This window comes from Podarcis gaigeae (assembly GCF_964106915.1).
Source record: "Podarcis gaigeae genome assembly, chromosome: 5".
NCBI classification, from domain to species: Eukaryota; Metazoa; Chordata; class Lepidosauria; order Squamata; family Lacertidae; genus Podarcis; species Podarcis gaigeae.
The window spans coordinates 46,027,055-46,302,904 of record NC_139681.1 but is presented as its reverse complement, the minus strand read 5'-3'; the positions used below and the strand labels follow the sequence as shown (position 1 = coordinate 46,302,904).

The window sequence follows — 275,850 nt, the reverse complement described above, 5'->3', positions numbered from 1 at the left end:
GGAGAGAACATTTAAACACCCACACCCACACCCTGAAACCTCTCTCTGATCTGCTCCTTTATGGTGCAGTAGCAGCCATGACAATGGTGGCCAGGGAAAGGGGTGGAAGGTTGAAGTTTTCCCAGCCTCAGTGAAACAGATAAGGCTTTCCTATGACATTGTTAGTTTTACCAGAGTGGAGAAAAGGGGGATTTGAAGGAAATTTGATAAGGTTTCCCCTTTATCCTTCAATACAGAGAAAAGAGATTGATGTGTGGAAAGTCATATTCACCCCATTCATTTAAATTACTTTGATAATATTTTAACAGTCACAGAGACTCATGGGAACTGTAGTTTGAGCGCTGTGAGCTGTAGCTTTGTGCAGTCAGCACCCTTTACAAGCTACGTTTCCCAAGATTGCCTTGGGAAAAAGTCTTGACAAAGTGTTATAAGAGTGCTTTAAATGTATGGATGTGACTGATAAGGTAAAGGTAAAGGTAAAGGTACCCCTGCCTGTACGGGCCAGTCTTGACAGACTCTGGGGTTGTGCGCCCATCTCACTCAAGAGGCCAGGGGCCAGCGCTGTCCGGAGACACTTCCGGGTCACGTGGCCAGCGTGACAAAGCTGCATCTGGCGAGCCAGAGCCGCACACGGAAACGCCGTTTACCTTCCCGCTGGTAAGCGGTCCCTATTTATCTACTTGCACCCGGAGGTGCTTTCGAACTGCTAGGTTGGCAGGCGCTGGGACCGAGCAGCGGGAGCGCACCCCGCCGCAGGGATTCGAACCGCCGACCTTTCGATCGGCAAGTCCTAGGCGCTGAGGCTTTAACCCACAGCGCCACCTGCGTCACATGTGACTGATAAGAGCCATTTCCAAATGCGGACACCCTTGTGGACAAAACGGTGAACTAAATATATGCTTCATATAGAATCCACCTGTTTGCAGGTGATGCACAGTTGAAATGCAGTGGCACAGCCACCTTCCTGTATCAATTGATTAACTTTAAAAGTCCAGTCCAGTACAAAGACTATAGTCCTAACATCACTCATTTAAACTTACACTGGGGAGGGATCAATGGCCATTGGCATCAATGGCAACTTCTTCCCAGGGGCAGTCTGTAGTATGTAGTGAACATATAAACCAAGTTGCGGAATTTTTGACTTGCACTTGTATGTAAAAGTCCCAGCATACAGTTATACAGCTATATGCAACGCTATACACATCTACTTAGAAGTAAAACCCACTGAGTTCAATGGAACGGGATTGCAGTGTTTTTGCTTATATATATTCTCACCGTAACTGAATTATTATATTGCTCTGGGTAATTACTGACATTAGTTTTCCTGTAATGTTTGCTTGCTCCAATATAATTCCATTCCTTTTCTTTGCTGTCAGATTAATCAGGTGCTTTTCTGAATAGACCTTCAGAGCAGTTGGTTGGAATGCCAAAAACATATTTAGCGTCTCTTCTTTGTATCCCATCACATTATCCCTGCCAGGATTTTAAAATTAAGGAAATAATGATCAACTTTAAATGAAAGTGAAATTATCTAAGCATTTTGCCTTATGAAATACTCTTAGTTTGAGGCCAATTCTCAGATGAGGTGGTTGACACAGATGAGGTAGCTGACATACGTGACAAAATCTACACCATCTCATCTTGAACTACTGAGGAAACCATAATTTGTGGCATATGGACAATTTCCTCTGGGCTAGAGCATACATGGAATCTCATGCTAAAAAGTAGAGAGTGGTACCTGGCTATGATAACCAAGAAAATGACTGTTGGACTTTGGTTGTTGCTTTCACTGACATATAAATATTGCAACGGCAGTCTACACTCTGAAATGACATCTTTAAAAGGTGTATTGTGTGAACAGGGCGTGCCCGTGTAGGCACAATTTCACACAGATCTCCACTGATGTCAGTGGATGTCAGACTCCTACTGTCACACACATCTGAAGCAGCCCAAGGGGAATAGAGCAACCTCAACTTTCCCTCACACTAGTTGTGGTATGATTTGAACCAAGCTCAAGAAAAGAAGAAAGTGAATGTGCAGCCACTCTCAAGCCACCTTCATCCCCCCCCCCCCCCAGATATCTCCTCTTGGCTTAAACAGGCAGAAGAAGGAACTGCTTCTTAAATATAGTCACGTTCATAAGCATCACTATTTCTGACCGTGGAGGCAGAACATAGCCCTCATGGCTAGTAGCAGGGCTGGCCCAAGACACTTTGGCACCTAAGGTGAACCACAACATGCTCCCCCAGCGACAGAAGAAGGGGTGAGTGAAGATCTACATTGGGAACAAGGGGAAGGGAAGATCTATATGGACAAAAATGTGAAGAGTCATATCAATCTTACCTGATTGTTAAAATGAGAATCCAAGATAATTGGTGGTGGTGGTGGGGCTGCTATAAAGCACACCAGGTAGTTGGAGACCCCAGAGGGCAGCCCCCACCATTTCTTCCCTAGTGCTAGGAGGAGACCAGCAGCATCTCCTATTTGCCAAGAGATAGCTGTAGATGCCAAGAGATGCTGTCTGCAGAGGCCAGGGAGAGGGACACTGCCAAGGAGCGGGCAGTGGCAGCAGGTGAATCATTCCTTGGAGGCCAGAGTTGCTGCCCCTCTGAATCCTGCTGCTTGAGGTGGTTGCTTCACTTTGCATCATAGGTTGGTGGGTCTTGGCTTGTAACTATGTAATTCCACCATCCCTGTTCACTGACTGAGCTTAGGAGTGCCAAAAAGATTTTTTCGGGGTTCAATATACTATATCTAGATAAAGAACAAAACGTTTAGAAGACATCTGAACACAGCCCTGTACTGGGAAGTTTTAAAATGGCTGATGTTTTATTATATTTTTATATTTTGCTGGAAGCCATCCAGAGTGGCTGGGGCAATTCAGCCAGATGGGCGGGGTATAAATAATAAAATTATTATTATTATATCTGGATTGGATCCCCTGCCACACTTGCAAAAAGAGGAAAAATACATAATATTTGCACACGATTGGCAAAATATGCAAATAAAATTAGGCTCCAGGCTCAAGTACAGTGGTACCTCGCAAGACGAAATTAATTCGTTCTGCGAGTTTTTTCATCTTGCGAATTTTTCGTCTTGCGAAGCATGGATTCAAAAACCTCAAAAAGTCTTCAAAAACCTCAAAAAAGTCTTCAAAAACCTCAAAAAAAGGCTACCACACCGCGTGCTATGAGTTGCTCCTCGAAGTCAAGTCGCAACTGCACCTCTTCAAGCATTGCACCCTGGGTATTAACGGTTTTAAGAAAAAGGGAACAAACTTGCAAGACGTCTTGCGAAGCAAGCCCATAGGGAAATTCGTCTTGTGAAGCAACTCAAAAAATGAAAAACTCTTTCGTCTTGCGAGTTTTTCGTCTTATGAGGCATTCGTCTTGCGAGGTACCACTGTAATCAGTTGTTTGACAGTCAGCATGTCAATAGATGAAGCTATTTCCAAAGCAGAAAAAGCTTAACTGTTCTCCCCCAGTGCTAACCCTAAAGCATGGAAAGGAATCAGGTTTCATGAGTGGTAATTCAGTTATGTTGCTGCAGTTCTTTTATCAATTGATCTTTGGCTGCCAATACTACATTCAGTGCAAAACCAAGCATGATGTCTCTTACAGTTGGCTGCATGTGTGTTTGTGTGAAAACAGATTTAAGATTTACAACAATCAAAGTTCAGGTGCCCTTGCTTGGATAAACTCAAGATTAAATTGTTAAAAAGCAAGCAGTGTATTCTATTTGTTGTGGTTATTTATTATTTATACCTCATAATAACTATAGCAATGTTATCAGCACAGGTCAAACAGCTACCCTTTCTTCCTTTCCTTTTCCTTTTTCCCCCTGAGCAAAATAGATTTGAACCTTTGACACGAATATGCCCATTTTAGTGATTCTGCCAGCAAACAACAGCAGCAACCACCCCTCCCAGTATAGTGGTACCTCGGGTACATACGTTTCAGGTTACAGACGCTTCAGGTTACAGACTCCGCTAACCCAGAAATAGTAGCTCGGGTTAAGAACTTTGCTTCAGGATGAGAACAGAAATCGTGCTCTGGTGGTGCAGCAGGAGCAGGAGCAGGAGGCCCCATTAGCTAAAGTAGTGCTTCAGGTTAAGAATAGTTTCAGGTTAAGAATGAACCTCCAGAACGAATTAAGTACTTAACCCGAGGTACCACTGTACTTCTGTTCCACTCCCTTGGATGAGGAAGCGGTTAAATACTCTTTCCCATCATGTTGCTACTGGAACCAACTTAGCAGTTCCCTCCTCCCAAAACTGCATTTTCCTAAACAACAACAACAAGAAGCCTGAATAAGGCCATCAGGGATGGTTCTACCATTAAAGAGAGTGAGGGCAGCTGCTTTTGGGAAGGCCATGAAATGGGAACAATTTTTAGCAGCTTGGAGGTCCTTGTGGGAATCTCTCTTCCATGTGCCGAAATAACTTGCCTGGCCTCGGACGCTAATTATGGCCCATGACTTGGGGTCTGTGTCATTTGCTGCTCCACCTGAAGTTGTGTTGGCCCAGCCCCTGAATACTACACCATATAGGCACAGGTGTCCAGTCTTAGTGCACTGAAGGCTAAAATAAGGAAATTCAAAAGGTGTGGGGAACCCCAGGTCTGAGGACCAAATGTAATCACCCAGACCTCTCTCCATGCCCCTCCCTCCACTGCTTTTGGCTGGCGTTTTTGTTAGTGTTCTTGGAGGCCTCTTGCTCGCCTGATGGAGGGTGCAGAGGATGGAGGATGCAGAGAGATGTGAGGGGTGCTTCTGACTTGTGTGTGGCTGCAATGGGGCTTGCTGTACAAAGGTAAGAGTTGTATCTGTTGCTCTGCCCACTTATGTCTTGGACCCGCCCATCATTGGCATGCCGCTGTCAGAATGTTGCCACATGGCCCCCAGGTTGAAAAATGGCTTGCCAACCTTTTTAAAACTTTAACACATAGTATTATGGATAAATAGATACATGATTAACTTGTATTTGTAATTTTTATACAGTGATACCTCAGGTTACATACGCTTCAGGTTACACACTCCGCTAACCCAGAAATAGTGCTTCAGGTTAAGAACTTTGCTTCAGGATAAGAACAGAAATTGTGCTTTGGCGGCGCGGCGGCAGCAGGAGGCCCCATTAGCTAAAGTGGTGCTTCAGGTTAAGAACAGTTTCAGGTTAAGAACGGACCTCCAGAACAAATTAAGTACTTAACCCGAGGTACCACTGTATTTTGGTTTCCTTGCCCCCTGCCAGTATGAATATTGTTACCACACAAAAACAGAAACAGGTTTATTCTGGGAAGCTCCCCTGCCCTGCCACCTGATTTTATTTTGCAGCTCATGTTCACTTGTGTATCGTTGTGAAACATATATTTCCCCCCAAGGTTGCAAGGTTCCTATGTGAATCATCATGTTTCAACATTTCCATTTGCTTTATTCCATGATATGGTATTGATATATAATCATCCTGAACCTGTTAATGATATTTCATGTGCAGTAATGTCAAAGTATTCAATCAGTTGCATCATTACCTTTAATATTAAACATATTTAGTTTAGTCAGTCATAACAAAGCACATCTAGCAGTAAAGAATCCTTTTTTATTTTTATATTTCAATTTGTTTCAATTTCCTTCTGCACAACCTCTAAAAATGTATCTTTTGTCATGATTTCCCAGTTATGTCTTTGGCATTTTACTTTAAAGGATAAAAATGGCTAATACTTGGGCTGAGTAAAACAGAAGATTTATTCCTCTAAAGTTCCTGGAAACTATTTTCAGTATCTCATTGCAAGCACTGAAACTTTTATTAAGGGTCCTAGAAATTAGGCAATGAACAGGGCAATTAGATTTTTGAGACCACCGTCCTGCCATAGCAGGATATAGTGCACCGATAGAAGACAGATCGGATATTAAACTGATACTGCATTTGATCTTGGTGGAAAGGAGGGGAAATTACTTAGAATGCAATAAAAATATATATTTAAAACTATTGTACATGGATTATTCCTGCAGTATAAAATGAAAACCAAAATGATCATAGGTTCAGGGTAGTCACCTTTGAAAGTTAATCCATATCTCCTTTCTTTTCCTTAGATTTTATTTTCTGAAAACATCTCAGCTTTAAGGGCAGGGTGTCACAGCTGAGCAGGGATGCGGACAACATGATGCCCTATGAAATGTTATAGTACAGTATGGCCTAATTTACTGGAATGGCCCTGGGAGGCACCCAGAAACCTGAAAGTTGGTACTTTCTACTCTAAAAATCTAACAGGCCCACAAATGATGGTGGTGAGTATGTTAACATGAAAGGGGTGTGGTATTGGTAAATCACACCTTCTTTTTCCTCAAAAATATATTAGGAGATAATGTAAAAGGGAGCCTCTGTGTGAATAGCCATTCACTTGAAGGCATACTCTCCAGCATTTATCCTATGAAGATAGGGACGTTTTATAAGGATTCAGCTATACAGCTGAAAATAAAATATTTTAAGTGTGTTTTAAGTGCAATATACAATGTGACACTAGATGGTGATGGAAAATTCAATGTATTAAAAAAAGCTTAAAAAAAAGCATTTTCAGAATTTTTTTTAATATGTGTGTAGATTCCATCCTACTTAACAACAACAGCAGCAGCAACAACAATTTTATTATTTATACTCCACCCATCTGAGTGGGTCACCCCAGCCACTCTGGGCAGCTTCCAACATATATAAAAACATAATAAAACATTTAAAACCTTCCCTATACAGGGCTGCCTTCAGATGTCTTCTAAAGGTTGAATAGTTACTTATCTCTTGTCTTGGGGTTCACATTACTCCATACGCTCCAACATTTCTCCAATGAAAATAGTGATGTCCTAAGGACATTCCAGGATCAAATCAGAAACTGGAATGGCTTCTGCAAATCTGGCACTGTCTCTGGTAAATAGGGACACTTGGAGGGTCTGTGGAGGCCTGGCATCAGATTCAGGCTACATGTGTGGTGTGGACTGGTTTCTCCTCCAATTTACTATTAGAGTGCCAGTGCAGCACATGAGCAGGGGATCAGCCTGAGAGCCTGTTTATGCATCACTGCTCCATGTGGAAGACATCCAAACTGTTTCCTCATGCAGGGGGTGGGTAGGACACTGACACAGAATATGTCCCTATATTCCTCTGAGGAATGTTGGAGGGTACGACCATTTGGAAGACTATTACCACATAGGCTCACTGGAAGGACAAATCGTGAAGCTGAGGCCCCAATACTTTGGCCACCTCATGAGAAGAGAAGACTCCCTGGAAAAGGAGAAGGGGACGACAGAGGACAAGATGGTTGGACAGTGTTCTTGAAGCTACCAGCATGTTTGACTAAACTGCGGGAGGCAGTGGAAGACAGGAGTGCCTGGCATGCTCTGGTCCATGGGGTCACGAAGAGTCGGACACGACTAAACAACAATTACCACATAGACCAGATCAATAATATGCAGAATGTCAGCTCTGCACATACTAAACGGCATGGGGATACTGCATGTGATTGAGGTGATGCACATTTTGAGAAGGTCCTTTGTTCTCATAGTACACCAGTTGTGTGGATCGTAGCCATGTGGGGTTGCTGTTGGAGATCTCGACATGGATGCTGTAACAGTGCATAGGAGCCTAGGTGTTTAGGAAGCTGCCTTATACTGAATCAGACCATTGGTCCATCTAGCTCAGTACTGCCAACACCAACTGGCAGCGACCCTTCAGAGTTTCTGGCAGGAGTCTCTGCCAGCCGCGATGACTTTGCCTCAGTGAAAAGTGTTTCGTCTTCCACAAGTCAGAAAACACCCAGTGGTTTGCTGCTTCTCTACCTTCTACAGCAATGACCTGTAGGATCAGCTTCCCAGAGGGTGATGATGGTGGGATGCTTAAGTGGGTCAGGGATTGGCAGAAAGTGGATTGCCAACTTGTGGAAGCAGAAGCACTTTCCTCAGAAGCAAAAGTTAAACATCATCTTGAATGCCAAGGAAAGGAAACATTTAAGATGAACAGATGTACAGTCGTACCTTGGTTCTCGGACGTAATCTGTTCCGGAAGTTTGTTCAACTTCTGAAACATTTGAAAACCAAGGCATGGCTTCCTTTTGGCTGCAGGAGCTTCCTGAACTCAATTGGAAGCTGTGTCAGAGGTTCAGCTTCTGAAAAACATTCAAAAACCAAAACACTTCTTTCAGGTTTTTGGTGTTTCGGAGCCAAAATGTATGAGTACCAAGGCGTTCGAGAACCAAGGTACAACTGTATAATTTTTACATTGAATGAATTATACAGAAATACAATTGCTGAAAAAGACAGGTGATTACCTGTTTTCTGTGTTCCAGAAATAAACTTAAAAAATGAAACAACAAATAAACCTGCGTCAGAACATACATATTCATACTACTTCTTAGACATTTTTAGTTTGCATTTTCAGGAAAGTCAGAAAAGCTCTTTGCATCATTTCCCATCAATATTTCGATACTTTAAGGACTCCAGAAAGTAATCATTGTGTTGTATGCGTTCTAACAAGAAAAGAACAGATGCAAGTTTGGAGAATATTGAGTTTTAAACTTGTCCAGTAGTGATTTGTGGCTGTGTCATGGCAAATATTTTTCAGTGTCATTGCCTAAGCCAGCCCTGTCACTAGCGTGGTCATCTGGGGAATAGAAGGCCTAACACTCTGATCTCAGTATTAATGGGAGCTGTTGAGAGTGGCAAAGGTGATAAAGTATTGTTTAGTTATTGGTGCCATACTTTTGCTGCAGGATATTATTATAAAACGTTGTGATTTTTTTGTCAGACTTCAATCACACTTCTGATAACAATGCTTAGAAACTTATTGAGAAGAATTTTGAAATAATGGACTTAGAAAAAAAAAAAGAACGATTAATAGGCCTGTTATAGCCTGAATCAAACAATGAGCTGCACAAAAAAATTCAGAAGGACATGTTATTAGGCTGCAAACCTTTCTTCAGTTTTGCCTGCTTAAACCAACTGACTTCAGAGGGAGTTTGGTGCAGGACTGTAGCCTAATAACTGCTAAACATAATTATTTGGAAGTGAGTTCCATTGATTTTAATGGGATTGTGCCATGTTCCCAGGTGGAATGGACAAGTCTGTCAATTCTGTTTTCTCTCAGTTTCTTATTTTTTAGCTCACCACATTTCCACATCACTTTGCTTTTTTTATTAAGTGCTCATGAAAATTAATCAGCATTCGAATATGCATTTCTACTAATATACACATTTTTGTATACAGTTTTGCCTGGTATACACAGTTTGGCCAGCAATTTCCTCTAATATAAAGCTATTTTCATTAATACTTGCATTTTTACATATGCTTTTCTTCTAATATACACAGCTCTGTACACAGTTTTGGGTTGGGGAGCTGCTTTAAAACATTGTGTTCAATGCAGGAGAGACTGAACCAGTGCAAACAAACTAAGCAAAGGTGCATTGTGGATTTTTTTTTTAGGGGACATTTATTGTGGCTGCCATTGCAGGCATAATAGTAGCCAAGGGCACTACGTGGATGGCCACTGCTATACGAGATCCACAAGGTAAAGGGGGATCTGGCAATGTGTGGATTCCCTAGAGGATTCTCAAGCCAATATGCACATTGGTTAGGACTGTGCAGATCATAGAAGCAAACTCCTAGGAGCCGATGCCCCTTCGCCCCCCATAAAATATTTTAGGCAGCCGTCCCCCACCCAGTTGATGGACATTGCCATTCAAACATTGTGCATGCACCATGTCAAGTGATCAATTAGGGTGGGGCTTACCTACCCGCCCAGTGTTTTATTGAGGTTGGTTCCCCTAGTACAGATTTAGTGATTCTGCATTAGCATTTGTTTTTACCAAATTCCCACCTAATCCCTATCCAAAACCCAGTTTCAGCATTGTGGAAGTCATGTGGTGGCAGCATTTCAGTGCTTCCTGGATGCTTGTCAGAAGCAGCCCATGCAGAGTAGGTTACAGTAATTTAAACAAGGAATGCAAGGATTTCTTTAGGTTTCACTGCCCATAGTGGCTTTTCTTTTCATTTCCGGGCATCTATGGGCATAAAATGCATGTGACTCTTTTTTAATCATTGACAGATCATTACAAGGTGAATTGGAGATGTATGATTTAGAAAGCATTTCAACTATTTGGTTTGGCTAAATGGCACCCTAGCAAAGACTTCTTGCCTCTCCGTTGACAAGAAAGGAACATAAATCAATGAGTTTGTACATGACACTCTCATGCCCAATAACAGCTGTAGTGAAATGTGCTTAAGTTATAATTAAAATAACCTTTCCAATTCATTTCTTTATTGATGGCAGAGATAACTAGATTTGAAGCTCTTCAATAAACACATTCAGTTTTAGATTTTTTTTAATATATAAAAAAATCTAATGCTGCTTTATAGGAAGGGATCATAAAATTAGATTATGAAAGTTTATATAGCTTTTAAATATCAAGCTGTCAGAGCTTGTGCAGGTAAAATATTGTAACCGACGAATGGCAAAGAAAGAGAGTTTATATTGAAGTGAAGGTTTTCAAGTGAAATTCATACCAAGGAGAATATATAATGGAAGCAGGCTTTTTGCCTGCACTTTGGATCTCCTGACCTCCATTTCCAGTCAAGATTAGGTTGATAAAACTGACACAACCTCAATAAAACACTAACAATGGAACGAAGTAAATAGAAATCATATTAAGCAGCAGCAATATTGCATGAATTGAAACAAAAATTTAGGTATAATAGCCTTGGTGGGTTTTAATATTGTTTCCAATCACATCACAATATGAATCATATCACGGTGATTCTAAATAACATTTATCATCTTCAGATCTCCTTGCCTAGTAGACGTCGCACATTATTTGAGGGTGGCTTTTATTTTTCTCAAAAAGAGAGAGAGGGAGAGAGCCTCATACATAATTAAACATGTTGAAAGCCGGAGAGGTGAAATACCACAATACCATCAGAAGCCACCAAGTTTCTGCACCGTTTTCCATTAAATGTAACACTCCTGCGTTTATCGCTATTTTGCTACGTTTCAGAAATTAAATAAATAGGATTGTGCTATCGTACGGCACGATGATAATAATAATATAAAAGAGGCAGATAAGGAGAGATAGGAAATTAAGAATTGCTGGAGGAAGCTGAGAATGCTAATTGCAATATATTTGCTGAAAAATGAAAGACCATTTGGTCAAACTGTCTAGATTAAAAGGAGGGAAACCTCTGGCCTTCCCTACCCATTACATTTCTTTGGGGCCCTGGGTGCAGCTTAGAAAATAAATGAATTACTCTTCAGTCACCATGGATAAGGGCCTATAAAAACAAACCAGGCTCAAGTGCAGTGTGTGGGGCTTGATATATGTATATATGCTTGAATTATAGCACCATCCCTACCTGCAGTAGCAGCTAGTTGAGTGGAGGCACCCACAATCTACCCAGACAGGGCTAAACTGGGCGAGAGTGGCAGCAAGATTGGAGCTGCAGGAATGCATTGGCAGAGCCATCTGCTGTCCCCACCAGTGTTGGTGAAGCCTCAACCTTGTCACTGCCCCAACAGCAGCCAAGTAACCTACAGCAGGCTTCCTCAACCTCAGCCCTCCAGATGTTTTGAGACTACAATTCCCATCATCCCTGACCACTGATCCTGCTAGCTAGGGATAATGGGAGTTGTAGGCCAAAAACATCTGGAGGGTCGAGGTTGAGGAAGCCTGACCTACAGCAGTGCTGGTGTTAGGAAGCTCTGAAGCTCCGCCCCCAACTCACCACTACTGCCTACTTGCCTCCAATCCCAACACACCCAGCATCTAGGAGGGGATGTGGGCTTAGCTGGTTTTTAAATGGAGTACAAGAACATATATATAAAAAGAAAAGGTCTGTACAGCATATGCACAGGGACATAGCTGGATATGGAAGCTCTCCTTGCTCCCGCCCCATGCAGTATTCTAGATTAGAGTTCTACCCAGATGTTGTTGGACTACGACTCACATCATCCTCAGATAGCTTAGCCAAAGTTTGGGGATGATGGAAATGGTAATCCAATAACATGGGGTGGGGAGCCAAGGTTGAAGAAAGCTGGTCTAGATTGTCCTCACTGGAGCATATCTGTGTATGGATCATTTTTGCTGGATGACAACATGTGGCTGAACAAAGCTGGATATGAAAATGAAGCTTTAGGATTCTCCAGCTTTTCCAGTAATCAGTGGAGACTGTATTTTCAGACTTATTTTGAATGTTTGCTAATTATCTTGTCAAACATCAACACGCACTGGTCAGTTTTGGAGGTTTGGCCAGTGATCAAATTCAATTTCCAATTTTCATGGTTGATTCATGAATATGGATACATTGCAACAATTATGACTGATTCTTACATCTTATACATTCCCTCATTTTCCCACATTTACTTTTCACATTGTTCAGGGATTATTGTGTCAAATCAGTTTCACATAGTGCATGTTTCTTTCAAATCAGACTTCCTTTAAATTCACAGGGGATGGACGGTAGAACCAAATTCAGAATCTTAGAAGTCAGTGGAATGCTAAGATCAGCACAAGAATTTCAGCTTGACCTTGCTTCCTTGCTCTCTGTACTGTTCTAGGAGCTCCCCATGCCCCTCCTGCCAATTTGGGGGCCATGGGGGCAGACAGGGAGCAAAGAAAGGGGCCCAAAATCCTGCCGTGCTGGTGGAAAAACTTGTACTGGCTTCCACTTTGGGGGCTCCTTAATCAAATGGGTCCCCTATCTTCTCCATGCCTATGATCCAAGTGGCAAAAGTGCAGTTTTGTTTTGTTTGCAGTGTAGTGAAAATAGGGTTCAAAGGATGCATGCCATGCAGTGGGTATCCTCTAAAGCTAATCTCCTTTTAGGACCCAGGCTGAAGTGAAACAAATGATGCACTGCTTGATTTCCTTCGGTCCCTTGAATTCTGTCATGAACTGGCAGAACATTGAGGAAGGGGAAGAGGATCCCAGCAAGGGTTATCGCCAATACTGGTATACACCAGAACAAGCTGTAGATAAGGAAGGAAGGGCTGGGGACTTAGGAGGTACTCATGGGACATCAGAAGATGTTGAAGGGGCAGCTGCCATTTCACTGGAGGTGAACACCTCACCAGAACCAGAGGTGCCCCCGTCTCTGCAAACAGGGGGAGTCTGAGGCATCGGGAATGGCAGGAAGTGCACTTTAAGAGACAGGCAGGCGAGAGAACACAGTCTGGCTTACTATTCGATTAGGTGAAGATGATGAGACTCGTTAGGTCTGGAAGGAGGTTTGTGGCCTCTCAGCAGGATTTGGCTCAGGCAGGTGAGGATCACATGCTTCATTAAGAGGAGAGACACAGCTACTCTGCGGAACAAGCTCAGGTGCGTCAAGGAAGATTTGGAGGGAAAACAAGACTCCATGTCTGCTCAACTTTCACTGTCGCTGGGTCACCGCTTGGCTGTTTCAGGAGCTTCTCTGGACTGTGGTTTTAGAACTGATCTTAGGGTTCCATCCCTGCATCTTCTTCAGAAATGGGAACTGGCCTTAAGGTTTGACTTCAAACCTTCCCTATTGCGTTGGACCTGAACCTGCATTTGACCATTGGACTGTCTGACTCCTCTCTAGTGTTGCCCTTGGGGCTGTATGCACTATTGGGACTTACCTCAGAGCACGCCATTGCCTCTCAAGCCAGCAATCCTCTGCATGCATGGCCCTTTGTTGTTATAGTCCCTGACAGCATATATAAGTACTCATTCTCCTTAATAGTTTTTAGAGGGATTGGGAGTTGTGGGGATCATTCTCAAATTCACCATTCTACTGTAGGAGTTAATGCACCTGAGTTTTTGCCCCTGAGGGTCAAATGCTAGTGCATATGGCTAGTGACGGACTGATAGTGGGTGGGGCCATTAACATACCCACCTAGGGTTGCCATATTTCAAACAGTGAAAATCTGGACAAAAAGTTGTTGAGGCAAATTATTTTTCCCCCATACAGCTGATCAGCTACCAGTTGGGCAGTGTGGAAAAGATCTCTAGGCTACATCCAAAATATTCCACAACCACTATTACTTAAACTGCTTCGTATTTCAAAGGAAATCGGGTCCTGCTTTAAAGAGGGCATGTATTGCGGTGAGATCTGGAAAACCGACACCCTGTGTTGTGGGTGGGTACAATTGGTCAGCCACAACACCTGCTTGGTAGGTCCCTCGTAGCTGGGTGCAATTTGGCCAATGGGACGCAGTCCAAATGGTTTGAGGGACCTATTTATACCCATGCACATAACCCAGAGCTTCCTCTTTCGGCACGTGCATTTGGAACACCCACCCACCTCTCCCTACCTTTAGGGCTTTGCGCTTGACCTTGCTATGCCGTCGTGTGCCATCTGTCGTTGGGACAGGGGCATGGCAGGAATTTCCCCCACTTGGATCATTGGCTGTTGCCATTTGGGTTTCGCCTGCCACGTAGCAAATCGTCACAACTTGTGAATAGGCTCTGGTTCAGGTGATAGGGATGGAAGAACGCTTTCGCCATCCCTATATGAAGGGTATTCCGTTAAAGGAATCCAGGGACTCAATGGTTTGGTCAACCCCTGAGAGGGAGTTGTGCCCATGCCTGAGTCCAGGGGGACATATGTGTGGCAGAGATAGCCTGTTCCCGGCTTTCTGCTTATTCAGGTGTTTGCCCTTGGCTGACCTATGCTGGAACCCTGGGTCAGTTCTACCTGCATGGCAGGCAGCTAGTCGAACCAGAGCCTATGCAACCAGTCACTTTCTGTAATCAATAAAGTTGTGGCCTAAATTCTGCCAAAAACCAAAACCAAAATTTGAGTCAAGTGTGAATTTTTTTAGGGGGGAGGTTTCTGGGTCTGAACACGCAAATCTCCAAGCAGTTTACAACTGTGATAACATTCCCACAAATAGAAGTCAAATACAAAAAATAGAGTAAAAGTCACGTAACAGAACAGCGAAGATGAGTTTGTGTACCTAGTGTTGTTCTTTTTAGAATTACATGATGCTAAAGTTATTTTAAGAAGAATATTTACTGGCAGGGACTGGCAGGGCTCCAAGGGGTGTGTAGAGGAGGCAAGGGAGCTGGAAGAGACAGGGTCGGTGATTTGTGGGGTTCCATGCCACCTGCAAGGCAGGAATTGGGGCTGTCAAAGGCAGAGCAGCAGTTGCAGGAAGGAACGGAAGGGGAGGAAGAGAAGTTCCTGAGAGAGTCGGGCTTTAGGATCTCTTCTGTCTCCAAGGACAAAGAACTACATAAAATGCCAGGTGCAGCGGCAACTACTGTGCAGGAGAAGTTGCAGGGTGCTGGAGAACGTCCTGCCAGGCAAGGGGATTTAAGTTTGGGAACAGGTGTGATCATGCTGCTGCTCTAACGGTCCAGTTCAGGACACAAGCCTGGGAAGAGGATGCCTAGCTAGCTACGTAGCAGGAGTGGTCTGCATATCCTGCGCACCTTGGGAGATGCTACAGCTTGCCCAATAAAGAATTGAACTACCACTTGGGCTGGGTGTCCTCAGGACATTTACCAATAAATGTTGATATCTTGGAGTAGTCTAAATCAGTTCTAGATATCTGATGTTTAAAAGTTGACATCAATTTACAATACTTAATTTTTGTTTTATGATTCAAGACTGGTTTATATTTTAAGCCCCTAATTGTTCTTGACTTTAGTATTCCCCCACCCCAGTTTTCCAGTTTCTTATATCAAGAAACTTTGAACATTGATGAGCACTGTAAAAGCGCACATCAAAGTAGCATTAACTACAATAATCATACATCTGAGTCCTGTTTTTCATTTATAGATATGTCAAAGTAATATAACATGAAAGTTGTAAGAGAATTAAATGAACCACATCAGGTCATATGTGTATATCATTTAGCTACCTAGCTAACTATAATCCTGGCACTGGACATCTTGAATTTACCATATCTTGTCTATAGCTCAATGCAGGGAAATATCCTATCAAATAGACAATCAAATTTCATGTAAAGTAAGCTTCAGCATTAAACCTGTTCCTGCTATTTTATGTATAACTCTGTGTAGATATATTTCTTGCTACCAGAGCAAAACTGATTTGTATGATGGTTCCCCATCATGAAATCACTTGGAAGGTTGTGAGATAAAATGTCGCTTAGGATAATGTAATTGGCCTTAAGGTACAGGAGCTGAATTATTTTCAGTGATTTATAATCTGGAAATTAAAGACTCACTCATTTTCTAATTTAATTCCATCTTCAATGGAAAAATGTTCACTCTGAACTAAATTGGCGAGTAATGTTGCTAATTCAAATGCAGATGTAATTTCGATTCTGGTAGCAGTTTGCTGTGATTGACGAGTCCCCAATGGATCATTATGATTCTTACCTCCCAATCTCACAAATTCTCCAGCAGTTGTGATAATAACTTCAGCCAAGAAGAAAAAGGAGGGGAAAAAATAAATTCTCTGCTGCACTGTCAATTCAGACTTTGCATTTTTCCCCCTGACTTGGAATGGGGTTTATTTCAAATCTATTGCATGTAAGAGACAAATATGAAGCATCACTGCTAAATTATGTGCCATCATAAAGCTACAGTTTGATTGTTTGCTGATACTTGTCCAACATGCATTTAAATATATTTAAAATGTGCTTTACGACCTTCACTGTTAATTAGCCGGGACACAAAATTGCATTTACTGTAATTTACTAAGTGTAAAACTTGTGACATGGCCAGTGGATTAACTTTAATCATCCACATTTTTCCTTTTAAATATTTGTTACCTTAATGCTGAATTCATTAACTTTCTTCTTTAAGTACATCTTACATAGAGACTGAAATTATATTAAGCTAGTGAGTACCAATATGCATCCTCACAGATCCATCTGTGTAAGAAAGGACTGTGGGGAAGGCTGTAGCTCACATGCAGAATACATGCTTTGCATGCACAAATCCCAGATTCAGTTTGTGGCAAGTAGGAATGAGATGATTTCCATTTGAAACCCTGGAGAGCTACTACAAGTTGTTGTCGACAATTTGGAGCTAGATGGACCAATGGCTTAACCAGTGCTTAAGACAGGGGTTCCAAAGTCTGAGCTTTCATTTTTATTTTTTTTAAAAAGAAAACTCTAACTCTAATCTGCAAAATGTGCAGATATCTTTCTAAGTGATTTCTGTGAAATGAATAAGCCTGGCTGCTTTTACCTGCCAGTGTTTCTAGCCAATGAGCTAAGTTAGAGTGAGTTATAACTCCAGGCAATAAGAATCCCTAGGGTCCTAAAGACCTGCTGCTTCCCCTTCTCCTTTAATGCTCTTTTCCTGTTTGTCTTAATTTCTAGGCATAAATTCAACAGGTTAAGCCTTTTCTCATATGGAAACACACATGAGAAAAGATTCACCAGGATCAAGCTCTCTCTGTGTTGTGCCATGCCATTTTCTGACTGGCACCCCAGAGCGCTCCATATTCGAAATATGCAGCCTGGTCCAAAAAGTTTGGCAACCCCTGCTTTAATGCATTGTTTCCAATTTACAGATCCCTGGCAGATCTCCTAACATAGGCCTCCCATAAGATTTCTAAAAAATCTAGGGGATCAGACAAAGAGAGAGGATATGAACAGAACAAAGGTTCGTAGAACTTTTGCAGTTTGTAAAACAAACTGGTAATGCGTTGGCAAACTGGAAGAGAGCAAACTTTGCTCCTCTTCCTATAGAAGGCTTTTCTCCTGGTATTAAAGGCCCAGGGTTGTCAACTGTCCATTATTTTATAGGTCCAACCAATAAAACTGCATATTGAAAGGTAACTAGAAAAGCCTGTGAATTTCTCACCTATGACTAGAAAAGTGGAAATCTGCCCAAAAACTTGCTCCGACCATAACGCTATGAAAATGGAATTAAGACTTACTCCAACCGGTTCCTTTAGATGGAAAATGAATGACACTCTACTAAGAGATCAGGAGATTGTGAAGAAGGCCCAAAAAACTTTGAAAGACTATTTTGAAATAAATTTGAATACCACGGTGGAAAAAAGAACAATCTGGGATGCAAGCAAAGCAGTTATGAGAGGGTTTCTGATACAACAGAACACGATAAAGAAAAGGCTCTGGAATGGGAAAAAAGATAAGATTTTAGAGAAGATAAGAGATGGAGAGAAAAAGTTGAGATTTAAACCAAAATCGAAGGAGATCTTGAGAGAAATTAATTTTTACCAAGCACAGTATGCGAAACTGATAAATCAAGAAGTTGAGTGGAAAATTAAACAAATGAAACAAAGATAATTTGAATCAGCTAACAGCTAACAAAGATACATGCTAACTTTTAGCATGGCAATTGAAAAAGAGACAAAAACTGAATACAGTCACCAATCTAGAGATTGAAGGGAGAAATATCCAGAAACCCGAAGAAATTAGGAAGTGCTTCCAGAGATACTTTAAAAAGCTTTATACTCAAGGGCCACAAGAGGAGAAGGAGATAGACCAATTTTTGAAAACAAATGGTTTACCAAAACTTGCTCAGGAAAAGAGAACAATCCTGAATCATAAAATAACACAACAAGAAATAGAGAGTGCCATTCAGAATATGCAACTAGGCAAATCTCCAGGTCCGGATGGGCTTACCTCCAAGTATTATAAGACATTGAAAGATTATTTGATACAACCATTAATGGAGGTATGCAACCAGATTTTGGAGGGGAAGAAGGCACCGGAATCGTGGAAAGAAGCTTTCATCACATTGATCCCTAAAGTGGAAACTGAAAAGACTCAACTAAAGAACTACCGTCCCATCTCACTCCTAAATGTGGATTACAAAATCTTTGCAGACATTTTGGCAAGTAGACTTAAAAAAGTATTAAATGAAGTAATCCTTAAAGACCAGGCAGGCTTTCTCCCAGGAAGACATTTGTCTGATAATACTAGGAATATTATTGACATTTTGGAACTTTTGCAAACCAACATTAATACAAAATCAGTGTTAATTTTTGTTGATGCGGAGAAGGCCTTTGACAACATTTCCTGGAGATTTATGAAGAAAAATTTGGAAGGGATGGGAGTGGGACGGGGGTTTGAAAATGGAATAGAAGCAATTTATTCAGAGCAGAAAGCTAAATTGATAGTAAACAATGTGGTGACAGAAGAATTTAAAATTGAAAAAGGAACACGACAAGGGTGCCCCCTATCCCCTCTGTTATTTATCTCTGTTCTGGAGGTGCTTTTGAACATGATTAGGGAAGACCGGCTGGTACAAGGAATACAGGTCGGAGTGAAACAATTTAAATTGAAAGCTTTTGCAGATGATTTGGTTTTAACATTACAGGAGCCAGAATCTAGTACGAAGAGAGTGTTAGAACTAATTCATGAATTTGGTCGGGTAGCGGGGTTTAAATTGAACAAGCAAAAAACTAAGGTTCTGGAGAAAAACTTGACACCTTTGGAAATAGATGGGTTTCAGAAAGAGACAGAATTAAATGTTGTTAAAAAGGTAAAATACCTAGGGGTAAACTTGTCTGCCAAAAATTTGAATCTATTTAAAGATAATTATGAAAAATGTTGGTCAGAAATTAAGAAAGATTTAGAGATTTGGTCAAGATTGAAACTTTCCTTGATGGGCCGAATTGCAGCTATAAAGATGAATGTATTGCCGAAGATGTTATTTTTGTTTCAGACCCTACAGATCGTAGACAGAGTGGAGTGTTTTGGGAAGTGGCAGAAAGATATCTCTAGGTTTGTCTGGCAGGGTAAAAAGCCCCGAATAAAATTTAAAATATTAACAGATGCCAAAGAGAGAGGGGGGTTTGCCCTGCCAGACTTAAGGTTATATTATGAAGCTGCGGCTTTCTACTGGATGAAAGATTGGTTACTCCTTGAGAACACTGATGTCCTAGATCTGGAAGGGTACGATAATGCTTTTGGATGGCATGCATATTTGTGGTATGACAAGGTAAAGGTTCATAAAATGTTCAAAAACCATATTGTCAGGAAAGCTATATTTATGGTCTGGACAAAATACAAAGACCTATTAGAAGGTAAGACTCCGAGGTGGTTATCACCAGCGGAGGCCAAGGCCAGAAAAAGACTCAATATGGAGGTCGGATGGCCAAAATATTGGGAAATAATAGAAAAAACTGGAGATAATTGGAGACTGCAGAGCTTTGAAAAATTAAAGAATAGGGTGCAAGACTGGTTTCACTATGCTCAAATTCAAGAGGTTTTTAAGTTGGACAAAAAAATAGGATTCCAGGTGGAAAAATTGAAACTAGAGACAGAACTGTTAGAACCTAAGACCAAGGTATTTTCGAGAATGTATAACTTGCTGCTTAAATGGAATACCCAGGATGAGATAGTCAAATCAGCCATGATAAAATGGGCTCAGGATATTGGGTACAACATTATGTTCCCTGCTAGGCAATATTCCATGTGGTTTCCATCTTCAAGCTTCCACACTAGGTGTGCCCTGGAACAACTTGTTTCTGTAAGGCTCCATTGGTGCTTAGTCCACCTCCATTGCTCAAAAACTTTCTCATTTCAGATCCTGCAAAGGTCTACATACTAATCTTAAATTGCATCAATGTAGAGCCAGTAAACCCAGGTGTTAAATTAGTTTGGCTTTCACATTCTTACAGAACCAGGCTTTGCCCCCAGCTCAGTATAGTTTTCAAATACTAAGGCCCAGGCAGTTAATAAAATAGCTGAACCACACTTTCATTGTTGACCCCACAGGACTGATCCTCCAAAACAACAGTCTGATGAATACATTTACTCATTCACCTTTAGATTGCCCTTTAAGGGGGCTTTGGGAAAGGGCGAATGTAGGTTACTTGCCTACTTCATGATGCCAAACAAGCAAAATGGCTGAAAATGGAGAAGACAAGAAAACAGTGGTATTAATGATGATGGCTAGGCAGTGATGTATGTGTCAAGTGGGGGGGGGGGAAACAAAAGGAGTACACTGTCTCAGTCAGGGTAGACCTAAAACAGAGTTGGGCAGTAGCAGAGGCTGATATACATTCTGAGTAGGGGGGGGGGTAGGAATAATCTTAATTTGTTTATTTAGATTTCTACCCAGTACAGTTAACCATGCTTTTATTTTATGATATTTGGTGGTTTATTACATCTCATTTGTGGAATGGGGGTTCAGAGCTGCTCTCCTGACAGTGGTGTGACTGCCACTTGCTGAGACAGCATTTGGGTGGCCAGGGCAGCAGTGTATTGAAGGTTGTGTGGGTGCACTGGAAGAAGCATCTGATTGGTTCCACTGGTGTCCCTGTCCAGGCTTACCTCCATCCTGTTCCTGCACCTTCCTAATAAGCAGCAGTGATACCACTGCTCCATAGATGGCCCCCCACCCTGCTGCTTCTGCATTTGCATATAAAATCATGCCTTGTTGTCTATTTTGGCAGGAACAAGGGATGTGTGCACTTTGTAATTTTAACTGTGGTTATTCTGCTTTGAAGTATTCTGCAAGACCTCATAATGACTCCACAGCATTTCACATTGACCTTTAGACACTTGGAATATAACTCTGTAATGACCACTCAAAAGATAGATAATGTAACCAGAGCATGTAGCCCAAGCATGAAGAAAGATGGTGGCTGGGGAGGGGTGGGGCAGGGGTGGAGCGAAAACCCAGCTATTAAAATGGGGATTGTTTTATGAAATAGTGTTTCACAAGAACTGCCTATTTACCAACAGATTCCTTTTATTTTGGGACGCGGGTGGCGCTGTGGTTTAAACCACTGCGCCGCTTGGACTTGCCAATCAGAAGATTGGCAGTTCGAGGCCCCACGATGGGGTGAGCTCCCGTTGTTCAGTCCCTGTTCCTGCCAACCTAGCAGTTCAAAAGCACATCAAAGTGCAAGTAGATAAAGAGGTGCCACTCCGGCGGTAAGGTAAACGGTGTTTCCGTGCGCTGCTCTGGCTTCACCAGAAGCAGCTAAGTCATGCTGGCCACATGACCTAAAAAAACTGTTTGCGGAAGCGGACAAATGCCAGCTCTCTCAGCCTATAAAGCGAGATGAGTGCCACAACCCCAGAGTCATTTGTGAGTGGACTTAACTGTCAGGGGTACCTTTTCCTTTTCCTTTTATTTCTTCATTTATTTATTTAAGTAATTGACAACTGGTTAGGAGCTCACTAGGTGAACAGAAGCCATGCAACCCCAAAAGAAAGAAAAGGGAACAGATGTTACCTAAGAAGCACTTTATGATATTTTGAAAATGTCAGCTGGCAGTCCAGAAAGCTGGGTCTGTTTATAACAAAATGTGAATATTCCCAATTTCAGTCAGTCAACACAAATACCAGTTAAGGGTCATCATAATGTTGTTCAGGGTACTAAATGAACTGACCATAAAAGTGTAACTGAAATGTGCTGTGTTTTCTAGATTTATTACAGAATCATTTATTACCCATTTATAGATCACAGGGTTTTATGAAATTTCAATGAATAAGATTTATAATGTCCAAAAATTGCAGTTTCAAAAAGCTGTGTTGTAATTGCACCAAGGGCTCATACATACCTCCCTTTTGCCCCATGCTTTCTAGGCACAAGTCTGCACTTCAAAGCTCTGGGTCTGAGAGTGCTTTTTTTTTTGGCCCAACCACTCTCCATAGAGAAGCTTGTTCTTTAATGCAGAATTGGATGAATGACAAGTGGAGTTTTTTGCAGATTACCATTTGCTCTGATTCAGCATTAAAGAGTGGGTTTTTGCAGAGAAAGCACTAGGGGGGGATGCTCAGACACAGAAGTTTAAAGTGTGAACCTGTGCCTGGATGAGCCCTTATTCTGAGGGCTTTCACTGAAATCTAGTTCATATCAGCGGGATTTCTCTGTGTAATGTTTATATCGGATCCACTCCTTGATTCCAGCAACTATTCTAGAGTAGCCTTGTTGTGTACTTCAAGTTTTAAACTGAACTAGAATGATGAATTATTGGAAGATGAACTAAAGACATGTTTTTTCTTGTGTGTCTGTATGTGATATGGGACAGGGATGGGGAACTCGTAAACCCCCAAAAGTAATTGGACTCCCAACTCCCATCAACCCCAACCAGCCTCTCTAATGGTCAAGGATGATGGAATGTAACACTCCCAATATCAGATCCACTCATATGATATCATGTCATGTCATATGACAGTGTGTGTGTGTGTGTGTGTGTTAGCTAAAGCTAGTTGAACTACGAGTTGCATTCGGCATAAATTCAATTTGGTGCCAAATTCAAACCACACGGGTGCTGAAAGCAAACCACACCATTCAGGACCTCAAATCAGGACCCTTGATTATGTTTCTTACACTTGCTAGAGTTTGATACTGGAGTGTTACGTAATGATAGTTTATTGAAAACTGGCATTTTAGGGCCATACACAACAGTCAAAAATAAATTGCTTCAGCTTTGCAACTGCTGAAGTGCTATTCTATCCCCCAAGAAGGCTTTGCCTACTTAACTTCTACCTGGGAGGCTGCTGTTGCAGGACCAGTAAAAGCAGCTGGCAACAGCCCTATCTTTGAACAGCTTTCCCATTGTGTGGTACGTTGAGTTGGAACTTTGCCAAAGTTTTTAAATCATACATGCAAAGCACCCTTCATACCATAGCCATGCAGGACTTGGTTTCAACAGAGCGTAGATAGATTTGGTTGCAGTTCATGAATGTTTTGGACTAGTTTCAGTTAGGGAACAGGGAGAAATTTGTTCAGTTCACAACCAACCTAATTTCCAGACCAGCACCTGTACTGAAATGGAGCCATCTTTTGAATTTTTGCACTTTTTATATAATTTTGCAATGCAGTTCTCCAAACAAGTGTACAAAAAGTATATACTAGGGGAAAGTGCATCCTTTAATTAAAACTAGTGTACAAAAATGCATTGTATCATGGGGAAATTGCTTGTAAATATGTATATATTGGGAAAGAATACACACACAAAGCACTGTGAGAAACTAAAAATGGCAGACTCCTCCATTCCTAGTCTCAGTGAAGTTCTGCTAATGTTGATGGTACTATTTCTCTCCTGTGTCAAGAGAGGCTCGAGAGGCAGAGATTTAAGTCAACAGCATTCATAGATCCACTTGGTGTCTGTGGACAAGTCCCCTTAGCATCAGTTCTATACAACAGTAAAAAAATAAACAGTTACCTACCCCACAGGGTTGCTGTGAAGGCAAACAAAATATCATAAATTAAAACATGCAATGTCATCTTGAGAATGAGCCTCCAAATGAAAGTGACTCCAATTTATGCAGATAATTTTGAAAGCATCATTGGAAAATAGCAAAGTCCTTTGTCTGCTTAAATCAACCATTGATTGATTTATCTGTCTGTCTGTCTGTCTGTCTGTGAAATCTAGGAAATTGTATTCCTGTGTAGCATGCATATGTAGAAGTGGCAGGGAGGTCAGTGTGGGGTGGTCACCCTAGTGGGGCCAATCCAGCAGTCCTGCCAATGTCAAGTTTCCCACTGCCTCACCCCTCCCTCTCCTGGTAACCTGCAGGTCAATGCCAGGTAAGCTCTAGCGTCCCACCCTGCCAGCCACTTCGCTGTGTAGGTATCCTAAAAATGAGGTGTGTAGATAACAACTAGTAAAAAACAAACCAACGGCTAGCATTGGCCGGCATTTTAGTTCAATGAAGTAGGAAGCCACAGTCAACTCCTTTTAATGCAGAACTAAAGAAATAACATGCGCTGGATTATTGAGAAACCTAGAGAGTTCCAGAAAGACATCTACTTCTGCTTCATTGACTATGCAAAAGCCTTTGACTGTGTCGACCACAGCAAACTATGGCAAGTTCTTAAAGAAATGGGAGTGCCTGATCATCTCATCTGTCTCCTGAGAAATCTCTATGTGGGACAAGAAGCTACAGTTAGAACTGGATATGGAACAACTGATTGGTTCAAAATTGGGAAAGGAGTACGGCAAGGCTGTATATTGTCTCCCTGCTTATTTAACTTATATGCAGAATTCATCATGCGAAAGGCTGGGCTGGATGAATCCCAAGCTGGAATTAAGATCTCCAGAAGAAATATCAACAACCTCAGATATGCAGATGACACAACCTTGATGGCGGAAAGTGAAGAGGAATTAAAGAACCTTTTAATGAGGGTGAAAGAGGAGAGCGCAAAATATGGTCTGAAGCTCAACATCAAAAAAACGAAGATCATGGCCACTGGTCCCATCACCTCCTGGCAAATAGAAGAGAAAGAATTGGAGGCAGTGAGAGATTTTACTTTCTTGGGCTCCATGATCACTGCAGATAGTGACAGCAGTTACAAAATTAAAAGACGCCTGCTCCTTGGGAGAAAGGCGATGGCAAACCTAGACAGCATATTAAAAAGCAGAGACATCACCTTGCCAACAAAGGTCCGTACAGTTAAAGCCATGGTTTTCCCAGTAGTAATGTATGGAAGTGAGAGCTGGACCATAAAGAAGGCTAATCGCCAAAGAATTGATGCTTTTGAATTATGGTGCTGGAGGAGACTCTTGAGAGTCCCATGGACTGCAAGAAGATCAAACGCATCCATTCTGAAGGAAATTAGCCCTGGGTGCTCACTGGAAGGACAGATCCTGAAGCTGAGGCTCCAATACTTTGGCCACCTCATGAGAAGAGAAGACTCCCTGGAAAAGACCCTGATGTTGGGAAAGATGGAGGGCACAAGGAGAAAGGGATGACAGAGGACGAGGTGGTTGGACAGTGTTCTTGAAGTGACAAACATGAGTCTGACCAAGCTGCGGGAGGCAGTGGAAGACAGGGGTGCCTGGCGTGCTCTGGTCCATGGGGTCACGAAGAGTCGGACACGACTAAACGACTAAACAACAACAAAGAAATAACTTGAATTCAACTACAGATGTGTTGGACAAAACACGGGAATGGAAGCACAAAAGTTTCCTAGTTTACTTATTAGTACAATATGTAATTGGATGGAAACAGCTAGACTCAAAAATTTGTCTTACCATAATGACTCTAGTTTTTTAAAGATCGAAAATGAATCTGACTAGAAAATACCATTAAACTACCAACTTGGTTAAAATTTAAAGGGTAATTCACATATAATGCTTTTATTTAATAGCCCAATTTACAAAACGTCTAAAATTAATGCAGATCTTTTCAGGACAAAATCAGCTGTAACTGCACCAACTAATTTTTGCTCATTTGAACTGAATTATTAATAAGTGAGAAATATACCATATGTTCCCCAAAGAGCTGGATACATTTATTTCAAATAAAATTGCTGTGTTTGGTGGAATATAAGAGGTTTAAATGCTTTCGGAGAAATGGGTTACTTATATACTGATTTAATAGAGTATAAATCAGGCTGCATAATTAGGGACACAGCTGGTTCCTAACCTAAAGCTGGCAGCTTTTGTTGGTTAAGTTCCTTTATCACCTGCATGGCTTTAATCAGCAATAATTTGTTCTTCTTGTAGAGTAATACAAGTTAATCAATAATGCTGCTGTTAGTACTATTCTGGAAAATGGGGTTTTATGGCAGGTTTAGGCTAAACTGGTCATACATTTTTATTTTATTTACTTATTTGGCTTGCCTTCATTTTCTGAGTCAGTTCAGCCATTTATGATTTTGGATTATAGCTAGGAATTAAAGTGCATGATGTCTTGACAGTGTATTCTGTATAAGGAAATATATCTAGATGGAAGGTTTCTTTAACCTCTCCATATATACAGACTTTGAGTGCATTTGTTTTCCAAGCTGTTTGGCTGGTTCAGTTATGGCCTGTGGCAACATAGCCGACTATCTTTGACATAAAAAGCAGAGCTAGTCTCCATTTGCCTCCACGTAGATTGTAGACCACCATTTTGAGGTGTGAGTGAGCAGGATTTTAAGTGTACATCTTAGATGACTGTTGCAATGTTGCATCATCAATTGGTCCAACAGTGGCTCACCAGGTGGAATGGAGTCACAGCAATGGCCTCCTAGCAGCAGCATGACTGCCACCTATAGGGAGCTGGTGGTGACAATATCAGGACCACCAACAGAGCCAATCCATTGCTCTCACCAGTGCACAGCCCCAACCTTATGGCTGCCTTTCCCCTCCCAGTAAGTGACATTGATGCTGCTATCGGGACCAGTGCCAGATTTAAGTATAAGCTAAACAAGCTATAGCTTAGGGCCCCACTCTCTTGCTCCCCCCCAATACACTTCTTCTTAATTGTATTTCAGTTCAACAATTACTTTGATAAAATACAGTGGTACCTCAGGTTACAGACGCTTCAGGTTACAGACGCTTCAGGTTACAGACTCTGCTAACCCAGAAATAGTACCTCGGGCTAAGAACTTTGCTTCAGGATGAGAACAGAAATCGTGCATCGGCAGTGCGGCGGCAGCGGGAGGTCCCATTAGCTAAAGTGGTGTTTCAGGTTAAGAACGAACCTCCAGAACAAATTAAGTTCATAACCAGAAGTACCACTGTACATATTTTGTTATGTGCAAATGGCTTTAGGTCCATAAATTGTTATGTGCAAATGGCTATTAGGTCCATAAATTACAATATAGCATATATTCAACACAAAAACCAATGACAATTGGTTGCTGACAAAGGACAGCTGGACATATAAAGGGCCCCATTACCTTCAGTAGCTTAGGGCCTCATCAAACCTTAATCCGGCCCTGATTGGGATGCTACTGTTATAGCTCCCGATGTTTTCACCAGATATATAAGAATATTCTACATCTCTTAAGGCCTGTCCTACTCTAATGCTTTGTCCGCAAAGTGAAACAGGGTCCTGTGCTGCTTCGCGAGGCTGGGATCATTCCATATTCGCAAAGTTAGGTTCCTTTCTGGTCAGGTGGTCATCTCTTTGGATATTGATTTTTCTTTCCATGTCAATCCTGTTCTGTTCATGTATTCTTTTACTGGGCAATCTATTACTGTGTGTTTGCTTTTTGACACTGTTCAGTGTACCAGCTCTTTTCTTACCCTAGTTGTATGGGGTGCTTCTTATCTATATCAACTTGAGTTCACAACTCCCGTTTTCTCTGCCCTGGTTATTTCCTGTTACTGATACGTTTATGTTTAAAATTTAATAAAAACTTGGATAAAAAGTCAGCATTTTCCCATAGGAATGTACCAAGTAATTAATGTCTTTTTCAGAGACTTTGTTTCTCTCCCCCCCCCCCCACCTTCTGAGGTACAGTAGGTGATTACTTGGAACAGTAAATCAAGTTAATGGAGGGTAGCTCTTAAGCACTGGCACCAAAATTGTGTTTTGTTCTTAATTATTGTTGGACTTCCAGCACCTGGCAAAGTTAGTTTTGTTCTAGAGAATGCTTCAGGAGAGACTTAAATTCTCTTCTAGATTTCTGCTGCTGAATAAACTGAGCCTGCTATTCTTTATTTGTTTAGCATTTTTCCTGCCATTTTTGCAATAAGTGTTTTCATCTGCATTGTGCCTCTTTTTGATATATTGTCAGCTGCCTTTGGGAGTATTTTTTCATGGGGAAGTTTAGAAGTATTTTATTATATCTGATAATAACTTATTAGAGCATTCTGTTTGGAAATGTCCTAGTCAAATAATTTAAACTCTCAGTAATTCTCATTGAGTTCAATGGGGCCTACAGCCAAGTAATTAGCTTGTTTTGTAGAAAAGACCAACCATATTTTGTGACCATCTTGCTCTGTTCTTGTGGCCTAGCTTCAGAAGCTTTCCAGAGGCCAAGTATAGAAAGATAAGTGCAAAAGTTAATATGATCTTATGAAGTGGATGTCAGCACCATAGCAGGTACTTCAAAAAGAAATCTCACAAAAGAATGATTCGAGGGATGGTTACAGAGGTCAGAGTTCATGAGATCCTTCTGTGGTTTGGGGCTTTAAAAGTATATTCTTCACTGTGCAGAAGTAACTGTCTCATTTTTGCTTTGTTAGCTTAGCTTATTTTCACTTAAAATATATCTATCTTCCTATGTCACTGAGCTGAACTAAGCCAGAATCATACTTTATCTACAGAAGAAACAGGAGTACCACCTAAAGTGCAGATCTCATATACACACTTAACTAGGTTTTAGTTGAACAAAGCTATGTCTATTTATCTAAACAGAAAGCTAATATTAGTTTGGTGAAGCTGTTAAAAATTCAGTGCTCTGGAACACAAGACTGGTGACACTCCACTCTTGCTAAATAAGTCTTCGAAAAGAAAATATCTGATATCAATGCATTGTACTCAGTAGATTTTTTTGTATGTCAAATAGCATGATTGTAGATTCAAAATGAGTAAACAAAAATATAGGTAGATGGATAGAGCTTCTCTTGGGCATCCAAGAGAGGATTCAAACATCCCAAAAAGCATGTGGCTTTAGAATAAATGGAACTGTACCATCTCAGGCAGTAGCCTGGCAAGAACTATAGGTTTAAATATGGCTCCAAGTTTAAAAGTTGCCAAACATGGTTACCCAGTTAATGGAAATGTTGTGCTAAAACCTCCCTTCCTTCCACACGAAGGGCATTTTGACACTTGGGAGCATTCAAATATGTTCTGAATTGACAGTGATACAGTCCTGAAAGAACCATCCTTTCTACCATATAAATGTTTGAATCCTGTGCCAAAGCAAAATAGCTCACCACAGGTACTCACTAAGGAAGACATGGCAAATGTCTATGAGGGCTAAAATTGCATATCAAAGAACACCCAACAACACAACAATTCACCGAGAAGTGAATGGGAAAATCAGTGACAATATTCTCCTCCATTTTCCTCGAACCAAAATAACAAATCTTAGAGGCCTCCCTCCCTCTCATTCACCTAAGATAAATTATTTCACATACTTAAGTTAAATCACTTGGCAGAGGATCTAGAAATTGTATAATTCTAAATCATGTTTACAATTCCTATCAAACATCAAATAAATACCAAAGAGGAGGGAAATGCAAAGATGAAACAATAGAAACTATCTGATACAGTCTCCTTACTGAATAATGAAGGTTGTCTCTGAGCTTGCAATAAATACAATGTAGTGTTTACATCAGTGTAGGAGGAAACCTCTGGCTGAAATGAAGAATGGCATATGTGCAGAAGCAACTCACTGGGCTGGGAGAAGCAGATACACTTGCTTTCTAGCAGGTGGGCTTGTAGCTGCTTACCATGGGGGAAGGAATAGGGAGGAGTGCGGTGGTGGGGAGATCAGTGTCTGCAAAAGCACCAACGGAGCCAATCCAGCCCTCCTGCCATTGCAGTTCGTGCACTATGCCAATCTCCCTGCCACATTTTCCTTCTTCCTCCCGGTAGGCAACAGTGACCCACCTGCCAACGAGCTAGCAGAGTGGCTCCTCACCCACAACTTGTAAGCCAGCCCTGCATACACAATGTGTCTCAAATAGAAATTCATTATTAGTATATGCTCTGAAGATTAGTGGTATGTCTGCAAACCTTGAGGATCCCCCAAGCCAGCTGATATCTCACTCTTGTGTTTAGTGGTGCTGTTTTGACTACATAAGTAATGGCACTCATTGGAGATGAAGGGAATGATGGTGAGATGGTGGTGGTGAGGGTCATCTTCATGCCAAACCTAAGGAGACAAGCTCTGAGATTCAATGTGGAATCCTCCCCTTTAACTAGTATGGAAAACACTGTCAAGACATTAACTCACAGCAAGAAGTGAATTCTGGGAGACAATTGGCTTTCCTGCTGGACTTGAAGTTAACTGATACAATGATGGCAAGGAAAGTTTTGTTTTTGGATAAGTTCTTAAGGGATTAGTACAGTTTACAGTTACTGAAATCAAAGAGAATTTTACAACATATTGTTTTCTCTCTCATTTGACTGCTGTTCTTTAAACCAGCACCTGGACCACCATAGCCCTCTGTGATGCATATCTGCAATAATGGAGAATGGAAATTAGAGTTGGCTGAGTGGGATGCTCAGAGGTTTCCTTCTTCTATGCTTCTATAGCTTTTCACATGAGTTACCACTTTAGGGCAGCAGTTCTGTACCCACTTCCTAGGGACTAGTATGGGACTTACTTTGGAGGCCACATGTGCCATAAAAAGCTTTTGCTGTGTAAAATAAAACCTCATGTTTGTAGCGTCAGTTACAATTTGGGTGGCCAGATGCAAATGATGACAGGGCTCTTTCACCTTTATCAGCCAAAGAGAAGAGGGAGATCCAGCAAATGTAGCTTGCATGACAAACCTTCTACACAGCTAGGTGCTGGAGTCCAGTCTGGATATTCTAGTTTCAATTGAAAATCCAAGCAATAAGTCTGGCCTAAATTTTGCATTGGATGAAACAGAGATGGGATGCATGCTTATAAACAAAATATACCCATTTTTTCTCTCCCTTCAGTGAACTTTGATCTCTGCATGAAAGGTCAGCCATCTGCATTTTATTCCAATATTTCCCATATCCCCATTTACTTAATTAATGCATCATTTCCCAGCCAGTCACTTTATAAAAGGCTCATACGAAAGCATGGTGGCATAAGAGGGCTGTCAGTCTTTGGTTATGGTCCTGTAGGTCTAATTCAAGAATTAAATAACTGTCTTTTCTAAAAGTCATTACATGATTTATTGGAAAATTGGTGGAAACAGCCCTTGGGGGGTTGTGCTCCAATTCTGGTTTTAAAAGAGTGGCTGCTAGCTATGACTATTTGATTTCCTCATAACCTACTGAATAGTATTGCCTGTTTCTATGCTAATTAAATGTTTGAAATTCATTTTCTTATGGATTACATGCATTCAGTTAAGTCTTTTTCTCATGCCCTAAGATAATGCCTATTTTGATGTTTTGCTTGTATGTGCTAAATTAAATGCTTCTCCTAAGCTATCAAAGCTCCTGCTTCAGCAAAATTGTAGGGCTGGTTTTTCAGTTGTCCAGCATTTCTTCAGAAAACTGGGGGCCAAGAATTACAACTGTGGTAAATCATGTTGCATGAATGAGAAGTAATCTGTGATTTCTCTAGGGTGTTTTGGCCTGCCTTTAAACATGAGACGAATATTCAGAAGACCATAAAGGACCCTTAAGATATTTAGACATAAATACATGTCACTGCCAATGAATTCATTATTTCTGAAAACTATATTTCTCTAAATATTGTCTGTTATTGGCATTTTCTGATTTTTAAGAAATCACATTCTTCTAAGGTACAAACGATTCAATGATGTATAAAAGAGTTCGTTTTAGATGACATGTTAGTCTAATAAGTACTTATGACAATAGTCCTTAAACACATTTACTTGGGAGTAAGCCCTACTGAATGCCATGGTGCTTACTTCTGAATTCCATGTACATGACTGAACTGCTTATATGTTCAGTGGTGATATATTATTGTTGTACTGAGTCCCGTATATTCCACCCCATAACAAAGCTAGCTAATGCAGAATGTATGGAAATATTTTCTTATTATATAAAAAATGTGTGTCACCACAAATTCCAAAAGGGACAGAAATAAAATTCCAAATGGCTACTGGGGCTGATGGGAATTGGGGTACAGAACATCTGTGGGGTCCAAGGTTCTTCATCTCGGAAACTGATGACGACGACAATGAACTGTATGTCAGATGGTGGCTGGACAGAGACCAGACCAGATCAGCCTAAGTGAGCCAGCAGGATTTAGGGGAAGAGGAGATGATTTTTCCAAGTACCCTGTTCCCAAGCTATTTACGGTATCTGGTTCTTTCCTATCAACCAAAATCACCCGTCGCTAACTAAGTAGCGGGTGATTGATTTTGTATACATGTTGAAACAGTCCACTTTATAAAAACTATACTAGGTACACTGGCAACTCCTAATGTAGGAGGAATTAAAAATGAACAAGACAAATCAGGGAAGAAGATGAACCTTTCTGGCTGTTAGTAATAATGGTTGGGACATGCTCGGAATATGCATAATCATACATTTCTGCAACCTTGAAATGAATGACTCCATTATTGCCCAGAGCCGTATGCATACATTTTCAGGACAAATACTGTTGAAGATATTGTAGATAAATGTATGGCTACATTTTTATATTCTAGTTTCTGACCAGGAAGAGTAGAATTTGTTTGGCAGGGGATCAAGGTGGGGGTCAAATCATAATATTTTGTGTCTAGTAAGTTAATTGAGAATGTAGGGCAGGATTCAACCAAAAAATTGGGCAAGCAAAATGACTTCTGCTTGTGCAAAGGAACTTTCCCCTGTTTCTTCCCCTGTACCCCCTAAAGTTTCCCACAACCCTCCATAGTAGATTTGTGGATTGTTTGGGGGAAGGTGGGGTGAAAAATTACACAAGTGTAAGTTATTCCGCTGAAACCATTATTTAGCTGAAAACCACCCAAAATAATGATTTGACCTATTAAATGGCCTCAGTTAAGAGATGCAGATTCTACAGATGGAAAACTTGTGTGTGTATTATTATTATTATTATTATTGAAGTAAACCATCCCATGATGGATTAAATAGTTCAATACTTGGTTCAGTCTCTGAGAACTTGGCTATCTCTGAAGTCGAAAATGATACTTTATGCAGGTCAGTGTTATTCCTGTGCATCTGTTACAAAAATGAAAATGAAGAATTAAGGGGAATCTTTTATTGTAAATTGATCTTTTTTTATTTATGCCCAGCTCTCCTAAGTCTGGTTATACTGAGGTAACACACCACGAGGCCTTGCCTTCCAATTTCCTGGCTTTTGTGGTTTTCTGTTTGTTTGTGGGGTCTTTTTTTAAAAAAGCTCAATGTTATTGAAATCTGTGGTTTTGTATTTAATATTATTAAACCCCTCATCAATGGAAAGCTTGTAATTGGTTACAGTGAATGGGTGATTAAAGATAAAGTGCAACCATGATTGCAAAACTATTGCTAGCTTTGCAGATGACAATAATTATGTTGCTTGCAGTGTTTGAAAATATTGCCTAAATCTCTTTCCCACATGTTGTTTGTGATGGAAAACAATTAGATAAAGGATTCTTTTTTTCCAGGATGCCTCGGATTCAGATTGGCTTGATGAATAGTCTTTATGCTGGCCCCAAAGCATTTGTTCCAAGCAAATTATATGTCATTGTGAATCCAAAAGGTCTGCTTCACAATGTTTATTGGGATAAATTAAATATTCTAAAGATGGTAAACAGGAGGCCTCAATAATGATTTGGTGCTGTATAATTTAAACTGAAAAGGATGTCACAGTTAGAAAGATGGGGATGAAGCAAACAACACTCCTTGCATTGTGTTCCCAACACAAGAGCTACAATAGGGAAATTTAATTTGATACTGATCTACATGAGGCAAACATGGTAGCAGTTTCAAATGCTTCTTTGCAAGTGACAGATTTAGAATTGCAAATTTCAACCAATACCCCACCTGATTTGTTATTTGACTATTAAGGCCCAAGCCCACTTCCCAGGAATTCCCTTAGAAAGTGGTGAGGTTTATTTCCACCGACATCAATGAAAACACAGATGGATCATATTGTTTTAAACTGTGTAGGTTGTTAATAATCACATGCCAAATGGCCATGGCTGTAATCCAGAAGCCTGAAAATAGACAGGGCTTGAATTGTTGGCTGCAAAAGAGGGAGTTACATATGTACAGGTAACTCTTTCCCCAGCCAATTTCAATGGTCATCCTAGTACATTACATTCTACTCTCTGTGTGTCTATATCTGCCTTGCCTGTCTATCCAGCCATGATTTGCATCCTGAGTTGATTTCTACGTATGGGTTGATCCCACTTGTGGAACAGAACAGGTATAAGTATCTGCTTTGGGGCTGAGTGAGAATCTTTTCTTGTGAACTTTATTGGTGCAGGAAACAAGTCGCCTTCTTGTTGCCTACTACTCTGCAGCTTGGGGAAGGAGGATTTTTGGCTAGGGTGGCATGTGATTTAAACAGACTGGTCATAACTGGCAGGATAGTGTGGGAAAGAGCAAGAATAATAGAGCATTGGTGAGTGCTCTGAAGCATTTTTATGTTATGATGACTTGAACCCATGGGATGAGGCAAACACAGAGTGCCAGTATGGTGTAGTGATTAAGAGTGGTAGTCTCATAATCTGGTAAACTGGGTTCATGTCTCCGCTCCTCCACATGCAGCTGCTGGGTGACCTTGGGCTAGTCACACTTCTCTGAAGTCTCTCAGCCTCACTTACCTCACAAAGTGTTTGTTGTGGGGGAGAAAGGGAGAGGAGAATGTCAGCTGCTTTGATACTCCTTCGGGTAGTGATAAAGCAGGATATCAAGTCCAAACTCTTCTTCATCATCTGACAGTTAATGGCGGGAAGGCAGGGAGAGAGAGTGAGTCAGAAGAGCCTCCCTTGACACCTAAAGGTGTGTCCGGCTTGGTTGGGGGCAGGTAGTAATATTGTCTCCAATCCAGAGGTCAGTTTTGTCACTTTTACATGGGGATGTCTAGCCACCAACTGCCACTCAAATTTAGAAATGTCAAGGAGGAGATAGCCTTTTCTCAGCCTCAGAGATTACCTTAATGGTGAATTATATTATGTGATTTAAAACGTCATTGATTACTGTATCAATTACACCAGGGGTGGCCAACTCCCAAGAGACTGCGATCTATCCACAGTGTTAAAAATTGGCAGTGATCTACCACAGACATCCAGTGATCTACCAGTAGATCATGATCTACCTTTTGGACGTGCCTGAATTACACCGATTAAAGCGTTCATGTCTGCCTCAGATCTTAGAAGAAATCTCTATGAAACTCAGAACACTCACATTTCTAGAAACTTTTTCTCAGTGCCAACATTAACACTGATAACTGAAAGCCTGATCCTATGAACAAGTTTTTGATGCCATGGCATAAACGAGGCATTAAGAGTGCCAGTCGACCTTTTTATGTATTTTATGGACCCGATAATAAGTTTCCAATTGGTGCATTTAGCATTTGTGGGTACTGCTTTGTAAAACAAAGAAAGTATTCCTTGATGGTAGGTTTTTCTTAAACAGCAGGTGGTCAAAGCAAAGGCGGCTTGCACTGTGTTTGAACAATTAACCATCCTTTTACCCAAATAAACCATTAAAATCCTTTCTACATGAACAACTCTTTATTAATTCCTGTATTTAATTTTACTACCAAGGATCGACAAGCTGCAGATGTATAGCTCGAAATGGAAATGTTAAAAGGTGTAAAGGAAATTACAGGCAAATCTATGTTTATTTGTGAAGAAGGCCATTCTTTTCTAATGACACAGTTTGCATGCGTCTGCTGTTCATAAGGCGAGGGGAGGGTCAGGGCAGATAAAACATAACAGGCTCATTGAATGAAAAACAAATATTTATTTTCCTCTTTTATCTCTTAGGGGCTTCATTTGCATTAAAACTGCAGTGTTTCTAAAGGCTATTAGGGGAGCTAAGGCTTAGTGCAGTCGGCAGCTGATTCAGATTATATCTTATAGATGTTATTGTTTTGTACAAATTCTTTGACAAATGAAAACAAAAACAGTGAAATGTAACTGACGTGACATTTTGTGTGGAACGCTGTGCTTTTTCATTTATGGGAAACTTTTTTAAAAAAACACACCCTATATATTCTTAGCTTTTTTAAAAAACTGACAAGCAGCACAATCCTATTACCCTTTTGGTTTAATAAGACTTATTCCCAAGTAAGTGTGACTGTGTACAGCTGAAGTATTGCATTCCCTTTACTGAACTTCATCCCAAGTGTGTGTTTTATCAATAATCAGATTGCACCTGAATTTCTACACACCTCTCCATACTTTTAGCTTTCTGTCAGCACAGCTGTTACAGGAATTGACCTCAAATTCCTCAATGCATATACATGCTCAGTGGTGGCCATGGCGCTGTGGTTTAAACCACTGAGCCTCTTGGGCTTGCTGATTGGAAGGTCAGTGGTTCGAATCCATGTGAAGGTGATGAGCTCCCATTGCTGTCTCCCAGCTTCGGCCAACCTAGCAGTTCAGAAACATACCAGTGCAAGTAGATAAATAGGTACCACTGCGGCGGGAAGGTAAACAGCATTTCCATGCACTCTGGCACTTGCCATGGTCCTCCATGTGCCAGTAGCAGTTTAGTCATGCTGGCTCCATGACCCAGAATAAGTATTTTTATTTTAGATTTTGTAGTGATTTATGTTGGAAATTGTTTCATTTTGCATTTTTGTAATGCACTTTTAAATGTTTTATTTATTGTTTATGGCTACGTTTGTTATATTGTAGCTATGCATTTGTTTCATGTTGTAAGCCACCTCGAGCATGGGTTGAGCTGTGGAAAGGCAGCATACAAATAAAATTATGTATGTATGTATGTATGTATGTGGCATTTCTAATTTTGAACCTGAAGATAAATAATCTTAATTCATTTTATTTCATTTTACGTGACCTGATCCAAACAGTGCCCATGTGGGTAGTGTGCAATCAATAGCTTTCCAAATAGCGACCAACAAAAACGTTTATGATAACATTTGATATCTGTCACGTTATGGCAAGTTCTGTTTGTTTCTCTTATATCATTGCTATTTACCTACCTTGCCACTTTGAGGATGCAAAGTGCTTTCCAGCACAATGTATCCTATTCATTCACTCAATAGATCTTTAAATCAGCAATCAGGCAGTTGATGCAAAGAGACAGTAACTAGCCCAAGGCCACCTTTGGTTGGACTTCATATCAATAGATTAGGTATAGACACCTGGCAGTCTGAAAATTCATTCCCAACTGGACTCCAGCATGTTGCCCCCATTCTCTTTATTATGTACTTCAGTGGCCTTTTTGGGCCGCCTTTCTGAGAGCGACTACAGGGATGATAATTTATTGGTGATCATTAATTCATTAACAACCCTTTTCATATTGCTGGCTTAGTGAAAGTCAATACAGAGGCACTGGGTGCCGTAATCAAGAATGTGTTCGGGGCTTGATCAGTTATTTCTCAATCCATGAATTTACTACTTGGCTGTAATAATTAAGGTACAAACATAGCTTTAATAAAATGGGTGAATGTTGCACCAGCATTGTAGCCCCTAGTCTGATGAGTTTTTACAACTGAAAGTTCTAAATTTCATTTTCAAATATATAGCATCTTTGAATCAAATGTTTCCACCAGCTTCACCATGCATATACTGTGCATCAATAGTATCAATATTATAGCTTAAAAACTTCTATTTCAATTTCTACCGACATAAGGCATAGGCTTTTCATAGCTTATTAGCTTTTGCTCCTGAAATTATATATTGAAATTTCTTAACACCTTTTTACACCTGTCTTTTTGAACTTGTATCTATTTTTCTGTGAGATAGCTCTATTTATAACCTTGGAGACGTGGCTAATTATGTTATTTGAATTTCAACTGGTTGTTTCTCTTCCTGCCACCCTCTCTGTGTTTAATCTGCATGTCAATTAACTAATTATTCAAAGGACACAATCAAACAGATGGCTGGTGATTGTTTTTGCCCTGTGTGGAATGTGACATCACATTACATCAAAGAACTTCCTTAACAAAATAGTAGGTTGCCTAGTTGTGAGGTCATTACATTTGTCTGCTGATTCACTGTCCCCCACCCTCACCCCCTCCCAACATCATCACAGACTTCCCTACCAGCTAAGGGATTGAAGAAACATTTGTTTCTAACATGGTTGGTCTAGATAAATTGCATGTTTCAGTATTCATGTCAAAGACAAGTCAGTGCATTTAATAAACGATAGAAATTATTTTTTAAAGATTTTAAAATTTTGTAGAGGTATGAATGGAAAAAATGTTTTTCTAAATCAATATTAAGTTTAATAGTGACTTTTCTTTTCTTTTCTTTTCTTTTCTTTTTGTTGCCTTAGTTGTTCAGAAGTTCTGGCCTAAAACGCTATAACTTTCAAAGTATTTGGTTAGTGTTAATGCAAAATACAGCTAGCCCCTCTAACCTTGCTAAAAGTTACAAGAGAATAGTTGTGATGCATACAACATAGTTTATGGTATGGTAGCAAAATGTATATAATGAGACTGATTGATTGATTGATTGTATTTAGAAACAATGCAATCATTAAAACGACTTGCAACTCAAGGGACATTTTAGGCAACTGCATAAGCCTGTTAGCATAAAAAAGGCTTCAGGACATGCCTGAAGGTAAAAAAAAAAAAAAAAAGGGTGTTTGCTGAATCTCTGCAGAGATTTGAAATGGGTACACATGCATTTTTGCCCAAAGAAACAGGCTACTGAGCATGCTCAAGTACTGCGCAGAGAAGGACAGGAAGGCTTGGTTTATATGCTCTCCGTTGGTTTTGCAAGGTATTTTTCTGCACTTAATAATGAGGATAATAGCATGGATTACACCCCTTCCTTGTTCTCTGGCCAAAGGCAGAAGCCAGAATATGTTTTCAACCAGTTCTTTAGGCTCAGCTAAATAAAAAGTCAAAGCTGGGTGTTTTGCTTTGTTTTGTGGCGATGAGGGGGAAGCAGTTTCCTTCTCTTGCTAACAGAGGAGGACAGACTGGTCTTAGCATTCTCATGATGCTGCTCTTGGAAGCCACTTTGGTCTCCTGACCCATGGCAAAGGCCAGAATGAGCTATCTTTCCACTCTGAAAAAGAAATAAATGATATATAAAGATTTCTGGGCATCTTATGCTTACATATCATGCCCAAGTGCAAAAGGAATGGGGGTGCAAAGTAATATTGAATACAAAAATATTGTTATGATGTGGCCTTCAGAGACAAGGATGTGGACCACACAGAACAGACTCTAAAAATGTAACTTTCCCCCCATCAGTCTTTTTTTTTAAAAAAAATGTTAGTTTAAAATCAAGAAAATCATTCACTATTATTTTCAATAGAAAAATGCTACAGAGTTTGCTTTTTCATTCATAAAGTAAACTATGTGATTGAACCATCCTAATATTACATATACTGGAATAATGAATAAAAGTAACCTTTACAAAAACGGGTTCTTGGCAGCCAGATAAATTCCATACTCCTGGTGGAGCCAAGGAACAAGATATGAGCCCACCTGTACAAAGAACGCCTAGCTGGCATTTTGTTTAATCCCCAGGGCGTTCTCTTTTGTGTTTTAGCCATCTGAAGTGCACACCTGCTTTTTTTGTTCCTTAAAACTAGTCAGTTTTGACTTTGCTGATTAAAAGGACAGCATCAAAATAACAATTTAATGGTGAAATGTTTGAATAATTCGTACAACTTTTCCATTGCATCTGAAAGAGACAAAGTATAAAAAGGGAAGAGGACTAAAGTAGTGAAGCATACCCAATGTTTATTATAGAATGACCCTAGAAAGACCAGGACTCTGGCCATATGTGTTCTATACTTTTAAAGCACCTTAACAGTCATGGCTTTCCCCAAAGAATCATAGGAACTGTAATTTCCAGAGTAGTTTAACAATCAATCCTTCCTTTGAGGGAACCCTGGGAATTGTAGCTCTGTGAGGGGAATAGAGGTTTCCTAAGACCTCTCGGCACCTGTAACCAACCATGGTTCCCAGGATGTATTTTTTGGTGGGGGGGAGAGTAGCAATGGCTGTTTAAAGTGGTAAAAGAGTGTTTGGTGCAAATGTGGCCATAACCTTGCTGGCATCTGTCTGTCTTGAAAGACAACTGCGTGCGCCTCCAGGGGCAAAATCAAACCACTGAGTTATCAACAACGAAGTGACTACCCAGGGGCACAAGCACAGATGACAAGACCCCAGTCTTGGCCTCGCTGATGTGGAACAAAGTAAAGCAAAACAATATGTTTGGCACCAGTTTGGGTGCAGGAGTTGCTGGAAGGAGGCATTCAAGGCACCAGCCAACTATCTTAGAGACTCCACTCCAGATTTGTGCTGGGTTTATTGCTTAGCCTTTTCTTCTCCTGAAGGTGTCCCACAAGGCAGCAGAGGTTTAAAACCAGAGTTTTCCTTCTCCTAGAGGGGCTATCTTCCTAGGTTGACACGCCCCATCTGTCCATCCTTTCCCTCGATAGCACGTGCAGAAACTGCATTCTTGACCATAAGGCCCACTATTGGTCTCTCCTGCTCAATCTGCCAAAGCCCCTCTTTGCATGCAGGGGAAGCCTCTAACTCACTGAGGGTTTGAGACCCACCCGCTACCCTCACCTGGTTTAGCCAGGAGTGCTGCAGATTGCAGACAAGTGCTGAGGTGATTTGTAGAATGAAAGAAAGGTTATTCATAAAGGGAACACACCCCAACCACCTCAAAAGTAAGGTAGGTTTATTAAGAATCCTGGACTCCAGGATTTCACCAATGTTTTCTTCCCTTGTCAGCCAACGGTCAAATCTGATAGGGTCATGGCACCATCACAATCCAAGAAATGATTTCTCGTTTGTTATTTCACTCAAAAATAAATGAAATAGAGGGGAAAATGCTGCTGACAGAACAGCAAGGGAGACGTAGAAGAGACTGTGAACAGTACTGAACTGAATGGGATGGAAGGGAGATTCTGCTCCCCCCAAATCAGTTATAAGTGCAGCATTACAGTTATGCACCCTTTCCTGTTTTATCAAGATGTGATTTCCTCCCAGCCACAGAAAAGTGAAGTTTGTTTGATGTTCATTCGTTATGCTCTGATTTGCAGTGCTTAATTGCACTCCTCTAAACTGACTAGCAAATCTATATTCTACTGTAATTACCTGAATGTAAAAAATTTAGGCAATATCTATCTTGCTCAGAGCAGTCATTGCAAAAGAGGCAGTGGAAACACAAACAGCATTAAAGGGATTGTCTTTCAGCTCTCTCTTTTTGCCCCTGTTGGTTCTTAGCATCTCCAGGGCATGACCGCATAGTGGGTATATGTCACAGACACATTTATCATGTGATTACAGCTTTTTAGATCAATTTCTGTGCAATGATTACATAGTATTTTGTGCTCTTCAAGTTCCCAGATGGGATCCAGAGATTTAGGGACAGAAGATATTATCAAAGGTATTATGGATAGATGAGTTTAATTTAGTCACAAAAGCCTTTTCTGTCAACAAATAACAACTTGAAGTAGGAGAGAGAATTCAAAGTTTTAAATATGTGGAGCTAGCATAGAAGAATAGATGTTTTGTTGCTTATTTTGCTGTGCATCAGTTGCAAACAAGATGAACTGTTGGTGTGGAATACCTTTTTGATGTAGCAGGAGGCTAAAATGTCTAAGATTAGAGTAAGGAGCCTATTTAAATGAAACTACACCTGTTCTCAAAACTATGTCTTTACATTTGATAGTCAGCTACAGTACTTAAAGGTTTCAATGTATGAATAAGCAACCCTGGGGGCAGTGACCTAGAAACTTCCCTTCAATTAAAATTAACAGAAGGCTTTTCTTTACCATACTTGAGTACTGCCATCCATAACCTGGTATATCCATAATCTTTATTAATTAGTTGCATTATATGGCCACTTCTTTCCAGTCACTGTCCAGGACATGCAAGAGCATTTATGCCTAGGTTGTTCTCATTTACCAGGTCTCTTCTTGATCTGCAAATATCCTGATTAGAGTAGCTTTTCCTTATCAAACAAGATTTGTCATACCAGAGACTCTTAAGTTGAGGCAGCAATTGTTCACCATACGTAAAGCAAATTAATAGCAGCCCTAATCCATAGAAAATATGTTGTATTTTAAGTCGCATTAATTTCTAAAACACTCAGTTTTTATTACTTCAGTAAGACATAAGCAGGACTAAATTTCCGTGGACTGGCATCACTATCTCCTTGGCTTAGAAATAAGACAATCAATAGAAGAAGAATTGGGGTTATAATTTGAAAAAACCAATATTATTTGTAGGTTCTGAAAACATAGCCTACTGGCATTGTCACACTCCTGGAACTTTTCTCTATATGGTTAGAATTGCCACACAGAACATTTTAAAGTGGAGACTGTAAGAGTAGTTACCTTTCTCCACGCTAGGAAGGTGGTGGTGATAGAAATTTCCCTCTGTTCTGTTATTGGATTCTGACTCCTTGGGAAAGTCAACATTGAACTTCAAGAACTTCTTGGCTCACAAAGCATTCTCCTTTGGCTACTAAAGGAAAACTGGGATAAATGAGCCATATATCCAAGCCAGCAAGACAGTTCCTAAGTTCTGATATTGTAGGCAAGTTTCCGGATACATTGCTATCACCAGATGTTTTTTGTTTTGTTTTTAATATACTCAGAGTTAGGATTCTTCCTAGTATGTTGTGTACATTATGTGACTTTTTATCTTCCTGACTCTATTAAGGGGTTCAATTTATAAACTTCATTGATTCTACCAAGGTTCTGATTTACAGCAGTGTAACCTGAGAGGAGAATAAGGTCTACAACGGTTTATGCAAAAGCAAATAGCCCAGGTGGGTTGCAGAGAAGATGCGAAATGAAAAATGAGTGGCATTATTTTCATTGCACCATGCAGTCTGTTTCCCAACCAGCCAATACTTAAATCAATAAGTGGTATTCTTATTATTTATTAAAAGGGTTATCTGAATGGTCCAAAAGTGAACCCTAGACTGTAATTACTACAAGCCAGTGAGTGGAAGTAAATAAAGGACAGAATGATAAAGGGAAGCGTCCTCCAACTTCTGTACTTCCCACAACTACAAGAGAAATAATAAGTGCAACCAAAGCTCATGTATCCCCACCCCAAAGTGTGTCCAAACTGACCAAAGTAAGGCCCACTGCTAAGTACTGATGTCCATACTAAAAGGACTTTATTCCTGTCTACCATTGCAACCTTTAAAATTGTTATATTCATGGAGTTAATAAATCCATATGCACAGATGCCAAACTGTATATTAACAAATATGGGGCTGTTGTTATTTTGAGAGCACTATGGCCTGGGTAGAAGAGAGATGCTTTGTTCTCCAACTTCCAGGAGATAAGAAAACAAGTACTGGAGTTATAAGGTTATGGGCGTCATTTGAGTCCCAAGTTTTGATAAGTTCATGATCGATGCTTCAAAGCATGTACCGGTAATAACTATCCCAAGATAAGCAATAAATTGCTTATTTGCAAGAAAGAAATTCTTGCTTCATCAAATACACCTTCAAAGTGCACACAGAATCAGAAAGCGGCTAACTTTGACAGATTTTGTGATATTTAAAATCACATTAGGGAGAACTGTTTCTGATAGAAGGAAGTACCAGTAAAATATGCATGAGTGATTGGGAGGGGTGAAACTGTGAAGCTCCTTTGTTTTTGCTATTGGATATTGCATGTTGCTTAAGTAATCTTGTTATATTTATAGTATATGTGGTTTTTGTATGTGCTTATGTTTTGCTATGTTGTTATGAAATTGTTTTTGTAGTAGTTGTTTGCAGTGCATCCGTTTCTTTGTAAGCTGCTTTGAGCATGGTTTTTGTGTGGAAAAGTGGCATACAAATAAAATGATGGAATGAATGAATTTTTGGTATAATGTGCAAACCAAAAACACATGCATCTTCCCCTTAGAGATTCATGAGTTCCGCATGAAAGTGTATATGCCACAACTTTGCCCATTACTGGAAGTGTGTCTCTATTGGAGCACTTTTCAGTTAAGCTCATTATTAGAATGCTAATTATCTGCATCTTCAACAGTGTGTTCCTATGCATCTCTATTAGGAAGTAAGCCTCATTTTGTTCAGTGAGGTTTACTTCCAAGTATGTATGTATAGGATTGCAGTCATCAAAAATAATTTTGTTTCCCCGGTACTAATCTATATTAATTCTATGTATATATAATTCTCAGACATATTCAGATTTCTTATTATCCAAATATATTGTTTGGCATTGCAAATAGTTGTGTAAGACTGGTTTCACATGTGACAGGTACAGAATCTGAAGTTAAATTCTTGGAGTGCTTATAGCAAGACATTTCTGCTTTCTTTAGTGGTGTCCCTTAGCTTTAAATGGCCAAGCAATTTATTTTTCAAAGAACACCAGTTGAAGTTTCCTTAAAAAGAACTGGTGTTCTGTACTTAATAACCTATTAACTCCCTGGATTATGCAGCATGATCCAATGATGGATAAGGTAAGTATAGTTTAACAGCCATTCTTAAACAACCTGGAGTGCCATTAATTTTGTTATAGGACAGATTCATTTGAAATGTCAGGACTTGCTGTACCAGACCTAAAATTGTATTTTCAAACCAATTTTAACAAATTGTATTTCACTCCTGACACAAAATTCATTTACTTGGCTTTGATTGCAATTTTTATTGTAATTGTATCAAATTGAATAAGAACATTATATCCATTCAATGCAAGCTAAAGCAGCCCATAAGGGTGCTATGTCAGTTCTTTCTCTGTTTTAGAGACAGCTTGAGTTCTACCTTGGACTGTATATCCAAGTACCCCCCAGTTGTGATTTCTAGTCAAATGAATAAAATATGACTGTTCAGAATAATAATTCTTTAAAAACACCAAAATAATTGTCAAGAAAAGGAAATGTAGCATTATAAGTTGGCAATTAAAACCCACAATTATAGTTGAAAGACTTTTTCCCCCTCAGAGGTTGAAGGTGTCAAGATCCTTACATGAGGAGAATCCGTATCAAGCTGAACTTCATCCGCATCTTATTATTAGAGTTCTCATGGCTTCCACAACTGCACAAGGATTGCACAAGCATAGCAGAAATGTCCATGAGCTAACAGCTCTTTTTTGGTCTCTATAGCTGTAACTAGGTATATTCCATATCCCCAAAATGGCAGGGTGTGAAGCATACAAATAGGAAGCTAGCCTATTAAGAAACCGTACCTTAAGAACTAACGTTCTAGGTAGCACAATGATTCTTTCCCCATTTGGGGCCTACAGTGATTCAGAGAAACCACCACGCGAAGAAAGGATATAGATATAGATATAGATATAGTTATATAGATATAGATGATATAGATATATTTACTTTGTCTGAACACACCCAGAATTCCTGGAATTATCATAAATGTCCTACCTTGTGTTGAGAACAGTGGGAAAATGCTTTAACCTAAGGTATTCTGCCCTTAGGAGGCAAGACCTGGGGCCCTGCAGTTTGGAGTGCTCCTTTTAAGAGTTCCAGCCTGCCATACCCTCTTCCAGAAAATACTATTCCATTTCCTCCTGCCCACCTGATGCTACTTTTGTTCTTCTGCAAATCTTGTGGTACATCCCAGCTTGCTGATACCAAGCCATGTATCCTACATGGGGCTGCTCTGGCTGAAGGTGGGATATATAAGCTTTATAAACAATGACATAATAATAAGTATTCTCATGCAGAGAATGATCTTGAGATTAGCATATAGGCCTCTGCTTTGTCGAGAGCAGAGATGGGCAACACTGCTGAAAGCATTGTGCAGGTCCGATAATATTAAGGCAGCCGTGTGCCCTAATCTATAGAGGGCAGCCCTTTGTTTGGGCTGGCCCCAGCCTAATTTAAAGGTGAAAAACCATAGGAAGAGAGAACAGGGGCCTTGAAGTTGCTCATTAACAAAGGTGGATTGAGCAGTCATACAGGTCACCTGGTCACAGATTTCCCCACTATAGTGAGATGTACAGGCAGCAACCGATTTGCACAGGGGTTATGTTCTGGGCTCCCACATGCACCAGCAGGACTCGCTTAAGTCTGCCCCGACCCATTCTACCCTGTTCTCTCTCACCCCCCCCCCCTGTTCTCCCCCTTTTGTGATGCTTTTGGGTCACTTCTGAGTTCGGTACGGTACATGTGGTCATGACCATGCACATATGAGACATACCTAAAACAGTCACTGCCTGTATTGCATTTCCATTTAAATGAGCATGCATATTTCTAAATTTTTACTTATATGTATTTATATGCATATGCAAATTTGATGGAAATCTGTGTCCTACTTTGTCCACTTTTTTTAGTGCTCCATTAGAAGCCCTCCTAGACAACATTTCTTTGGTCAAATCTCGAATGGGCATTCAAACCTCAAATGTAAATATCCAAACTAGCTTGAATTTCCATCTCAAAAACTGCATCTATCCCAGCAGTCCATAAAAACGTATTTGTTGTGCTTTGAGATGACCCTGAAGTTTTAAAAGGCAGTTATCTTATATCTAGCTTAAGAATTTTTTGGGGTAGAGAAGTTGGAAATGAATTGGGCTTTAAACTCCCGTGCCCCCCTCCCCTCCACAAACCCCCATGTTGGTAGATACTAGTATTAATTTGGCTTTTCCTGCTTCATCAGACACAAAATAAATTTGTCAGGTCAAACATTGTAGATCTAATCTCATTGTGAACTGAAACACAGAGTAGCTCGCATTGCCACCAGGGTATAGCCTAGCTTACGGTGACCCCACCATGAACTGGAGGGGAAAGAGGGATCGCCAGCAGGTGCAGTCTGACAGAACTCAATGTCGCATTCAAGTTTACTCTTTGTACCATTCTGAGAACTGCAGGATTGTGTTTTGAACCCAATACCCCAGGGCTTTCTCTTGCATTCTCACAATTACATGTGCATTGGGGAGGAGGGGAGGAGGGTGGGGGAGAAGAAAAAGGAAGGAATTCTTCCATGGCATGGTAGGTTCGGTCAAGGGCAGTTCAGATTAAAGCCTGCGATTGGCGCAGGTTAAAGAGTGGGAAAGCCAACAAAATAAAAGCTAGACCCATCCTGTTTAATAGAAACAAATTGCTCTCCACTTCCCAGTGACACAGATAGGAGACCATTTGTACCTGCTGCCCTTTGTTGAGAACAACAGAAAGGAAATGTACTCGTCCTAAGCAGGATAAAATTCTTTTTTGTTATAGTTGGCTACCTCAGTCTACCGAACAAGCGCAGCGGTTAAGTAGTTGAGCTTCCTTGTACATTTGTTTGATTAAAGGTCTGCAACACTGGCTCAGGTAGAAACAGCTCAGCTGCACAAAACCACAATGAATGGAGGGCTTGTTAGAGAGCAGTCAGTGAGACACGGCAGAGCTGCTTTCTGAATTAGCCCTGAATAGGAGCTCGTTGTTTTGCTTGTTCTCTTTAGTACAGAAGCACAAAACTGTACATTTTAAATTACATGAGATCTTGGGACTTGTTCGTCTTTTTCTATTGGGGGAATAAAACAACAACAACAACAACAACAACAACAACAACAACAACAACGTTAAGCTCAATCATACTATGGAAGCAAATATCCTTTGGGTGCCCTGAATACCAGTTAACACCAACATCTGTAAAGGTCAGCTTGGAGTATGTTAGAGGGTAGTTGTGAATGAACTAAATTGAAGATTTTTAACATTGCTCTTTCATGAGAAGAATAACAAACAAAAAAGGATGAATTTGTAAAGGCAGCATTTAGTATTTCCAATTTATATCTAAATGATGGTACCAAGTGACATTCACACTGTGATACCATTGTAAATAGTTATGGCTTCCCCTAAAGAATTCTGGGACCTTTAGGGTGCTGAGAGTTGTTTGGAGTCTCCTGTTATTTATTTATTGCATTTGGTTGCTTTTTTTTACCACAGCAAGTCAAAGTGACTCACATCCTCCTTCCATGCATGATCATCCTTGCTGGATTGTGGGGGAATCTAGATACATATTTCAAAAGTTGTGAAAATGCTTTAAAATATATATATTGAATTTGCCATAGCTCACCATCGCCATCTAGTGTCACGTTTGTAAAATGCACATCACAACACACTTAAAACGTTTTACTTGCAGCTGTATAGCTGAGACAAATAGGTGTACCTCCAGAGAGCAGCATATTTTGAAGAAATGTTAGAATTCCCAACTTTAGATCCATTAAGCCTCAATACTGCAAGAAAGTTACAAAGCCATCTAATACGTTTTCACAGGATTCTGGAATCCAGTATAAGTTTTATTATTGGTGAAGTAGAACTGTAAAGGTTGTTTCCAACAAAAATGCCCTGTTTGTACAATGACTTCTGTTTATGCAACAGAATTTCTTACCACTCTTCTTCCAGTTCTGGCCCCCAATTTGCTCCAGAGGGTTGGGAAACTCCCTAGAAGAGATTTAAGGGATGTGGGGGCTGGGGGCTGGGAGGAGAATGAGGGGAAGTTGCAGGAATGGGATGACTTCACTGGAAGCACTCCTATGTATGGAACATTCATTTTGTGTTGCGTTGGGGAGAAATCCCAGAACAGATTTAGAGGCGGAGAAACTTCCATTGCACAAGCTAAATATTTGCACTGACCTAACCTTAACCTTAGCACCATGATGACTACGACACAAAATAGTGGTGGTGTAGAAACTCTGCTTTTGTCCATAAATTGCAAATGTACTCCAATGTTAGACTGTCAAAATACAGATGTGTGGAAATTAAATGCATTTTCCCAGCATAAACGTATTGCAATTTATTTCTTTTTTTTGAAAATATCATTAGTCCTTTTCAGTTTACATTCAGATTGATTACCTTTCAAGTGGTATTCATCTGACTTTTTTTTACTGCATTTTTTTTTGCACAGTTAAATGGCCGCCGGCAGTGCTTTTTTCTTCTTCAGGGGGCCCTCAAGGGTATGTAGTACTGGCACCAATTTGGGGTTTTTTTAAATAAAAAGTGTGGCACTTACTGTAACAACTTCATGGTGAGTACCACCACCTATTTTTCTAGGGGGGGAAGCACTGGTCATCTGAATATAATGCAACATGGTAGTGCACATTTTATGCAGGCAAGAAAACACCCTTTTTGTATACACAGGATGCCGTTGTAGCTGTAACGGCACAAGCCATCATTTGCACTGTATAAAGCAGCTACATTGAATGAGGTTGTTCTAGCACATAGATAGTGCAAGACAAAACAACCTTGTGTGATGAGCCGCTCCCATTATACAAATTTTATTCTTTTATCTGTATGTGAGTGAAATTTATACAAGGAGGTGCTTATCTTTTGATAGGTTTGAGATTCTGAACAATGGGCATTTAATTTATTTTTTATTTCTTTCACCTCTATTGCTGAAGTATATTATTATTATTATTATTATTATTATTATTATTATTAAAGAACCATTTAAAAAATGTTCCAAATGCAAAGAGCAAAATGACATACTCTGGGGGGGGGGGGAAACAAGTAGGAGAAGTTTGTGGGTCTTGTTTTTTCCTCAGGTTTTGGCCATTTCTTTGTAAGTGTGTCATCAAGCACATTTATGAAAGTGAGAAAAAAAATCCATCAATTACAAACCAGTTTTGTGAAAGGACGAGGTGGTGGGAGGGAACACTCTTTTTCTCCACTTGTAATCAATGTACATTCTGGGCTCTCTTCACATTTGCTCAAATTGATCCGCACTCCAATATCTTCACAGCAGCCTATTTTTAATTGGAATACAATGTTTCCTTAATTAAGCGGGGCACATAAATGATGTCATTTGGTTTAACTCAGCAATGGATAATTTGTTATTAAATCCCTTAATGGCTAATGTTGACGTCTCTGTCGTTACTTGTTTCTTTTCTCAATCTTGATTATCATAGGTCCATTAAAAATGTCTAAAAAACCTTTTCCTCATTAATCCTTTCAGGGAAAGGCCGCTGGTACCAGATTAAGTAGAGCTTGCATCTGAAACTATTCTCTTCTGTATGACACATAGTAAGTGGTCGGTAATCCACATCTTAATCTCCTTGTTGCATGGCTTGGTTTATCGTAATTGATATCCCTGTGACTCTTGCAAACTCCTATTGTATTACCTTGAAAGTCCAGCTCCTCTTCCTGTTTCCCGGCCCTCCCCACTGGAATGTTTGAAAAAAGCAGCCTTGAAGTTGACCAGAGTCTTTTAAGAAGCTATTCTTAAGAGGTGGGTGGGTGGGTGCTTTTTAAATGTGCAATCATCTATATTTTTAAAAAAATATGATTTATTTTTCTCTCTCTTGAACATACTGCCCCAAAATGAACTCATTGTTTTGGGTTTTATTGAGCCACCAAAGAATGCAATCGCTTCTTTTAAAAACTTCCTTGTACTTCATAATTGTCTCAGACAATAGTCTCATATTTGTGGGTAAGCCTGTTGTTCGAGGTAAGCTTATGTGTACTGTTTATTATAGTTTGTTTATATGCCTCTTTTCTGAACAGTTCAAGAGACTTACTTCATGATAAAACTACAATTAGCAGCAGCATAAGAGCCAACTCCTGCGGGCCATGGGAGCTTCGGCCCCCAGAATAAAATATTTGAGGGGGCCAGGCCCCACAAAGTTGATGCGCATTCCCATTCAAACGGTGTGTGTGCACTGCATCATGTGATCGAATATGTGGGGTGGAGCTTACCTGGGCCCCCACAATATTTTATTCAAGTTGACAGCCCTGGGCAGCAGCATAAAAACAGCTGCAGATGACAATATTGAGAACAATATCACCACCCAAAAAAGCCTGTTGGAAGAGGCCTTGCATCCCTTCTGAAAAACCACCAAAGAAGTAACTTTGCTTGTTTGTACAAAACAAAAAACACAACACAAAACCCTCAACATCCTCAAAGCATTTTACAAAAAGATAAAACAATAAAATAAAGAAAAATGGACAAAACTTTAAAACATACAAACATTTAAAATACCAAAACAGACAAAAATTCACATCAGCATTTCTAAGTATCTGAGTAGGCTTTTACCTAAACAACAATGTTTTTAGCAGGTGCCAAAAAGAATACAGTAAAGGTGCCTGGTTAATATCAATAGGCAGGGAAAATTATTATAATTGACAAATACGGGGAAATTGCTATCAATTTCTGCCAGCCACCATCTAAACTTGCTGCAAAGATGGCTAGCAGCAAGGTCTGGTTCTTCAGTTTGTAAGTGGGCTCATATGGGGGAAACCAGTCCTGAAGTAATGAGAATCCCAAGCTCTGCAAAACTTTAAAAGTTTGAAGAAGCATCTTACATTAGTCATAGGGTTGAATCTTGAGGAACTGCCTTGGATGAAGTAGTTTGCTGAATTGGAAGAAGTACTTTCCTCAGATGAAGTAATCTCCTCTGAATTTTAGTTTTCGGTTCAATTCACCATTTTATTTAAGATGTCCAGATCCTATGGTAAGGACCAATGATTCTTACTCCCAGATATGCTCTCTCTACATCTCTGCTCTCCCTCACCAGAGAGTATGTAAGGGGGGACTTTACAATGGGACATGTTCAGGTAATTGTTACTGCTCTCAGTTCTGGCTAGAGCCTAATAGCCCAGTACTATTCACAGGTATACCAGAAAAGTAGCCTTCAAAGCTCTAATCCCAGAACTGGCAATAATGTAGGTGCAGACATTCCTGCTCATTACCGTAGTTACAGTGCAGTAATACACATGGATTGAGAGCTACTCACCTTGCTAGCTCAAACCTATACTGAAAGGCTTTGCCAAGCTGAAGGAATAAGGCTATTTTGAGCCTCAGCTTTTTGAGTTTCTGAAGGTTTTTATAATAACTGACCACCTTGATTTGTGTTCCAGCACTTTAAAGTTCACATATTTCTTATTTGAACTTTGCTAGGTGCAGTAATTTTATTCTCACTCAGGCTGGATTGGATCTGCTTATTCAGAGCTCATTAATTACAGGAAACCGGGCTGCAGCTCACATATCCTCTTCCACATCTTCCCCTTAGGCTAGTCAATTTATCTGACATTTAATGAGGAGTTTTAGATTTTTGCAAGTTATCAGAAGTGGGGCTTGAGTGTGTTAGCTTGAGAATTCTAAATAAATGGTCTACTCTCAGACTTGTTTGAGGGCAAAGCATCTTGTCAAATTAAGGATATCTCTATTATTTTTACCTCTCCTAATAGTACTGTGAAAGGACAATAAGACTTGATTCCCCCCCTTTATGCCTATATCAATAGCTTATTTGTGTTTATTATTGTCTGAAATGAAAAGTGACTTTTAGTTATGGGTTTCAGTGTACTTATCTTTCTCTCTTAAGTATTGATGATAATTGGGGATGGTTTCAGAGTAATGTAGCCATTTTGGTTTCCCAAAAGCACAGCCATCATACTTTTTCTAATGAGAAGAACAGTATAATTGGTAGTGCTCATCATTTGATCTATCTAGGTTACCACAGATCAATTATAAACTGCTTTTAATGGTCTTACTCTCAGAAGCTGCCTAACAATGAGTTAGGACTTCTTTTGTGCAATGAGCTATCAATTTCAGTGGCAAATGTATTTTTTCAGCAGAGATGACAGTCAGTGACAAATCATATTAAGGGCCTTTCTCATTGGTTATTGAGCATAATGGCTGCTGATACTTTAAATAGAGTAAAATATGTTGTACATAATCACTTTAAGCCAGCAGTTTCTCATATGTGCCTGCAGCATTTTTGTGCCTTGCATGGACTGGGATTGTATTCAGCATTTGCTGACAAAATATAGGTATTTCCAAATAACAACAGCAACAATATAACCCCACTTTACCCATCTCCTCTGGTAGAAAGTGTGATTCACATAAATATATAGTGAGGTTGCAGTTCTGTATCCAGTTACTTAGGAGCAAGTCCTGTTTAAACCAATGGTACTTCCTCCTGCATAGATATATAGAATTGTGTTGCTAATCACATCTGAAGGCAAATTAAAACACAGTCTTGGTTGGCAGAGTAGGCTTGCATCACTTACCTGATCTCCCATCACTTCTGTTTCTGTGGCATATCTGTGGTCAGTGTGGTGCAAACCAGTGGGTGAAGGCAATCCAGTGTACCTCCCAGTACGTTCATGTCACACCGTCCTCACCCCCATGTCACAAAACCATATGCAAAGTCCTGAACTTTCCACTTTATTCAATTATACTATATCCTGATGGTAATAATAGCCAAAATAGAGTAAATATCAAATAACACATTTTTGTCCCCAGTACAGAGTACCAAAGTACTTGTGAGATGTGGATTAGGATTAGGATTGTATTCAACTGAATAGTTGTGCAAACAGAAGGAAGCAGAACAATGTCTGCTTGTACAATGGGACTTTCTACCATTCCTCCCCAGGTGTCCTCCTCAACTCTGATCCAGAGGCCTGGAAGAAGCCCCAGAACAGTATGCAGAAGGAGGAGACAGGAGATAATTCCCTGAATTCTCTCTGAATGCTTGTGTTGATGGAACAATCTCCATAGTGCTACCTTGAATACAACCCTAGCTTTCCATGCATTGACTCATCTATATCTCTAGATTGTGGTTAATGTGAAGTGAATGGAGAAGAGAATTTGTATAAACACTAGCCATTGTGCACATTCACCAAACAGCATGTGGAGAATGAGCAAAACTGAACAGTATAAAGAGTGGATTTTGCATATTGCTCAATCAAAATGTATAGTCTCCAACTGGGGAATGTGCACAGCTTGGTTGCTTAAACACGTACCGTACATTGCAGATTTAATATATTGCCTGCTCACTATGCAAATTCATCAGTGGGACTCTAAAGTGCACTCACTGACCTATACATGAAATCTCTCCAACACCACTTGAAAGTTGCACATTTTCCAAGGTGTTCAGTTTATGCGCACAGCCACTACTATTTAATAATATTCTCTGGTTAACACTACTCCACAGAAAAATGGGTATTCTAGAATACCACACACCCACACCCCAAGTTGAGAATCATTAAGAATATAAGGACACAGCTTTGCTTCAAAAACTTACAGTGCCATCCTATGCATGTCTGTCCAGAAGTAAATTTCATTTCATTTAATGGAACTTACCCAGGAGGTATAGGGACGCGGGTGGCGCTGTGGGGAAAAACCTCAGCGCCTAGGACTTGCCGATCTTCAGGTCAGTGGTTCAAATCCCTGTGGCGGGGTGCGCTCCCGTTGCTTAGTCCCAAAGCCTGCCAACCTAGCAATTCGAAAGCACCTCAAAGTGCAAGTAGATAAATAGGGACTGCTTACTAGCGGGAAGGTAAACGGCGTTTCCATGTGCTGCGCTGGCTCGCCAGATGCAGTTTGTCACGCTGGCCACGTGACCCGGAAGTGTCTTCGGACAGCGCTGGCCCCTGGCCTCTTAAGTGAGATGGGCGCACAACCCTAGAGTCAGACATGACTGGCCCGTACTACCGAGGAAGTATGCATAGCAAGAATCACCAAACTAGCATCCTCTAGATGTTGTTGGACTCCAGCTCCCATCAGCCTCAGGTCAGGATTGATGTGAGTTGTTGTCTACAGCATAGCGAGCATCACACTGGGAATTCCTGATATATATAGGTCTATATCATTAGACTTGTATATTCAGCTCCATTGAATTCAAGGCTCTCTCTCTCTCTCTCTGGAGGCTGCTAGGCATAAGAGGGTGACTGCAAACAAAGAGAAAGAGAAAGAGAAAGAGCAAGAGAAAGAGCAAGAGAAAGAGAAAGAGAAAGAGAAAGAGAAAGAGAAAATAATATGGAGATGCTGCCTTGATGAAATGCAGTAATGCTATCTGTTCATTAGACCCACTTTGAATTTTCAGTGAGCTCCTTGATCTCCTCCTTGTCTTGTAGATGTTGTAAATGGACCATCCAGCATTTGCCCAGTTAAAAGGTGACATCTCTAGAATGCCATAAGGTCTTTGGTTGTGAGGAGTGCAGAATGCTATAGATACATGAATTCAAGGTGTGCTATTCAGATTTGGGGGGGAAATGAATGGGAATTTCACTGTTGCCTTCAGTTTAATAGTATAGAATTAAGAACCTATACAGTATTATAAAACCAGAAATTTTACCTTAAGTGCAATTAATATACAGTGGTACCTCGGGTTAAGAACTTAATTCATTCTGGAGGTCCGTTCTTAACCTGAAACTGTTCTTAATCTGAAGCACCACTTTAGCTAATGGGGCCTCCCGCTGTGCGATTTCTGTTCTTATCCTGAAGCAAAGTTCTTAACCCGAGGTACTATTTCTGGGTTAGCGGAGTCTGTAACCTGAGGCGTCTGTAACCTGAGGTGTCTGTAACCCAAGGTACCACTGTATCTAAGGTTGCAATCCTTTGCACACTTAAATGAGAGTAAGTTCCGCAACAGTGCTGTAAACATACATAGGATTATTTTATAAAATGGTGCTCATTATAAGATAGTCTACAAGACAGCATGTCTTCTTAGCTCTTTTGTTTCCTGAGACAGATGAAACTCTGAAAGAGCCCAGAACAATTTAATTTGCAAGGACTGTTATTTTATCTCTTCTATCAAATGTTTCTTTCAGTGATCGTGGCTGTACATATTCTTTATACCACACATAAGATTTTAATGTGCAGCACATAAGATTGTTGCACAGATTTTTCACAGCATTAATTTTATGGTTAGGCCTGCTCAAAAGAATGTTCCTGCTTGTCTACATTTTATTGAAGCTTTCTCACTTAACAAGGGGGGGAAAGCTGCATAAAACCTAATTACACATAGATAATTCATACAAATTCCTGACAAACTAGATTGACTTAAGCTAACACAGAAACCCATCTTGATCGGGGGGATGCAAATTCCCCCCCCCATGGATGTTCATTATAGCACAGGTTTTGCCACCATAGAGTATCAGAATGGTCAAAAATGGACTGTAAGTGTGTGAGTTAAATGCACCACTATTAAAACAGTGAAGAATCTTATGGTACTCTAAATAAGGATGATTTCCAATGTTACTCAGAGGAAGCACATTGGAATCTTACTTTGAGTACGACTTAGTTTGGTATTACCCTAGGAAATTTACTAAGGCATAAGCTACCGTATTTTTTGCTCTATAAGACTCACTTTTTCTCTTCTAAAAAGTAAGGGGAAATGTGTGTGCAGCTATCACAGAAGCCTGAACAGCAAGAGGGATTGCTGCTTTCACTGTGCAGCGATCCCTCTTGCTGTTCTGGCTTCTGAGATTCAGAATATTTTTTTTTCTTGTTTTCCTTCTCCAAAAACTAGGTGCGTCTTGTGGTCTGCTACGTCTTATAGAGCGAAAAATACGGTAATTTTGTTGGTCTTTAAGGTGCCAGAAGACTTTTTTGTTTTGCTATAATAAGCTTTCATGACCATGCCATTGAAGTTTGAAACCCTGTCACTTTTGTCCAGCAGTGGGAATCAATATGCAGGCTATATTGTCTGTAGGCTTGCTTGAAAAATATGTGTGTGGAATTCCTCAATATTATACTTTTCCACAGATGAGTTCATTTTAAACATATATTTATTTTACTTAAGACGATAGGGGAAACCAGCATCCCAAAAACCATGGGTGGTATTCAGGTAAGTTTTACTTAGAATAGATCCACTGAAATTATTGGACATAATTAGTAATGCTCATTAATTTTCATTAGTCTTCTCTCAGTAAAGCTTAGTTGACTAACACCCCATATATTTCAAAAAGCTTAACCAAAGAGCTGTATCTTTGTTTGGGTGTATTTCTAGCATTTTGACACATTTTTACAATTGACTCAGTTTTCACCTTCTTTAATTAGTTTTTTTTGGGGGGGCAGTGGTGTGTTGAATCACAAGACCTGAACTATAGAGGTATAATCTTGATCGGTTCAATTTGCCATTTCCTGGTATTTCAATTGGCTTGTTTGTTCCACACATCTAAAAAGGGCAAAACTTCAGAGAGGATTTTATGTTCAGATTTTGCCATTTTGGACCAGTGACATTTATTGGCTATTAATAATGCTGTGAATCTTGAGTACAGCTGTCATAAATCACAACTTACTCATGTTATAACCAGCACTTTGTTCCAAATATGTGTAACCTTCACAGTGCTGAATCTTATAAAAATGCACACATATACTTGAAGACAGTGAACTAAATGGATATTCAGCTTGTGTCACCAGGTGTAACTACAAAGAGGATACTTATTTACCTCAGGTCTGGTCCTGTAATTCTTTTTAGCTGACAAATCATGCCTTTGAGCAGGCAGGGATATAGGTAATCTTACCTGCACGTTCATATTGATCAGGTTTCTCCATTTCAAGCAACAGAAGGATGTCCAACATTACAGCTTAGTTTGGCTAGTTTTTATTTACACCCTAATGGCGGCTCAGCTAAACTTTTTTCTCTTTTGCTGAGCAATGGAGCCTTGCCAAGTATTGTAATAAACAGGGAATTATTGAAAGTTATCCACTGCGGTGCTAGGTCATTTCAGATGAAGGGATCAGTCAGAATTTCATAAAGTATTTATTTAACTGCCAAAAGAATTCCCAACCTCCCTTTCATGTATGTCCGAATTGATGCTAAGTTTCCGAGACAAGGCTGCGATTGTGGCTGTCACCAAACAATGACATATTTCTTTTCTTCTCTTAAATTCTCTGTATCATTCTCTATAAGAGGGCAATTTGTCTGTCATGCAGCTAAAACAGGGCCCAATCACTGCCCTCATTAAACTGACAGCACAGTTATTAGCAGTAAACGAAGCCAACGGGCAATGAATTTAGCCACTGTTTTATGGCGAGCGCCAGTGAGATTTTTTCAGTAATTAATTTGATAAATATATTAATTATGAATTGAGTTGACAGTACAATCAGATTGTCAGCCATCCAGACAGGCTCTTGTGATAAGTAGCTTTGTGATGAAGTGGTCGAATTTCAGTACCTGTCATCCTCCAGTGTCAGTTTCTTATCTCTGTCCTAGCCATTCACTCTGTAATTTCCTGTGTGTTGTAATTAAATGGTGGCTTTCTGATTGGAAGTGACTCCTCAGTCTTAATCTCTCGTTCTCTCAGAATATATTGTTTTCTCTTTTTTTCCCCTCAGCCCTTTGTTTCAGCAGCTTTTAATGTCAGAAGAGGATCTTTCTTCATATTTATATATTTGTTGTGATGCCAGCATTTTTTCTCCATTTTTCTTTGTAAATTGCCTTCCAAGGTTTTGCTGAGGTTCGACAAAAGCAACTGCAAATCCCTTCTGCTTGTGTTTATGGTACAACCACTTCTTCAAAGCCCAAGTTAAAAAACAAAAACAAAAATCCTTTGAAACATACCCTTTTAGATCTGAGCTCCATTTCTTGGTATGTTTTAAAAGAGTTGAAGAAGACATGGGGGCACTATATTTTAGACAGCAAAGGGTCATTGTGGGTACTTCTTGCCAGATTTTTTTTTTTTTTACACAAAATGGAATTAATTAGGAACAGAGCCTGAGGTTATCTAGCTTCGGAGATACATGTCAAGATAAAATATATCAGAAACACTTCTTTAATAATTTAATAAGGCAGTTGAGATGTGGTAGCAACCTAAGGATTTCTTTTCTTCTTAATTTGTTTCTCTTTGGTTGCTTTTGGCTGTTGTTCAGTCATTGCAAATTTAAACATGAGAGACAAATAAGGAAAAATATTAACAACAGCACTATTATTTACATGCTAAAACTCAGAGTAGGCAGAAGCAGCATCCAATGATATTCACTACCTGTCATTATAGACCAATGTTTCCCAAACTCGGGTCTCCAGCTGTTTTTGGACTACAACTCCTATCATCCCTAGCTAGCAGGACCAGTGGTCAGGGATGACTGAAATTGTAGTCTAAAAACACTGGAGACCCAAGTTTGAGAAACAGTGTCCGTCCTTGAACTAGATGAAACTATGCCTTGACTCAGAGTAAGGTAGTTTCCTTTGCCTCTGTTTTCTAACTTCCATACCTGCAGGCAGAATTGGTTATGGCATCTACACCATGCAATCCTGCTGATTATGTAGCACAGTTCACATAGCACGACACTAAGTTTCAAACGTATGTTGCAATGTGGCATGGAGGCTATTTTATTCATTTATTTGATTTTGACCCCAAATTTCTGCTGGGCATTGCATTGGCTATGCTCTAATAGCATATAAATCCCATGTGGAATCTAAATTACTACTTTTAGTCATACTATAAGACGTTGAGAGACCCAGTGGGATATTGGGGGTGTTGTTATGGTCTTTGAACAATACAGGCTTCCTTTGAAAGTGCTGGAGATTTCTTTGCTATGTGGTGTGGAAGACAGGAGTTCAAAGTACACAGGTCCGAAGCCCCTTTGGATATGCAGAACTATGTGTCCAGTTGTTTAGATGCTGTTCATAACAAACAAATAATTGTACAAGCAAATACCTGTCCACCAGCTTTCCCAGCTCCTATCCAAGTACCAAAGAGAAAAACTTCTTAGCATGTTAACACCTGCCTGTCCACTCCGCTCTGCTAATCAGATACTTCCAAAAAGGAGGAGGAGGAAGAGAAGGACACAGAGAGAGAGATAATCTCATCCCTCAAACGACAACAAAGGTAAGACGGGGGAGGGGAGATCAAAGAATTATCTTGTTGTGCAAATACTTCAGATGCCCCCCCCCCAAGCAATTGAACAAAAGAAGTAACAATTATTTGGTTTGCTTTCTCCATTCCTGTGTTTCCATTAAGATCCTTAGCAACAGCAAACATTAAACAGAAGCATACTCAGGCTTTGCCTTTTTACTTCGGCCTGCATCTCACCTGGCATCCTGTAACATTAATACTGAAGAGAGTACTGAGAGTTTTGTAGAGATTCGAGCAAGGAAAATGCTTCTGTTTGAAATTGTTGATGCCTTGCAAGCTCCAAGGGAACACTATGGAGCTTTTGTGCATCTGTCAAACATCGCCGCTTATTACAGAAGAAGGAATGAAAAATATGCAGAATGCTTTGATGTTAATATCAACTTGAACTCCTGCGGTATCTGACTAGTTGATGCTCTTGTTTTCATTCTCAGTAAAGCTTTAACGGAGGGTTGAAGAAGAGTTTTGTTAACTGTATAATAGGCTCCGGATTCAAATATATTTGTTATTTCTTACATTTACTTTTTCTTTTTTCTGCTGTCATGAAATGCATAGGATGACATATACTGTAATGTATATAATTACATCTAATATAAACCCCAGATGTGGAGCTGTAAAACTAGTTTACATAAGAACATAAGCAGAGCTGGTTGCATGAGACCAGTGGTCCAACTTCCTTTTCTCAGTGCCCATCCAGATGTCCATGGGGACCTCAGTGCAACAGCACTTTCCCCTTTGGTGGTTTCCAGCAAGCAGTAACCAGAAGCATCCTGGCTCCGACAGGGGAGAGAAAGCGTAGCCATCATGGTTAGTAGCCACTCATAGCCTTAACTTTCATGAATTTGTCTAATCCTCTTTTAAGTTAGTGGCCATCACTGCTGCCACTGGGAGCAAATTTCATAGTTTAGTTATACGTTGTGTGAAGAAGTACTTTAGTTGGTCTGTCCTGAATCCTCTAACACTCAGCTTCATTGTATGTCCCCTAATTCTAGTGCTATGAGAGAGGAAGAAAAATATTTCTCTCTCCTCTTTCTCCACACAATGTGCAATTGGGTGCTCTTCTATCATGTCCCTTCTTACTCACCCTTTCTCTTTGGTTTTTCCTTTGGTGAGTCAGCATGGCCAGGTAGGAATTTTTAGTGCTGGTTGTTTTGTATGTTTTAATTGATGTGCACACACACACATATGGAGTTATTTTTTTTCTGGTGGAATACTCCAGAATGAAGTACTCAAGCCTTTACTCTGGTAAAAATGGTGCCCCCTTGTGGGGCTTGCTTTAAATAAAAGAAGTTGGGAAGGAAGTTATGGCCCTAACTGGCTTCAGTGGGGCTATAAGGAGTGGGATCGTGGCATTATAACTATAGCAGACTAGAAAATTATGTAACAATTAAATTCCTATTTAATTGTGAAGAAGAGGAAGAGGTGGGTGTTGCTGTGGTAAAACTTCAGTTTAGGTACGTGGTGCTGCATTTTCTCAGAGGGAAGAGCAAATCTCTTGATTGAGAGACATCATTCAGTTTCCCAAAATGCTCAAGAGCAACATCATGTCAGGCAGCCTGTTGCTAGGCATGGAGGCGCAGGGCAGGTGTCAGTGTTGGTGTGGGAGCACTGATCATAGTTCAATGCTTCCAGCAGTTGCCCAGATATGACAGTTGCTAACTGCAAGGCATCCCAACCTCTGAATAGTTGGCGGTACAGTTAAACGGCAGCTGAATCTCAGTCTTAAACCTTGGAATATTCAGTTGGCAAACTTTCCACTCAGCAATCCCAGATAAAATATCCCATTAACACAATGCTGCAGCCCTGGTAAGGCTATAGAATATAGAGTAACCTTAAAGTACTAGCATGTGAGAATAAACACCAGCTTTTGTACTTCCAAATGGGCTTGGAGCTCCTTCTCTGTTCAAGTCCCAGAGCTGGAGAGGAACAAATCTGTCACAGTGCTATAACAAGCACTTCACTCCGCATAACTGATGCTTGCACTAAGGCTGAAAACTAGGATAGACTTTCTTCCTTCACTTGCAAGCCAGGAAAAAAAATTCTGTAAACCAGAAGGTCAATTTCTTGAAATGAATCCCTGCTTCCTGAATACTGAGCTCCCAGGTATTTAGCTACAAACCTGTTTAATGGATCATTTCCAATTTTTCAACAAGTCTGTAGAACGACCTCCCCACTGAAGTGTGTCTCACACACCCTTATATTATATTAGATGCCATGTAAAACCCCAGCTTTTTGTTGGACTTTCAGAGATAGGTTACTGGTAAGTCTTTTTTTAAAAAAAAAAACCAACCAACCCTCCACCTATGTATTATCTTTTATATTTCCCTTATTTTTGAAGAGTGGTAAAGGAATCTCTTGAATAAATAAATGGGCATTTTTCATTTGAGCTGGCTTGGTCCATGTAGCAATTAAAGGAACAGAGAGAGAGAAAATTCAGCGTAGTTCTGTGTTTGCTGTTTTACAGGAACTTTGTCTCAATTGACAGACTTTTTCTCCTGTTCTGGCCAAATAGTGATAATCTTTGTTATATTGTTTTGCAGACAAGCATAGCATTAATCAAACTAAACACAACTGAACATTGTTTCTTTACAATAGAAAAGTCTTTAACTTGAAGTCTAGTTTAGTTTAGTTAACAGTGTTTGTTCAAAAAGAAAATAAGACAAAGAGAAAGGCTTTAATTTGCATACAAAACTAGTCAGGGAAACAGTTGTTTAAAAAAGAATACTGGCATTGCATGATCTTATTGAGCTCTTATTGATGACAGTTAACAGTAAAAGTTTTCTCTGTAAGTAATAATTTGCTAATAAGCTACCAATTCCAACCAGGCCACCTTTTCATTTTGTGTCCCATAAAAGATGTTGCAAATTATTTTTCCAAAAAACATCACTCAAATGTTAAATCAAAAATTTGCAGGCCCTTGCATGAACTAAGCCTGAAGTTCATATTTGTAGCAAAACATAACTGCAGGCCAGTTTCCTGAATGTTTTCAAACAAAGGTAAGAAATGTTCCTGCAGTTGGCAGTAACACATAACTACATCTGCCAACATAGCTAGGTGCAAATATTGAATGTTAAAACTTTAATAAGAATTTGCTCAGACAAGCTTTGTGCTGTTGCTGGTAAAGGGACCCCTGACCTTAGAGGTCCAGTCGCGGACGACTCTGGGGTTGAGACGCTCATCTCGCTCTATGGACCGAGGAAGCCGGTGATGTGGCCGGCATGACTAAGCTGCTTCTGGCGAACCAGAGCAGTGCACAGAAACGCCGTTTACCTTTCCGCTGGAGCGGTACCTATTTATCTCGAACTGCTAGGTTGGCAGGAGCAGGGACCGAGCAATGGGAGCTCACCCCATTGCAGGGATTCGATTGCAGGGGATTCGAACCGCCGACAAGCCCTAGGCTCTGTGGTTTAGACCACAACTAATATCTAATATTAGTTCATTTTGTTACCCTGAAGAAAAAAATCATTACATATATACATGTCTTCATCTGTCTGTCTCAAGAGACAATGGGGTGCACCTCCAGGGGTGAAGTTTAACCACTGGAGAATCAAAGTGCTTGCTGTGGCTGCAGAGGCAAGTAATTCACAACTGCCTCCCTTGAGTGAAGTTCATTCATTGATCTGGTAAGGCGGCAGTGAAGTTCAGGCACTGCAGGCACACCAGTGGAGCCAATCTTATGCTCCTATTGTTGCGTCCAGGGTGCCCTGATTTTGCTACCCACAGGGCCTCCATCTTGTCAGGAATTAGTCTCAGTATAGTGGCCCTCATCTAGCCTACCACTGTGTCCAAACATTGGCCTAGAACTTGTGCAACAGCATCTGATTCAGGTGTTAGAGAAATAGACTTGAAGGTCATCAGCGTATTGATGATATTATGTTCCAAATCCCCTCTGATTGTCCCCAAGCAGCTTCATATAGATGTTAAGTAGCACTGAGGACAAAATGGTACCTTGCAGCACTGTACAATACAACTGTGGGGCTAAAAAAAGATCACCCAATGCTGATAAAAAGCCAATGGTATGAAGCATGAAAACCAAGGCATTCTGGGAAACCTGACAGAGGATTGTGCAAGATGGGATTTTAAAGGCAAGGAACATGAGTTATGAAAAGGCACACTATAAGCATTCTATGTGAAGTAAACCTCACATACCTAAGGAGAAATAACTCATGAGACCCTAAAGAGGATGGTATTAAGGCTAAAATGGTTACTTCGCCCTCCCTTAGTGTACATTGATAATTACAACATTAAATAGACTTGTGGCTCCAAAAGAGTGTAAAATTTGTGGTTAGTCAGAGCTCAGGTCGATGATCAGTATGAGACTGGCACCAATAAATGCACCTCATAATTTGTTACCCATCCTTCTAAATATTATTTGGCTCTGGGTTATCAAAATCTAGCACATGGAAACATCTTGCCAGAATCTGTGATGCTATTTGCACCAGTCTCACTTAAAGAAGGTGTAGAAATCTGGCAAGGGAAGGTGTCTTGCTTCGATCGTTTACTCTCCCTAGTTCAGTGATAATAAAAGTAATTTGCTGCCTTACATTACGTGTCTCATCAAGTCCAGGGACAGCAAATCTAGTTATGTAAGATGCAAAATTCTAGTACTACCTAAATAGGACAATAATATTCACTATGATCTTGGATTTTGTTATTTTTTTGCTAATATGTTTTTTTTTTGCAGGGGATCTGCCATTGCTGAATTTTCTATCCCTTTAATTAGTAGCATAATCTGGCAATTTCTCTCCCCATTGCCATCATTTGAAGCATATATCCCCACTTCACCAAACTGCATTTTAAGACTATCTTGTTGCTTCAGCTAATAACTCAATTATTACTCATTTAAGTTCAAACTTTCTTTAAACGATAGACAAAAATGCAGTGTCTCTGGTTTTGTTATGATCTTCTAATTTTTTTTTTTTGCTCAGTTTGCAAATTCTAGATGTAAGTACAGAGATAGTACAACTGTTTCATTTGTTCCTGCTGAGCATGTGCTGATACCAAATGTTGAAAAACATGCCTGGGAGGCAATAAATAATGAATTATGGTGGACAATTAGACCTCTGGATTCCTCTGTGATCCACCTCTGGACCTCCAATTTTCACTCTGGCTCTGCCCTCTGCTTCTACAAGAGCATCCAGGATATTTAAAAACATGGGCTGGCATATTTCATCTTCTTGTTTTATTTTTTATAATATTTTTTATTGAGTTTATGAAATACAGAAAAAAGAATAGAAAACAGATGAAAAGTTACAAATTTCCATGTTCTTTTTTCCATCAAGTCTAATGGACTTCCCCGCATCCTCCCAACCCTGCATTCTCTGTAGTACAGAACATCAGCAATTTGTTAACTTGTTTCAATACTTACTGTATCCTTCATTTTATCATGTTACCTAATTTCAAATGTGTTATAACCCAAATCATGTACATTTTCATTTAAACACAATAAAGTTATTTCATTATTCTACCTCTGACTTCTTGTGCCTTAATTTCCATTTCATTAATTTATCATTGCTGAAGCTAGAATTTCCTAAAAGGTGCATTTTTTAACATTCGTACAGCTTATAATGTTTTTTCAAATAGTCCTTAAATTTTTTCCAGTCCTCCTCAATTGTTTCTTCTCCCAAGTCTCGGATTCTGCCAGTCATTTCGGCCAGTTCCATATAGTCCATCAACTGCGTGTGCCATTCCTCCAGCGTGGGTAGATCTTGTGTCTTCCAATGCTTTGCAATCAGGATCCTTGCTGCTGTAGTGGCGTACATAAAAAAAGTTCTATCTTTCTTAAGCACTCTCTGGTCCACCATGCCCAGGAGAAAGGCCTCCGGTTTCTTAGGTAAGGTAAATCTAAGTACCTTTTTAGTTCATTATGAATCATCTCCCAAAAGGCCTTCACTTTCGGGCAGGTCCACCAGAGGTGAAAGAATGTCCCTTCTGCCTCTTTACATTTCCAACATTTATTGTCAGACAGGTGATATATCTTAGCAAGCTTGACTGGGGTCATGTACCACTGGTATATCATTTTCATAATGTTTTCCTTCAAGGCACTACATGCCGTAAATTTCATTCTGGTGTTCCATAACCTTTCCCAGTCTTCAAACATAATGTTATGCCCCAAATCCTGCGCCCATTTTATCATGGCGGATTTGACTGTCTCATCCTGAGTATTCCATTTAAGCAGCAAGTTATACATTCTCGAAAGTAGTTTATTTTTTGGCTCTAACAGTTCTGTCTCTAGTTTTGATTTTTCCACCTGGAATCCAACCTTCTTGTCCACTTTAAAAACCTCTTGAATTTGTGCATAGTGCAACCAATCTCGCACCTTGTTTTTTAGTTTTTCCAAGCTCTGCAACCTCCAATTGTCTCCAATTTTTTCAATTATTTCCCCATATTTAGGCCAATTGGCCTCCATGTTAAGTCTCTTACGTGCCTTGGCCTCCACCGGTGAGAGCCACCTCGCAGTCTTACTCTCCAATAAGTCTTTATATTTTGTCCAGACCATCAAAATTGCTCTTCTGACAATGTGGTTTTTAAACAATTTGTGCACTTTAACCTTGTCATACCACAAATATGCATGCCACCCAAAAGCATTGTCAAACCCTTCCAGATCTAGGACATCAGTGTTTTCCAGTAAAATCCAATCTTTCAACCAGCAGAAGGCTGCAGATTCGTAATATAACCTCAGGTCTGGCAGGGCAAATCCCCCTCTTTCTTTCGCATCAGTTAATATTTTAAACTTTATTCGGGGCTTTTTGCCCTGCCAAACAAACTTGGAAATATCCTTCTGCCACTTTCCAAAACATTCCACCTTGTCCACGATCTGTAGGGCCTGAAACAAAAATAACATTTTCGGCAGTACATTCATCTTTATAGCTGCTATTCGGCCCAACAAGGAAAGTTTCAATCTTGACCATGTTTCCAAATCTCTTTTGATTTCTGACCAACATTTCTCATAGTTATCTTTAAACAAATTCAAATTTTTGGAGGTCAGATACACCCCTAGGTATTTTACTTTTTTAACCACATTTAGTTCTGTTCATATTTCATCTTCTTGATCATGATTAAATCAGGTTTAAGGATAGTGTGAGAAGCCCACACAAGCTGGCTGGAAGGGAAGAGTCCTCATGAGCCAGTGATCCTTGCAGTGATCTCTTACACTAAGAGATGAAGAGGCAGGGGACAAGGTTTGTGAAATAACCCAGTGACATTTGGAGAGAGGGCCTGAGTCCTTGGGAAAGAAACACCACAGGGGTGCAGAAGTGAGACACTGTTTAGGGCAGGCATGGCCAAACCTGGCTCTCCAGCTGTTTTGGGACTACAACTCCCTTCATCCCCTAGCTAATAGGACCAGTGGTCAGGAATGATGGGAATTGTAGTCCCAAAACTGCCGGAGGGCAAAGTTTGGCCATGCCTGTTTTAGGGAGATCTGGTAAATTTAGAGGATGAGCCTCAACACTTTTTGTTGTAATTTTGAGAAATGCTACATGAAGACATCTTGATTGACAGACTTTCCCTCACATAGGTGGATAGATAGAACTTTATTGTGCACAACTTTAAAAACAAGCAATAAGCTGCTCAACATGCAGACAGGTTCCTTGAGGCCCTTGGCTGCAAGCAGCCTGAAAATGTTGTAATTCAAGGTTACGGTTGTTCTTGAAGCCAAACATTGCCTTTTAATAGTTCCCAGTTGAAAGGCCTTCTGTCACTAACTTGCTACATTCCCTCTGCACGTGTGTCCACACGGGCATTCGTAATTGTCCGGTTTCTCAAATGTACTCTACCTTTTAAACTCACCAGGCCTCGTTGCTTGTCTTACCTGCTGTAGAGCACAAAGAATGGAGCCAGAGTGGGTGGAGGTGATGACAGTGGTGTTTTATCTGAGAATCTCTGTGGGGATAAGGTTGCATGGTTTGCAATTAGACAACCAGGTACTGTGGCATGGTACATCATTTCCTTCAGCAGGTTATCATTTTGAAAAAATCAGAAACCTTTTAATATACAGTATAGGTAGCTGAATCTATTGTGCCTCCCCCACCCCAACCCCCTTTAGCCAGCTTAAAAGATTGGACATGATAGCATTTAACTCTTTAGACAGAAACAAGGACTTAAATTAAGCTTCTTTTAGGCCCTGCTGCATATATACCTTGTAGCACTGATGTATGCAATCTGCTCAGCAAGGCAAGTGCTTTAGGTATTACTTAACCTGCTTGATTTGGAGAAAGTCATCTGGATTCATGACACAGTGCTTGAGTAAGATGCTTTGATTAGGGTCACTGCGTATATTAGTACACACAGCCTCTCAGATTGGTATTTTTCTCCTTCAGCATGTTTTCAGCCAAGGAGTTCAGGACAGCATGCACTGTCTCCCCTCCATACACAAACACACAAATGCGGCTGAGAGATAGAAACTGGCCCATGGTCACCCAGTGAACATGGAGTTTATCATCTATTGCCACCAGCATGTCCCTATGAAGATAAAACACCACCACGAATATCTTTGTTAAACAAATGCATCAGCATTTAAGTGTGAATGCACCCATCTCTTGTATGCAATTTTGCTAACTGCACACATTTCTGCAATCAGCTACTCCTAGTATAATGCATCTGCATATGTTATTTTCACTAATGTATGCATTTCTATTCACACTTTAGTTTTTTTAGTCACCTGGTTGAAGTACTGCACTGCAAAATTCAGAGAAATGCGAATTTTAAAGGATGATTGCAATTCACTTTGCCTATTGTTTCAGGAAGTGTGAATTGAGTAGATTTGCCTTTATGTGAAAACTGAACTGCATTTCTGCCTCATCACTTTGCCTGACTACTGATTGGGACTGGTGGGAGGTATAGTCCAAAACATATGGAGGGCACCAGTTTAGGAAGGCTGGCTTAGAGGGAAACAGAAATAAGACAGACATCTGTGTCTGTGCAAGTGCAGAATCCTAAAAGGAGGACCAGGGTAGTCATCTCATTTACCTTGATGGTGGTGTTTGGGCTGCAATCAGTTCACACAGTAGAAAGTGTGTTAAGACAGAGACTTTGTACCCTTCACTAATTGACGTCAAAATGTCAATTTTGTGTCCGGTGGAGTTGGGGGACCAGAGGAGTAACCCAGGAGAGGGGACCAGTGATATTTGGGGTTTGGCACCACCCACAAGGCAGTAACCTGGACGGAGTTGGGGGGGGAGGAAGAGTCAGGGTAGTCCAAGAAGGAGGAAGGCACATAGTGTGGCAGAAGAAGAGGCTGTTCTGGTGACTGTTGAGTCAGTAGACTCCCCATCTTTCCCCTTCCTGCTGTCTCCTAGAACCAGGAAGGGCTTGAAGTGGGAAGAGTAGTGGTGACTTCCATGCAGAGGAAGTCTCAGGTTACAAGTATGCAACCCATCAGAGGAAGGTATATAAGCTGGTGGAATCTCTCTGTAACCACTCTTCAGGGCTTAGATTTGAGGGACAGCTTCCTTTATGGCTAGAAGCATCCTTGAGTGCATGTGAATCCACAGCACCACGGGTGCTGCTGTAAGTGCTTCTTTTGTCAGCTATCAGACATGTGTCTTCCTTAGTTGGGGTGGGCCAGGACAAGGCTGTTACCCAGGGTTTGTGCTTCCTTTTATAAGGAGGCACAGCCGAGACTGTGCTGTCTTTATGACATTTGATTTGTTTACATATATATACAACTTGAGCCTATGATGGACTGGTTCACAGCATTAATACCCCCAAACGGTCTTGTTTCTCCCATAGCCACAGGCTTAGATTCAAACAGAAATCGAACATTACTCTCAAACTGTACTCTGACACTCTCGCTGGTTTGCTGCTCTACTTTTAGATCACATTACTCCAACTTTCAATTCTCTGGCACTCTGGCTTTTTCTGTTGAGGGCCCCTCCCACCTATTTGCCATTTCACACTGAGCCCCTTAATCCCCCTTAATGTCTCATCACCCAGGCTATCAACCCACCAGGAGGCTAGCCTGGCTCTTCCAAGAATTAGAAGCCTTTATTAAATTCTAACATTTGCTGGCTCCAGGGATTAGAGGGGTCTCTGCATAAAACCTGCTTCCTGCCACCCCAAACTCTAAACAGTACATTGTCACCCAGAACTACTATGCCACTTCAGAATAAAACAAACGTGAACCAGTGTCATCTATTGAATTCATTGCCATTAATGACTTCGGCCCCATTTAAATAAACCAAATTCCCATTTGAAATCAAGCAGAAACATCTTCAAATCAAGTGCAGCCCAACATAAATCATGCAAATAAGCAATTGCAAGCAACATAACCAGAATATGTATGTAAATACAACTTGCCTTCTACAGGCATATATTGCTGCTATTGCAGTGTATGTTTTCACTTAGTCTTGCCCCAGATATCTACCAGTAAAATACCAGTAAAATTTCATTTTAGCGGGATTTCATAAATTCATCTGGTAGGAACATAGGGCAGATCTAGTGGAGACATCTGCTAATGCAGGGTAGGGGACCTTTTTTGGTTTGGCAGGCCCAATGTTTATCTCTCCCACACTGGTGAGCCCACTTTGACAGCTGGGTGGGACCACCTCCCTTTCAATCATCTGACACACTATTGACAGCAGGCGCTTGAGAGGTGGGTTGCCCTGCTCACCTGACAAAATTGGCCCTCTGAATAAAGCAGGATTGAATTCTCTCATGTCAGCTGATGTGTGAAGATTTCAGGCAAGCTTTCTGAAGGAGTGGCCTTCTGTACTTCACACTTGACTTCACATATGATGTCAGATGTGGGGCAGGTGGGTGTGGTTTCAGAAAAAAAATGTCCCATGGGCCAAACAGGGAAGCCCACAAGACAGAGGTTTGCCACATCTACATGAATGGAATTTTCTCCTATTCCCTCTTCCTGCTGTAGCTTCTTTATGTCTCAAAATTCCCCCCTGGGGGGAGTGCTATTTCCTTCCAGAACAGTGTAGAAGGTAGCATGGGGGAAGCATCAGTGCTAACACAGGATTAGAGAAATTCCTCTTCCATCAGTGGATGCTTCTGCTGGTTCAAAAGCTGTTCCGTGAATGGGATAGCAGCATTAGATTTCACCCATTACAGTCATCCGTTGGTTATCTATTTTCGCGTTTTCTGTATGGTATCATACAGAAAAACATACCATCCACATTATTCCATATTTGTTTTACATGATCCAGGCCATGGGGACATGATGACAAAAATATCCTGATACATTTGTGCTTCCACAGAATGCCTCAGGATTCAAAGCCAGACTCTTGTGCAAAAATAAAAATAAAAAAACCACTGTCTGAATTCTGCCTCTCTGGATATCTTTGATCTTAGTGCAATTTTTGTCTCGAGTGCTGGATGTGTCTTATCTCCTGTTTATCTGACTTCCTGTCAATTATGTCTGCTGTACCTGTCTATTGTAGGCTTTGTTTTTGAGATGCTATTCTTTGGTTGGTGCTTGAGTTACACTACTGCTGCATAAAGCATGATGGATTGATGACATTGCATCCAACACTCATCATGGATGTCAGAGTCGTATCTTGTCTTGCGTGCATGCTTATTGAATAAAATGGAATCTCACTCATTTAACCGTAGAAAGAATACAAAGCTAAGTGAAGTACTCTGTTTCCTTTTAAAATCCATTTAACAGAATTACACCTTAGCAAACAATGGCTTTTAAAAGAAAACATTTTCATCTATATCAAAAGTGCCCTACTGATTCCTAACGAAAGCTATGCTATTTCTACTTGGCAAACTCAGAACCTCTAAATCACATTGATGGGATTTAACTCAAATTTCAGGGTTATTTTTTTTTTTGTGGTAATCTAACTCGTTTCCAGTCTTTAATAGGATAAAAGGGCTTCCCCCCTTTTAAAAAAAGAAATATATAGCATATACTTGTGTCAGTGAGTGTGCAACAATGAAGAAGCCATTTCTTTCAGGTTTTTTAATCTCTTCAGAGAGTGAAAGTAGTATTTGCTGAAATAAAAGCACATTTTGCCAGAAATGTGATGCTAATCCTCTTAGTTTTAATGGTTTTGAAATGGTTTGTATAAGAAGGTAAACAGTGTAGTTGATTAATAGGAAGGAAGTCAATTGGCCATGTAGCAAATGTTATATGCTGCACCGTACAATAGCTCTTTATTTATACAAAGCGAGAAAACAGACGGGACTCCTTTTTATGTTCTTATTTGAAAACCGATACATTGCCTTATACTGTACGGTTCATAAGCGTTTGATTCTACTATCCACAAAAAAGGCAAATGGTGCACATTTCAAATAGAAGTCAAAGTCAAACAAATACCACTGATAACTGGTGTCATATCAATGTCTTATCTTCTCTTTCTATTGAAAATATTCAGATAATAATGAGGTGCTTCACATTTAAAAGTCTTAAATCTTCAAAAGCTCTAGGCCTAGATGGTCTTGATATGGGCTTATTAAACTTGCCGAGAGAAAAAGAGAGAGAGAACAAACACCATGGTTATCAGTGTCATTTAACCTTTTAATAGCCAGAAAGAATTTTCTTATGTGATTTGTTAACCCGTGTTGTCCTTGTAAAACTCTGGGGACATTACAGCATCTCTCTCTTTTTCTCATTCTGCTGCACAATGTAGACTTAAACCAAACATAATTTTCTTAATCATTTACATGTGCTGTAAGAACGCAGGCCAGAGATCGCGCACCATTTGCATGTGTTGACAGCAAAAACACAGTTATCTTAACTTGGCTACATGAAACAATGGAGCCATCTATAATAAGAATAAATGTTAACAGATGCATTCTGCCAGTTGAATTCTATCACCCAATGACGAGCTTTATTTATTAGCACGATTAAAATATTTATATACTACCTATTATGAAAACATATCAGGGAGGTTTACAGTAAAAGTCATTAAAAATACAATAACAGCAATAAAGTAAATCCAGTAGCATTAACAGTCAGCGCAAGGTGTAACTTAAAAAATATGTTAAATTGCCGGCATCAGTAGCCAACCATGGCCTGAATAAACAGGTAAGTTTTCATCCTGCAAGTTTAATAAACAATAATAATGGTGATGACCCAAAACTGCTGGCAGTGTAATGGAAGTACTGAAGATGTAATGGAAGTGTGAAGAATAACACAGTGGGTAACCTTAAAGAGAAGTGGTCTTTTTGGAGAGAAAAACAGAAGGGTCCCTACTCCTAGTACTGGCATCATTACAATCTGTCAAGAGTGCGTGCAGGAGCCAGGCCCTGTGACCAGTAGCACTTCGCAGGACAGGGGCCTTCCTAAGTTTGTTCAGAGGAGGCAAGGCGCAGCCGCACAGGTGAGGCCGATTGGTAACTCACAGCACCTGGTGGCAAGAGCTGGGAAGGGATATAAGGTCATCATTTCCCTTCGGCTCTTTGCCACAGCAACATGTTCCCTGCCTTGGACTCCTTGCTTCTTGATCCTCAGACCCTTGATTTCATGACTCCTTGCTTCTTGATCCTCAGACCCTTGACTTTGTGACTCCTTGCTTCCTAACTCTTGGACTCTTGGGTTCCTGACTTCTAGACTCTTGTTCCTGCTCCCACCCTGCCATCTTGCCCCCAGTCCCGATGTCCTCAGCCGGGGCTTTGACACTATCTGGGTGAAACTGGAATGGGGCAGGACACAGGCAAGATCAGGGCCCCATGGAAACACCAGCAGGAGCCTCAGATTGGATTCCCCACAGCATCTGAGCAGCCACATCACTGCCACCGCATTGCTGCCACTCTGATCCGCCCAGCACCACGAGATGCAGTGATGCCAGTGTTTGGAGGGTAGTCTTGCGGCTTTGCCTCATCCCACTGGCCATTACTGGAATCAAAGCAAGGGGCATAAAATTCTCTGAGTAGAAAGTTTACCCCAACTCAATGAGGAGTTGACTACAAAGATAGTGACTAAGGCCACCTTGTGGGTTCATGTCAGCAGCAAGCTCTGAAAATGTAATTTCATGATTCACAGTACATTTGCTTTACTACTATGGTGCATTAGCACAATGCTGCTGTCATCCCCATAGTACTGCTAGGCTTTGGGATTGAGAGACAATCGCTTGCCTAGAACCAGTCAGTAAACTTCAGGGATAAGGTGAGATTTAGGCCAAGGCATGGGTGCCAACTTGAATAAAATATTGGGAGGGGGGTAGGTAATAATAGATCCCAGGACATAATCACATAATAGATCCCAGGACACACCATACACACCCCATTTGAATGGCAATACCTATCAACTGGGGGGATGGTGCCTCAAATATTTTTTATTGGAGGGGGGCAAGGGGCCTCAGCCCCTAGGAGTTGGCTCCTACAGGTTGAGGATTGTGTGACTCCTCTTCAACATGTTGCGATAGCTTCACTGTAAGTATAGTCTGCTGGGTTATGCAAATCAATTCCATTCAAATATATATTTCTGCTTTTAGTATAGGCACAAGAATCCTTGACCCTCAGCACAACTGATGTTAAGGCTGCAGTCCTGGCGTCCAATGAGTAGGGAGTAAGTCCCATCAATTTTAGAGATATATTTTTGTGTAAACATACTTAGTCCTGCATGAGAAAGTGTTAAAGATATTTGTGCGGATGTTACAATAGCTGTCATTTTGTTTCATGGGAGTTTCGTTGCACCGCTTTACTCTGAGCATTTATTTATTTTTTATGTGCCATTCCTACAGACCTGAACTATGCAGGTGTTTGCCCTACACTTGACATTTTTGAGCCGAAGAACATCTCAAATGACTAAGCAGTGATCCATTTAAACTCTGTGTCATGTGGGGTTTGGAGTAGTCTTTGAATTCAAGGAGAGCAAAAGCTAATCCTTCCATATCTTCACCCACCGCTCTAAGACATAAGTTCAGTCAATTCTTTCTAGAGAACAATAATGTTTAACTTAGGCATACATTCTTTTAAATAGCCAGAGACCCCATGGGCACTCTAGTTAGTAAAGAGGCCTAGAGATCTCTAGCAGAAGTCTCATCATGACCATTACCAAACTGTGATTTCCAGCATTTGGGAGAGAGGGAGGGAGGGAGGGAGGTGTAGAACCATGAAATGGTATAAAATTGATGCAAGTTTACAGAGTGGCTGTTCCAGACTAAGCCTGCATACACACTAGACATTTAAGGCACATTTGAAACAACCCACCTCCACTAAGAATCCTAGACTGTTGTGGTTTACCCCTCACAGAGCTACAGTTACCAGAACCCTTAACAAACGACACTACCCAGGATTCTTTGGAAGGTGTGCTTAGTTACCTGGTGCATATGAAAATGAGAATGAAAATGAGAATTTGCCATCACAGTTGTGAGATGTCTTGTACCTCAGATGGCTGTGTGCCATCAGGCAATCAGTGGGCCTCATGTGTTGCATTTTCTCATCTGGGGGGTTTCTCACATCCCTTCAACTCAGGTATTTATTTGGACTCTGTGGGGATGGATAGGAATAGTGTCCCTTTTGAGCATTAAGATGCTTGTGAAAGCAGTGGTGGAACATCCAGGCATTTGAGCTGTGACTGCATTATGTTGACAAGTGATTAGTGCCAAATACACACATCACCACGATGATGGGGTCCTCACTGCTGGGAATGAGAAACGAAGATATATGACCTTATGATTGACATAGAGGCTTAACCCATTACTGGGAAGACCCATGGAAAAGGACTTTCCCATCCTGTCCTCCTCACTGCAGCCCCCTGTGCACCAGTCTGGCAATCCTAAATGCCATTGGATAGGGCTCAGGAGAATTTTCTGTGAACAAAATGCCAGTTGTACAAGTTGCTTTTGTCAAATATCTCATGCTGTTCAGAAGGGCTTTCTAACCCTCTGAAGTGACTTTTGGGGGGACACAGGGGGTTGCACCTGGAAGTTAGGGATAGGAAAGTATCTTTCTGTGAGCTTCCTTTCACTCCTGCATCTCAGGATCAAAAAGTCAATGGTGACTTTCCTGCTTCATGAAAGTTGAAAACCTCACAAATACCTTCATAATATATAAGAGAACGCTAGTAGTCTTAGCATATTTGCACATCAATGATATTAGGAACTAAGGTTTAGAGACCCTGGAAACTACATTTAGGTTACTCGATAGGAATCTGCTTCAGAGCCTTCATAGCAGAGATGTTTCAGATATGCTACCCATTCCATGCATAGGACTAGCTAAGTAAACTACTGGGTGTAGCTATGGCATCGTTATGACCTCCTTCCTGCAAAATCCTTAGTGGCTGTTGGAGAAAATAGTGGATGGTCTGATTCAGGAATGGGTTTATGAGAATTATTAGCTCATGACCTGTTAATCATAGAGGATACCATGAAAAACCATTTGGGGAAGAGGATGGGATGTGCTGCAGATAACATTTGCTTCTGAGTTGCTGTGCTGCACCTCAACTCACTCTTAGAACAATGGCCCCAACCATGATTTGGGCCCATAACGGAGCTCTCTATATCTGTTTACTATGAGCAATTGGTAATTCAGCCAGGAAGTAACAGTGGCCCACCATGCCCTCAACAGGCAGTGTTCTGTTGGATTGGTTTGCAGTGCAATCAACTAATTAAAAATATGAAGGACAAATCCCTACAAGCTTACTGAAGCTTGGCTGCAAGTCAAGTATCCTCATTCTGTAATTTCAACCAAACAGTGAAGTAACTGAAGGGTTTTCTAGCACTCAAGTTTCCTGTCATCTCTCCCCTGTTTCCTGAAATGCAATGAACTTTCTGCTGGATAGTAAGTCACTTGTCTTATTTCCTTACGTGAAAATCATTCTGCTCGTCTTCAATGTATATTTGAATAGCCTCTTCCTGTGTGAAAGGCTTCTGGGTCCTCCTTTAGGCATGAACAGCATCAAGTGGCATTCAGGGCTACTTATCTTGCTCACCTGCCAATTAGCTATAAATTGTAAGAAGCATTGTACACACACAAAAAGCTGGATTGGTTTCAGCTTTAATTACTAAAAAAATAAAAATCAGTATAGTATTGCATCCTCCAACAAAAAATATAGGATCCAAATCCTTAATCCTCTTTGAAGTTGCTCTTAAAGATATATCCCATTGATTATTTTAATGCAGGTGATGATCCTCAGAGAAAGAGAAATCAGCATCTTATTTCTAAGCTCAGATAAGGTGGGAAATATGTTTGATGGTTCTGTTCTAGCTTGTTAAAATGGCCTACTAAGAACGTCACCCCCAACTTATAACGTGCACTTTTATGGTTCTGTCTTAAATGGTAGGCAATAAAGTATAATCATTTTGAAATTACATTAATGAATTGTCAGCTTAATATACACTCACTGATTAGATGCCATTCATTATGAATCTCTTTGAAAATATTTGACGGCAGAGAGCTGGGGAGCTGGAAAATATACACTACAATTTATGTGACAGGTTTTGGCCTTGTGGTAGACAGAGTTGTGTACGTCCTCAAATTATGCATGAAACAAATACTGTTTGCTGGGCTTTGGCTGGATTAGCTGATTTTGCAATAGGAGGCTAGCAGCTGCAAAAAATGGAGGCTTACTTGTTTGTAGAGATTGTCACTAGCATTGCAAGTAGTGTTGCAATAAACACATCAAAAGGGAGAACAGAGTGATCAGAAGAAGGCCAAAAAGTCAGCTTGCCATCAGAACTAGTTTGACTTTGTAATAATGGGCTGGCTGGTGGCTGGCTGACAAATTAATGAGAATATCCAAACAAGTCAGAACTACTGAGGCTCACCTGCCCTTTGTTTTTAGTAGCATGTTCAGTGTCCTAAACCTGAGCCAAAATGGAGAATGAATTTCCCTGGTCATTTCTGCACTCCCGAACCCTTGAAAATGAGCCAAGATTTGGTTTAGTTCTATTGCGCTGTGTATCAGTAGTTCTTTGTGACACGGTAATTTGGATGAGATGGCAATCTGTTCGGAGCGTTTTGTGCAAACTGTCTTTGGGTTGCCCGGAGAATAATTTGGGCTTTTGCAGCATTCCAGTAGAATGCTTGACAATTAAAGAAAATTAATACTGTGCCATATGAACCCTTGAAAAGTGGTCGCTTGCCAAACCCTCCTAGTCTTTCTCTTTCCCAAGCTAATAAACAAATAAATAAAATTAAGCTTTAACTTTGGGGAAAGGGAGTGGGTGGCAGATGGTAGAGGGTCCCCATCAACTTAGGAGAAATCCCACAGGACCCCTCCTGTAAATTATGTGTGGAGTATCATTTATTGCCAGGAATCAATGGGCTTGTAGGAAATACACCTGCAAGGCCACTTCTGTGACCATGAGAGTTTTCCATTGCCTGTTACCCTCTTCCCCAAAGAATCTCTCTCTCTCTCTCTCTCTAGCTGGGAGAACATGGGGGCAGGGGAGACCATCCCATCCCTAAACTTGAGCTGGAAGATCGAGCCTTTTGAATTGCAAGATCCATGGAAACTAAAAAATGCTTGATACCTGCCCTATTCAGACATTCAGACATCAGTACAGACACTGAGGAGAAGCATACACTGGACCCTTCTCCTCTGCTTCCAAACTTTCTGTGTTAAGTGGGAAGGTCCAAAGGGGGAATGTAGACATATTTGATTACAGTCCTCCCTGTGGTTGGGTACCCCGCAGGGGTTCAATGCTGTCCTGCTGTAACTTTTTGACAGTAAGGTTTAGATGCAGTGGGCTGAGCATGGAGAGCCCACCATGGATACAATTAGTGAACAGCTGGAAAGGGCTTGGATAAGCAGTTGTTAAGACTAGCCACAGTTTAAGGTTCAAACGTGGGTCACCATGCCTTTTCTTTGGAGCATTGGAATAGCCAACTGGATTCTTTTTGCATTTTGATACCACGTACTGACTTTTTACTTGTGATGTTATGACTGCAATTTGTGCGAGCCACTTAAATATTTTGCTCTATTAAGCAGTATATAAAATGAATGAATGAAATGAGACGTCTTGCTATTCCATTTCTGTATTTTTGCGTGTTGTTGTCAATGTGATCTGTACCTTCAGTGTTAGTGCTCCACACCTATGCATACACACATCAATATGCATGATTGCTGCAGTAAAATAACAATAATCAAGTTGTTGTTGCTTTGCAGCACTTGATCTTGCATCATCACCATCTGTTTTACTCGTGTGGGGAGGTTAAATATTTTGCTATTCAAACTTACAAACCCAAAGTGCTCATTGGCTTGAGACTAAAAGCAAAATGTCAGAAAGACTTACCATTGACCTTCACTCGTGCATTGTTGGCTCACTTGTATAACATCCTTGGTGAAAGATTACAGCATAGAAAATAATCTCCTTCTAAAGGACACCGCTCTTGGCTCCTTACAATCACTAATTCATACGGCAATAGCTGCTCATTGATGGCGATGCATGCATGCATACATAGGGGACCTGTGGTAAGAGGAACTCGCTGAAAGAAGGGGATTAAAATGTTAGCCTTGCCTAGTACACTCTTGAGTGGTTGGAGGTTGCCCTCTACAGACTGATTACAGTGATGCATGCAAAACTGACAAGAAAGTTAGCAGAATTCCCATCTCATTTTACTCCTACATAGTTTGCTGTGACTTATGAGAACATAAGGTCCAGAAGCAACACATGAGAGTCTTTCCTAGGTGTGTGGTTGTTTTTTGGCATCCGATATGGGAGAGACATGTTTTCTTGCATTTGGAGCAGATGAAGGTGTCCTGTTGTTGTTGTTGTTGTGCTGCTGCAGATGCACCATGGTGTTTCTTCTTTCTGCACAATCTGACTGTCAGTCTCCAGGTCCTGTAGACTGTAGACAAGGGGTTCCCACACAGCAGGGTGGATGTTGCTAACCTTCATCTCTCTTTTGCAGACATCTTTGTAACGCAGAGTTGGTCTACTGACAGGCCTGGTGTGAAGCCAGCTCCCCACAGCTCCTTGGAGATCCTGCCACCTTCTATTCTGTGGACCATGATCAAGATAGCATAGACATCTCTGAGACAGGAGTGTGAACACGCTGGGAATGTGCATTTGGGAGAGAGCACCTTTTTGTTTGAGAATCTGTTCTGCCATGTGATGCTCAAAATTGCCCTTGTTAGGTCTGCCTGGCAAGTCAAATACCTTGCGTTGAATGTTTATTTGAGTGTGACTAAGCACAAGCTTTGGAAAAGAGCACCAAGCATGGCAGGATGTAAATAACCATCCAAAAATCAAACAGAGTTACTCAGAATAAGGTGGGGCTCGTTTTTACACTCAGGGGCTCGTTTTGCACCTTAAGTTAGAGAACAGCACAATAAATCAAACAAAAATAATGTTATTCCGTATGTTCTTTCATATGAGGAAGAAAGAGTAACCATTGCTTTTCTGTATCAATACTACCCTGTGTGGTGAAGCCTGAGATCTTTTGCACTGGGAATACACCAAGTAAACATACTAAGCAAAGAGCTTCTTACATCAAGTTCAGACATATTACAGACAGTGCCCTTTCCCCAGTTCTCTTATTCGACCGTAAATGTCCCAAATGACTCAGGCCCCAAATATCTGAAAGGCCACCTCCTCCCCTAGGGATGCTCTCCGATGCTAAGATCAATGGAGAGGTCTGTCTTGGTGGTTCTGCTTGGTAGGGTGAGGGTTGCCATATTTCAAAAAATGAAAAGCTGGACACAAAGTAGTTGTGCCTGTTTGTTTGTTTTTTTGTTTTTTTGCTGAGCTTTTTTTGAAAATGAAATTTGGCAAAATCTACGCTTCATACGTCCACATTTATCTGGACATTTTAAGCAATTTTCACTCGGACGCTGCTTATGAGGGGCAGATGCCGGCTGTGCCTGGAAAATTCTGGACATGGAGCAACCCTATAATAAAGGTAAACGGTAAAGGGACCCCTGACCATTAGGTCCAGTCATGGCTGACTCTGGGGTTGCGGCGCTCATCTCGCGTTATTGGCCGAGGGAGCCGGCGTACAGCTTCCGGGTCATGTGGCCAGCATGACTAAGCCGCTTCTGGCGAACCAGAGCAGCGCACGGAAACGCTGTTTACCTTCCCGCCGGAGCGGTACCTATTTATCTACTTGCACTTTGACATGCTTTTGAACTGCTAGCTTGGCAGGAGCAGGGACCAAGCAACAGGAGCTCACCCCCTCGCGGGGATTCGAACCGCCAACCTTCTGATCGGCAAGTCCTAGGCTCTGTGGTTTAACCCACAGCACCACCCTAAAGGTATTATGGCACAATTCCTTTTTGGGTGTTTTTATAATGGGTCACCTCGGCTGCCTCCATGTTGTATGCATGTGTTTCCACCGGACCTTGAAAAAAAGATTTTTGTTTTTGTTTTGTTTTTGCAGAGACCAGAACAATTCTAAAAGTATTAGAAATATGCACACAATGTGAATACACAGTCCAGCTCTATTTTTAATATGTAGATGGTACAAAAACTTGTGTTTTAAGCAATTTGTTAACATATGTCCCCAAACATGGTCTATGAGTGACGTGTGGCATAATCTAAGTGCATTTATTCAAGCATAAGTTCCCCTGCAATAGTCCTATATCCTCTTACCTGGAAGTAGGTAAAGGCCATGTGTGGGACGCAGGGGTACACATACCCCCAAACATTTTGTGAATCTAAGTTTGGCCTCATTGAGGGGCAGTATTTCAATATGAGTAGGAAAATGAGAGTGCCCTTGAACATTGATAAAGAAAAAAAGCACTGGGTAAAGGTAAAAGTAAAGGACCCCTGGACAGTTAATATTTGACTATAGGGTACAGCGCTCATCTCGCTTTCAGGCCAAGGGAGCCGGTGTTTGTCTGCAAACAGCTTCCTGGGTCATGTGGCCAGCATGACTAAACCGCTTCTGGCACATGAAACACTGTGACGAGTGCCAGAGCACATGGAAACAACGTTTACCTCCCCATTGGAGCAGTACCTATTTATCTACTCACGCTGGTATGCTTTCGAATTGCTAGGTTGTCAGGAGCTGGGAAAAAGCAACAGGCACTTACACCATCATGCAGATTTGAACTGCCAACCTTATGATCGGCAAGCCCAAGAGGCTTCGTGGTTTAGACCACAGTGCCAACCGCTCACTGGAACTTCTGAGTAGACAGTACAAGATTGTGCTGCATTCCCTAAAGGGAGCATTTAGGATTAACTAAACCATGAGCAGACAGGATGATCATTTCCAGATATTTTGGACCATAACTCCCATCAACCCAACCAGCATGGTCAGGGGTGATGGAAGCTGCAATCAACAACTTCTGGAAGGTTCCCACCATGTTGTGCATCCCTGATCTAAAACAAAACGGGGCATATTTAATTAGGGTATTAACCTCATTTAATTTAGTTGGAAGTACCTTTTAGGATTACACTGCAATGAAGCTTTTTGTTTCTCTCTTTTAAAAAATCTCATAATACCTGCCATCTTTCTCTGAGGTCTTGAACAAATGCACACTCAATGTTGGGACTCCCCTGGAATGCATGTTGCAACTTCGTGGAATGTTAGTAATAAGACCATTCAGTATTTGAGATAGTTCTGTAATTGCAGCTTCATTCTGAACAGAGCTTTGATAGCAGTAAAGAATTCATTTAATCCCAAGCACCAATAAGATGAAACCCAGAAATGAAGGTACTAATGTGCTTATAATTATTACAGTATGCACTGTGATGATAAATATGAAGATGACACTTCAACTCAATGGTACGTTTTATGTAATGGCTACTACGCAACATAGTTGTAGGATTCCACTGTCCACATACATTGCGTATTAGCCCATTAAATAAAAACATACCATTGAGCGCAGGGTCACCCTCATATTCTCAGAGTTCCTGCCAAAGTGTTTAATCACAAATAACAACAGTGCAGTTAATTTGTCTTGCAGACACAATTTATTTCCATTTCTGATGTCATAGTCCTTCCATTCAATCTGCCTCTTTATGCCAGGGATAAAGAAACTGTGGCCCTCCAGATGTGGTTGGACTAGAACTCCCATCAGTTCAAGTCAGCATGGCCAATGGGCTGGATGATGGAAGTTGTAGTCCAACAACATCTCAAAGGCCACAACATATACCATACTCCAGTGCTCCCCCCCCCAAAAATAAATAAATGTTTAGGGGTACTCTCATTTTGACTTAAGAAAATCACCGGCAAAGGAAATGAACCCGCCATCGGAGGTGGTAACAACGAAACTGACCATTCACCATGCTAGATTCCAACTCCTACTTCACACATTAAACTCTCACTTCCGTCTGAGACTCAGGAAATACTGGGACAGGAAATGAGGCCACCATTGGAGGTAGCAATGGAATTGACGGTTCACTGTGCTATTCAACGGAATTGACGATCATCATCAATTGACGATTTTTAAAAGTTTCTTTTCCCGTTAGATTCACAAAATGTTTAGGGGTATGCAAACCCCTGCATCCCCCCCTGAAAAAGCCTGTCATACTCTATTATTATTATTATTATTATTATTAGTAGTAGTAGTAGTAGTAGTAGTAAATTTATATTCTGTCTTTCTCCCAAACTAGGATTTGTGTGTTTTCCATATTAGGAATTGCAAGTGTGTGTGTGTGTGTGTGTGTGAGAGAGAGAGAGAGAGAGAGAGAGACAGAGAGAGAGAGAGAGACTAGAGTGACTAGAGGGGAGCAGAGCATTATGTCTGCTAAAATAACAATATCATGTAAATTGGATGTGCCGTCTGCAGGCTCTGGCAGCTATCTCTCACTCTGACCCTTTACTAGCCTGACCATTTTCTCCCTTGTCCTATATTTTGCCCATATGCTGGAATTTGAGACAACATTCACCATTTACTAAGTATAAGAAATGGTTTTAATGCCTCACACTGACACCTGAATCCTATCAATTTTTCTCTGTTTCATTCCTACCAGTAAGCCAGCCAATTGGCTTGTGCAAGCAATTCAGGGGAAGAAATGTAATCGAGGTTCCTCTTTTCAGAAAGGTACTTCTGTCCAATTGTTTTTATCTCGAGAATACAGCTCTGAGGTCTGTTTCAAAAGATGTCCTTCAGCAGGCGGCATGAATTGCAAAATCAGTCACACAAATGGCCCACCATATATAAAATAACCAATATATCAAGTGAGCTGGAGCCAAGCAGCAGTTAAAATAACTACTAGATCACAAACACTAAGCTCACAATGCAGCTCAACAGACAGATACATTCTGGAAATGAAAAAGCGCAAGCTCTTTGCGTGTGTGTTTTAAAAGTTTGATTTATAATAACGCTTCATTTTTTATTCAAGATATGAAACATTCTGAAAAGCACATGCTAAAAATTGAAAAAAGATTGCCATAAATGTATAAAATCCAAAGTAACTATAAAATGGATGGGGAGATATTTTTGTCTCTAATGGCATACATGCTGCAGCTAAATAGAGTTTGTATTATGCAACACATCCAGCAAATACCTTTCTATATAAGCACATGTTACCCCCAGTTATATCACATGAGCATCCTCATTTTACAGTGGACAGAGTATCATAATGTTTATTCAGTAAATGTTCTTTATGTTGACTTTATACTGCTCTCCGATCAGTGCAGCTGTATGTTGGTAGATTCAAGACAGATTTTTTAAAAAAAGTACTTCTTCATGCAGCACATAGGTAAATTAGGGAACTCTCTCCCACAGGAGGCAGTGATGGCCACCAAGGTAACAATTATCAAATCTACTGATGTTGCTTCATTTTGAGGGAAGGTCGGTGGTTCGAATCCCTGCAACGGGGTGAGCTCCCGTTGCTAGGTCCCAGCTCCTGCCAACCTAGCAGTTTGAAAGCATGTCAAAGTGCAAGTAGATAAATAGGTACCGCTCCGGCGGGAAGGTAAACAGCGTTTCCATGCACTGCTCTGGTTCACCAGAAGTGGCTTAGTCATGCTGGCCACATGACTGTCTGCGGACAAACGCTGGCTCCCTCAGCCTATAGAGCAAGATGAGTGTGCAACCCCAGAGTCGTCCACGACTGGACCTAACGGTCATGGGTCCCTTTACCTTTCAAAGTTGGGGAGGAATAGCCAACACCAAAGAAGACAATATCAAGATTCAAATTATCTTCTTCCGAGTAGCCACAAGAAGATCAATTATGTAAGTTTTTTTGTGTCTTTAAGAATTGGTCCTTAAATTTGACTGCTTTCTTTTTTCTTCCTTTGACAGTCTCAGGGTCCCCTACAAGGCCTTTGCCTCTAGAGGGTGCTGGAGTCCAGACTTCCAAAAAACTCATTTAAAATAAACTGATGCCATTACCCACTGAGCCACAGTGAGGACTCCCCTTTACATATTTAACAGTTTAAACTAGCTCTTCCCAACCCAGGCATTTTGGACTGCAACTCCCATCAAACCTGACCACTAACCAAAACAAGCGGCTATTTGATAAGGAATTAAGTGATAATGTTTCTGTCTCCTAACTTAACCTATATCCCCTCTTCGCAGCTAGTCTTCTCTTTCTCTCATTCCTTCAACCCCTTTTTCCCGTTGTCATTTTCAACCATGCTTCCCACCTCCCACTCTCTCTGATTCTGCTCCGACTTTAGTTGTTTATTAAAGGGCATTTTATTCCAGTAGGATTTCATTGTCGGTGGCAAATAATGCTTTTACGCTTGGTTTTGACTGCTGTTTCTGGTTCTTTCATGGTGTTGTTTCTATGTTATTTTAAATTTATGCTGCCCGGAGTGGTGCTTTTGCATCTGAAGAATGGGCTACAGGTGTTTTAACAAAAATAAATTCAAAGTGCTTCCACTCGTTCTTTGAAATTGAGGGAGTCATTGGTCCATTTAGCTCGGCATTGTCAGTTTTGACTGGCAACAGCTCCCCAGTGGTCTTCCCTAGCCCTCCCTGGGCATGCCGGGGACTGAGTTTGTGCATACAAGGGGTGTGCTATGTCACTTTGCTATGGTACTATTTTCATAGCTTTTGTATCCTGTTAGATTCTGAGCTTGCATGACTATGTGTATTATTTTTCCATCTCCGTCCAGCGCCTTAGGAAATGTCAAGCGTTCTGTAAATGCTTGGCAGGGCTGGCCCAGGACATTTTTGCCACTAGAGGAAAACAGAGAAGACCACCCTCCCCCACAGCTTCCAGCTGCTCCATGCACCCTCCATGCACCCACCTGCTGCCCCTGGTTGGTGCTGTGTGGTGCATGCACGGTGGCAGCACCAAGAGAGTGGCAGCTGGCAAGCACAGGAGGTGATGAGCAGGGCCACTGTTCCTTGTTGCCCAGTGCCTGCTGCCCCATGGTCACTGCTTCACCTTGCCTCATGGGTGGCCCAGCCCTGTAAATGAAGGTCAGAGGTTCTTTGAGGGGGGAATTTGGGGTGCCCTCAAAGCCTCGCTTCACAGACGGCATAGTAGGTCCTTTCCTCTTTTACACCAGAGTTCAGGCACACCCCCTTATCAATGGATCCTGCAACAGCAGTATCAACTCCTTCCTGGTCCTAAAAGTACTCAGAACTGCAGGTGGTTTCTTATACTCAGAGCACCCCCTGGTGGGGAACTTACTCAAATAATTCTATTTCACCTTTTCATCAAAGGATTCCTGGTCTGTTAGTTTTTTTCTATACAGTGCTTTTTTCTGGGGGGACGCAGAGGTACACATACCCCTAAACATTTTGTGAATCTTTGTACTTTAGTCTGTTTACTGTATTTATTTTTCCCAATTGAACTATAAAATGGTGATTTTCTTGAGTCAAAATGAGAGTATCCCTAAACATTTTTTTCATAGAAAAAAACACTGGTTCTATATAGTTCTTCTCCCGACTCCCCTGAAACACTGCCCAAACCAAAATACAGCACTTCTCTGAACTTTGAAATATAGTTCTTCATCCAAATAATATTTACAAAACTGCTTACTGGGGCAAAATGTACATAAAAATGCAAACTGTTACAAAGGTTGCACGTCACCTCCAATCTCTGCCGAGTGGTGCGCAAGACTCCAGGGGGTTCTAGGCACTCATCCAGGGTTGTGTTTCCTTCGAGAATTAAGATACAGTGAAGACTGTCATATCTTTTAAGGAATATGGTTCAACTGCACATACTTACAACTGCAGTTTACATGGACGAGGGTGCAAATCTTACAGCATTGTCATCTCAAGAGGGGCTTGTTCCCCACAGCAGCACAGCATTGGAGTCCAAGGCATCTTGCATGCTATCCCCATGACTCTTTTCCAGCCTGCCAGTATGGTTCTAGCCTGGCCAAAAGCTCACAGAGGTATCCCTTTGCTCTCCTTCCTCTTCCCCCCAGCATACTTTGCAAAACGCAACACCTCCCCTTCCATCTGCTTGCCTCCCCTCAAAACTCTAATTTCAATCCCACACAATTTTTACTGTGACATCACACCACACCCTGTCACCTTGGCAACCCTTGTTTTGCATAAACCCAAATACCTTATTAGACCGGCAGAGGGGAGGGGGCAGTTTCGAGTGGACACACAAGTGATCCTGTTGAAGCCCTTGTCTCACTGTGCAACTCTTATACATGTCAAGCTCTTGAAATGAATGCCCCCCAAGCACCCCCTCTAGTACTGCGGAGTCCATTCTGTACCTTGGTATATCAAGGAACTAAGGGTGACAGAGCAGGCAAGAGGTTCATGGTGGAACGGTTGCAAGCGCTCTTGAAGAAATTGAGTAACTTCATTCATTTCAGTCTGTGTTGTACCTGGTTATGCAACTGACTCAGTCTTGGCTGCCCTGATGTATGACCTTTATCAGAAGAATGCAGGGGGAGCACAGTTGTTCTTGATCTCTCAGTGGCTTTCAATACCTACTGGCCATGCTATCCTCCTGAGCTGACTTGGCTTCTTGGGTATTGGAGGCACAGCTTTTCAGTGATTTCAATATTATCTCCAGAGATAATATTGGTTGGTTTCAGAGAATAGCGTTGGGTGATTTGTCTTTCAGCCACTGGTAGCCGTGCTGTGGAGTGTTGCAGGGTACCACCTTGCCATCAATGCTATTTAACATCTAAAGGAAGCCATTAAGAGATTTGGAGTGAGGTATTATCAGTATACCGATATGGTCCAGCTTCATTTCTCAGTAGCATCAGAATCAGGAGAAGCTATGGAAGACCCTGACCAGCGTCAGGGCTAGATGAGAGCCATCAAACTGAATTAGAATCTGGCAAGAAAGAGGTGCTGTGAGTGAGTAGGTTCTGACTCATATACTCTGAACATGGTCAAGAGCATGGGTTAAAAGAGAGCCCAAGAGTGAGCCTTCGTCTCCTGTTAGCATAGTACAGAAGGCCCGAAGACGCACTAAGTCAGAGGGGGAGTCTTCTGATGTAGAGGACACACTTGCTGGCCCCAGTGGGTCAGAAGGAGCACCTGAGTTTGTGCTCAGACGGTCCACTCGCACCACGAAGGGAGTTCCACCTGAGAGGTTTCAGGCCACCAGTGCGTGGATTGGTTTCGCACAGTGCGAACCTGGGAGTTTTGAGGAGGTTCAACAGTTGCCTGAGAAAAATGCCAGGAAGGGGCGAAAGGCAATGGAAAGGGGGTTGAACTCTCAGAGATCTGTAAATGTGTGTTCACAGTTTCCCTCTGAATGCGAGACGAGAGGGGGTGTGAAGAGAATCAGAACTTACAGGGTTAAGCAGTTCTGAGTGACGTCTCACATTCTGAGGCGTGACCATGTTCCCAGAAGGGAGTGTTTTCTCTGTGCCTTTTTTCCTTTCGCTTTTGCGGCGAGGCAGCAAGATGTGTGCTCTCTCGCCGGGGTGATTTAATGTTGTTTTCCTACACGATTAAAGACTGGAAAGAGATAAGCAAGAACGCTTGAGTGAGACTGAGTTATTACACACACACACAGCAACAGTTTCTACGCTGCGGAAACTCTGCTACAGTGAGCTGACGGAGAGCTATTCCCGGGGGTCCAGTGGGGAGCAGAGTGCCAGGGAAGCGTCTGGACTCCATCCAAAGCCACATATACTTGGTCAGTTGCCTGCTTTGTTTGGAGTTGTAGTCCCCTTGGAAGAGCAGGCTCATAGCCTGACCACTGTTGTAATCTCCATGATAGATCACTGCAATGCACTCTATGTGGGGCTGCCCTTGAGTTTGTCTGGGAAGCTGCAGCTAGTGCCTAATCTGCTCACTGAGGCAGATTATCACCATCATGTTATGATGCAGCTGAGTGAATTGCACTAGCTGCCAATTAGCTATTGGGCTAAGTTCAAGTTATTGGTGCTTTAACCCAACTAGTATCTCTACTGGACTTGCCATTATCTTTAGCACATTAAATTGTTTTAAATTGTTTGCATGTATGGCATTGCTTTTTAATTGTTTTTACATGTGGACTTGTTTTTTATTGCTGCTGTTTCTTCTGTGAAATTACGTTCAGGTATCAATCCATAAATGGAATCAAATAAATATATAGATGTATTATGGTATCAGGGTTCATGGACTATGAAAGTTTATGCCGCGTTCAAATGTGTTCATCTTTAGGGTACTACAAATCTCCTTGTTTCTTCACCATGACAGAGCATGTCCCCTCTGGACACTGTATTTCTAATGTAAAGCATCTACCGGCAACAATAATTCCTTTAAAAAAGATTACATTGAATGAATAAATAACAGAGACTGGATTCTGCCAAATGTAAACTACACCTTCAAAACAAGGAAGAGAGATGATAGCTCTTTCGGCTGCTTCTTTTGCCTAAACTGAGTGACAGGATCTCCCACAGAGTGTGGTACATGCAATTGAAATTTGTTTCAATACAAAAACTAAACAAAAAAGTAGGTTTATTATAACCCTAACCCAAGTCACCAACTCTTAAGATAAAAAGTATTGAAATGATGCAATGCATACACCCGCCCACCAGGTGGTGCTTTTGGTCCATGAATGAAGCACTGCCTTCCTTTTATGATCAAACTGCAACTGTGGAAGATGTATCAGTAGCATTAATAAATGGAAGTCTCTCTTATTTTAAAAGAAGCCCAACATCCCAATGGTGGTCTGCAACCAAGTTAATATTTGTCTTGGTCTGAAAACAATAACAAATCAATGTCATGCACAGTTAAAAACAAACCAAAGTTAATGAAATTAGCAGTTCATGTTGGTATCAACAGATTGGGGAATTATAATTCCTGGTCTCTGCAGGTAAGGCTGCAATTCTGTGCTCCTTCATCTGGACACTGTACCTCTGTTGATGCAGCCTAGAACATCATTAGCATTTTCTGCTACTGCACCATACTGCTGATTCATGTTAAACTTGCGGTCTGCTAAGACCCCTAGATCCTTTTCACATGTATCATGGGCAAGCCAGGTGTCCCCCAGCTTCTTCATACCTTACAATTGTCCCTACTGAAATTCATTTTGTTAGTTTTGGCCCAGCTCTCCAATTTGTCAAGGTCACCTTGAATCTTGATTCTGTCTTCCATGGCATTGAGTAAGCTTCCCAGTTTGGTATCATCTGCAGATCTGATGAGCATCCCCTCAATTCCTTCTTGCATGTCACTTATAAAGTCATTGAATAACAATGGGACCAAAACAGAACCCTGCAGTCCCCTTCTTGTCACTTTTCTCCAGGGTGATGAGGAACCATTGGGTTTGGTCAGTCAACTAGCTACAAATCCACCTAACAGTTACCTTGTCCAGTCCACATTTTACCAGGTTTTGCACAAAAATATCAGGGGAGACTTTGTCAAAAGCCTTACTGAAATCAAAATATATTATATCCACAGCATTCTTCTGATCCACCAAGCTTGTAACTCTGTCAAAAAAAGAAATGAGATTCGACTTGCATGACTTGTTTTTGAGAAACCCATGCTGGGTCTTATTAATCAGCATCCTTTTCTAAGTGCTCCCAGAATGACTGTTTAGGACCTTTTTTAGATTTGTCTTCCTTGTTTCCCATACTCTGTACATTAGCATAGTGACAACTGAAACCAGGAGTCATTCCCTCCAGGTGCTTCTGTCTTGTAGTTTTCTGCCCTGTAGCAGCTTTTAATGCCACCACCTCAGTTTCCTGTGTATCAATGAAGCTATTATCCCCAGTACCAGGTGTTCTCCTGTCGTTTGTAATATTGTCTCCCTCCTCCTCAGGATTTAATTTAAAGCTCTCCTGATCAAGTTCACAGACTCTTAGCAAACACATTCTTGCCAACTGCTGTGAGGTACAACCCATCTCTTGCCAGAAGTCCTTCCTCAAGGAAGCAGAGACTGTGGTCCAAGAAGCCAAACCTTTCCTGACAACAACACCTGTACAGCCAATGGTTTACTTCCAGTATTTTCCTCTCTCTGGGCTACATCCTTCAACAGATTAAAAAAAAATCTAGATAAATGTGGAAATGGAACAGAATAGATCTGTGGGTGGAACACAGATTCACATAAGATAAATATTTCTTTTTCTTTGTATTTGTGTGAAAAATTCATTGTTAACTAATTTTATTTTTTTTCACCCAGAAAACACTGTGTTAATACATGGAGGGTGTCATTTGAGCCAGATATAAATAGATAAGAATAATAGACCTGATTAGCATCATTGTCCAATAAACTATTGTCACAATCCACAAATATCTATCATATCTATCTATCATCTGTCTGTCTGTCTGTCTGTCTATATCTATCATCTTTCTATCATCTATCATCTATCTATCTATCTATCTATCTATCTATCTATCATCTATCTATCTATCTATCTATCATCTATCTATCTATCTATATCATCTATCATCTATCTATCTATCTATCTATCTATCATCTATCTATCTATCTATCTATCTATCATCACTAAAATAAAAATAAAGTGACAAGTATTTAGCTGACATTTCACTAGGTGGCGCTCTTTCTTCACTCTGAGTCATAGTTTCAATCATGGAGACTGTCTGCTGGAAATGGTTCTTCCGATTATAATATGAAGCTGCTCAGTACTTTTGCCTTGATTTGTTGAAAGCAATCTACATGGAGAAACAAGCCTGAGCTTTAGAGCCCTTTCCTTTTAGATCCAATGGGATGCTGCCAGGCAAATTTTGCAAACTTTATCGAACGACGTAAGGAACATGAATACAGTGAAATGAAGGGGAGGGATAATTCCATGAAAATGTCAGCCTCCAGACTCACTTTTCATTCTCATATAGAGTTAGCATGTGCTATATCAGGCATAGTCAAACTCGGCCCTCCAGATGTTTTGGGACTATAACCAGATGATTTGGGACTACAACTCCCATCATCCCTGACCACTGGTCCTGTTAGCTAGGGATGATGGGAGTTGTAGTCCCAAAACAGCTGGAGGGCCGAGTTTGACTATGCCTGTACAGTCATACCTCAGGTTAAAGTAGCTTCAGCTTGTGCGTTTTCGGGTTGCATTCCACAGCGACCCGGAAGTAATGAAATGACATCATACGCATGTGCAGAAGCAGCGAATCGCGACCCGCGCATGCACAGACGCGGGTTGCGTTCTGCTCAGGATGCAAACGGGGCTCCAGAACGGATCCTGTTCGCATCCAGAGGTACCACTGTACTAGCTGATGTGAAGGGGAATTATTCTGCTCAGTGCTTAGTCCCCACTTTGTGTTTCAAAGGCTCCTGACAACCAGCTCTTTGGGAGTTGCACTAAACAGCTTTGGGCAAGCCCCACCCTGCCTTGACCTATGACTTGCCCAAAATGGCCTCATGGCCCAAATGGGGAAGTTTGGCTCCCAGCCAGAGGTTTCCCACTCCTGATCTTAGAGCCACAAAAATTCACAACAAGAGCTGTCAGTGGCAGACTTTGGGCTCTCAGATTTCAGCAGCACCCTGTGTAACGTGAAAAATTTGTGCCCCCTGCCTCTCTCACTCTGTTCTACATCATTGCTGTGATGCTCCCTGCAGTGCCGGCACTGAGTGTGGCCGAACTGGTTGCACTACTCTAAAGCTGCCTCTGACCCCATAAAAGTCTGAAGGAAGTTTTGAAAGCAACCTGTAAATGAGTTTTAACATAATTTAAAATGAATACCACAACCCTTGTTGAGCTTGAAAATTTGGAACATATAACCACAAGCATTAGCCTGGTAGCAAATATGATCCTAAATTAGCAAGCGTTTGCCTTTTAGGTAAGCTGCTTACCATCTCTTACTTAGCTTTGACCATAATATTATCCCTGTTGTGTCCCACCACCAACACACATATAGCATTTTGCGCAATCCTTGTTCAATATTACTTGATTTTTGTTCCTAAAAACAATGCATAGTCTTGTACATTTGAATGCAGCTCTAACATAGTAAATAGCTACCTAGTCCCAGCCTAGTACCATTCCTGCTGCTCTGGGGATAACAGACCACACCCATCAATGCAGCACTGAACTAAATGTGCAAGTTGAAGTGACACTTGACTTCATAGGCTATCATTGTGCCTGCAGCCTTTCCTTCTTCACACAGTTTCTTGGACTGGGAGAACTATCTATAAACGTCCATTACATTTTCCTTTCTTCTGTTCCTGTCAAGATCTTACACCCATTCCATCCCTTAATGTTCTTGCATTTTAAATTTGATATGCAGCCATTAAAACTTCAGTCAAATAACTGATTCTCCTTTACATTTAGCAGCAATTTGAATTAGCTTTTTGTTCTTTACCTCTTTGGTAACATTATGTTCTTTCCTGCCAGAAACTGTACCTGAGTGAGCTATAATACAGCAAGTCTTTCAAAAGATCAGGTTTTTACATTGCAAATGCATGTTCATTTGCCCAGGGTTCAATGGTGTGAATATCCAACTGCAGCCTAAAATGGTACAGGCAGCCTACACACAGGTTTATCTCAACCCAGACTCAGATTCCAAACTGTTCCCCCACGAGCCTTGCTAAGTCTTTTGTTCTTGCCTTGTGTTTCTGATATTGGACATTTCCCTACAATTGTTTCCAAAGACCATGTTGATGTCTGCCAAGCAGACACTCCAGGGAACTTTACTCAGCAGCTTTCAATGGCCCAATAGAGTACAACAGTCAATGCCAGCTGCAAAAATGATGTTTGCCACTAGCCAGCTGTAAGCTTAGAATTGGGGTCCTTACCTTATTACCCTTTCAGAGCCAGACACCTCCAGCTCTGACCACCTTCATAAATCTATGCTTTATAGAAAATGGACTTTGTTTTTCAAAGGCTCCATGTTTTGTGCAGTAGACATTCCTAGCTCAATAACTGTCAATCTTACAAATTCTGGGGTCTTCTAAGTATCTCCAGCCATGTATGAAGATGTATGGTTGCCTATAGCTCAGTCGGTAGAGCATGCGACTTTTAATCTCAGGATTGGGGGTCCGAGTCACACACTTCTGTCCTTCTCTGTATATGGCTATCTTTGAAAATAGATACCGTAGGTCTGCTACTAAGGGAGGAAAAAGTAAACTGCCATCAGTTTTTTAATCTAAAAAGCTTTAGTTCCCCCTCAGACCATTTCCCTCACAAACAGAAGATCACATTTATTCTTACTGCATTTGCCACACACACAAAGATGAAGTAGAAGAAGCAGGCCGGCTAGCTAGCTAGCTGCCATTGTGTATTAATCGTGCGTGCCTTTCCCCATCCGTAACAGCAATAGGTATTTGTTAAACCAGCTTAGAAGTGCAGCATTTGACATGCTGGAAGGAAAGGTTTGCCAGTCACTTTGGCTTACAGATTTTATTGCTGGTGGCAAGAGTTCTTTTGTTTGCACAGATACGTCCATCTTAATTCTCTGCTTTCACATCGAAAAGTCATCAGAGTGAAGAGCAGGTTCTTCAAATGGATGACAATTTCCCCAGCTGCTTGGTTTTGTTTTGTTTTTAAACCCCTTTATATCTATATCATTAATTTATTATTAAATTGCCCTCCCTCCCTAAGGAAGCCAGAGCAGCGAACGGATCAGCGTTAAAACAATACATTGGGGGTGGGGGGGGGAAGAGAATAAAAACAAAACTTATTAAAAATATCTAAACATTGAATGACTGAAAACAACCACACAATATCATAGCTAAGAATTTCAAGGTTGCCAGGAATAATATATTTCAACCACCAATGTTTTAAAATTCATCCTGAAATAATAATGAAGGAGAAAGATGCTCTTCACCAAGGAGAGCATTCCAGAAATGGGAAACTACCACCGAAAAGGCCCTGTCACAGGTCAACGCCAACTGGGCAGCACTGGTTGATTTGGGGGAACAAATACAACAACACCCCACAGAGTATGGTTAACCACTGCAACATAACAACGCAGACAAGAAAAGTCAAGCTATGCTAACTTGACTCCCAGTGCCTCTCATACCCCAATCAATGTAAGCTCTGGACAGGTCAACACCTTGCCTTTCTGATTTCTCTACTGGTAAAGAACTACATGGGTGTAGGGTGGGAACCCTTTCCAGCCGAAGAGCCACATTTCCTCATGGTGAAAGTTCCAAGGATCACATACCATTAGTGAGCAGGACCAACGACAAAAGTGAGCGAAGCTGTCTTGCATTCCAGTCACAAAAAGCTGGCACTTTCTACACATGTACCCACATACTGAGGTCTCCATTCAGGCAAGCAGTAAGCATTATAACAATTCAAGGATGCATTCCATCCAGGCAAAAACACCTTAGGGGGGCTTCCGGGTCGGCGCCATCGCCGAATGGCGGACTCCCTCCGAGCTCCGGAGGGAGCCTGCACGGCAGGGGCTGGGTCCTACCGCACCGGCGATGCGGGGACCCTTAAAAACCACGGCCACGGGGGCCGTGGACATGGAGACTCGGCTGGCACCGTTAGCGCCCTCCCGACTCGTGAAGGAGCCTTTTTAAAGGCTAAGGATCGGGTGCCGGGGAGAAGCGTGGTGTTTTGAGTCCTCTGCCATCCCTGCCGTGCGAAGCCGCATGCCATCCGGCGGAGAGCGCTGGCTTTTTCCTTTGAAAATTTGGACCTAAAAGAACAACCCGTAAGTAATTGGAATCTGGACTAAAAAGAGGGACAAAATTTTAAAAATTTCGGAGCGAGCGGGGGAGGCGCAAAAAAGGAAGTCAGCCACCCCCTCCATTGTAGAAGGGTCAAAACAAAGGATTTGATAACTAAGATCGGAATAACATCATTTTGGCAAGTTTGGAACCTCACGAGTGAAGAATATGAGATTGAGCTGGAGGAGGAAAGTAGAATTTGGACTTAAAAACACCCCCCCCCCTGGAACCCCGGGAGCGATCGATGACGGTGTTTGGAGAGGAGAAAGGCAAGTTTTGACAGCTGTCAAAGAGCTGTCAAAGCAGAAAAACAAGATAGAGACTATGTCACAAGGACTTTGCAGGTTATATTTGTTATAAATTGGACATAAATTGCTTTAAATAAGGATTACAAAGTTACTAGGGCTAATGGATGTGATCTGGAAGAGAACTCAGTTTTTGCAATCCACCTAGAGGAGCCGAGGGATATCACAAGTGGTTTTAGTTGGAAATTTGAACAGAATTTTTTATCTCCTGGGAAACTGCAGAAATGGAACATTATTATGACTACAGAGGCCAGTATACCGAAGAAGACAATGGAATCATCCGTTGTGGAATGAAAGGAACTTGACGTAATGTTTTGTTTCTGAGCAACAAGCCTCTGCAAAGGAACTAACTTTTGGAATTAGGACATTTGTGCAGGAAAACAGGGACAGAAAGAAATAGAAAGAGGAGTGTGGCCAATAAGAACAACAAAACAACAAGAATTGGACTAAGTCGAAAGTGGGGACATTTGGGACATCCAGATTTGACAAGCTTAAGGATTATAATTTGGAGTTTTTCACTCCTGGATACAAAAATCTGGATGGAAAAAATGGGCCTTTCTTTGAGACAGAATCCTTTCATGATTGGACATGCGAAACTAAAGAGGACTGGCAAAGGACTATGACTTAGAGAGACGTGGAAATATCGGACATTGAGGAATATTGGGAACGCAACCGGGAAAAGGGGGGGTGGGAAATGTGGAACCCAAAGGGCGTAAACTATGTTTTATTTAGGCTATATACATCCACATGGTATTCTAAAGTGGGGAACTCGTGGAGGGACTAAGCCGATTTTAGGGGAATGGAAAATAATTTTTTTATAAAAAAAAAAAAAAAAATTTTTGGGTTAAGGATAACAAGTTTGAATTGAGGAGAAGAACTTGTTGAGATTATCTGTTTATTTGAGAGATTTGGAATACAAGGGGGGGAGGGAAGGGGAAGTCCTGAAAGGATGTAATTGGAAAAAGATTTGAAATTGGATGTTTTATTAATTTGTAATTAATTGGAAAACTTTAATAAATATTATTTAAAAAAAAAAAAAAAAAAAAAACACCTTAGGGGGACACAGAGCACAGACACTGAGGGTGTGGCCTGCGGAGAAGAGTGTGACCCTGGGAGAGGAGCATGGCCTAGAGAGAACCCCAAGCACCAAACAGAAAGACTCTGTAGACTGCATTCAGATCCTGGACCTGAGGTTCCTTACCTTGATATGGAGTTTCCCCTAATCTGCAGTCCTGTAATTGACTAGGGATTCATATGGGAATTCTCAAATATTAAATTCCTCAAGTATCCTAGCTATTGACATCTTGCGATCCAGAATTACATTTTAAAATAGTTTCTAGTAAAAGAATCCAGACAAGCTAGTCAGCATGGCTTCATTTGAAACACCCTTTCTCTGCTAGGAAATGCATGACAGCCCCCCCCCCCCAATTAATTGTCAGTACACAGAAATGCTTCAATCCTAGAGCCATACATCACATTTTCAACGCAGATTCTGGGTGCTGCAGAGTCGAAATGTGTGCCTCGACAGCTTTCACATCACTCATTTTCCCCCATCTTAAGTTCATTAGAAGATTCTTAAAGGATTTTGTGAATGAACAAATACAGAAATTATATGATGACTGGCCATCCAGTGAAGAATCTGGGTGACACATCACGGCCCTGTCTGTGGAGGATAAAATACAAAATGTACAATTGTCCTGCACTTATGAATTGATAGCACACTGGGCTGAGTGCTGACAGCGATGACAAATAGCATTTCCAGAAGCAGTGAGAGCTGTTTCTTTGTGTATTAATAAGCTGCAAGGCTGAGGCTAAAGAAAGGGATGAGGTTGGAGAACTGTAATGGGGGGGGGGGAATGCACTTCATCAGATACAGATGAATGGTGGTTAAATCTTGACAAAACAGTGCAAATTTAATATTTTTTTAAATTTAATATACATTTTAATATAAGATTGAATTTATATTTTTTATCAGGTTGCTTATATGACACTGGAAGGGGGCTAGGGTTGCATATATGCCCTTCCAGAAAATTGGTTTGCCCATCTTTCCATCAGAGTAAGCTACCCTGGATGTTGCTAGACTACATCTCTCATCATCCCTGATGAGCAGAAATCCAGTGAGTGAATGCTTTCAGCACTGCTTTTCCTTCAGGGATGCATTAGAAGCAACAAATTTCTAAATCCACAGAACATACTCAAGAAGCCTCTGTAGCCCCAGTCTTCTCCTCCTCCTGATTTAAGGCAGAGCAACTTTCCTTTGGACAGCTGAGCTAAAGGTAGTGAGGGTCTATTATTTCTGCAAGAAGTTATCACTTCCCTTGCATATTGGAATGTGTGGAACAGCCAATGTGGTTTCTCCAGAGGTTGTTGGACTGCAGCTCCCATCCTCCTTGAACATTGGCAATGCTATCTGGTGCTGGTGGGAGTTGTAGTCCCACAACATTTGAAGGGCACCATATTGGCTACAACTGAATGTTTAGAATGGATATGTATTTTGAATGGTGTGTGTGTGTGTGTTGCACTGAAATTACATTCCCAAACCATTTATCTTGGAAGTAAGTCAATTAATTTTCAATTGAGTATGCACAGGGCTGTAGGAATCACTGTTAAGGTAAAGGGAGCCCTGACCATTAGGTCCAGTTGTGACCGACTCTGGGGTTGCGGCGCTCATCTCGCTTTATTGGCTGAGGGAGCCGGCGTACAGCTTCTGGGTCATGTGGCCAGCATGACTAAGCTGCTTCTAGTGAACCAGAGCAGTGCACAGAAACGCCGTTTACCTTCCTGCCGGAACTGTACCTATTTATCTACTTGCACTGTGATGTGCTTTCGAACTGCTAGGTTGGCAGGAGAAGGGACCGAGCAACAGGAGCTCACCCCGTTGCGGGGATTCGAACCGCTGACCTTCTGATCAGCAAGTCCTAGGCTCTGTGGTTTAACCCACAGCGCCACCCACGTCCCTGGAAGAATCACTGTTAAGTCCCTTCAAATGCATAGTACTGATATATATTTCCCTTGGCACATTCTCATTGAGCAGTTACTTTCCAATATTGAGACAGACAGAGAGGAGGCATGCATTCCTTTGCCATTCCACATACTCCAAGATGATATAAAATATTTTGCTTTTCTTATGCTTCCTCAGCCACCTGCTGCAGAATTTTAATTTTTACTTGTCAGGCACCACTCATGAAGCAGCATGAGTTCCAGGTGAGCTTTCTGATAGGCATTGTAAAGTCATGAATGCAAACAAGGGAAGGAGCCAGCAGAGTGTCTATAATAGCAAGCTAAGAACATGCAAGGAAAGGAAGCTGCCTGTGCTTCAACAGAAGGTGTAAGAAAGGTCTTGCTTTACTTGCGCACCTTTGCTCCATTCTTGTCTTCTTTAGTGCACCTCTTTAGTCTAAGCTTTGGCTGGTCACTGCCAGTCACTGTTACCTGATCCACATATCCTGAGTACCTGTGGGAAACAATTTTGGCCTTGCACTGCTGAAATTTGAAAGTCCAAAGCCTGCCCCTGTTGCGTGGTGAGGAGGAACACAGAACTTGAATGCAACGAGAAAACTCAGCATGCTTTCCGGTAAGCATATGTTATTTAAAAAACACCCTAGACCTTCCACAGTTTTTCCATTGCCAAATAATGCCTGGGCTTGAGTGTGTTATGTATGGGGATCCAAGGAGAAGGGAAAGAATGTTGTGGGATCATCACTCTTAATGTCTCCAATTAGTAGGTAACCAAATGAGTACCTGTTAGCTGCTGGAGAGCAGTTGACTGCCCTCAACTGCATAAGAGCACCCACTTCTACAAGCTTGCCCTGGAATTAGTTCCTTTGGGGAATCCATTCACCAGCTGCTAGGGATGAACGGAGGCATTGTGCTTCATTCTCCTCTGTATTTGCTGTGTGCAGCCCTGTTTCCATTCTGCTGCAGTTCATCTTCCACCTAAAACTATGTTATTCACCTTGCTGTCTACCATGATGAAATTGGGGGTAGGGGTGGGGAGACACAAATTGTCAATTATGTTTTATTTGCAGGCAGAAAGCAGCAGCAACGCTGCCCGGGGCTGATGGGGGTTATAGCCCCAAACTTCAGGAGGGCACCGGAGTGTCAGAGGCTGGGGGAAAAACAACCCACTAATTCAGAAGTGGAAGCAATTTTGCTTGCTATTTATGTGACAATCTGTACAAAGGAATATCAAAGAGACTGACATGCTTTAGTGTCATGAGGCTGTTATGAATAATCGCCACTTCGCCAATCATCAGAGAAAAAGCAGAGGAAACTGAAAAGATTTCATTGTGGATGTGAAAGTAATAACTCTTCCAATAACCATTTTAAAAAAAAAAAAGACCATTAGGAGCATAGCCATTTTAACCATCTCAGAATCCGACTTCTAAAACAGCCCAAATTTGAGCCCTAAAATTTGGAGTCTCAAATGTCATTCTTTTGGAGGATGCAATAAATTATTCCCTCTCAGAAGAATCTTGTTAAATTTATGCAAGTTGTCTGGCACTGCTGTCTCTTTTCATTTATCCATAAAATATGTAATTTTCCTCTTTCAGTTTGCTTTACTCAGTCTTACTCCTTTGTTAATTACAAAGCCAAGTAATGGACACACACACAGAGAGAGAGAGAGAGAGAGAGAGAGAGAGAGAGAGAGAGAGAGAGAGTGAGTGTACCTGGCATATTAGCTGCAGAATATTTTCAAAGAGTTATTTGGGGTTTGGGTCATGCTCATCTTGCCATGGTGAGGAAAAGTAACATAGCAGATTGACACTAACAATGCAACCTGTCATGAAGAGAATTTGGGATTGGAGGAGACACCAACTGCAATGATACCAATTTGTGGGAAGGGACACAAGCACACCTCTATTTGTTGCAATACTCAAGAGCTCCCAATTGTAACATTCACACATAGTTTCTAACTAGTTGGCCAGGCTAGTAGCACCAAGGGATGGATGTAGTTCAGTGGTAGTGGAAGCTTCACATTGGTCCTTGGGCTGCTGCAGAGTCTCACCCCAAAATGCCCCGGTCCTCACATTTCTTATACTCTTCCTGTCTCTTGTTGTTCAGCCCTCTGAGCCTCTTCCCTCTTTGATGGCATCAGGACAAAACAGTTTCATTTCAGGATGCCTTCGCACCACAAATGCTTCTCCAATTTTCTTTTCTGATGTTTTAATCTGTTTTAAATCCTGCACCACTGTATGTCTTGTTTGTTCTTTGCACGCTGCTTTGAGACACATGTGAAAAGCAGGATATAAATTCTTTAAATAGAAAATTATTTTTACAGGGATCTTATGAGGATGCTGTTGTCCTTTCTGAAAGCCCACTGTCCTGAGCATGCAGTTTCAGCTAAGCCAATCATTCCTTATCTATTTGAAACTTCCAAGGAAGTTAGCTCGCCTCTAAATCATTTTGGAATATGGTCAGCTCCATTGCTTTCTCAGAGACAAAATCCTGTTTATCTGAGGTAGCCATCAGTCGCTCTCACCTTATTGTTTTCTCTCAGTAGTTTAAGCAGAGCCAGCATCCACATATTCATTAGTAATTGATCATTGATTACAATACATTGGGGAATTAGACTATCCATAAATTGCTTATAATTGATTACAGTACATTTGAGAATTAAAAATAGAAACAATAATAATATATGACCATGCAATCAAAAGGGCGGAAAATCCCATTGAAATATGATTTTTTCTGGTGGTGTTTGTAAATAGGCAATTGTTCGTTGTATTTCTATACCCCATTTAGAATCTTATAATTGCATTCAGTTCATTTGATCCTAATTTTTCATTTTTCATTTGACTATATTATCAAAAGCTCCTTGTGTTGAACTTATATTATTTTCTTGTTTGTTAATGTTTATTCCCCTTTGTGTAGTTTTGGGGTGGGTGTGTGGGTGTTTGTGTGAATGAAGCTTTATCATAAAGCACTTGAGGTATATTAAAAGGTTCAAAGCTAAACACCCATTAAAGATATATGAAGACATGAGCACATTGTATTCACAAAACTTTCATGAAGACTCGCATGAGAGATTGACAGCTGAGTTCCCTGGGCTTACTCCTTGGTAAATGGGCACTGGAGTGCAGCCTGACATTACTGGTGTGTGTGTGTGTGTGTGTGTGTGTGTGTGTGTGTGTGATGTTCTTCACACTGTGGGAAAGATAAAATCTTTCTCACACATGATGAATAATGGCAAAAAATCACACTGAATAATGAAAATGAATAATTTGGCAAGAACCAACATCCAGCAAACCAACTTCTAAATACTTTTGAATATCAAATCATGAATATCAATCCAGGGGTAGTAGAATAAATACCATTAAAAGGAAGTTTTGCAGCTCATGAAGTTGTAATTTTTTTTGTTTGTTTTTAAGGGACAGTGCATTGACCGTAGCATAAAAGAGTAAGCATTGGGGGCCCAGGTAACTAGAAAGGAATGCTGAAACTTCACATCAGCGCCTGAGAGTGATGACTCATGTTTGGTCTTTCAGGTCTCTGTAGTTCGCAATTACAACCAGCAATGTGTTAAGCTTCTGCTCTTGGATTTGAGATACCGTCGCAATGGAAAGACGCCATGCTTTCATTAATGATGAGTTAAGCTGGGATGGGAAGCTCATCTAGCAAGCATGCCACATCCTTCCTTCCCCCTAGCCACCACCAGCCAAGTCTGACAGGTAGGCAAGGCTGCCCTCCGGACAATCATCTGCCATCATCAGGTGGGCTCACCTTTGTTCTGCTTGCAAGAGGTTTCATTGATGGCAGCCACACCTTTACGTGCCTCACATCTGATATCACATACGATTTTACCTTTCCATAGTAGACTAATTTCTAGATACACTCACACACCTCCCCGCTCTCCACTCAGGCAGGCAAGAGTCAATATCAGAGTGTGAGGGCACAGTCCAGTCAGCAGAAACACTGTTGGAGGGGGCAAGCAAGGCTAGTGAAGGGTGTGACCTGGGAATAAAGGGAGGGGTTGTACAGCCAAGGGAGAGTCTCAAGAGTAAATAAGAGGGGTCTATAAAGCCACATTTGGCCTCTTGGATTAAGGTTCCCAACCCTTGTCTTAAGCGTGTTATCCTTCATGGAGAGCACGTGTTGTGGTGGGGGCTATCAAGAAACCCACTGTTGCTGGGCGGGAAAGAGGTTGGCCACCATTATCACTGAGCTCTTCTTGTTGCTGGGGAGATTAATATGTTGCCATTTTGTGATTGACAGCCATAGCCTTTAAATACCCTGCGCGCAGCATTGAACTTCCTCTTTTTCACTGCACGCATTGGATCACCCACCCTCCCTCCCTGTCTTCAGGGTTGTTCACTTGACCTTGCTATGCCTATCATGGGGTCGTCTGCTTATGGGGCAGGGGCCCAGTAGGAATTTTGTCCATTTGGCTGATAGGCTGGTGCCATTTGGTTTTTGCCTACTGCATAGCAAATCGTCACAACTTGTAGGGTTGAGGTTAGGCATTGGTTTTATGAATTGGTTGGTGGAGGGGTATGGATTGGCTGTGCCTGCCCCTCCAAATGCTGCTGCTGCAAGGGTATTCTGTTAAAGGAATCCAGGGGCTCGCCATGCTTTTGTCTGAATCCCTGCCAAGGGGCTAGGGCCACGCAAGAGCCCCTGGGGGCATTTGGGGAGAGTTGAGGCATGGTACCCAGCTCCATCTCTCTCCCCAAAATGTTTTCCCTTTCTGACTTCGCAGGCGTGCAAATGTCAGTCTGTCCCCATACGGCGTCAGATAGTCGCAACCAATGCCTAAGACTCACATTCTTGTAATTTTAATAAAGTTGTGGCCAAAATTATGCCAAAAGCCTTAAACTAAAATTATGTTACGCTTGGACTACTGCAACGCGCTCTACGTGGGGCTACCTTTGAAGGTGACCCGGAAACTGCAATTAATCCAGAATGCGGCAGCGAGACTGGTGACTGGGAGTGGCCGCCGGGACCACATAACACCGGTTCTGAGAGATCTGCATTGGCTCCCAGTACGTTTCCGAGCACGATTCAAAGTGTTGGTGCTGACCTTTAAAGCCCTAAACGGCCTCGGTCCTGTATACCTGAAGGAGCGTCTCCACCCCATCGTTCAGCCCGGACTCTGAGATCCAGCACCGAGGGCCTTCTGGCGGTTCCCTCATTGCGAGAAGTGAGGCTACAGGGAACCAGACAGAGGGCCTTCTCGGTAGTGGTGCCCGCCCTGTGGAACGCCCTCCCATCAGATGTCAAAGAGATAAAGAATTACCTGACATTCAGAAGACATCTTAAGGCAGCCCTGTTCAGGGAAGTTTTTAATATGTAATGCTGTATGGTTTTTAACACTGATTGGGAGCCGCCCAGAGTGGCTGGGGAAAACTCAGCCAGATGGGCGGGGTATAAATAATAAATTATTATTATTATTATTATTATTATTATTATTATTATTATTATGTGTCAATTGTGTTTATTTGGGGGGTGTCTTGGAGACCTCGACACACAAATGCATATTACAGCCAAGTGTAAGTGGCAACTTTCTTTTTCAGTTGGCAGTCTGTTACATGTAATTCATAGGAGGAAGGGGAAATTTATTGGTAGCATTTATCATTATCACCACTACCACCATCGTCTATTAGCTGCTTAACTTGTAAAAATGATTCAAAGCAACTTACAAAAGATGCCCCCTTTCACTCTGCTGAATACTTACATCTTAAAAAGGAATAAAATCTCACCACGATATGTAAGAGTTCTTTGCAAAGTGGCCTCTCCAAACAGCTTCTGTTTCCATTTTAAACATTAACATTATACACACACACACACACACACACACACACACATACTGATAGAAAGAAAGAATTAAAAATTGCAGGTAACTTGAAACATTCCAGATAGACCTGCAACCTGAGATGGTCTTGTTTGAGGGAATTAAAATCACTGTTTTCTTGATGTTAGCAGACAGCGAGTATGCAGTCTGTGGCTATTTATAACTCACAAACAAGCAGACAGCTAATATAGCCAAGAGCAAGTGGTAACAGAGTAATATAATTCTATTAGCCAACATAGGCAGGCATGTTGTCTGATCTAGCCATGTGTAGATGTGTTTTTATCATCCATATGTTAAAAACAACCCAGAATCCTTTTAATGTGAACATTAAATTATACCATTCCAAAGACAGTGAGTCCCTGCAAGGGCTACAGGATGGCAGTGGTCTGAGCAATAGTTAGGGGAAGCCCTGAGATTATTATATATGACCTTGATTTGCTTATTTGTTTTTAAAAGCCACACACCACCTATGGTGCATTTAGTCACTAGGATTATTGTGTTAGTTAATGCCAATGCTAGCACTTCTGTCCCCCTTGCTAACAATCCTTTTGCTTGTTGTGTTATGGAACTGTGGCATTTTGTATCAATACTACTCTCTCCATGACAAACATACAACTATGTTCTGTACTGACCCAAAATAATTATTGGTGTTTCTAAAAGGATGAATAATTAACTGAACATATCCCCTTGGTCGCGCTGGTCGATGATCTCCGGCGGGCTAGGGACAAAGGTGAGAGCTGTTTCCTAGTTCTGCTGGATCTCTCAGCAGCTTTTGATAGCATCAACCATACCATCCTTCTGGACTGTCTTGAGGGGCTGGGAGCTGGGGGCACTGTTATACAGTGGTTCCGCTCCTTCCTCCTGAGCCGTGTCCAGAAAGTGGTGGTGGGGGTTGAGTGTTCAGACTCCTGGGCTCTCACTTGTGGGGTGTCTCAGGGTTCTGTCCTCTCCCCCATGCTTTTCAACATCTACATGAAGCTGCTAGGAGAGATCATCAGGGGGTTTGGACTGGGTGTCCATCAATATGCAGATGATACCAAGCTGTACCTCTCTTTTAAATCAGAACCAGTGAAGGCAGTGAAGGTCCTGTGTGAGTGTCTGGGGGCGGTTGGAGGATGGATGGCAGCTAATGGATTAAGGTTGAATCCTGACAAGACAGAAGTACTGTTCTTGGGGGACAGGGCATGGTCTGGTCTGGAGGACTCCCTGATCCTGAATGGGGTAACTGTGCCCTTGAAGGACCAGGTGCACAGCCTGGGAGTTGTTTTGGACTCACAGCTGTCCATGGAGGCACTGGTTAATTCTGTGTCCAGTACAGCTGTCTACCCTACCTGCCCACAGACTGTCTTGCCAGAGTGGTGCATGCTCTAGTTATCTCAGGCTTGGACTACTGCAATGCACTTTACATGGGGCTACCTTTGAAGGTGACTCAGAAACTGCAATTAATCCAAAATGCAGCACCTAGACTGGTGACTGGGAGTGGCCGCTGAGACCATATAACACCGGTCCTGAAAGATCTTCATTGGCTCCCAGTACATTTCTGAGCACAATTCAAAATGTTGGTGCTGACCTTTAATGCCCTAAACGGCCTCAGTCCTGTATACCTGAAGGAGCGTCTCCACCCCCATCGTCCAGCCCGGACACTGAGGTCTAGCACCGAGGGCCTTCTCGGTAGTGGTGCCTGCTCTGTGGAACACCGTCCCAGCAGATGTCAAGGCAATAAGCAAGTATTTTACTTTTAAAAGACAACTGAAGGTGGCCCTGTTTAGGGAAGTTTTTAATGTTTGATGCTGTATTGTTTTTAATATTCAGTTGGAAGCCACCCAGAGTAGCTGGGGAGGCCCGGCCAGATGGGCGGGGTATAAATGAATTATTATTATTATTATTATTATTATTATTATTATTATTATTATTATCATCATCATCATTATATTACTCCCCATGATTATGGAGCAGAAGTGTCATTCAATATATCCTGGCCCTTATCCTCAGATTTTAACAGTTCTGTCTGAATGTCTGTCTCTGAGGCGAGCATTGTCAAGCAATTTCGTATTCATTGATGAGGAAGGTGAACATCAATATGTAATATATTTACAGCAATTTTTTAAAAAAGGGTTAAAATTGTACCAACCCAAATACCACTTCCAGGTGGTGAAGAGAAATTTGCTTGTTTTCCCAGAACAAATCATTTCTGGCTCTGTGGAGGAAAAGAGCTGCTTGTCAATGCTATACGCCCACGCGACAAGGAGATGAAATTGGCGCCTGAATTCTGCAGCACGGCAGATATTTCCATTCATTACAAACAGAACAGCTGTTTAAATGTAGGGTGTTAATAAGATCAGCAATGCACTTATTAGCTGCTGATCATGGCCTGATCTAATGCCTCTCAGTGCCTCTAGAACTTCAGCAGCAGTGGCACAACTGTGTATGTGAACTGAGGACCAATCTAATGTGTTCTGTGATGTGTTTGCAGCTTCCACCATATCTTGGAATGGTTGGTTTTGCTTCTAGGCTATTGAACTTGGGCAGCTAGCAAGCATAGCGCCTGTAGGACTCTATGCCAAAGGCAGTGATCCTGCACGGTGCAGCTTGCTATTGCTCAGAAACATACCCTCCAAGTGCCCCTGTATTCCAGGGACAGTCCCAGAATTATGAAAGCCATCCTGGTTTCTGATTTGATCCCAGAATGTTCCTACTTTCCCTTCCAGCACTGCTGCCCTCCAGTGGTGAAGCTGCATGCTCTGGCACCGGGGGCCAAGAGCAGGTGTGGGCGTGACTGGCGTGCATCCCGGGGTGTGTGGCGTCCACCCGGGGGTCCGCCCGGTGGGGTGTGTGTGGCACATGTTGGGGGCAGCTGCAATGGTACCCCACTCCCTGATGGTCTGCGGGCAGTGCGCTCCCTCTGGCCCCCCATTCCTCCACCAGTGCTGCCGTCGAGCTCAGGGAGGAGGATGAGCGACAACGACGGTGGCTGCTGCAGTGGTGAGGGAGCATCTCATTGTCTCTCCATGGCCACCACTGCCAGCATCCTCCTTTGGGCAGCTTGTAGCAGCTGCTGGAGAGCGGATGAGGAGGAGAGAGTGCTGCTGATGCCCAGCCCTGTGTGACGTGCTGACTCTGAGGGGCAGGCGGAGGGCAGGGACACCCTGGGTGGGAAGAAAGGGTGAGCAGAACGGAACGCAACGAGTCTTGCTTTTAAACAAAAAACGCTTTGTGGATTCGTGTTTAATATTGCCCCTTTCTAAAATTTATTTATTGGTGTGTGTTTTTCTTTTTATAAATCTACCAAAGAATAAAATAAAATCGGGATTAAGGGGTTTTCTCAGGACAGTGGAGGATGTTGTGTGCTGTATATCTCCTTCCTTGCTCATTCAGTGATTAATCCTTGACTTGATTGTTCACTTTTCATATTGGGGGGGAAACATGTATTCAAGGTGATTCACAGTCATAACTATGTGCAAATAATGCAATACAGTGAAAACACAGGGAGACTATTGGAAACATTAATAAAAAATTAAGGCCATTAGCAGCCAGATGCAGGACTTATGCTAATATAATGGGATCCCGAATGAATGGATTTATCAGTTTTGCATGTCAATAGGGCTACTATACAATGCAAGTAAATTTAATGCTTTTTCAGTCAGAGCAAGCATTTGCATTCCTAGAAATAAAAGTTTCACCCAGAACAATGGCCCAATTCACGGGTAATAGCTATTAATAGCTAAACCCCATTTGCAAAGAAATGGAAAGTAAAAAAGGGATCTAAACAAACTTCAGATGGAACAATTTAAAATTGGCAAGCGAGCAAATTGGCATAAAAGCCCCTAGAGAAGCTATGCTGCCTTCTTTAATTAAAAGATAATTAAGAATTATGATTAATTATTTGAAAAGATCGCTTGCATTTTCTGTCTCTTTGGATGAATTGCTTCTTGGCCTTTTGGCTAAGATCAAGTGTAGTATCTTTGGATGAACGTCAACTGAAATATACAAAAGGTGATGAGGAGGTTTGCCTTTTCTGTATTCAGCAAGATTTCATCTGGCAAATGATAGATTATGGCTGGAGAAAAGAATGCAGAAGAGAAGCTAACCCATCACGTCTGTCAATTGTCAGCTGTATTTTCATAGTCAGGATTCTTGCACATGTCCAAACTGCACATGCTTTCACCATCATATGATGCATTCACCATATGATCTATTCTTCAAACACAGTACACTTTTGTTTTGTTTTGTTTTGTTTTGAATTCAACTACTTTAACAATGGTAAATTCTGAAACCTTCATTCCAATCAGTTTCCATGAGTTGGAATTATTTATTGAAACCAATGATACTGCTCCCAAGTACACCTGTCATTCAGGATTGTGGGAAGAACTATAAAGACAAACATAAATGCAGACAAATGTCCAAGTGTGCGTAGTTAAAATCTTTACATTGAAAATAAAGCACTTAAGGGAATGAAGTATATGCTTGATCTTTGTGAGAAAGGGATGTTGGACTAGAAAGTCATTTGACTCTTCTTATGTTTTTGACACCCAGATTCATTTTTAATACTACTTGTGCATTGCTTGAGAAACTTTGAGTCAAAATGTGCTCATCTAAGCTGGCTATTTAATACAGATATGAAAACAGTCTGTTTTAGGTAATGCTGCTTGTGCAGAAGCAACCCATTCAACTAACTGTTGTTTCTCCAGTCTGGGGAAAAGGTGGGATATCAACAACAACAACAGCACAACAATCACAACACTTGGCTAGCTTATAATTATAATGCAGGCATGGGCAAACGCTGGACAGCAGCCCAGATGTATACCCTCAAGATGACTGAGATTGCAGCTCTGAGATCCCCTTTACCTGGGATTAAGCCCCATTGAGCTCAGTGGGGCTTGCTTAACTGGAGCACCACCTCGCCTGGCATCGCCCCATAAAGTGTTTTTCAAAACAGTTGTTTTGAACAGACACAATTCACTGTCTGCAGACTAACTGGCATTTCCCTGTTCAGTCAAGCATTCAGGCAAGCTGCTGCTGCAGCATGACTCATTTCCCCCGCTCTTGGTTGGATCCCGTGTACTCTCTGGCCAGCGCAAACACAGAACATCACAGCAGTGCAATAGTTTATATTAAGCAATACAGCTATCACTGAGTTGCTTTGAGTGCCTCAACTGATGGCACAGACGAGAAGAAACCTATTAAGATGATGCCAGCTTGAAAGAACTGCAGTCATTTAAAAGCAACAATCAATGCAAATATGTCATATAGGATGGTACAATAATTGTTTCTGGAAAGCAATCTGAGAGAGGAGAAATGTGGCCAAACTTGGAAAAGGGGGGAATTTTAGATGCCTTTTCACTTCCACAGGGCCTCTTCTCTTCATATTTTTGTTTCTAGTCCCACCCAGCATGGCCTGTTTGTAAGGCTGCCTTCTTCCTGGGCTGGCACCAGGCAATTAAACAGCATGGGCTTCCCAGTGCATCTTTGAATATATGCTCATTATAGCCAAAAATAGGAGGAGGATTGGGTAAGGTTGCTAGATGCCAATATTCAGAAGCCAGTGTGTGCATTTCAAAGAAAGCAAAACAAAACTGCACCTTGGCAGAGACGCAGCATGCACAAAACTGCTGATGGCCAAAAAGGAGCCTAATTTGCAATATTTGATTGGCCGTTCAGTTTGTTCAATTGCTGACTTCTTCCCTCCTGCAAATAATAATAATAGTAGTAATTTTTTTGGCAAGCTTTTAGATGTAAACTTGCTGAGCTAATCCACATCTAATTAGAGACTTTAAGTAAAATGCTGCTATAAAGTGGTGCTGGAACCAGAACTGCTACCTCATTGTATATTCCTCTCCCCTTCTTCCCTCCCCCCAATTTTTGCCCACAAGGAGTTTCATTTATTTACTGTATTGCTGAATGTTGCACAATTTGGCATTTTCATGATCATTCAGACAAGGGGCTGCCTCAATTTATCCATATGCGAGACAAGGTCAGACCATCACTCTCTGGACATTACTTGGTTTTGAAAATAATTGGGCCTATTGTTCCAATGAGAGATACATACATAGGATGATCAGTGATGCATTGCCATAAAAAAAAATTGCCCTCTGCCACAGCCTCTTTCTGCTCACTAAACCCTGTTACCTGAATTTGCAGGAATGCCAGTTGAAAAATCTGTTTAGTGGACACAAAGCTTGGGATCAAAGGGAACAACTACCTGCAAAACCAAAATATGAGTTTGCCCTTTAAAATGTAGTTTAAGAAGTCAAATTACGGTGGTTGTTGAATTCTTAGTTACTTTTTTTGCTGTAAAGAAATGCAGTAAATAAAAAGCTGCATTTATTCCATTTCTGCCTGTCAGGCAGTTCTGAAAGGCACCTCAGTTCTGCTGGAGTGCAAAGAAGGAGGAGAGTGATTGTTCTGAGGAATACTATGGCGTTGCTGGGTTCTTGTTTGTTTATCTTCTATACCATGCATGGGCAAAAATGAATGCAGTAGTGACAGCCTGTGATGCTAAGTCTTACCAGTTCAGCCCTGTTATCTCTTTCTGAGTGATAAGTGAAGGTTCTGGTATATCATTATATGTGTTTCTTGACAAGTATGGAAGATAAACTACATATATATCAACATTAATCTCCCCCACACCTTAACAGAGCCATCTGCTTGCATGCTGGAAATGCGTATTTACTATAATTATCGCTTTGCATGTTGCACTAGTTAAATCAGGAATGGGTATAAAATCAGATTTCATTTACATGAGAGGCGGTGTGAGTGCTTTAATCTTCACCCAACAGCCAGAATTCAGCCTGAGCAAGAACATAAATATGAAATTACTTCAGAAATACATTTCTCTACACATTGCAACTTAGCTTCCAATGGATATTGATCATATTCTGATGATTTCCCTTTTGAGTAATCCAGTAACAAATGGTATACATGTTACTGACCAATCTAATAGCTTTAAGCTCAAGAAGAGCTGTAATTGACAGTGTGTCCGAGAACATACGCAAACACTCGCGGAATCACACCAGTGGTCAATCTTGTCCAACATCCAGGTGCCTATGGGAAGCCAAAAAGCAGGATCTGAGAGAAGCACACTCTGTCCACCCTGCCTCCCAAAATGGAGGTAGAACACAGACATTGTGACTGGTAACAACTGATAGCCTTATCCTCCAAGTATTTGTCTAATTCTCTTTTAAAGCCATCTAAGTTAGTGACCCTTGCAACTTCTGGGAGCAAATCATATACGGTAGTTTAACTAGGCACTGTATGAAGCCTCCTTTCCTTCCTTCCATCATTCAGCTTCATTGGACGTCCACAGGTTCTTGTGCTAATGAGGGAGAAAAATATTTCTCACTCCCCTTTCTCCACACTATGCATAATTTTATATAGCACCATCATGTCTCTTCTTGCTCACCTTGTCCACAATTCTCCTTTCTTCATGGGGAAATCTGTTTACAAGAAGGGAAGGCAGACTTCCTGTTTATACCTTCCCACTTCGGTGTCAAATTAACTTGTTCTCCTTTTAAATCCAATTTAATCCTACTCACAGGTAGTTGCTTTAAAGTCCAATTGTCACAGGAAAAAGTCAGCGCTCTCCGATAACGGCTGTGCGGCTTCACGCCACGGAAGAAGCAGTCGACTCTCAGCACCACGCCGCTCACCCTGTCCCGCTCCGGAGCCCTTAAAAAGGGTCCCTTCGCAAATTGGGGGGGCGCAAATGGTGCCTGCCAAGTCCCCACGTTCACAGGCTTCCCCCGCCTGTGATTTTTAAAGGGCCCCCGCTTTGCCGCAGTGGTAAGACACGATCCGGCGGAGCTGGTCCCTCCGAGACTCTGAGGGAATCCGCCATTAATCGATGGCGCTGACCCGGAAGTCTATTTTTCAGTTCCTTTTCAGAATGGGTTTTGCCATTTTTCACTTTTGCCACACATTGGGTCAACACTGTCATCAAGCTATACACTACAACCCCAAAGTCTTGTTCCTTGTCAGTCGCTACCAGTTCAGACCCAAAGAGTGTATATGTGAAATATAGATTTATTTATTTTTGCCCCAGCATGCATCGCTTTTCACTTGTTTGTATTGCATTTTAAATTTTACTGCCCATTCATCCAGTTTGAGGACATACTTTGGGAGCTGTTCACAGTCTTTTTGTTTTGTTTTAATAACCCTGAATGATTTGGTATCATCAGCAAACTTGGTTACCTCACTGCTTACCCTTAACTTTAAATCATTGATGGACAAGTTAAAAAGCACAGGCCCCTCTACCAATCCTTGGGAGACTTCAATTTATACATACTGGGATAACTGTCCATTCATTCCTATTAATTGCTTCCTGTTCCTTAACCAGTTACTGATCCAAAAGAGGATCTCTCCTCTTATCCTGTGATTGCTAAGCTTACTCTGGAGTTTTTGGTGAGATACTTCATCAAAAGCATTTTCTAAGTCTAAATACACAGTGTTAGCTGGCTCACATCTATCTAGCTTTATGTTTGTTGATACTCTCAACTCAAAGTTCCTGTGACAGGTATTACTCTAGCAGAAGTCATGCTGTCTCCACTTCTGTAAGCCTTGTTGTTCTGTGTGCGTGGTAATTTTGCCCTTGACAATGCTTCCCACCAGTTTCCTAGGACTGTTTTGCTGCAACAGAAAATTAGGAAACTGCTCTAATTTTATTGGAAAGCTGAAATCCACTGTTTTGTCTTCTGTGATACAAAACTGACCAGGCTTGCTTGAGGGGCTGTGAGAACTGCCCTAAAGATGCAGGTTAAATCGAGGTTCCAAAACACACAGGAAACTTCCATGGGTACAACTGACATCTTTACTGACTTCCAACTTGTGCAAATGGGCTACAGAAGGGCAGAGCTAGCAAGCTCATCCCCGCTGCTCATGTGGCAATGTACCCATGTACATAATGCCTGAATAGGGCAACTGTCTCTTAACAACTGCTCTTGGCCTGTGGGACTGTATGTGAGTAGGAAATATTTGCCCCAAGTAGGGCTTGTCCTATGTAGCGTGATAATATCTTTGAAAGAAAATTGAAAGTGGGTGGCCTACGTGTTAGTTCTTTGAGTAAAGCACTTTCCCATTGTGTGGCAACTATTTCAACTATGAAAGCCTTCTTTTGTATGGGGTTACCAAAACCATGGTTGAAATCACCCCAGCTATACAGGGAGCCATTTCACACTGTTCTTGTGGATTTCAATAGGCCTTGCATGAAAGAACTTCTGTGTGGACTGTGGCAGTGGCTGGTGTCCATTGAGACTGGTAGGGCAGAAGCTAGATTGACTAATAGCTGGTGGCGCCAGAGCCAACTCACTCTAATCTTGTCCCAGTCCTACCTTTGGCTTAATTCTACAAGGGCAACACTGAGACTGTGGAGGAGGAAGCTGACAGGCAATGCCACCCCCTGGACTGTTTGTAAGCAAGAAGGCAGGTAGTTGGGAGCTTGCTGATGGCAGACTGAGGTTGGTGAGGCAGTACCCCATTCACCCAAATGACTTGTCCCCCACTGGTAGATTGTGCCCTAATTGTATCCCCCCCCCCGGCTGAAATTCTCATTACACCTTGAAAATACCTGGTAAACAATCATGAGGGATGTAAGCCCTTGATCTGCCTACTTTTGCATTTGTGGTTATTCTTCTGCTAGCACCCCGGGTATCTGAGAAAATGTGAGTGACCAGCATGGAAGAGCAGAACACCCACTGTGTGGAAATGAGACAGATTTAATGAGCAAGTGACACATTCCAATTCGTCTCCTCCGGTAGTCAGCAATCAAACATTTTTTTATTTTTTTATGTGTAGCTTCAGTGAAATCCAGCAGATCGAATGCTTAGTAAGATCTCAGCAGCTCCTAATTAAGATCTTTCCATCACAGCATGTAAAATGTCAAGTACCAGAAGACATAGGATTAATAAATTATTTTTAGTGGCAATTTGGCTCATGCCTTCAGAATTTCTAACTGGGCCTTAATAAGCTGAATGCTATCGTGTTGCAGAGAGGCTGCTCTGAAGTGAATGCAAGTTCTGAGTAGTCTCAAAACTTGCAGGAATAGTTTATTCCTTCGTTTCCTTTCAGTACTGCTGGCACATTGTGAAAATGCGTAGGGCACTGTTAATCATTTAGGAATGGAAATGTAGGAAGCTTAATTAAGCCACTGGTCCATCTAGCTCAGTATTGCCTACCTTGACTGGCAACAGTCCTCCATGATTTCAAATCTCTCCCAGCCCCACTTGGAGATGCTGGGGATTGAACCTGGCACCTCCTCCATGGAAAACATATGCTCTGCCACTGAACTACGGCCCTTCAATACCCATTCTTCAATCAATAGTAAATTTTAAAACCTTGATGGAAGACTTTTTGCAGAGGGTGGGGCAGGTGGGGTGTGACCTTGTCCCTGCTTCTTGATAGCTTTCAACCGTGGTATCCTTCTGGACCAGCACCAGGGAATGGTAGGTGGGAGTTCCAGCCCTACCTTTGGGACTCAGTCCAGAAAGTAGCATTGGACGAGTGAGTTTTGGTCCATTGATGGCTATGTTATGGGGTGCAGCAGGGCAAGATCTCAACCCCAGTTCTATTAACAAGCTATATTAAGCTGCTGGGAGGAGTCACAGGGAGGCATTGAAGCCACCAACGTGGATGGCTTTACAAAGGATTAGACAAGTTCATGTAGGATAAGTCTGCTCACCCCTTTAGGTGTGGTGGCATTGCAGGATGGCAGAGGCTCCACTGGGGCCCTGACAAGGCAGCCATGGCTTCAGTGCCCCCCGTCGCCTATCAGGAGCTGGGTCCTAGCCTGCACCCTGCTTTGGCCAATGGGCATGTAGGCTGGGACTTGGGCTGTGCCGAGGACGGAGCCGACAGAGTGGGGTCTTCCCTCAGAACCACCCCATGGCCATTTCAGCACCCTGCACCTGGGGCACTACCAATTTGTAGCCACAGTGGCTACGCTCTGCCTCCATGGTCACTGTAGGAGGGGGAACGTGCTCTGTACTGAAGCCCAGCTTGCAGGTTTCCCACAGATATTTGAGTAGCCACTGTGAGAACAAGTTGCTGGACTAGATGGGCCTCTGGACTGATCCAACAGGCTTTTTCTTATGTTCCAATTTGTATTTCTGAGTCCAGAAATATGAACGTCTAACATTGATTTGAAGTAACTATTTTATAAATATTTGTGGCATGGAAAATTGTGGTGCAGTATACAGGAGTGCAGGGATGCAGGTGGTGCTGTGGTCTAAACCACAGAGCCTAGGGCTTGCCGATCAGAAGGTCGGCGGTTCGAATCCCCACGATGGGGTGAGCTCCCATTGTTCGATCCCAGCTCCTGCCCACCAGCAGTTCAAAAGCACGTCAAAGTGCAAGTAGATAAATAGGTACTGCTCTGGTGGAAAGGTAAACCATGTTTCTGTGCAGTGCTCTGCTTTGCCAGAAGCAGTTTAGTCATGCTGGCCACATGACCTGGAAGCTGTCTGTGGACAAATGCCAGCTCCCTTGGCCTATAAAGCGAGATGAGCGCGCAATCCCAGAGTTGTCCGCAACTGGACCTAACAGTCAGGGGTACCTTTACCTTTATACATGAGTGCACATGAAAATGTTATTGTTGATAACCAAATCCACATGGACTTTGTAGATAAGAATTGCAAAAAAGAAATGATCAGTAATCTAATGTCCTGGTTACAGATCTTTTCCTCAAAATGCCATATGTATTTTTGAGTGGAAGAAAAAGAAACTTTCATTAAGGCTACAATGTTACTAAATCTCAATGAGCTCAGTAGGGATTATTTATGAGAGCAGACATATATAGGATTTCACCGCATGAATAAATTCCAAGATTTAAAAAAAACACTGAGTTTTTCTTCCTAGAATTGTAGGAATCTGATATATAAATGTAAAGTCTGAAATTGGGATTAGATAGAAAAGGACATGGTCTCAATTGGAATACATGCTCGGTCAACTGCTGTACGTCACCCCAATTAAATATAAGAATAATCTTGTTCTTTCTGTGGGCTGTGGTTTTCCCAAGTATGGAAATCCCCATCTTGTTTCTCCCAAAATTAAACCACTAGCTCACCACATAATTTGTTTGGTCAGATAGAAACTGTTCTGTCATGAGGTGCTCTTGCCTTTTAGTAGAGGAAATGGGGATCTTTCAAGTAATTGCAATCTTCAGCCAGACGAGCAGTCGTTAACTTGTGAATAACAAGTTCCAGGAAAGGTAAGTCTCTTCCACTTACTTGTTGTCTGTCTTGGCAAAGATTATCACATCTAAAATCACCTTCCTTTTTATTATTTAAGAAAGAATGTGGCCTGCCCAATTAAAACAGTGTTCTAACCTGAAAAGAGTTGGCCTATTTAACCTCACTCATATCAACCATTTCCTAAGAAGTCGTGGAGAAAAATATTCCACTGCTTCCAGTCTGAAGATGCATAACTGGTCTTGTAATTCAATACTTCAAAATCAATTTGCAGTAACCTCAGAATGAAAGGTTCAAATTGTGAGAAAGAAAATGAATAGCTTTTCTTGAGCGCTGTCATACTCATTAATGGAAAGTGGGGACAGAACATCAGATGAACTGTCTTGTTGACTAAGCTAGGCATTGGAAGGAAAGTTGCATAAGTGAGAACAGCGATAGACATGTGGCTGGCCACATGTCCTTATTTCAGAACACAGTCCTCTGTTGAGGGGCTGTCTATTCCAAGCCTAGGTTTAAAATAAGGACCTATAGGAAGGGAGAAAACAAGGGCCTTAGAGTTTCTCATCAACAATTACTACCTGGACAGCATACTAAACAGGTGTGCAGGTGACCTGCTCACGATGGTAACATGTATTGGGTGATATTTAAGTTAATCATACTCAGAGTAGACCCACTGCAATCAATGGACTAAAATCCATTTGTTTCCATGGGTCTACGCCAAGTATGACTTGCGTGGTGGACGTAACCCACTGTGTTTCTATTTATGTTATAGAAATTTACATATAATCTACATATAAATTTACATGTGGCCATACTAGTTGACATTCAGGCCCAGCTCCAGAGTTTGCTGAAGAGCAGGGAACTAGGAAAAGAGATGGGATAGCAATGGCAGGTGGCTCACAGGTACATTCAAGTTGCATGGATAACACTGGTCAACAACAAATTTGTTGTCTGCGTTTTTTCAGTTGATTTAGGATGAATCTGATGCGCTGAATCCAAAAATCACATTGGTTTTGCTCAATCAGGTCAAGTTTTTGAGCTATGGCCACATGTCTTTTTTTACGTTTTTGTTCACATGTACGCTTGTGTGGAGCATTTTAGAAGAAGTTGGTGGGGGTAAAATGCCATGTCGAAGAATTGTTTTGATTGGAAATGATTATTTTAATGACAAAAAGTATTCAGGTCCGATAGTTCTGGGTGATTATGTCAAAAAGGGATCAGTTTGAAGTCATAAAACCTCCATTTTTTCTCGGAAGAGAAGGGCTTGGTGTACTGTGCAGATATCGCGCAGCTTCTGCTCAAGCTTGGAGTGCCACAGTACGAACCCAAAGATTGGAGACTGTTCCTTGACAGCAGCAAGCGAACACTGAAATGTGTTCTGCTACACAACGGCAACCAGTTTGCCTCTATACCCCTAGCTCACTCGAGTACACTGAAGGAGAACTATGAAGCGGTGAAGTATGTGCTGGAGAAAATTGGTTATGATCAGCATAAGTGGTTTATTTGTGTTGACCTGAAGATGGTGAACTTTTTGTTGGGACAACAGTCTGGCTTCACCAAGTACCCATGTTTTCTGTGCATGTGGGATAGTAGGGACCGTGCTCAGCATTACACGAAGAAGGACTGGCCTGTGAGGGAGGAATTGGTGCCTTGCAGAAAAAGGAACGTCATCAACGACCCTCTGGTTGACAGAGGCAGAATACTCTTCCCACCGCTGCACATCAAGCTCGGCTTAATCAAGCAGGCTCTGGACAAGGATGGTGACTGCTTCACTTACTTGTGCCAGGCTTTTCCAGGATTGACCATGGAGAAGTTAAAAGGTGGCATCTTGGATGGTCCTCAGATCCCTCAGCTCATCAGAGATCCAGAGTTTGGAAACTCAATGAACGAAGTGGAACTGGAAGCGTGGAAGGCATTTTTTCTGGTAGTGAAGAACTTTCTTGGCAACAATAAGGCCAGAAACTATGCAGAACTTGTCAACAACATGCTGACTGCTTTCAGAAACCTGGGCTGCAACATGAGCGTCAAGATTCACTACCTATTTTCACATATGGACAAGTTCCTGAGAACCTGGGTTCAATGAGTGACGAGCAGGGGGAGAGATTCCATCAGGACATGAAAGAGATGGAGACCAGGTATCAGGGTCGCTGGGACACAGTCATGATGGCTGACTACTGTTGGACTCTGAAGAGAGACCTCCCTGCCGCTGAGCATTCCAGGAGTTCCAAGAAATGGAAGTTCAAGCCCTGAAGTTTGAAAAATGGTGAAGCAACATGCAATTTACGTGTACTTACCTTTATCAATGCCCACCATTCAGTTTACAGTAAACCTGACCTGATGGAGAGAAATGGATGCCATTTCCTGATTCAGCAGTGCAAAAATACCCTAAATCAGTTGTAGAAATCTAGACAACATTCAGAAAGTAAAAAATTGTTGCCCAGTGTAATTGGGCTTCAGGTTTTTGCCTTGCCATTGCCTTTACCAAATAGATCATCTGCACAGTGAAGTTATATCTACAAGCACTCCCAGTTCAATATGGCCAATCAATTGCAGAGAAATGGGATCATATCCCATATGCTGGTATTCAAATAGGAAGGAGTTGTACCATTTGTCTATCTCTAAAAAACAAAACAAACCCACGCATAAACACCCAAATCTGCCACTCCCTTATATTTACTGCCTAAAGCAGCACACTTAATTTTTTTTTTTTTTTTTTTTAATACAGAAACAGAAAGGAAAATCAACACAGCCAACAATCCCCTTCCCTCCACTCCCCAGTTGTAGAACTTTCATGTCAATCTCAACATACAACTTAAAGGTCTGGCGATTCCCTTCCACCATTTTCCTGGTTCCTTTCTTTTTCTATTACATTGTGTATTCCAGTGTTTTTTTTAGTCTTCAAAGTTCTTTCTCTGTTAATTTCTGTTAACTTCCATTCTGCTGGATTTACTCAAAACCTGCTAGGTTATTTACTTGTTTATACTGGTTCTTAAAATATTCAATAAACATTTTCCAATCCTCCTGATATTCTTTGTCATCTATTTCTCTTACCCTTTTTGTTATACCTGCCAATTCAGCATATTCAAGCATTTTAAACTGCCACTCTTCCTTTGTGGGTACCGTACTTATTCTCCACCTTTGTGCCAATAAGACTTTAGTCGCAGTGGTGGCATATAATAATAATTTTCTTTTGTTTTTAGGGACTTTTGTTGTTAACATTCCCAAGAGGAATGCCTCAGGCTTTTTTTTGGGGGGGGGGTTAAAAAAAATTAAACAATTCATTATAAATTATTTCCCAGAATTCCCTGATTACTTTGCAGGACCACCACATACGGAAAAAGGATCCCTTTACTTCCTTGCATTTCTAACATTTACCTTTTTCTTTTTAAAACATTTTCACTAGTTTGGCAGCTGCTAAATACCATCTGTGGCTCATTTTCATTGTATTTTCCTGCAATGCACAACATGCCACCAATTTCATATTTGCTATCCATAAATTCTCCCACAGCTAAGTAGAACACTTTATCTTATCTCATGCAAGGTTCAAAAAAGCTACACTAAACACAAACTTTTAAAAGAGAGGCATCAATAGTACCCCCAAGATCCAGCTGAGGATGGATGGAAATGCATTTGTTGAAGACTTCTCATATTGAGGATTCAATCAAACATCGCTGCAAATTGCCTGTGTGGAAAATTCCACATCTCAGGTATGACTAGTTATGCCCTGAAATGGCTCTTGTTATCATTCCTTTTTTTCCAAAAAAAATAAAATGTAAATAGTCGCAAGAGTAGATGCTTACATTTCACTCAGGAGATGCACTGTTACAAACAGAGTACACTATCTAAATTGATTAGTTAATTTCCATCCAGATCCCTAGGCATTTAGGTATTGTCTTCATTGCAGAATGAAGTATTTAAGTGCCATCTGCTAAGAAGCTGAACTAGTATAATCTGCATAACATGAATTGTTGTAATAATGAAAGGCAGTTCATTAAAATTACCTTTTAATTAAGAGACTGGTAGCCGGTGTTCTTTATGTTACAGTGGTTTAGAAGAAAGAATTCTCTTGATCTTGCTATAATCTAAAATTAATAACAGGTTTTTGAAAAAAGACACACACAAAATATGACAGGATGTGCAGTATCACTGAGTAAAGGAAGCTGCCACTGTTATTCTGTGGAGAGCTGATTTACTTCAAGTGAACCGATGCATTAAAAGTGCCATTTAATGAACAGCTTCTCATTGTTAATAAGCAGATACTTATGCAGATTGTATTTGCTTTGTTTCTTTGGCCCCACCTTTCGGAGATGCTGGCCTACTGACTACAAGTGGCGTTCTGAAAATGATAGCTCCAGTTCAGAATTGCATTAATTAATTCTCACATTCACTGTGCTCCTGGAACAGCAATGCCAAAGGGAATCCCTCAAACCTTTCCTTCCACTAACAGCTGCTCTGCAATTTCTGCCACTGTGTTTTGCAGACTAGCTTCCTGCGACAGCGAGTAATTCTGACACCTTGGGCACCAGTTGTATCATCAGATGATTCAGAGGATTATAAGAGTGCTAAGGCCTCTCTGCTACCCTCTGAAGGCTCTGGCCAAGAATGGGAGGAACCACTGTTCACCATAGGCCACTTTTCTCCTAAAAAAGAGGAGGAGAGCGCTGAAGACTTACGTCTAATTCGCAGGTCTGAAAAAATATACATCCTCTCTCTGTGAGACAGAGAACCAACTAGGACAAAGAAACAGGAAACCAGTAACATCAACATCCGTAGCCCATCTCCTGTGAGACTTCCAACAGTCTGGAATGTAAACAGAATCTTGTGACTCCAAGCACTGCACAGTGGCTCAACAGAAACCTAACACTTGTATGGTTTTCCCCTTTCTTTTTTGAAGCACAATTAGAAATATTGATTTCAGCCCTATTATTTAGAGGTGATCCAGTCCAGTAAACCAGAAGACCAGGCTTCCCAGCCTAGCTGCTGACCTGGTTGGGTGGTTGGGAAAAGAGATCTGGGATTGCAGCCAATAACAACTTTCTCCTCCTCCTGCCAACTAAAACAATTCTCACATGTAATGTGCAGAAGCAACTAGAGATGGGTGAATCTGTCAATCTAAGTTTTTCATTTTTCCATTCTTAAATTCAGTATTCCACATCAGTTTGCAATTTTTAAAAAGTCCTCATGAAAATCGATCAGCATTTTAGTGTGAAATTCGCCTAATATACACAGATTTGTATCCAATTGTGTCCAACATGCAAATTTTTTTGCAAGGCAATTTCACTAAATATAATGCAGTTTTGTTTCCCAGTTTCACTAATATATGCATTTTTGTGAACACTTTTCTTTTGTATATGCATTTTTGTACCCATATCCTGGCTGGAGAAGTGCATTGCAAAATTCAGGGTGAATTTTGAAAGACGGTTGTGTCTTAGTTCTTGTATTGTTTTGGGAAGTGCAAAAGAGGGAAGCTTATCTTTAAACGTGAAGTGAATCAAATTTCTCCCCCATACATACAGAAAATGATTGTATAGCATCTTTTTCTCCTAAATTTTCCACCGCAGTCTACTATAGCGCTACTTACTCTAGAGCAGAATAGGCCTTTCTTCTTACCAGACTCTTTGCAAGAGGACATATATTGCAAAGATCATAAGAATTGGAGTGTGCAGTGAATTCAGATGAATCCTAAATTGAAACAGGCTGCTTTCGACAATTTGGGGGCTAGTTTGAGCTGAAGAAGAATCTCTCTAAAGTGCCCCAAACTGAAGCTGAGACCTCCAAAGTGATTTGGGACAGTTTGCAGATTTGGATGTTAGAAAGTGTACACAGTTTTTCTGCATATCCCCCCAAACACACCATATAATGAAAATGCCAGGGTGGGAAGAGGGGGCAGAGACAGCTCTTTTTGTGACCTGGCAGGTCTACCTTTCCTTTTCCAGGGCTCTCCAATCACAATGCTTTGTGGAAGGGATGTCTAAGTAATGTATCACCTGGTTCTTATCTTTTCTGTGCCCTTGGTTGTTCTGCTGGTAGTGCTTGCTTGGAAATGCTGGACATTCAAGTCCTTCTGCCTCTGTGTCACATGCCTGCACATCCATTCCTGTCAAATTAGCTTGGCATTTTGTTTATGTGACTTTTGGTGCCAACTGAGGAGAACATCAGCCTGAAGCTGCTTTCTTCCCCTTCCCATTCATTGCAACTCCCTAGCCCTTGCACCTATTGTTCTAAAAATAAAAAGTAAATTACCTTCCCAGTAGCACTTCTACAATACATGCCATTTTCTCAATAAAATTGTTGGTCACAAAGATACCAGAAGAGAATCAAATCCCTTTTAGAAATTCCCCCTAAAAGCAACTTTAAAGGCCAAAGACACACACACAGTGATCTAATTGACTGTAATTTGGAAGGTTTCTTACTCTGAATTTATGGTATTTTTATACAAATTGCCCATAAAATACAGTTTTAACATCTCCCAAACTTTAAAGACTGCTAAGGCTGCAACTATCCTGTGAAAATTGGTGGGATTCATCCCACAGAAAAGGCTAGTATTCCTGCAAATTTCATCAACTTCTGCTAAAAAAAGTTGTACAATTTCATATTTAAAAATAATAACTTTAAAGGTGTGAAGCACAAACACTTTGGGATATTTTGTATGTAATTTGACAGCCTTTACCGCTCAGAATGGGCTAATGTGCCAACAAATGTTGCTTTATTTATTTTTTTGAATTTGGAAAAAATTATTTCTCATTGACACATTTTTAGCTCATAAGCAAGACAAGGATACCTGCCGCACCTTATTGTTTAAAGGGATAAAAAATAGGATGGCTCATGGCACTTCTTGTCATCCTTAAAATGAGGCTTTTGTGAGTCCCTAGAACAGGGTTAGCCAATGTGTGCCCTCCAGGAATTATGGAATATAACTCCCATCATCCTTGACTATTGTCCATGCTGGCTGGGACTGATGGGAACTGCAGCCTGCCACTTCTGGAGAGCACCACATTGACTGCCTCTACTTTAGAGGAAAGGGTTTTTATCAGGCTTCCTCAACCTCTGCCCTCCAGATGTTTTGGCCTACAACTCCCATGATCCCTAGCTAGCAGGACCAGTGGTCAGGGATGATAGGAATTGTAGTGTCAAAACATCTGGAGGGCTGAGGTTGAGGAAGCCTGGTTTTTATGGTTGCGAGGAGGTATGCATGATTATCTTAGAAGTACTCTCCCTCATATTTCTACCAAAATTAGGTGGCTCTCAATCCATACAGAAAGAGTCAGCCCATACCTTTCACTGTCCAACTAACCCTGCAAAGTAGGCTCCCAGTCCTCTCCCCTCCCCTCTTCCCCTGTTCTCAGTAGTTTCAGGTATAAGAGGAGGTGGGAGCTTTTAAAGGTCCAGGTTTGATCTCTGAACTGACAGCTTGCGGTCCAATTCAAAGGGAAAGGAGACTTCAAAGCTGTGATGTTTGGAATGAAAGGACTCGTTATAGTCTGTTTCATACTGTGAAGTAAAGGACATTTCTCAAATAAAGGTCATCTGGCAACGTTATGGTAGAGCAAGGGCACAGAAAAATATCCCCCATTTTGGACATACAAACATGGTTGCAATGGCTATACTATAAATCTCTTTTTTCATTTTAAAATTGAGTTGAGTTTTTTAAATCACCCCAGTTACCCAAGAAGTGGAATACCACACACAGTCTCTTCCAACAACCCTGTTAAGTAGATTAGGCTGAGAAGGCCAAGGTGACCCAGTGAGATTTATAGCCAAATTAACATTTGAACCCAGGTCTTGTCCAGTATCAATGCACCATGCTGTTGAGAAAGATTGTGAAGCTGAGGCTCCAATACTTTGGCCACCTCATGAGAAGACTCGACTCCTTGGAAAAGACCCTGATGTTGAGAAAGATGGAGGGCACAAGGAGAAGGGGACGACAGAGGACGAGATGGTTGGACAGTGTTCTCGAAGCTACCAGCATGAGTTTGACCAAACTGCGGGAGGCAGTGGAAAACAGGAGTGCCTGGCGTGTTCTGGTCCATGGGGTCGGACACGACTAAATGACTAAACAACAACAAATTGAGAAATATAGCAATCTGGATACCAAGTCTTTTGGGGAACAGTTGAAAATCCTGGGGGAAGATAACAGGGAAAGCAGCCTCGAAATAATATCAGAAGAGCTGCCATGTGGAAGATGGTGCAGGCTTGTTTCTGTAGAAGGGAGATGTAAAGAGTAGACATTTCAAGGAAGCAGATTGCAGCTAAACATTAGCAGAACTTTCCTGGACAGCCATCTGCCAGAACTTGCTTTACTTGCAATATTCCTGCGTTGAGAAGCTAGTTGGTCTAGGGTGACCTTCAAGATTCTTCCCAGCTCTAAGATTCTATGATTTTACCTATATGTAAAATATAATATCAAATGCAAAGACATAAAGGATGCCAGAAGTACCGGTATGATGTGTGTGTTCAGGGGGAGGCGTTGTCCTTTAAAAGGTGGTTCCTATTACAAAGTACAAGCAACCTCAGACATTGCCTTGCTAAGGAATTCTAAGAAACCCAAAAAGTCAGAGCAGTTTTGAAAGCTCTGCTCTGTCATCTTGATTCAAAATGGTGTCCAGTTGAATCCAAACATAGATGAAAATCTACTCTTTGATTTCAGGACCCATCATGCAAAATTTGTTTATGATATCTGAAGCATAGGGGACAGACAGTCCAAATACATAGACAACAGGCAAACAAACAACTTTCCAAATAATAATAATAATAATAATAATAATAATAATAATAATAATAATAATATCTTTATTGTCATTGCCCCCTCTCGGGGACAACGAAATTACTTGGCTGCTCCATCCACCCAGGTAGGGCACTCCACACAAAATCAAAACAACTATAAAAACACTAATTAAAGCAATACAGTATAATACAGCAAGGAAGATTAGATGACTTTCAAAGTCCAGGCTTCCCATTCAGGGCCGAGATCGCTCTGGAGAAGAAGCTGTTCTTAAGACGGCTCGTTCTTGTCTTCATCGTCCTGTATCTCCGTCCCGACGGCAGGAGCTCGAAGAGACAGTGACCAGGATGTGATGGAATATATCCTCCAATATAGTGGAATATATCCTCACTTAACATTCTCTTTGGAATAGAGTTCCTATGAAAGATTAATAAACAGCATACACCTACACAACACACACACACACACACACACACACACACACACGGTACCTTGAGTCCATCACATCCTAACACTGGCAGAAACAAAATAATCTGGATAATAAAATGTTAATGTATTATTATTATTAGGTTATTTAGCTCTGAACTCAGAACTTGCTGCAGATAGTAAGCAAGCCTTTTTATTCAATTAGTAAGTATAAAGCACACAAAACAGATGTGATAATTCAGATAAATAAAACACTTTTGATTAACCCACCCACATACATAATTACACTTTAGGAAGTTAGTTCATGTTAATGAATAGCAAAGCCCTTTGTTTCTTCAATGACTGCAGTTCAGATGCTTTGTTTTTGATTTATATTATTGTATCCTGCCCTGGGAATACTCTGCAGCGAAGGTTGAGTTAAAAATATATCAAAGAAATGAAATGAACAAATAAAATAAATTCTTTACAAAAGGATATACACAAAGAACAATGCAAATGCTAACCATAATCTCAAATAGAACCAGTCATTGACATGGAAAATGCATAAATAGTGACCTTTACTATTAGATTATGTGAAGGTGTGAAATACATTCCAGAGATACGTTGATTATGAATATGCTAATAGTATTCAGAAGTAAATGCTCGCACATCTGACTAGTTTTTCCCCACCCTGAGTAATGACTTAAGCATAGGACAGCAAAAGACAAGCATGCACAAGTCATATCCAAAAATTGCTGCATTGAGGATTGCTGGTGTTTATGGTTTCAGAAGCTGTTTCGTGTGGTGGGACATGAGATGAAGAACCTCCCTCCCAGCACTGACATCACTGCTGTTTACCCGGACAGGGCTGGAATGGGGAAACAGCAGGGTCAGATGGACTGGTTGGACTGCTATCACTAATAAAGCACCTCCACCAGTGCACCCACGCAGTCCTAACCTCTTATCCTGTTTGAGTAAGCAGCACCACTGCTGGTGTCAGGTGCAGGGGTTCCATAGCTCCACACCACTATTGACCACTGAGAACATATAAGGTCCTTCCCTCCTTCCTTCCTTCCTGGTTTCCAGAACCACATGTATCTCAGCGCCTGGCACAACCAGTGTAGAAGAGTGAGCCATGGGTGGGAGGCAGGGAGCAGAACTCTAGCTGCCCTGTCCAATATGTCTATGGTTTTTCTGCTTGTGGTTTATTACTGTGCAGACACTAAGAAATTACTGAGGGGCCCAGGTTGTGTGTGCTCAGCTTCTAGTGTTCAGTATGGGTAAAAGAGAAAGGTACCCTTTATTGGGAGATGGGGAAAGCGCACATTCCACCCAAAGGAATATGTCATTCTACAAGGCATTCTACAGGAGCTCAGAGATGTTCGGTCCGGTGTGGCAAAAGCTTCAAAACAAAAACACGTCCTCTAAATACAGCATCTCATTGAAATGGAAGCATGGCAGTGAACCATGCTATCCGAGCATTGCAGCAAAAATGAAGAAATGGCATTTATGTGACAGAATAAATGGATGATTTCCCAAATGCCAGCTGCACAATGGGGACAGAGACAGCTCCTTCTGTATGACACACAATTCGAAAGCACAAGTGATAATACTCAGTTTGTCTCCAATTCCTTCCTAAGCTCCTAGAGCAATATTTTCTTAAGGATTAACTGTTCCTGAAAGAGTTGCTCTGGTACACTCTTAATCAGCATCAAGCTGTCATGCTTATTTTTCACCTCTGTGCTTTCTCCTGAAATGGGCATTGTTGCAGCCCCCCCCCCCAATAAATAGCATATACCAGGTTCACCATCTCTTCCCATGATGAAGATACACAGATAAGGAGGGATGAAATGCTAGTGCAAATCAACATTGAAAAAGGACCCTGCTTTGCTCAGCCCAGTGGAGTGCCATGCAGACAGAGTGTGATACAGCACACTATAGGTGGAAATTGTTTTCAGAGTGGGAAGAAAATGAATTTGGAGCCTGAAATTCTGCATACCAAATGACAGGAGAAACACCATCTGCGAGGGAGGCTGGTACTAGTGCCTTTCAAATGAGAAGTGATATCCCTGAACCCTGAGTCTATAAACAGAGAAGATCAGACACTTCTTTTTTTAAGTGTGTGTGTGTGTGTGTGTGTGTGTGTGTGCCCACACACATCCTTCTGGCTCTCTTCCTTTTGAATCAATGCAAATCTTAAGCAAACAACCTTACAGTTTAACTTTTAACACACCTCCTCACAACTGTGGCAAAGGAGGAATAGAAAATAAGGCATGTATTTCAGGGTGAGGAGTACGGGGCAATGGGGATAGGGAAAGGGATTGCAGGGAAACTGTGCTGTTAATGATGGTAATTAGTCTTAATCACTTTCTAGGTAAAAAATTTAAGTGGATTTATCACCATCAGACTCAAGCCAATGTGTCTGTCTATATAATCTGAGTAAGAATCCTCTTGCCTCTCCTTGCATACAGGTTTATTATGTCCTGAATAAGATGTAATAGGAAGCCATTGTTTGTTGTTAAATGCATGAACTGGCCCAAGTCTTTGGCTTGCACCTAGCTGAGGAGTGGAATAATAATAATAATAATAATAATAATAATAATAATAATAATAGTGGTTTGTAGTTGGGTCCAAATATGGAAAATGGTGGTTTGGACAAGTCATTAGCCAGGCTTAGCCAATGTGGACATCCAGACCTGTCTATCTGGTCCTTGGGACTTTCCCCAGGTTGCAGCCCATTGCCAGGCCCTATGCCAGTCTTGCTACTGTATATGACCTCCTTGAGTGCTTTTGTCTGGCTGAAGTGTGTCTTTGTGCTGTGTCAATGCCTCTTGCTGGTCTGGATGCAGAGTTGGGGATTGCGTGTCAAGGCACCGCACACCACCATTTGATGAATAAGACATGTGGACACCAGTATTTTAGGTTAATGGGCTAATAAAGGCCACAACTTTATTGGTTACAGACCTGGACCCGAACCAACTATATTTGACTCCTGCCTGCCATGCAGGGAGTCTCACAAGGGTTAACCACCAGTAGGGGGAGCCCTGTTGATGTACATCAACTCGGATCTCCCCTCAGGGTCACAGGTGAGGTCGTGTCATGGCTCTAGCTTCTACCTAGCTTCTTTCTAGCTTATGAAAGCCTATGAGATGGCTATGAAAGCTGCTAAGAAATCTTACTTTGCAGCTTCCATTGCATCCGCTAGCTCTTGCCCGGCACAACTTTTTAGAATAATTAGGTCAATAACGTCCTTAAGAGGACAATCAAATTTAAGCACAAATTCGACCCACAGCTGTGAGGCATTCGCGAGTTTTTTTGCGGATAAAGTCCTATTGCTCCGCCGTGACCTCCCTGCCAATTTAGATACAGTGACTGAACTGGAGGCCCCTCGAATGACTTCAGGTCCAGTGTTGGACCATTTCGATCGGATACTCCCTACTGATGTGGATAGATTCCTCCAAGTTAGTAGGCCCACCACCTGCCTCCTTGATCCGTGCCCGTCTTGGCTGATTAGGGAGTGTCCAGATGTTGCGCGGACCCCTCTGGTTGAAATTATCAATTTGTCCCTTGACACGGGGACATTCCCAGGGGAACTGAAGGAGGCAGTGGTGTGTCCACTCTTAAAAAAAAACTTCATTAGATCCCTTAGACCTATCCAATTACCGCCCAGTTTCAAATCTCCCATACCTGGGTAAGGTAATTGAGAGAGCGGTTGCTGAGCAGCTTGGTAGGTTTCTGGAGGAAACATCGGCATTAGATCCATTTCAGTCCGGTTTCCGTCCTGGTTTTGGGACGGAGACGGCTCTGGTTGCCTTAACAGACGATCTCCATAGACAACTGGATCGAGGCGGGTCAGGACTGCTGATCCTTTTAGATTTGTCAGCAGCCTTTGACATGGTCGATCATGATCTTCTGGACCACCGCCTCGCAGACGTGGGGATACAGGGCATAGCCCGTAACTGGTTGTGCTCTTTTATCTCTGGTTGGGGACAGAGGGTGGCACTAGGGAGGGAAATGTCGTCGCGCCACTCCTTGGTGTGTGGAGTGCCGCAGGGCGCAATTCTCTCCCCGATGCTTTTTAACATCTTTATGCACCCCCTTGCCCAGATTATCCGGAGCTTTGGGCTGGGCTGTCACCAATATGCTGATGACACTCAGCTCTATCTGCTGATGGATGGCCACACCGACTCGGCCCCAAACACATTGACCAGATGCTTGGAAGCTGTGGCTGGATGGTTTCGTGGGAGCCGATTGAAACTAAATCCTTCGAAGACAGAGGTCCTATGGCTAGGTCGGGATGGCATGGGGATGAGGGACCAACTCCCTTCTCTTGCGGGGGCCCAATTAGTGCCATTGCCTTCCGTTAAGAGTTTGGGTGTAATCCTTGACGCCTCCCTTTCCATGGAGGCACAGGTTACAGCAACAGCCAAGGCGACATTTTTCCACCTTCGCCGCATCAAGCAGTTGGTCCCTTACCTTTCCCGCCCTGACTTGGCCACAGTGATCCATGCGACGGTCATCTCCAGGCTTGACTACTGTAATTCGCTCTACGCGGGGCTGCCCTTGAAGCTGTCCCAGAAACTCCAGCGGGTACAGAATGCTGCAGCAAGGCTCCTCACGGGGTCTCTGCCATGGGAGCATATTCACCCAGTGCTTTTCAAGCTGCACTGGCTCCCGGTGGAGTACAGGGTCAGATTTAAGGTGCTGCTTTTGACCTTTAAAGCCCTTCACGGCCTAGGACCCTCGTACCTCCGGGACCGCCTCTCCTGGTATGCCCCACGGAGAGCCTCAAGGTCCATAAATAACAACACCCTAGTGGTCCCGGGCCCTAAGGAAGTTAGATTGGCTTCGACCAGAGCCAGGGCCTTTTCAACTCTGGCTCCGGCCTGGTGGAACGCTCTGCCTCATGAGACCAGGGCCCTGCAGGATCTGATTTCTTTCCGCAGGGCCTGTAAGACAGAGTTGTTCCGCCTGGCCTTTGGCTTGGAGCCAGTTTGATTCCCTCCCTCCCCCCCCCCTCTCTCTCTCTCTTTTTCCCCCTTCTTTTCCTTCTCCTCCTGCGATGAGGCTACATTTTAATATTTTAATGTTCCATTATTTTAATTGTTGTGTTTTATTTTTGTTTTTAAGTTTGTAATCATTCATCTTGTTTTTATTATTGCTTGTAAGCCGCTCTGAGCCCGGCCTTGGCTGGGGAGGGCGGGGTATAAATAAAAAAAATATTATTATTATTATTATTATTACCTGGGCTTTGGACAGGAACCACGACTCCTGGATTCCTTTAACGGAACACCCTTAAAAGGGAGGGGCAGGTGATGGCCACAACCTCACCTCCCATCAACAAAGCTTTTCCAATGCCTAACCGCCACATGAGCCAAATGGCTCACCACCAAATACCCTCACAACTGCAGCCAACACCTAATGCCCTCAACAACATTGGCCAGCCAAACATCATTTCCATGTTTGGAAAGATGAACACCATAACCACGGAACAAATTCTCCGTACAAAATGTGATGTCAAAGTACGCAATCACATGGCCATTTAGCATTAGCATTTTCCGTGCCACCACTCGATTCACAAGCTTCCTGGCCTTGTTGATGGCAGCTGGGCAGAGAGTGACATGCCATACACGCCTCTCCAGTAGAGACGACCAAATCAAAGTCATGTTAGGGTATGAGGTCACCAACCTATCCAAGTCCTTATTTATATTCCATGTCAAGTCCAAGCCTTTCCTAAAGGCCAAGTCATTCTCCCCCAGCTGCATGACCAGAGGGTTGGGAGGGCTAAGCAAAGCTGCTCTAGCTCTCACTGCTGGCAAAAATTCTTCCCATTGCATTCCACACCTAGAGATCCAGGAAACTCTGATGTCTTCAGGCAATCCTAGCCTACATCCCAAACCGCTAATAATGGTGCGTGCACAAGCCCAGTGGACAATGCTGTGACTACAGATCCAAATGCAAACCCCAAAGCGCCTAAAAGTAAATAAGTGACAAAGAGTGTTTAGAAGGCGACAATGGCCAATTACATATTCTTGTGTAAAATAGAGACACTTGGAGGTTCTGGAATCACAGAATTGTACAGTTGGAAGGGACCTTGAGTCCATCTAGTCCAGCCCCCTACAATGCATGGATATGCAGCTATCCCAAACAGGGATTGAACCTGCAACCTTGATGTTATCAGCACCACGGAAAAGTGCAAGGCCGGCCCGCAATCCTTCCCTCCTGTGAAGGAAACCAGCTGTGCAGAAACTTCTGGCTCCAACCTGTCTTCCACTACTGTGACCCACATTGGGGAAATTTTGTTTCTTTATGCAACTCATATTTTGCTGTTTAAGTTCCAAACATATTTCAAGAATTCATTCATTACAGAAGGGCAAAAGTCACTGGATCCTTTACAGAAATTTCAAACCATGTTGGCTGTAGCAACTGTTTGCAGAGCAGTTCTGTTGGCCTTCAAAGCACCTCCTGTGGCAGCTGGTCTCTTTCTGTCCCTTGAGTGATTGTTTAGGATAGTAAATGCCAACTGTATTAAAAGCCGAAGTTGTGATATATCACTTTTCTCCACTTCATGTTTTCATTTGCCTTCAGTATTTCTGTCAATTAATACAATACCATCCAGGGGGAAAGTTATTTTCTAGAGTTTCTGTTCCTTATCTCTATCTTCAAAGCACAATTCTGTCAGGAGAAGAAGAAAATAACAATGAGTGAATTAAAAAAAACAGAGAGCACTGACATTTGTCAAGATAGCTAGGGAAAGTTTTCTTAGACCATTGTAAAGTTTGGGCACGCTAAAGGAACAGGCTGTCTGCTGTGAATAATGGTACTAGCAGACAATAGTTAATCATTCTTTGCAGAGAAGTAGATGTTTTAGAATATGTGCAGAAACTAATGTCTGTCTTTTTGAAACTGTGAAATACAGATTCCTAGTCCCAGTCCTAAGCAAACTGACTGAAATTCAGACCTAAAACAAGACCTTAAGGTGGGAGCTTGGTTCTTTGAATTGAAACTTGATGGACTGAAAGTGTCTTCACACTCTGAAAGTCAAGTAATGTTTTCCCTGTACAGCCCATCTTTATAGCTACATTTCCATACGTTCCCAACATTTGGTATCCATCTTGCTACTCCAGCATAATTTTTGCCAATTGTCAATTTTGTCACCTAACTAGAGAAACAATATGGTGTGTGTCATATGGCTGATCATTTTTGTGGTAAGAGTCAATGAACTAGTTCAGATGTAACAAACCATGGTTTGCTCGACCAGAAATAAGCTATTTTTCTGCATGCTTCTTCCTTCCCCATCTTTGGAATGATCCCCCCCCTTTTCTAATTCATTTTCTCATACGCCTTAATACAATACTTCCAGGTTTGTTAAACCACCATGTTCTGGCACATCAGGCAGCTGTGATTTGAACAATTCCTACAAATCAAGATATCAAACCATGGTTTGATCCTGGTTTGATTTCCTAGTTAGTAGGGTGCTCTCTAAACATAGGGTGGGATTCAACTCATCAGCCCCATCAGCAAAAACTCTGCACAAGGATTTCTGCATGTGCAACGGGACCTTCCCCTCTCTTAACCCTCTTCCCTCGAACTCCCAAAAATTGACTGGGAGGAGTGTCAGGACAGGGCACAGGGGAAGAGATCTTCCATTTGGCAAGCTGAATTGAACTAGGCTGCTATTTGGTGAATTGTCCTCACAATATTCAAGTGGCCAAATGTTATTCTTGTAAAAGAAATCCAGAAAAAAGTTACAGACAAATTACCACAGTCTAAAAAATCCTTCCAATTTATTTCCAGTCTCCTTCTACCAATATCTCCAGGACTGTAGCTCAGTGGGAGAAGAATGGATATTGAAGGGCTGTTGTGCAGTGACAGAGCATCTGTTTCCTGCAGAAGGCTCCAAGTTCAACATTTCCAGGTAGGGCTGGAAGAGACCCTGAAGATTTGTTGCCAGTGCCAATAATACTAGCTAGATGCACCTTTGGTATAAGGCAAGTTCCAGTGCAGTATACCACTGTGATTCTCTAATCTAACCCCACTCCAGTCCAACTCCTGACTCTTCATAATTGTGCATGTGTAAGAGGAGAATCTTCTTGAAGGAGCATCTCCACCCCCATCATTCAGCCCTACACTGAGGTCCAGCTCTGAGGGCCTTCTGGCAGTTTCCTCACTGCGAGAAGCGAAGTTACAGGGAACCAGGCAGAGGGCCTTCTCGGTAGTGGCACCCGCCCTGTGGAACACCCTCCCATCAGATGTCAATGAAATAAACAACTATCTGACTTTTAGAAGACATCTGAAGACAGCCCTGTTTAGGGAAGTTTTTAATGTTTGATGTTTTATTGTGTTTTTAGTATCCTCTTGGAAGCCGCCCAGAGTGGCTAGGAAGACCCAGCCCGATGAGCGGGGTATAAGTAATAAATTATTATTATTATAAATTATAATTTCATTTTAACAACTCTCTGAGGACTCAGCTATACAGCTGCAAATAGAACATTTTAAGTGTGTTTTATGTGCCTCATATAATGTGACACTAGGTGGCGATGGTGAGCCTTATGGAAAATTCAATATATTTTTAAAAACACTTTAAAAGAAAGCAGTTTCAGAATGGTTTTTATATGGGTGTAGATTCCACCTGAGAAGAAATGACAACTGTAGTAAATGTTCTTAAGAGAGGATTAAAAGCTCAGTTTAGCTAATTTCAAGATATGCACTCTTCTGTTCATCTAAACAATATCCAATACAGCTTCCAGCAGTGAAAGTCATTGACACGACACTCAGGAAAATCTCACAGCAAGTAATCTTTCTTATTCATTAATGGATGAAATGATAAAGGTAGGATTGCCAAGAAGTTAAAAGAGAGGACTTTGCTGAGGACTATATAAGGAAGGGAGACATCATTATGTTCCAGAGGCAGGTACATGTTTGTATCAAAATAAAAATGTGTGTGAAACATATAGGAGCTTCTATTGTTCTGCTCATCCTTTCAATTGATGCCTAGGCAATACCCATGTTTGTCTACAGAGAACCCACATCTGTAGATCATTGGTACATAGTGTAATGTTTATATGGGGTTGCTCGTGTGTAAGTTGCCGCCACTCCTGGCTAGGTTGCCTGGTTAAACCTTTTCTGTCTGGATAGCCCTTCACTTCATGGCTGTTTCAGTCGCTAGCAGAATCCGTAAGTGGGCATTTCTTGAATCTCTTCCAGCAAAGAAGTTCTTTGACGCCAAGTCTCCGCCTACTCTCCCTGCGTGGAAGTCTTCTGCGCAGGGTGGGTGTGGGCAGCGGAAGACCCGTGCTCTCCCCGCTGGTCTCCAGCGAGGAGTCCTGGAGCCCCCTCACCGATTCCCCCATCTGCCCCCCTTTATCCCTGGTGTTACGCTGATTTCCTTCTCCAGCCGATGAGCTGCCTCTCTCCCTGCTGGGCCCTTCTCCAGCATCGCTTTGGAGCCTTGCCTCCGCCTCTAGCTCCGATGGCAGTTCCCTGACATATAGTCTCTGCATTTGGTGGTCTTTTGACAATCAAACAGTTCATTACAATATTTATCACAATCCAGTCTTCCTAATGATTCCTGTCACATCTGCCCATCAAGTAAGGTAAAGGTAAAGGTAAAGGGACCCATGACTGTTAGGTCCAGTCGCGGACGACTCTGATTTGTGTGCTCATCTCGCTCTATAGGCCGAGGGAACTGGTGTACAGCTTCCGGGTCATGTGGCCAGCATGACTAAGCCACTTCTGGCGAACCAGAGCAGCGCACGAAAACACCATTTACCTTCCCACCGGAGCGGTACCTATTTATCTACTTGCACTTTGACGTGCTTTTGAATTGCTAGGTTGGCAGGAGCAGGGGCCTAGCAATGGGAGCTCACCCCATCATGGGGATTTGAACCACCGACCTTCTGATCGGCAAGCCCTAGGCTCTGTGGTTTAGACCACAGCGCCACCTGCGTCCCTCAAGTAAGGTAGAAGGTCGAGGGGGGGAGGTCTCTGAAAAGCAGTTACCCCAGTGCAATTTTTTGGTTATGCCAGAACAATAGTAAGCCCAAGTGAAAGAACATCATGGTAACTGGTGGTCCAGGTGGCCTTGGCGGCTAGCAGTGTCTATTTCCAGCTTCAGCTGGTTTGCCAGCTCTAGTTCCTTTTGGACAGAGGTGACTGGACCACTGTATTCCATGCTCTAGTAACCTCCAGATTGGATTATTGCAATGCACTTGGAAACTTTCAACAGATGCAAAAAGTAGCAGCCAGATTTCTGGATAGAGTTCCATTTAGAACCTACATAACTCTGATTGAAAACAGCTATCTTGGTTGCCAGTTTGTTTCAAGGTGCTCACATTAGCTTCTAAAGTCCCAAAAGACTTAGGTGCTGAATATCTGAAAGACTGTATCCTTCCCCACAGACACTCTGGGGAGTTAATATCAGCAGAGGGGAGACCTCTTCTTAGTTCTTAGTTCCATTACCCTCCTACATCTGGTGGGGCTGGGGAGGGGTGGAGCAGCTCTGGAGAGGGCATTTTCTGTGGCAGCCCCCAATTTGTGGAATTCCCTCTCCACAAAGGTGATTCTGCCTCCTTCATTATGTAGTTTTCATCCCTGGCATCCAACATCTGAGATAAATATATTTAGGGCTTGCCCTATTCTCTTGATTGTAATATATTTTAATTGGTTTTAATACTGTCTTTTTAAACTGTTGTAATCTGTCCTGATGAATGGCAGATGAGAAATTTAAATCATCACCATCACTCTTGGGGGGGTGATTCCCCCTCCTTTTTAATAGGCTGACATTCAAGCCATGTTACAATGTGAAGGAATTCATTAAGCACCTAGTGGGATTTAAAATATAGCATGGGACACTATATGTTCCCTCCTAGATTACAGGGGTCTGTATGTTATGCAGATCTGCTCTAAAGTAAATACCGTAATGCAGAATCCACTTTGTTTCAGTGATCTTCTCTCCTGTATTTTTCAATCAGACGGTGCTTACAGAATTATCGGGCTATAAAACTGGATGGGCACTTCTTTTTGATGATGCATGCCTTGTTTAAAAACATTATTTTTTCAGGCTGATACGTGGGACATTGCTTTTTTCAGTCCGTGGAGCGTTTGTGCTCTGTAAAATGCCATTCAAATCAAAACACTGGTTTCAGATGCCTCATAACTCAGTGGAAAAATGTGAACGCAGCCAGGATTCTGAGTTTCTGAAAAATGTTTGCCTTGGATCTGCTTACTGCTAATGGAAGGAGGTTACTTCTAGAATTACACGCTCTATAAGTCGTTGCAGACAGATTCTAGTTTAAATACGGGCAAACTACAGACTCATTTAATCACCACATTTAATCATAATAACATCCTGACGGGCTGATCTGTCCCTCCTCTTTGGATATGGCTTCTGTAACATTTGCAAGGCTAAGTAAACAGATTTCTAAATTCTGTTCTAATGTTCCACGGTCCAACGCCTAGCTACTGCACACACACGCACACACACCAGTTCAAGAATTTAAACTTTGCTACTTGCCTAAAAAAGCAGCAAAACCACAAATATTTTTTTTTCTTCCTGGAACAAAGGGTTCTTGAGCTTCCACACAGGACTTTAAAATCATGTCAGCTGTAATTCTCAAGACCGCAGATACAATATAGAATTTTTAGCATTAACTGCTTGGGCAGCCATAGACTGGATAGATTGGAGGTATTATCTTGAAGTAGCAATGCAATCCAAAGGCATGGCAAAAAAAGGAGGAAAATTGATTGGCAGGAAGGAGAAAAAAATCAATTACAGATAATAGTTCTCTGTTACAAACTTCTTAAAACGACCAACTAGAATGGAAAGCAATCATAGAAAGGAGAAGCCAAAAGTTACTGGTCTTCCTGGTGGGCCACTAATGAGCCTCCTTTCCTTCTGTTCCTAATGTATGGCTTTTGCTAGAGGACAGCTGATCAAGAGAGGTCCCTGATGCAACCAAGGGGGATAGTGGTCTTCCTTAGCTCCTCTCCCAATGGAATGACTGATCCTTCAGGTTTAAGTTAAAAGTTGTGTACATCGCTCCCGAGGATTTTGGCAAATGCTCTAGAGTTCTGTGATGACTCTATAACAGGTGGGTCCTTATCCATTTCCTTTAAAGTCCATGGAACCACCCACTACAAAATGTGCTCTCACAAAACCATGCAATTTACCTCTCCTGCCTAGGTCAACTCTATCCCTGTGCCACACACAAACTGATAGGCTACTGATGGGAACTGTAGTCTGAAAACATCTGGAAAGTTCCAGGTTGGCTATCTCTATATTTCATCATACTAAAACTCTGGAGTGAACTATAAAATCTGGAACGGATTCCTCAACGCTCTCTGGGAATGCACAGGCCTCATTTAGGACAGGTGAGCTTATTAACTAACAGCATCTCATCTCCCATGGGCATTGTTGATGGAATGATAGAACAGAGCATGGCTTTTGCCAGCACACTCTTGTGTAACATTGATAGGAAACTACTAGGGAAAAACCTTCTCAGGGATAGAACCCCAGCTATGGAATGTCCACTCCATTGAGGCTCACCTGACACCTTCCCTGTGGTCTGTTTGATGTTAAGGAATGAACAGGGTGTTTCTCCAGACCTTGGATAGTGCTAAAGGAGAATTAAAGAAATTCATGGAGAACAAGGCTACCAATTGCTACTAACCAGGATCACGATGTTCTTCCTCTGAATACCAGTTGCTGGGGAATACAAGAAGGGAGCCTGGAATGTCATAATGGAAGATACGACAAAAGCAAAAGGCAAAATTAGTACATGAGACTGGTATAGCAGAAATGGGACTAAACATAAAGGTGTATTAATTTATCTAAAACTCCGCTGGTCATTTCAGAGGTGAAGCTGAGTCAATCATCTCCCCTCCTGCAATGTTCAGACTGTGGGTTCCTATGTTTATATGGAGCTAGAAGAGGGAGGTTTATCAGCATCCCAAGAATTTCAGTAGTACAACAAATACTTACAAATATATAGAAAGGGGGAGACCCCCACCCCACCCCAAAAAATAGGGCAACAAGAATTTAACGTGCTCAGTGGAAACTGAATGCTGACTAACTGGAGGAAGAGGAGAGAAACAGGTAATGGGTTGTAGGTGGAATGACGTGGCTGGAACCCTGAGCAGGCAGACTCTACGGTGCAACATTTTGTTGCAGGTGTCCCTTGTAGTGGTCTAAACTGAATCACTTCAAGATACATTTAATATTACACATGTCTTATGCAATGTGTATGTGCTGTTTATTACTGCCACTGCTTTTATCCTCCTCCCTCTCTCTTTCCCTCTTAGTCACAAAGGAAGTCACCGTGTAATGCAAATGATAAATATAGCAACACATAGAAAAGAAGGAGCACAACACAGATTAGTCATTTCCCCCCATTGGGGCTATTTTAAGAATGACTGCGTGGATTGCCTCCCCCATTTTTGTTTTGTTTTGAAATGTATTGCTCTAATCCTGCCCACATTTATGCCTGCATCAGCTCCATTTCTTTTTGTGGGCTTTATCCATCCATAGCTCTGGGGTGGGAACTGTAGCCTTGGCATGGTCATTTGTGGAGATTTTCAGGCACAATTAAAGTGTTTAGAAGAGCAAAGTTCTCCCTTAGGAGCCCAACAGTTTCACATTTCTACTGTGAACTGTGACTCTTTGAAGTGCTCTAAGGCTGACCTATTTGTCCAATTGGCATTTCCCCTTGATCTTTCTATTGCTTTGAAGTAACACACACACACACCCCACCTCAGTTGTCATTTGGTCTTAATAGAAAAGGACCTAGAGCCAAACCCATTTCCGTCTCACTGCATATTCTGTAATATATGTACAGGCACCAAGCGTTTTTACCATATTCATGTAGAGCGTTCCTCTCCTCATTTCACTCATTAATGTTTTTTTAAAAAAAGAAAATAATTATTTTAAATGATCTCTATACTTTGGGAAAACAAAAAAAAATACAGAAAACAACGATGACACAGAATTCCAAAATAAATGTGATGGATAGAATATCTCTTAGGTGGCTTTCTGACATCTTGGCTCATAGCCAAGCTCACATGACAGTTTTCATTTCCCATCTAGGCATGTGAAATGGAAAAGATTTAAATTGTTTTCCAGGTGGTGGCTGCAGCTAAGAGTCCAGAATAAATAAAACATGGATGTTAAAATAGGCTGTTTCCAATAGAACACTGGATTCACTATTTTACATGAATTTAAGCAAGGTATAATGGTCGTTGAGTCACAGGTCAGAACAGCGAAAGGCTGTACATATCACTCAAATGTGGGGGTAGGGACTCTTCAGCCCACAGGCCAAATTTGGCTTGAAATGGGTCCCAATTCAGCCCATGAAGTCATTACCTCCAAATTATGGCTGCCTGTCCCACAGCTGATGTCAGGTGCAGGGCAGAGACATATGCCTGCATGACAGAGTTTCCTGTGGGGAACCAATCCATCCCTGATGGGCATGACTTCAAGCCAGCTGGATTGGCTGTGTGACTTGATTGTGCAGCCGATGCCTGCAAAAAAGAACTTTGTCAGCCCTGTGCTTAGAGCTGGCAGGCTTTGGGCTGGCAAAGCTCTTCTGCTGCAGTTCTCAAGCACCTGGCAACCAGCTGACTTTGGGGCATTTTGGAAGTGCTGCACAAGGGACTTTGACCTGTTTAGGTCGGGTTAAGGGTGCGTGGGGACATACAGGGACCTGGTCCACAGAGCCAAAACATTTCCCCACCCTTGCTTTAATTGTAGATATTCATTTCTGGAATAGTGGGAAGAGTAAAAGGAAACACTGTAGCTTCTAGGAAGGAGATCCGATATATCCTTTGTTGTTGCTGTTTAGTCGTTTAGTCGTGTCCGACTCTTGGTGACCCCATGGACCAGAGCACGCCAGGCACTCCTGTCTTCCACTGCCTCCCGCAGTTTGGTCAAACTCATGCTGGTAGCTTCGAGAACACTGTCCAACCATCTCGTCCTCTGTCGTCCCCTTCTCCTTGTGCCCTCCATCTTTCCCAACATCAGGGTCTTTTCCAGGGAGTCTTCTCTTCTCATGAGGTGGCCAAAGTATTGGAGTCTCAGCTTCAGGATCTGCCCTTCCAGTGAGTACTGAGGGCTGATTTCCTTAAGAATGGAGAGGTTTGATTTTCTTGCAGTCCATGGGACTCTCAAGAGTCTCCTCCAGCACCATAATTCAAAAGCACCAATTCTTCAGATCACTGCTTTGCTGTGGCGAAGGGGCTTGAATAACTCAGAGAAGCTATGAACTATGCCTTGCAGGGCACCCAAGATGAACAGGTCATAGTGGAGAGTCTTGACCAAATGTGATCCACCTGGAGGAGGAACCAGCAAGCCACTCCAGTATCCCTGCCAAGAAAACTCCATGGACAAAGACAACAGATATATCCTAGTGTATAGTATTTTTCACTGACACCCCACAAGGCCTCATCTCAACTAAATACAGGTACAACATAATTCTCAGGCAGGTCACTGTGCAGTAGGCCTAAGGAACAGAGAGCTTATCCCAGACATTTGTTTTCAGTGCCAGAATGGACCTTGCAGCTAGCAGTGCCCCATAAGGTGTTGTGAATGGGGTACCACTGCTCACAGCTTCCCAACAACATAGGTGGCTGGCACTTACTGAGAGGGAGGGTCATGGCACATAGAGCTTGGTGTGATACATGGAATGAAGCCAATCAGATGCTCCCTCTACCATGCACCACACCAAGCTCACCATTTCTGGCCCCCACTCCTTTCCCCTGGAATAAATCCCATTGAACACAGTGGGACTTACTTCTGAGTCAACATACATCGGATTGCATTACACATGACTCTATGGGGATAAAAATTCTGGCCTAACTCACAGAGCTGTTAGCTAAGGATTACTGTGATAATCTTTTGGAAGCTCTGTGAAGACTCAAGAAGGGCTAAATCTTATTATTGCTGTATCATCCTGTCCATTGCCAGCTCTTTTGTTGACTGTAGTGTGTTTAGAATGCTGCATCTTAAAAGTCATCCATGTCTACCTGCTCGCATATCCACAGAGTGTGTCACCTTGAAGAGTCGGTTGGATGCTGCATCCTGCAGTGGTATGTAAATGCACTTGAAGAAATGGTGCTGCTCACCCTTCCTATATCATCGCTATCATGAGCTCTTGGTTCTTGGATCATGGACCATGCATTTGCATAGTGGCTGTTAAACTCCACTCTGTTCATTTGCACAGCTGCTCTATCTGCACTGCTTCTTTGTGACCTTCTTCGCATGCAACATTAACCGAAGCTTAGTGCAACCATGCAGGCATGCAGAAAGGAAACCATGACCCTTTGCTCTTCCTGTGGTTATTCTGTTGCTGTGTTATCCTGAGCCAAGCCACGCTTTGGCTTAACATGTCATCTGACCTCAGGCTGGTGGTTCAGCTCTCCCAGATATACCATGAGCTGTGAACCATAGGGCTAATTTTTGCTAATGACAGATTGTAATACCTAGGCCTATGTTTTGGGTATTCCCATTTGGAGATGACCGAAATGTTGAGGAAATCCAACAACATTTGTGACTCACAAATTATTATTTTTTATTTTGACCCCAGTGTTTGAAATGTGGACTTTGAAACGGGACTTCTCCTTTAAACTGTGAAGGCTATGTGTTTGTCATTGCTGAGGGTGGGTGGGTTTCCTAATAAGCTGAATGAATAACTGAAATAAGTACATACACAAACAGGATTTACTGAATAAGTTGAATGAATAACTGAAATAAGTACCGTACGTACACAAAAAGGATTTACTGAAAGTCATTGCAAGGCAGTTGGCAGGTACTCCGAAATACTGAGTCATGTTGCATGCCAACTCTGTCCACACAAATGCAAATATCTACAACACAATCACTCATATTGTCAGAAAATTCCCATCTTCTGCCCTACCCTTTCCACCACCATTTTCTTCCCTAAGATCAGGGAGAGCATGCCTTGTGGTTGCCTTTGTGTAGAGGGCGCATGATTTGCTCCTACACCTGGGAAGAGGGGACATCCTGCTGTCTCTGTGACACTCTTGTCTCTTAGTTCCTGTCCCTTTCCTTATAAGGAGAGTTGGGTTTTACAAGTGCTATCTCCCTGTGGGCTCAAAATTCCTCTCTTGGGAACTGACTATATCCAGACAATCATACTGACATTTATTTAGCACAAAAGCAAGAACCTTTTATCATAACCTTGCGCTGCAATTTAAATTCACTTATCTCTATAGTTATAAGGAATATACAGTGTCAGATAACAGCTACCCCCGTGATCATCTGGAATGGGAGGGGGATGAGTAAAGGTTAGAAGAGGTAAAATTATAGCACTTTCCAGATACAATGTGTTCAAAAACTCAGATAATTTAGGTGTCAATTTTAAAGGCTCCTTGTCAAAAGCTTCTCGTGTACTTTTCTCTGATTAGAATCATGATTGGTGAGTTTTCCTTGGTTCAGTCTGGAATATGAGCTTCATTTGGATCAGACCTAAACTGTTTCATTTTAAGCTCTCCCCCCCCCCCCCACACTCCAATCTCCATGTCATGTAGACTTCCTGATCAACGCTATTTTTCTAGAAAAAGAGGTGCTGGAACCATGAATGCCTCCCTTGTTCTCTTATAATGGCAATGGTGCCCAGCTGAGAAGTGCCAGAACCCCCCCCCCCCTGCTCCTGATATCAGAATTAAGAGGAAAGGCAGAGGCTTATCCTGCCTAATCCCTTCATTTGCCCTGGCTGAGTGGGAGCACTCAGGGTCTTTGCAAAAGTGCAGCTGATTAATTAGTAAGAGCAATCAATCAAAGAAACCATGTCATTGACTAAAATATCAAGGTACGTTGACTAAAAACTTGTGGCATGTTACAAATTTGGTCATAGCCTAAAATTTCAAGTTACAAGAAAGGAGATTCCAACTAAGCATCATGACAAACTTTCTGATGGTAAGAGGTGGAATGAACTCATTCGAAAAGTGGTGGACTCTCCTTCATTGGAGGTTTTTAAGCATCTGTCATGAATGCTTTAGTTAAGATTCCTGCATTGCAGGGGTTGGAATAAATGACCCCCAGAGTCCTTTCCAACTCTTCAATTTTATAAAACAATGCTCCCAGTTGATCTGGTATCCATATATTTTTTTTGGAGGGGGTCAGAGGTAATCAATTATTTCTAATGTGTTGACAGAAAGGGTTAATTCCAGTTTTGTTGGCAGGCTGCTGACAGAGATAATTACATGGTGATTTATGATAGCTAGATGATAGCTAGTCTTGGTTCAAGTCACTCTGGGAAAAAGAGCGAACACAGAATTAACCTCTGATGCTCTGAAAAGGCTGTTTTCTGTGTCAAGAGACCAAGAAGCTCTCAGCTCCTAGGAATTCTGATGGGGTTAAGGGACTTGTGAATTGAGGAACTAACATCGCTCCCAAATACCACATAAGACCCCGGTTGGGCATGGTATGTCCAAAAGCCCCTTTTTCTTAATTATTTCTGAGACAGTTATAATTTATAACCGGCCAGTGGAAATTTACATTCAGTACATGAGCTGATTTCTGGCTTCAAGAAGAAGGGAATGGAAGTTGATCATTAAAGGGCTGAAGGCAGAACAAGAAGCATCCTTTAATGATTTCAGTCAAGAAAGTTTTATATCAACATGGGAGTGTGCTAAGAAAATTTATTTTATTTCATTTTTGTTTTGTTTGCTTGATGAAAGTGCTGCTTAGAAATCAAAAGTAACTCTGCCACTCACAGTGAGAACGGAATGTGTTTAATTTTAAAAGATATAATGCTGTGACGATCTAAAGGCGGCGATGGGAGATGTAATGAGACTGAATTGTTAATAAGATCGAAAACATTCTATAGGGCAAGTATATCTTTGGACATTCCACTCTCTGTTGGCATCCTTGATGAGCAAATAAAATGGATTGAATCAAAGTTAGATCTAATGGAGAATGAAAGTAAACCAGAGACAAATGAACTGAAAAGTGGAATCAAAGATTATACAGAGGCTCTGGAGAATAATATGGATAAAGGACGGGCAGAACCAGAAAGTGAAAAGTGCAGAGTTGAAAGGAACAGATGGTGAAATGGAAAAGTCATTCACACAGATGTTTGGAAAATGAAACAGCCAAATGGTGGGGTTGTGATTCTGGAGGAGTGGATTGAATTGGGGAGATGGCACCGATAGCACTGAGAGAGAAAGGGCGCTGTATACAACTTGGAGTGAATTCAGAGGAAAAAGCTATGAAATCTCTGGCTCTTTTCTTGGAAAAAGTATAGAAGAAGTGTAAATGGAAGAGATAATTTATTAGAGAAGGAGGGAAAACCACGGCAAACGCAACAGCAAATGGGAATGGAAGATGCAGAACTGGGTGAGAAGTAATGGATACATAATAAGAAAAGAACTATGGAATACTATCTCAATATAAGATCACAGTGGAGAGACATGTATATGGATGCAAATGGAAGAATTGATTATTTTTTAATATGGAGGAATGGCTGCTGGAGTTATAGGAGGCAAAGTTGATATGTTTGATTAGAGGAAAAACCATTGCTGACATTTATTAATAACAATCATTAGAGAACCCCTTTTGGACTTTTCAGGTGAAGAGGGAAATGAACAAATTTGAGACTTCTGGATCTGAAGATTGGGAAAATGTTCTACGTTCTGTTAAGCAATATTTGGATGTCATCCTAGAATGATTTTTTTTTTTTTTGAATAATTATTTAAATGTAACAGAGATGGAAAATCGGAAGTCCATTTTATTTTTATTCTTTTCTTTTCTTCTTCTTTTTTCTTTCTTCTCTTTCTTCTTTCTTTGGTGTCCTCTGTTCTGGGCCTATATTTGGGTCCAAGGATTACATGCAGAAGAAGGTGCTGGGTGGAAGGACCCTGAGTGAGAGGCAGGGAAGGGAAGGGAAGATCTCCCAGGTGAGAGACTGGAAGGATCCACCACTTTCTGTGTGTGACAGGGGTTAAGCTTTAATAAAATCTTATGGGGAAAAAACATACAGATGATTGGGATTTTGTGCATGCACGCACACACACACACACACACACACACACACACAACTAATGACAGCCTGCAGCTATGTAATTCACATTCAGAAAAAATATACTTACTTCTACGTTGTGGAAATCCCTATATTTCCATTACTAACTCTATAAATATTGGGCACTTAAGAGAAATCTTGATAGCTGCATCATGTGGAGAGAAATTGTGTGTGTGTGTGTGTGTGTGTGTGTGTGTGTGTGTGTGTGTACCATTGAAAGAATGTGCCTGAAGTGGCTGTGTATGCACATAATGCAACTGAAAATGAACACAGTTCAACACCTAATTGGTCATATGGAATAAAGCTCAGAAAGTGTTCAGAAAAACTGTCCAAAGGAAAGAGCAGTGCCTTCCGCCCCCACAGATCCACCCACAGACGCTTTCCTAGTCAAAGATTTGTGTGGGCTGCTGCTGCTGCTGCTGCTGGATGGATTTGATTTTCGAGTCTACTCTAAAAGCTATATAAAAAAAGAAAGGGCAGAGCATCTAGAGACAGCAACTGTATATACTGAAAAAGCTGGAGTTCCTATAATTCATGAAACAAAGCAAGACTTACTTAACTAAACCTGGGTATTAGTATACTTATTTGGGAGAATGAATAATACTAGCTATTGCATTACTGTCTTTTCTGCCTTGGGGGCAGGTGGGGGCAGGTTTTTGGCTCTTTGTGTGGGGAGAGCCATCACTGCTCCCATTCTTAAGACAAGGACAGAAGCTTCAAGAGAGTCGTACATTTTATTATTTTGAAGCAATGGTTGCATCCAGCCTTCGGCTAAATGGCTTGCCCATGATCATCTAGAAATGTGTGTTTCGTATAGCCCACTTTCCACCAGCTCCTTTTTTCTGCTACTCTGCTCAAACGTACAAAACTTTCACCCAATCCACAGATTTCACTATCCAGGCTTGCTACTTCTCTTTTTTTCACAAGTCTGTAATCGAATGCATGGAAGCCAGAGCAGGATCGTGCATACTGTCGCTACCCACAACCTTGCCCCTCCGTCAGCTCCGTGTGCACAGAGGTTCTATATATGTGTATATAAATGATGCTTACAAGCAGAGCATGTTTTCACTCATTCACTGCATATGGTTTCAGAATGTGTGAAGGGGATTTCTCACACCTACATACAGCTTCCTGCTCCCTCACCACAGAAACCCCTCTCCCCACTCTCTCACACAAAATACAATATTTCACGCAAGGGCTATTATACTCCCATTTACTCTGCATCCAGTACATTCCCACCACTGGTTCGGGAAGTGGTGTGCACACAACATTAGGCAAAATCTGCACCCACCACACAGCATTGCTTCCTATTAAATACTGCATTTTGATGCATTATCCACCCCCCCCAAAAAAAACGAGCTTTAATCTGAATTGGAAAAAGAATGACCTTGCTGCATTTTAACCCAGTACACAGCCATATAATGACAACAAGCACTCCCATGGCACCACGGCTTTCTTTGTGGTAAATTAGGATAGATATTACCTATAGATGGTTCACCTGATAGAGCATGAGGTGCTTAATCTCAAGGTCATGGTTTTGAGTCCCACACTGGGCAAAAAGATTCCTGTATTGCGAGGGGTTGGACTAGATGATCCTTGTGGTCCCTTACAACTCTATAGTTTGGTGATTCTGTGAAGATTCCATTCTCTGTCAGCTTCTGCCCTTTCCCCCCGTCTCACAGACATTTTTGCCTGGATGTGCTCTCATTAGCTTATCAATATATCAAAAGCAGAATGCCCTATTATTTCTCCTAAAGCTTCCTGATATTGCTGGCCTATCTCTACACAACTGTCTCTGCACAACCTTGGAAAACAGGGAGGATATTTAGATTCAGGTGGATCTGGATAATTTACTGCTCTGATTTGCTCAAAAACAAAGCTCTGCCACACAATGTGATATGAGACAAACCTGAATATGATTCAGGGATAGTTAATTGGCAGGCATCTGTTTCAAGTAGGGAGCTCCAACTTTCAGAGTAAATGTAGGCTGGTGATTTTGGGAGAAGAAACTAGACAATGTACACATAATTTACTCCTTTGAAATTCTGAATGTTTAAAACCATTATGAACTGGAGGAGGCATCCAGCATTTTCACCCCCAAACCAGCTCATTAATAGGAACTGAAGTCTTGTCCAATAGCACAGATACCTGAAGAAAGTTGCAAAATCTGGAATCTGCGAGTTTAAAAAAATCAAGATGCTAGTTCCTTGTGGCTGCAAAAAATGTTATGGACCACAAAGTATTTACTAGAGTGTGAGTCAACAGGAGACTTTCAACAGGACTTCCAGAAGTGTGAATGGTAGAGACTAGAAATCAACCCTATATCCCCTTTCCTTCCCCAGTGTTTTTGATGTTCCCCTCACCTTATGCACTTGTATCTTCCTTTTCTTTTCTTCTCTTCCCTCAAACATGATGTTCTTTTATCTCCTCCATAACCACAATCCTTCACAAAAGATGCTGATTTCTGTTAAACCATTCATATGTGCAAATAAAGCAAATACATATTAATCTGCGTGTCTTTAAGAGGACTGTAAATGAATTCTCTTTATTTCAGACTTTGGGCTGGGCTGGGGAGTTACAAAGAAAGTATATTTATTCTCTGAATATTTGTGTTTTCTTTCTTTCATTCTGTAAAGGGGTCTGAGAAAATTTTCAAATTCACAAAATAGAAATCCCTTAAACATAAATGAATAAGATAAAATAACACCATCCTCTGGAGCCAAGCTAGTCAACATAAATAAAAGAAGAACCATTCCTGTTAAGGACGCACTGAAATATATTTTTAAAAATATTTAAAAGGCTGAAAGATGGGGCTTTAGCATCTGTTGTTTGAAAAGTAACTGCTAAAGATATCAAATGGATGGGTGGGATTTTTTTTTCAGACTTCCAAGATCCCCAGATATCAGGGGGATATCATCTGAGGGATGCAAAGGGGTAAAGGGAAAGGAAGCTGGTATGTCAATCACACCAGCAAATCACCAGCAGTGTGCATGCTTTAATCCATTAATGGGGGATTTATCTGTGATCATAAAAGCAGGTTAGTCAGCCTGGAAGCGTGTAGGTGGGAGGGGGGGAGAGAGAGCGTGGAGAGAGCAAGAGAGAGACAGAGGAAAAGAGGTAAAGAGAATAAATACACTGGTTGAATTGCTGGGAAGCCAATAATCAGGGCTCTCGGACGAACTGCTCCTGTGAACATCCTGCTTTCTTTAGAAGGAGACCGTGGCTTGGTGCTGCTGAGATACATATTTTTTTAAACCCTCCTCATAGTTTGATAGGCATTCCCAATGCTTTTTGTGCATGTCTCTAAAAAGCGTTGACGTGGAAAGAAGCAGCAGCAGTAGCAGCAGCAGAGAGGAAAAAACTGCAGCTCTTCTAAAAATACTGAGGGCATGCAGGAGTGTGAGCAGGCTGGGGAGGAGGAGGAGGGTGTGAGAGTGCCTCACACCATGTTTTCTGGATGCCAGCTGGGTGCAGTTTTGGAAATGTTCCTCCTGTGAATGGAGGCACCATGAACATTTGGGAAGTGATCCTGGCTTTCTTGATTGTGGTACTCATCCTTGTCTCACTGCTTTCCAACGTGCTGGTGCTGATCTGCTTTCTGTACAGCGCAGATATCCGCAAGCAAGTCCCAGGATTGTTTATCCTCAACCTGACCTTCTGCAACTTGTTGATGACTGTTTTGAACATGCCCCTGACCCTGGCTGGGATCATTTACAAGAAGCCGCCTGGAGGAGACCAGCTCTGCCACATCGTGGGTTTTTTAGAGACTTTCTTGACCACCAGCTCCATGCTGAGCATGGCAGCTCTAAGCATAGACAGGTGGATAGCGGTGGTGTTTCCTCTCAACTACCATTCCAAGATGCGCTACAAAGATGCTGCTCTCATACTGAGCTATACATGGCTGCATTCAGTGTCTTTTCCTATAGTGGCAACTTCTCTTTCTTGGGTGGGTTTCCATCACCTTTATGCCTCCTGCACCCTCTACAACAAGAAACTGGAGGACAGGACACAGTTTGTGGTTTTCACAGGGGTCTTTCATTCTCTCAGCTTCCTCCTCTCCCTCGTAGTCTTGTGTTTCACATATCTAAAAGTGCTGAAGGTGGCACGCTTTCACTGTAAAAGGATTGACGTGATCACTATGCAGACCCTCGTGCTGCTGGTGGACATCCATCCCAGGTAAGGAGATACCTGTGTCCTTGACTGCCAAGGGCACACACTTCTGAGGATACCTGCGGAGAGACAAGATTATGTTCATTATCAGACTCAATTGCCATCCATCTGTAATACTTTTTTTAAAAAAAAAATGTAGCACTTGCCTAATTCTAATCTGCATGCTTATATTCTCAGGTCTCCTTGTAGCTACAAAATTAATTGCCAATTATATCCTGCAAAGAGCAAAATATGTCATCTAGGAAAACTTGGCTGTGTTTGAGGGCTATAGTGGAATCAAAAGGTTTGCATGTGCATACATGTCCTTTCAGGTAGTGTGCTTGAATCTTTGCTGTTTTCACTTACCATGAACAGATTCATCATGCCTGTTCATTAAAGTTAATCAGTAACGTGCATGGGTGTTTGATGAACTGGATCAGGCTGAAATTCCTTGTGTTCCTTAAAACTGCAGTGGGGAGATAGCACACTGAATACCATTCTGCTTTCTGTGACTTTGTGAATGTCACTTTGGAGTCAATAACTTTATTTTCCTTGAAGGAAGCATGCCCAGAGAAATAATATTTCCAAAAGAAGCATGAGCAACCAACTAGGTACAAATACATCCAAAATAGCATTGAGATTCAAATTAGTACTGACAAGCAAAGGAGACTTGAGACTTGTTCGAGAGACCTTAAATCAACCCATATTTTCTAGGTATGGGAGTCTCAAGACAAGGGAGGGGAGAGGAAGCAAGCAATGACTAGGATGGGGAGGGATAACTAGGGGGAGGTACAAAAGGGAATGTCACAGAGAATGAAGAAGAAATATAACCAGGGGATCTTTGTAGTGGAGGTTTAGATATCAGATGTGAGAAGATTTGACAGGTGGAATGTCATCTGACTGACTTTGCTAGAGTAGATTTTGCTTGTGGGAGATGAAGGTACAATGAGTTTCTTGAGGTTTTCAGTTGGGGGAGAAAAAAGAAGGGAGAAGTGTAACCAAGTATGTGACAGGGAGAAAAAAGGATTCTGGTGTGAGTGGGAATGCATGGATGTGGGGGGTGGGGGGGAAACCTCACCGGAAGAATATAGGAAAGAGAGATGGGTTTAATGAAGGTCCCAGCTACGAAGCTACTCATAATTTTTCTCTCTGTCTCCCCCACCCCCCTCTCTGTATCTATACATTGATGAGGCAATAGTAATGCGGTGTGGTGGCTTCCTAAAAAGGCTGAGTTAAATTTCAATCATTTAGAACCTGTGGAAGACAGGAACAAAGTAATGTAGCTGCCTATCTTTTCCCTTCACTGTGAGTAATAGCAGCTGGTCAAGGGAGAGGAGGCGGGGAGGCAAGGACTTGATGGGAATATATATAATTTTGCATGCTATTTTCTTTTCTTTTTATTTCATAAAATTTACATACCACTTGATTGTACAAAAAAAAACCCTCAAAGCAGTGCACAATAAGTTGAAATAATAAAACTATCACTAAAAAAGAATACAGCCATAATTTGAAGCATACAGAAAGTTGAAACCAGAATACAGTAGTCTATTTTTTTAAAATAAACTCATACAAACTTTTGAAACATCTGAATATGCTTGCCTAAATAAGAATTTCTTCAGCAGGCATTGAAAAGTATACAGTGAAGGTATAGAGAAAGTGAATAGAGATAAGTATCTATCCTTATTTCATAATAGTAGAACCCAGGGTCATCAACTGAACATGAATTATGGGAGATTTGGCATGGACAGATGGAAGTACTTCTTCAACTAGCACATGGTAAACTATCACATGAAGTAGGCAAGTCCACTAACTTAGATTTGCTTTAAAGGGGGATCCAGCAAATTGCTGGAGAATAAGGGCTACTAGTCATAATGGCTATAATATCATGTTTCTGGATGCCAGGAGCTGGTAATCAGGAGTGCGCAGAGAGCATCTGTGCTCACTTTCAACTTTGGGCCACTGAAGGGCATCTGGTTGGCATCTGTAAGAAACAGAATGCTGAACCAGAGAGGATTTTGATCTGATCTAGCAGGATTCTTCATGTTCATATATAAAAATAATATTAATAATGGAATCAGTATGGTCTCAAGAAAGTAAAAAAGAAAAGAAAAAAGTGCACAGTCAGATGAAATAAATAGAAAGTAATAGTATTCATATAACACTTTAGAGCTCAAAAGTCTTCAAAACATTACTTCATAACCTTAATATCAGCCTAGTAAGGCAGACCAGCATAATCACCCCTATATCCCCTGGTTGCGTGGCAGTGGTTTACCTAAGTCTGAGTACAGTGGTACCTCTGGTTAAGAACTTAATTTGTTCTGGAGGTCTGTTCTTGACCTGAAACCATTCTTAACTTGAGGTACCACTTTAGCTAATGGGGCCTCCCACTGCCGCCACATGATTTCTGTTCTCATCCTGAAGCAAAGTTCTCAACCCGAGGTACTACTTCTGGGTTAGCAGAGTCTGTAACCTGAAGCGTCTGTAACCCGAGGTACCACTGTAGTGAGTTTGCGGCAGAGGTGAGATGCAAACTGGGAGTTGCCTTATCCATATCCCAATATTTTATGGCCCATCTATACATGGCATTGCAGACCAGTGAATGGATTCAAATTTACTTGGAAATAGCTGTGGGGGCTTAAAAGGGCAAAGGTGAGATACAAACGCTGTAGCACAGCAGGGGGTAGTTGTAGCCATCCCTTCAGGTTCATTTCTCCAGTTTAAATCACTATTAGCCTCACTGAGGGAGAGGGAATGAAAGCTACAAATTAATATGAGCACCTGTCTTCACTGTGGCTAAAAGCAGTTGCCAATTTAAATCAGGACAATAGCATGTTTCAACTAACCATAGGACAAACTGCAGTTTGCCTGGATTCAGAAATAGTGCATAGGTGCAGCTAGTCTAAAGTAGAAGTGTAAGCTTCTAAATTCCCCCCTCTGGCTGCACTAGAGGAAGAGAGGAGCTTATTTTTTAGTAAATGCATATCAGACTGTACTTTTTAAAGAGCTGTTATCAAATATATATCAAATACATTCACTGATATTTGATATATATTTCATTTAGCTTGAAAATAAAACTGGGTGGTCTGTGACCAATCAGTATCAAAATAGCAAACGGATAGAGCAAAGTGATAAATATTCAAGTCTCTGAAAAACCAAATCTTTCCTTATGCTAATTTCCTAGTGGATCTTATTTTTACATGGATAATAGGAGTTTATTTTTGAAGTGTAGCATTCTGCTCAAAGTGTGACTTCTGGTAACCATGGTTAATTCCAGGTGTTATAAATTTTACATTCCTTCTCTTGTTAATATGGGAGGCTAATATGCACTATATCACCGTAAATGTCCTTAATTATAGTCTTTCTGTAATACCAGACTCCCTGCATACCACCTAAGGTAAGTTGTAAATCCTTCCCAAAAGTCGTTTTTATAAAGGAAACATTGACCAAATTTGTGCAGCCAGAATGAATGATGTTATGCCAGATGTCAGGATATGTCTCCCCCTGCCCCGCCTCCAGAATTGGTTGTACATCATGGTGCAAAGTCATTTACAAGCCTTTTGTTTAGGGCTATGCAGCAACCGGCAGTTGAGCAATGTTAAGTAGGAAGATGCCTTATGGTGCCTTAAATTGGAATGGTCCAAGGAGTTCCGTTCAGTATGACTGGGAGGCATATGGAAAGACTCAGGCAGCTCTAGGTTCACTCAACACTTCTGTCTCCCACTCTTTGGTTTATGATCAGAGGGAAATGGAAGAAAACTGATCCTTCTGACTTTCCAAACTCAGATCTCTCTCACTTGTAGCTTTGCAGCTAAGCTCGACGGCATCACCTTATCAAAAACTCCTATATCAACCCTTTCCAGCCTAGTGCCCATCAGACATTAGGGACTACAACTCCCATCATCCCTGCCCAGTGGCCACGCTGGTTGGGGCTGATGGGTGTTGGAGCCCAAAACATATGGAAGGCACCAGATGAGTGAAGCCTTACTTATGGTCTTCCTCAGCCATAGCATGGGGTCTTTAGTGATCACATTAAGGATAAGCCGGTTAGTTGTCCTCTGAATGCATGACTCCATAGCCCACGCTGCATAAAAGTCAACAAAGCCACAGTGCTCATCAGTGAGTATGGGGCCACGTACACAAGTCTTAGATGATTATGCCCTTATTTTTGCTTTCCAATACTCACGTCATCAAGCTAGCAAGTTTGGACAGGTGGGGTTTAAATGGGCTTGGGTTGTCTCCAGTGCTTTTTTTTCTTTTTTTTAAAAAAAGTTTAGGGGTACTCTCATTTTCCTACTCATATTGAAATACTGCCCCTCAATGAGGCCAAACTTAGATTCACAAAATGTTTAGGGGTATGTGTACCCCCAGAAAAAAGCACTAGTTGTCTCCACCTTCCAGCCCCCGCCCCCACTCCACGTAATGAAGCTTAAATCAAAGCTGATCAGTAGGACTAACCTTTTTTGTTATGTGGTGGCATAAATGCCATTGAAATCTGTATGTTTTTCATCACCAATCATATTTCACAGCATTTCTGTGCCTCTTAGGCACATTTTCAGTCCACACCTTGAAGGGAAGCAAGAACAAAGTATATAAATGAGATAACTGAGAAATAAAAAAACCCTTATGGATATAGGTTTTGCAAAGGTTGGATTGGATCATTGACATTTTGCAGTATAATGCAGATTTCCTTCTCCATATGATTTGGGAGGCGTTCAATAACACTATCTAAAGTTTGTTCAAATGGGAGCTTTGATTTCACAGGAACATGCAGACACAGAACTGTATAGACAGCTAATTATAAGGATCATACATAAGGAACACCATGAATTCAGATAAACATGGTTTTGAACAGTAGAAGTTCTGCGGTATTTAAATAAAGCAATAGTTTGAATCTATTAGATTTGCATCTGAGCAAAATCTGACGGTGTGGAGAAGCCCACTTGTGAGGGTCCTCCATGAGTGGTGAGCATCTACTTCCCCTGGAATTTGTTTCCATCTGGTCTTTTACACACACCCACACACACACACACACATACACACACGCACACACACAATCTTATGGAGTAACTCAATTTGGCTAATCTGTTAGATTTTGCATTTTCTTTCTTCTTTTTTCAAAGAAATCTAAGCGGGAGAAACTGTTTGAGCTAGACTTTACCTACCCTCTTATTTTGCCCCTGTAGATGCTTTGTACCCCAACGCTAAGGGATACAAACCTAGGGGTGGGTAGAAAGAATGGAAGAAAGCAGGAGATAGCCTTTCCAAGCCTTCAGAATGGTTCAAGGATAAAAGATCCTGGGCTCTTCCAATATGTCTGGAAAAGAACTTGGGTAATGTTGAAAAGCAGCGAGCTTCAGAAAAGGGCTGTGGCTCAATAGTAGAGGACATGTTTTGCTTATGAATAGATCCTAGGTTCAATTTCGTGATGTGTCTGTATAGGGTTGGGAAAGTCTGTTACCTGAAAGCTTCTTCCCATGGATATCTTGGTTGGCCACTGTAAGAACAGAGTGCTGGACTAAATGGGTCTTTGGACTGATCCAGCAGGCTCTTGTTATGTTCCTGCATTCTTATTTATTTATTTAATTTCTTACCACCCTTAACCATAAGATCCCAGAGCAGGTTACAAAAATAAAATATATCATTATAAAAGAAATAAGGAAATAAAACTGTTACAAAACAAGAAAAGTATAGAAACAATTAAAAACAGTTCCATAAATAAATAAATAATCTATATGTAAGAATAATAGTAAATAATAAGCAAACAAACAAACAAAATAATCCATATGTATAAACAAGCAAACATAGTTCCAATGCAGCTGTAAAGATTACTTTATAAAACTTCATTAGCTGCCCAGAGAATTTATGCTGGAGATGTAATGCTAGAGCTGCGTACGAAACTCAGAATTTTCTTGAAACAGAAGCAATTACTGGTTATCTCCTGCGAATGAACTTTCTAGCTGGCCAAATAAGAAGTTGAGGATTTAGTTTTACCAGAAGACAGAGAACTAAATTCATTCATGATATGAAACAGAGAACTAACAGTTGATCTGAACGCTGTGAAAATGCTTTTTTAAAAAACGTTTTGAAAAATACATTGAATTTTGCATAGCTCACTTTCGCCATCTAGTGTCACATTTGTACATTGCACTTTACAACACATCTAAGACGTATTTGCTGCTGTGTAGCTGAGTCCTGGGTCTGAGGCACTTGCCCAGAGGCACCAATGAAAGCCTTCACGGGTGTGGTTCCTGTGTCAAACAATCTCTCATACATAAAAGCTAGTTGAAGACACAGCAGCCACATGCAGACTTCACCATGTATACACTCACTTTTGTTCAACAAGGCACTTTCCTTACACCTGATGAAATTCTTTGTGCTACGCAACTATGAAAAGCACAGGAGCTTGTCTTGCTTTCCACCAGCAGTTTACAAGCTGTCTTAAAGGGCAGGCCCACAGAGAGCACATTACAGTAGTTCTAACTGGGTGTTGAAGCCAATTGCACAATATTTAAACATGTTATGCCTGGCCGCTAAGAGTTCTTGCGAGGAAAACACCTGCAAAGACTTGGCTATCCAATTAACACTTGTGTGGTTTTCTTTTTCTTTTTCTAGTTATGTTTACGGCACTGCCAAAATGCAGGCATTTTGTGCGGCTTGAGCAGAGCAAAAGGAAAGAAATGTCACATATTAACAAGATTATGTTCTCTAGCCAGTCTAAGGAGCAAAACATGGATGCTAATTGCCATGATCTTGTAACCTCCTTCTTGAACTAACTTCATTTATCGGAGTTTTCAGTGTGCTCCGGCTAGCCAAGTGACCTCAGCTGCCGCAACAGCTCTTCTGCATTTTGTACTTCCTATTTTAGACAGAAAAAAAGAAATCTGTGACCATCTCAAAGGTTCATTTTATTTTTGTTACACAAGCCTATTGCTCCAAGAGATGATAGCATCTTAAACTATTCCAGGCCTAAAAAGGAAAGTCTATGAACCCTACCCCCTATGAACATTTACGCAGCATAGATTTCAAGGAGATGCAGGAAAAAAATGAAAATGGTTGCATCAGTCTTTAGAGAGGTGCAGAACAACCCTAACCCCTGATCTGTGCAGCTGCTTGGAGTTAGTTGAGGGCACCTTCACAGGGTTCTGCTAGTGTAGGGATGGGAGCTGCTGCACTCACTGAAAGTGCATTGGAGATGATACAATCTCTGGTCTTTCCCATAAGAAGTCATAAGCCTGCTGGATCAGGCATAGGTTGGCATGGCATTGAAGCCAGGATCGGTACATCATTCCACAAACCCCACATTGATGGGTCCGCTAGGCTTGCACCGCCCCAAACCCATTCCATTGGAGTTGGCCAGTGCTGAACCTTCTCAGTGTTCTGCCTGGACACTGAGGTCCAGCTCCGAGGGCCTTCTGGTGGTTCCCTCACTGCGAGAGGCCAGGTTACAGGGAACCAGGCAGAGGGCCTTCTCGGTAGTGGCGCCCGCCCTGTGGAACGCCCTCCCATCAGATGTCAAAGCGATAAACATCTACCTGACATTCAGAAGACATCTGAAGGCAGCCCTGTTCAGGGAAGTTTTTAATATGTGACATTTTAGTGTATCTTTCATCTTTGTTGGAAGCCGCCCAGAGTGGCTGGGGAAACCCAGCCAGATGGGCGGGGTACAAATAATAAATTATTATTATTATTATTATTATTATTATTATTATTATTATTATTATTGGACCCCTGACCATTAGGTCCAGTCATGACCGACTCTGGGGTTGCGGCGCTCATCTCGCTTTATTGGCCGAGGAAGCCGGCGTACAGCTTCCAGGTCATGTAGCCAGCATGACTAATCCACTTCTGGTGAACCAGAGCAGTGCACAGAAATGCCATTTACCTTCCCGCCGGAGTGGTACCTATTTATCTACTTGCACTTTGACGTGCTTTCGAACTGCTAGGTTGGCAGGAGCAGGGACCGAGCGACAGGAGCTCACTCCGTCGCGGGGATTTGAACCGCCAACCTTTTGATCAGCAAGTCCTAGGCTCTGTGGTTTAACCCACAGCACCACCCACGTTCCATTGGAGTTGGCTAGTGTTGAACCTTGCCAAAACGTAAGCCAAAAAAGCAAGGTCTCACTGGGCAACCAAGTGCAGATTCCAACCAGGTAGATACCCCAAACCAAGCACAGGGTGCCAATCAGGTTGAGAGGGAAAACAAATCCCTTCTGGCCCTGACAACCAGCAACCCAAAATTGTTCAGGGAAGGCTCTAGTCCAAGGGGAGGTGGGTGGGAAGCTCTCAAGGCAACATGGCCCTGAGCACCAGAGGAAGCAGGCTTATATAGTCTTTCCCTTCCTTTTTCAAGGGCTCATGGGACAGCTTTTTTCCCCATGAGCCCATTGCACAGGCAAGATACTCGCAAATAAGGCAGCTTGGCAAGATCTATGCTCAGATTCCTCAGGATATGAACTACTATATCCTATATGAACCATCCAGTCAATATTGTAGGCACACGTTTGCTTTGAAGCACAGCATGGACAAAATAGTAAATAGCGAACCAAATCATCTATGCAGCCATGTCCCTTTCAGGAGCAATATATACATGTTTACAGGAGTCATATTCTGAAACAGGTAACGCCTGGGTCATCTGCTCTTAAACCTGGCCCAAGCATTCATAATTTACCCAAAATTAACAAGTCTGTTCCAGCTCATTCCAAGAAAAGCTACGTCAATCAGGCAAATGTGATCTGTTAAATTATCTATTGCACGGAGACTGGCTTGGGAATAATAAGCATAGCATATATATTTTTCTACCTCTTTCCATCAATGTGCATCATCAGTCATGTAGACATTTCTTGATTTAATCAGCGGAGTAAGATTCTGGCCCTACACATTGCCCAGACATATGTTGCAAGTGTCCACAGTCTTCCTGCAAACCTGCTCAAAATGTACTGAGATCCAATTCTGAAAGGAGCAGCTCAGGGGCAGCAATCTATTATGCCATCACACCTAAATAAATGACTAATGTAATACGTGTGACTGATTTAAAGAGTTGCATTTAACCCTATTTAAATGTCAAAGGCAACCTGAACTAAAAGGCTTGATTCTCTTCAGCTACCTTTCTACTCTGCGTACAGAAATAGCACTGATTTCAGCCAAGTGTTTTATCAGGACATCGTGGCTATTTTAAGACCCTAATAGCTTTTCACATGGCTGAAAACAGCCCAGAATTGGCTCAACTCTGGACCACCTCAGGCCAATTGCATGCTATGTATATTCAATATTCCTGCATCAAATGTAGCAACATAGAAATCATATACACTATTCAATCTCCAAGGTGTTTTTGCCCCTCGTGGCTCTTCAAATAACATCCCAAAGAAAGAAGTCAGACATGGTAGTGTTCATTTAGCAATGATTAACAGAAATATTAAATGAAAGCATTAAAAAACCCAGTTCATTTGGACAGCACAATAATATACGATCATTTATTATTTAAGTATTCAAAATTCACAGTGCTCTGCTCACAGCCAAGTCTCTTCTTTTGTCAGGCGTGTGCAATTTCTAACCTATCAACCTGGCCATGGTCTTCCAGCGATGTATGACAGCCTGAGGGGAGCTGGATAAATGTTCAGATTTTGTAGATTGCAGAGCAAGCATGTAGGCAAGGACACCACAAAATACGGCAGGTTGGGGTTATGGTCTCCACATCTTTAACCCTAAACCTCATTCAATACTTTGCGTTAAGGCCAAAATTCATGTGACGTTAAATGTGTGTAAGTTTTTAAAGTGCATGTTTTTATTCTTTAAATAGCAGTCATGAGATGAGGGGAGGAGAACCACAGTATGTAGGCCAGGTCAATTTATCCCTTTCCCTCGATGCAATGGTACCATCATTGCATATCCTCCAACATTCCTCGGATGAAAATAGGGACATTTCTCCCTCATTCCTGCAACTGACCCTCCTCAAACCCCCATTTTTTCTCTCCCCCACCTTACAGAGCATTTCTACCACAACCACACCAATGGGAAACAACATACCACTCCGAGAAAACCCCTTAATCCCGATTTTTATTTTATAAATAAATAGATGAATAAATAAAGACTCCTTGTGCTACACTCCCCTTTCTTCCTGCCCAAGGCAAGCCTGCTCTCTTCCTGCACCTCAGAGCTGGCCAGCAGCAGAGCAAGCCAATCGGGCGCCTGGGGCGGCGTGTGTGCCCTGCGCCCAGGTGTGGGGCCAGCCGGGGCAGGACACACTGCAGGGCCTCCAATGAGTCTGCCTGCCTCCTCCCAGCTACCCTACAGCTGACGAGGAGGCAGCAGGTGGACCGTTTTGTCCAAGAGAGAAGGTGGGCAGCTTGTAGCTACCACTTCTTCTGCCACTGGCTCACCCTCCTCCTTGAGTTTGGAGGTGGCACTGGCAGGGGGAATAGGGACATTCCATGGCCATATCAGAAGCCAGGATGCCTTTCATGATTCCGGGATTGTCCCTGGAAAATAAGGACACATGGAGGGTATGCCAATTCCCCCTCATACCAATTAAATAAGTTACTAGCCTGGGAAGGAAGCATCTCTTGTCACCAGTACTGAATTTAGATACATTTTCTGTTGGATTAACCCAAGTTAATTTTGAAAGTCCACTGTGCAATTCCCACAAGGATTCTTGTGGCATCCTTCTATCTGGATCTTGAGCTCCCCGCCTGAAATTCTTTGAGTTACATCAGATTCAGATTTCAAAACTCTTTCACCTATGTTGTTAATTGAATTACAACTATAAGAATGTATTAATAATTTTCCAAAATATGATCTTTTCCTTAGCATGTCAAATGTTCAGTTTACTTACCAGAAGCCTGCTTATTGAAAAGGTATAGTTTTAAAGCATTGGCTTATATTAAGAGATGAATATGTTACTGCTCAAAAGATTCTCCTATCTGAGTTAGGTGAAAATTTTCCCCAAACTACCGAAATCTACAGAAGGGCTTGTATCAATGCATTTTCTATGTCCTAGCTGAGTGTCACATTTTAAAAGAGCATTGAATTCCTCTAATCTAAAGCAAATAATCATTTCACTACAAATCCATGAGGCTACTTGCCATAGTAGTTGGCAAAATTAGGCCCCAATCCATCACAAAGGTGGATTGCCTAGGCAGGCACAATCTGTGGCCCAGTGAAATAACTAAGGTGGGATGCAGGGTTGAGTAAAAATCAGGCCAAATCTTTATGACTATGGTAGAAACCAGAGTTGGCATGGCAGTAGGGCGAGGATCCTGTTCCTCATTCCACCAGCCATTGCTAATGGAATGACACTCTGTCAGGGAGGTACCTAGCCCCCCTCCATGTGAATAACCCAGCACTGAGCCCCGGCGTGGTGCAAGGCAAGCATCCAAGGTCTCACTGGGCAACCAGGGTGGGGCATGCTATAGCTAATCCTCCCCCTGGGCTGCTTTTGGAGGAGCCCTCTACTATGCTTACAGGCATGTCTTCTACACACACCTGCACACCCCAACCTTTCCTCCATGCAGGCCAGCAAGAGGCATTATCAGACTTCAAGGACACATTCCAGAAAGGCAAACACATTTGGGGCACCAAGCAGGGCCAATGAATGGTGTAGCTTGGGAAGAATTCCAAGGATGAGACAGAGAATTCTGGAGGGTTATAGTCAGCTTTCAGGTTTGGTTTTCCCCACCCCCTGACTCAGCAAGGCCATGTGAGCTACTTTGCTCCCCCTCAGCCCCTTTTTCTGTGTCAGCGCTCTTTGTTTTTGTGCATCTTCAGGCAAACGCCTGAGCATGGCTTCTAAGTCAAGGTGATGAAATGCTGTTTGAAATGATAATTTGCATTCATGTTTTTATGTCAAAAACAGTGTAAGAGAGCGATGCCTAGAAGAACAGAAGAGGCGGAGACAACGAGCAACCAAGAAGATCAGTACATTCATTGGCACTTTTATACTCTGTTTTGCGCCATATGTAATCACAAGGTAGGTTTAAGCTAGTCTTTTCTCATTTCCATCCGCAGCGCACTCCTGTTATTTGTATCAGCAGACGATTAAACTTCTGCTTGTCAAAATTATGCTAAGCATTTTTCACTGTGCTGAGAAGCGTTGCCATCTTAGGTGCCCACATTTTATGGTCCCAACTGTGGCCAAAGTTTTGTTAGTGAAAAGGATCAAATCCAGCATCCCAATGGGAAAGTCTTTGATATGGATTAAGGAGAATACAGTGAGACTCTCATCAAAGAAGATCACATAGAATTCAGAATGTTGTCCGCACATTTCAGTGGGTATGTTGTGCTGTGCGACGCAGAGCAGATGTTCTGGGACACATGGTGGCTACTTTAAATTAATGCACACAGGTGTGCCAAGTTTACAGCAAGCATTTGAATGAAGGGACTGCCAGCATTTTCTGAGTCCTGGTCCTTATTATCAAAATGGCATCCTCTATGCATAAGGGGAAGATATCATCAGTTTTAAAGAAACTCCAAGTTTTGCCAAAGTACAAAAACAGCGCAAAATGTGCTTAATAGTGACAGAATACTAATGACTTGTTCCACGGTGTATGATGGATGGATGGACAGAAAGCTCAATGGGAGTGGTAACGCAAGAGAATATACTGAACAGGAGAAGAGCTTACTGCATGGGTTTTCATTCAGGACCCACAGTATCTGATTACTATGAGGTAGAAAAATGTAATCCCAACACATTTTTCTTGAAAAAAACACCCATGAACAGAAAAGACTGTTTGGGCAATTTAATTCTGATAATATCCAAGAGTCCTTTGAATTTTGTCATTTACTGTATCTACTCTCTTCCACAATGTTTCTTGGCCCCCTTCAGCTATAACTGGTGATACCCCTTTTTTTGCACACCACCCCAACATTTAGAAGCCATTGTGGAATAACATTTGAGGTTGCCTCTCCATATTCTTAAGATGCATCAGTCTTATGAGAAAGGTTGATCACAAACAGGTCATATCACAGTTTTTCAGACCTGGAGCTACAAAACCAATATTGCTGTTCACAGCTTATTCCTGATTAATAAGTGCTAGAAGATGCACAACAATGTTAATTTTGAATGACAATTGTGAAATAAATAAATAATAGATATTATGACATTCCTTGTTGAATTATGAACATTTTTGCATCCAGTATCAGAGAGGTTCACAGAAACCCCTGCTTTGTTGCTATGTTGCAGGCAAGAAGCAAGAAGGAAAAGGGGAAAAAACCCTCTGCATTTATAAACCTCATTCAAAATTGGCCTGGTGGAAATGAATTATTGAAATGTGGATTACTGTGCTTCAGAAGCAACATAAGAGGGAATGAGCTAAAAGGCTGTGTTAGCTTCTCTGAACATTTGGAATGTGTTGATTTATTTTTGACCAAGCGCTTCATGGAAAAAATGATAATATCTTGGCACCCATTAAACTTGGAGTGGGATTAACAGCAATGTTCAGTGCCCTGATAAAAGTCAAGACTGTAGGAAGCTTGTCACTCACCTTTCTTCCACTTCCATTTTTTTTTAGTAGATGGATAGTCAGAAGTGCTTATTAAATAAAAATCAAATACTTGGAGGGGGGATGTAGTTCAGCAAAACAGCATGTGCTTGTCTGGTTGAAAGCGCTTTGGGTTGCCTTGAGCAAGATAAAGCAGCTAACACTTTTAATAAACAATTTAATAAATAATAATGCTTTGTACCCAAGAGGACCTAGATTCAATCTTTGGTATCTTCAGGTTGGGCTAAGAAAGATCCCTGTCTGAGACCCTAAACAGCCACTGACAGTCAGTGTAGGCAGTATAGACGATACTGGGTTAGATGAACTCACAGTCTGACTCAATATATGCTTAATATGTCCACATTCAAGGTCCATTGATTCTAGTGTGAAAGACTGCCCCCCCCCAGTGGGTTAGCTGGTTCAGGATATTCACCCAATGCTTATGCCAAAACCTACTGATATCTGTAATCAACAATGTTGGGGCCATTTTGATCCCGTGCTTGTGATCCCTTGTCATTATTTCTCCTTATTTCTCCTTCCCTCTCCCCATCCTGATGGCCTGGGCACACTGTGCCTGGTTCCGTAAATGACACCTGCATTTGGATAAGCATCTAATTTAAGTCCATCAGCATATGCTTGTGCACGTAGAGCTAATTATCTCAATTAGAGTGCAAATATATAAATTATATCCAGTGGGATATAAGACACAGACACAATTTAAAAATAAAAACATTATCAGTTGTATTTCCAAGTGTTGTATGGTATGAAAATTTGAGGGGAAAGGAAGGGCACTCAAGGAAATGTAGTAATAAGTGTCTAAACTCCCCCTCACCTTTGAAGGCCATTTCTTCTCGATGTTCTTTTATAAAAGGTTAGTTGGAATTCATAACATTGATTGATAGCAAGTAAGATATAAACCACTTTGCATCTTAGTGTTTCAGGGTATTCACAGAGCTTTCATCAACTTCCATCAGAATATCAATAACTCTACCTTTCGAGCAGGGAAAGTATTCAGATAGCAATGAGAGTATGAATTATGCTTTTTCCTACATTGTGACTTCCTTAACCTATTCAGTGAAAGCCTTTCTAGAAAAAAAAACCACAGAATGGCCTGCATAAATTGAAATGCTTCTTAATGGAGATCTTACACACAAGAGTGGCACTCATAGCATGTGACAGAAAAATCCCATCTGGAATCTGACAGAAAGTAATTATAAGAAAGTGGAACTAATTGTTCACTTTAAAATCAATAGTATACCATTACCTTCAAATGTTCCCCTTGGGTAACAGTGCCTATAAATAAGCTCAGCTCCTGCGTCCATTCTGATTTACCTCTGCACTAGCAGTAATGGTGTGCAAGGGGACTAGTGTTCACCTAGGGCATGACTCTTCCCTACACAGGTGAAACATCTATGTGGGGGAAGGATCCACAAGGGTTCAAAAATGTCCTGTTTTCTTCTCTCCTCCCCACTCTCAGTTTATATTAAGATGACAAGATAGGGGGGGGGGAAGCATCAGGCTCCCACCCCTTAAATACTTGTGAAGAAGAAGAAATTGAACAGGCGTACCTTGCCATACAAACTATTAGAACAGCAGAACCCTGTCCTTGTTTGTATCTGGCCACTGTAGTTTATGTAGGCAAGTGCACACTCCAGCAATTCACTAGGTCAGCCCAGGATAGAGAACATTATCCAGTTCAGAGGGTCCTCAGAATTATTCCTTGAGTGACATATATATGTTCACAGAGACAACATTGCTATGGGGATTTTTCAGGAAGTATTAGGAGGTGGGGGGTTTCAAATACCTGCTTCCCCACAGGTCCTGAAGCCAATCCTGAAAATTGCATATGGATAACCAGTTTCAAAATACCATTTCTGAAATTCACTGCTCTTCGTGCTAGCTTGCCTTTTCAGAGACAAGCAAAACCTCCCCCCCCCCCATCTCCAACAGAAATTGTTTTGTTTTAGTCTTGTTTTTATTATATGTTTTTGGTATCTTGTATAGTGTTTTAATTAACTGAAGCTGTCTTGGTTTTACAAAGATAAGCAGCATATTTTAAATGAATAATAAATGTGCTCCTTCACATGGGAATTATTTCAAATGCAATTGAGTCAGCTATACCCATTTCTCTGGATAATCTTTTTCTTGAAATAAGGAAAGGTACATTTATAGAGATGGCTGCAACTATCTCCATTAAAATAGCCAGTCCCCAGTATGGTTTTCCTATACGATTATGTACTTGAGTAGATAAAGAGACAATAAGCACAATTTGTTTATATGTGCTAACTATATCATGTTGGTGATGTAGATATTCAGATATAAAAGTATGGGTGGTTTTTTGGTTTTTTGTATCTGTATATATACAATCAAGTTAACTAAATGTCAGCTTTCCACAACCTCATGTCTTCTAGTTGTTGAGTCCCATCTAAACCCAGACAGTATGGCAAATAGTCAGGGACTAAGGGAATTGTAGTCCAAAGCATCCAGAGGGCACCACCTTGGGGGTGTCTCCTGTATTTTCAGAAGCAATTTAGCTAGACTGGTGACGCAGTGGCTGCCGAGACCATATAACACCAGTCCTGAAAGACCTACATTGGCTCCCAGTACATTTCCAAGCATAATTCAAAGTGTTGGTGCTGATCCTTAAACCCCAAAATAGCCTTGGCCCAGTATACCTGAAGGAGCATCTCCACCTCCATCATTCAGCCTGGACATTGAGGTCCAGCTCCGAGGGCCTTCTGCTGGTTCCCTCCCTGAGAGAAGTGAGGTTACAGGGAACCAGGCAAAGGGCTTTCTCGGTATCGGCGCGCTCCCTGTGGAACGCCCTGCCACCAGATGTCAAGGAAATAAACAACTATCCGATTTATAGAAGACATATGAAGGCAGCCTTGTTTAGGGAAATTTTTAATGTTTGATCTTTTATTGTGCTTTTCATATTGTCTTGGAAGCCGCTCAGAGTGGCTGGAGAGGCCCAGCGAGATGGGTGGGGTATAACTAGTATATTATTATTATTATTATTATTATTATTATTATTATTATTATTATATACCAGATGCTGTGGACAAGCAATAACTATGGGCAATTGTAGTATTCTCAGAGGCTTTAATGCTGGTGGGAATAGAATGTTTGAATTTTGGTCTAATTAGGAGGTTCTAGTCCTTGATATGTTTATCTGACAATCATATTTACTCTTTTCTTGACAGACTGGTAGAATTATCATCCATAGTCCCCATCAACGCACACTGGGGAGTTATTTCCAAGTGTCTGGCTTATAGCAAAGCTGTTTCAGATCCCTTTGTGTACTCTTTGTTACGACACCAGTACAAGAAGACATGGAAGGACATAATAAACAAGATGCTGAAAAGGAGCTCAATAAATTCATCAGCCCTCACAAGTGAATCACAGAGTCGAAACATTTTGCAAGCAACTGATTGAAGAGCTGAGGTTAAACTATTTATTCAATGTAGCCTAATACTGGAACAGTCGAGGAACAATAGCTGGTGCCATTAGGATGATCAGCTGACAATATTTTGGAAAGCCTGCCTTTTAAGTCTTCAGCAACTTAGGTAACGAATTTCATAGCAAAGTTGGCTGCCTTTTAGTACTGATATCTTTAGTACTGATAATATCTTGTTTGCAAAGATCCCCACCAATTTCACAAAATGTGTGGAAAAAGCAACATTCTAACCTCAAGGGGGTTTAGATATAGATAATGATAAGAGATTGTGTTTACATATTTCCTCACCACCACCCAAACAAACAAAAAACTGGATAATATTTGTGCCAGTTTTAATGTGTGGCAGCAAATTGACATCTGTGACCACGCCAACTATGCGATCAGGTGAAGACAATCACTCCTAGTTTTTCCTGAGATTGCCCCTACTTAGTCACACATACCTAATTACACATAAACCTGTTAAGATAAAACTCTTAGGCTGCAATCCTATACATACTTACCTGGGAGTAAGTCCCACTGAACATAATAGGATTTATTTCCGAGTAATGATACATAGGATTGCACTCTTGGTGTTTCATCCATACCCTCTAGGTTTGCACTGGTTTTCTATGTGCAGAAGGAAACTACTATTGAGCCATGGCTGCGTTTACATTTGTCAAATGATGCTCTTGCCTGTGGTAGGCTGCAGAACAATTGCTTTCATACATCAAAAGAGACACAGCTTTGTGACTCTTAATTTCAGCTACTGATTGCACTGCTTCCAGTCTGCAGACTTATGGGTCTTGGTGACCTACCATTCAAATGGTTGACCACCAATAGATTAGACGATATAGTCCATAGTCTGCATCTGTTTGGGGAGAAATGGGATATACTTGCAGAAGGAGTACAAGTCTTTTCACAAGACACTTCTGATGCTCCTCAGTTGTGTGTTAACAAAACTATAACAAAACAGTAGGAAGCTGTGTCTCATTTTGCCCAAAATGTTTCCATGTTGTAATGGTTTTCTGACTGTGAAAATACCTAAAGTGTTGTTGCATTTAAAGTGTCAGTGTCTAATGTCCGCAGTGCTCTGGCTTGCGTAGGCTGCTGGCAGTCTAGAATGTAATGCTCTTCACAATGCAATAGCTAACTTTGTTTTCTGTCTGATCGTGACGCCCTGGTTGGTTGCTTCAAGAACGTGTACAGAAATGTTGCATAGGTTTCCTTAATCAATTCTCAGAACTAGATATAAGTGTTTGCACAGATGCCATAAGGATAGGATTAGCTAAATCTATTTTTTTTAAAGGAAGAAAGACTTACGTAAGAAGTTTGTTTGTTTGTTTTTTAAAAAAATGCTTGTTATAAAAATAATAAGTATGACACTTATAGCCAAATTTATTTTTTGAAAAATCTCTGGAAATATTTTGTTTCCAGTGAACGCAGTACTCCAAAACTAAAGAGTGCTGGAAATTACTTTTCTAAAAGTTAGTTTCTAAAATAGAAACTCAGTTTCGAGAAATGCAGAAGGAAAAGGAAAAGGAATAATTCAGGCATCAGCCCCATCTTCTCTTTCCTCTTGTGCATAGTTTGCTTTTAGTGAGAGAATCCCCTTAATTACTGATCCCACTCCTGTACACATATTGCTGTGTGTACCCAGTGGTGTGTATAAAGAAGGGACTGGGTCAGGCCTCAGATGAAATAAAAACACTACACCTAAAAAAAAAGCCTCTGTTTACTTTCTATGCCTTCTGTAACCATGATGGACAATTTAATTTAAAGCAAGCAAATAACCCTATAAAAATGCTATAGGATTTGTAAGAGAGTTTCCCTTCCATTTTCTAGTTCTGCTGTTTTTGTTTAGTACCCATATTTCCTATTGATTTTTTCAAGCATTAGCGTACAAGGGACTTCTCTGTCAAAGATGCATAGGCTATTTGCCTTTATGCTTTGTGCTGAGTTGGAAGGGAGAAAATCATTTTCTCTTAGAATTAGACAATGACCGCTCCCCGCTTAAAACGGGGGGCGCCCTTTGCGTGGACGCGTGCAGCCCCTAGATCTGGAGTGGCTTCAACAGCATAGGCTTGGCTTTGCCTTCCCTCAGGTGGGATACCTGGAGGTCTCCGCCTACCTCAGTCAGTTGTCCAATCCCACCTGGGGGAAGAGTTGCCAAGGAGACCAGGCCAGGTAGGGGAGGGATTACCTGCCCACACAAAGGAGGGAGGATCTTACCTGGGAATTCTCACTTGGCTCCAATTATGTGGCAATTATGTGGGCTGTTTTTTCTTAATCCATAATTGATTTCAAGGGAGATGCTAAGTATATTCCTCAGTGGCATTGTGGGTGTGGGTGTGTGCACGCGCGCGCGCGCACACACACACACACACACAAACTGTACATATGAATGTCCTGATGTGAACTGATGCACCTACATAATTTCCATGAACGTTTATGAATTTCTTTTCTCCAAAATGCATCAGTCAACTGCTGAAGTCTGATCTGAAAAATGTTGCCTCAATCCATAACTCCTACGAACTGCAGTGCTCAAAGAAGCGTTTGCAAACATGAATTGCCCTGTTTAATGGCATAATGATCTTCTTCTTCCTTTGAAATGAATTGTGAGAACAATGGCAGTGCTGTGGATGGAAGTGTTTTCTTGTGGTCACTTTCAAAGCTGTTCAATTAATTACCAACTGTAAGCTGAATTCATATCTCTGAGCCTGTCATGGGGATATCTCCAGCTTCAATGAAAGTAAGTAAGAGGATGGTTGTAAATGAATAATTGATTTCATTGGTGTTATAAGTTGCTTCTAATGCTAAACTGCTAAAGATACTAGTAACAAGATTTCTTAAATGTTCTCTTGCAACCAACTTAGTATTTAATCAAAACAAGTACTGCCTACTGTTCATTTAATATTCCACCATGTAAATCCCGTTTTTCTTTCAGTATTTGTTTGGCATACTTACCACATAATTAAATGGTTTTATATATTTGACCTACAAGGCCTTCTTCCAGTGATTCATACAAAAGTAGCTTCACTGATTATTTTGACGCTGTAGCTTATTAATAGCACTCAGTACAAGCCAAAAAGTCATATAGAAGTAGGGGAAAGCCCAAGGATAGTACTTTTGAGCAAATCATTTTTGCTGTGGTCGGTTCCAGATAATAATCGAAGAATCCAGTCCTGTATTTACTTCTCTGTAGACATACATAGGATTACACTGCAAAACCTATTTGGTTCCAACAATCTGCCACACTACAATTTCTTGAGAGACATACTTCCTCCTCCTCTTCCTCCTTCTTCGTCTCCTCCTCCTCGAATTTACCCTTTGTGCCACTCACCCAAATTGTCTGCTACCAAGATCAAAGGATAATAATATTAAATAGGCCAATCATTTCCCCAGGCTTTGCCTGTTATAACATTAGGATGTGGTTTACAAATCTTCAAATCTGGCATAGTGAAAAACTTAAAAGTGAATAAAGATATGAGATTCAAGAAATAATATTGGGAATTTTTGATCCAGCTAAAGTGAAGCCCTTTCAGGGCCCATTTAATGATATCCCAGTGAAATCAAAATGACATTAGAAGTGTATCACTTAGGCTGGATCCTGGTTTGTGTACTTTCTGTATTCCAGAAAACTAACATTTTGCTTTGGTTTTAGTATTTTTGATGAATTGCATGTATACCTAAGAAAAGATAGCATGTGGCAAACAAAACACTGCTGAAACACTGCCCCTAAACTATTTTTCAAGCTCACAACACTGAAAATGTTTATTCTGGTTGGGGTCTACAGATAAATATAAAGGAAGAATAGGGTTTTGTCAGCCAGACCCTCAGCACTGAAAAAACGAGACCTACACTGGGAGGAGATGTATGACTGATACTATGTTTTGTTAAGCTTATTGGGATAGAATTGTTGCTTATTATTGCCTCAGTTCAGAATCCTGTATGTATATCACTGTACATATAAAGCTGTTAAATGTGCCCCTTTAATTTCATGGGGTGGGGACTAAATTCATGGGTTCAAAGAAGGGCCTATTCAGAGCCGTTTCTTCCACTGAAGCAGAAAGTCAGCCTTTGGAGTAAAACAAAAAGCATCTTAGCACATAAGAAAACACTTGATTTTAGCACATGGTTTTGGTCCATGTGTAAAGCTTGGTAGCAGCACCTAGAAGGAGTGGCTTTTATGTTTACCCATGAACAAATCCCAATGAGTTAAAATAGCTTATGGAGAGAAAGTCCCACATACAATTGTTTTCTGAGTTGTGGCATTCACACCTAAGTACAGGATATCAAGCCAAGCCAAAACTAACTTTGGCTGAACTGTAAGACGTTGATTTAAACCCTAATTTTGAACTAGGTGGTATAAAAATGCTTCCTAAATTGTGCACAGTCAAATGGTTGTATCCAACTAAGTTCTACTCTGAGTACATCCACGGAAATTAATGGGTGTAAGTTACTTATATCAATTAACTTCTATGGGTATACTCTGAGCAGAGCTTAGTTGAATACAATCCCCATGTTATTTGTTTGTGATCAGCTGAGTATTCCAAAATGTTTGTTGCTACTGCTAACACTGACCTCAGAGAAACCGGATCCAAAAATTGATCGCAGTTAATTTAATCAATGATTTTTGAATCATATCCAGAATATATATATATTAGCTGGGTTTCATTTTTGTTAAAGTCCTGGTGGCCAAAGAAAACAAGGGGAAGAATCACAAAAACTGGGCCTTCATGAATAATGGCATGCCGATGGAACTCCTGGTTCATGTACAGCATTATAGCCATGTCAGGGAGTGGTGAACTTCATCCTCTGCTATGTGATGACATCACCCTCTTCAATTGCATTGCCCAGGATCTGTCATTTGGAGTTCTGTATTCTGACGAACCATCATGCTCTGATTCTTTACTGGAGGACCTTCTATCTGAGGTGAGATGATTTACAAATAATTGAAAGACTTATCAGAGAACGGAAAAGAACCTATGGGTGTGTTTACACTCAGACTTAATAACATGATGTCATACCCTCCATAATGATAATTTTACTACTTATACCCCACATACCTTACTGGGTTGACTCAGCCACTCTGGGCAACTTCCAACATATATATATATAAAATTAATCATTTTTTAAAAAACTTCCCTATACAGGACTGCTTGGGGTTCAGATAACTTCATACCCTCCAACATTTCTTCAATGAAAATAGGGACATCCTAATAAAAAGTGGGGCATTCCTCGATCAAACCAAAAACCGGGATGGCTTCTCTCAATCAAGGCCATTCCTGGAAAACAGGGACACTTGGAGGGCCTGCGATGTCTTCTTGCGTCTGTGTGGCCACTTTGAAGTCGCACAAATGTGCTCTAGTGTCCTGCCAATGGCTCGTGCTTGTAGGAGTTCAACATGCACTTATATCTGCCTGTCCTCATAGGAGGTGACTATGTCTATAAGAGAAATCCAAGCATGCCATTGGCATGGCAAAAGCTATTCTCTGAGCCCACAATACTCACATGTATATATATAGGGGGGGGGGGGGAGAGAGAGAGAGAGAGAGATTAAAAATATATATATAAGACACATAAGCAAACTCTCAAAAACAAAAAAACAAAAAAAATTAAAGATCCCTATCTCAAGGAACTTTGAAACTAATCATAAATTATATTTTTACTGTAGTGGACACGCACCAGGCATAGGATGCAGGAAGTTCCTAACAGAGTGATCCTTTGGCATGGATTCACCTTAAGAGTGATAAAAGATAGAAGGAATAGAAACATTTTTCTATTCAATCATATGTTGGTTGAATGTGTTATTTTGAGCAGTATATCTCTCTTGTAGCTTGTAGCTCTTTCAGGGTACATGTCTCTGTCAATTACCCCTGTAGGTAATGTCCCCCCATTTCTCCTCCCAAAATGTATTGGTCGAAATGCACATCCCTAGCTTCTGCTTACAGTCTGTATTTCCACATTGTGGAAGACCATTATGATTTTGAGGAGATAGTGCCCAGCAATAGCCCCTCTCATGAGCAGCTAATGCCTTAAGATCTTGTGGGACTGGGATCTTTAAGAAGCTTTAAGGTGCTACTGGAAGGAATTTTTTTTGTTTTGACTATGGCAGACCAACACGGCTACCTATCTGTAACTGTTTGTTTCCTGTTATACTATATAATAGTAGTTTCTTACAGCTGGTTATGTTGAGATGGCACCATGAGGATATTTTAGTCTTTCAGATAGGTTTCATACAGTATTAGATGTTGTTTACGTTATCTGTCTCCCAAGAACGAAGTAGCTTTTATCTTGGGTGAGAACAGAGGTGTCACCCAAACCCCACATGTGAATGTTAGCTATGGCTTACATAACCCCAATAATATATAAGTCCCAAGAGAACACCAGTTGGTTGAGTTCCTATGCAAGGCTATCTGGATACTGGCCACCAGCTCAGCCTCAAGAGTCGTGTCCATTGCTGACTGACATCCTAAACCACCAGAGGGCCTTAAGATAATGGCAACTCTTTGTAGATTTATTTGGGCTGTTTAATAAAATATTTAACCTTCACCCCATTTGTGTGTTGATTCTGTTCTGAATCCCCAAAGAGCCTCTACCTCTTTGGCAGAATATAGTCAAACAGAGAAAACGTTGGAGACAAGTATACTAAGGCCTATTAAATGAGTAAATTAGCCATTAGGGCATCAGACATACCAGCTTCTATGTGGTTTGTCTTCATGACACATAATATTGCATGCATGTGGTTGGCACTGTGGTCTAAATCACTGAGCCTCTTGGACTTGCTGATCAGAAGGTTGGTGGTTTGAATCCGCACAATGGGGTGAGCTCCTGTTGCTCTGTCCCAGCTCCTGCCTAGCAGTTCAAAAGCATGCCAGTGCAAGTAGATAAATAGGTACCGCTGTGATGGAAAAGTAAACAGCGTTTCTGTGTGCTCTGCTTTCCGTCACTGTGTTCCATTGCAGCAGAAGCAGTTTAGTCATGCTGGCCACATGACCCGGAAAGCTGTCTGTGGACAAATGCTAGCTCCCTCGGCCTGAAAGTGAGATGAGCGCTGCAAGCCCATAGTCACCTTTGACTGGACTTAACTGTCCAGGGGTCCTTTACCTTTACCTTACCTTAGACTTCCCTGCACCATGTGAACTAAATGCCAGGACCTGTAAGTTCATGAACTGATACATAAAGATATGTGCACATTTTATGAAAATTTTGTACATTGTATGTAAATTGATTTACATACATCGATTAGTTAGACTGAACTATTTTAATAATGCACAACACATGACACAAAGTAGATAACAGCCTGTAATATGTAATCTTGTTATCTGTTACCACATTGTGCAGTTAACACATTTTGGGCATCCATTGCTGCATCTTGCATGCAATGTGTAAATAGATCTGGATATTAGCCCCTAGCAACCTTGCAGCTTTAAGAAAAACACACGGATGAGATATTTGAATATTCATGTCTTAATTCTATAGTCAAACTCAATTAGGTGTGTACTTTCCTAGTTGTGTTTTTCAAATTAAGCTGTGGGTGAATATTGTGCATTAATATGTTAAAAAACCAGAATCAGATATATCTTCTAACTCCAGTAGATTTCTAGCTGAGCTATGTAAGCAAACCATTTCAGGCTGGGGTGGGTGGTTAAGTATTTGAATGCTCCCCTTTTAAAACAACAGGACCCATTTCCTGTGAATGGATAGGAATTTTCTTAAAGAGTTTGCACATGCAAGTAGGTGCTTGCAACCAAGGTTTTGACTCATAACACCTTTGTACACAACATTTCCCAAATTCATCAGCAACTCATGGGAGAATAGCCTTCCTCTATCTGCTGGTCAGAGGGACGCGGGTGGCGAGAGGGACGCGGGTGGCGCTGTGGATAAAAAGCCTCAGCGCCTAGGGCTTGCCGATTGAAAGGTCGGCGGTTCGAATCCCCGCGGCGGGGTGCGCTCCCGTTGCTCGGTCCCAGCGCCTGCCAACCTAGTAGTTCGAAAGCACCCCCGGGTGCAAATAGATAAATAGGGACCGCTTACTAGTGGGAAGGTAAACGGCGTTTCCATGTGCAGCTCTGGCTCGCCAGAGCAGCGATGTCACGCTGGCCACGTGACCCGGAAGTGTCTCCGGACAGCGCTGGCCCCTGGCCTCTTAAGTGAGATGGGCGCACAACCCCAGAGTCTGTCAAGACTGGCCCGTACGGGCAGGGGTACCTTTACCTTTACCTATCTGCTGGTCTCATTTTTAAGAATTCACTTTCCTCCAGTACTGACTCCCCAATCAACACCCTTCATATTTCCCTTCAACCATAGAGCCCACTTTCCACCCAAAGATTTTAATCACAAATCCCACTCTTTTATTTCCTCTTCTATCCCAGCTCTCTCCATCTCTTCCATCTTACCTTTCCACATGGTATCTCTTTGTCTTTCTGTTTGTTTCTCCCTCCTTCCCTCCATGTCCTTTCTGATGTGTACACCACTGATGGCAAAGCTTTTCAGGAGCAATGTGTTATAAGATGTCTCTGTCCATGTTTCTTGTAGCGTGGCTCATTGGCTTATTAACACAAGTTAAAGTTACTTAAGAAAATATATGGTTTTATTATTTATACCTATATCCAGAGCTTGAATCATATAAGTTTGTGGTGTGTTGTCTTGGCTTTTCTATTCAAATGGTCACTGGGTAATTTCTAGTGAGCATATCATGAGCTCTGCAAGTACATTGGAATTTCCAACCAACACAAAATAAAGTAATCATGCTGCTGTTCCATGCCTACAATGTTTTGTAGGGTCTAAAAATTCTTCTAGTGATACAGGATCAAGGCGTTTTTGCTTTTGCTTCCTGGATGGTGCAGATCACAAATGGTGGGTGATGTGCAGTCCTTAAGCATTTAAGTTTTCATTTTTTGAAAATACTTTGGCTTTCCCTGACAGTTACTAGAAAAATAGGAGGACAATAACCTCGGCCAAATATTCAGAAACCAATGGTTTCAACTTTGCTTATGCAATATTTAGTATTGTATTGACAGTCAAACAGAAGACATAAAAGATGAAATATAAAAAAATCTCTTTTCAATGCTGTAAGTCAGTGACACTGATTCTGTGATCAACTGTAGCTGAGCTTTAATAAGATTACCCATAATATTTAGAGTACTTGTAAGCAATGTGTTTGGAGGATCAGGAGATAATTCCTTTGGGATAACTGAATATTTAAGCCCATATGAGTGGGCTAAACAGAATTCAGCCTTAACTGCCCCTTGTTCAATATATGATTAATATAATTTGTGTTAGTCTCAATATTTTTTATGTTATATGTTCATTGATGGACGGGTGTGTGGAAGGAAAGAGCAGGGTGAAGCTTTTTTTAGCCGCTCTAGACTTTTTAAAAGATATATATATAAGTGTGATTTTCTGTTCACCATAATAATTGTTGAGTACATGTAAATTCTTGTTTATGGATTTTGTATGTTATAAAATTATTTTTAAAGAGAGACAGAAAGGAATAATATTGAGCTAATGAGCTACAATATTTGTGACCATTTGTCATGAGTATGTCTATATTTATGCAGCAGGTTGTCATCCTAATGGGCCATGGTTGTATTGTATTGAAAAGCAGATACACAGGTGATATTATAACATGAGTCTGATGCCATGCATGCCAGTGCAAGTAACTCTGTGTAGTAAAACAGACATGTTATTGCACATAGCTACTGTATACCCAAAGGCTCGAGTCAATATGTTGACGTATGTACTGACAAAAAAATTATGTGAAAAAGTTTGTTTTGTCAATGTTCTTGTTGGGGTGCTAGACAAATATTTTCTTTCTTCATAGAGTTTAAAGCTATCTGTGTTTGAAGGGAAGGAGATTCATCCCCCAAATGTGCAAACATTAAAAGCATAAAAACCTTTCTGGTTTCACTGGAACATTTCAATCATGAAAAAAACTAACAAAAGAGAATGACCAATTAAGTGGAATTACTATATTCACTTTGCTAAATGTACTAGCATCTATTATATTTTCTGCCGTTGGTAGATTTATTGATTCTGGTTCACAGCTTCCTGAAATCAGCAGAAAGCCTCCTGTTAATGTGTTTGCCAAGCACATTTATTTGGAGCATTTGCAGCCAAAATCTTGGCATTGTACCTTGGTAAATATAAACGCTAGGACCTGGTTTTGGAGAAAACATAGAAAGGCAAAAGCAATTTCTTAGAGCAGGCATGGGGAACCTGGGGCCCTCCAGATGTTGCTGGACCCCCTGTCCTATCATCCCTGACCATTAGACATGCTGGCTGGGGCTGATGAGAGTTGGAGTCCAACAGCACCTGTAGGGCCACTAGAACTTCAGTCATGCCAGGTAGGTAGTATTCCTCCATGTAGTGCCCTCTAAATGTTTTGGACTCTCTCATTGGCACCAGCTAGCAGGGCAAATGGCTAGGAATGATATGAGTTGTGGTCGAAAACATCTGGAGGGCTCCAGGTTAAGGAAGAGCTGTGTGAGCCATTTCTGGGGCAGTAGTGGATCTCTCAATTCCCAGACCACACTCCCTGCTCCATAAGCTGTTGGATGCTCCAGTTTGGCAATGACAGGTAAAAATTAAAGATGCAAGCCCTCATCAGACAACTGCCTGCCTCACAGGTCCAGTGAGCACACCTGCTGACACCACAGGGCTTCTACTTGCCTAGAAGAGCCCTTTTCATAGACTCTTTGCACCTAGGCTCCCCTTCCACACTCCTGTCAGACACACAGCTCCTGGGGGCATGGATAGTGCACATGAGTAGCAGGCCCAAACCCAGCTAGGGAAGGGTGATAGCTCCGTGAAGAGCATCTGCTTTGCATGCAGAAGGGAATGTCTCTGGTCTAAAACCCTGGAGAGCCGCTGCCAGTCAGCATACCTAACACTAATCTGTTGAACTAACAGGCTGACTGAGTATAAGGCTGTTTCCTATGTTCCATTCCCCCGTCTTGTGTTAAGTGAATGCATGGAAGAGATTTTATGGAAAGGGCTATAGTGAATTGGCTCTTGTGGTTCTGGCATATGCTACACATCATCATGATAGCATCATGTCATGTAGATGGCATGACTGTGGACTCAAAAAATTGAATAAAACCCAAGCCTATCCCTCTAAGTGGACTTCATTGTGTGAGCTCTGGGGTACAAATATTGCAAGGATTGGAATTTGGATTCCAACTCACGTCCAACCCCAGCATGGCAAATGGGTACTGAAAGGGAGATGGAATCCAATAACATCTATAGGGCCTGCTCTATAAGCTTCAATGGCTAGGAAAGACTATAGGAGTGGATTCTGTTTAGGAGGTAACTGGCTTCAGAATGGCACATTTTTCTGTATCACGTCAGTGGTAGACATAAAGAGATCCTAAGTGGTCAGACTTTAATGAAATCATTGTACTGTTATGAAGTTGTCCTTCATAATAACCATAAAGTAAATTGGTGCACAACTGCTAGAGCAGAACAAAGTGAGCTTCCCTGTAGGAAAACGTTAATTGATCACAAATTGCCTTGAAAGTAAAGGGGGTGGGGATAATGGATCGGTGCCTTGATTTGCAAACTGTATTTATAAACCTAAGGCATTTTCTTCTATGGCTATTTTTTGTAAAGACCATTTCAGGGTGAAATACTCATATCCTTGTGAGTTACGTATCACTCTTAGAATTCTCAAAGGAATGTAACATTTAATATTTATTCTAGTGATATTTGATATATATTGTCCCAGACAAATACAATTCTATTTCACTGAAGGCTTTCATGCCTAGGATTTAAGATCCCACTTTATGTGTTACTAGTACCCTGGTACTCATTCATTCATTCATTCATTCATTCATTCAGCCTTTATTGGCATAATTAATACTCTAGTACAGGCATGGCCAAACTTGGCCCTCCAGCTGTTTTGGGACTACAATTCCCATCATCCCTGACCACTGGTCCTTTTAGCTAGGGATTAAGGGAGTTGTAGTCCCAAAACAGCTGGAGGGCCAAGTTTGGCCATGCCTGCTCTAGTATTTTCTTCTTTTTCTGCAAGTGTGAGTGTCAATGGTATAAATGGTATAAGGAATCTTGAAGCTAATTGACATGCCATTTTCATGGGGTGAGGGGTTGGCTCCTAGGCAAGTGGTGAGCAGCAGCATATCCTCCAGGAAGTTGTTGCAGAGCAAAAGGCAGGACAAGGCTCTGAAAGAAGTGTCCAAACATTAGAGATCCATCAGTGGAATGTGGCCTTCATTTGGACTTCCTCTGTCAATCACTCAACTAGACCAATAATACCTTTTATGACAACCTAGCATTCATCACAGCTTGTCAATAATGAAATTAAGTGATCAATTTCTCAGTGGTTTGGAAATGAAAATGAGTTCAGAAACTATTGGGAACCAAACATGGCAAATTCCAAGGATGTACAGAAACAGAAGGTGGTTGAAGGGGAGGATGCAACTTTGAGGTCCACTCCCCCCCCCCGCCCACTTCACTGCTGTATCTTTCAAATCCCATGAGATTACATTTCTCAGTTCCATTCTTACATTTAAACCTATAAAGTTTGAGAAACCATAACTATTCGGCATAGTTCTGCATATCAAGGGAACAGCATTTATGGGAGCCTACCTCACATGATAAAAAAATTCTGGTTGCAGAACTAAAGTTATGGGTTGGAATCAGACTTCGCCTTCTTCAGGCAGAAAGATTCCTTCCATCAATGAAACAGTTTATGAGCCAGCAGGACCAATGGTCTGGAACTGTGCGGGAGGTAGCAGCGTGGACTGTAGTAGAGTTTCTCTCACCACCCTGCACCAGTTGAAGAGTCTGTCTGAGCTGAATTCTGCACTGGGGATGCTGCTCTTGGAGGAAGAAAAGTCTAGATGCAACTCATTTTCAGGTATTGGCCAAACAGCTTATGCCAACATTATTTCTCCTATTCTTCTGTATTTCAGGTATATAGAATCTTCTGCATAAATAGATTTCCATTATCATCCTTATTTTGATTTCCAGTCATTCTTGGATTCCACAACGATAAGAAGTGATTGTTTTGTACATTTACCTGATTATGTATTTTTTAAAAAATAAATCAACAAGGTTGCCTGTTTTGTTTACAATGGCTTGTGCTGTGTGAAGGCGTATCAACTGTTGTATGATATTTTTCTTATGTAAAATTCACGCTGAAAAGACCATATAAATGTATGTGTGTGTATATGTGTGTGTATTGGGATTTTGTTAAACTCTACTGGTATAAAAATGTGGTTCTAACTACATGAACTTCTGTGATAAATTTTTATCATAAAAGTTTACATTAAAAATCAACAACCATGCTGGCTCAGTTTATATCATTATTAATTAACCATTAGAACACAATTGCAAATATGAAATGATTGATAGATCAGACCTGCCTGATGACTGACAATCATCACCGATGTCATATTAAGGGCCAGACTCAATGTGAGATCAAGCACATAATTATCCCTTAGCATTTGTTTTTTAAGCAGCCACTATGCTTAAAACTGGCCTCTTTTGTTTTGAATAAATAAATACAGACTGGGGGGGGGGGGCGGCGATGTGGCACTGTTTACTACAGACAAAACCTTCATGAGCAAAGAACAGCTCAGCGGGAGGGGGGGGGTTGATTCTGGGCTGGAAACTAGTGGTAGACCAAAATCCCACCTTCATTTTCATGTGATCATTTGCTCTCCTGTAATCCCACTATCTAAAGTGCCTTCAGTGGTTTTCAAAGAGGTGGAGGAATACATTTATAATCATTTTTCATGGGTGAATTTTTCTGGGGGTGGATGGAGTAAAATACTGAAAAAGGGGGAAAGTTAATTTCTCACTCAAAACGAGAGGGATAGTGCCTATTCGTTTTAGCTCTTATCTCAGGTTCTACTAACACCACTTGTGTTGAAACTGTGAACTATGATTTATTTCTCCACCCTATAGAGAACCACATCTTCCTGAGTATCTCTTGCTGTGTGAGATCTGGCACAGGAAGTGGAACTATTTTTTATTTTTTTTACTCCCCCTTTGGTATAAAAAATGCAATACTAAACTGGGGGAACCTAATTCAAATTGGGATGACAGCAGAAGGGAGGGCATGGTTAATATTTTCCTCTCCAGCTACTATTTGAGGTAGATGAAATGACTAATTGCAAAATGACTAATTGGTAGCTGGCACCTTGGGAACCATCAGCATCTATGGGAGAAGATCGTTAACAAGCATCTTTCCACACTTTGTTTATTTTCTCATTTCACTGTAGTAAGCAAACAAAACAGCTTCCAATTACTGTGGGCAGAACACTAAACAGCTGGCTTTCACCAAATATCTCCCAAATGTCACAACTCTAAAAGCAAAGTGGCTGGCATATGAAGCTCTCTGATACTGTGTAAACTGAAGAAGGTTTTTTCCCCACCAGAGTTCACTACCAGCAGCTGGGAAAGAGTGGTTGCATTCACATCAGATTGCTCACCATGGGGACCAGTGTCTCCTTCTCCTGCTTGCCATGTCATTTAGATAAGGGATGGCGTCAGAGCTTGGCATCACTGGGCATCTCTTAAGTTCCACCTCTCTGCATGGGGCCCACAACAGATCACACACACACACACACACACACACACCCCTAGGCCTCTAATGCTCCTCCTGTTTGTTATTGCTACCTGTTTATATGTCTACATCTCTTGCCAAAGCTTTCAATTTATGCATCCAGTATGTCTATCAAGGAATCCATTCATCATGATGTTTCTCCCATCCCTATCTAGGTAGCCCAGGCAGCTGCTCATTTTTGAAAGCAGCCAACTTTCCCCCAAATTTTGCTTACCAGCATCTAAACCACTGTTCTCCAAACTTGGGTCTCCAGATGTTATTGGACTATAAATCTCATAAACTCTAGCCATTTTAGCCAATGCTTGGGGGTGATGGGAGTTATAGTCCAACAACATCTTGAGCAAGCAAGGTTGAAGAACACTGATATAGCTGTCCAATGAATATTCCAGAGTCTTTAAAAATCCAAAGCTCGCAATGTCAAGAATAGTGCAATAAGTTAAGAAAGAAACTCAGGCACGACAATCAGATTTATACGCAACTTGAGTGGAAATCAGTCTGAAGGGAAGGAGAGATTAACCACCACCCCAAACACACACTCTCTCACACAGTTCTGCATCCCCCCACCCCAGTTCAAAACCATTTGTATTTCTTTTCATTTATTCATATTTTCTTGGCAGCCAAGCTGTAACGACAGAGAACATTAGAGGAAGGAAATCAAAATTAATTATGTGGCAGTAAACAAAAGCTTATTCATGTTTAGCACTTTGTCAGCAGACAGAAATGATGCTTGAGAGGAAAACGGGATTAAAATATATTAACCATTCTGCTTGTCACAAAATATAAGTGCCTTTGACAAGTGAGAGACATTCAGGAGGTGTTTCCTTATGAAATATGATAAAAGAATGGCCGCACTGGAAGACAGAGGAGGCCTTTGAAGAGGCAAATAAATCCTCACACGGCCCACAACCATGCTGATTCAGTGTTAATAGGTGAAGGGAGCTATCCTATGCTCCTTGGAAGGGTGGTTGCCAAAATATACATTTTTTGTTTATTTCATAAAAAAATTATATACCCCTTGATTGTGAGAAAACCTCAAAGCAGTTTACAAAAGGTAAAACAATAAAAATTTCAATAAGAAGAATTAACACCAATAAGACTTCAAAAAGTTAAAATAATGATAAATTCAATATAGATTGAAACTTTCCTAAACTTTCTAAATATCTGGATAGGCTTGTCTGAACAAAGGCAGGGAAGTTCAGGGAAGTTTTTAATGTATGACATATTAGTGTATTTTTGGTCTTTGTGGAAGTCGCCCAGAGTGGCTGGGGAAACCCAGCCAGATGGGCGGGGTACAAATAATAAATTATTATTATTATTATTATTATTATTATTATTATTATTATTTCTAGCAGGTGCCCAAAAGAGTACAGTGAATGTGCCAGCCCAATATCAATGGTCAAGTATTTCCATTGTTTCTGTTCTTGAACTACCACTCTCATCATCCCTGATGGGAGATGTGGTCGAACAAAGCCTCTCCTCCTACAAGAGGAGAGGTGTTGTGGGCGGGAAGTGCCCAACCGGGCAGCTTGGAGGGGGCGTGGTTTGCAGTTTAACTTACTGCTGCGCCAGCCATTCCGCCTCATTTTCCGCCTTCTCGTCGCGAGTCAATACCTTCTCACTTGCTGTAATCAATAAAGTTGTGGCCTTTTCTTGCCCATTAACCTTATACTCTGTGTCTGTGTGTCTTCATTCCACAAAGCGGGGATCGGGTCCTCGAACCACAACATCTGGGGACCCAGCATTGAAAAACTGTGCTCTAGAGTGGCTGTTACTGGAGTGCTGGTTCTGCATGTGGAGAGAAAAGGTCCAAATTCCAGTTTTGTTATGAAGTCTGACATCCGATTTGACCAATCTTGAACAATTTAATTGGAAGACTTCCAAGCTGTTCATTTTCAATATATTTTACCTAATTGAATCTTCTTTAATTCTCAGTCTGTCACTTGATAGAGATAACATCTCCCCTTTTCATTTCATTTTGCCTTTTGTATCTTCCTGGTAAAACATTACTGTCACTGAACCTGCCATCGCTTATGTAAATTTCAATACTGACAAAGGATTTCCTGGTGAATATTCATATAGATGCCATCATTAAAGCGTACTTAAGCTTTTGCAAATTAATTCTGCAGAGGGTTTTGGTTTTTCTCCCATTTGCATTTGCATGTAATGCATTTAGTTATGATGGATCCCATTCCTTCCTAATTAAAGCTGCTATTCCAAAGTATTCTTCAGTTTCTGCCTTGGGGTGATATTTTTCTTTTCTGTATTATATCTAATTTCTATTCAGTGCTAAAGATTACATCTTCTGGCTTTCATAGCAGATCACACTATCATCTGGCTGTAATCCAATCTCTAATGAAAGCAATGGCAAATCTGCAGAGACTTTAGCTAAGCTTTGATTTTACTCTACAGAGAGCCATGTTTAATAAGGCTCTTTAAATTTTTCTCTTTGCCAGTGAGAGCTAGATCTTTTAAACTTTTCACTTTTCCCAGACTGGAAAGGAAAGGAGATGTAGCCAATCAAGTTAGGTAAACAGGCTCGCAGCCATGAACATCTGCAATCATTAACAGTGTGAACATTTACATTGCCATGCTTGGGGATGTGTATTAACCACATCCATGGCTTTGAATAAAACCAACTTTGAATGGAAGCAAGCCACTTCATGTATGGCCATGATCATGATCAAACAGCAAAGCCTTGAAATTTCAGATGGTGTGACTTTCAAGGGACCTAAAGAATGTACTCTCAAAACTGCAGGCCTTTTATTTAAACATTATGTTGAACCCTAGTATGGTGGGGCACAAGATCTTATCCACATGTGACCACCTCCATCCTCTTTGTGCAGTCATCAGGATGTTTGGAATACTGTGCACATGTAAGGACAGTGCATACACTCCTGAAGCTCTGCTAGGCATATGACTGTGCTGAGCAAGGGCTTATGTGAGCATGGCAGAGGAAGTGAACAGCATCATAACTTGAAGAACAACAAAAATGACATCTTTGGCATCAAAAAGATAAGAAAGATGGTGCGAGGACAATAATATCTGAAGCATCATGGCAGAGCAAGCCCTGTCTCTAGGTACCACCCATCTCTCACATAGGCAGTTGGAGGGAGAAGGCTTTCACCCTATCTTAATTTTCAATATTCATTAATAACATTTGTAGGTTGTCCTGGACTTCCATTAAAAGAGCAGCATCCAAATGTGATTGATAAATTGTGAGAATTATGATAACCTGAGATCTAAGGAAGGAAAAATACATTTATTGAAGCTCTTTGGTTGCCCATTTCATTCTGAAATGTTGTGAATGTTAATTAAAGTTTTTCTGTGGTTAACTTGGAAATTACGCCACATACTGCACATGCATTCAGCAGGCCCTCTGAACAGTCCTTGTGTGTATTTCTGGGACATTATATTGCTTTGTTTTATTTTTAAAAGGTGCAATTATGCTCTTTAGGGCATCATTTGTCATTTTGCTATGGCTACTGGTGAGTCACTTTCTCTTTAGACACCTGCCTCCTAGGTGTGTGATTATAATAATCTGAAGCTCGAAAACTTGTTGAGCATAATCACTTTGTTAGGTTCTATTCAGTCAAAATCACAGTCTTGCTTTTGTGTCATGTAGCTTTTGCATAACCATTTTCTGCCACTAAAAATGTTAACACCAATCACAACCTGGACTTTCCAGACAAACACAATCTTTGCCTTCTTGTTTTTACTGTTCCTTTCAAAAATAATGGGGGGCACCTTACTGAGGCAGGCACGTTGTGCATGGAAATATCCTCTAAGACTCAATAGAGCCTTGTTTCTTTTTCTTCCTAACTCAGCATCTGCACATTGGTACTTCAAATCATCCTGGTACATTTCTGATCTCATCAGTGGTCTGTGATAAGACCTGGCTTTCTTTCAGGTGACGGTAATGTTACACAGTTGCAATGCGTTGTTGGTTTTTGTAATGTTGGAGCTACAAAAATCACAAGCTGTTAAAATTTCTCATCAATGTATCCTTATAGGAAGTGGTCTCTTTGGGATATGTAGGGGTTGACATATCAGGAGAATAAAGGTATCACAGGAATGAGTTGGTACCAATAACAGAATACTGCTGAAAATGCAGCACACAGTCCAAAATAACACCGATTTGGGTAAGAAAACCTGTGGTAAGTCATTTTTCTGTTTTGTTGTACCCTAAATTTTGAACTGCACACTGTTTTGGAAAGAATACACTAGCAAGAACCTCGAGTTTTTTATTCTGCAGTTTTCACATCTTTGTAAAGCAGTGAATTCCACCCACCACAGATAAAAGCCCTGTTCACATCTACATGATTACTTACTTCAGTAAAGCTAAGTCAAGAGCCCTTGATCTGCCAGCAGTTGTTGATGGTCTTTCAACATATTTAATTTCAACCTCTGATTCACCTCTTGAAAGTTTAAACAAATCAGAAGGTAATTGAAAGTGTAGCCCTCAGCATTCCAAGTGTTTTAAAAAGTTTCCCAATTGGGGGGGGGGGGACAGGGTTTGCTGTCAACATGGCTCAGCATGCAATGTTTCTTTAAAAAAATTAAAAATCCCAGGCAAGGTCGCAATCTAAATATCCATCTACATAGGCATATACTCTTTAGAGATAAGGCTTCCATTAGGGCTGAGCAGACTGAAGACAGGATGCTTTCTGAAAACATTTACACCACCTTTGAAAGCCACCCCTTTCTACAATTCATTTGGGAGGCCTTTTTCTACTAGGGTTGGGAAAGCAGAGCTCTGACTGACTCCAGCTGCAAAAACTGAGGCTTTGGGACTAGGGTTTTGTTTAGAGGGTTTTGTACGCGGGGGGGGGGGGGACTGTTATAATTTTTAATATATTTTAGATTTTATAATGAAATATGTGGATGTTTGATTTGGTTGTGTACTTTTTGATGTTTTATTGTTTATTACTATTGGTTATGCAGTTCAAAAGCACGTCAAAGTGCAAGTAGATAAATAGGTACCACTCCGGCAGGAAGGTAAACGGCATTTCCGTGCGCTGCTCTGGTTCTCCAGAAGCGGCTTAGTCATTGTAGTAATGTCGTCCCCAACCGCTTGCCCCTCCCTTCTCCTGTCTCTGCTCTCCGGCCAGACTAGGACGCCCAGGGCAGGGTTGGCCGACGCATTACTTTTTGCAAAACAGTACAAACACAACCCGGTAGGGCTGCCACCACTCCCTCTTTTCCAGGGGACCCAGAATCACAACCCAGGGAGAAGGCTGCGACCCGTTATCCTGGCTGTCCCCCACTCCACAAGCTGCTTCCACAGACTTGCAGACAGAAGTTCTACGGTATAGCGTAACCAAGCGTAAGGCTAGGACTTAGCTATTCCCCCGGGAAGGCACACAAACTAAAACAGTTTCTTTTCTTAAAAGTTTATTTTAAAATAATATAAGGAACATGCTAAAATAGCAGGCACTTCTTTTGAACGTTACAGACAAGAAAATAAAGACATTGCATAGTATAGCTAGCTCTACATACTCACAAGGTCTAACACAATAGGATAGTTGAAGTCCTTTAAGAATCTGCAAGTTGAAGGCTTTTGAAGATCTCCATTTCAAAAGACGAACGACGGCTATTAGTATGGAACATCAGAGCCGGGCATCTATGCGGATTGCAGAGCAATGGCAGAGAGCAACTTCTCAAACAATTCCCTGATCTTTTATTCACAATTCGCACTTGGCGTTGTAACTCTCAAGCCAATCATAAGTCTTGATTTATTTTTAAATTCACCAATGACCGGCTTGCTGGTCAATCAATTTACCCCTTGACAGCTGGGTCAATTTGGAATCCAAACTTTAAATCAAAGGGTTTCCTCCCTTCCGTGGAAATTAGCCAGATACACATTCCCAAGCAATTCAAGGACAGATAGCATCATTGGGGGGGGGGGGGAATGTTCGCACTCTCAAACACAGGTGTTAGGTCTTTCATTAAATCAGGGCTTCCTTGATTCCAATAAACCTTTCACGCCAAGGAGCCAGCTAGTCTGGAGTTTAAAGAGACACAACTTCTTTCCCAGGGTCCTTATGGCTGATGGAGTTCCCATAAGGCTTCACTCTTTTTACTCGACCAAGGAATGATTTCTAAACCGTACCCACTTTACTACAGTCATGCTGGCCACATGACTCGCAAGCTGTACGCCAGCTCCCTCGGCCAGTAAAGCGAAATGAGCGCCACAGCCCCAGAGTCGTTCACGACTGGTCCCTTTACCTTTACCTTTAAATATGTATTTTGTCATATGGTAAGCTGCCTTGAGCAAGGCTGTATAACGATGGAAAGGCAGTGTACAGATAAAATTATGTAGGCACGTTAAAAGGAAGGGTAAAAGTCTACGTAACATGGTTCCCTTCAAATAGCTTCTGAGAGTGAGAAGAACAACACTTTCTATTTCTGAACTGGCTTTGTGATATAATGTAGCCAAAAATGACTGGTAATATAGTGTTACCACAAAGCCAGTTCAGAATGAGAGCTGGAAGCCTTGCTCCCACTTTGAACTGACTTGGTGTTTTTGTCATATACCCATATCTGATTGGCTTTTTGATGATAGTGATATCATCCCCTGTAGTGGTGTGTGTGGTGAGGTGGAGTCTCCATTCCAGCAGAGGTGTCACTGTTGCTCACCTGGATGGGCCAAGGCTAGGCAGTGATAAGGTTGGGGCAGCACAGGTACACTCTTGGCACCAATCCAACACTCACTCCAACTGTGCAGTTGCAACCTGTCATCACCCCACTGCATCCAGGTAGGAAGTATGCTGTGAGTTTCCTGTTTGACTATTGTGTATGGCTCTGACACTATAATTTGTCATGAAAGTGCAAAAGAAGAGGCCAGGCATAGGGCAGAGGCAGCTTATAAAGTTGACGGTGTGCCCCAATGCCAATGTAGGCCTCTTGTGAAAGAGCAAAGGGGGTTGTAATGTTCATCCATGAAGGCTTATACAGAAGACCCATCCCTGCCAAAATGCAGCACCAAAATTGCCACCAAGAGAGATGGAGAGCTTCATAAACAATGGCAATCAAGATAAAGAGAAGGGAGTCTGGAACGCACATTTCAGTTCCTTCAAACCCATCTTTCATGCCACAGATATTGGATGCTTAAACGTTTGTCATGGCCCCAACTTTTGCTTTTTCAATGGACTGAAAATCTGTGTCCTGAGCAGCTGCGTAATAGACAAAAATTCACAACTGAAGCTTTTCGTAACTTACATATATAAAGACTGCCTGTTGCTTTATGCTGGTGTCAAAAACTGCCAAACTCTTGACATTATATGGTGTGGTGCAAGTGGTCCTAATTGGCAAAACAAAAAAAAATTCCTTCCAGTAGCACCTTAAAGACCAACTAAGTCAGTTCTTGGTATGAGCTTTCGTGTGCATGCACACTTCTTCAGATACGTATCTGAAGAAGTGTGCATGCACACGAAAGCTCATACCAAGAACTGACTTAGTTGGTCTTTAAGGTGCTACTGGAAGGAATTTTTTTTGTTTTGACTATGGCAGACCAACACGGCTACCTATCTGTAACTGGAACTAATTGGCAAAGGCAGTTTTAGAAATGTATTCCAAAGGAATTCCCAGAAATAAATGCACTTTTCAGATTTCCAGGTCATCCTACAATACCATATTACAGAAAGCAGAAAAGTCACTGGATTGCACTGCACAATCTGCAGAAAGCCCCCCCCCTTGCTTGTGACCTTCTAAAAATAGAGCTGTATGTTTCAATTAGAAGCTAGTGATAAAACACGACAGCATTCTGCACCTCATCATGTGGTGTGAGCTTGCTTTGAATGTAGGGCAGGGAAGCAGAAAACCAACACTGAAATCACCTGTAATCACCACTTGAAAATCGACACAGGATCTTTAACAATTAAAGTTTGAAAGCGACAAATAAAAATAGCCTGTTTAAACCCCTTGGAAGGAGTAGACTGCATAATAATTGATTGCATGTTCATTTTTAGAAGATTGACCTTTCCTTCCAGTTGTGTGATGTGGAGATTTGCTTTCAGTACTTTAGCTATCATTTGCCTTTGTTTATTCCATTAAAGAAAAAAGGGGGGGAAAGGGCGGGGGGGAGCCTCTTCTCTGCCCAGCATGGAATATCACTGCTGATCTCATTTGGTGTCTTCTAATAATTGCAGGTTTTAAGCAAGCTGGAGACATCAACTTTTGCAAGAATTAAGCATGCAGTGAAAAGGAACAAGGGGGGAAATGAGTGGGAGTATGGTAATTGCATCTCTCTAAAGGCAGGCAAAGTGAAACAGAGCAGCAGATGGTGTCAACATCTAAAAGAAAATACACCGTGGACAAATGTAGACAATAGAAAAGGAAATTATGAGATTTTTAAAAAAACAAAAAAATCCCCATAAGCCATGGTTCTACAGGGCAACAAAGGCTTTCTAAAGGGCACTAAGAGGTGGAAATGATTACATACACAAGATCATTGCACTGGCATCGTTGTAGAAGTTAGGGGAGGAGTCTGCTCTGACTCCACAAACATTTTTGCAGGTTTGTAAGAAGCACTCCTGCAAACTGCGGGAGGCAGTGGAAGACAAGAGTTCCTGGCATGCTCTGCTCCATGGGGTCACGAAGAGTCGGACACGACTAAATGACTAAACAACAAGAAGAAGAAGCACTGTGACAGAGGATTTTTTAAAAAAATCCAGTAAATTCCCTTTGCTCTGTCTTCTCTATTTAATAGGCTACAAACCTGCTCTTGCTTCCAATCCTACTCAGCAGAGGATAATCGTCTGAACCTGAACTATGCAGACAGTGGATAATTGGGTAAATTGTGTACCTGGACTTTGCCACTTCATCCTGCAAGAGGAGAACTGTATCATCTGAACAGTTTCCCGTATAGCTAGCTAGGTAGATGCTATATCTATATAAAGCCTCTGCTGCAGTCAGGCAAAAACCTTGCAAGAGAGTGTAGGAAATGGCAGTGGTCTGGGCAGTGTCCAGAGAGGGGCAGAGAGAGCTCTATGGAAGCCACATTCAGTTGGCAGGCCAGAGATTCTCCTCCCACCTCTCCAGAATTAGCAGATTCAAGGAGTGGGACCTTCTGATTTCCAGTGCTGCAGTCAAGGAATTCCCTGCTTTTGGTCAGGTTTTGAAACTTTTATTGCCATAGGTATTTGGCGTTGAAGATTTCTCTCGTGGTTAAAATAGTTTGGCACTAGTTTTAATGGCTCTCTCTGGGCTTATCCATACTTTCTTTTGTTTCATGTTTCTATATTGCAGCTTAAAGCAACTGGAGGCATAAAAGCTGACTCCTTCTGGAATAAAGCATTGTTGAGACCCATAGATTGTTATTCAAAACTTTACTTGCAGAACTTCCTTCAAAACAGAACAAAAACATCAAAGATACATCCAAATAATTCCATGCAATATATTGTGTATGTCCAGCACAAGCTCAGCATCTTATAAGAAATAAAATATAATTTTGAACAGACATAGAAGCAAAGGTCTGTCTCTCTTTACAGCCTCCATTTTGCCTGGAGCTGTATTCACTCTCTGGACAGGGTCTTTTACACATTCTTACTCTCACAGTGTAAAGACAGCTCCCTTTCAAATTGGAGATTTGCAACCAAATACCCACATCACATGTTCAAAGGTAAACATTCACTTTTAAAGCAGATAACATTTACAGTTCATTATCAACCAATTAGTATGCTGCCATGGAAAAAACCCCATGTTAGCAATACGCGTTTAGCCATTCTCCATTTCAGTGTCAATTAAACAATTATACTTAATATTCTAGGCACAGGTCAGCACTTTAAAGCTCTGTATCTGAGCCCATCACCTTTTTTGGGTGCTTTTCCTATGAAAACCTGCTACCACAGAATTGGAGTAAACGGCAAACCACATAAAACTTGAATTGCTGTTTGCTCCGATTCAGTGTTAAAGAGTGGGTTTTCTTGGGGAAAGTGGTGTGGCCAAAAGGGGGAGGGGCTCAGACACAGAGCTGACCTGTACCTACAAAGCATAGGCAAAAGGAAAGTGTGAAAGAGCCTCCTCCCGCTATATATATTTCTAGTTTGATTTGTACTGTTCTTGTATATTAATATATTAGTGTTGTTTATATTGCATTCTGGTTTGGTTAGATTTGTAGAAAATGGGGTAGAAATTAATGAATAAATAAAGTTCCTTAATGGGGAAATTCTATAACATTCCACTGAAGATGGTTTATTCCTGACACATTCCTGGTGCACATCTCTGAGGTTTTTTTCTTCACTGCTCTGCTTAAGCACCCCAGCACAACATACTCCAGCTTCTCTGTAAAGGAATGGCTTTCAAGGGAGCTGATCAAATTTACAGCCCAGATTTAAAATATTTCATGTTAGACTTCATCTAGAACATAGCATAGGGCACCACTGTATTTTCAATGAACTTTTCAGGTATCATCAATAATAAAGACTACATTTCTTCAGGCTGAAAGTGTACTTCTGAATACAACATTAAATATGAAGAAGCAGATGCTGTACTTGAGATTTGCCAACAGTTACACCACACATTTCCTGTTGTTGTTGCTGCTGTTGTCATCATTATTAATTTCATGTATGAATTACTTTCCATGAAGTATCCCAAACAATATACAAAGGGCTGTTATTTACCAATGGCAATCATTTCACAATGCTGTATTGATTAGTTGCGTTCTGATCATCCTGGCCAATGCAATTTCATTTAAGCCCAATATAGGCTTGAGTTTATTTTCAGTAATCATGATTTAGAGACAGCTATGCAAACAGGTCATTCCAGGGTGTTTTGGTTATAACCTCTTAGCAGTTATTTCTGATTATCTGCTGTATTTCTCAATGAACAATAGTCCACAAATCAGAGATAGCAACGCTGCTGTCGAAGCCACACTTTTCACCTCCCAATGATGGCAGAGGTGAGGGAAGAGCCTTGCTTTTGCCAAGTTGCTGATATCCGCAACATCTTCTGTTTCCCCTCTTTGAATGGAGAGTTGTTATCTGCGAATTACTAGCAGAGTACATTAGCCTTGCATGTTGCTTCACTACGCACAGTGCACATGGAGGGGAAGGAAGAGTGCACCTTCTGGCCACACCTCCAACTTTGCCTACCAGCTTCACCCACATCTGAAAAGGAGAGACTATGCATGGGCTCATATTATTGTCACACTAGAGGCTGCTGCCCCTGTTCACTTGCCAACCCCATCTACCCACCAGCCCCTTGCCTACCTGTCTCCCTTTATGCCTGACCAAACCTCCCTCCCTTGATACCTCACCCAAAAGAACCTGTCTTATCACCTCACCCAGAACATTTACCACCTTGCTGAAAATCCTCTCTTCTTCCTTTGCACCTCACTCCCCAAAAGCCCAGCCCATCACATGATCTCATCCCTGCCCCATTTTCTTAGCTGATGCAGATTCCCCAGCCTTGCAGTAAAATGAGGTTGCCATTATGAAATCCAAGAAGCGATACATCAAGGTTTATTGAGAAAATAATGTTTAAAGTTATATTTCTCCAGTGTAACTGTTGTCTGTTTTTTTTTATATATAAATAAAATACAGCCCTGACATTTGTTTGCAACATCTTTATTCCACATGCCACTGAAAAAAAAAATACTTGTTTAATATACGGAATAAGCAATATCTACTCTAGTTGTGCAGTCATTTTGTCTTCCCAGATAATAGCTCTCCTCATACAATCAACAGTTTTGCCCCTGATTACATTTTTATTCTGTGGAAAAGTAAGTGTTGGGTGTTTATATTTAGGCATGGATGAAGAAGGATTTTTTTCATAATCTATTTCATATTTCACACAGCACATTAATTATTTTAGCTACTGACTTAATTAACAGTGGCAATTTCCACCCGTATCTCATAGTTGGATAGTTTCTTTACCACATCTAACAGGAAGTTTCAGATAACCAGGTGTCAAGTAAGATGTAAGTCACCATCAGACTGCCTAGATGTTCTGCAACATTCAGCATAAGTAATAACTGAGAGAGAAAAAATACCCATTACCCAGTTGTCATTTTTGAGAAACAAAGATTCAGGTTATTGTCATCCCATTGTCCTTTACAGCACTGAACATGAAATATCACTGTTGCTTTATGAATATACTGCTTGTTGGCCAAACCACAAACACTATTTGCTTTTAATTAAGTTTCATCTGCTTGTGATAATTTAATGGGCCCAAGAGCACTGCCCCTATTCCACTTACTCTGCACTCGGCTCCCACCTGTGGCTGCTAGAAGCTGTTACCATGCAACAGCGGCCACACCCAGGAACTGCTTCGACTGAACGACTAAACCAGGTGAGGAGAGCCGATGGGTGTCAAGCCCTCATTGAGTTAAGGACCTCCCCTGCATGCAAAGATATGCTCTGGCAGATTGAGCAGACGAAACCAATAGTAGGTCCAATGGTCGAGAAGGTGGTTTCTGCATGTGCTGTAGAGGTAAGTGACTGGCAGATGGGGCTTATCGACCAGGGAAGGTAGTCCATCTAGGCCATGCCTCTAAACTTCAATGGGCCTACTCTGAGTAAAACCAGCATTGGCCACAAGTCAATGTATCTCACCGTGAACAGAGGGTGAGGGGTCATGAAAGCCAGCCCTACCCCAAATATCCCCAGGGGCTCTATCACTGCCTGTTCCACCCCCAACTAGGAAGATCTGAAGGGGTGCATTTGAGTGAACGTACTTTCAGGACTCCCACAAGTAAGCCTGATAATGCAGGATTTCCAGTTGTGGGGAGGCTTGTATATGTGTTCCCACAAACTGTTAGAATCTTCCTTCATATCTTTCCACACAATATGAAATCATAGAATTGTAAAGTTGGAAGGGACCTCAAGGGCTACCTCAACTGCCTGCAATGCAGGAATCACAGCGAAGGGGAAGGCTGAATAAAGATAAGGAAATGGGTGGGGCCAGAGCTTAAATTTTCTGTTCCATGAACACTTGGTATGCTCTCTTCAGGATCAGTCCTTCCTAGTGCAAAACATGTTTACTAGGAAGTAAGTGTCACTGTTTCCAAATGCCTAGGGTTCAGGTGGGTTCAAATATGCAAATTTCTCCACAAAAGACTTACTGTGCTTCTCATTAAATCTGAGTTGATTAGTTCTGATCCTGATGCAATTATATAAAAAATGTTTTCCCAGGACTGTATTAGAAGTACAAATATTGTTTATTCTCAGCAAAAAAATTCAATTAAGAGAAGAACACAGCACATTCCAATTATATAATACCTCAGGCTTCCTATGACTCACTCAAACCTATTGGCTCCAAGTATACTGATGGGTTTAATGAAGCATAACAACGTAAGCAAGAGTAGACGAGATGCCACAGCGGTCACATCTAAATGCTTTGTGGATTCCCTATAGTCTTTACACTGGCAGTTCACATTAACTGATTCTCAAACCATAGTCTAGAATCTAGATTATCTGCAAATATAGCAGATCTGTTTTGAATCAGAGCTTAATGTATGCAGTCAAAGTGCAGGAATAAAATGCAGGCAATTCATCCACAGAAAAAGATTCTGGAAATTACTGGCAATTTGAAAGGAATATTCCACTTTAAAAATTGGAATGTTAAGTACTTTACAGATAATTTGACTTTAATGCCTGGGGTTTAAGCATATTCACAAACTGAACTTCTTGACGTACATCAAACCATTGGTCCTGGCTTTCCATGGGTTCCTTATTGTGTTCACCAAGGGAGGCAGTTGAGGAAAAGAGCGAGGAGATAATTCTGCCCCTGGTGCTGCTGGTGATGAACTAGGGTATCTGTTGCCAAGTCATACCTCTCCTCCAGAGTAAATTGGCTGTGCCGAAAGGCCTCTAGGGGTGAGACATTGGAGTGGATGCAACTTCTTCCTTAAGATTCACTCCCAGGCTATCACTGAGGCCTTACCTAGTAGCAGATGGTGTGATGGGGCTGCCCTCACCTGACCTTCAGGGCACAAAATTGCTGCCGCTTACTGAGAAGAAGCAGAGGACCAAGTTGGTAGGGAGGTCAGTGCAGTGCACACACACAAGTGGAGCCTAACCAGTGTTTCTGCTGCTGTGTTTGCACTGTGCTAACCTCGCCAATGCCCATCCCCTCGCCTCTCTTTCCTGATAAGCAGCAGAAATTCAGCCACCTGGAGATCAGGTAAGTCCCACCGCCCCACCATGCTGTCCACTACTGGCCTTATCTAGAATTCTAGCATTGGAGTAATTGACTTCTCTGCCCAACAATGTTTGTCATTTCTATGGACAAAGGTTAGCACCACTGGTTGGTGGGACTTTGGTTGCCATTCATCACTTTTGGGAGACAATGGCAAAGTCCTACTTCAGGGCTGAAGTCAAACTGTTGAAGAGCTACAGTACCTGCTGTGGCTGTAGAGACCGATATGTGAGAGACATGTTTTGCTGCAGTTGTGGTAGATGAAGGCATCCAGTTGTGCTCTCTGCACCCCTCCCAGCACTCAGTGATCCTCTAGACACTGCTGTGGCTGCACGACTTGGCTGATGGGGCTAGAAAGGAATTTTATGTGCACTCATGAGCCAGCTTCTAAAGATTTTTTTACCATAGATCACTTGAAAATTGTTGTAGAAATTGTTGTGCATTGGGCTGGATGCTGCATGGTTTTTAATTGTATTTGCATTGCTTCTTATAATAGAATCATAGAATTGTATGGTTGGAAAGGGACCAAAGGGTGATCTAGTCCAACCCCCTGCAATTCAGGAATCACAGCTAAATAATCCCTGACAGGTGGTCATTCAACCTCTGTTTAAAAAGCTCCAGTGAATGAAAGTCCCACTACCTTCCAAAGTAGTCTGTTCCACTGTCAAACAACTCTTACCATCAGAAAGTTGTTCCTAAAGTACTCCACAAAGTGGCACTAGGCAGAGAGAGCAAATATAGACTTATTTTGTATGTAGGAGTAAGGAAAGGAGGAAAAGTCCCCTTTTGTGAGGTGAAAAATTGAAAGAGCCTCTGAGGTTTGGCCTACGTAGCAAAAGGGATGCCACTTTCAGTAAAAATAATAATTGAAAGTTCACCCATTAGTGTAAATAGGGTGTCATCCTCTAGAGTCCCAGTTTTCAATTCCCCCTGCTTATCTTGAGTCAGCGGATGAGGTAAAACTGAAAACAGTCTTACATTTACAGAACGCAAACATACCTTTCCTTCAGCAAGAGCCTTCAACAGATTCACAGTAGATCTAGCCATTCTAGCAGATCAGAGCAACAAGCAGAAGTGGATTAAGCAGCCACTTGTAGATAAATCAAAATTTGCACACCACACTCTTCTATAAATATCTAATTCAAAACCTAGAGTGACGTCAAGCAATAATACATCCTGACAAATGCTAGTCAATTCAGGTGACAAAGTATATGCCTGAAGAGAGCAAGTCTTTGGACATTTTGAATTTTTGACTCATAGCTGAACCGCCACAAGATTGCATTAAACGTGATGGATTCACTGCCTCTGGGCACAGTTTTATTGCTCAGAAACTCTCTTGCTGTGTCAAAGCAAAGTGGAACAATCCTATTCCAGATTCCAGCCTTTTCATGAAATATCAATACAATAATTTACATTATGTACAGAACAAAACTGTGCCTTAAGTCCCTAATCCTGAGAACTGAGATCCAGTTAACAAAAGCATTGTCTTATTTATTCTGCCAGGGCTTCAGAATGATTCATATATGACAAAAACTACACAAAAAGCACCTACCCACATGGGTACTTCATGAGACGGTATTGTACTTAAAAGATTTAAACTCCATGCTTTGGTCTACATTAGGGTTGCCATATCCCAAGAAACAAAAATCCAGACACAGATGTTGTTGAGCTTTCTTGGCAAAATTACAAAAAAATTATGTTTTTCAGCTATTGGGGGTGGGGGTGGGGGACGGCCAAAGTGACATTACCGACATGGGTTGCCATATATCTGGATTTTCCAAAACATTTTGCCGATTTCCAACAGGACACTGCTTCCAACTGCAGTATTCTGGGTATGTCTAGGAAATTCTGGAAATTCTGGCACCTTCATTACATATCTTTAGGTGCCAGGAGAAAATGTTTCTCTATAACCAGGCCTTTGGCTGATTATCATTCCATGTCCTTTTAAATGTGCTTGTGGGAATGGGTTTATCGGTTTGTTTTTATTTTATTATGTATTTTGTATTCCCATTTTGTTTGTTTTTTCAGTTGTGAACTGTGCTGTGATCTTCGGATGAAGGGCGATATACAAATTTAATAAATAATAATGGTGATGCAGGAGAGATCCAAGACCCAAACAAATTTGAGGGATTTGCACAGTCATGCAGTCAAATTGGGGGGGGGGGGAGAGATGTACTTCCCACTTCTGACCACATGTTTAATTACCACAACAACCATTCCAATCTTCTGCAATTCATTGGTCAGTGCCCAGCAGTTCCTCGATCTGCTCCTCCTGTGCCAAATCTCTTCTGGTTCACAGGACATGCCACGTGCTACTTGGTTGTTAGTGGAGAGATTAAAATTAAGCCATCATGAACAGTCTTCTGGGAGAGCATGCTGGCTGTTCCTTAGCAACCCACCATTTTTTCTGTCCTGCTGCCTCCTTAGAAGGTGGCAGTTCTGCTCTGTGTCAGTCATGTGAGCATGCTTTCTCGGACAAGCAGAGGGCTTAGGGAGAGAGATATGGGGTGTTGGGAACATTTTCACTATATGCACTACTAGAAGTTAGGATTGACAACTGACCAGGAGGTAGAAAGAGTGCTTGATAGTACCCTGATGTGGCCAGGGGATTATGTTACACTCTCATTAAAGGCACAGCTATGGGTGCCAGTTGAAAAGCCGGCAACCCCAGTGAGAAGTCAGTGGGACTAGGGGAAGTTTCATGCATATAATGAGTTGTTGAGAAGGCTGGGGGAGAAGATCTCCCCAGATGGACCTGCTGTGATCCAAGGCTGTCTCAACCTGCTCCAGCCAATCCATGGATTGACCCAAACCTGTCTGATTTCATTTCGGATATGGGATCCCAATTCACAGCCCTAATAGATGCCATCCATTATGGAGAGCACAGTTATTTTGTATAAAGATAACCCTTTTGGGATGGCATCGTCACTCAGTGGTCCAGCACATACACAAGGTCCCAGCAGGGGTGTAGTTTGGTAACCTTTGGTAATATGGTGCCCTGAGCAAGGCTAAAATTTGGCAACCCAAATGGATTTTCTCCATTATGGATCTTCTTACTTTTGTACCCCCTTCCCCACACAACCCTATATCCAGCACTGGTTCTAGATTCAATCCCTGGTATCTTCAGTTAAAAGGAGTAGGTAGCTGGTGATGTGAAGTCCTGCAAAGCCACAACTAGTCAGCAGCAGACAACATTGGTGTTGATTGACAAAAATACTCACCTGGTATAAGGTATGTTCACCATGCAGTAATATATGAAAGGGAAGACAATCCTTTTTTAAGTTTCCCGTTTCCTTGTAATCTAAAGGGAAAGAAATAGAATTTGTATATATGTGCCCTTCATAATCAATGCTTTGTGCTGGTATCATGATGCACACATACACACAGCAGAGGTTGGATGCTCATCTGTCACAGATGCTTTCGTTGAGATTCCTGCACGGTGAGGGGTTGGAATAGATGCCCCTTAGGATCCCTTCCACCTCTACAATTTTGTGATCCTATGACATACATGCACACATTCTTCAGCCTCATTACCTGTAAGCAAGCACTATCATCAGTTGGCTGCAGCGTGAAGATTTGCAGTGGTTGGAATGTACGTGCTGCTTGCTTTTAATGAGACTTAGTCACTCTGCACATTTTGTGGCTTCTGTTCATCACAGAGGATATGTTGGTTAGTGTTAATAAATTGAATATAACAAGTATGTTGCACATCCACTGTCAATTTCCTACTTCCAGCAGTTTTATTTTCTTTAGTTCTGAATGTGACTGAGACAATCATTTTTTTTTTTACACGTCTCACAAGTATATACTGAGCAAGACAACCACTGCAATTAAAAATCATAACGGTTAACAAACAGTGTACAGTAGTACCTCGGGTTACAGACGCTTCAGGTTACAGACTCCGCTAACCCAGAAATAGTACCTCGGGTTAAGAACTTGGCTTTAAGTTCTTAACTCGAGGTACCACTGTACTTAGGAGGGCTCAGTAAAGTCTTGTTGCCATGCATGATTCTATATGTGACACAACTGGCTTATTTTCAGACATAAGAGAAGAGTTGAGGTTCTGCCATTGAATGGCATAATAATGTTCAAACCCTATATAACTGATACAAGCTTACATCAAGTTACACAAGTTGAAGAAAATGTCCAGTACTGACTGGTTGGCTGTTTTACAAGCTGATCTCATTCATTTATAAAGACAGTAGCAACACACCGTTTTCACATACATTATCCTTATATCTCTGCAAGGCAGGTAAATACTGTTATTTCTGTGTTGCAGGTGTGACGCAGAGATGAAAAAGAATCAATTTTCTAAGCTCACCTGTTGAGTTCATGGCAGCGATGTCTTGATTCAGGGTCCAGTTGCTGTGCTCCAAACCTCCTCATCTTTCTGGCCCATCACAATCTAACTATAAAGAAGCCTGCTTTTCAATCATTTTAACTAGTTTATGTCCTGCAAATCACTAGGAGGATACTCAAGCTACTATTAATGTTAGAGAATGGAAGTTTCCCTGGTATTCTATCTGCTAAAGATTTCTTCCTCTCACTTGTCCAGTGAACCTGGAAGTAGCAAGAATATGGAACACTAGTTTAAAGATGATGTTAACTTTATAGCGAGACCAAATATTGAGGTCACTTTTAACACATTTGCAAGGGTGGTGCATTTGTTAAATATTCAACAACAATATGGTGACTGGTGATGGGTAAGAGGTGAAGCTCAGTGGTCACTTTTGCAGAGCTATTTGCCCACCAAGCTGTTGCCTTCATGACATCATGCTGAAATCTGTTCCAACATGGCCCCAAGTTGGACTGATCTGGCACCACAAAGGTGGTATCTGAAATAACTCTTGAAAGAACCCACCCAGATCTAATGTTTCATTCCTCCATGAAAAATGGGCACCATTTTAATTGCTTTTGCTTTAGACATCTTTGTTCACTTTTGCATTTTGTTTGTTGGATTAATGACAGAACAGGTGCCACAGATAGTATCTTGGACAGAATCTGAATTCTGTCTCCCAGCTTAAAAATATTTCAGTGCTGAATCTTGAAGTCTCATTTCCAATCCCAAACCCAATCCTTGTATTCACAGAATCTTTAGTTCAATTGTTTCAAGGAAGTACATGGTCTGAGGTTGTGTATGTGTGGAATTTCTTCTGGTTATAAAGTCTCTCCTCTGGGTCAGAGAATACCGGTGCCACATGCAATTGTTACGCATCAGATCTTTTTAGAAGACAATATTTTATTCCACATTTTTCAGATGAGAGTATAAATCTAACATTAAGTAGTGGAATCCCAAGATATTCTATAATAAAAGATCCCTAATTAGAATACTGTCAGACAGGGTTGATATTACATTCTACTACGGGAGTAGGTCTCAGTTTAGATGCAGAGCATGATAGCATAATTTGTTACACTGTAGAAAGTTGTCTATACTGCTGGCGCCTCTGCCTTGCTCGCTGTCTATTCCGCCGAAGTGACAGACTAATGGGCTGTTTCCCAAATTTCTCCATGATCTCTTTGATTCGGGCCAAGTTGGTTTTGCTGATGGTAAAGTCACACCGGGTCGCACCCATGTCATAACCCACAGCACAGTTTTTGGTGGCAGCAGTATAGCCCTCCGCTTTTGCAGTGACGGCGTATTCTCCAGGGTTTAGAAGGCGCCAATAATCTCCATCGCTTGCTGTTGAAGAACGAAAGAATAAATATTGTGATACATTTTTGTTTAGCCTTAACTTCCATCTTTCTATTTAGTATCAAGGAGCTTATCCATCCTTGCACGTGAAATTATTGCTCTAGGATGGGGATTTGGGGATTGGTATAGGAAAAAACTTAATTATCTCCAAGACTGGTCGCTTGTAACCTTGGGGATTTAGCTACCATTTTCATGTTCTAGTTATAAAGGCTTGAGTTATTCAATTTATTGTTTCCAATTTGTAATGCTGGGGAGTCCAGTCCATATTTTGTACCAGTTCACCTAGGTTTGCAACAGTTCCAGTCAAAGTTTCACCCAATAGCTTTAGAACCAAGACTGGGGCAGCTGGGGACATGGATCTCTGGTGTGGTTTTCCTCATGTTTGTTTGAGTTTGTTTTAAATAAATAATTTTGGTCACCGTCCTTTGTGCCAAGACTACATCTTCCAATAGTTTCCCTTTCCCAAACCTTCCCCAAGGAAGTTCTAACCAGCCTTTAGGAGCCATTTTCATCTGATGGAAAGAACACTGGAGACTTATGGCATCTTTCTAATAACCTGAAAATATACAGGTTGAAGAATAACTTAAGGCTTGCAGATACTAACACACAGGTAGTGTGAGCAAAACAGCAACATCATTCCCTCAAAATCAACCTCCACAATGCAACAGAAAGGATGAAGAGCAGTATACAAGCTATAATAAAAATAAAAATAAAAAACCATTTCCTACTCCACTGTTAGCAATGGAGGAGTAGGTAGATAGAACTGGATGTCACTGATCAGTAGTTCTGGAGATTCATTTTTCCAAAAGTCAAGAAAAACCGGGTTCTGTTTGAAGAATCCGAAGAAAGAAAGGAAAGATTCAATGCTCTGCACTGCATTTTGTTTGATAATAGATACTTGCATCCTTCAATAGGAAATGTAGAAGAAGACTCTGTATGATTAGTAAAAATGTGAATTGCCATCATGTAATACTGGGTGTGTTCACATTACCACTTATTCCACATCCAGTGCACTCCTACTGCTAGTTTTTAAAGCTTCATTCACACAACTTTAGCCACAATCATATAGACCCTGTAGTTTATCAACAACAACTGCTGTCTGATGCACTTTTCCTCTCAAACCAGATTCAATCTGACTAGAAAACCTAAGCTGCATTCACTTTGTATTGGCAGCTGCTACACATGTGCAAAGAGCAGCTTCACGAATAGGAGTTCCAGGGGGGGTTGCAGGGGCAGGGAAGCCAAAAAGGTCAGGTGCATCAGGAAAAGACTTCCCTGCCCCCTCTTTGATGTAAACAACACCATGCAAATGCAGCTTGAAATTCAGCGGGGGGGGGGGGGGGGGAGGACTTTGCTGTGTTTTAAGCCACTGATGTAAACATAGCCACCATTACAGTGTTTATGTCTCATTCTATCCTTCCACAATAGTGATTCTGCTGCCTGGGAAACTAAAGTGTATGATTAAACTTTGTTTCAAACCCATTGATTCCAATGAGACTCAATTGGCTGAAATCTAAATATTGTGAATTGGGCTGCTAATTAGCAGGCTGGGAATCTGTTGTGGATCACAGCAACACACATACACACACGGGGGTTCTTTTGGGGTGGAGTTAGTACAGTATATGCATGATTTAACTACTATGAGCTTTGCGGTATAAGAGAATGTTAACTGTTAGAAAATAAGATAAATTATTGCGTATGAGGACCTTATCTGTGCATCCTGCAGAGTCTCCTTTATTTTTCTGAGTGCATAATAGGGACACAGGAAGCTACCTTGTACTGGGTCCGACTGTGGGTTCAGCTATTGTCTACAGTCTGGCAGTGGCTTTCCAGGGTTTTAGGCCACAACATTTTCTCCAGTCCCTATCTGAAGACGCCTGGGATCAAACCTTTGACATGCTGCATTCTGCATTCTACTGAGCTGCCTTTTCTCCCAATACTTAATACAAGCTGCACTTCTTCTGGAGGAGTTGCCATCAAAATACTAGCTCACAAGGGAAAGAGGTAGGCAAATATTTGAACATATTTTCAGGTTTCCTATAAACAATTCCTATGAAGAATGTAGAAAGTCTCTTGCAGTTGACATTTCTTGCACGATGCAGGGCATTTCGAAAGCTAAATTGCCTGCACTTTGTTTTGAAGTACTGTCAGCATGCTGAATCTGGGTTATTCCCTGTGAAGCCAGTGACTTCTCCCGCAGATTACCTGTAGCCCGCTGAGAGCCTTTCTCCATGTTTCTGAGCATGTAATGCTACATAAAAACATAAATACACAAAACAGCTCCCTGTTTTCACACTAATGCAAAATGACACCGTTACTATTATTTGTCTTGCCCGTGGGTAACTTACAATGCCCTGAAATACTATACTAAAAAGACAAGTTACATTAATGGAATGCATGTTGATCATTGTTGGGCTGGTACTGCTCATATTTAAGAGGATATGAATTGTGCCCCAGAAGATAAGTGGGTCATGAGTAGCACAAACAAACAAAAAAGCTTAAGCCTAACCTAACCAGCAAATATCCAAGGTAACTTCTCTACCACTTCCTGTGAGCAGCTGAGAGTTGAGACTAAACCATCTATACTATAGCAGTGAACCTGAAAGACCTTGGCAAATTATACTAAATTGTTGAAATGCGATAGAACACACAGAGCAGGCTGACTGGTATTCAGCTCACCTGACTTTTCATACTGACCCTCAAAACCTATTTGCTTAAGAATGGCACACAGCAAGCAGGTAAACATTCCAAACAAAGCTTGCCCAAATATTTGATACCTGAAGCACAGGATTTTGTTTCTAGATTAAAACTGGAGGCACCTGTCAGTCTTCCACTTGGAAAATATTCTAGGTATTTTTTTGATCTGCAACAACTGGCAAATGTTCTGCCTCCATCCCCAATTTCTCTCAGTAAGTTAGTTATCCTGCCCTCTGTTATTTTTCTAGTCTGGGCTTGAGGAGGAGACTTTGCTTTCTGGGCAACAGTGATGCTTCTGAGATCATGATATACATAGCAACTGTAAATATAGGCTGCCTCAGGGAATGCTCGACTGCTTCCCTTGCTATGGTGTCACAAGCTATACACTGTCCAAAGTAGGGTGTCAAGAAAGCCTGGTTTTGCTGTTCACTGAATTCAATGGGTTCTACTTCTGAGTAGACATGCATAGGATTGCACTGTAAAGATATGCTTCATTTTTTAAAACAACAACAACAAACAAGCAAAACCTGATTTTTCAAGACAGTAGATAACTGACATGCATACTTAGACAAGTTATTTTATGCCATTTGGCATAAAATATGGGTCCATCATGCAGCAGCCTTGGCCCTGTATACCTGGAGTGTCTCCACCCACATCATTCTGCCCAGACACTGAGGTCAAGCTCCAAGGGTATTCAGGTGGTTCTCTCACTGGAAGAAGTGAAGTTACAGGGAACCAGACAGAGGGCCTTCTCAGCACTGGCACCCACCAATCAGATGTAAAAGAGATTAACAACTACACCACTTTCTGAACACATCTGCAGGAATCCCTGTTCTTTGATGTTTGATGTTTTGCTGTGCTTTTATTATGTTGGAAGCTGCCCGGAGTAGTTGGGGCAACCCAGTCAAATGGGCAAGGTAATAATAATAATAATAATAATAATAATAATAATAATAATAATAATTGTATACCACCCTTCATCCATAGTTCTCAAGGTGGTTCCCAACATAAAAATACAAGATAAAAACAAAACAAAATCCATAACAAAAATAGGAACTAGAATAAACCAATACCTCCCCCCATTGTGATGTTCAGTGGGTAGCTCCACCAACATGACAAATTTAGACCACAATAATGCTGTGCAGATGTTGTACCAAAGCCCATGCTCAACTCAACAAAGTGCCTCATTAATAAAGTTGCCAGCTAATTAACTTGGCATTGTGTGTTCCAGCCCTCCTTCCAGCCCTTCTCTTCCGACACAGAGGCATGCAATTACCTGTGCGAATGTCATGGTTAACGCCTTCTACAGAAATAATAGCATTTGGAATCCCCTTGCCATGTAGATCCCTCACCATGCCTTTAATGCCTCGGTGCACCTGTCAGTAGAAGCAAGTACATGGAAGTGAAAAATTAGGCATTGACAGAAAAAGAGAAGACATGCCAGTCATGATGAACCAAATGATGTCAGCTAAATCATAGAGAATGGTATTTTTGCATGATATATATGCTGTTCCAAAACTATGTAATTCACGTCAGGCCAAAAGCCTGAAAAGAAACATATGCTCTTAGAAACAAGAAACAAGTAAAGTGATGAATGTCAGAGGTGCCCATGAATGATATTTTACTGTAAGTTTATGAATGAGATCATTTTCTATCAGTATTGGGTGGTGCCATATTTCCAGCATCAAACATGACATGGATCTTGTGGGATATATTCAGTTGGTATTTATTGACTGCGTGTGTTTATGCTTTTTTCTCCTTCAAAATATGACACCTTAAACCCTACAAATGCTATTAAAATGATATCTACTAAAGCACATAAAAATCATTCCCAAAATTGTATTTAGCACAAACACACACAAACTTGAAAAAAGACCATAGCTCAGAAGCAGAGCAATTGCTTTGCATGCAGAAGCTCTCAGATACAATCCATGGCATCTCCCAGTAGGGCTGGGAAGGCCCATCCCCAACCGAAATCCCAAAGAGCTGCTGCCAATGGAATGACTTGATGTAAGCCAACTTCCTATGTTCCTAAACTCCTCCCATAGCAAGGAATTACCTCACCTTGAATGCCCATAAAAGCTTTGTTTTAAAACCTTCAGCGAAGGGCTCAGATGGAACGTGATAGGCAAGTTGTTCCACGGCCTTGGTACCATGACCCAAAAGACAGTGTGTCCTTCTTTCACACAGTCCTCCTCCCCTGGAGATCTGGCATGACACGACCACTCTTTATGGCAGGTGAAATGCCACAAAGCATTTAGCACCTGCACACAGCGACTTGGTTTGCATGATACGCATATCGTTCAAGATCCTTCCCATGGCCTCTTGAGCATGCTGTCGGATGGATAGATGGCTCTAGCAAGATTGCATTAAATAATCCAAGCACACAACATGACCTGTGCACCTGGTGGCCATGGGTATTTGTATCATTAATATAAGAAGGGTGAGGGTTACGTGTAGATGGGCAGAAAAGATAAAAGCAGTGCAGATACGTCAAGTGGGGGAAAGAGTTGCTGATGTGTAGAAAAAGAGGAAGGCAAAGTTAATGCCGAGGACACATGTATAGGTGCGTAGAGTCTCACAGAATTTTCAGCAGTCATTGCTTATCCAAATGTACTTTGCATCTCATCCAAATCCACATTTAATAGCATAAGGGGAAAATCAAAGACCCTGTATTTTGTTTACATTTAGAAACATGTTCCGGTGGCATGAGATTCATGGAGATGGCAACATGTACGTATGTCTATTTCTGACATGTACGTATATCTCTGTCTACTTCTCTCAGAAAGAGACACATACATTACCAATGCTATATTGCAATTATTTATGTTCTAAGATAGGGAAATGGTGGCGCATGTTTTTCAAAAGCAACGTTGAAAGCTCTAAGTCTTGGATCCAGTGCTGCCATCTTGCTCATGTATCAGACGTCTGCTTGTGCAATGTAACTTTCTCCTCAACCCTGCAGCCTCCAAACACCTTCTAAATATGCTCTGAAGCTGATTCTGGGGACACACCGGGGGTGGAGAAGAAGTGGAATTCCCATTGCATGAGTGGAGCTCCATTTGCACATCACTGGACACAACCTCAAGTTTCACGGGGCAGGCCCCACGGAAGTAATTTCTTTTGACTTTTCAGAACGTGATGTGCCAGATGTATACCTTTCTGTTCTGAGTTAGTGGAGCCTGACCCAGATTTTGACTCAACTGCCAGTGTCTTTGGAAAGACTTTGCATTCTGCTCTCCCCCTTGATAAACTCATAAGCAAGTAATGGAAAACAGTGTTGTGGTAACCAGGTGTAAAACACCCCAATTAAAGAAAAGGAATTCACTTGGAACAAAACCAGTTTTGAATCAGCCCAAGTGTTCTTATTTCATACCTGCTCCATGAAAACAATAAGGGACTCCCTGTTATTTTCCCACTCTTCAGGTAATTCACTTTCGTGGGGATATTTATCACAGCCAACATATATGGATAGTTCAAAACAATTTGTATGTAGGTAGCTGAAGTCATTTATACCTGTCAATGCAATGAAAAGAATAAATAAAAATAATGTAATAAAAAAAATACAGCTTTTATTTAATCTAGGAACTAGACACAATCATTTTAAATAATTAAATTTTCCTAATAGTTGTGTTAAAATAGATTCAATAAAAAAGCTTTTATGGAAATGCATGCATTTTGTAATGATATCAATAATTTAATTAAAATGAACTCATAAAACATTCTGCCAGTAAAATGTGGAGATTTATATTCATTTTTAAAAATATAACAGACATCTTGAAATTTAGCCTGGCCTTGTATTCTGTCGGGGTTTCAGAATCTGGATGGACTTCCAGGAACTTTTTAGAAAGTCATGAATTTTAAGATGGCAATGTTACAAAAGTCTTTAGTTTCAAAAGTCTTGACATGCATGTGATTAAATTGTAAATATTATTACTTTCTCATCCAAAGAGGATAATGTCAGGCCACCACAACTTAGTCTGCAGGTCATCAGGATAATGTTAAATGGTTGGTAAAAAAAAAAAGTGTATTGTTCCATAAACACTTGCTACTGTCAAACTGAAATTAATTTATAAATATTATTCACAAAAATGCAACTAAATTGTTGATGCCATGATGTACTATCCATTAAACAGTTGTTACTGTATCTGGGAAATTCATTTTTTATTATTATTATTTTGCATGCATATATAAATATGTAGTTTTGTCTCTTTATTTCTCTTAGTGGGAATAGGAATACTTTGTTCATGAGCAAACTGAATTTCAAATTATATGGCAAGTTTTAAGCTTATAGATGAATTTTAATTGTTTTAATTCATTTACTTTATAATGACCAAATATAGAAGAACATGGATGGAACTAAGTGAAAAGAGGGTGGTATTACTATACAGCTGCTACCGAACACTTAATGAGCCTGAAAACACCTTCTGGTTTCTCTGTAGGAGGATTATGTAATGCAGATGTTAAGCTTGTCGATAGGGAAAGATTAAAATATCACAGTGTCGGGTTCTGCTGGTATGCTAAAGCTTTTCTCCTTCCCAATTAAGAGTAAGAAACATTTTTACTCAGTCTGAATTAATATTTTTCCAAAGATGCTTTATCTACAAAGTTTCATTCAGTTTTTTAGACTGTCCTAACCCAGAGATAGGTGCACGGGTGGCGCTGTGGGTTAAATCACAGAGCCTAGGACTTGCTGATCAGAAGGTCGGCGGTTTGAATCCCCGCGACGGGGTGAGCTCCCGTTGCTCGGTCCCAGCTCCTGCCAACATAGTAGTTCGAAAGCATGTCAAAGTGCAAGTAGATAAATAGGTACCACTCCGGTGGGAAGGTAAACAGTGTTTCCATGTACTGCTCTGGTTTGCCAGAAGTGGCTTAGTCATGCTGTCCACATGACCCGAAAGCTGTACAGCAGCTCCCTCGGCCAATAAAGCGAGATGAGCTCTGCAACCCCACAGTCGGCCACAACTGGACCTAATGGTCAGGGGTCCCTTTACCTTTCTTTAACCCAGAGATGGGGCACCTCTGACCCTCCCAGTGTTGTTGGACTACATCCCCTATCATCCCTGACCATCCTAGATCAACCTGATGGGAGTTGAAGTCTACCAACATCTAGAGCAGGGTTCCCCAAAACCTGTTTCCAGCTGTTTTGGAATACAACTCCCATCATCCCTACCTAGCAGGACCAGTGGTCAGGGATGATGGGAACTGTAGTCCAAAACAGAGGGAGACCAAGTTTGGGAAACCTGATCCAGTGGCAGAGCAAGCTGCATGGGCAGCTTGGATAAACATTACTGCTAAGAAGATCATAATTAAAATGTAGCAGGAATTCTGTGAAGTACTGTAATAGAGTCAGATATTTATTGAACACATGCTGTGTAAAAGCTGCTCTCATTCAATTAACACCTTTTAGCTAATTCCACTTTATGTTCATTAATCTGAGACAATTCCTCTTGTATGTCAAGAGTAAGTAGATGGAATTTTAAGTCAATATTTGAGAATCATCATCACACAATGTTCCAAAACTTATCATTGCATTAGGATGCTTATTATTATTATTATTATTATTATTATTATTATTATTATTAAAAAAACATCAGAGTATAATAGAGCTGTAAAAAATGAATTTGATGAACTAAATCCAAAGCAATAATTGCTGCTAAGAAACCAGGTAGTACTTATTTTGTGGTTAAAGCCCTAGCATTCTGGATCAATTCATTATCAAGTTTGCACAGCACTTAAAAAAATGAAAGTCATCCATTAATGAAGCAGTCAATTCTGAATTTAAAATGCATATTGTATGGGGGGGGGGGGAATAGGACATATATTTGGCCAACTTATTAAAAAAAAATTATGCTGTACCACAAACATATGAAACTATCTCCATTTCCTGAGTTCAAAGAGTTTTTGCAGACAGCAAAAGAAATATTCTGCATGCTGGCATGTGAATCATTATGTCCAGGCCAAGATTAACTTCATGTGGTCCAATGCAAATATTATAAAATTAGCTTCCAAGTTGTGCACTGTTTGTTCAGTGAAAGCGGAGCTTGTAGCAACGAAACAGGCCAACAAAAGGACTGCAGGAACTGTTATCCTTATTACTGCTAAAGAGATAATGCTATGGAGCCATTCATTACTCTGTGCCCAACACACACAATTCGCTTGAGGTGTTTTTAGCTTGTTTTTACCAAGGTTCATCTTGATGAGATTCATGCCAAGCAAATGTTCAAGCAGGAACTTTGAAAGCAACTGAGATCTTGCCCACCCTGAATCCTCTACTTTGCACACAATATCCATGGAAGCCAGTTAGTAGTCTCATGTGCTTCTAATTGGGTACCCAACTGATCTGTAGGCAAAGGCATAACAGAACGTCTCTTCTCTCTTTTGCTGTTAGGCGGAAACAAGAGAGTCGGATGTGACTGATCATTTCTGGTCTCTGAGTACATCACAAGGACACTCCAGGAGAGCACAAGGGATGGAAAGGCCTTTATACCCAACACAGAAGCATTCTTCTCCCGCTCATATCCCAAAATATATTAAATGCCTTCCAGAATGATGATGCCGTTAGAATTCATCAATATATTATTCTTTTCTTAACATAAGATAACTGAATATTTATTTACCGATAGCAAAAGCAGGTGCATATGCACAGCTAGTTGTTGGGTGCATGATTTTCAATGTATTGTCAGGTTTCAAGAAGAGAGTTTTCTTCCCAGACTTGTATGTGTTAATTATATCATTTAATGCTTTGAACACCAAATTCTATGATTCTATGAGTTTGTGAACATTCTTTTGAAACCCGAACATCTGACGGGGCTTCTGCAGCTTCTGAATGGCTGCAGGAGCTTCCTGCAGCCAATCAGAAGCTGCAATTTGGTTTTCAAACATTTTGGAAGTCGAATCAGACTTCCAGAACGGATTCTGTTCAACTTCCAAGGTATGACTGTAATTAGAGAAGAAATAACCTGCAGTAGTGTACACCTAAGGCAAATAGCTTCTGATTCCTGAATATATGGCTTATCAATTAGGTACTTTACGGCTTAGCTATATATTACATTAATTGCAAGGTTTGCGGCCATATGTAGGAACCTTTTTTAAAATAATAATCATCATCATCCTAGGTGCATCCTCCTCCTTGATTTCTATCAGGACAGGAGCAAGTAATGATGGGAGATTTGACTCTTCCATCTTCTACAATGATCCAGTTGGAAATTAGTCCCACACCATAAGTAGTGTTTGAGAAACATCAACAACTTCCCATTGTCGTAAATGGGACCTTTTTTATAGATAATTGCAGCATTTGCCACTGCAAATGGGGGAAAGATTCCATTGGGACTGTGGTTAAGGAGAAAAGGATTAAACATCACCCTCTCTACATGGCAGTTGTGATGGAAAATGAGCCCCCGCACCTTGAATGAACCTTGCGACTTGGTTGCAAGTCACACGGTTAACATGTAGCCAAGCCCTTAGTTTCATATCAATTGCCGGTTGCTTAAACAGATGCGTAGTCCCTACTCTATTAAATCGCTTTGACAGGTACCATTTAAATTCATTGCACTATAAAGGCAGAGTAGTATGCACAGCTGTTGAGATCAGCAACAGAAACCAAAACCTCCGTGGTGAAAATCTGACAGCTCTGCATCAATCCAGGATGCATTGTAAAACACAAAGAGGAAAAGTTAGTAAAGTATTGTTTCTGCGCTGCGTAGGTGGGTGACAGCCATTCAATTTAAGTTAAGGTGCTAGAACAAATAGTACAGGCGGCCTTCTTTATTTTTGAAAGTTTAGGGGTGTTCTGCTTTACAGACACTTACTTCCTGCAACAGTATGCCATGAAGCTCCATTTACAGTCCCGTCTTCCTTCTGGAAGTCCTCCGTATGGCACACTCTCCGGCGAGCGTCTGTCATCAGCCGATGGGTGGAGGCATAAGAATATGCCAGCCACCTAAAAACATGGTCATCTGGGGTAGGCGTGTGCTCCTGGGTTTTCCACGTCGACCGGACCATATCATAGGGGTAGGCAACAACAAGTTCTCCACCTTGTAAGTTGCCACCAAGCACAAAAGGGTTTTTCTCCATCCAGGCAATCACTGCTCGTGTTTCAACTGCTACCTGGGAAGTGAAGGAAGAAAAATAAAATCAGTTCAAGAGGTATGAGAAACTCATCTTGGAACAATTGCCACATTTATTTATTTTTTAAACCAAAGGCATTTTTAAACAAATGGCAGCCATTTCTAGCACATCTACAGAAGAAGAAAGTAGTCCCAGTTTGAACACTGTAGTTTCTTGGCCCGTTGAGGGATGTAAATGGGAGAGGTATGGATGGGAGAGAGTCCCAAGGGCCAGATAGGGAAACATGGATGGCCACATTTGACCTGCTTTAAACCATTTCAAACACAGAAGGTGAGTTTCCTTCCCAGTAGCACTGATCCTACTCACTGTAGCGTTTTCAGACAGGTACCATTCTGGTATTGGTATGTGATGATTTGGGACCTTTCGCATAACCCTTTTACGATCTTCAGATTCCCAAAGCAGAGTATTTAAGTCGGGGAAGTTATTGTTGATGTCAATGCCATCTTGAGTCCATCTTCCTAAAGACCAGCCTCCTAATTCTGAACCCTGTAACAAATTAGGTTAGGTTGTGTTATAGTGACAAAGTCTGTGTGCCTTTCTTATAGTAATAACACAAGTCTCCTGAATGCCTTCGATTATGGCAGAGCTGCAGCGTTTTCAGGACCTTGGTGTATTCCTCTTTTCTAGAAAGCTCACGTTCCTCTAAAAAATTTTTTATGGGACTCCTGTTTCCTTTGTAAAATGTATCCCACTGCATGGCTTATGGCCAAAGATTGTGGTTTGCTGAGTGGAGATTTATAAAAGCTGAAAGTGAATAATATTCAGAGAAAACGCTAATTAATTTGTAGAAAGAATCAGTGCTGAGCCATAATTTTTTAAAAAATTACTCTGGTGCAATAAAGCATTGTTTATATACAGCTTCAGTTATTAACTTAATTGCAAGCAGGAGAAGAAATAAATTCAATATCACTTAACTGCAAAAATCTATCTAAAGACTCTTTATTGCTTCTCCCGACCACTCTTTTAAATTGCACAATATGCCACCAAGGCACTTTTAGGTCTTAAGAAAAGTTGGTGCTTTGATCAAGATGTCACGTTAAGTGAATTACTGGAAGAAAGGTAAGTCGAGGAGGTAATATCAAATCAGAGCCGAAACAAAATCTCTCAAAGTTTCAGGGTGTTCGTATTTTGAAAACTGAATTTTGGTGTGGACATTCTACCTTAAAATATGACGCTGGAAATTCGGGTTCTAAATCTGGCACCAGAAATCACACATTCTGCTTATTTAAATAAAGTCATAATATAACATTAACCAAGTTCTGTTGCATGCCACCTATCATATACTGTAAAGTGCTGCTGCCAGTATTTTTGCTTGCATTGCACTCCCTTAAAACGTTATCAGAATGGCATTGAATTTGACTGCCCATGAACAGGATGAAGAAAGGTGGGGGTGGAGAACATTTCAACTCAACCCAGTTTATGACCACTATTGCGTATTATTGTAGTATCTATACTCTCATACTTCTTGAAACTGTATCAACATGAATTACATATTATTCTAATATCTTCCATTTAATTTTTTTCATGTAATCCTACCAAATACCAGGAAACAATCTTCTGACTCAAAACTCCAACTGAAAGTTCTGTTTATATGCCTCAAAAGGCAGCATATGTCTTTTCTATTAATCGATTAGCTGCATCCCAGCGCAGTTCTTCCTTACCACTTCGTAGGCCTTTTCATATCCATCTGGGTTGATTGAAGGTAGAAGGTGGATTCTGGTATCCTTAATGAGGCGTACAATACGTGGGTTCCCAGCCAGATATTCCTGGCACATAAACTGCATTAACAAAAGCAGTAACTCGCGTCCAAGCACCTCATTCCCATGAGCCCCTGCCATGTACCGAAATTCTGGCTCACCTGTTCAAAAAACAAAGGAAGATGTGAGCACACCAAAAAGCAGAATCCAACTAAGGTAATAGGATTTGGAGGGTCTGGCACAGAAGGAAGACACAACAAAACTTGGTATATTCCAGCATATCATTCATGCCTCTTCAATGCCATATGATAGGGACAGGAAACTTCATGGCCAAGAAACAAATCCAGTCCCTAATAGTTTTATAACCAGCAAAGCTATGTTTCCAAGGAAACTTCGTCTCCCAAGCGTATCTCGGTGACTTTTCTCTAAATGTGCAATGGAGGCAAAGGGGTCTCTCTAATTCCCTCTCCTGCGCTTTGGACAGTAGGAGAGAAGCTTTAGCAGAGTCATCCCTTATTACATATATCAGCTGCTCTTTCCAATGCACAAAGAGAGATCTGTCAATTTTGATTTCCCTCAGCTTCACATTTTCTTAATCTTAAACTCAGTTCTCCATATTTCCCTATCAGTTTGCGATTATTATTGCAAATTTCAGCGCAAATTAGCAAAAAATTCTTCTAGGGTAATTGTCTCTGTATACATTTGTCCCCAATATGCAATTTTTTGCAAAACAATTTCTATAATTTTTTTTGTGTTATTTTCCTAAATATATGCATTTTTATGCACACTTTTAGTTTATGCACTTTTGTACAGATTACTTGGCTAGAGAACTGAACTGCAAAATTCAGAGAATCGCAAATTTCAAAGGCTGTGTTTTGGTTGGCATATTGTTTCACAAAGGGCAAACTGGGTGGGTTCACCTTTAAATGCAAACTGAATCAGGTTTCTCACCCACCCCTATGCACAAGGCAGGGAAATTTCTGTGTGGTAAAAATTGAGCCCACTAAAGCCTCCGCTGCTCTTCACATGGAGGAACAGACTAAAGGGCGGTTTGTTGGTAAGTCAATTGGCAGACAGTGTTGCTGCCTTGCACAGTCAAAATCATTGCTGACTAGGACCACAAACTCTTTCTCTCCACATTTCTGTATTCCCCCTACATGATTATGCAATTTGAACCACCACAAAGCACACAAATACTGGGGCAAATGTTTTCTTCTTACATCACTGTAACAATTTGGTTACTAATAACTACCTCATTATCATTAATAGTTTTTTAATTATAGTACAATATGACCAGCAAACATTCATAATCTAGATTTCATTTATTAGTCTACAAAACTGCCAAGTTACCTTATACAGTGTGTGTGTGTCTGCATATATGCACAGAAAATTCATTAAAATATGTGATCATCTCAAACCATGAAGTCAAATACATCCATATTCATGAATATATGTATGTGCATATATAATAGAATTTCTCAGTTCAGAGCGCTAAACTTGAAAAAATCACATTAAGCAACCATCTCTCTCTTTTCTCTCTCTCTCTCTGATGATACAAGTTCTCTATGAAAAATATTGGGAGGGGCAAGGAAAGTCTAGGATACTTTACTCAGTTGGTGTAGCCATATTTGAAATATCAATCCTGTCAATGGTAATTCTGTTTTGGCTAGGCTGGGAGAGAGAACACAGGTAAATGCTTTTGCTTCCAAGAGTGGAACCACAAGTCATTTCCTTGTTACAGGACTGACTTACATTTGTTGTCTACACAGGAGACAAATACACCAACATTACTACTTTTCACATATTTGATATACCTTTGTTCAAAGGCAGAACGAAACATGATGTTATTCAAAAAAATAGCCCTTCTATGCTGATCTGTTTTCAGTCAAAAGCAGAAATTGGGGTGGGGTGGCTCAGAACCATAACCTGTTAGGGTGGTGTTTAACACCATGGTTCTGATCAAAATCTGGTAGCCCCATATTTGCTATATGCAATTAGAGGGAAGCTCCCATTGGGACCATGCAGCATAAAAGTGTAACATTAAGAAGGCCCTCGGATACACAGAAATTGTTAACCAGATTGTCTTCTAGCTCTTGCTGTCTATTCTGACAATGACTGTCAGTGCATACTTTTCATCATTAAAGTTGGTTCCGTTTTTTTATTATTGCAAAAGAAGAATATATGATTAGCATAAAGGAGTTTGATCCCACTCTTTGGATGGCTTCTATTTATATTACTCTTCTTCTCTAATTAGAAGAAGTATAATCAAAATTCCTCCCACATGTACTCAACACCATGACTGCTTGTAGGCACATGCCTCCACTGCGAAGTGCTGCAGACATGTGGAATGTTAAAAATTTAAACATTCTAAACCACTTCATCCACCAGTCCGCCAGCCGGGATTTTATCTGGTCAGAATATATCGTCCTAACCAACTTCGTGTTCTCCTGGGTTGTCTGAGATTTCAACAGCATACAGCTTTAGCCCTTGGTGGCTTTTCCCAATATTGTAAATTCTTGTGATATTTGGACACATCTCATTCACCACTTTCATCAGCTGTAAAATAATCAAAGAAAGAAAGACATTTGTACAAATTAACGAGAGGTGTGATGTAGATAAAAGAGTGTACCTCACCCCATGATTGCTTCCATGTTGTAAGACGTGGGGACAATGAGTATCACAGATAGCACTTGACAGGGATGGGAAACTAGTAGCCCTACAGATGCTGAGAGACTCTGTTGCGCAACATCCTTGACTATAAGCCATGTTGGCTGAGGCTGATGCGAGCTGGAATTCAACTGAATCTGAGAGGGGTGCGGGTTCCCCAGAGCTTGAGGCAGTATGCAATTTAAAAAATCGCCCTCTGGTGTAGGATTGTGTTTAATGTCTATGAAAATGAAATAATTATGTAAAAGGGAGGAATAGTCTAATAAGAAGGATGCAGGGTTTTTAACGTTATTCTAGAAACTTTGTGCTTCATTGTTTAATCATACAGGTGCTGCTTTGGGGCTTCCCATAAGCATCTGGTTGGCCACTGTGATAACAGAATTCTGGACTAGATGGGCTATTGGCCTGATCCAGCCAGCTCTTCTCATGTTCTCTTACCACTTTTTCTGGGTTGATTCTTAGCTAATAGACTAAATATGTGGTTGGTTGGGCTGTGTGTGTAGTATATACAACAGTTTCCACCATGTGTGTACTCCATAGAACAATTTCTCCAGTTTGAAAATGTACCCACAGGGCCAAAATGTGGGCGACATTTTGACATGGGATATATATATATAGATATATGATGTTTAAATTAGCTGACAATAGCAATTGTTTGGTCTTATGGTAAAATGACTTTTCCTTTCCCCCCCCAGAAATGCAATAAATAAGAGAAAGCATTTTTTTGCCCTATTTCCCTCTCGTTTCCAAAGCTGTGCAGTACAAATTGCATATTTGGCAATGTGATATGTTAATGCCTGCCTCCCCCCCTCCACCTTTTGCTTGTGTTTGCAGAAACAGAGAAGCCTCTGATAATATGCCGTCAAAGCTATTAACAACCAGAAGACTATAAATCATGCCCAGAGTAAATTTGCTAATAGACAATTATTATGAGTTGTATGCAGCAATTATTTCTTCTATTAACTTTCTGGCAAAAAAGCTGCATAAATTCCCTCAGAGAACCCATTAGTTTCAATCTCAGCTCATGCCGTGCCCAAGGCTGCAGAAGGATTTTGAGAGCAAATCTAAGCCAGTTGTCGCAACCTTTGAGGAGAATGTAGTGCTGTGGGGCCAATTTATGACGAATTCTCTTTCAGGTTGTTGACTAGGTCCTTAGCCAGACTCATTTCATATATTTATCTCTTTCTCTTTCAAGAAGCCCAACATTATCTGTTACAAACCATATGAGACTAATGCAGAGATCATTTCAATATCTCTTCCCTGCAACATGCAGCACATGCTGACATTCAATTGTGGTCGCAAAACACAACACGGCTTCTCTTGGCTCAGGGTTTCTTTTATTTAGATATACAGTGGGAAACTGTTTGGTGTCCACCCCCCACATTGCATTGCTTCCTGGAACCTGCACACAGACTATAACAAGTCTATGAAACAGACCTACTAAACCTATATTCACAATTGCCTGGAAGTAAGTAGCTGTGGGTTAAACCACAGAGCCTAGGACTTGCCGATCAGAAGGTAATCCCCACAACAGGATGAGCTCCCGTTGCTCAGTCCCTGCTCCTAGTAGTTCAAAAGCACCTCAAAGTGCAAGTAGATAAATAGGTACCGCTCCGGCGGGAAGGTAAACGGCGTTTCCGTGCGCTGCTTTGGTTTGCCAGAAGCGGCTTAGTCATGCTGGCCACATGACCTGGAAGCTGTACGCCGGCTCCCTCGGCCAATAAAGCGAGATGAGCGCCGCAACCCCAGAGTCGGTCACGACTGGACCTAATGGTCAGGGGTCCCTTTACCTTTACTAAGTACATTGAACAATAGCAAACTATTGAGTTTGCTTCCGAGCACACATTTGAAGAAATCTCTGGCCCTCCAAATGTTGTTGGACTCCCACATCCATCAACCCCAGCCAGCATGGTCAGGGATGATGGCAGCTGTGGTCCGACAACATCTGGAGAGCCACAGGTTCTCTATCCCTGATGGATAGGATTGCACTGTAAGGTAGTTTTTGAAGGCTGGTTGAGACATTTTGATAATAACTAATATAATAAGTAAAATAAAATATCACATAGCCAAAAGTGATTATGTAGCATTAATCTTGCATCATTAATGATCCTATTGCATCATTATATGATCCTAGAATGGCTGGTATCACCCATGTGATCAAAGAAGGAAGAAAAGGACCCAATTATTTTCTTTCTTTTTTGAGAGGTGGCAGTGGGAATGGCACCTAGACATCAGCAAAAGGAAAATCAATGCTAGCAAGCGACAAAGGTCAGCATTAAGTCAATTGTGGGACATATTTTAGCCCCTTTGAGATATCTAGTTCTGCCCTAAAAATCAAAACAAGCAAATATTACCTCTAAACACACACATTTCTTAGAATTAGCGAATCACTTTTTGATTACACCATAGCTAATATTTGGATTGTGCAGAATCAATATCAGTGAAAAGAGACAACTAAATGCTGCTTAATGGCCCAATTATAATAATACTCTCCAAAGGCTCAGTGATCAGAGAAGCAGAGAATGTGGAAGGCTCTGATGAAGGATTTTGCTCTCCACTGACCAGTTAAGCTGCTGCTACCATTTAATCACATATCTTTTTGCTCATTATATAAGACCAGAGGAAATAATTTTCTCCTGCTTTAAGCTATTAGTTTTCCCCAAATATATTTCAAACCTGACCAACCTGTCTTTGCACAATTAGGATCTAAAATGCATTTAACTTTATTGTTCTTGACACTAATTATGCCAATTGCATTTCTACTCATCTAATCTGTCTGCTGAAAATATAGGCCATGAAATCTCTTGTGAGCGCAGTATGTGACTCAGTACACAATTGCTCAATAAAAAATGAATGATGACTCATTCAGTATAAATACGCTGAAGATTCAGCACACTAAAAATGATTCACATACTTCTTGTCCAAACATATTACCTTTATATATTTGAAGAAAAAGATAGGAAGAAATATCTTTAACACATTCTACACCTACATCTGTGGTGATATAAATCTGTCCACAGTGCCATGTGCTTGAAGCTAAAGGAGCATAATTATAGCTGGTAGGTCTAAACTTAGACTGGCAGGGATTAATGCCTATGTGAATCTTGGTCATTTGTGTGGTACAAGCCTTCTGTTGCCAGTCACAGTACCTGTCAACTCTGGATGAAATACTGTTCATGTCTACAGTGGTATAAAATTATAGCTATAGAATTGTAAGGCTGGGACCTTCCTGAAGTACATTTGCCTAAGATGCTCCACACATTAACCCAAATCCATGCCACAAATTCACATAAATGGTCAACATTGTGTTGTATTACAAGGAGAGAAGGGATGGATGAATCAGTCCTTTTCTGATCTATTTCATGTGTTCATCCAAAGTATGTTCCATCATGTTTCTGCATTAATTTGCTACTTTAAAGAACTACATGAAAATACAGGTGTTAATGTATATATTTCTCTCATACGTTGATTTTTATTTATTTGTTTATTTATTTATTTTTTGGAGCCAATAACTACATCAGAATATTTGGGTAGTGTGAAGTCCAATGGTTAGCTATATTCTTGGGGTGTGGGACATACAGGAAGTCCCATCCACTCCAAAATAATACTTCTGATTGTAGGCCCTTCTCTTCTTTAATACTCATCAGTGGAGCAAATGTTCTTAATGGGCTTGTGTGGAGCACAAGGGTCTACATCTAAGTGGTTTTGGCGCCAGCACACTTTCCTTTTATCTCATACAAGTGGGATGAATATCCTCCATTCACATGTGCAGAACCAACCTGACAAAAGTCTTTCAGATAGAACAGTTTCAAAAATTTTGTGGAGTGAGGAGAGTTCTCCACTTGTGGAGGTGAGGACTTGTGTTCTTGTCTTCAACCACTTACGCAAAGTGCCTCGGCCCAGCTCAATCTCTGCCTTTCGCTCTCGTTCACATACACTAAGACGCATGTCATTCTGGAGGGTCCTTTAACCCACATTCTGCTCATGGAAGTCTAGATCCATGCATAGGTATCCAACCCAAAGTTCACAACTGAGGAATCTGCAAGCATGCATAGCTTTTTTCTTCTTAAACAAGTAATTACCTCACACTCCAGCCATAATGCAAAAAATTAAATTATTTGGACAGACGCAGTATGAATCTTTATATGAATATAAGTAAATTTCAGTGGGATAAGATTCAGCAGAAATAGTTTTTATGTAGCGTGCTCTGAAACCCACATATTGTTTCAGAACATGCTGAATTTGAAAAGTGATTCAGGTGGTGATGGCCTATTATTGCAGCGCTAATGATCCAGTCTTTTAAAGGTCACCACATAAAGACATTTGCACCAGAACCTCTATTTGTTGTGTCCTACCTGCCTCATTTCTTTGTAGTTGTGGTGCTTAAAATCAAGGTTGTCTGTTGTTGTCATTTCATTTCTTCTGTGGTAATAATTATTTGGGTCTATGATAAAAAAAAAAACCAGGAGGATACAATGAAGAACCACAAAACAATTTAAAAGTAAAATACTTTTAATCTAAAATTGGGGTCCCCGATGCGACTCTCAGACACCCACATTGCCACCCCCTCTAAAACTGAACTCTACCATGGTACCCTTGAAACCCACTAAAAAACCCTCCCTTTCCATTTCTTTGTTTTTAAAAAAATATCCAGACATTTTAGCTTGAGGAGATGTTAGTTGATGGCAGATACCAATGGGGATATCAGAGAAGGGTTGCCTACCTTATTGTCTGTGGTGTACTTATTGTGATGGGGATATAAGTGTTTTGCCTGCTTTTTTGGGAGGGAAGGGTATATAAGCATCATCAGTTTCTCTTCTGTGAAATGGGTACCTGAATCCAAATGTGTACCAGGCCCAAAAAGGTTGAGAGTTTTTTTAAAACAAAAAACAAACAAAAATGGAGAACCTGTAGCCCACAGGCCCCTTGGAGCAAGCAATTTGACCCGCAGGGCCTTTTCCTCCAGAATAGGCTCACCTGTTAATCAGCTGGTATTACTTACGATAACTGCTGATTTGGGGGCAGGGGGGAGGTTGAATTCTGCATTGACTTTCCAAGAGTGAATAGGCACCTTCAGCCAATGCAGCAGTCAAGAATTCCCCAAGTACCATTTCAGAAGAAGTGCCAACTTGGCCCTGCAACCGTGAGTGCCTGACCCCTTCATGGGGAATTTTGTGGGTGCTTGGGCACCCAGGGCCCCAGGGAGTTGGCACTTATGCACTTCAATGTGGTTACGGAGGAGGAACAGATGCTAGTAGTCATCTTCTGATCTCCTGATTCAGACAAGTAGCAGGCTGTGTGACTATATTGTTATGGAGACCACAGCTTGCCCAAGACCACCCAGTGAGTCCTGAGCTAAAGTACGATCTGGATTTATGTTGCTATCTGCTACATTACCAAGTGCCTACAGGTGCATAATGATTCTCATTCTGCAAAAAATGTCATCCTGCCTTGAAGCTACCAATTCTATGACATACCCATAAATAAATAAATGTGTGTGCTCAAAGACATTTCCTTCTCTGCTTATATCAAGATACTTTCTTTTTTGAAAGTAATTTCCGGGTGGTTCCCTCCCCCCTCTTTTTTTCCTTTGTGTTCAATTTGTGAGAGAACTAGAAATAAAAGTACATTGATCCCTTTCAGGCAATTGCAAATCTCTGTATGTCATTCTGTATCCATCTGCACAGCAATATTCTGGAAACCAGAGAAGAATCTGAAGAGCTTTATCTTCCTCCTCTGAGCCTTCATTACCTTCCTCTTCAGTTTGTGCCTGTCATATTTCCTCTTTCCTTTTTGAAAACCATTTTGCTGATTCTCCACTGCTGGGACTATGAACTGGCTGAAGCACATCCAGCCCCACAAGAAACCTCAAACATTAATTGCCTGCTTTTAACTAGCTCGGTGATTCACTGAGGAATTCCAGAAAACTTTCTGGGGATTCTGGGGCTATTCAATAAGGATGTTTCATTAACTTTATCCCAGAGAAATACAGAAGAATTATTATGTGCTCTGAAAAAACATGTCCAGCACATCCCCTGAACCAAGGGAGACAGGCAGGATGCTTGCCATCAGGCACAGTTGTTTTAATAAATAATTCAGACAATTCCCACTGGAACTGGTCCAGGAACTTTGCTATTATGCCAAGCCTGGTCTTAAGCTTGTCACTTACCTGGGAGAGGGCAGCCTAGGATTTCCAGCCTCATGCAGATGCTTCCATCTTCATACCACGTCCTAGGATTTATCCGAATGTAACGTGCAACAAGAGGTACTGGCAGCTCATTGAGGACTGGGATCTCCTTTTCACTGTTGCCTTCAAAAATCTATTTCAGCATACAAGTAAGTGAGCATCGTTAGGCACAACACCAGGAATAAGTCAAAAGGTTTTCTCCCTCTTTCATAACACTGGAACTCATGGACATCCAATGAAGCTGCGTGTTGGAATTTTCAGGACGGATAAAAGGAAGTACTTCTTCATACAACACATAGTTAAACTATAGAACTGTCAACCATAGCAGGCAGTGATGACCATCAATTTGGATGGCTTTAAAGTAAGGTAAAGGTAAAGGGACCCCTGACCATTAGGTCCAGTCGTGGCCGACTCTGGGGTTGCGGCGCTCATCTCGCTTTATTGGCCGAGGGAGCCGGCGTACAGCTTCCGGGTCATGTGGCCAGCATGACTAAACCAGAGCAGTGCACGGAAACACCATTTACCTTCCCGCCAGAGCGGTACCTATTTATCTACTTGCACTTTGACGTGCTTTCGAACTGCTAGGTTGGCAGCAGCAGGGACTGAGCAACGGGAGCTCACTCCATCGTGGGGATTCGAACCACCGACCTTCTGATCGGCAAGCCCTAGGCTCTGTGGTTTAACCCACAGCGCCACCCGAGAAGGCAGCTATTGATGGCTACTAACCACAATGGCTATGTTCTGCTTCCACAGATGGAGGCAGTAATGCTTCTCAGTGTCGGCTGCTGGAAATCACAGGAGGGGAGAGTCTTCTTGTGCTCAAATCCTGCTTGCTGGTTTCCCACAGGCCACTGTTAGAACAGGATGCTGGACTTAGATGGGCCATTGGCGTGATCCAGCAGACTCATCTTACGTTCTTATTAAATCTGGCCAAACAGAATGAAGAAACCAGAAGCACAGGATATGTAACTGGAATCCAGTATCAACTATCAGATATGCCTTTTGCCAATTTCAGTTATTCTGCTCATGAGAACTTGACAAGAAAAGCCTCCACTGAAATTGAGGGAGGGAGTGTTACCTTTGAGACATTTTATTAAAATGGAGCTGTGATAAATAAGTGTGATGGAAAAAAATATTATGTTTTGTGATACTAACCATGTCTCCAGAACCATTTTTGACAGTGATCCATGCATGGCTGTCATTGCTCACCATGACTTTGTAAGACGTTACCCAGTCACTCCTAGAAAGAATCAAAAGGTTTTCTTTGTTAAGAAATGAATATTGATTTACTGACTCACACAATATTCTAGTACAATAAATCCAAACAAGGGAAGTTATAGAAATGTAAATTTAACAGACAATGCAAGAAAACCTAAGTTTATGAGAAGCATCGGGTAAGAAAAGTAAATGTGGACAAATTCCTCAAGGAGGTTCTCATGCTGAAGCACCTTCAACATAAATGGGAGCTGTACAAGAGTGCTTGCAGAGTTTAAATTCATTTCAGTAGGAGAACTCCCTGGAAAAATTTTTGCCCATTCTTGTTTCTCATCTTTTCCTTTATCTTCACTGCAATAAAAACTATGCATGTCAACATAAAGTATATAACTCTGCTTACTTTTATACTAATGGCTTACAGATGAAATGGTGATGTGTTCAATGAGTTGTTCACCGGAACATGGTCTTGCTTGCACACTATTTGAATTTAATGGTGCTAAACTCTAAATGAACTACATTTAAAATTCCACAGGATCAAAATTGCTTTTCCAAATCAGATCAAAATGCATTAAGTCCATCATTCTGTTCTCGAATGACACCCTGCTCCCAATCAAATGGAATGGGAAAGGTCCATGATTAGGTCTTCCAAAATCTTTTTCTTTAGATAAAAGCAACAGGGGTGGGGTGGGGTTTGAACTGAATCAGCGCTCTTTCCTTCATCCACCATTTCCCTTATCTTAAAGCTCTCTTCAGGCATTATGACCACAAATAAGTAGATTCCCCACATGGTGTAGAACACACTTCAACTCATAGAGGGCAGCCGCCAATGCAATCATCCCCATTTACACATTTCCCCACACCCAATAAAAGCTCATAGGCATATTTATATCCCGTCATTCCTTCCCAAGGAGCCCTGGGTAGCAAACAGATAAGCCATTTACTTATATGTGCATCTGTCATCTACACTGCAAAAGTGAGATGGTCCTGGGCTACTATGGTTTGGCTGCTATTTTACAATTGGATAGCACATAGCCATATCACCCCTTGCAGTTCTATGGGAAAGGAATCACTAACAAAAAAAATGCCGGACACTCAGAAATGAATGTGAACCTTTTTGCAATGCAATTTGAGGGCAGTAGAACCCCTGATGCCATTTGGAATCATAGTAGGATGCAATGAGTTAAAGTCCCCTACCTATTGATTGTGTACCTGCCACCCACCCACCCACACTGACAGTCTGTGGAAACAAAAGCAAAAAATCTTGTTCACTCAAGGACAGAACTATGCCATCTAATTTGTCTCTCATTATACTACGACCCTTAGGTTCTTGAGGGGCAGGTAGCAAGGATAAATGATATGAAATTAATGTAAGTTCTGAACGTAGATATGTTCTCTGTTTTCTATTGTGTGACAGAGTTTGGTCTTGTTCTTGACAGATCACATTGGACTAACGTAGCAAGGTTGATCCCACTTAAATGAATAGGTAACTTCACCATTATTTCAACAATCTGGTATTTAAAAAAGAAATCTGCTAAAGATACTCAGGGGGGGGAGAGAGATTTGTGGATTATGTTTGTATTTAAAAGCTGGAATCTAAGGGCTTTTTATACACTGATTTAATGCTTGTCACACAATCTTTTGACATCAATAGCCCCCAAGCCCTTTAAACAGTTTCCTAATCTTCTATCTGTTTAGAAATCTCTATGGGCAGAACTTTGATAGGGTATTAGCTCAGGAGGGGAAACAGAGTGGCGTCTCAAGTCTTTCTAGATGTAAAGTGATACAAAACAATGCAAGTACGAGCAATTTCAAAGCTTCATACAAGTTCAGTAACTAATCTCACTTTGTTTCTCCTTCCCTGCTCCCCAACCACATTAATGAAAATTATTGTCCTACCTGATCCTACTGCAAAGGTGAATATTGCTTTGGAGGGAATATTCCATCTAGCAGCGTTAGAGAAGAGGAACCCAAGCCAAATGCCAATTAAAGAGAAAACCAGTAGAAGAGTGCAAAGGAGAAAAGAAAAAGCAGACAAATACCTTATCCTAAACATTCAAAATACAACCACTAATGAGATGCAGCACTACTGAATTTGTTAATGAATGAAATTGCCTAATTAGTTAAAAGCAGGGGAACTGGAATTTTTAAAACTCTATAAGCAGTGGCCAGTCCAGATTTTTAGTTTGCCTTATATAAGCATTCCTCACAATGGTTATCAGTTCAATGCAACTTAGAACTACCAGGAACATGAAAAAAACATCTGGTCATGTTGTTCATCAGTCTTAGGTATGTCTATTTTGGAGTCAGGCATCCTCAGAATAATAGTTCTGAAGGAAGTCCTGCTGAGTTTGATGGGACCTACTCCTAAATGGGACGCAGGTGGCGCTGTGGGTTAAACCACAGAGCCTAGGACTTGCTGATCAGAAAGTCGGCGGTTCGAATCCCCGCGATGGGGTGAGCTCCCGTTGCTCAGTCCCTGCTCCTACCAACTTAGCAGTTTGAAAGCACGTCAAAGTGCAAGTAGATAAATAGGTACCACTCTGGCAGGAAGGTAAACAGCTTTTCCGTTCGCTGCTCTGTCTCACCAGAAGCAGCTTAGTCATGCTGGCCACATGACCCGAAGCTGTACACCGGCTCCCTTGGGCAATAAAGCGAGATGAGCGCCGCAACCCCAGAGTCGGCCACGACTGGACCTAATGGTCAGGGGTCCCTTTACCTTACTCCTAAATAGGTGTATGTATCAGAGTGCAGGTCTGAATATCTCATCAGGAAAAAAGCATGAGATTGATAGTATATTTCACAGTGAAGCATTTTGGATAGAAAAGTAAGCACTATTTTGTCTTCTCATTTATTTCTCCCTTCTTCCTATAAATCTGTGGTCAGATTTACCTATTAGAAAACAGATGCATGCTCTCCATGTTTCCAAACACACATTGGGTATGGCCAAACATACTTTTGGAAGCACACATACAAAATGTAAAATGTGTCACGTACGCAGCAGGCAAAAAAATCCTAACTATAGGAAGCTGGCAGAAGTTACATTGTCTTAAGTTAAGCTGGAAAAAGTTGCCCCAGATCCAAACTCCCAGCAGGAGTGGGGCTACTGCCGGTTGATCAGGCCTGAGCCTGGCAGAGGGAAAACAAGTCTTTATTTTGACTTTACACCACCATTTTCATATGTTCTGCAGGGTTGCTAGATCATGTAACTGAGCTGAAAGGTGGTTGGACTGGGTGTAAATCTGCCCTTGTCTTGTTCCCAGCAATGAGAGCTCCCCCCATGGCCCCAGAACACCTATTTTAGGAATTACACCAGCCTCGGTTCAGTCAGCTTCTGCTGAGTCCAGACTGAATGCTGGCTGACCTGGGATGAAAGATTTACCATGGCCAGGGCTGGATTTCAGTTTGATGAGGCCCTAAGCTACTGAAGGTAATGGGGCCCTTTATATGTCCAGCTGTGCTTTGTCAACAACAAATTGTCACTGTTTTTTCTGTTGAATATATGCTATATGGTAATTTATGGACCTAATAGGTATCTAAAGCCATTTGCACATAACAAAATATGTATTTTATCAAAGTAATTGTTGAACTGAAATACAAATCCATCTGAACTAGGATGAGGGACTTCAGCTGGTGTAGCCTCAACTGAACCAAGCTTTGTCCACCTCAGCCAGAGATCTGCTGATTCCAAACTTGCCCATCCTGGTGGATCTTGGGTTTGGCTTATGGTTAAAAATGTAGTTTGTGAAGTACAATACATATACACATAGTGAAGTACATCAAACTGTGTACAGATTCCCCCCCCCCAAAAAAAATGTCCTTCCTTTTTGGGCAGAGAAATTCTGAGGACCATTTCACTGATTTTCTCAGGGGGGGAGATAATTTCTCCAACAATTTATCAGGGGTGGGATTTACCATTAGCACAGCTTTTTCCTCCTCCTTGGTTTTTCATTTTCTGTTTATTTGTGTTGCCTCTTCTGACAGTGGTAGCAAGAAGTACTGTGTTGGCATTCTCCATAATAAGCAACATCTTGGATCTTCCACAATGCTCTAGGACCTAATGTCATCCATAGGCATTTGGGACAGGTTCCACAGAAACATGGTGGAGAATATTCAGAGAAAATTTTCTTTCTTTATTGAGGGGGATGGAGAAAAAGATAAATCATTTGAATGTTTTTTGGGGGGTGTATTTTGAGAGGTTTTGACCCAGCTCTGATTACAATAGTCTTCTATATCAAAAATAGCTCACGCATGTTTATGTAAATAAGCTGCAATAAATAAAATCTGAAAGAGATTTTTCATGTAATTTTCAAAAATGAAAGATGTTTTTTAATCACAGAAAACATGCTGAGGGGCTGAACTAAATTAGTTCAAAACTACTACATGCCTGTAGCATGCAAAATTAGAGGTATGCATCCCATTTATGGCTATATAAAAATATAGGAGGGAAAATCAACCATCTGCATAAGAATAATGAATTCATTATCAAGGCTATTTTTGAGCATAGAACAGACAGTTCAAATCTGAATTTTTAAAAGCTTAAAAAGCAATGTTGTCACAAATATATTTTGTGCAAACATGAACTTTCATAATTCTGCACAAAAAGCTGAATCTAAAAAGAAAAAAATATTTAAATATTTAGCTATTTGCCCAATTGGGGTCATTTGGAATCCTGTTTGATTCAGATACCTGGTACGAATAATGTTCTATTTTCCGTTTGAGTCCATTTTTTGTCAATTGGCTTAGCTTCAGTACATAGGAACAAAAGGAGCTGCCAGACACTGTGTCATACCAATGGTCTCTCTACCTCAGTAATATCCACACAGACTGGCAGTGAGTTTCTACCCTATCAGGAGATCCCAGGGATTGAACCTGTGTAATTGACATGATCATTCCCAAGAGTCCTCTCTGGTGTCGCAGAACCCACACTTCAGACAATGAAGCAAACTGGGAGACAACTGGAACTCAGGTGGTGGAAAATTCACACCAAAGCTGGCTGAACACTTGTTAGGTTACATAATTCTGCCTACCAAATGACAGGGAAGATGGCAAAGGAGAACTACTTTGCTATTGCATTGCATTCTCAAAGAGTTGTTTTGGGCGGTCACAGTGGTAGATGGGCCTCTGGTGTACTCACAAGCATGCTGTGACCAGTTTGCATGGCACTTTGACAATAAAGCCATTGAATTCCATGTTGCCTCAAGTGCTGTGGCTGTCAAATGCAGCAGCTTCCTATACCTTCTGGAAAACAGCTCTGGTGGAGAGGGTTGTCAGAATCATAGGATATGCAGAAGAGGAGGACTAATACCCTTCCCTGCATACTGCAGTTCCCATCCCAGTTGCCCCCTTTCCCCACAGCTGCTATTTTTAAAATAAGAAACAAACACATTAAATGCTGTCATGCACTTGATACAATATTCCGAACACAATCACATCCACTACTGGCCTACCCCCTAGAGAAGGCAGGGCTCCAGATCACATAGGCACAACACACACCTGTATAGTTTGTATGCCTTTAGACCTTGTGATGAGCATGCATGGGGTCATGATCCTGCTTCTTCTTCCTCTGTGTGTGCTCACAATAACTTCTCAAGAGGGCCTTCATTTGAAAACATGTGAAGTTTCAATGTTGGAATTTCCAGAGATGAATAGCCAAGCAAAGCTTCTGCCTTCATGAGTTTGTCAGACTAGCTCTAATCCCCAAAGCACTTAAAGGATTTGTCCCTATCACCACATAACCTCATACTTCAATGCAATTCAACATGATTGGCAGTTTCTCTTCAACAGAGGGTCAAGTCTCGAATAGCAATACTGGAGATTATTCATTGGGGAAGTTCAGGGAAACGCTCTTCGCAATATATGCAGCACCTGCAGATAGAATTCGCCTTTCATCGCCGCAGAAACCCAATTTAACTACATTACACAAAGCCATAAAGAATGAATGGAAATTCTAAATAGTCAAAAGAACAGGTTTTCACCTTAATCATAACCTTCCTAACATTTACAACTAGAACGCTTTGAAGCAAATCACACTCAAAGACCAGGTTGAGATTTTCTCTCTCTAATACTTTAATTTGGTAGTTGTCTCCTATGCACAGCCAAATGACAAGAAAAAAGTATAAAGCTAAAGGTACCCCTGACCGTTAGGTCCAGTCACGGACGACTCTGGGGTTGCGGCACTCATCTCGCTTTACTGGCCGAGGGAGCAGACGTTTGCCCACAGACAGTTTTTCCTGGTCATGTGGCCAGCTTGACTAAACCGCTTTTGGCGAAACCAGAGCAGTGCACGGAAACACCGTTTACCTTCCTGCCTGAGTGGTACCTATTTATCTACTTGCACTTTGACGTTCTTTCGAACTGCTAGGTTGGCAGGAGCTGGGACCAAACAACGGGAGCTCACCCCATCACGGAGATTCGAACCGCCAACCTTCTGATCAGCAAGCCCTAGGCTTTGTGGTTTAAACCACAGCGCCACCCGCGTCCCTATAGTATAAAGGTACAGGTAAAGGTAGCCCTGACCGTTAGGTCCAGTCACGGATGACTTTGGGGTTGCGCGCTCATCTTGCTCTATAGGCCGAGGGATTTAAATAAATTTGTGCCTGAAATGAAGTTGGTCCTCTTGGGCAATTGTGTTTTGCTTTGTCATTTTTTTTAAAAAAGCAAAGGGGACACTAAACCTATTTTTCTAGTTGCACATAAAATTAAGAAAAAGGGGCACATATGGGTAGGGTGCCAAGAAGGGAGCCTCAGGGCACTATGGTGCCCAAGGGCACCATGTTAAAGACCTGAGGCTTAGTAAATCTTCAAGGCAGGGTTGGTAATCCCTTCCAAGTTTAAAATGCATTCATTTCTGCAAGCCAGGTTGCATGTCTGGTTCTCATTGGTGCCTTCTTTTTATTTTTCTAGACAGCCTCCTCAGGTTTAACCTCCTGCTGGAAAGGCTTTTTGGCACGTGGCCAGTATTGATGTCTGTTAGCAGCTTCGTGGAGCCACCAGCAAGCATTGAGTATCTGACTGAGAAATGAATGCCTCTTATAAAAGAATGTAGCTATCCTCTGGCAAAGTGCCATTGCTGGAAAGACAATAGAAACAGAAACACACACATAGAATTTCTTAAATGCACTTTCGTAAGTTTTCAAGTAAACAGATTTATTTGAAGAAAGAAATAAAAGAAAGAAGGAGGGAAGGAAGGAAGGAAGGAAGGAAGGAGAGAGAGAGAGAGAGAGAGAGAGAGAGAGAAAGAAAGAAAGAAAGAAAGAAAGAAAGAAAGAAAGAAAGAAAGAAAGAAATTGCTGCAAAATGTACAATATTTGGATGGCATCCAGTTTCCTTTCCAATGTTGCAGCACTGAATAACCTATAGAACAACCTCATCCCAAAGCCAACCAGGTAGTCAGTATTTAAACAATAAGTGTCCAATTATCTCTGAGGCTCAGGAGCGGCTGGCAATGGGAAGGGAGGGAAGGGTTGCACAAATGTCCTCCTGACAGCAGGATGCTTACCTGGACAGGGCAGAACCAAGGGAGGGTCAAGGTTGGAGCTGTGCAGGCACACTGCCAGACCCAGTCCAGTGCTACTGCACAGTCCCATGCCTTGCCCATTCTTTGACCTGATCCTGCACCATCCTCATAGGTAGTCTGTTCTTACAACACAGGGAGTTTCCTTTGTTCCATCCCCATAAGCAGCAGTGATGCAGCTGCTGGAAAGGCAGCTCCCCTGTGCCAGCTCTAGCATGACACTTCCAGACAGATTTTTAAAAAAGAAAAGAAAAAAAGAACAGCCAGTGTGCAATATATGAGCACTGAATTAAATCCACCACTGAATTATGGTGAAAATAAAGGCCTCAGCATTCAAGTCGAATGAAGTAATACTTTGGCTGGGTTTTTTTTTATAATATTTTTTATTAAGTTTGTAAAATACAGAAAAAAGAATAAAGAGCATGTTATAAGAGTAAAGTAGAAAGATTACAAATTTTCTTGTTCTTTTTTCCAAATCTACTGGACTTCCCCACATCCTCCCAACCCTGCATTCTCTGTGATACATAACATCAGCAATTTGTTAACTTATTTCATTACTTATTGTATCCTTCGTTTTATCATGTTACCCAATTTCTAATGTGTTATAACCCGAATCATGTACATTTTCATTTAAACACAATAAAGTTATTTCCTTATTCTATCTCAGACTTCTTGTGCCTTAATTTCCATTTCTTTAGTTTAACATTACTGAAGCTAGAGTTTCCTAAAAGGTGCATTTTTTAACATTCATACAGCTTATAGTGTTTTTCCAGATAGTCCTTAAATTTTTTCCAGTCCTCCTCGATTGTTTCTTCTCCCAAGTCTCGGATTCTGCCAGTCATTTCGGCCAGTTCCATGTAGTCCATCAACTGCGTGTGCCATTCCTCCAGTGTGGGTAAATCTTGTGTCTTCCAATGTTTTGCAATCAGGATCCTTGCTGCTGTAGTAGCGTACATAAAAAAGGTTCTGTCCTTCTTAAGCACTCTCTGGTCCACCATGCCCAGGAGGAAGGCCTCTGGTTTCTTAGGTAAGGTAAATCTGAGTACCTTTTTTAGTTCATTATGAATCATTTCCCAAAAGGCCTTCACTTTCGGGCAGGTCCACCAGAGGTGAAAGAATGTCCCTTCCGCCTCTTTACATTTCCAACATTTATTATCAGACAGGTGATATATCTTAGCAAGCTTGACTGGGGTCATGTACCACCGGTATATCATTTTCATAATGTTTTCCTTCAAGGCACTACATGCCGTAAATTTCATTCCGGTGTTCCATAACCTTTCCCAGTCTTCAAACATAATGTTATGCCCCAAATCCTGCGCCCACTTTATCATGGCGGATTTGACTGTCTCATCCTGAGTATTCCATTTAAGCAGCAGGTTATACATTCTCGAAAGTAGTTTACTTTTTGGTTCTAACAGTTCTGTCTCTAGTTTCGATTTTTCCACCTGGAATCCAACCTTCTTGTCTACTTTAAAGACCTCTTGAATTTGTGCATAATGCAACCAATCTTGCACCTTGTTTTTTAATTTTTCCAAGCTCTGCAACCTCCAATTGTCTCCAATCTTTTCAATAATTTCCCCATATTTAGGCCAATTGGCCTCCATGTTAGGTCTCTTACGTGCCTTGGCCTCCACCGGTGAGAGCCACCTCGGAGTCTTACTCTCCAATAAGTCTTTATATTTTGTCCAGACCATTAAAATTGCTCTCCTAACAATGTGGTTTTTAAACAGTTTGTGCACTTTAACCTTGTCATACCACAAATATGCATGCCACCCAAAAGCATTATCAAACCCTTCCAGATCTAGGACATCAGTGTTTTCCAGTAAGATCCAATCTTTCAACCAGCAGAAGGCTGCGGATTCATAATATAACCTCAAGTCTGGCAGGGCAAATCCCCCTCTTTCTTTCGCATCAGTTAATATCTTAAACTTTATTCGGGGCTTTTTGCCCTGCCAAATAAACTTAGAAATATCCTTCTGCCACTTTCCAAAACATTCCACCTTGTCCACGATCTGTAGGGTCTGAAACAAAAATAACATTTTTGGCAATACGTTCATCTTTATAGCTGCTATTCGGCCCAACAAGGAAAGTTTCAATCTTGACCACGTTTCCAAATCTCTTTTGATTTCTGACCAACATTTCTCATAATTGTCTTTAAACAAATTCAAATTTTTGGAGGTCAGATACACCCCTAGGTATTTTACTTTTTTAACCACATTTAGTTCTGTTTCTTTCACGAACTCATCTGTTTCTGTAGTTGTCAAATTTTTTGCTAGAACCTTAGTTTTTTGCTTGTTCAACTTAAATCCCGCCACCCGACCAAAATCAGAAATTAATTCTAACACTCTTTTAGTACTAGAGACTGGCTCCTGCAATGTTAATACCAGGTCATCTGCAAATGCTTTCAATTTATATTGTTTCACTCCGACCTCAATTCCCTGTACCAACCGGTCCTTTCTAATCATGTTCAATAGCACCTCCAGAACTGAAATAAACAATAGGGGGGATAGAGGGCACCCCTGCCGTGTCCCTTTTTCAATTTTAAACTCCTCTGTCACCACATTGTTTACTATCAATTTCGCTTTTTGTTCTGAATATATTGCTTCTATTCCATTTTCAAACCCCCGCCCCACTCCCATCCCTTCCAAATTTTTCTTCATAAACATCCAGGAAATGTTGTCAAAGGCTTTCTCCGCATCAATAAAGATTAGCACCGCTCTAGTGTTGAGCTTTGTTTGTAAAAGTTCCAAAATATCGATAATGTTTCTTGTGTTGCCAAACAAATGCCTACCAGGGAGAAAGCCAGCCTGGTCCTTATGGATCACTTCATTAAGCACTTTTTTAAACCTACTTGCCAAAATGTCTGCAAAAATTTTGTAATCCACATTTAGGAGTGAGATGGGGCGGTAGTTCTTAAGCTGAGTCTTTTCAGTTTCTAGTTTAGGTATCAATGTGATGTAGGCTTCTTTCCACGTTTCCGGTGTCCTCCTCCCTTCCATAATCTGGTTACAAACCTCCAACAAAGGTTGTATCAAATAGTCTTTCAAAACCTTATAGTATTTGGAGGTAAGTCCATCAGGGCCTGGAGATTTGCCTAATTGAAGGTTCTGAATGGCACTTTCAATTTCTTGCTGTGTGATATTACTATTCAGGATTGTTCTCATTTCCTGAGGTATTTTCTGTAATCCATTGGTTTTGAGAAATTGGTCCACCTCCAAGTCTTTCTGTGGCCCTTGTGAATAAAGTTCTTTGAAATATCTCTGGAAGCACTTTCTAATTTCCTCGGGTTTCTGAACCATTCTCCCTTCACTCTCTAGATTTGTAACTGTATTAAGTTTTTGTCTCTTTTTCAACTGCCATGCTAGCAGTTTCCCACACTTATTTGCTGATTCAAAAGATCTTTGTTTCATTTGTTTAATTTTCCATTCCACCTCTTGATTTATCAATTTCAAATATTGTGCTTGGAAAAATTTCACTTCTCTCAGCACTTCCTTCGACTTGGGCTTGGATCTTAATTTTTTCTCTCCATCTTTTATTTTTTCCAATATCTTCTCCTTCTTTTCATTCCAGAGCTTTTTCTTGATCGTATTTTGTTGTATTAGAAACCCTCTCATGACTGCTTTACTTGCGTCCCAGATTATTCTTTTTTCCACAGTGGTATTTAAATTTATCTCAAAATAGTCCTTTAAAGTTTTTTGGGCCTTCTTAACAATCTTCTCATCCCTTAGTAAGGTGTCATTCATTTTCCATCTGAAGGATCCGGTTGTATTTAGTCTCAATTCCATTTTCAAAGCATTATGGTCGGAGCAGGTTTTTGGGCAGATTTCCACCTTTCTAGTCTTGGGTGCCAGTCCTCTAGTTATCCATATTTGGTCGATTTGTGTCCATGTCAGATGAGCTTCAGAAAAGAAAGTCCCTTCTTTTCCTAGGGGGTTCTTAACCCTCCATATGTCAATTAAGTCCACATTGTCAGTCATTTCAAAGAAAGTTTTAGGTAGTCTGCCATCTTTCGTTACGTTAGCACTTTGCGACTTATCCATATTTACAGACACAACCCCATTCATATCACCCATCATAATGATGTTGTTGTAGTCTAAGTAGTCCAGCATAATCTCATGCAGCTTCCTGAAAAATTCTGATTTTCCTTCATTTGGAGCATATATTCCTAATATCAAAATTTTTTCTCCTTGTGTCTGAATTTCAATCACCAAAATTCTGCCGTGTTCATCTTTAAATAAGAATTTCGGTGACAGGCTCTCCTTTGCATATATCACCACTCCTCTTTTCTTAACTTTATCCGAAGAAATAAATTCTTGGCCTAATCTTTTATTAATTAGCACTTTTCTGTGGAGCCTTGTCACGTGCGTTTCTTGCAGGCAAATAATGTCCAATTGTTCTTTTTTCAAAATATGAAATACTTTCCTTCTTTTTTCCGGAGAGTTTCTGCCATTTATATTCCAACTGAGAAGCTGCAGCGACATCCTGGTCTAATTGGTGGGTCTACAGTGGGGTGTCTAGGTTTCCCTCCGATCCCGGAGGTGGTAATGCTGGTCCAGATCCAGACGGTGTAGGCTTTGGAGATGGTCCCGGTGGTGGTGGTGGCCAAGAAGCTGCGGCTCCTTTCTGGAGGTCCTCCTTGTGGTCGTGTAAGAACTTCTGTTGGTCCTCAGGTGTTTTAATTCTTACTTTCCTTCCTTTGTAGGTAAATGACAGTCCTTGCGGAAACTCCCACCTATAAGGGATTGTGTTGTATCTCAACAATTTGGTCAAATCTGTATAAGTGGTCCTAAGATCCAAAAGGTGTTTGGGTATGTCTCTGTAAAATTCAGCCTTTTTACCTTCTATCTCCAAAGATTTTTTAAAATGTAGGCCTAGTATCTTGTCTCTTTCCTCTCTTGATCTCAAAATAACCAAACAGTCTCTGGACTTATCCTTCTTTATCAATTTTCCCAGTCTAAAGGCCGTCACAATTTTAAAATCCTTATCTTCCTCAATCCCCCAGAATTTGGAGAACAAAAGTGTTAGAAATCCCTGTAAATTTCCTTCCTCCAGTTCTGGGATGGCCCTTAACCTGAGATTATTTTCCTTACTTTTCAATTCAACCAATGACAGGTAGGCTTGTTGTTCCCCTACCTGTCTTTTTAGAGGCCTTACTTCCCCCTTAATCTCATCAACCTTTTTGTTCGCCTGTTCTGCTTTTTGACTGGCTTCCACAGCAAGTTTATAATTTTCAGTCGTTGCCCCTTGCAATTTTTCAATTGCCTGAGTGTGCTGGGAAACCTGCTCAGATAATTTACTAATAGAGGATGTAGCTTGGTCAATTTTTGATGATTGATTGTCCACTTTTTGGTTTAAAATTGCCAGTTGTTCCAAAATTTGTTTCAGGACTGTTTCAGATCCTCCAGTTGCCATATCTTCTGTAGCAGGCTCTTCAACTTCCACCTCCTGTGCTGTCAGCACAGTTGGGACGGATGATCTTCGTTGATGAGATAGGGTTGTTTGAACAAGTTGCACTGGTTTCTTTTCTTTTTCTTTAGCTTTAGCTGCTCTTGTTCTCCCTGAGCCGCTCATTCCACACCTGCCTCTGTTCAAGGTCAAATTTTCTTTTGTTTCATAAGTCAAACAAGTCCAGAGTGTAAACAATTTAACCACAGAGAATCACAATAAAGTACAGTTCCCAGGCCTCTATGTCTCCACAATCCTCTAGGTGGAGGTATTTCAAAGTTTCAAGGAAGGAGAGAACTCTTATCCGCCATTGAAGTTCTTATATTCCCTATGTTAAATCTTTAGTAGTTCCAGAGCACAAAAGGAAGGTTCCCCGGGCTTTCTTTTTCTTGAAGAAAAGCCACAAGGTGTCAAGAAAGGTCCCAGCAACAATGTTTAAACGTTAGTGTCTCAGTCTATGTATCAGTTTAAACTCCAATAACAGTATCAGCAGTTTGACAGTTCTCTTTTGCACACTGACAGCCCGACAGCTGGGTTGTCCCTTTTAACTCCGCATAGCTCAAAATTAGGAAGAAGGTTCCAAGAATAAAATCCACAGATTTTGCAAAGATTTCCTGCTTGTCTTTTCACTACAAAGTCTATCAGATACACCCTCGTTTTGCTTTTACAGTCCCTTTTAAACGCTTCAGCACTCTTCTGAACAGTTGCTTTAATCTGGTTAGCAAGATCGGGAGACGGACTTCCTGTTACTCGCCTCCCGTTTTCAGCCGAATTTCAACCGAATTCCCAAATTTTAATCCGATGTTTAGCTCCCCTTACTCACGGGTATGTTGCAGCCAATTTCTATGTTTTCAAGAAGAAAGGTCGGCGCTCATCAGCAGCAGCAGCGCGGCTTTGCATCCACGAAAAGAGCGATGAACTCACAGCGCCGCTCCCCCTTTCGCGTTCCGGAGCCCCTTACGGGGCTCCTTCTTCGTTTCTGGGGGGGCTTTTGGCACCCGCCGAGTCCCACGGCCACAGGCTCGCTCTGCCTGTGGTTTTTCTTAATGGGTCTCCGCTTTGCCGCAGCGGACGACCCTTTTTCGCGGAGCCCCTCTTCACAGAGTAAAGAGGACCGCCATTGCCGTTTTGCGCCACCTCCGGAAGTCGGCTGTTGCAATGCTTTATGTCTGGCGTGCTCTGGTCCATGGGGTCACGAAGAGTCGGAACCGACTAAACAACAAGACATAAGGCTGTTGCAATGCTTTATGTCTTGTTGTTTAGTCGGTTCCGACTCTTCGTGACCCCATGGACCAGAGCACGCCAGGCACTTCTGTCTTCCACTGCCTCCCGCAGTTTGATCAAACTCATGCTGGTAGCTTCGAGAACACTGTCCAACCATCTTGTCCTCTGCCGCCGCCTTCTCCTTGTGCCCTCCATCTTTCCCAACATCAGGGTCTTTTCCAGGGAATATTCTCTTCTCATGAGGTAGCCAAAGTATTGGAGCCTCAGCTTCAGGATCTGTCCTTCCAGTGAGCACTCAGGGCTGATTTCCTTCAGAATGGAGAGGTTTGATCTTCTTGCAATCCATGGGACTCTCAAGAGTCTCCTCCAGCACCATAATTCAAAAGTATCAATTCTTCGGCCAGCAGCCTTCTTTATGGTCCAGCTCTCACTTCCATACATCACTACTGGGAAAACCATAGCTTTAGCTATACAGACCTTTGTTGGCAAGGTGATGTCTCTGCTTTTTAAGATGCTGTCTAGGTCTGTCATTGCTTTTCTCCCAAGAAGCAGGCGTCTTTTAATTTTGTGAGTGCTGTCACCATCTGCAGCGATCATGGGACCCAAGAAAGCAAAATCTCCCAGTGCCTCCATTTCTTCCCCTTCTATTTGCCAGGAGGTGATGGGACCAGTGGCCATGATCTTAGTTTTTTTTATGTTGAGCTTCACACCATATTTTGAGCTCTCCCCTTTATATCTACTGTTGCACAAATGCATCCCTAAAGGGAAAAAGCAGAAGCACCACACAGACAAGACCAGTAAAAGCTCTTCTTACCTAGGTAATAACCCCAGCATAGGTGGTGATGAATAGTTTCAGCTCTTAATTAAAACTGTCAGCTGGTATTTGTGTTACGTCAATAGTCCCCCCTTCCCAACTTTCTCATAAACTGGTATTCAGAAGAATACTGCCTCTGACCATGGAGGCAGAACATAGCCTCTTAAATGCCTTATAGCTCCTTTAACAATTGGATGCCAGGCATGGTGTTTTAACAGGACATTTAACTACATCTCAGGGAAAATGTCTCCTGACATGTGGCTGTTGAAGGCAAACCAGCACACAACATAATTCTCCAGGTCTAATCAGGAAGATTTCCCATTATTGTTCATTAGTCTGAATAAAAAAAGCTTCATTTCAATCAGCACTCCATAAGTGTTTTTGTTTAAGCATCTTAAATTAGTATTTTGATTGAGGCTACAATGCTAAACATACTTACTTGGAATAAAACTGAAATCAGCAACTTGCATCTGAGAAAATATGTTTTGGATGAGTGCAATAATAGGAAAGAAAGCTCTAATCTATGCTTGGAATGTTATAATATGTGAAACAAAGCTTCTTTCCCCAGCCAAATATATAGTTTTGCTCCTCCCGGCCCAACACACACATTAGAGTGAAGACATGAGGCAGAGTTATGGTTATAAAGTGTCTTGACTGTGTGGATGAGGGTCAATAAACTGAAACCACGTCCTGTCAAGAGAGAGGCCCTGTAGGTGAGTGGTTCCATAGTCCAGTATATAAACCGATTACCCATTCTGGAGTGGGTTACACTCCCTCTGAAGTACATAGTTTGGGAGTAATCCACAACCCATTGTTTTCCTTGTATGCTCAAGTGGCCTCAGGGGCTAGAGCTGCTTTTTACCAGCTTCAGCTGATATGCAAGCAATGACCATTCCTGGAAAGAGATAGCTTGTCTACAGTGGCCCATGCACAGGCGACCTTGACAATGGATTATTTCTATGTACTCTATGTTGGGCTACCTTTATGTCCAGAAGCTGCAGCTAGTGCAGAACTGGGTAATGCCACTTGTGGCAGGCACTGCCTTCTGTCAGCACGTGACACTGGTGCTGAGGAAACTGCACTGGCTGCCAATATGCCACCAGACCAAGTTCAGGATTCTGTTGTTGGTGTACAGAGCCCTAAAGTAATCAAGAGCAAGATTCCCTGTCTCCCTGCTCAATCACTATGGTCATCTCTGCAGGCCCTCCTTCTGGTACTGCATGTGCCAGAGGTTTCCTCTGTGACTCTTTGCCCCAGAGCCTTGAGTGCAGTGGCATCTGAGCTGTTGAACATGCCTTCCCCTGAAAAATAAGACACCAATGACCAGGACTTTCCATTGTATGCTAAAATATTTTTCTTTCTTTCTGCAGTTTTCCTAGAAAGAGGAGCCTATTCCCTGATAGGAATTTGTTCTCAGATTTTTTTAAAAAAGGAAAGATTTTTTTTTTAATTTTAGTTTTATTTCTTGGTACACTTATATTCCAACTTCCTTCCAAGGGGCTCAAGGTGGAATACTTCATTCTCCCTCTCCCTGTTTTATCCTTCGAAGAACCCTGTGAGGTAGGTTAGGCTGAGAGTTGGTGACCACAGCACCACATTTTCTGCATTTTGATGTAGGTTGATCTATTTTTGGTGCTATGATAGCTCTAAATATTTCCTGGTTTGTACATATTTCAAATAAATCTAAAGCGGCCATGCACACTAACTTGGTGATCTGCAGCAAACATTGGCAAATGTAACTATCCTGAAAGAAGACGTAGGAACAGCCTCCCTGCTTTCTGCCTGAACTATACTGCCCTGGCTCAAAAGAGCCAGATTGAAGAGAGCCAATCCATGCCTTTCATCACTTACTCACCAAAAGGAGTCTCCCACTGGTTGAGTTGATCTGTATTTAGGGGCACAAGGGCTCCAGCACCCAAAGGGCACATCCTCTTGCACCAGCTGGCAATGCGAAGTAGGTTAGGTGACTGACCCTTCACCTTCCAGGTGCTTCAGGACCAGTGGTGTAGCGTCGGTTGTCAGCACCCGGGGCAAGGCAAGTAATTTGCGCCCCCTAACCCCTAACCTGCCGCCGCTGCCAGCTTCTTCTTGCTGCTGCCTGGGCTGGTCTGGTGTGGTTCTCTCCCGCGCTCAGCGCTGCGCTGGGCAGCCGCTTCACTGTCCCTCCCCCAGATAGTCCCTCTCTCTCTCTCCGCACCGCACGCCTGGCACCCACCCCCTCCACAGTGGGCGGCGACCCGGCGGCTCGGATCAGATTCGCACAGCCAGCACTGCAGTGAGAGAGAGAGAGTGAGCCAGGTAGGGGCAGAGAGCTGCAAGTGCGAGCGCGCCCCCCCCCCAGATGTTGCGCCTGGTGCAGCCGGGCCCCCCTGCACCCCCCACGCTATGCCACTGTTCAGGACAGCCACAGTCAATGCCAGGAATGATGGGAGTTGTGGTCTATCCCTGCACCAGAGAAACATCCATTCCCCACCTCTGCACAAGATGAATGTCTCTTTTAAAATGCCATTGGGCGCGGAGAAAAAAATATAACCAATTCCCAGGAATGTTTGTGTTACCAAACCCTAACAAATTCTTGCGGAAGGATAACACAAAGAACTTCTGAGCACTTAATATCATGGATGTCTTCACTTTTTTGGTACTCATGCTCCAGAGTAGGAGTCATAATAAATAACCACTTGCACTGACATGACAGATCTTAACAGCTCTGCTTGACGGTAAGCAACAACATCTGCTCTGGGGAAACGGTTAGAATATATCATCCAGACCTTTCTCTTGACTTTGTTTTAGTTTCACTGGAGCAGGCTCACAAGATAAGGGTATAGTGCATGACTCTTCAACTCAACAGCAAAGGCAACTAGCTTTGAAAGTGTATTGACAGCATTAATAGTAATAACATTAGATGAAAATGGTAATCTGATTCTTGGCCTAGAAGAAAGTCAGGAAGATCTGTGTGATGCTTGCTGGCAAATGCTAACTAGATAGTGCTAAGCACTTGAGGGCTTATCCTAAAAGCCACAAGATTGTACACAAACACCAAGCTATGAAAATGTTTCTCAAAAAGCGGAATGTATCCCAATTGCCACAAGTAGTGCAAAACGTCCCTGCCTTCTAAAACAGGAAAGTAAGCCGTGATCATGCCTAGAGCAGGCTAGTAGAAGCAGTTTGGCTACAGACTCAGGATCTTTTGTTTACCGGGAGTCCAGGCTTGTTCCATAAATACATGGAAGGTAGGAACTTCATTGTGTGGCCTGAATTATCCACATCAGAAAAGTAGTGAGAAAAAAGTTTGCAGAAGAATAAGAGTTAAACATGAATTGAAATCCCTTGTTCTGTGTATACAAACTCGATTAACTAAGGTTGAAGTCAGCTGCATCTCAAAAGGTAGGCTCAGTGAACTGTAAGCACAGTTCACCACTGAACAGATGGACAGACTCACCAGCCAATAGAACAGTGGTTCAGAGAAAGATCTTGCCCTTCCCTGCCCATCTTTCTACTTACTCTTTTGCTTACGAACGCTCCTGCTGCCTCCTCCTTCTCTTTCTACAGCAACAGGGAAAGGTTCAGCGCCCTGAAGTCAGATGCCTACAATGGAGCCAACACTGCCTTCCTCCCATTTGAAGCACCTGGCAGTGGTGCGCTTCACTAGAGGGGTCACCAATGTGAGGCCCATGGTTGCACATGCAGCCACAGACACCTTTCCTCTGCCCTTCGCCAACTGAAATAAGACCTGGAAGAGGCATTCTGTTGTAGCCAGTAGCAAAAGAGGTGTGTATGATTGAGTGAGTGAGTGAGTGAGTGAGTGAGTGAGTGAATGAGTGAAGGTGCTGTGTTTGTGTGGTGCCCATGAAAGTTTGCTTACTGCAAATGTAGCCTAAAATCATGGTGACAACCACATTGCCAGAATATTAATTAATATCAATTAAATGTACTTTCCCAAAGAGACAGAGCAGTGGTGGGCAATCTCCAGCCAACAGGCTAAATTAGCCCTGTCTGTCCTTCCTATTTCTCTCAAGTTAAGCTCCAGTCAACATGAGTGAAAGAGAATAATCAGTCCCAACTTAGCAACCTGCCAAGAGCATTTGCTAACAAATCCCAGAAGCCAGAGTTGGGGAACTTCTGTACATGATGGGAAGTAGTATTGGTTGTTTTAAAATATTGTCTTTCCCTTGCACATTACGAACAAGGCTTATTTCTCTTGTGTTTAATTATGTTGGTATCATTATTATGCACGCTATTGACTTTTTATCAGGTTTGCGAATCTGTCAATTTCAGTTTCTCTCAGTTTATTGCTGCATCAGCTTGTGATTCCCACTCCCACCCCCATTTAAAAAGTCCTTGGGAATATTTACCAGCATTTTCATTTCTCCTAATATCCACATTTTTGTTTGCAATTTTGCCTAATGCACACATTTTTGCAAAGCCAATCTTTCTAAAGCAATGCATTTTCTGTGTTATTTTCACTTTATGCATTTTAATGCAAACCTTACCTTAATACAGTATAAGGATTTTTGTACACATTACTTGGCAAGAGAACTGCATTGCAACATTCAGAGAAGTGTGAATTTCGAATGATGGCAGTATTTCAATTTGCATCTTGCTCCAGAAAGTATGAATGTGGTAGATTTGCCTTTATAGGTTCTGAATCTAATTTCTCCTCCACCCCTGTTTTTATATAGCACAAAACTATCACCCAAATTTCTGGGTTTTCCGTAGAAAGTCAGAAAGTATCCATGCACTTACAGCCAGAGAGAATTCCTTCCTTGCGTGATAACTCCTGTGAACTTTGTTAGTCTCCGAGCATCGACTTCAATCCACTGGTACGGATCATTTCGTCCTGCACACCAAGCACCATCATAAAAATCATTTTCATTAACACCTGCCTGAAAAGAAGGCAAAGCTGTCTTTATAAATATGAATAGATACATTTTGAATTGTTGTTGTTTTTTTAAACAATGAGAACATGAAAATATTGTTTCCTCTCACTTCATTTTTTGTCAAGACTGATAAGTCAAGGCTGGGAACATGGAGCCATGTTTAAGATAGTTGTCAAGACTGGAGAGTTAGAACTGCCTTTCTCTCACATTTTTCAAAGTTAAATTCAGTTTTCTGTATTTTCTCAGCAACTCGCTTTTTTTAAAAAAAAAGGGGGGGAGAAAAATCCTGATTAAAATCTGCCAGTATTTTAGTGCTAATTTATCCCAATAAACACATTTTTGTACACATTATACACATTTTTGCAAGAATTCTCCTTTCCCTAGACACACATTTCTGCCTATCTTTTCCGGCTAATGAGTTAGCAGTAAAAGCCCATGCTATACCCTTAGACTTAAAAGAATCAAAACAACAATAATAAATTTGTGGGATGCAAAACAGAAATGAGAACAGAATTATGTAAGCCGGTCAATACATTCTTCAGATGGCTTGGACTACTATTCCATCATCCGTGACCAGTGGCCATACTGGCTGGTGCTGATGGAAGATATAGTTCAACAACACATAGTAAAGGGCACCAGGTTGAAGAAGGCTGAGGCACAGGCAGCTATCATGCACTATGGATGGTGCATCTCTGTTTACCTGGAGCTCTTTTAATCTAATGTTGTATTGGACAATTATGCAAAAAAACTAGGCATCTTTGGAGTGCTTAGAGGATCCCTGCAAATCTAAAGCATGCAGAGCTGTTACCACCATGCATTGTGAAATATCCTGAGCTTTCTTAACAATAAACTAGAGTCTGCCCCCCCCCCCAAAAAAAAACCTCTTCATTGACCCACAATCCCAGTCTAGCCGTAGCTAGACTGGTGACTGGGAGAAGCCGCCGAGACCACATAACATCGGTCTTGAAAGACCTACATTGGCTTCCAGTACATTTTTGGGCACAATTCAAAGTGTTGGTGCTCACTTTTAAAGCCCTAAATGGCCTCGGTCCAGTATACCTGAAGGAGCGTCTTCACCCCCATCATTCAGCCCGGACACTGAGGTCCAGCGCCGAGGGCCTTCTGGCAGTTCCCTCATTCCGAGAAGCCAAGTTACAGGAAACCAGGCAGAGGTCCTTCTCGGTAGTGGCACCCGCCCTGTGAAACACCCTCCCACCAGATGTCAAAGAGGAAAACAACTACCAGACTTTTAGAAGACATCTGAAGGTAGCGCTGTTTAGGGAAGCTTTTAATGTTTAATAGACTATTGTATTTTAATATTCTGTTGGAAGCCGCCCAGAGTGGCTGGGGAAACCCAGCCAGATGGGCGGGGTATAAATAATAAATTATCATCATCATCATCATCTCTGCATGGCTCAAGGTGTCATCAAAACCACAATGCTCCTCTGATAGGCAGGACAGTTCTAAAGGAAGCTTAAAGCGAGAAGTTTAAAGCATTGCACAGTCTCTGATGGCATGGAATTGTGATGATTGAAACAATTCCAATTAGCTCCTCAGATGATTTGATGCAGGGGTTTTCAGGTGCTACCAAGCTTCTAATCAAGCCAGATGTCTTTGCTCCACAAACACTCAGCAAAATTACACATTTCTTGCTGTCATCGTCAATATAATTAGCAAAGAAGAACTAAGGATGTCTCTCAGCATACTGCAACTGGTCCTCCTAATCAGCCAACTCAGTGGCACACTCTCCCTTCTTCGTACATATATTGGGTATCTGGCATCTGGGGACAACACTCCATACATATGACTAAGTGGGCACTGGGAGAACATGAAAGCTGGTGTCACAATACATTTGCTGGCCTTTAATGTGCTACCAGGTTCTTTGTTCTTTTTACAAATGCTGTGTATTTGATTTTAAATTTTGCTGACAATCGTAGAGTGAAAGACTTAAAGATGGTTTCCTTTATGTACACAAGTTTCCTGTACCGGTACATTGTAATCATGTTTATGCGATGAGTTTGAGTGAATTCTTCTTTGGGCAATATTATTACACTTTCCCTAAGCTTCTAAAATAGCAGCTATCATAAAGTGGCAAAACTGGTAAGGACAAACCTAAGGGAATAGAAAATCTAGAAATGTCCCCCCCCCCCCCCCAGTTTGAAGTGACTTGGAAATGATTGATTTGAGACCGGAATGATCTTAAATGGAAAGGATAAAGAAAAGAGTAGCAAAAAACCTCCCATTGACACAAACTGTCAGTCATGGTGCACCACATGAATTATGAGATCAGAATTATGAGATTAGCACCTGGTTATCTGGCTGCCACATAGCAGGAAAAGTGGGACTCTAGCATTACCGGGCATGTCCACTGCAGATAAAGTTATATCACAGAAAATAGGCAATGTCTGAGCAGGAAAAGCCAAACAGATAAACTCAAATGATTAAACACTGCTCCTGAGTGATGGGTTAGGGAGAGAGAGAGAGAGAGAGAGAGAGAGAGAGAGAGAGAGATAAAACTAGAAGTCAGAAGCAACAGAGACTGCTGAACAGAGACTGGATGAAATCTCTGTCCTATGGGAAATGATAGTGTTGTGGCTAATGGCTTTCAAAAAGACACATGAATTTTGACCACACACAGGTCAAGTCTAGGATGTGAATGTTTCAGTAGGCTTTGATTTGAGGATCCTCATTCTAAAAAGTGACTTAAAGCTGAGACGTCCACATGACGGTGGAGTTAACCCACCTGTAGCTTATTACAGCATATGTGGGCTACATAGAGTCGCGAAGTTTTTATCAGTAGCTATATTGGTATTGCCATTATTATGGGAGTACACTTTGGAACCAGAAAACCTGTATAACTTTAAGTCTCATGCCAAGAGCAATTTTTTAAAAAATTCCCCAATATCATTCTAATAATAGCCTCATTATAACAGTACCATTTTTATCCAATTAGTATAATTATTAATGTCAATTATTCAAATGTCAAATTATACAATTTAATTAAACTGACCCCCTCACATACTAGAGTTGATAAGTTCATTCTTCTACATTTTTTCTGCATTCCAAAATTTTAATAATTCCATTCCATTCAGATGGGAACAGCTACAATCTTGTGATTTCAATTCATGTTGGTATAATAGGTAATTTATGAAGTTTCAAGTGAGGAACTTTAGCTGTAATCCTTATTCTTTCCTGTGTGTGACAATTTTTTTCATGATGTTTTCCCATCCATATATAATGTTGTATCCTTTACTCTCACAGCTGGTAGACTCCTTTCCTCCCTGCTGCTCATTTATGGCCATTTATCTCAAACACATTCCTTTGTAGATAATGGTTAGGGATTTTGCTCTATATTTTCAAAGAATAGCATTTCTTCCCCCCCCCCTTCCCTCTCAGTTCCTTTCTCTCTCACACACAGTTCCAGTTTTGTTAAAATCCATACAATATTCCAATTTTCTCCATCCTCACTTGTGCAGATATTATTTAATAAAACTTGCATTCTGGGGGGCATTCTGTCATATCATAAATGTCAAGAAAAACCTTAAGTAAGCAAACCATGGGCTCCCCTCCCCACATCGTCTCTTTCACCAAATGAAATCCGCTCTCAATCCAAACCTTTCATATCCTTGTAGCTGGGTTGTTTTTGCAGTTTCTTATCTCATTGTCTCTGGCACGTGCCTGTAGTTTATTCCAATTAAAGTCCAATTAACAGGATGACCTGTGCTTCTAAGAACAGAAGCAGGCTGGGGGTGAGGGTCGTGGTAGCCAGAGTGCTCCTTGCACCCAATGCCTTTGCCTGCCCTCACATTCCATGGGGAATTGAGTGCCAAAATGTGGGTGAGAGACTGGTTCCTCTTCCAACCCTATCATTATCTGATTATCTCCATCTGTCTCTCTTCTATGTTAGGAGAAACTCTGTTCTTAGCACACCGGAAACAGGAAGCCAAGAGCAACTTGCTTAACTTTTGTAAACCTCCCTGCTGATAGTTCCCAAAGTCATTTTTTATCATCTGTGTTAAATTTTCTTTTGGACAATAATGCCAGAACATTCAGAGTAAAGAAACAAAATTAACTAGCATGTATTCTTTAAAACAAACAAAACATGTTAGCCATCAGTATGGTCAAAATCTGTAAGTGTCCTTTGGGGGAAATTGCACAGTAATCCCATCCTCTTGACCCGTTGGAAAGGTGAACTTACCTGAATATTTAGCCGTGCTCTGTGGGCCCCAAGGCCATATCGCTTTACAGTAGAAGCATGGAGCTGGAAGTCAGTAATTTTTAATGTTTCAAGACCAAGTGGAGGGCAACCTGAAAAGCAAGGATTTATATCTTAAGTTGAGAAAACAGTGTATGAACCACTATATTTGATTGTGTATATGCACAGGTTATATGTGTATAAATATAAACACATTTTCTGACAAATGCATCTCAGAGATAGATTAATTAGTTCTACAACTTCATATTGTTTTTTGATTTCAATTTAGCAAGCTGCCATACATCCCAGGTTACTGTTTTTAATTAAAGTCCTTCATCCTTCTTTCCCTTTTCCTTTGAAACGAACTTAGTCATATCTATCCAGATTAGACTGAAAAATGTTTTCCACAGCCCAAACATTTCAAGTTCTTCCACTCACAATCTCCCTTCCTGGGGCTTTTGGGCCAGCTGAGGAAGTGAAAAGCAAGACTGCAAATCATAGTTCTTTAATCTAGTTCATCCACTTCCAACTATTAAGTTAGCATTTAGTCAACATACCAGTAGAATAATATCTGTGTTCAAAGTAACCACGGCATCCTGATTCCTCTAAGGTCAATCGCCAGGAGTTAGTAATGATTTAGAATTGTGTTGTCTTCAGTCTAAAAAGCTATTTTAAATCCATAGCAATGTCTTTATTAGTCCCATATGAGGACACGACCTCTCAGCAGTCCACTTGAAAAGCACAAAGTTTTCCAAAGAAAGGGTTGAGCCCTTGAGTAGATATAAACATGCTGGAGATACAAAGGACTCAGTTTGAAACAGTTTTCAACAAAGTTGGTGTGATGATAACAGAGGTTTTCTCCCATTTTATTATCCGTAATTTATTCACAATTGTCTCATGGCACCACTGCAGCCACATTATTGCACCCTTCTGCAAATGAAACCACTTGCAGAATGATCTGTATTAATTTGGCTGGATTGAGAAAACAACTCTCATCTGACCCATACACATGGAGGAGACAGAGGAGGCAGTGCCTTGCCTGCTCACCTGTCACACCTGTCCTACCTTCAGTGTTCTAGGATGTCCACACAGCGCACTAATGTCTGAATAGCTCTGGTGTAAGTAAAATACAATATACAATAGATTGTGTGGTGGATCACCAGTTTTTTCTGAAATAACTGAACATGCGAAACCGAATGGAGGATTTTATGGTCCTTCATGCAGAGACGTCCTGGGATGTTGTCACTGCTGTCTCTACAGATTCAGGACAGGTGTCAACCAGCCCAGCATCATAGAGGTTGCTACATAAAGCATCCTGGGTGAAACAGTGGAAGGATGATCAATTGGTGTTTCCTAAGAAGTAACAAATGACTGGAGATGTTTTCTTGAATAGGCCATTTATCTGTATGGTAGTGTCTACTCTGTAAGCGGTGATGCAAGAGAAGAAAGCAGTTGGAACACTGACCCTAGCACTGACCTCTGGACTCCTCACTGTTCAAAGAAGTGGGGAGCACTCAACTGTTATGTTGCTGAAGTAGAGTCAGAGATGTTTCTCAGTGGTATGATCCTCCCATGTTATTTTGGTAGCATATGCATTGATGTTGGGCTATAACATGGCTCTTTCATATGTCAGCGTTGTCTGTAAGAAGAAAGCACATGGCTTCTGATTCTGAATGTTACCAGAGTGGTGTTGGACTGGACCTCCAAATGTACATAAGAGGATAAGGCCAAGGGACTATCCAATCCAGTATAGCATCTTGCTCCCCTCCTGGCCAACCAGATGCCTATGGGAAGCCCACAAGCAAGACCTGAGCACAAGAGCATCTTCCCCATTTGCAATTCCCATATTGTCTCCAACAGTGGAGGGAGATTGTAGCCAGCACCACAACTCTGGCAACATACTGATGGGGCTTCATATTCCTAAACCTACATTTCCAAAAATCTACTACTGACCCTCTCTTCTTTGAGGAAAAACTTGTTAACATAATCTCGTTAAAAACAAACTGCAGTATAAACCCAGGGTTATGATTATTTAAAGATTTCTACCCCTATCAGAGCAATATGATGGGGCTGAAGTGCCCCTCTCTGGGACAGCTCTATGGGAATAAATCTGTGGCCAATGATATTCCCACATGAGGTAATGGCCAAAACAAGGCATTCCATGGCCATGCTGTTACCAGCCCTAGATCAAAAGTCCCCTGTGCTCACAGACTGAACCCTGCCGTCCCTCAGTAACCTAGCCTGCTGCTGGCAATACTTAGCTTCTCTCCCACTGGTGTCAATCGGATGGGAAACTATTGGGTTAAAAAAAGAATACCTGCTGAAATAAATAAGCAGTAAAACCACCACCTCAACTCCCGCCCTGGCCAGATTTAGATGGCATAACAGGGAATTTGTTTGTTTGTTTGTTTGTTTGTTTACTAGTCCGCCCTTCCTGCCCAAACAAAGACAAACAATATTTTTTTAAAAAAAACAGTTAACTTATAATTGCTCTGTAAGCTCTTCAGATAAGAAAAACAGAATTGATTCAACCTGCTGAGTAAAAATGTGCAATGCCACACAAGGGATAGAAGCTGGATGGTGCCAGAAAAATGATCATGAGTATCTTTTTCTTTCTTTTTTTGCAGATTTCTGCTATTCAGTGTCTTTCACATGCATAAAGTGATAGAAATTCAAAAGTCACCTTTGCATTTCAGTGACATTTTTTACTCTCTGCAAGAACTCCATTATGATTATCTGACAAGGCCTGCCAATATTAAATCCAATGTTAGTAAAGCTTTTATGCTGATGTAATTAACCACTTGATCTTTGATACTGGACAAAAGAAAATGCAATTGACATTAACAGCAATGAGTAAAGATGTGAACAAGTTACAGAGAGTGAGGAAAATCTAATATTGGCCATCTCTGCTAAGTACAGATGTGAAGTTTTAATAGTATGCATTGTTTTTGACAGGAGAGGTCTGAATGTTGTATCATATCTAGAAAAAAATACAACGCAGTGTTCAGCCTTCTGTTCTCGAGCATGAAGCCAAACTTTGGATTTGTAGATGTGCAGAAATGTGCCATATTCATTGATCTAAATTTGATTGTTACCAAATTTACAAATAAGAAAGAGAGGGGGAACTGGATTTAGTTTTGGAGACATGGCTCTGATTCAGAGCAGAAAATATATAAACATACGAACACTGCAGATAGACCTGAATAATATCTGAGTTTTTAGGCTTTTCTTCCAGCCTTATGCTAAAACATGGTCCAAAATTAGTTTTTGCAGGCATGGCTAAGCTGACATATTTTCATAGATATCAGGAAGGAAAACATGGACAAAATTTCTTGATAAAGTTAACAGAACATTATCGACTATACTAAAAGATAGGGTTCATTACCAGAATTGAGTTACGGATTAGAACTGTATTTGTGCTATTGTGAACTTCCCTGGAATCAGTGGTGAAGGGAAGAATAGAAATGTTTTAAGTAAATAAATAAACAAATAATATCAGCAGCATCACTTTTCTTGTAAAATACAAGAAGCTGTACATAAATGTACATGTCCCTGATTGCAAACCCTCATCCTACACCATTTCCTTCCTGCAGTCTATCCTTATCCATTTCCTTTGCCTTTCCTGAAACCTCTCACTCTATTCTCATCACTATCACACACACAAAAAAGTGATGGACTCAAAAGGTTGACTTGCAATGCATCTGAATCTTGCCATGTGACCCACAGGATTTTATCAGTATTGAAAACAATAGATGCACCGTTTTCTGCCATGAAGCTTTTTTGAGTTGAAAATATGGTTTGATCACTTGGTGTTGTTAAACATTGCCGTGGACAGGCTTTGTGGAGGTTGGATGAGACTGAACAACATACTTCATACAATTGAAATAATTCTGCTTTATTTATAGCTGCAGACAATTGATAGGGGGTGGAGGATAAATTGCAGCTATATTCTGCCACCTTGAGGATGGATCCACTTATATGATATTTCCACATTTGTCCCTAATTCATACCAGATGCTTGGTATATTAATCTAGAGTTTTGAGGGCTTAAATTCCGAACATGGAAGTATGGGCATCTTGAATACCCCTTACACGTCACCAGCAAAGAATCAAGTTCTAACATTTTCACACTTAGCCATTGTCGACTTTTGGAATGATGTTTTGCGTATTATGGGCCAGAGTTAAACACTTAATTTGTTTCTTATATTTTTGAAGCAACAGCCAAATATCAGCATTGGAAATAAAGAGAAATTGATCTCTGTGTGCAGTTTTATCTTTCTTAAGCCACAAGGAGACCCTGTTTAACATATCCTCATTAGAACACCTTCAATTTGGCCTAATCCTAACTTTTGCCTTTAAGTAAGGTGAGCGGACATGGCACACCAGGAAAAAATACCCTTCCCTACAGACCTTTCTTGGGTGAAGATTAGGTGAGGAGGCCCTCCTTCACCATCAATAGTATGGGAAAGAGGGCGTTCTCTGTGAACACCCCTAAACTGTCTTTTTTACATTGTTGTAATCTGTCCTGGGACCTTATGGTGAAGAAATTTAAAACAACCACAAAAGTGTGAGAAGTACTTGAGAAAATTGAAACCTCTGAGACTCTTGAGGTAATCAGGGCTGGCCTAAGACATTTGCTACCTGAGGCAGAACAACAAATGACAGTCTTGCTGCTCACCATCACACACAAGTCAAGGTCCATAATACCTAAGGCCAGCCAAATTATTTTGGTATCTAAGACAAGTGCCTCTCCCTGGGAGTAAAAAACTGTTTTTCTTTTTCCTGGAAGCAAAAATGCAACAACAACAAACCATTTGCTAGCCTTAATGACACCCACAGTGAGCTGCCTGCAGTTTCTAAGAGTTGACTGAATGAATACATAATAATGAATAATGAATGAATACACATAAATAATTTTGTATGCCACCTTTCCACAGCTCAAATCATGCTCAAGGAGGGTTACAACATGAAAATAATATATAAATTGGCAACATAACAAAAATAGCCGTAAACAATCATTAGAAAATACACAACCAAACTGAACTACTTCCACATAAATCACAGCAAGATTTAAAATAAAAATACAAGGATGCCAAAAGGAAAAAAAACAACCCAACAGCAACAACCCCCGCCCAACAAAAAACAGCAACAATGCCAAACAATACCCCAGCCCAAGAGTGTGTTCAGCAGCAGCTTTTGTAGCTGTAGTCAGTCAGGGCCCTGCCCTCCTAAACCTGCAAGGTTTTCCAGGACTCATAGCCTTAAGTACGGATTGATACCTTTTGTCCCTGCCTGATCACTGAGGGCCTTGCGTAGTCATTATTCATGGATTCCTTTGGCTCAGGTTTATGGTAGGGCCTGGCATACATCCGGATTGTCCCAGACATTGCTGGGATTTCAAAGGCGGAATTGAGGTATGGGGAGAATTTTTTGGGGGGTGGGGTGGGGAGAAAAGCTCAATAACTTTGGTGTTGGTTTCATAAGAAAAAGCTCAACAGCTTTCAGTTTACGGCTCACATCAACCAGCAGCCATGTGTTTAGTGTTGTAGGCTAGCTTCTTTGGAACTCCCAGCTGAGATCAGAAGGGCCCCCTCCCTGTTGAACTTCAGGTGCTTGATGAAGACCTTTTTATTATCGCAGACATTTTAGCTAAGCTTTCCTGATTTTATGGTTAGTTTAAACCAGGGTCAGCAAACTTTCACCACTGTCCCTCAGACCTTGTGGGGGGCTGGACTATATTTTGGAAAAAATAATAATAATGAACTAATTCCTATGCCCCACAAATAACCCAGAGATGCATTTTAAATAAAAGGGCACATTCTACTCATGTAAAAGCACGCTGATTCCTGGACTGTCTGCAGGCCGGATTTAGAAGGCGATCGGGCCGGATCCTTAGTTTGCCCTAGTTCCTTAGTGGGCCTTAGTTTGCTCACCCATGGCTTAAAATGATTTTTTCCTTTGTATCTCTTTAGTGAGCTCAGTGTGCCCTGCTTTGAAACAATGGTATAAGTGGCATGTATAAATTGCTGAAATAAATAAAATTAAATAAAAATATTTCTGAAACAGCCACACTCTGGAAGCCTTTCCCTAGAAAAGCACAAATGTGAATTTTCAAAAGCGGGATGGGGCCCCCTCAGCTCTCCATTGTCTTTGGAATTTCATAGGTCTTCACTTATGCCTTTTAAGAGCTTAATAATATCGTTCCCTTTTCTGAAACCAGCTGCATCATGTTGCTTTCACAGAGACAGATCAGAATGCTTCAGCTTGTTGGAAATATTTTTGGAGTTCAGTATCAGTATTGGGGGTAATGCCCTCTCCTCCCACTGAACATTTCGTCATTCTTTGCACGATAGCAAAAGAACAGGGAGATAATTATCACTGTGGTCCCTCTACTCCAAACATGGAATTGTTGAACCAAACATTTTAGATATTTAGAAAGGCTGAATTGTTTATTCATCAGTCTCCAAAGGAGTGCTCCTTTGCACTTCTGGGTTCCAGCTGGCTGTGTGGCTGCCAACTTTTTTTTTGTTTTTAAAAAGCACATTTAACATTGAGCTTCTGTTATTTTGGCAGGCCTGAAAGTGGGAATTTCCAGTAAATCTGTTCTCATGAGATTTCCCCTCCAAGTTTTCAGACTGAAGAGGTTCAGTTAAGCTTTAGATAACATACAACAGGATATCTTTGAAACGGGTATGTTTGAAACTACTGCTGCTGCCTTATCTTGTCTTAAGCAATATAATTTTATGATGCTCATAAAATGAACGCTGTATATATATCAAAGACCCTGTGGACATCCTGTTTTCAAACTGTTCTAATGATTAAAAACATAGCTTGAAAAGAGGTTGCTTTCCTGTTTGCACGCACGGTAACCCAATACCAAAATGCAGGTAAATTATTATCATGTTCCTCCAAGTATATTGCTGTGATGTGTATCTCTAAAGCAGTAATGTAATGGAGCATCAATATATTTATTAAAAAATCAAGAATGAGAAGGGATTCTTTGAGCAGAGAAATTGCAGGTGGTAAGAAAGACACTGTGGGTAGATAGAATGTGTGGCTGAGTAGTTACAGTGCTAGACTAGGAGCTGGGTGACCAGGGTTCAAATGCCCATCAACCATTAAACCCACTGGGAGACCTTGGGCCAGTCATGATCTCACACTAACCTACCTCACAGAATTGTTGTAAAGATAAAATGGGGAGAAGAAGAACCAGGTCACACCACTATGGGCTCCTTGGAGGAGCAGAACACCTTCAGTGGTGGCCAAACTCGGCCCTCCAGCTGTGTTGGGACTACATTTCCCATCACCCCTGACCACTGGTCCTGTTAGCTAGGGATGATGGGAGTTGTAGTCCCAAAACAGCTGGAGGGCTGAGTTTGGCCACCACTGACTAAATGATAAATATGGAGTAGAGAAATGTTAGGAAAGGATGGGGTAAGCAGCCCCTTCCCTAATAACTTCTCTTGTTTAAAAAGAAGCCCCCTCTTGAAACTGTTTTGCTTTCAAAATAAAGCACAAGGACTCCACTACAAATCTTTTCATGTACTATTATTTAGAATTCTTTTCTGAAATCTCTATGCTTGAAGGAATTCTATCACCGAAGCCAGAATTCTGATATAAGAGCCCCTATATCCTCCTCACTAGGAAGCCATTTGCTCTTAAGTCAACAGTAGGAAGTAAGTCTGATTTTGTTGTGGCTCCCTCCCTAGTGCATGTATTTCAGGATTATAGCCTAAGCCTTGGAACAAATTGACAGCAATAGCTATGCCACTAACAAGGCCCTGGTTATAATAGTGCAATTGGAGCTCTTGAGACCTTCCTGGGTTGGGCCCTCGCAGCTGACCTAAATTTCCAACTTCCAGTTTTTGAAAAAAAATCCAAGTCTCTAGCCCTTGTAGAACCAGAGATGGGAAATGCTTTAGATCAGAGTGAACTTGACAACACTTCCAGCACAATCATTTTGCGTTTCCATACTGGCATGCAACACAAAAAGACTACAGTGCAATCTGATCCTGTGGAACAGAGGACTTCCCTAGGAACACCCTCATACAAAGAGGGTTCATATATGCAGCCTAACCTTAGGAGAATCCCTGGATATCTCAGAGATAAAACTGGAAAAGCAAGCATTTACCACTAGTGACCAAGGACAGGTTAAGGTTGTTAGAAGACTAAGAGCAGTTCCAAAATTAACAAACAAACAAAAATCCATATGTGCTTGTAGTGTGGTTCATCACCTTAGAAATTATCCTCACATAATCCATAGTGACCTCTACTTTCTTGCCCACAGCTCAAATGATAAAGATTTTTTTAAAAATAAAATCTACTGGATGCATCCAACCATGACTAAACCAGAACTTTGGATCCTTGCCAAGGAAAGACAAATATCAGATCAATCGTGGGTTAAGCCAGGGTTAACCAAAATGGTGCATTCCAGACATTGCTGGACTACAGTTCCCACAATCCCTTTCGATTGACCATGCTGGCTGCTGCTGGTTGGCACTGTAGTCCTGGCAACCACTAGCTGTGAGAGTGTATGACTTTGTTTTTAGACATTTTCAATATGTTATTTTATTTTAAAATGCATTGTTTTAACACGGATGTGTTTGCCACCATGGGTTCCCTTGGTATCAAAAATAGATTATACATTGAATAAATAAATAAATAACATTAGAGGACACCACATGGGCTATTCCAGGGACATAGGCACTGACTCCTAGGGGCTGAGGCAGTTTTGTCTACCCCCCCAAAAAAAATTATAAGGGGGCCAGGCCCCCTCAATATTCAGGGGATGTCACATGACATTGTGCAACCTCATTCCCGCCCCCTCCGCCTATCCTCTGGAGAAGCTGGCACCTCTGTCCAGGGGTAATAAGCTATTCAACTACTAGTATTAGGTAGGTACCATCATTGTATTGCTTTCACAATACAGATCTACTCAGGCATGCTATTTTTATTAGATGCATGTTTTTGCTTTTGTATTATTAAAAAATCTTCCAAAGTTATCTCTATTTTGATAATTTTATCACGTCAACTTTTTAAAAAATAATCTTTTTATTGCTTTTTAAATGTGTCAACATTCATGTAAACTAGTTAATGATTTATTTAGCGGTATATACATATTGCTAAATATATGGTTTTCTTTTCCTTCCAAGACACCCTGACTATAATAATCTTCATACAACAATCCACCAAATATTCATTTTTCATAATGGAATGCATGATGGAATGGTTTACAAGTCAAGATCCTCTTGAAAAGAAATAAATATCAGTAGACAAAAGGAATCACACACATATAGGGAGAGCAAAATAAGCAGATTTTTACGCAGTCTGGTCTGCATGAGGAGGCAGAGCAAGAAAAAGATGGAAAGGAAAATTGCTTTTTTAAAGTAGGTAACCAATATACCAATCAGTTGAAAAACTGGATCGTTTCTCCTCTTCCAAAATATTTCCATTTGCTTTCTGCCAACAAATGCTTTCTTTTTTAGGTTGCTTTAACAAATCTTCAATTCTGCCAGGCACAACAAGAAAAAAACCATTCTTGTTTTCCTACAGAACCCTCATGAATGATAGTGTCTCTCCTCCACATGAGTATAGGAAATGAGACTTATATAAGTTTTATAAAAATGCATAGGCCCATATCTATGCCAGCTCAAAGATTTTGGCTCATGTCTTCCCATGTATAGCATGGTGAGAATGGAGTCTATTATTTTCCAACACAGTTATTATAGCTAGTTAAATATGATTTACGTTCAGTAATCAAGTTCAATTAGAAAGCAATATGCAATTTGTATCTTAAGATTTAATTGTAAGCTCCCCTTCAAAGAAATGAGGGAAACTAATAACGTCAGTTTGTCAAAGCCTGAACTTTAAGACAGGGGCAGTGCATCCTGTTTTGCCACCCGAGGCAAAGTGGGACTGTGCCGCCGCCCCACCCCCGCCAAAGCCTCCCTTACCTGGGTTGTGTGGCAACAACGTGGGTTCTGGAAAAGATCCCACAAGTTCTTGAGGAGCTCTTGTGAGATCTCAAAGAGCGCACAAGATCTCATGAGATTTTGGCAAGATCTCATTGCCACTTTTCCACCAATGATGGAGGCTGCAAGGGCGACGCCTCTTGGGCTTCTGCAAGTTGGCTTTGCTTTAAGAACGCAAGATGAGCCTGTGAATCGGGCCCATGGCCCATCTAGTCCAGCACCCTGCTCTCATGTTGGCCAACCAGAGGCCAGTGGAAAACCAGTGAGCAGTCCATGAGCGCATAAGCACTCTTTTCACCCATGATTCCTAGCTACCAGTATACGTGCCTCTCAGGATCTCATGAACTGCCAGGATGGCAGGGAAAAGGATCCCAGTGAAGGGGCCAGCCGACACTGGGACATTCCAGGGCAAACAGGGGGTGGAGAATGAAGTGCTCACAGCATGATGGAGGATGGCAAGGGGATGAGGATCAATGCACAGAATCCAGAGCAGCAGGACCCATCACCAGAGCCAGAGGGACTCCTGTCCCCACAAACAAGGCAAGCTCTGAGGCACAGGGAACAGCAGTCGGGGTGCTCCAGGAGGCTGAGGCAGGCAAGGGCCCACTGCCCAGCTCTCTAGCTGGCCAGGTGGGGCTTGTTAGCTCTGGGATGAGATGTGTGATTCCTCAGCTGAAGTAGGCTCAGAACAGGTGAGGCCCACCTGCCTCATCAAGCCCAGATGCTGCAATCAGCCTGCAAAGTACAAAAGGGAAGCAGAGCTGAGGTGCTGTGTCTGCACAACTGCTTGTGTTGTGGGGCCTTGACTTGGATCCTCCTGGACTACTATTGAACTGTGTTTTGGGTTTGACTGGACTGTATCCTGACTGCTGGACTTCAGACTTGGCTACTTGGATTGACCCTGGATTGCATTTCCTGACCTTTGGATTTTTGTGTGGCTTGACTCCTGCACTATGAACTTTGGACTTGGCTTACTGACTTGCTACCAGGTAGGCCCAGGGGTTCAGGACACAGGATAAGTGAAGAATAGCTTAAGTGTTCTTTTTGCAATAGAGCTGAGCTTATGTTGTTGGACTCCCAGCCAACACAGCCAATGATTGTGAATTATGTGAGTTGTAGTGCAATAGCAGTTGGAGAGCCACAGGTCAGCTAGCTGGGGGAATCTCATGATCTGCACCACACCTCTCACTCTGCGAGAGGTCTGCCACTTCAGTTAGGCAGGAACCTGACAAAGTCCCTTGCCTCTGGAACAGTCAATCTCTAGCTAAGCCTTGAAGCTAGGTTATTTTTCTAGTGTTAGTGCATGTAAATGAATCAACGTATCCAAAGACAATGGCCTTTTTTCTTTCTAGGGAGCAGAAGCTTTGAAATTCCTTTTTATACTGGGTGAGAGGTTTCTTTGGCAAAGATTTGTGATTCCCTAGAGGATGAAATTTGGAAAGCCAAAATGCTCCATAACAGTAGTTGTGCCAATACATGACTATCAGGCCAAATTCTTTAAAGCTCCAGTCCAAACTATTAGTCATATATGGTTTGGCTTCTTCCATTATAAAACAAATGCTTTCTTTGAAAATACCTCTTCTGATCCTATTTCGCATCTCATGGGGCAATGAATAGCCTTAACTCAAAATCTGCCAACGTTATTGAAACAGGAAGCTTAGAAACTTTGTAGAGGTATTAGTCAAACATTATTTCAGATGAAAGCTTTGTTTCCAGTTCACCTGATTCTACTTTATTTCCCTTCTCCATCATAAAGCAATACCCCGTCTCTTTTAAGGTACATGTCAGAGCCCAGAACAACAAAGTATTCATTTTTCCTTTTCATTGTACTTGTTTAAACATGCCTTTCAATGCTTTTTTCCAGTCAACCCTTGATGGTTTATTCCTAATATATAATGTAGCTACTTTACAATACTTCATTCCAAAGATCAGACTGTTTGATAATGATGTACCTGCTCTCTGAAGTGGCAGATTTGCCTCCCCCCTGCCCCCCCCATGAGAAAGGCACTCAACTTGGTCTCTCCCAGAGGGAGATCAGAGTGTCCAATGGAGTGCCAGAATAGTAGACAAGTCTCTCCCTGCCCTAACTGGAGATGCTTGGGATTGAGCCTGGGACCTTCAGGCTGATTGGTTTGACATGGCCAGAACAGAGCAGTGAGATGTAAACAAACTGGGATGAGCATAGTATTTTCTAGCTGGTGCTCTTGCTTAGTCAGGAGGGAATGTAACTGAACCCTAAAACCCCTGATTGTTCTGGCCAATGGTTGGGCCACAGCATGATTCCCTTCTACTTTGTTATCTCAGAGCAACTGACAGTTAGAACCAAATATAATTTCTGACAGGCAGAGGGAAAGGAAATCTGCCATGCCTGTTCCTGCTCTGGATGAGGGATGAGGCCAAGTTGCCTCTCCCCCCCCCCTTGTGTGGATATTCTTCCTAGAAGGCAAGACATACCACTTTTCTGTGACCCTTGGTCCCCTAGGTGATGGATGGGGGCAGAGTGTCCTTCTCCCCACTCCATAGTCCCAGGAAGTGTGACAAATGGAAGCATGATTCAGAATTTGACGTCTGACTGTCAAAATGTGTTTGGCTATTTTTAAGACTATATTATTGATTGATTTATTGGTTTCCATGTGGAAATCTCTTGCCAGATTTTTAAACATAAACAGTGAGAGTGTTTTGGCTAGAGTGGAACAAATGCAAACCATTCAGATTTGATTTCGCTTTCACTATTGCCAAACAAACGAGCCTTAACATCTGTTTCAAATGATCCTTCAAAATTGTCCTGGATACTAGAAGGAATATAACCAAGCAGCCATTCAAGCTCTAGGGAGCCATGCATCCCAAGTTAACCAAGGAAGCTCCTGAACAAAGGCATTGAGAATCTTTGGGTTTGTATGACCTGACCTAAATTGAGGTAAGGATTAACCCAGGGTTGGAAAACATGTGGGCCTTCAGGTGTTGTTGGACTCCATTTCCCATCAGTCTTGGCCAGCATAGCCACTGGTCAGGGAAGATGAAGTGGTAACCCAACACCTGTGCATGCTTATTCTCACCACAGAGTCATACTGTTCAACGTGCTGCCAGAAAACAGGTTTGCACAGCCTTCCCCAAGCCTGGGAAGCATTTACCCAGTTTTGGGAAGGAGGCACAATGCTCTGACAGGATCCAAATGCCCTCCCTCCTCCTTCCCCCCCCCCCAAAAAAAAGGGGACAGAAAAAAGCACTGGTTGCTAGCCACAATTACTATATTCATGATGGTGCAAATGTTTAGGTTCAGCCTCCTAGCAATACTTTAATTCCTAATCATTTCCTGATGAGATTCAAAAGCATCAAAATACATAAGTGTAGGTCTAAGTATATTGATAATACAACTGAGACTGACCTATATTTAAGATAATGGCTGCAATCCCACACACATACATGCAAGTAAGTCACATGGAGTTCATTAGCCTTATTTCTGAATAAACTTACATAAGATTGCATTGTACTAAGCATGCACTTAAATACTACGGCATATGGGGGGAGTTTTTTCATCATATTTTTACTGCAGATGTACAATTGTATAAAGATGAACTTTGCACAGCTCCCTAGAGGAAATCAACCAGGAAATGTTCAGAAGCCCACAAGTGTGTAGTGTTTGCTCAGTACGGTGTGAATCTCTAGAGAATAGTTTGAAATTGGTCTGGTGTGGCCTATCATTTCTTCATGATTCATTTTCATCTGTTCTATGGCACTTAAATAATATTTTTTCCTAGGGTTATACAACATCCATTGGAATTTACCTATTGAGATAGTTCAACTCTATATTGTGGGGTGAGCTAGTGGCATTTATTTTGAAGACTCTATAGATTTGATTGAACTACTTAATGCAAAAGTAAACTTTACTGCTGCAGAAGTGTTTCTGCAAATTTTCAACAGGAGTCTAAGGAGAATGTGAAAAAATACATGTCAAGTGTCATGTAAAGTACAGCTCAATTTTTTTTTCAAGTTTGTCTAGTTCCTGAGGGCTATTCTGTGCATAATGCAGATTGAGGTGCTAGACGGAGGTAATTTTGAGCCTGACTCCTTCCTACAGCAAGAAGGACCATATTTTTGAATGCCCTCCCATCATAAAAAGAACCCCCCTGTCGATAATAAATAAGCGCTTTGGGAAGAAAGTTCTTCTCTGTTTTGTGGCATTTCACTACCTGCAGGGTGATTCTTTTAATCCAGTCAAAAATTCAAAAATATGATCTTCCCTTACAATATGATTTCTGTCTCCCTGATATGCTGGATTATTACAAGCAGGTAATTTTTTCATTTAATCATTCAAAAATATTATGCCTTCCCTTTGCTGAATGAAGTGGTTCAGTTCAGAAAGCTACCACCTACATCTGTCCCATGCTGCCCAATGGAGACAACATTCAGTCCTGCTACTGTTTCAGAAACCCACCTATCAAGTACCTTTACAATATTCGTGGAAAACTAGTTTGGTTGAACAAAATCTCTCATAGGAATGAGGGCTGCCACTTATAACTAGGCAGTTTATTCATCCACCCTTTCCCTTTCTGTGAGTTCAATGGGAAAAACTGTGGGGGAAAGAGTCTCAAGGGTTAAATGTGGATCTCCACCCCTCTTTACCTGACCCACAGAACTCTCCCTAGACGACCTTCACCATTTCCCCAGGCCACAACCCTCAGTAGATCTCCCCCCCTCCGTTTTTTGTGGGGGTTTTTTGCCTGGCTGGAATTTGTCCTTGAATTCTGATAATTCATGTTGCTTGTCTAGATGTGATATGGAGAGGGCTGGGTGAATACTTCCCCCCCCTCCACCCACTTTAGCATCTTAGCTCTGCCCACCACTTCCATGTGGCTCTTGGAAAGGTGCCAGAAGGGAATGTGGCTTTGGGGCTGAAAGAGGTTTCCCATCCCTCCCAGGACTGATCAACATGGCCTGAGGTGTAAATTAAAAGTAAACACAACAGCAAAAGCTGCAGGTTTCGAGCCTGTAGTTTTGGTCAGCAGCTAATAAGAAGGTTCCAGAACACACATCTGGAGCTGACGAGTGTTTCGTAATGAGCTAGGCTCTCTTGAGGAGGTACCATTTCATCTCGTTATTTCTCTCACAAAATTGTTCACTAAAGAATGAAAAAAGTCAGATGCCATCTGAGAGGATTCAAGCTTACTTTCCCAGCTCTCCTCATAAGTGCTTCCTCTTTCATAGTCGCCATCTGGTGTCCTTTCATTGCTTTTCTTGTTTTTCTCACCTTTCTTGTTCCCATTTTTAACTGCAAGGAGAAAAGAAAAATATGGTGTATTGTTTTCCCCCAAATATAGACTATCAAAACATAAAAGACAAAATCCACTAAATGAAGGGGGGACCCCCATATTTTAATCCCTTCTTCTTTCTGCCAACAGCAAAATATCATTCTGGTGCCTTTTTCAAAGGCCCCAAAAATGAGATGACTTGGGGGGAAAGGGCCATTGCTCAGTGCTACAGCACCTCCTTTGCATGTAGGGATAGATGGGACTGTCAGTTACAGGCTTCTCACTTTCTCATTTTCCTACTCTTAAATTCAGTTCTCCACACTTATTTATTTATTTGGGTGGGAAAATCCTCTTGAAAATTCATGCATATTTATTTACTGTTTCATAAAATTCATGGTTGTAAGAGAAACCTTAAACCAGTTTGCAAATTGTGAGCATTGTGGATTTATCCTAACAATCACATTTTTTGTATGCAGATTTGCCTAATATACACATTTCCTGCAAAGTACTTCCCCCTCATATAATTCATATCTGTGGGTTATTTTTGCATTTTTGTACCCATTACACACACTTAACTGTTTCTCCCTGAAAATCAAAGTGGTGTGCAATTGCTTAACTTATGTGGCAGAATTTTACCAACATATGTTAGGACCTGATTCCTGTATGAAATCGGGATTCTTAACAGTGACAATCTGTTTCCAGGCTTCAAGTGTATCTGTATCAGTGAGGATGCAAAGTTAAGAGCCCTACAGACCAATGGGTTGATTGTAACCTATGTTTTTGTAGGCATTGCCTTATATTTTGGTACTCATGACATGACTCATAGAGAGCAGACAATTTCCTGCAGAAGTTCATGACCCAAATTCCCATAAGTATGCTGTAAATCTTAATATGAAGGTACCGACTACTTGAGTCTCGGGGAGTAGCATTAATAAAGGCTGTAAGAGGGGAACAAGCTGTGAGCTGGAAACATTCTTCCATCACTGGCAAGTAAAGGAACATGGCAGGCTTCCTATTTTATCTTCCAGACACAACCAGTGAATTGGTTAAAATTCCATCAGGGGCAGAAAACAAAGAGGTAGTGTCTTTCATTATGCATTATCCATAGACAAATTAAGGTGCAAATTTAGATCCTGGCCTTCACCAAAGTTTTGGAGCTTTACTATATTTGGGAAAGTGCAATTGTGCTCATGAGCTGCTTGCGAGTTTCCTATAAGAATTTGTTTGGAGACTGAGAACAAAATGCTAGATGAGATGAGCCCTTGGCCTTATCTAGCTGGGTCCTTTTTAAGTTCTTATGACCTAATACAGAGTTTCAGAACAGGCATATGATTCACATCTAGTGATCTCAAGGAAGTTTTGTCTTGTAAACACTTAGCTGGGAGTAAATCCCATTGATCTTGATATTTTTGTTTTTAAATTATGTTGCTTGTAGGGAGGAGGACTCCCAGATTCAGAAAAGATAGATCTTGACCCAGATGAGATCAGTGGTCAGCTTCAGAATCCACAGTTTGGTGTATTTTTATCAGGTGATCAGAAGATAGCACACTGCCCCCTGCCATTTCCCACCCCCTTTAAAACCTTTGAAACAGGTGCTCATAGAACGTGGTAGCATTCTATTGCTACAAGGGGCAATTGTACAGAAGAAAGCATGGCAGTCCCAGTGCAGAAGTGGCAGTCTCATGTTGGCTTCCCAGTTGCCACTTGTCCCATGCAGACGTCCCTGATGCCTTGTCTCTCTTCCTCCCAGTCCTTTTTTTGGGGGGTCGCAGGGGTACACATACCCCTAAACATTTTGTGAATCTAAGTTTGGCCTCACTGAGGGCAGTATTTCAATATGAGTAGGAAAATGAGAGTACCCCTAAACATTTTTTTTTTAGGAAAAGAAAGGACTGCTTCCTCCTAATAAGCAACAACAACCCATGTGTTTGATAGCTGGTGTAATGGCTCCACTCCACCGGGCAGGCTATGTCTGCTCCAGAAGCCAGCCATTTTTTTCATATAATTCCCCTGGGGAGGGATAGAACATCTCCAAATCCTATCATTCTCATGGGATCTTTCTTCATGTACTTTTAGTACATACAGCGGCAAGTAGCGCTAGCCCCACAAATTTTGGGCAATTGGATACACTATTTCAAATATTCTAAAGGGGAAAACCATGGAGTGAACAAAGGCATCTCACAACCCTTGTACTACCTCTTAAGTACTTTTAAAGGTGTACTTGTGTTTTAAGTGTGTTTCCAGACATTTTTAAAAGGATTTTTCATTAAAAATCTGCATCAAAGCAGGTCAGGACAGACTTCGCTCTGTAACCAAGAAATAGGATGGGCCTGATTTTAATGGATTTATCAATCCCAAGTTCTAAGCCATATTAGGCATCCGGATGACAGGTTGGAAAGCCAGTATATAAATATTTTAAATGAATAAGAAACAAACGTGGAGATTCAATCAAGGACCATTTCTCTGGATCCTCTTGACTACCCACTATTCGAATAATTTATGCTGATTTCACACATGGCAGTAGACTATGCAGCTGATAAAAACAGTGGCAAAAAAGAAGGGAAGACTGCAATATGTCATTTTGCCACTTCATGCACCCTTAGTGTTATTTTGCACTCCCTGAAACCACCCCCCCTCTTTTTGTCCCCCTTTCAAATTCTGAGTCAAAAATTTGAGAATGTGAACTTTCGTCACACCTCTCAGCCCAACTTTCAGTAGAGGCTCTTTGGAGCCTCTCACTTTCTGCTGCAGCTTGTGTGTAAAAGATTTAAAGTTATCATGCAGGGAGGCACATTTGCAATCAGTTTTTGAGTTTCCTGTGGCTTGTATCACATGTGAACCAATTGACATTCTTTTTGAAGAACATCGTCAGCTCCCCTTCCACCACTTCCCCCCACAGGGCTGGAATGAGCTTAAATGAGCATAAATGAGCTTATGTATAGTTTAAGCTTTCTCCTCTGAATGGAGTCCCTCTCTTTAGTCATTTGTCCCATATTAGGAAAGTTAGAAAGCCATATTGCCTCCCTGCTAATACTTTCCACTGCAGCAATCCTAGATTGCCATCATGTAGGTTTGTAGTGCTGAGGTTTACTGCTCGAAAGCACTGCTGCTACCTACCAACCGCACACACAACATGCAGCAGGGAGATAGCAAAAGACAAGAAAGGGAAAAGAGATCCCCACTTGCTGTATAGCTGCAGCTGTTCTCACGGAGCAAGCCTGAAAAAGAAGAAAGTGAGACAAGAAAAGATGCAGGAGGAAGCCTTGATTCAGAGCCAGACACTTTAATTCAAAGCAAGACGGGGAAGAGGAAGTAAAAGAACAGTGTGTGCGTGCACACATGCACACACACACTCATTCAGCAAAGCAAAAGAGTACCACAGCAGCAGAAAATACTGACAGTGTACACCGACCACAAGATTCAGTTCAGAACCTGACTCAGTGCTTCAGAAAACAGCCAAATTTGATCCAAAACTTTTTAGAGGGTATCGTGCTTGGAGAAACATCCAGTTTTGTCAAAAGGAAAAAGTTATAGCTGTGCGAGCCGTGAGAGGTTAAATTGACAAAAATGCTTGCCTCGTATGCAATGCTATCAAGGTCAGCCTTACCTTTAGGAATAAGGAGGTAGCTGCCTCAGACAGCAGATTTTGGGTGTCATGAAATCATTGTTATCAATGATAGGTTTTTCCTTTGAGGTGGTGGGGCGGGGGGAGGTGCTTGCAGGATTTCCTGCCTGAGGAAATAACATAATTTGACCAGCCTTGGATGCTACCCAACATGACTTGGACCAGGAAGGGGGCACCATTTGCTGCCCCCACTCAGCCAGCAAAATGTCCTGGGTCAACCCTGAAAATAATTGCTTTGCATTGCTAAGACAGAGGAATGATTGAGCAGATAATGTGGCAACTCAATGTATTGTGGGTCTGTTTCAAAGTCTAGTTACAAAGCATTGCGGACCAGAATCCAAGATAGGTATGAGGAGGAGTATCTGCACTAGCTGGAGGGGAGGTGACTGCATAACTTGTGTGTGGTGGTGACAATGCATTAGCTGCATGGCAGATTCCTATTCCAAGCAATCACTGAAATGCTTAAAAATGTACATTTCATCCTCAGCATTCATAAGAAATTAACCAGAAATGGAGGCACGTGTTGACACCCATGGAAACGAGCACAAAACTAGGTAAGCACTTTCAGAACCGTCTTAAAGATGAATACATTCCCAAGGAACTTTTCCTGATGTATATACAAAATGCAGAACAGTCAGGATTTGTTGGTTTGGCACATCAAGATTTCAGAAATTAGAAACATAATGCAGTTTGAAAGGCTTGTGTTTCGCAGGAATGCTATGGAGAAGAGACGTTTGGCATGGAGGCATTTCAGAATAAGGAATGTTCCCTTAAATAAATTACATCTGGCAACTCCGGCAAGATATTTTTATCCTACACTTACTTAGATGGAAAACATAGTTCTCATCCTAAAAGCCTTTCTATGCAATCTTTCCCTGCCAATAAAATCTTTATATTAGGGGTGGAAGGAATACAATTTTGTTGGCTACTTCTCATCTGGTGCAACAAGGATTTATTTATTTGAAAAATAATAATGCTTAGCCTTTAATGTCTTGCATCAGCCTTCACCAACTTGGTGCCCTCCAGATGTTTTGGACTACAATTCCTAGCAGCCTCAGCTAGCCCAGATGTCCCGACTGCTGATGATGGGAGTTGTAGTCCAAAACTTCTGGGGGCCACCAGGTTGGCGAAGGCTGCTTCACATGTATTATTGCAGTCCTACTTGCAACTACTTGACTTATACTTGATTTATACAGGAAGCTTATCCTGTACACATTTGCAAAAAGTATCATGCACCCAGTGAAGCACATACATCACAAGCTCCTCATATTCACATTCTATATTGCACTGCCTATAGATTTATAATGCATGCAGCTATGGCAGGCTTCCTCAAACTCAGCCCTCCAGATGTTATTGGCCTACAACACTCATGATCCCTAGCTAGCAGGACCCAGTGGTCAGGGATGATGGGAACTGTAGTCTTAAAACATCTGGAGGGCCGAGTTTGAGGAAGCCTGAGCTATGGTCTATAATGTGCACACACAGCTACTATGAACCAGAAAGTCTCCTTTCAGGATGCAGTGAAGAGAGTGGGCTGTGCACACCCTGACTCACCCCAATTCCCATAGGGCTTCTCCCACCACAGTACTTGCCAGGGCCTCAGATCTGAAGGGAGCACCCAGGTTCCTCGTCCTCTGCCCCACATCAACCCAGAGTCTTGGGCAAAAATGCTATGTGAGCCCGCTCAGTGGCCCTATTCCCCCTGTAGGACATAGAATCATAGAATTGTAGATGACCATGAGAATCATCTAGTTCAATTCCCCGCAAAGCAGGAATATGGGGATCAAACCTGCAACCTTGGCATTATCAGCACCACACCTCTAACCAACTGAGCTACCATGGACCACCAGTGGTCCTCGAGCTTCACTCAGGTTGTCCACAGCATGTCTGTGAAAAACAGTGGGAGCAGCAGGCATGTCAGCTGCTCCATTAGTCGAAGAACCCACAAAGTGAGCAGAATAGATCACTGATGCGTGGGAAGAGGCCAGAAATATAGAGCGGGGAGGGGGATCAAAATAAATAAAAGAAGAAAAAACAATTGCAAGTCAGACATCTAGCACAGTTGCTGCAATGAGCAGAAAAATAATTAAGTGCCCTTCCAGGACCCTCAACAATTTTCAGGTGGTCTATGGGGTTGGAGTTTGGGAACCACTGTTGCAGAGCATGTCACCAGAAGTCCTGTAGGCTCTTACAAGACATCCTGGCTTGGGAAGGTGATTGTGGCAAACCTGTCAAAGCCATAGCAACATAGCATTCGTCATTCTCTCTTTAGTTACTGACCTCCTACCTACCCTTGCTTTGATAGTAGCAACACTGGCTTGCCACTTGGGCACTGGCCTGCTTTGTTGTGGTTGAGAAAGATGTTGTCTGCCACTTGGGGACTTTTCTTGCTGCCAGCTGAGTTGTGGTCAGGGCCAGGGTTCCAGGCACCGCCCCTCATGGTAGATTTTTCATCTATCCTGAATTTAGTAGGTGACCTACTATCTTTCAACCTCTGCACTACATATGCAATGTGAGGTTAAGAAGACCTGATATACAGACTACAGGTCTTGCCAATGTGTGTATTCCTTGTCTGTCTGGTCGGTCTCTCTCTCTCTCTCTCTCTCTCACACACACACACACACACACACACACAGAGAGAGAGAGAGAGAGAGAGAGAGAGAGAGAGAGAGAGAGAGAGCCCTACCCCTACCTCTACCTCTACCTACCTACACACACCTATCTGAAGCCATCAATTGCTGGTGCGATAATAAGATTGCCTGCTTATGGACCAAATGATTCTCCATGCATCCTGTATAAATCATGGAGTGTTGAAGCTGAAAGATACACAATTAGTGAAGGACACCTACTTAGTTCATGGTAGCAGCAATATCTGAGCTGAAACTTCCCAGGTCAATCCGTTGGCTGCTATAGTATCTGCATCTGTATAATTCCCAGAAGTGAATTATAGGGTATAAATATGAGGAAGGCACTATAGGAAGTGTGTGAAGCAGGGGCTGTATGGCATTTATCACTTCAAATACGATGTGATCCACGATGTGTCATTGGTGGGAAGGCGAAGAATAGTTCTGTCAATTCATATTTATGCATTGTAATAAAGTGTAACTTTGAATTGGTCCAATGCAACTGATTTAAAACAATGTGAATGGAAGGCAAGCTATCTAGCACAGTGTTTGAAACAGCTGCATTGGAACTTTCTATCCCCATTAGTTTACATTAAGCAAACGTGTGTATAAGAGTTCGTAGCGTTCAGACTGCAATGAATTTTAGCCCTACTCTGATTCAAAGGAACTACTGATTGGTACCAGCTGCTCAGCCAAAGGGCAGATCACATGTTCCTAATTCCTGTCCGTCAGCTTTGCTTCATTCCAGTGCAGACCCAGCTGATTGCTTGCTACAAACACCTAATTAATCCCACATGCCTTTAGTTCTGCCAAACTGAAGACAAAAGGTAGTTTTAACGCTAGCCAGTTGAATTTTCATCTTCTGTACACAATCTGTTTTCTCAAATCCCATTTTACACAGGCAGGTTGATGTTCCTGCAGGCAGATTCACAGCTGTAAATTAAGGTTCCTTATCTCCTATTGGTACTGCTCTAGGCTGTCCTGTCCTTAGGAAAATAGTTGTTTGTCTAGGCACGCTGTGTAATTAATCTGCATAGAATAATCTCACAAAGGTCTATCTAAAAGTCCCATACATCAAAAGGCATGCAGAAAGGCAGTCATCATATTGCTACATTTCAGTGAAGTGAGACTGGTGCAAGCAGACACATCTTTAAGGTGCAAGGGTTCCCTAGCAGAGTATGCTGTATCAGCATATTCCTCCCAGAGCACATCCCTCTATCTCATAAAGCCATATCATAACTGCACAGGTCCTTAATATGTTTCCTGTCCAACATTCAAACACTTTATGGTCCTAAACAGAGGGGGGGGGGAGATACCTGTGCTCATGTCTTGAATGCAAATAAACAAAGGGCACAACTGATACAGTTCCCAAAATCTGTACCTTTAAAGCAACAAATCCAGGTGAAAATTCTCTCTCAGCCATGAAATACCTTGAGCAGTTCTGGACAAATATTTGGACCATATTTCAATATTCTGGGCCATATTTCAGCTGCCTTAGCTTACTACACTTAAAGTATTGATGCAGGAATAATAAGCAACTTATGTTACATAATGTGCTATAAAATAATTAAAGTAATAATAATATAATGATCATAGTAGTGTTTGCCGAGGTCAGATTTGCAATCATAACCATGTCTACTTAAAAGTAAGTCCTGTTGAATCCAGCATGGCTTACTCACAGGGAAGTGGAGTTAGGACTGCAGCCTCAGTGTCCTGACCCCAAGGCCCAGACTTTAATCACTGGGTTATGCTAAGTCCTGATTCACAATAAAAATCACAAATTGATTTTAGTTTATATCCACTGAGATCTAGCTTTTGCCGGGGAGGCCTTTGTTATGAAATCAGAAGTTCACACTTCCTAGAAGCAAATCCCAGAACCCATATATGAACCTGGGCTACCTGCGAACAAAATTCAGCCCATCTCTACCCTTGTTGGCAACATGACCATTTTACTAAGCAAAAAAGAAAGATGCTGTTGGTTAGAGGGAAGAGTATGCACACAGGATGTGTGACTTCAAGAAAACTTTTCCTGAAAACCTTTAGAGCAAGAGAGAAAAGGAAGTGGAAGCAAATTTTACTCTTCCCAAAAGAGTGAAGGCAGGGGTTAAAATTAGACTTTCAGACCAGCATGATCACTAATTCTGTTAGTATAACAGCTGTGATTAGTACGAGGGTGTTTAACGTCATTAGCAGTGCAGTTACTATTTCTGCTTTTCTGCTTCGGATATTAACTTATGGGGGCGAAATCCTTTGAGACCCATCTGGAATCTCAAAATTTCAGGAGTGAAAGAGGAAAGTTACCTGGCGGGGTCTCGAGAGTGGATTTATCTTTTTTGTTGGCTTTCTTCATTTTTAACTCCTTCTTGCCCAGCTTGAATCTTTGGGGTTCTTCTGTCTCCAAAGGGGGCTCGGTTTCTTCCTCCCTTGGCTGTTCTGTGAAAGGCGAATACTCCTCTTCAGGATCCGGAAAGGAATAATAATGATCCCTGTTGATGATTTCCTGCAGATAGTAATCCTGCTCTTCCATAGGTAGAGCCCAGGTCATATCCCCAAGCAGTGTCAGATCAAAAGCACACAGCGCGAGGCAGAGCTGAGCAAAAGAAGCTTTCTCGACAAAGGAGGTCATTATTATTTTTTTGCTTTTTTGCAGTAGAAAGCTCCTCTGTGAATATCCAATGTAGAGAGGGAAAAACAGAGATCTTGGCAGTTGGCAAATCCCAGAGTCTGGGATAAGCACTTCTGCTTTGGAGTAGTTTGCAGAAGTTGCAAGTAATGAAGAGGGAGTGAGGACTGGAATCAGAGGGAGGGAGGTGGTTGCTTGAGGTCCATGTGATCGTCGGGGCTCACCAGCCAGCCAGACACACATGCAGACATACGGGAGAAGAGAGAGCTGGCATTTGGCAGGTGTTAGACTCTGTGAATCCTTTACAGATCTTTGCTCCTTTCTCTGCTTTCTCTTCCCTCCTGCTCCTCCCTGCTCCCCAGGCAATTAAAAACTTTAATCCAACTCTTGGCACCTAAGATGCTGTGTTTTGAGAACTGATATTAACACAGAGTCTAAATACTGTATATTCAAAGAAATGAAAAACTGGCCATGAACCTCGCTCTCAAAATCCCTGTACAAAAAATGTATCTCTATTCTCTTGCCAGGACTATATGCAGTGGGGTGTGTTTGGATGAAAACTTGGAAGGGGAAAATGTTTTCTCCTGTGGTTTAGGGGTTCCTGCTTCCCCTTACAGAATATTAAGATTGCATTCAGATTCTATGGAACAGAAAGGAAAACATGCTTGTGAAAATTCCTTCTACTCCTCCAGCTCTTGATGAAAAACAGGTGCAGACCGTCAACAGCATAGAAAGTTTACATTTTACATTTATAATCCCTTGATAGACTAAAAGGTTAATAATCAGGATTTCTTTTGCAGATTTTCAACTTTATTTTATTTCAGGCATTATTATTTTTCTGAACCCCCCTTCTCCCCTTAATCAGGTGGCCCTGGATAAAAGATCAGTTACTGAAAGCCTGAATTCTCCTTGAAGTATGTAAAATAGTTCCACGTGAAGGTTTTTCAAAACAGGAATGAGTTAAAAGCATCGGAAAGATACCTCACCTTCCAAAACACATTTCAACAGCAAATATAAAATGTTGACATTTCTCTTTACTGGGGTTCTGTATCTGTACCAATATAATAGAAAGGTACTACAAATCCCATGTAACTTTTTCCCATACACAAGTCAGTGTCATTGCTAATCCCGAGCCAAAATGACAAGCCCATTTTCACATTCATTTTCATCAATTGCAAAATAAAAAGAAATCAAGTACTATTTTCAGCTTTCCCCCTGCCTCCCCACCTATGTCCAGATGGAATTTGTATAAATGGTCTTGCAAAGAAATAAAGTGACATCAGCTTTTAATTGCATAATCACAGAAAACTTTCAACTTCCCAAATTTGCTCTACCTTCTTACCAGATGTCAGTGATGGGAGTAGGCTGTGCTATGTCACACACAGCATGGGAAAGAGTTTTAATGCAGGGGTGCTCCTGAATTTATCTAGAAATACAAAATGGAACCAGTAATTCACCAATCAGCTCTCTTGTAGAACAGAATTTCAAGGATATGCATTTTGGTATGATTTCATATGATGCAGATGTTGATGTGCTTACTTTTACTTAAACCCTTTATTACTTGCTCTCCATTGCAGCAGCAGAATAAACAAACAAACAATAGAGATTATAAATAGTATATCAATCCACTCTACAACTGGAAAACTAGCACAATGATAAAGCTGCTGCTTAAAGGTACAAAGATTCAGCAAACACCTTGCCAAAAGGGTGTGTCAGCAGCTGGAGCCAGAAAATCATAAGAGTTGATAAAGTGCATATTTCTGTACATAGATTAATTAAATTTCTGGTCCATTGCCTTGATTTGAGTGCATTGTGAATATAACTTGCTTTCATAACAGAGCTCAGCTGTAGGCACAAAAAATGTCAGTGGTTGGCTCATCCTGCCTGTATCTGGACATACATACCTTCCTCCAGGCATGTTTAACCTCCACCTTGGACAGAAAATTCTTAACAGCAGTCATTAAAATAACCACCAAATTGAATGCAACAGGGTTCACAGTCTCTATCAATCTATATCAACAGCAGGTAAATCATACCAGAAGTTGCACAACTGTGAAAGCATACAGATAGGCATCTAATGGGACCTAAAATGTTTTTTTTGCAGCTGATCTATGAAAGATTGCATCTTACAATACCTTGTTACAAAATGCAACAAGGGAGACATGCATGCACCCATCCCTTATCTCTAACTAGCTATACAGTGGTACCTCGGGTTAAGAACTTAATTCGTTTTGGAGGTCTGTTCTTAACCTGAAACTGTTCTTAACCTGAAGCAGTGGCGTAGCGTGGGGGTGCAGGGGGGGCGGCCGCACCGGGCACAACATCTGGGGGTTAGGGTTAGGGGGCGCAAATCCACGGGTTAGGGGGCACAAATCCACGGGTTAGGGGGGTGCAAATTACTTGCCTTGCCCCAGGTGCTGACAACCCACGCTACGCCACTGACCTGAAGCACCACTTTAGCTAAAGTGGCCTGCTGCTGCTGCCGCCGCACGATTTGTGTTCTCATCCTGAAGCAAAGTTCTTAACCCGAGGTACTATTTCTGGGTTAGTGGAGTCTGTAACCTGAAGCGTCTGTAACCCGAGGTACCACTCTACTTCTAAATATAGCAGCTCTTCAGCAATCTTCTGGCACTAGAACACTTTCTCATGGTACTGGTGCATTATTTGCTTGCTACTAATAGCACCTTAATTGACTTTGTGATGCTCTTACAGCTAGTTAAGAGAAATGTTTGTCTGATATTGTGATTTTTATTGGAGTGAATTATGTTCTTCGATGATGCCAGAGGGGAGGGTGGTAGAGACAGCCCAGATGAAACCATCATGGATGGGGGGGGGGGGAGAGATGCAACCCCATTGTCATAGTCAGATCATTTTCTCATGAGGTTTGGAGCGGTGGTAGCTTTGTTCCCCAATATGATGACCCCCCAAAAAAACCTATGAAATCTGAAATTCCTGAATGCTATGGTGAGTTTCTGTTGGACAAAGGTGGCCATCCTGTTGGGTGCTAGAGATCTCACTGTGGAACAGTGTGGTGAAAAGGGCACCAGCACAGTCACTCCTGAGCGCTCCCTCCCACATTGCCAAGCCCAGAATTCCACCTGGTTTTCTATGGAACTTTGGACAATGAAGCAACCTGGATAACAGTCAGATCACAAACGGCAGATAACTCATCCATCAGATGATTGGACATGGGTTAGAACACTATCACATGGTGGTGAAGACAGCAAAGAGGTCTTCCTTTTCTGCTTCTACCCCACCCTCAAGTAGCTGTCCCTTAGAACTGGTTCAAGCGTTGAAGGACTTGTTGCTATCAGCCCCAGCCAATGGGAGGCTGAAACACTTAAACCCCTGCTATGACAAGTTTGCAAGGCACTTAAGTGTCTGTGCAGCTTTTCTTTTGGATTTATTGATAATCTGCATTGAGTATAAATCAGATATACAGAAATTAAAGGTAAAGGTAAAGAGACCCCTGGCCATTAGGCCAGACATGGCCGACTCTGGGGTTGCGGCGCTCATCTCGTTTATTAGCCGAGGGAGCCGGCGTACAGCTTCCAGGTTATGTGGCCAGCATGACTAAGCCACTTCTGGCGAACCAGAGCAGCGCATGGAAACACTGTTT

The 275,850-nt window shown here is 41.4% G+C and overlaps 2 protein-coding genes across 2 annotated transcripts; one reads left to right on the top strand and one right to left on the bottom strand.

Annotated features, from left to right (window-relative positions):
• The first annotated feature begins 149,086 nt into the window (after positions 1-149,086).
• GPR26 (G protein-coupled receptor 26) lies at positions 149,087-169,048 on the top strand. The gene is made up of 3 exons (XM_083741482.1): positions 149,087-150,177; positions 161,999-162,112; positions 166,826-169,048. The coding sequence occupies exons 1-3, from the start codon at positions 149,459-149,461 to the stop codon at positions 167,055-167,057; spliced, it is 1,065 nt and encodes a 354-aa protein (XP_083597608.1). The 5' UTR covers positions 149,087-149,458; the 3' UTR covers positions 167,058-169,048.
• A 30,456-nt stretch (positions 169,049-199,504) lies between these two features.
• Positions 199,505-272,539, bottom strand: CPXM2 (carboxypeptidase X, M14 family member 2). Its single transcript, XM_083741237.1, has 14 exons — positions 271,910-272,539; positions 263,278-263,379; positions 248,144-248,253; positions 243,812-243,951; positions 224,013-224,097; positions 222,840-222,990; positions 221,026-221,114; positions 216,436-216,559; positions 213,968-214,164; positions 212,613-212,792; positions 211,988-212,285; positions 207,553-207,692; positions 205,453-205,552; positions 199,505-201,467 (listed from the first exon to the last, which is right to left on the bottom strand). The coding sequence occupies exons 1-14, from the start codon at positions 272,472-272,474 to the stop codon at positions 201,196-201,198; spliced, it is 2,553 nt and encodes an 850-aa protein (XP_083597363.1). The 5' UTR covers positions 272,475-272,539; the 3' UTR covers positions 199,505-201,195.
• Positions 272,540-275,850: the final 3,311 nt, after the last annotated feature.

Bases quoted from the DNA above. Each gene is read 5' to 3' on its own strand.
- GPR26 (XM_083741482.1), top strand. From the start codon at position 149,459: ATGCCAGCTGGGTGCAGTTTTGGAAATGTTCCTCCTGTGAATGGAGGC. The intron at 150,178-161,998 runs GTAAGGAGATAC...TGTCAAAAACAG, and splicing joins CTGGTGGACATCCATCCCAG to TGTAAGAGAGCGATGCCTAG. The intron at 162,113-166,825 runs GTAGGTTTAAGC...TTTTCTTGACAG, and splicing joins GCGCCATATGTAATCACAAG to ACTGGTAGAATTATCATCCA.
- CPXM2 (XM_083741237.1), bottom strand. From the start codon at position 272,474: ATGTGTGTCTGGCTGGCTGGTGAGCCCCGACGATCACATGGACCTCAA. The intron at 248,254-263,277 runs GTAAGCTTGAAT...CTTGCTTTTCAG, and splicing joins TTATGAGGAGAGCTGGGAAA to GTTGCCCTCCACTTGGTCTT. The intron at 216,560-221,025 runs GTAGGACACAAC...ATTATTTTACAG, and splicing joins ACTACAAAGAAATGAGGCAG to CTGATGAAAGTGGTGAATGA.